Source organism: Pagrus pagrus, assembly GCF_965226575.1.
Source record: "Pagrus pagrus genome assembly, chromosome: 12".
Lineage (NCBI taxonomy): Eukaryota > Metazoa > Chordata > Actinopteri > Spariformes > Sparidae > Pagrus > Pagrus pagrus.
Window position 1 is genome coordinate 2,952,246 of NC_140196.1, and position 266,830 is coordinate 3,219,075.

Consider the following 266,830-nt stretch of genomic DNA (forward strand, 5'->3'; position numbering starts at 1 on the left):
AAAAATAAAATCAGATTTTTTTTCAAACTTTTTTTGAAAAGAACAAAAAAAATTACATTTATTTTCATTCACACAAAAAATTCTTCTTAATTTTTTTCCCACCCAGTTTCACACAGGACAAAATGTTCTGAAAAATTTTTTTTGTGAAAAAACAAAATTCTCCAGATTTTTTCCACTGTTTGACACATGAATTTTATTTTATTTTCTCAGTTTCAGTTTTTATTCTTTCTTTCGTCCTGAAAAAAAAGTTTTATACTATCAAAACAAATGTTTAATGTTTCTCCTGAATTTTTTTCCCCACCCGGTTTCAAAAATGACATTTTAAATTTTTTTTCTCCTGATTTTTTTTTTTTTTTCTCAGTTTCAACGTTGTTGTTTTTTCTCGTGAAAAAAAAATTTAGTTGGTCCAAAAATCAATAAATTTCTCCTGATTTTTTTACTTCCACGCTGATTCACACATGAAAAAAATCTTCCAATCGAACAGAAAAAATCTTCAGGAAACTCACAACAACTCAGCAACAAGCAATCTGAAGCAATCTGATTTTTTTTTTTTTTTTTTTCGCTGAGCTTCACACAAGAACAAAAATGTTCTTCTGAAATTATGAGAAAAAAGAAAAAAAAATGTTTTACTCAGTTTCAAACATGATTTTTTTTTTTTGGACCCAACATTTTTTTTTGCGTCGATTCACACATTAAAAAAAAGATAAAACATTTTCTCCTGATTTTTTTTTTACGCAAATCTTTTGTTTTTTACTATGGAAAGAAAAATGAAGGAACTTATATATTATCCTGCAAAAAAAATGTTTTTTTCCACCAGTTCTCAAACAGAGGAAGCAATTTAGATCAGACTGAGAAAATGGATCACAGAAAATTTCCGATTTTTTTTTCAAAGATTTTTCTGGAGTTTTTTCCACCAGTTCTCAAGTCAATTTCTCCTGAAACATCTTTTTTTCCCGCCCAATAACACATGAAAGTTTTTTTTTACTCTTTACTATTATATATACTATTTTACACTTGCTTTCAAACATGATTTTTGTTTTGCAAAAAAAAATGTTTCAGTTGATTCCATGAAAAAAAAAAAAAATTGAATGGGATTTTTGTTTTTTCTCGTGTTTTCAATGGGAAAAAAAGTGAGGAACTTATAAAATTTGTTCTGGCAAAAAATGTTTTTTTCACCAGTTCTCAAGTCATAAACCAGAGAGAGAACAGTTAAGGTCTGACTGAGGAAATGGATCACAGGCAAAATAAAAATCCTTCACTTGTCCCTCAGGGCTTCCGTAGTTTTCACAAAGGAGAAAAAAAAAATTCTTCAGATTTTTTTTCATTCAGTTCACACATGAAAAAAAATAAAGAACACACATGAAATTTTTCTTTATTTCTCCTGATTTTTTTAAATTCATGTTCAAACATGATTTTTTTTCTTCTGAAAAACATGTTTCAGTTGATTCGCACATGAAAATTAAATTCTCCTGAACATCTTTTTTCTCCTGCTCGGTTCACACATGAAAAAAATAAATAACACATTTTTACTTTTTTCTCCTGTGTTTTTTTTTTTTTACTTGCTTTCAAACATGATTTCTTTCAGAAGAAAAAAGTTTTCAGTTGATGCCATGAAAAAAAATATAAAATGAAGGAACTAATAAAGATTATCCTGCAAAACCTTTTGTCACAAGTTCATGGTTCGTTTGTTTCAAAAAACATGTTTTTCTTTTAGTCCTGTTTAAAACATGATGCTGTGGTGCTTCAGACTGTGGTGGTCAAAATGAGTTTGATTTCTTCCTGAAAGTTATTTTTTCACGTTTTCACAGATACACTGTAAAATGTTACCAGGATTAAACAACATTTAACTGTAATATTTCACAATAAATCACTGTTTATTACTTTACAGGCTTTAACTGTAATAATCAAAACACAATACTGTAATTTAGAATTTACGGTGAAATCAATTCAGACACAGTGAATTACTGTGAAAAGACTGATACCAGGAATACACGGCATTTTACTGTAATATTTCTCAGTAACATACTGTATTCAAACCATCCTCTGGGATAACACAACCAATTACTGTAAAACTTGAATCGCGCTTGAACCGCGCTGCATTGTGGGATCAAGAAGACACAACAGGTGGAAACTGGTGGCTCTGATGCTGACTGCGGTCACGCGAGCCGCCGATTGAAAAAGCCCCGTCCAGTCAGCCGCCGCTTAGTATCTGTTGCGCATCTATTACTGCACTTACGGTACGGGTGCCCGACTTGGCCAAACTGGATGGGAAAGCAGTTTTTTATACCTGGTGCAACGGTTAAACATGAGGGAAATTATAGGTTTTGAATAATATCCTCAATTTCAAAAAATTATTAAAATTATTCCTTAAGAGGTTTGCTAATATTTTCAATGGATTCTTGTTCAGACTGATCCTGACTATCACTATAGAAAATATCAAGACATTTTACTGTATGGTTTTATAATAAATTCAATTTAAAATCCCTCCCAGTGTCAAAGTGCATCAAGGCGAATGGATAATATCCTCAATTTCAAAAATTAAATAAAATTATTCCTTAAGAGGTTTGCTAATATTTTCAATGGATTCTTGTTCAGACTGATCCTGACTATCACTATAGAAAATATCAAGACATTTTACTGTATGGTTTTATAGTAAATTATATTCAAAATCCCTCCCAGTGTCAAAGTGCATCAAGGCAAATGGATAATATCCTCAATTTCAAAAATGTATTAAAATTATTCCTTAAGAGGTTTACTAATATTTTCAATGGATTCTTGTTCAGACTGATCCTGACTATCACTATAGAAAATATCAAGACATTTTACTGTATGGTTTTATAATAAATTCAATTTAAAATCCCTCCCAGTGTCAAAGTGCATCAAGGCGAATGGATAATATCCTCAATTTCAAAAATTAAATAAAATTATTCCTTAAGAGGTTTGCTAATATTTTCAATGGATTCTTGTTCAGACTGATCCTGACTGTCACTATAGAAAATATCAAGACATTTTACTGTATGGTTTTATAGTAAATTATATTCAAAATCCCTCCCAGTGTCAAAGTGCATCAAGGCGAATGGATAATATCCTCAATTTCAAAAATTAAATAAAATTATTCCTTAAGAGGTTTGCTAATATTTTCAATGGATTCTTGTTCAGACTGATCCTGACTATCACTATAGAAAATATCAAGACATTTTACTGTATGGTTTTATAATAAATTCAATTTAAAATCCCTCCCAGTGTCAAAGTGCATCAAGGCGAATGGATAATATCCTCAATTTCAAAAATTAAATAAAATTATTCCTTAAGAGGTTTGCTAATATTTTCAATGGATTCTTGTTCAGACTGATCCTGACTATCACTATAGAAAATATCAAGACATTTTACTGTATGGTTTTATAGTAAATCATATTCAAAATCCCTCCCAGTGTCAAAGTGCATCAAGGTGAATGGATAATATCCTCAATTTCAAAAATTAATTAAAATTATTCCTTAAGAGGTTTGCTAATATTTTCAATGGATTCTTGTTCAGACTGATCCTGACTATCACTATAGAAAATATCAAGACATTTTACTGTATGGTTTTGTATTTAAAGTCGACACTTTGACAGTTACTCTAAAAATTGCAACTCTTGTATTTATTTGATACTATTTTATTTGGCCTATGACATTTTTCAGAAATATATTCATGTAAATTTGATTTGAAAGTTGGATTTTATTTTTTGTTACTAAAGACTTTCTTGGGGTTTTCAATAAAGAAAACAAATGAGCAGACCTCTGTCTTAAATCATGAGGACAGTATCTGGGAGGGATTTTAAATTGAATTTACTATAAAACCATACAGTAAAATGTCTTGATAGTTTCCATAGTGATAGTCAGGATCAGTCTGAACAAGAATCCATTGAAAATATCAGCAAACCTCATAAGGAATAATTTTAATTAATTTTTGAAATTGAGGATATTATCCATTCGCCTTGATGCACTTTCACACTGGGAGGGATTTTGAATATAATTTACTATAAAACCATACAGTAAAATGTCTTGATATTTTCTATAGTGATAGTCAGGATCAGTCTGAACAAGAATCCATTGAAAATATCAGCAAACCTATAATTTCAAAAAACATGTTTTTCTTTTAGTCCTGTTTAAAACATGATGCTGTGGTGCTTCAGACTGTGGTGGTCAAAATGAGTTTGATTTCTTCCTGAAAGTTATTTTTTCACGTTTTCACAGATAACAAAAACAAAAAGATTATTCTGGCAACACTGGTGGAAAACAGGAAAAAAAAACTATTTCTGCTGACACATCTTTTTTTATCCCGCTCGGTTCACACACGACAGTTTTTATTTTCTCCTGAAAAAAAAAAAGATTTTCACACATGAAAAAAATAAAGAACACATGAAATTTGAAAGTTTTTTCACTCGATTTTTATTTTACTCTTTTTCAAACATACACTAGTTGTCAAGTCAAACAGTTTAGATCAAACTGAGAAAATGGATCACAGGAAAAATAAAAATCCTTCACTTGTCCCTCAGGGCTTCCGTAGTTTTCATAAAGGAGAATAAGAAATGTTGAAAAAATAAATTCTTCAGATTTTTTTTCACTCAGTTCACACATGAAAAAAATAAAGAACACACATGAAATTTTTTCTTTATTTCTCCTGATTTTTTACTTTCAAACATGATTTTTTTTTTTCTTCTGAAAAACATGTTTCAGTTGATTCGCACATGAAAATTAAATTCACCTGAAACACCTTTTTTTTCCCGCTCAGTTCATGAATTTTTTTCCTTTACTCACTTTCAAACATGATTTCATTCGGAAAATAAGTTTTCAGTTGATGCCATGAAAAAAATATAAAAATAAGGAACTAATAAAGATTATCCTGCAAAACCTTTTGTCACAAGTTCACAAGTCCTGAACACGGGAGAGAAAACAGATCAGATGTAGAAATGGATCAAAAAGAGAGATTTGTTTCTAATCTTCAGGTTCATTGAGGTGAACTTCAGCCTCTTGTGGGAGATTTTTTTTCTTCCAGTTTCACATGTGACAATAAAAATCCTGGGAATATTGTTTTCTCTGAGCTTCACACAAGAAAAAAAATCTTCCCCTGAAATAAAAGAAATAAAAAATTCTTTATTCACTTCATTTTGTTTCACCAGCTCTCAGGAGAGAAACAGCCGAGATCAGACTGAGAAAATGGATCACCAGAAGAAAACAACTGCCCCTTGTCCCTCAGGGCTTCCGTAGTTTCTATGAATGAAAAGCAATAAACTCACAACTGCCTTTTCTTCAGTATGTTTTATTATTTCCCTTGAAAATTTCAGTTTTTTTGTTCCACGTGTGAAACCAAGAAAACAAAAAATTGGCAGATTTTTTTATTTTTTATTTTATGGCTCATTTGTTTAAAAAAACATGTTTTTCTTTCAGTCCTGTTTAAAACATGATGCTGTGGTGGTTTTTTCACGATGTCACAGATAGAAAACAAAAACAAAGATTATTCTGTCAAAACTGGTGGAAAAACAGAAAAAAACTATTTCTGCTGACACAACTTTTTTTTATTCCGCTCGGTTCACACGACAGTTTTTATTTTCTCCTGAAAAAAAGATTTTCATTTGGTTCAGTCATAAAAAAATGTGAAATTTAAATTTTTTAGCTTGATTTTTATTTTACTCGGAAAAAGAATGTTTTTTTTTCTGATGTCAGCTTTAAATATGAATTATTTTTTCTCCTGAAAATAATTTTTTCAGTCGGTTCACATATGAAAAAAGATAAAGAAAACATTTTCGCCTGATTTTATTTTCATTGATTTCACTATTTTTACAAAAATTCCCCTAAAAATCTTTTTTTTTCTCCTGATTTTTTTTTTACTCACTTTCAAATATGATTTTTTTCCCAAGTTGTCAGTTGATGACATGAATTTTTTTTTTTTAAATCTCCTGAATTTTCTCCCTTGTGTTTTTCCCTTGTGTTTTCAATGGAAACAAATAGGAACCTATAGAGATTATTGTGGCAACAAATGTTTTTTTCACCAGTTCTCAAGTCATAAACATGAGAGAGAACAGTTAAGGTCAGACTGAGAAAATGGATCACAGGAAAAATAAAAATCCTTCACTTGCCCCTCAGGGCTTCCGTAGTTTTCAGAAAGGAGAAAAAACAATTTGAAAAAAGAAAAAAAGATTTTCCACAGAGAAAAATGTTAACTGTGATAGATAAGATACTTTCCCCGGATCAGTTAGTTACCAAAGAGTCCGGCCCTCTCGCTGCGCTCCAGGACAGGAAATGTGATGATGGCACCGCGCTCAATGGGGACATATTGATTTAAGACGTGTGATCCAGTAATCATAATCGATAGTAGAAATCCAAGATTAAATCAAAAAACATTAAAGAACGAATAGCCTATTTCATGTTTCACCAAATACGATTTTAGTTTTCATGTAGTTTGTGTGAAATCGCTGCAGTGGACACGACTGTGCTGTCAGGCGCACACTCTGCCTTCTCCAGTCAGCTCACCTGGATCATCGCCACCACCTGTGAATATGGATTGTATGATTTATATAAGTCTGTAAATAAAGTCAGTGACAGCTCCACAGAATCGTTACACTCCATATCCTCATTGTGAGTCCGAGTTCCCCGTAACTACACTTCAATGAATAAATAGTGACTTTCTCGTGAGCACGAGAAACTTTTAAGTTTAGTTTTTTCCCCGTGTCCCTTTAGGGGCTCTGTACTGTTAAGAACTTAGAAATAACTTTTTTCTGCTCAGTTAACACGTGAAAGTTTTTTTTTTACTCCTGAAAGAAAATATTTTCACTTTGTTCAGTCATGAAAAAAAGTATTCAGTTGATGACATGAAAAAAAAATTAAAAATCTCCTGAATTTTTTCCCCCACCCAGTTTCGCACATGATTTTTTTTATTGTGTTTTCAATGGAAAAACAATTAAGGAACTTATAAAGATTATTCTTTCTCCACCTGTTTTCGAGTCATAAACAGGAGAGAGAACAGTTTAGATCAGACGGAGAAAATGGATCACAGGAAAAATAAAAATCCTCCACTTGTCCCTCAGGGCTTCCGTAGTTTTCAGAAAGGAGAAAAAGCTATTTGAAAAAAAAAAAAATTCTTCAGATTTTTTTTCACTCAGTTCACACAAAACAAAGAAACACACATGAAAATTTCTTTATTTCTCATGATTTTTAAAATTCACTTTCAAACATGATTTTGTTTTCAGTTGATTCGCACATGAAAAAAAAAGTTCTCCTGAATTTTTTTCCCATCGATTTTACACATGAAAAACATTTCTTCTGAAAAAAAAAAAAGAATTCTGAAAGACAAATCCTGTAAATCTGTTTTGTTCCCCGTGTTTTCGATGGCAAAAATGATTTTTCCCGCTCAGTTCCACGTGTGAAAAAACAATCCTGGGAAGTATTTTTCAAGAACTTTTATTTTTACTCAGTTTCAAACATTAATTTGAAAAAAAAATGATTGTTTCAAGTTGGTTCACACATGAAAAAAACAAAGAAAACATTTACTCCTGATTTTTTTACACAAATCTTTTTTTTCCTCTCTTGTTTTCAATGGAGACAAAAATGAAGGAACTTATAAAGATTATTCTGGCAAAAAAAGTTTTTTCTCCACCTGTTCTCGAGTCATAAACAGGAGGGAGAACAGTTTAGATCAGACGGAGAAAATGGATCACCGGAAAAATAAAAATCCTTCAGATTAAAAAGAGAGAAAAATATTTTTCACTCAGTTCACACATGAAAATTAAATTCTCCTGAAAATCTTTGTTTTCCTCGTGTTTTTGATGGAAAAAGAAATTAAAGAACTTAGAAACATTTTCCTCGAGATTTTTTCCACCAGTTCTCAAGTCAATTTCTCCTGAAACATCTTTTTTTCCCGCTCAGTTAACATGTGAAAGTTTTCTTTCAGAAGAAAGAAAAGATTTTCACTGGTTCAGTCATGAAAAAAAACTAAAGGACACATGAAATTTTTTTCACTTGATTTTTATTTCACTCGCTTTCAAACATGATTTTTTTCTTCTGAAAAACACGTTTTCAGTTGATTCACACATGAAAAACAAAAAACATATTCTGAAAGAAAAATCACCAGTAAATCTGTTTTGTTCCTCATGTTTCCAATGGAAAAAATTAAGGAACTTATAAAGATTATTCTGGCAAAATTGTTTTTTCACCAGTTCTCAAGTCATGAAAACAGGAGAGAAAATGGATCACAGCCAAAATAAAAATCTGTCACTTGTCCCTCAGGGCTTCCGTAGCTTTCAGAAAGGAGAAAAAAAAATTCTCCTGATTTTTTCTTCACTCAGTTTCACACAAAAAAAACCCTGAAAACCTTTTTTTCTTCTCTTTTCAATGGAAAAAAAATAAAGGAACTTAATTGATTATTGATCATTCTGGCAAAACTGTTTTTCCTAAGTTCGAAAGTCATGAACACAGGAGAGAAAACAGATCAGACGTAGAAATGGAGAAAAAAATGGAGAAAATAACGTCCTCCCTTTTGCCCCTCAGGGCTTCCGTAGTTTTCATGAAGGAGAAGCATTAAACTCACAAACCAGCCTTTTCTGTAATACTGTTGTTTTGTTCTTTAACATTTTCAGGAAAAAAAGGGATTGTGTTTTTAATCTTATGGTTCATTGAGGTGCACTTCAGCCTCTTGTGGTCAATATTTTTATTACAAAAAAAAGTTTGGGTAGAAAAAAACAGTTTTTTCCCCGGTTCAGTTTCACATGAGAAAAAAAATCCTGGGAATATTTTTTCGCTGAAAAGAAGAAAAAAAATCTCCTGAAAGGAAAAAAAAAAAAATTGAAAAATGTTTCTCCCGATTTTTTTTTTCTTTTTTAACATCTTTCAAACATGAACTTTTTCTTCTCCTGAAAAAAATCTCAGACGCTTCACACAAAAAGTCTCCTGAAAAGAAAAAAAAAAAATCATTTTGGAAAAAAAATTGAAAACAGCCGAGATCAGACTGAGAAAATGGATCGCCAGAAGAAAACAATTGTCCCTTGTCCCTCAGGGCTTCCGTAGTTTTCATAAAGGAGAAGCATTAAACTCACAACCGCCTTTTCTTCAGTACGGTTTTATTATTTCCCTTAAATTTTTGTGAAACCAAGTGGAAAAAAAAGGATTTGGAAGCAGATTAAAAAATAAAATACTTGGCTCGCACATGATTTTTGTTTTTTCAACAAAATAAAAAAAAAATCCTGGAAATATTGTTTTTCACTGAGCTTCACACAAGACGAAAAAATGTTCTCCTGAAATTATAGAAGAGAAATTATAGAAAAGAAAAATAATTGTCTTGATTTTTATTTTACTCACTTTCAAACATGATTTTTTATTCTCCTGAAAAAATTATTCTGGCAAAACTTTTTTCAACCAACACGTGAAAAGAAAAAAAAATCTCCTGAAAATCTTTTCTCGTGTTTTTGCTAGAAAAAAAACGTAAGGAACTTAAAATGGATCCATAAGAAAAAGTCTTTCCGTAGTTTCATGAAGGAGAAGCATTAAACTCACAACCACCTTTTCTGTAATACTGTTTTATTATTTTTTCACATTGTCATTGACAGAAGTCAAGTATCCAAGGCAGCTGTAAACAGTGTGTCCACAAATCTACATGTTGCCTCTCATCAGTGTGGCCTTTCAGTCAAAAACACTGTTCTTTCCAAATAAATACAATACTGATTTTCTTTTTAAAAAACAAAATAAAACAAAAAAAAAAAAAAGAAGAAGAAGAAAGTAAACTCATAATTTTCTAACCTACATCTGCCTGAAGGAGCTCGTACAGATCCAGATTCAGTCTTCGTCCGTCGTCACAGTCTGGAAACGATGCGACGTTACAACATGAAACGACGACATGGAGCTGAACGACTCCTCGTTTCTGTCCCGAGGAGGCGAAAGGAGCAGAGGAGGATAAAAACAAAGTGACGCGGTAAAGTCCTGGAGCTGGTGTCCACACAGGTCAACGGCTTCAGATTAGATCAACAGCATGAGGATGAAACACTGAGACCGCCTGCACGACTCATTTCAAACAAGACGTCTTCTCTTGGATTCATTCGTGGCTAAAACACATGAAAACTCAGAGTCGTGCGAGTTTCAGGATATTTTGGGTCTTTAAAGCCGATAAAAAACAAATAATTTCCAAAATACTGCCTTTTTTATTTTAAATTGCAAGAATTCAGAATCTCTTTGACCTAAACTACTTGCTTTAGCAGCACTTTAATTTGACACAATATTTTAATTAAGATAAAATAAAATTGATCCTAACCCTAATTTTTTTAGTCTCGTCACAGTTTGAGACTTAAATAATCAACAATCTACACAAATATCTCATAACTACATTTTGATTAAGACGAATCTCTCATATTTTTTTCTCAGTTTACAAAAACAAACAGTACAGTTACAATAAGACGTCCCGTCTTCATGGTGAACCTGTTAATCAATTAGATTACTTAAGTTACATTTTACAGGTCTGCAGATTGGATGGTTAGTAGGTGGTGACATGAAAGTCCTTTGAAATCAGCCCAAAAGTACGACAATAATCCAAACACTATTTGATAATAGTATTCTGCTATTTTCCAATAAAGCAGTTAATAAGAAGCTGCTAGTTTCTTTAACGTCCAGTTAACTTCCATCTGGTTTCTGCTTCTGCTGATCGTGACATTTTAATTTCCCACTAGTTTCTGTCGAACTTCTGCAGGTCAGTAAACTGAAGTATATTTATATGTTTTAACCATTTACATTTTCCCCAGTTTCTGCAGTTCAGTCCAACTGTGAAACACTTTTCTTTAATATCAAGTTCGCCATCGTAAAATGCTCATCGGAGACAAAAACGACTTCAGAGTCAACAATCACGTGAGGGATGTTCAGGGAAAATGTTCATGTTGGACGTAATTAATGTGATAATTTGGAGGTGATTTAAGAGGAATTTCAAATATGTTACTTAGTAATCACCGTCTACTTACCATGCAAAATCTGGATCTGTAAAATGTGTCACCGAAACATTTAAAAAAGATTAAAATATGTATTTGTGAGGTGTATTCTTTTATTTTTTAAATGTAAGATTTGCATCGTCAGTATGAACCTCTGGGCTCCGAGCTGTGAGAAACACACAGAAAGTACTGAGAGATGGACAATTTTACTAATTTTTTAAAAAGTTTGCCGCCATAAAATGCTGAAATTATAGAAATTGTTGAAACTAATTGGAAATTAAAAATGTCAGGATCAGCAGAAGTTCAGCAGAAAACAGTTGTAAGTTTCCTTTAAAGAAATGACCATTCATTCATCATTGAACCAATGATTCATTAAAAACAGACGATCATCATTAGATAAAATAAACTATTGAGGTAACTTTTGGGTTATTCTTTAAGAAATTACAAATATGCTGCTTGGTAATTACCACACACTTCCCATGAAAACATCTGGACTTAAAAGTCAAGCTGAAGGTTGCATCTTCAGTACGAACCAATGGGCTTTGAGCTGCGACGCACCGACAGGAAGTCAGAAAGCAGTGAGAGGGAAAGTTTAACAGCGGCTCTTGCGATCGAAGATCTAAGATTTGTTTCGAGGACGGCGGACTCAACATTTCATCCTCTGGACAGCAGCTGAACAGGAGCGTCACGGAAACAAACTGAAACAGCAGATAAAAAAGTGAAATGTCGGCACGGAGAGACAGAAGGTGGGTGGATGAGTCACCTCAGTGCTTCACTAACACCACACAGATCCACACTGGAGCTCGCTGTGATTTCATTGTCGTTTTCTTTACGTGAAGATGGAACGATTGTGTGTTTCTACTCTACTCTACTGTCTCTACTGTGTCGAGTACTGAAACCATGCGTCGACTTTTCTCCTGGTTTGTTTTCTTGTTGGCAGCTGAACTGTTGGATGACCACCGGACTACGTTCCTCCTTTTTCTGTTAAAGGAAATCCTCCGTGTCCCTCAGACAGCGAACGTTAGGTTATTTGTCTTCTTCCTCCGTTTTTTCTTAAAGTTAGTCTAGATATCACAAACAAACATCTCTGCATCAAACATGAGCTCTAATCTACATCTGCAGAACATTCAACACCGCCCGACAACGCTCTAGATTAGAAACGCGTCTGAACGTCAGCTCCGGCTCGCGTCTCTCATATTTAAATGTTTTTTACATTTGAGACTCTTGAACTGTTTTTCTTTTTGAATAACCTGGCAGGTCCTCTGATAATAAAGACATTTCTGAAATATAACAGGACAAATGCAGCTCGTACTTGCACACAAAAGTCAAACAAAACAACATTAAACTAGTTTAGATGAAGGATTTTTAAATTAAATCACTCCTCCATCTTATACAGGACGCCCTCCTTAATTCTGTTGCCAGTTTATTCCCACTCAAGAACAAAAAAAGCTTGAAAACAAAACAGTTTTACAAAGAATTTGTACGAACCCTGTTCAACCTTCTTGTTATAAGGAGTTGTGGTTCGGCACTCAAAGTATTCAAAGACAGATCAGATAATTTGCTAACAGAGCTGAGCTGAGCAGATGAGTCTGTTATCGATCAGTCGAGTGACAGAAAATGTATCTGCAACTATTTTTGTAAAACAAAAAATGTGAAACTTTACCAACGTCAGTTTGAAGAACGGCTGTTTTTCTTCGTGTGACAGAAAATCAGAAATGTTTAAGAAAATTACTTGCAGATTAACCACTGATGAAAACAATCTTTAGCTGCAGCCTCATTAATAAATGCATTTAGTTTAAATGTAATGTTGGTGTATTTTGTTCAATTAAAGACCAACACATTTATATTCCTGAAATTAAAGTACTGAAAACATTTTTGCTGACGTATTGATACCAATAACTCTGTTACTGTAGCGGCACTAGTATTACTTCTGACTGAAAAGCAGTACATAAACATTTATTAATGTATTTATCAACAAACTATAACTGCTCTAACGCGTCAAGCGTCGCCTAGTTTTTATTTAAAAAAGTTGAGCTCTGCTTGATTAAATCGTCTTTTAAGAATATCATGAAACATCACCGGCTCCAGACATTTTTAAAGACATTAACTGGCTTTTTTCTCTATTTTCTGACATCTAATTTAACGACGATGAAAATAAAATGGACAATTCAAAAGTCTCAAATGTAAAAATCCTGATTGCAGGAGACACCAGCTGCATGTAAACCAGCTAATTAACATTTTCCCTGTTAATACACTGACACACGTCCGTCCTCCGTCTCTTGATGTCTCTTGATGTCGGTGGGCCGTCCTGTCTGTGCATGCTGTTCCTTATCTGCCCAGCAGGAGTCCTCAGAGGACAACACATGGCTACTGCATCTTCTCTGCGTATATACATGTAACACTGAACCTCCACCGGCGGCGCCACAGTCCCAGACAGCACACGGCGTCTTCACACAGCAGAAATGTAAAAAATATGATCCCAGCATCGGTGATTCACGCCGCTGTAACACTTCCTGTCTTCACCAAGGAGGCTGTTCTTAAGGAAATGAGAGGATTACTGGGAAATAATGCTGCTTTAGGTTTGAGAAATGCATCCTGTGTTACTCTCAGCTCAGAAATGCCGCGGACTGATCCTTTAAAATGTCACATGAACTTTGGAGAGTGATCAAAAAGTTTCACTCTCTGAAGACAGAGGAGGCAAATAAGCACCTGACGAACCTGATTATGAGTCGCTGATCGTCCAACAGTGAAGTCGAACCATTAATGAACACTTGACGTTTGTTTTGAGTATCAAAAACCCAACGTAAAAATTAAAGCAGATTTATTTTTGTTTAATTAAAGTCAAAATCAGGTCGCTCAAAGAAATGAAGACGGAAAAAGTCAAATTTGAACATTCAAGATTCACAGATTTCAAATTAAGTGCTATAAATCTGCTCGTATTTCAGTTTTAAGTGTTCAGCAGCGGTTCAGTTTCACAAAGAGGTGTTCAGTTGCTTTTTATATCATGACAGCATTTCTTGGCTGAATCTCAAACTATTTCACCATCTAGTAAGATTTTAATGTTGTCGCACTGGAAAACAAAAAGCAGAATCTCTCCCAGCTTTCTTCAAAACGCCAGACTGCCTTTTTAAAATAGAGGATTTTGGTCGCGATGGCTGTTACGCTGCGATAAAAGTCACCTCATCGAGTCCTTTTTGTTTGTTATTGAGCCCTAAAGATCTTAAAATAAGAGTCGTGAGATCGTTTCAACAAATCAACAAGTCTCAAGTCATTTTTTGTCAAACAGAAACACTTTTGACGACCTTGAAGTCGGCAGCAGACGAAACAATCTCACCTCACTGTCCATTTGGCACTGCAGCTGTTCTCAGAGGAGGGAAGAAACCAAGTACAAATACTTCATCACTGTACTTCAGTAGATGTTTCAGGTATCTGTACTTCACTTGAGTATTTCTTTTGACTTCTCTTCTCTACATCTGAACACAAATATCTGAACTTTCTCCTCCTCACATTTTCAAAACAGGCTCGTTAGTTTAGTTTGATGCATTTGAGCCTCAGATGAGATTGTTTTTTATATTTTTCTTGTTATTGGAGCTCAATATCAGGACAAAAACAACACGATAAGACGGAGACTGTTTTGCTTGTTGAAATGACTGCAGCGAACATTATTCTGCACATTAATGACCTCGACTGGACCTAAACTAGCGACTGATCTGAGCTAAAACGATTAGTCACCTCAGAAACGTAATCAACGCCAATTATCAAGGAAAAAAAAAAAAACATTCAACAGTTCCAGCTTCCTCAACGTGATCGTTTGCTGCTTTTCTCAGTTATTTCATCACTAAACACTCGGATTTCTTATTTCTGACTGCGATTCATTGATTGGCGGAGGATGATCAGGTGATTTAAAGATGAAGAAAACAATCATTAGCTGCAGCTCCACAGTGAACAGTAGCCTTGTTTCTGACATTACCAGTGATTCTGTTTCATTTCTAAACTTTTCACGACCTGGAAACTGTCGGCTCTCCTCACGTTAACTTCTTGACTGATCTGGCATGAGAAAGAAACCTTTCTCTTTCGGGCATGAAGGCCATTAACCCATAAATCATTGGTACCGTTAACCAACGTGATGCAGGGCTGTAACTCTCTTCACACAAAATTCACCAGCAGCTTTTTATTTCCAGAGCTGACGGAGGCTAGACAACTACACTAGGACTTCTACGTTGATGGTCGTACACGTTCAGCGCGAACGTCGGCGTTGCCGTCGATAACTGATCGGCTGTATCTCTCACTGAGCGGTCAGGACGCAGTCTGTCGAGGACGCCGGAGCGTTTCCAAGCATAGTTTTTTCTTTTCCGTCTTCTTTCCGAGCGTGTGGAGGAAACCCGGTGCCTCGTTCGGCCGGGAATGTGGTCAGGAGGGGGGGAGAAAAAAATGCCAATCCTGTTCTTTTCAGGTTAAGCCACTTATCAGGGTGCCAGTCAGGAGGGATGTATGGATGCATTGTATGGAAGCTGGCAAAAGCCACACAATCCGACTTCCAGCGGTAATACTACGTGTCATTGTGTCAGGGGAGCGACAGGAATGCATTCTGTGCGTGCCAAGCTGCTTAGCCCAGTGACCTGTTGTCCAGTTGGGTTCTTTTCAAGTGTTTTAACGCCCAAAAAAACGACCAAAAAGAACATAAAAATGGACACTAAACATTGTTTTTTCACATAGCACCATGCCATCGGTTTCCAGTTCTGAACACTTGACTGAAGTGCATCACATTTCCATAGGGTTGTTTTTTGTTTTTTTTTTCTTTTTTTCGTTTTCCGTGTGAGCGCTGATATGCAGTGTCCGGAAAAAACAAACAAAAACATCATTCAAGTGATGGTGAAGAAATAAGAAATAAAAAACACACACAAATGAAGAAGAAGAAGAAGAAGAAGAAGCACACAGGTGTGAGGTGGAGGGGGAGCTGAGGTATCTGGTCAGGTGACTCTTCTTCCTACAGGGTGACCACAGTCTGTCTGAGGGACGTCCAGTGTGTCTGTGTGTCTGTGTGTTTGCTGTACATGTGAGGACCGTGGTGACAGAAGGCACATATTGCCGAGGTGAGGGGGGGGGGGCAGGTGGGGTTTATGAGCGATGAACTCTCCTCCGTCCACGCCGAGCCTTTGTCCGGCCGCTGGATCACAAAGAAAACACCCGGCGGCTTTCAGCGTTTTTCACCAACCACGCAGATTTTTTTGTCTCCAGGCTGGTTGGTCCACAAACGAGTCCAAGTCCAAGTCCAGTCGGACAGACCTGGAGGTTCTGAGTGACTCGGGACACCCAGCTGGTGTTTTTTTTTTTGACCCAAACTTAAAAAGCCACTTCATGTGTTTTAGCCGCCAACAAGAGTTATGAGGATGAGAGCAGGACCTCCGCGTGATGACCGGTGCCTTTGACAGCAGCTAAAATCCAGCGGACTGGATTTCAGAATAAAAGAAACGTCAGTGGGTGAGACCTGCCTCATCGCCTACCCCCCCCCTCCCTTTCTGAAACTCAGACTCGGACCGAAACGTGTTCCAGTGAACGGGCCAGTGTGGGAGCAGGCGTCGCTGCAGGCGACGGCGTGGCGGGAGGGGGAGGAGTATTTGCTTTAAGCTCATTGCCGGGGCAACTCTGGGTGCTGACTCCACGGTTGAGGGCTCCAGCGCGCGGCGGAGCGTTAGCGGGCAGAGTGTTGGGGTCGGTTCGGGGGATGTTGACGGGGCAGGAGCGGGTGCGGGCGTGGCCTTTGTGGCCGCCAGGGTGGCAGACGAGGCTGCCCACGGTGTCGACGGGCGACAGGTGGCGCTTGAGCCAGCGCTCCACCCGCTCCTCCTTGTACTTGATGGAGTACCAGGTGAGGAAGATGAAGAGGAAGCCGAAGAACTTGAGGCTGGCGGCGAGGCCGAAGTAGACGAAGCGCAGGGAGGTGACGTCATACTCCCAGCAGGAGCCGTGGACGCCGCAGTCCTGCTGCCACAACATGCAGGTGGTGTCGATGACGGCGCCGAAGTAAATGGGTGTCGGGATGTAGGCTGAGTGCAGAAGAGAAACCAGAGAAAGAAACCAGGGAAGATAAAGTAAAAAAGGGAGAGATGAGAGTAAAAAGAAAACATGGACAGAGAGAAAAGAGGAAACTTGTGAGAATTTGACAAAACTAAGAAAAACATCAATCTAAATCCTGTGAATTTAACTCCTCTCGTTATTGAGAAACATGAGATAAAAACAGTCAAAATTACAGCAGATGATGATAAAATCATTGGCTCCTACACTTCCCATAATGCAAAGCGTCTGCTTGGTTAATGCTCACATCCTTCAAACTGTTTCCTGACTGATTCACACCGACAGGAGCTTTCTGAACGTCCAGATGATCAAATCTAATTGAGCTCCTTCCTCCTTCCTCCGGAGAACAGAGACGTTGAGGCATTAAACAAACAGCATCTTACTTCCTAACGCTACGTCAGCTCGTAGCTCAGCAGTTACTGAGTGTGCAGCGTATTTACAATCAATGCATTCAGCTGACGCTCTCATCCTGCGCTCGGCTGCTCGGGTCTCCTCAGATAACCCTGATTTCATTTGGACTCGCCAAACTTGACAAATGCGATAATATTGTTGAATTAAATCTACTGTGAACATAAAAATATAAATTAAAGGGACGGTTTTTTTTTACTCACCGAGAGTCCTGAGGAGAACAAACTGCATTCCCAGAGCGAACGGCCTCTCCTGCTCCGCTACAGACCTGCAACACACCAGGTAAAATGTAAAATCAAGTGATAATTGTGTGTAAGATCAGTCCAGCAGCTTCGTTCGCCTGTTCACCTTCATCACAGCTGGTTTTCGTTATCATTTGCCACGCAAATACTGCGTTTTCACGTCATTTATAAGCACATGGTGCATTCAGGTGCACCTCGTAAACTCAGAAATCTTGAAACAAATCATGTTGGAAGTTCAACAGATCAGTAAAAATAAAATCTGCTTATTAAAATGTCCCAAAAAGTGAAGCAGTAAAATGTAAAGCGGTCGATGAATAAGAAATAACTGGGCTGATGAGTCACTGAAGTTATAAAATGTTTCATTTTGCCGCTAAAGACCAATTTTATTTGAAGATACAAGAGGAAAGACAGATTTTTATGTTGCTTTAAAGCTTTAAAACTTTTAAGGCCTGTTTGGAAGATTAAAGTTTTTTTTAAGGACATCCTGCTGAAAGAAGAAATCACAATCATCTCCTGGATTGTTTAACGATTATCACTCATGTTTCTTAGTCGACTGTGTCCGTATCGGCTCGTAATGTCACACTAACCATACCAGTTATATTTTGTATATCCCTACCTGAGGGTGACGATGATGGCGGAGGGCTGGGCGCAGGCAGTGATGAGCGTGACGATGAAGAGGAAGATGAGGAAGGGGATGAGCGTGCTGCAGGTGCGGTCGCACTTCCCTGACACGGCGTAGCCGTTCTCGTTCAGGTAGGTCTTGACGATGACGAGCTGCAGCTGGTTGCTGCCCTGACCGCTGGATGACGGCGTGATGACCTGCCGGCTCTGGACGCAGGCGCAGTCGGAGTAGTTTCGAATCTGGAGGGAAGTCAAGAGTTTTAGGCATCTTTTGATCAAAATCATCATCAAGAAGACTCTCTCACAGGCTGCACTTTAGATTGTAACACTTTAAATCAACAACTTCGTTAAACTCTTCAGGACTTGAAATCTGAGTTTTTCTAAATGTGTTTAAAAAGCAGCAGCCGCAATCACAAGCTTTATCACAGGAAGGGAAGGTGATTCTGGAGAGAGATGAGTCTCTTTCCCAGGTCGTCAAATATCATTTTGGGTCAGAATTTCGGGCTCAATATTGATCCAAAGTGTTGGTATTTGACGTCCTGAGACTCAACAATCACCATTCTCCTTCTCCAGACTCGTCTTCCCTACATTTACAATCTTACAGAATCTCGTGTCTGAAATCATGAATGTAAAACTGTATTTTCTCGTCCGGCTCGTCCAGCGTCTCTTACCCCGGTGCTATCGTTGGCCACGCTGCTGCAGCCGGCCAGGCAGGGGTTAAAGTACGTGATGCCATCTGAGCCGCAGACCGGAGCGTACTCGTGGATTTTACAGCCGCAGTTCACGTTACAGCCTCCGGTCAGGTTCCTCTGGGTCATGGTGAGAGTCGGTCTGGAAGATAAAATTCAAAGCAGCTCTTAACATTTGCATTTTATGACTCATTTTATGTCTACGCCTTATTTCTTTGTTGAGAGTTAACTGGAGTTATTTTCTGCACAATCGATGTTACTCAATCTCTCCTGAGCCCCGGAGAAAGTGGACATTTTGACGCGTTGTTAGCGCTTGATGATGAAGTCTTTACGGCAATCAGTTGTTGTTTAGATCACTTTAAATGCACTGACCAGGCAACCAGCAGAGCATGGCTCAATATTAATGAGCTGGATAGCAAAGAAAATGTCTCATATTGATTAAGCAAAAGGTCTTATTTGTTACTGCAAAAGAAGCCAAAACCTGGCAAGAAATAAGGAAGGAGGGAGGGAAAATGAAAGATGGATAGTAAAAAGGGATAAGGCAGAATAAAGGAGGGCTGGAATAAGAAAGTAAAGTGATGGATGAAGACAGAAAGAAAAGGGACGATGATGAGGAGAGACAGATGTCAAAAGCAAAGAGGAAGTGAGCTACAAGGATGAGAGATTAGAGGGTAAAAAAAAACAGAGAAGATGATGGAGAAGAAAGAGAGAGAGAGACGATCGATAGACGAGAGAGGAGATAAAAGAACAAAGGTAATGAGACAAAGATAAAACCGACAGGAAAAGAAGAACAGAGTTAAAAACGATAACATAAAGAGCATTAAAGAAAACAGAACGACAAATGAAGAGAGGAGGGCAGAGAGGACGGACTGACAGACGGACGGAGGGAAATAAAAACAACCAGAGGAAGAAACACAAGAGAGGAAAAAGAGAGGGCGGTCAGCCAAAGATCCTCTCCTCCAAGCTGTCCTTGGACGATTTCCATCGTTGCCATGTAATCGCTCACAGGGACACTCCGTCCAAAAGAAAACGCCTCCATCTACTGGCTCGCTATCTGTTATCCTGATCCGAACACTCGCTTCCTCCCCGACGTCGACCACAGATGGGGCGATAAAAACTACCACTGACTCCGTCACACCGGGAAATGATTGAATACGACAAAGGCCAAACTGCAGTCGGCAAACGGCTGCCTCTGATATGAGCGAAAGCATCCAGAGACTCTGTTTACTCCTGCAATCACCACGAGACCTCCGGAGAGGACAGACCCCAGCGGAGGAGTTTAAGACAGACATAATAAATATGTGCCAAAAATAAACAAACCGTCGAAAAGATTAAAAAATCACAGATGGGATTCGTTTGTGAAAATCTGATATTAGCCATGACGACACCTGTCTGCTGTCAGAGATGAACCAGCAGACGTGATCATGATAATGTTTGAGCACAATGAATATAATATTCTAGTTTATTATTCATCTGCCTTGTTTAAATGTTCATTTAAGAACTGTGTTCAAATATTATTGAAGTAAAATATCCAGATTATTTCATGTTAAAGGATGAGGACTGTTTTTTTTGTCTTCCTCTCAATGATTTCCAACTTCTCTGTGTAGTTCACGGATTTCGGACAGATTTATATTTAACCGGCGATTCATCTTAAAGATTAATCTGGTGCTTATTCTCTTGATTAACTGATTTGTCGTATAGAAATTCCTCACAGTCGAAGGTGACATCTTCAAAATGCTTGTTTTGTTTGAGCAAAACAAGCAAAAATATTCAGTTAACTACCATTTATAACCGCTGAACTTCCCTCAGTTCTAGCTCTAACCAGCTTATTGAATATCCAGGTAATGTATTTCCCTTTTGCTGAAATAAAGCCACTTTATTTGTTGATTTATAAGATAAGTGAATGATTCACTAGTTCTCACATCATGATTACATATCAGAACCCAGAAACCGAACCGAGTTGACGAGGACGTAAAAAACAACGAAGATAGAAATTCAGCTTGTTACAAAGTTCAGTGTCTCAAATCTGTCCAGAGTGAACCCTCTTCACAATTATATCCATAAATGATCTCTGATGAAGAAAATAAACCCAACAGCTGTTTCCTCAGGCACCAGTCAGCTGATCGTCTTCATCCTCCCAGGACAAGTGTCTCGAAGTGCAGCTGCAGGCTAACGCTAAGCTAGCTGTGATGTCACCTCTCTCTCTTTTGATTTCCATCAGTGTTTTGACTTGGATACGAAATCGTGACATCCATATTCAATATCAGAACCAGAAAACGCAGCCCTGTTCAGGCAGATGTTGCTTTTGTTTTGCGGTTTAAGAGAGAACATCCATCAGGTAACGACAAAGGAGTGTTGAACTGGATCAACATTACAGCTGACAGAGACGGACGACACAGGAGGAAGAGAGACGGACTATTTACGTGTTGAGATGACGTTACAGTCGTGTCTTTCTCCACCTGGCCTCTCTCTCTCTTTCAGCCTCAGTGTTTTTCTCTGTGGGTGTTTTCTTTATCTCTTCCTTCGCAGTCTGTTTATCTTTACTGCTCTCTGTCTTCATCTCTCTACCTTCCTTCCCTCCTTTAACTGTGGAAACCACTCCACGCAGTGTTCAATTCAGATTCACATCAGCCTCGAACGCTGCAGTGACGCAGCTCGTCATCGTCAGCAGCGTTGCGTGACAACAACCCACCGCTTCCCAGAAGTCCTCCCTCCTTACCCGGTGGTGTAGGGGATGTTGATTCCTCCCAGGTTGATGCTCTCGCAGCCCACGATGAACAGCGTGGAGAAGCAGAGCAGGGAGACTCCGCTGCAGATCATCGCCAGCTTGGCCGACTCTCGAGCTCCCAGCTTCAGCTTCTTGATGATGTAGCCGCCCAGGACGATGCCCACGCCGGCGCTGGGCACGATAATCACACCTGAGGGAGTGGAGGAGAAAGACACATATCAGAAAGTCAGAGAGCTCACACACTGTTTTCATTCAAAGCATCTTACAGAGAGTCTAGCAAGCTAATCTTAAAGGAACAGTTCTCAGTTCAGCTTAAAAAGGAAAGAAAACAACAACAGAAAAACATAAAATGTTCACAGCTCGTCTGGAAGCCATGAGATCACAAACTGATTTGAAACAACGCTATTTACACCCTGAACAAGGGTTTCGAGCTCGTGCACCCACTCCACACGGGACGCCAGAAAATGTTCCCTCGCTTGACCGCACAGTTTTAGTGTTGAGGCAGCGGTTATCAGGATACAACCTCTAATGAAACCTGCTGTACACGACCTGCTCAGCACCAAAGAGCAGACACTCGAAGTGAAGTGAAGTGACTGACTGGGAGAGAAAGTAGAACATCCTGCAGATAAAGAGCCTGACACGTTTCACTGGAGTAGGTTGAGACCGTAAACTGTAAAACTGTTGTCTTTGCAGTCTTCACTATCTCTTCAAAGACGAGACAAATCCTAAAGAAAATGCAGCAATCCCAACAACAGCCTCCTCCAGCAGCCTTGCATTACCATGACAGCACATATTTTTAGTGTGGGTGGCCCCGAAGGGAGTGGAGCCTCTAACCCAGGCAGAGTTAGTGTCTTCTCAGTAGGTGTTAGATAATGTTTGTCCTCTCCTGTGCAGCTTTATGTCCTGTGTTTATGCCTATTATCGCTCCAGGAGAACAGAGCAAGAGCTAATTCTGGTCCATGACGTTTTTAAAACGCTTGATATCGGATTAAATGTTGAAGGTAAATGTTCAAGTGTACGCAAAAAGTGGTGGATTGGTGCAGTGCAGTGCAGTTTTGAAAACATCTGTCGTTTGGTTTCAGACATTTACAACTTTTGAAAGGACGTTATTTTCCGTAAACAAAGGTTCAAAACTGATTAGCTTCTGCTTGAGATTTCTCTTGGAGGTCGTTTTTTGGAGGTCGCAGACAAAAAGCCCCAGATCAGCGTTCACTCCCGTGTGCGATGACGTATGCGATGCTCGTCCGACGTCTGCCGGATATCTAGCAGGCTAATATCTGTTTGTCGCTGATGGTTCAGGGATCCAGGACCGAGCTACAGCTAATGAGAGCAGACACTCGTCTCTTTCCTCCCTCGCTCCTCTGCTGTCATCTGCAGAAGCTCTCTGATGTAATCATGTGTACAGAGCGAGCACAGTCAGACTCAACAATCAACTGTCTTTGTGGTGCGTTCAGGAACAGCTGGGACAAATCCTACTGACTCTACCTTTAACTTTAACAGTCTTTGAATTATATTAACATGACGTGAGCGTCAGTTAGCTTTGACCAATAATGTCCTTCAGAGGGAGACTTTTCACTGTGATACTCTGAGTACATTTCAGAGCCTGTAATCTATTACTTTTACTTGAGCCACCTTTGATTAGTTGTTTGGTTCATAAAATGTCAGATAAATGGTGAAAGATGTCAATCAGTGATTCCTAAAGCCCAAGCTGACGTCCTCAAACGTCTTGTTTTGTCCACAACCGAAAGATATTCAGCTTACTGTCATAGATGAGGAAAGAAACCAGAAACTTCTCAGTCTTAACAGCTGTGGATGCCAAACTGCGGTCCTGTGACCTTCACATGTCCTCGAGCAGGTTCCCAAGAAATATTTTGATTCAGCCACTAGACGTTGGCATAATGTGAACATATATAAGAGTGGCAGTTTTAATCACAGGCCTCACAGCCCACTCCACCTACAGCTGAGACAGTTATGCAACTCTTCCAAGATGGAATTTCTTTGGACTAAAATCGCACCATTCAGACTTCAGACTGTGACTCAAAGCTTTCCAAAACATTAGAAATGCTGATTTTTGTAGGTAACATTTGTTTGTTCAGTGTTTAAACACTCAAACCTTCGATAACTGATCCTTCTGTGTGGAAAGTTCAGATGACTCACGCTACCTGAAAGTGTGACTGAACGATGAGCTGCACTTTAACGTCAGCAAACGTTTTAATTTCTCCAAAAGGTGAGAGTCTTATTTTGTGATCAAACTGCATTAAGCAAATAATAACTATATAACATGTTGTTAGAGAAGGCATCGATTTCTTTAAAAGGAAGCTACATCACTCTTTCGTAGTTTGGTCAGTTGAAACTAGATAATCGTGCGTCATTACAGTGAAATAATAAAGACTCTGACTATCTGCAAACACGTCAATCAAACCTATAGACAGAAGCAAAGGTGCCACATAAACCTCTCTGTGTGGAAATACTTCTGCTATCAGCCGCTACAGAAAACCAGAACAGTCCTCATCAGTCCAAAAGGCCTTCAATCCTCTCAGCTTCTCGTTATCAGCCACAGCAGCGAGACGCCTCTGAGTGCCTCTCTATCTTTAAAGATACACTCCTGAAAGACACAGGACTTCTTTGACACGATGCCATACTCCTCTACGGTTCGTCATTTAACCTCTCTGCGTCCACAAAGAAGTGACCTTTTCTTTAATAAGACTCAAAGCCGGAGTCTGGAGGCTCCTCTGGTGTCTCGTCCCTGAAAAACAGCCAGCTCTTCCCACAGATTTCACACAAGGTGTTATGATGTTGATGGAAAAACGCATGATGTAAAGATTAATAATCGTCTTTGTCTGCAGTTTGAGCCCTTTTTACAGACACCTCTTTATTAATGGAGGTCTACGGTTGCAAACCGGGATATCCACATCACAGTCAGCTCTGTTGATACAATCATGTGTGGCGCCAGAAGACAGACGGTGTTGTAATCGGAGGCCAAGTGGTCTATCCTCGATACGACGGCTACTCCAGGACATGTCAGCTGCTGAAGTCTCCAGTGGACTCCATCAGAACAGGCTGCACGATACTGAGATGTCGATGCTGAAACGATTTACCTTGCAGCCATAGTCGAATAGCTTCCGAGTCCACTTTGCAAAACTGACAACGTATTATTCACACCCACTTCACGCAACTAAGTGGGGCGGCTGTGACTCAAGAGGTAGAGCGGTCGTCCACCAATCGCAGGGTTGGTGGTTCTGTCCCCTGCAGTCTACGTCTACGTCTACGTCTGAGTCTTGTGCAAGATACTGAAACCCAAATTGCTCTTACATTGTGTGTGAGTAAGTATCAACCGGTTACCGCTCCTGATGAGCAGGTGGCGCCTTTGCCACTGATGCATGAATGTACATTAGCATGTTGTAAAGCTCACAATTAGCATTTAATATGTCAAATTCAGCTTGCTACATACAGTTTGCATGTTGTGTGCGAGCAGTATTAGCTTAAATGCCTGTTTATGCATGTATCAGAGTGTGTGTGTTTCTAAATGCGTGTGTGTGTGTGTGTGTGTAATGCACTCAGTGCTCTGGTTCTGTGTCCCAGGTGCCCCCTTCATTTGAAGACCAGCAGTTTCTTTATTATTAATGTGTGCTGGCTTGCTGCTCTGGGCCGACAGCCTCTCCTGAAGATAAAACCAGCAGAGCGGCGCTGAACCGGCAGAAATTAAAGTCCTGCGTGTTGTATGAATATTCTGGTCTGTCTGCATCCTGTCGGAGCTGCTAGCCGAGGTATTAAAGCAGCGTTCAGAGGAGAAGCAAGACGACATTATGTCTTTAAGATGCTCAAATTCCTCCCAAATTTGAGGGTTTAATGAGCGATAGATCATGTTTTTGAGGTCAGTAAATGAAGGAAACAGACATCAGAGATTTCAGATTGGATCAGAAACTGGGCTGGACGATGAGGTAACTTGAGGGAATTCTTGAGGCTTACCGGTGTAGATGCTGGCGCTGGATGCCGGGATGCCAAACTGAGACTCAATGAACTTGGGGATGAAGGTGATGAAAGCGGTGACTATGGCGCTTTCTGCCGTGTAGGACAAACTGACGAACAAGAAGGTCACGTTGCTGAGGATCCTCACCGCTGCTTTGGGCAGGTCTGACAGAGGAGGAGGAGAAGAAGACCGACAAACAGAGAGAAAAGTTGAATTTTTTGTTATCTGTTCCTGACACTCCTCTCTCTGCTGAGAATAAAGGTCTCATAATGTTGTGGATTTTACACATCACAATAAACAAATGTACCAATGTAGGCACTGGGGGAAGTTCAAAGGCTAATTAGATGCTGAAATCATCAAACAATGTCTCTTCATTCATCCATTGGTACAAGTTAAAGCTTCAGTTCTCTCTGAATCTCTTTCATATCCAAACAAAATTGGTTTTGTAACTGAAATATCCCTAATTGAATCAATATTGGAATAGTGGAGCTCTAAATTTTAGATTCTGTCATCATCTCATCAGCATCCCTCGCTGACATGTCCCACAGTTTTCTGGTACCTTTAATGTCCTTTCCGAAGCCCATGGACGAGGTGACCGTCTGGCTCTTGTTGTTGCTCTTCTCCTTGAGGACGTCGTCGTCGCTGGACAGGTCGTCCATGCTCACCTTTTTCCTCCTCTTCTTCTTCTTGTGTCGGGGCGGCAGCTTCTTGGGGAAGGTGAACATGGGGAAGATGACCAGCAGCATGGCCACGGCACACAGCAGGAACCCGCTCCACCTGGAGGATTGAAATACAAGAAAATACAAGAAAAACAAAGTGCCGTCAGGAGGTGACTTGGAGTCTGGAATCATTTCATGCCTCATTATTGTGCATAAATATTAATAAATAAACCTGAGTCAGGCTTCACTGGTATCCTCATCCAGCCTCTTCCTGCAATCATCACCTATAATTCATGTAGGAAGCCCGTGGCTGTGCGCGAGTGAGTCACTGGTTATGCTAACAGTTAGAGGATGATATCACTCCGAGCTGTAAATAGATGACTAACCGCATCTCATACACGCCAACGGATTTACAGATGGATGTACAAAAACTTTACCGAAAGAGCAAAAAAAACATGCATCTAATAAAAAAAGTGAGGTTTCTTCCTGCCCACAGTGTGATTTCAAAATGTGCTCGAGAGATTCACTTTTCTGCTGTGAAAACAGCTTCTGAATCACACTTTCTGCACCGAACTGAGCAGGAACAAAATGTTTCCTGCCCTTAAAGAGAAGTGTTGTCACAAAACAGTTTATATACTCATTTCTGCAGTATCGACACGCACATCATTTTTAAAGGCCTAATCTAAAGAGAGATAAAAACGAATATAAAGCCTAAAGCAGACAGATTGTTCTCACCAGTTGCCGATGAAGCGAGGGTCACTCTGATCGATGTTCACTACAGTCTTGGGGTCCACGTAAAACCCGATGAGGACTCCTCCCAGCAGGTAACCAGCAGCTGGACCCAGTGCTCCCATTACATACATGATGGCTGAGGAGAGAAGTGGACACAAGAGTTAAGAATAGTGTTCGAACACTAAAGCCAGAAGCAGCAATTTCTTGGCCCTAATGCCTCGGCTTTTTGTTTTGTGTTCTTGATTACAGACGTACACCCCGAATGCGAGGAAATGAATTTCTTCACAGATGGATCGAAACGCCACCGCAAACATGAGAAAGAAGTTGATTCTGACATCAGTCTGACGCTAATAATTCGTATTATACTTTGCTCAGGATGGACTCAACATAACTCACAGTAACCTGCAAGATTGGCTGCTTGATCCACTTTCAGAGCTAAAATAGTTTTTTTTTTATAAAAACTTTTCACTCTGAACTTCCCTCATTGTGTATATTCTTGTCTTTTTCCTGCAGACAGAAAAAGTTGTCAGGGGAACACACATGATGTCAGCAGACAGAGTGACTAACTAGTGGGTATAATTTGAAATGACATGACATATTGAGCAAAACTGTTTCTTCTACACAACCGATCAATGTCTTAAGTCAGACGTCTCATCCTGATCACTTCCTGGACTGTATCCTTCTTATGATTTCAGATGATTTAAAGAGAGAGAAGCTCTACCGCATCTAAACTTCTGTGTCAAAGTTATTCAATGATCCAAACTGCCTAACTTTAACCCGTTATGTAAGGCTTTAAATGAAACTAATCCAGCATTAAGAGCGGGGTACAAAAGGCCATGTGTGTGGGTCATGTGTGCAGATCATATGATCGAGTAATAAGGGGCCTGCTCGAGGCTGAGAATAAGATTTCTCCAATTAAGGGGAATTAACATCTTAAAGTATTTGGCTGAAGTTGAAAGCGAACACAAAAATTTGGTGGCGTGACATAAAAACTCAAAGCTGGGTTCAGGCACTGGTCCAGACTGAAGGTTATCTAAATGTCCTGGGAAACTCACTGGGAGCTCTGGGTTCATGTCAGTAGTCGTTTCAGAGACGTCTCCTGTACGAGCTTTTATCCGCCAATGTTGTGCTTTTCAAAATAAAATGACAGGTTGCTAGTGATGCATCAACAGTTATCAGGGCTGCTTGTTAAACCAACAGTCCAAAAACCTAAAGACTCGTCATCTACTGTCATAAACGAGAAATTAAAGCAGCACATTCTCACATTTAGTCGGCTGGAGCAGCAAATGTTTGATATGTTGACAAATGACAAAATAGTTGGTGAAGAGTTGACTAACTGATGAATCGATTAGCTGACTCATCGTTGCAGCTTTAAATATATTATCATGTGATAACACAAAGCTGCACTGACTTTTTTCACCATCTATTGATCTTATAATCATTTAAACAATTAATCACTCATTCATGAAAAAAAAGAAATTCGCATCTTCAAACTACATTTGTCCTGAAGATATTAAATGAAACTGAAATAAACAGAGAATCCTTCCCACATTTAGGAAGTTTTACCTGTCAAAATACTTAAACAATGACTTTATTAACTAAATTGTCAATTATCCAGTAAACTCAGAACTAATTACCAAAATAAATGTTATATATGAATAATAAGATATTGTCGATGGCTGAGCAATATGCATTTGCATTATATAAATTAAAATCCCTGGACCGGCAGGATAAATCTGGGTGGGAAAAGTGAAAGGCAGCGCTTCTCCCTCCCTCATTACCACCACTGAGGTGCCCTTGAGCAAGGCCCTTAACCCCAACCGCTCCGGTGGAGCTGCTCAGTGGCCAACGGATCCGTCTGTGGTTGTACTGGGCAGCTTCAGATCAGGGCGTTCCTACTGCAAGTGAACCATCTCTGAAAAAACAAAGTTTAAAAAATAACACGCCATGGCCATAATGTGATTTTGTCAATATTAAATGATTTGTTCAGCCATAATTTCATTCGTATTTCATAGTTCAATCAATATGTTTAACTGCCTGATATTTTCTTCTTCAGAGGCCCAAAGGAAGTGCCAGCCTCAGTGTGAGCACTGCAGTTAGTCATCTGCAGAGGATCTTCACAGCAGCATATTTTCCGAGCCTCCATCACATCTCTCCACTCGACTATTACGTCATCTGACCGGGATAGCCAGAGCCCGGGATGATAAAGCAATGGGATTGAGGACTTGGGCTTTCCAAGGGGACCCGGCGGCATTGAGGATAATCCCTTATCTAGCAGGAGTGGAGGGAAAACCCTCGGCTGGCGGACGGCCGTGTTACGCAACGTGATGCCGACCATCAGCCGAGGGATAAAAGACGACCGGGCTGCTGCTGTGCAGATGACCGGGAAACGCTGACATGTGAGGAGCCAGAGAGAGAAAGTGAGAAAAAACAAAAAAGGTGGAAGACGGAGAGATGGAGGAGGAGCACAAACGCTTTGCCTCATGGAGTAAAGTAATATTTATCACTTTTCATTCATTCATTTGTTGCCCTTCAGAGAGTCTGTACACGCCACTGCCCTGTTTGTCAGCCTCTCGATGGGAATTGAACAGAAAAACCGACATGGCAGACTTCGCAGCCCCTTGTCTTTAAAACTTGTGCAACTTTACAGCAGACTACACGCTGTACAGAGTCAGAGACATGTTGTGATAAATAAAAGAGGAAAAAGTGTGAAAAATTGTCATAATCGAAAGAAATGCAGGAGAACTGTGACCCCGGGAGGAAACTGGGAGAGGGCGATAAAAACCAGGAGTCTCCAAGGAAAAAATCAGGAGGGTGGCAAGTATGTGTTTAGGTATCTGTCGCTACCCCCCGCCGCTTTGATTATTCATATTTTGGCATTTCTGGTGGACTGAAGGTCTGAAGTCCAACACCAATTAAAATGTGCACAAAGCAGGTGTGTGGAAACTAAAAGCCTGACAGACGTTAAACAGGACAAAAGAAAGAGGGTGAGTGAAGCACAAAGAAAAAGAAAGATGAGGACAAACGAGAAGGAAAGAGGGAGATGGGAGGGGATGAAGACACGGAGAGATGTTGATGTTGAGACAGCGGTGTTTGTGCTGATGGAGGGAAATCTTCTGGTATCAAAGCAAACTGATTTTCAGCCCCATCGTTCCCGTCTGTCACCGTTCTGCCTTTTTAACCCGTTTACTGAAAGCAGGCCGTGACTCTGATTCCTCCGCGTCTTCATCCAGTAAATCCACCACAGCCTGAGGCCTGACACGGTCCGATCCTCCAGCGTGAGGCTTCTTTTCCTGGAAACTTACACGGACAGTATTTGATCCAGAAAGGAAAATATGTGGGGCAAAAAAAAAAAACTGAAAGAAAACTATTCATCTCTGTCCTCGGCTCTATTGCGTCAACGCCGCTAACTGTGACAGCAGAATTAACTTCAGTTTGTTCATTATGACACCGATAGTGAGAAGTGGATGTAAACTTTTTTAACGTTTTACAAAAGATTGATCAGAAAATTTAAATAATTGTTGCAGCTCTAATGATGTGTGACACCGATATCGTCCCGCCCAAATATCGCAAAAGATGATATGATTGTCGCTCATTTGCACGGAGACTCCAGCCGAGCCAACTGGCTGATGGCGACAACGACAGCATCAAGCCCGAAGATGACATAACAGCTGTTCCTAATCGATACTGTGAAAATATCGCAATATTCGATACTATCTAATATCGGCCAAAGCCAAAGAGTCTGAGTCAGATTGTGTAGACCGGGGGCGCCACACTTTTTTCCATTGACCTTTGGCCACCAAATTCTGATCAGTTCATCTTTGAGTCCAAGTGAACATTTGTACCAAATTTGAAGACGTTCCTTCATGGTGTCCTTGAGATATCACCTTCACAAGAATGGGACGGACAAACCGGAAAACTAATCCTCTGACCATGGCTGTCGCCTTTTTCATATTAGCGCCATCGTCATCCATCCTTCAAACGAACTATAAATCAGCCATACAATTTCTCGAGGGGAGCCTGTGTATTGACACTTCGTGAGACCCTGAAGGAAGAAAACATGAAGTTTGACATCGTGTCAAACTGACAGTGGCCAATTTAAGAGACATAAATGTAAAGTGATCCCTGCAAAATGTCATCCAGTGTGCTGAAGTTACACTGTGTGCCTTTTAATACCGCACGCTGCCTGTTATACAACAGGTAGATTCAGCCGAGCAGTCTGATCTGGTCAGATCTGGTTTAAAACACATTCTGGACTGTGCTGTGAGTCATGTTTTACTGCCTGCAACAGCAGCTCTTGCAGTCAGCAGGTAGCTAATTAGCTATTACATGTTATTCTTCTTATCTGTGCACACAACTGAGAGGCAACTTTCTATTATAACAGTGTGTTGTTAACTGCTGAATGTAGTGTAATCATACTCTAATGGCTCTTTATACCCTCAGCAGTGATCACAGGCACTTGGTGCTGTCAAGGTGAGCTAACAGAGTACAGAGAGGCCTCTCAGGTGTTTCTGCCTCACTGACAAAAGACACATTTGCAGTTATCTGCCACTCTACAACAGGGATTAAATGAAGAAAGGTCTGGTATTGTTTGTATTTCTTTCAAGGTGTAATGTGTACGAAATGGCCAGAATTCAGAAGCAGCTCCAAAAAAAAGGGGGCAGCATAACTGCTAACTGCTGCTCACTATGTACTCTTTGCTGTAGCTTTTGTTAGCTTTAATGACTAGCTCAGTTAGCCATGGAGCTAAGTGGCACTATTAGCTGACAGCAGTCTGCCTGGATCACGAACTTCTCTCAGTCTCAGTTCAACCGGGCTCAACACAGCTGGACACCAGACTGAAGCTGACCGGGGATACAGTATGGAGGCTCACACATCAAAACACAGCCGTTAAAAAGAGCGATAGCGGCTGTAAATAAGAGGAAAAGCTGTGTGAGAGTCACTGCTGCAATAAATGTATAATGTAATTCTGAATGTGCTTTTTTTAAAAGGGTTTTGAGAGCCGGAGGAAGACCTGAACCTCAAACAACAACCAAAACGCTTGTGAGCTTTCAATCCATTTAACATAAACCAAAACACATAAATCAGGATTTCAGTTGCCAGGTTTTATTTGAGGTTTCATTTCCATCTTTCTCCAGTCGATGGATGGCTTTTATTTGTGACGTGCATCGATTTAAACGCAACAAAACTGCAGCTGCATTCTGTCGGAGCTGAATGCTGGGAGAGGAGCCATGAGACGTCGCGTTGGAGGCAGACAGACAGACAGACAGACAGACAGACACAGCTGAGGCCCGGCCAGGCCCGGTCCGTGGCGAGATGAAAGAGGGCAGACACAATGAAAATGTTATGGGACGACAGCGTTGTCATGACGACCTGCTGACACAGCACTGTCTCGCTACAACTTCCCAACGGGATGCCAGCCCCGACATCGGATCTGTGAACAGGCTTCCTTACTTTAGTAATGACCGGCTGCAAAAGGGTTGAAATAAAACAACCTTGAAAAAGAAGACAAATATTCATAGTAACTAGTAAAATGTCAGCAAAGTTAGAAACATACACTTACGGCTTATTTCCTTCAATATACTCGGCTGAGAGAAAGACAGAACACAGCGTCTGTTTTGATTTCTGAACGTTTCAGTCTGAGTTTTGTGGTTCAGTCCGTCTCTGCAGGAATCAGCAGCCTGGAATTAATAACAAAAAACCTCCGGTGTCAATCTCTTACTGCCTCTGCAGCCCAGCGACAGGAAGTCAAACCTGACCCGACACCGTGCTTTTTTAATATAAACACTGACCTGCTGCATACACTCATATATATGCCGGATCCAAATGGATCACAGAAGTTACACCAGTCGATAAATGGTTTTTATCCAAAGTAGCTGGCGTGAGTGCATACATTACGCTATTAGTGACCCTGGCAGGTGTTTAACCACTAACTGCCTGTGAGTGCCTCGCTTTAACCGTTCAGCTCCACGGGACATATTTCACTTCATCCACTCACACCGGCAGATAAAAGCCCTCCGCATCGAACTGAGTGGTGTAAAGACGCTTTGACTCACGTTCAACCCATCGCTGACCGCGGCTCGATCGATATTCGCGAACACAAACAGTTTTCCTGATAAACCAGGAAACATGACGACCGAACCTCGGGACATGTTTGAGGATTGGGAGAGTGGACCCGAGGCTTTGAAGAACATCTGAAGCTCTTCAGGAGAGAAAATGTTTAAATCTAAACCTGCATTAATGAAGGTGTTGTCGTTGTATTACTTGGGGAAAAAAACTAAATTCATTATATTTTAAATACACAGATCCAACTAACAGTCTCTGGTCTGAATGCTCAGACAGTGAGCTGGTTGACCGACGACGGTTAGTTGATAATTATTACCGTGTTAATGAATATCTTCAGGTTTTAAAATGTTTGTTGAACAAAAGTAAATTGCGACTTTTTATTGACATTATATAAACTCAAAGCATCAAAAACACAACCAGAAATTAAGTAGAAAGCGGTTTCCCCAGTTAAAAAAACAACCAAGCAATCAGTGCTTTTGTTGGCAGGATTGAGAATTCGTACATCATGTAAGTGAAATAAAGCGACAGAAGACGTAAAGCTACACAGGATGTTGTACGGATCAGCACCAAAAGTTAACAGGGTCTATTCCTCCATCCAAGTTTCATGGAAATCTGTTGAGTAGTTTTTGTGTAATTCTGCCGACAAACCAACAAGCAGACAAACAGGCACGGGAGAAAATACAACCGTCTTAGATAAATAAGTCTTAAACAGCTGCCATGAACACGACGTCAGGGTGGTTAAAGAAGGGGCGAAGTAGTCCGATAATCATCAGGCTACTCGGACAAAACTTCTAACAGGACTTGAACACCTCCAAAGTGAGACCACAGGTTTAAAAAAAAACACTACTAACCTCTGAGAAAAGAGGAAATCAGAATGTAGACATGACTTTGTTATTACTTCTTTAATTAACATCTTGCACAATTTCCTGTCTGGCATGGGCACAACCAAAAGTGACTGAACATGACAGAAAAGCTCATTTACACAATTTACAACCATGTTTCTGTAATTGAGAAATGTAGACATGTCTGAGTCGACTTTGAACTTAAATCCTGTTAACATCCGTCAAACAATTCAAGCCTCAGTGCTCTTACTTTACAGCACTGTAGAGACAGCTCTGCCAGTTCTGTTGTACAGAACAAGGAGTACAAACTCACAAAAACCACAAGTCTGAGGTCACGAATGCAGCGCTGTAGCGTGACAAAGCATGCCAAACACAAACTGGCGCTGTTGGACTCAGTGAGGACCATATTGCGTCTCTGAGCTGGCACATTCAAAATTCAAGTGGCAGCAGTGTGGAGCCAAACAGAGCGTCTCTTATTGGGGTTACAAAGCAATATTGTGCTGAATTATTCTAATGGATGTCTGTTGCGCCTTTGGGCATGATCTCATATGTAGGCTAACGCTAAGCAGGGCCAAAATGGACCAGAGTGTTTGTTCTAGAGCAGACAGAAAGTGTGTTACGCCCGTACTGGCACAAAACAGTGGAGTAAATCCAACAACTGGGCCAGAATCAGGACCTTCGCTGTCTTTACCTTTTCTCATTCGTGTTGTATCAGCAGTTTTGAGTAAATACAGACAGTCAAGATCATGTTTTGTCCATTTTAACCTTCTTAAACTTGAGTATTGTGTGTTTCAGGACTGATTTACACCAATTGCTTTCGAAAGCACTGAACGGTCTGCCCAACAGCTCCTTCACGGGCCTTTTAAAACCCTTTAGCTTTAATACATCAGAACAGGCAAGTATCGTCATGTTTTATCCACTTGTCAAAAACCTGACTGCAGAGAGTGATAATGTAAAAAATACATGTAGTCCAGGCCATTAAACACAAAGACGAATTGACACGTGTGATGGCAAATGAAAGGTGGACTATAAAATATTCCTTGTTTGATTTCAATGATTGAATCCATCGGTGGTGGAAATGCTTTGTTAACGATAACGTCGACTGAAACCCTACTGGACCTCACTACTGGATGCTCTTTTGGCTGAATAGGAGCGAAAGCCCTGCAGCCGGACTGAAACCAGACGAGCGGAGGCTGTCGACACCATCAACTATCACATACGGGTGGAACGGTCATCTGTCCGCATACTTCTGGCCATATGTTGGACCAGTTGCACCACCACTAATAGCAGCACTAGAAACAGAAGTAGCTACAAAGCTCATGTCTTGGCTTCAGCTGGATTCCCTGTTTAATAACAGAGAAGCAGGAATAAACCCCATCTTTGTCCCGCTGTGACGTCCTTTGTTCCTAATATTTGAGGGCGGGGCAGGACCCAAACAGAATATGTTGCGCTGTGTCGCCGCTGGGGCTCCCGGCGGGCGCCGCCATCTGACTTTAGATTCACTAGAAAGTTTAAATCTCCTTCTCAGTTGGCCTTTTATCTCCATTAGCAGCCGAGATAAACCGGAGGACAGCACTGATCTGACGAGGGATTACCAGACAAACGCTGCAGATTGATTTAGGTTTGCATTTAGCTCGGGCCGGTGCCAGGAAATTCCTCCACCTCTGCTTTTGTAAGCGCTTGATCAATCTGTGTTTTAAGAGTGTCTGCAGAGATAAGGCAGTGGGCTGAATGCATACAGCTGAGGTCTATCTCAATGGCATTCCTGCTGAATCCACGGTACAGCTGCAGATTTACTCAAGACATCATCTGTCTGCGCGTTCTCATGTTCGGCCACTAACATAATAACCTAAGTAGGCTAAGTAGCATAAGAGGCCTATCTGTGTACAGTCAGCCCTTTGTGCTCACTTCATGGGCAATATCAGACGCACTGTAGATCCAAACTCAGGAAATAAAGTCAGAGGAGGTCAAATCTGCAAACAAACGCTTCACATAATTATAACATGTGGCATTTTGTGCTTCCACGGCAGCAGGTTAGTCAAAGGAAAGAAGAAGAAGAAGAAGAGAAGATGAAGAAAGTAAATGTAGTCTTTCTGGCAAGAAAATGATTAATAATAAGATAATAATAATACTGACAAATGCTTTCAATGTTAAGAAAGTGAAAAAATATTTCTGGATCCAAAGGTCCAGGAAGAGAAGAAGAAGAAGAAGAAGAAGAAGAAGAAGAAGACTTTTTCCGCTTCTCTTCTCATGCACTGTTTTGCCGAGCTGAACAGCCAATCAGAGTGATTTCTCCCACCGCCGGGCTCAGCAGCTGATCCAATATGCTCCATAGGCCGAAAAGTCGCCGACAAAGACTGATGAGCTAACGGTGCAGGACACGAAACTGCAAAAACTATTGCCACAGACACTCTCCAATGTCGGGGCCCGGACCTATTCCACAAAACTTACCAGTATCAAACTAGGAGGACTATTATAAATATTAACACAATGAGATTTCTGATCAATAATCAACAATTAGAACAAGAAGAACTGGTGAGTTCAGAAAATTGCATCATTTTACTGTAGTGCAGCCTTTAAAACCAGGAAAAGACAACACACGTCACAATCATGACATAAAAACATCAAAAATCTATGACCATAAATAGTCTCATCTTGCAGTAATGATATAATATAGATTACTGCCCAGTCTTATTGGCTGCTTCATGTTTTTCTGTGATGGTTTTAAGTGGACGTTGTCCTCATTCCAGTGACTGGAGAAGCTGTCAGCTGCCATTAAACCAACCGACCACAGCAGCATGTTTCTGCAGCCAAACAGCATTTACTCCTGCTGACAGGGACACTCTGCTCTGCTCTGCTCTGCCGTTGCTGACCGTAAACTGTTAATGCCGGGAAACAAATGTCTTCATTCAGCAGCAACAAAAGCAACTGAATGCCAGAGTTTACTGGTCAAGTGGGTCTCGCCAGACACTTTTTGGTTACGAGCCAAAGTGGCTGGTAAGAGTAGATAAAGTTACAACCAACAGATCATTTCTTTCTGATCAGATAAATTCAAACTTCCTATGATGCAATTCAGTTTAATCTTTTCATTAGATCTGTCCTGCCTGGTAAACATGCACAACTTTCAAACTGATGGCCCATCATCATCATCATCATCATCATCAGTGCTCCTTTAACTGTTGCACAATATGACATGCAGTCATGACTGTTTGAGCTTCTTCCAAACTTCTAACGACTAAAAAAGTTATTGAAATCGTTTTTGACAGTCTTCCATATTTTCCAGAGCCCTGCAGGTAACCCTGTACCACCGACTGCCGGCTCCACTAATGATAAAAAATTCAACAGCTTTTGGCACGACTTTGACTGGGGTTAGGCTTTAAAAAATAATATTAACATCTGACAAAACAATATTCAATTGAATGATCCGATATCGATTGTTAAAACCCTAATATCGCTCCTAACTTAACGCCTTAGATTTTTTCATTTGGTGAGTAAATCTCTGTCGGCAATACCCGGCTCTAAATGTCATCATTTTGGATGCTTTCCAGATCGTGGGGGTTTGTTCAGGTGTCCACATACTTTTGGCCATGCAGTGTACAGTATATGGGAAATGTTTTCTTTTTTTACATTGAAATTAGGACCAATAGGCTCATTTATTTTACTAAACTGCAGCCAAAAGCGATAGATTTATTAAACTTTTCCCATTCATCCCTCCCTTTTTTTGTTTTATACTACAACCTGGAGAGCGTCCAATCACATTTCACTCTCCAGCCTCCTCACAGGTGACATCGTACCACCAACCGGCAGCTCCACTGATCAAAGTCTCTCTCTTTCTCGCTTCTCTTGTTTTAAAAAGAAGAAAAGAGTTCGGACCAGCACCAAGCAACTATGGGACTTTTCCCTCTTTTTCTCCCCAACGACAGGAATGCGTATAAGACCTTCCCCTCGTTCCCTCCGCCCCCCCTCCTCTCTTTCATAACCCGGCTCTCATTTGTTGGTTTAATTAGGCTTTACCTTGTTTGAGTCCACTGGGGCGAGAACTTGTGGGGAAGCATGTGAAAGGGAAAGGAAGAGGGAGCCGTTCGAAGGTCACATGGTTTGTTTGGCTGCAGAAGTATCTGGAGCAAGTGTCTGACGTGTAGTGTGGCTTTCAACTTCCTGCATGTCAGCCTCTCTGCTGACGTTCCTTTGAGCACGGCACGGACGCCTACTTAGTAACGTAAAAGGACACGTTCATCCAAAACCGATAATACAGTCATAGTCTACTCACCTCCACGCTGATTGAAAGTCAGGTGAAGTATCGTCGTCCACAAAACATTTCTGGAGCTTCACAGCAGAACAGTGTTGCAGCGTTCTGCTAAACAACTGAAGCAGCTTGAAACTTGATTTAAAACATGAAAAGCAACAAAAAATTAAACATAAAATGGCTCCATACCATTAGTACAGTGTAATCCAAGTGTCCAGAAGCCAAGAGATCTCAAAAATTTATTCAGAAAGATGTTTTTTACCCTCTTGACGCACTTGGAGAACGTGCACCCACTTCAGATGGGCTGCATGCTAACACTGTTAGCTTAACAGCTAAAGTAAAGATTTCAGGTTTAAAAAGGGGAAATTACGTCTTTTCAAATCAGTTCGGGATCTCGGCGCTTCTGAAAACGTGGATTATGCCAGACCAGCTGCATAGAGACAGTTGGGGTTTTTTTTAGGAGGGGGGAGGTGTTTTTTTTTAGGTTTAAAACAAGTCTCCAGCTGCTCCAGTTGTTAAGTGTAATGCTGCAACTTCACCCGACTATCCACATCAGCAGGGGGGTGAGGAGATAATGACTGCATTTTCCATTTTGGGCGAACTTTTCCTTTAAAATGTTAGGCGATGTGACAAATGTGCTGTTGGACGCTCACTACAGCGGCATCTTCGAACCGCCACCTGCTGAAATGCACACAGCTGCTGAATGGTGAATGTATGTGCAGTCATACATTGTCCACTCTGCTGACAGAGGCTGACCAGTGTATCTTTGGCCTGCATACAATGATGTTTTAAACAATGGCGCGCTTTAAAACTTTGAGGTAACAGTTTGCGTTTGGCTCATACGACAATGCACAGCCAGCCGCGTGCACAGCAGCTCCACAAAGAATCGGTTTTCCCAGTTTGGTGTGGAGGAACCGGACCGGGCTGCACAGAGCATCGCTGTTGGACTTCACTAATGCTCTTGTGACTGAACGGGAGCAAATCCCTGCAGGCAGTTCAACATCTGGTGGAAATCCTTTCCCCCTAAGACTGGAGGCTGTTATAACAGCAGATTAATGCTCGCGATGTTAGAATGACGCGTTCAGCAAACACATATGGGGGTAATATATCAGTGTCCGCATACTTTTGGCCATGAATGAGTCACATGAATGTTCAAAGGATGTATTTTTATGTATTTTTAATTTTGAAATTTCTGTTATTAAATTATTTCTTTTGACGTTTGTTGTTCCTAATTTGTTCTCATTTGCTTAATGTTGCTTAACTGCGGTACTTAAATATTTAACAGTTTGATATTTACCTTTAAAATATCCTGTGTACCTTGACTCTTAAAGGAATACTCCACCACAAACCTGGGTCTTAAATAACTCAACACGCAGCTGAAGTCAGACTTGATTCACAAACGTTACCAGAGAGTCACTGACATCCGAGTATCGGTGATCCGGGAAGGGTGGTATTTTATTTTAACTGTTTTTGTTGAACAGTATCTGAACATGTCCAACACTAACCTGCAAAAAGACACCAGGATAAAGTCAAGCTGTTACCCTCTTTTGTTTTCTTAGATAATAATTTTAATATGTAAATGACAGTTTTGGCTTTAAACCAATGATCTGTTAAGCTTTACACATCCAGATGTGATAGTCAGACAATAGACCGTATTCACAAGGCGGCCATTTTCCTCTCAGGGTGGGAGGCTCGAATGCTGGAATAACAAGATAATGTGATGACTCATATTTTGTAACGCTATCAAACAGTAACATTAGCTAGGAGCGCTAACGTTAGCTGTTGTCTGACGGAAGCTAGTCATCAAATATGTTGTTCTCACTTGAAATATGGAAGATTTCACATGTACCCTTTATATCGTCTATTCGGTTGGTGAAATTATCACAATTACCGACGTTTATTTGACTTAAGGAAATATTCTGTTGTAATCCAAGTCTCTGATTCATTTGTAAAGACGTTATTTGCTAAGCTAAGAGCGTTAGCACGCACCCCGACTGAAGTGAGCGCACCAGTTCGACTGCACATCGAGGATGTAAATAAAGTCTAAATTTGAGATCTCTGGGCTTCCAGAGACTTGAATTACACCAGACGAGCTGTGTGGAGACATTTATTTATTTTTCTTAACGTTTTAAAATCAAGTCTCCAGCTGCTTCAGGTGTTTAGGAGAACACTGCAACGCTGTGAAGCTCCAGAAATGTTTTGTGGACTACGAAACTTTACCCGACTAACCATCAGCTTGTGGAGGAGATAATGACTGAATTTACATTTTTGGGTGAACTGTTCCTTTAAAACTTAAGCCACATGGCGTGATTACTGAACATGAGGAACGATTATTGTCAGCTGTCACCAGTATGAATGTTGTATTTTGGGGTTGCTTGTGTCCTTATTTCTACTGAGGTGTGGAGGGAAGAGACAGATGTTCAGGTGTGAATCGTGCTCAGTGTGAACATCAACAAACATGAATACAACAACAGAAATTGTTTATCATTCAACCAATCACTGCAGAACTGATGTCACCGATTGGTTCACATTCAACCTGGACAACTCAGTGACATCAGCTGGCTGGTTGGCGGCGGCTCTTACCTAGATACAGCGAGGCGTTCTCCTTCTTGACGTTGTCGTCCAGGTAGGTGGGTCCCAGCGTGTAGATGGGCGTGGATCCCATCCCCACCAGGATCTGAGCAATGACGAACAGCGCCACGTACAGGTTGTGCTCGTTGCCTTCCTGGTCTCTGGGACAGGAAGTGATGTCGACACGGTCCCTGCCGCTGGCGTTGCTGTTCATGCACAGGCCTTCGTTGCCGGACGATGAGTTGACCTCCTGGATCTGGTAGGCCGGCGAGATGAAGTGAGGTAAGGAGAAGAGGGCGGCGCCCACAGCGATGAACACGCCGCCCACCGCCAGCCAGCGAGGCCTCTGGCCCCGCCCACCGAAGTAGCTGATGAAGACGACCACTAGGAGGCTCCCTATGTCGAAACAGCTGACGAGGAGGCCTGATTCGGAGCTCCTCAGGCTGTACCTCTTCTCTATGGTGGTGATGACGCTGCTGAGGTAGCCCGACACCATGAGCGACTGGATGAACGTCAGGTAGCACATGCAGAACAGGAAGCAGCGAGAGTCCTGTAAGAAAACGCTCAGGTACTTCCTGCTGGGCAGACGAATCTGAGCTAGCCTGGAAGCGAAAAACCCCGGGGGCTTCCTCCTCGCCATGTTTTTACTCCTACGGATCTCCGTGTTCTCCATGTACGAGCTCGGCCTGTTCAGCGCCGACTTCCCCGGCTTGGGCAGGTAGTTGGTCCTCGTCGGGGACTCGGCCTGGAAGGACTCGGTCTTGGCCGGGAGCTGGATGAACTCTGCGCTCTCCTCTGCCGTTATGGACATCCGCACAGAACTGGCCAGCAAGGTCTCCTCTTGTGGGCCTTCTTCATTCAAAATAGGCAAACTTTTAGATTTAAAGTCCGTACCCGGCTCCTCCTGCTCGCTGGAAAATCCTTCCTCCTTCTGAAGGGACTCTGACAGCTCTGCGTCCTCGTGGTCAGCCATTATTTCCAGTCAAACCCACCTTTCTTTTAGGAGATAGAAGAATAAGCCAAGCCTACATAGACAGTTCAGAGGCTGCTGCCCATTACATGTATTATTGATAGGAACATCTACTCCCACAAACACAGTCTGGCACACAAAGAGGCCCCAAAAAAAAGCAACAATGTCAACCAAAGAGACAGTAGACTCACAGCTTCTCTTATCTGCAGCCTCCGGCTTTGTTTATCTTGTCATGCACATTTGCCTTCTGCAACCATCTAATCCGGAGGTGGAGGCCGCTCAGGCCTCCTCAGCTTGACCGGCGGAGCTCCCGGGCCGGGGCTCCCTGCAGATGCACAACATTTCCACTCGATGGCTTCTCTCAGCAGGACGCTGCTGCTCGGCGGCTGGCAGGGATGAAATGAACGTGCAGAGCATGCGCCGCATCCCTGACAGCCCTGCCAATGAAGATCACAGTTACAATGTCACTTCTTTCGGTGCATTAGATGACGGAGCCCCCCATCTCCTCCTAACTCCTCCTCCCCAAGTCAAGGGCATCACCCCCCCGACGTTATCACCGCACCAGCTGTCCTCCCAGCGGGTGAGAGAGGCTGTCATTTAGTGATTATATATCTGTTGAAAATCCCTGGAGATGTGTACGAGAAGACACAAACGAGAGAAAAGCAGAAGGAGGAGTGCGAAACGAGAGAGGTCCGGAGCTCCGGTGGTGAGGTGCTCGGATAATAACCGCTGCCCAGAAACACCGCAGTGCTCAGCTGCTGTCGGCCGCTGCTTTCAAAACAACTGCGTCAAGCTGCGCAGTGAGCGGCACGGAAACGGGAACAGCGCACTTCAAAATAAAAGCGTCAGCATAGATTAAGGTATTGGGAAAAAATAAATTTCACCTGATTAATATTGTAAATGAGGTGGAATTTCTTCTCCAAAACTACACAGTGCCCCTTTAATGTATATTTCATGATAGAGTAAGTGCTACGTTTAAGGTGTAAATAATATTTAAAATTGTCAAACTGGAGGTAGTTTTAACAAAAAGGCTAATGCCTTCAAAGTGGGGGCACAACGTCGATTACACACAGAAAAAGCTGAGAAAGTGTCGCCGAACTCCATAAATTATCCAGCGTATTTGGACTTGTTTTCTCTGTAGGTTCATGTAACTTGTATATCTGGCCAAATTCTTACACATTTCTCAATTAGCACTGTCTATTAATAAATTCGGCTTGTGTCACTTTCACTAAAGGTTTAATTTAACATTCGATACCTACACCAAACGAGTGCCAACATCGGTAGCTAACGTTAGCTAGGTAGCGCAATTGAGGGGAAATTAACGTTAACAGTTGATCGACGTTTGCTTGTTATTAATAAACAAATAGCTAAACTTCATGTGCGGAATCATCCAGTAACAGTTAGACAAGGGTTAAATGCCTCCAGAACATATCTTATGCGTGTTTTACGGCGTGTTCAGCGGTACAGTTCGGGAAAAGGTGTTTTTTTAAATGGAGTTTGGCGTTTAAAGCTCTAACACAGCGCGTCGATTTAGCTCGGGCTTTACGTTGAAGTACAACCGGAAGTCCTTCTCTGCCTCCCAGCTAGCCGCACAGCTAGCAGCTAGCCCGCAGAGATAACGGTCACCGAGGAGTAAAAACTAAATAATGGCGACGCTTCGCTCTCCTAACCTGACATTACGAAGCGACAACGTGGCCTTGAAACCTTCATGTCCGCGCTACACCTCAGTCTCTGAGAGGACAGGCGGCTGAAAGTGGACAAAAAGACACGTTCACGTTAAAAATCTCACCTACTAAACAGCTTCTGTTCCGACCGGAAACACTTCAAATTAAAAGCGTGTGTCACCTAAGCACAGAGGCTGGCAGCAATGCCACTTCATTTTTTATTTCTGAAGCCCACAGGGGAAAGGGAAGTAGTAATACAGCAGACTATGAATAAGAGCAGAGCCACATGAGGCTGCACAACCTGCATTCACATAACAACAGGTTGTAAACACAGAACCATCACTCTGACAGAGCGGCTCATACAAGCTTCATACACAGATTTTAAGATAAGGAACTGTTACTGCTCTGAATACCAGGTAACACACTGAAATACAAATCTGTTTAATGACTTAACTGCAAATCTGTTGTCACTGTACATTCACAAAGTAATGTGATGCTCTGACTAAATAAAAATATTAAAACTTTGTAATAAGAGTTTATTTATTCATCCATTTTCACTTTCAATAATTGTTATAGCCCAAAAAATATGTCTTTTTGCCATTAAATGCAGCTGCTGGTTAAAAAAAAAAAAAAAGAGGACTTTTTTTTTGTGTATTTAAATCTACATTGACTAACAGCCATTTGCGGTAAACAGACTTCTGGTTTTCTGTTTTTACATTCAAGAATTGCTCTTATATTTAGTTTGTTTGTTTTCTCCTAGTAGTATCTCTCAAAATAACATTACTTGCGCATCTTTGGTGCATCTTATACTGTTTTTAATGTGCACGTTTAACTTGTCTTACCTGTTATACACTGAAATCATTATAATGTTCTGTTTTAATGTAGCATTTGAAGCCCCTTTCCAAAACTCGGTTGTACGGTTGACAAACTGATGATAAAACCAAAAAGAATTTCGAGGAACTTTATTTTTTTCCCAGATTTCCAATACTTCCTATTTGTGGCTTTTATTTTGAATGCGTCCGTATTTCCGGTCCTCGCTGAGTGCCGTCAACTTGACGCGGCTTCGTGTCTGGTGGAGGTTTGTTGTGTATTGAGGACGCGACGGGCCGGCGGGGGGCGGAGCTACACACAGCGGAGTGAGAGACGTTCCCAAATGGAAGAAGAAGAGAGGAGACTCCAGTGAAACTTCACTGTCACCTCCTGAAAGACAACAGAGGAGACAGGAGAGACCAATGTAAACAGAACAAACACAAAACAAAACTAATATAATCACTGATTAAAACACAACTATTAAAGAATGAAATACAAGAGGGGAAAAATAATTGTCATTTTTGAGCATATTTTTATTGTAACGACCTTGATGCAGGAGTATTTCTACACTGTGGTATTGTTACTTTTACTTAAGTACAATATGTGAATACTTCCACTGCTGCAGCCTGAACCACAGGTGACAGGTGGCAACAGTCAGACCAACATGAACAGGACAAAAAACAACACCGAAAAAATAGTGTATAATAATAAATCAATAAATAATAGCAACTGCAAATGTGTAATGAAAACTACAAGACAGTAAACAAAAACAAAAATTCAATATTTGAATATATATTGTTTTTTGACCCTGATGCAGGACTTTTACTTGTAGCAGAGTATTTCTTCACTGTGATATTGTTAAATCTACATACCTTGATGGAGTCTGTTGTAACAGAGGTCCTCAGTACGCAGGTCGCCCAGTCAGCTTGTTTGTTGTTCAGGACTGCATGACGTGTTTTTGAGATGTGGGAGGTGTGCATGTTGGATCTACCCCAAACACCCGAGGAGACCACTACACTCTCTAAAACCTGGAGGTATTTGCTTCAACCTGCAAGCAAGCTAATCTGCTTCTATGTCAGCTGCTGCTGGACCACTACTGTCTGATGATGAGTTTTCCCTCTTTCACATTTAAATAAGATTTGACTATAATTGTTTCACCTCCTTTTTAAAAAAATGTTTCAGGCAACTTCTTCCATCACTTTTCAAGTGAACAAATGAGCGGCAACATAAATGTCTTTGAGGAAGATTCTCCTGAAAGCTTGTACTTTTCTCCCAAATTGTTTGATAATTACTTCCCACATCCCTCCAACTGTGCTCCACTATTAAAACAAACACTCTTTGATTTTGCTGTAGTACCTGTCAGCATTATTTAGGGGCAAAAAAACAAAACCCTTAAAGTTTGAAAATTTCAGACGTGTATCAAATTTTGGTGGATATTAAAACAAAAATGTGGGTTTTGGGGACATTATGACATAATGTGGGCTTTTATCTCTGTAAGATGATTTTTTGATGACCATATAAATCACCTGTTTTAACAGCTGAATCATATTTGTTGCTTTTGAGTGATATCAACTGGCTGATTGTAGTTGAACAGCGTTGAGACTTTAGGTTTGCCTCTTTAATTATATATTCCTTTATTAAACCCACAGTGGGGAGGCGCTACATATACATCTATATAATATATATGCACTTTATCAATTATTCAGTGCCTACATAGGCACTACTCTATTCTATAGCAACCAGCAGATAATAAACAATAAACACAAAACATAAACACTTTGTGTATTTTACTGCTTCACCCGGCAACAAGCTGAGTCACAGCTGCAGCAGCCGGCCTACCAGTCTGATTACCACGGCAACCGGCATGCCACAGCAGTGTGTGTGTGTGTGTGTGTGTGTGTTTTGCTGAATCACAGGAACAGCATCAGTCTTCATACAGAATCCTATAACAGTAATAAAACACAATAATAAATCTAAATTGCTGTTTTTAAACTGGGATCTGGTTCAGCAGCGATTTCATTACAAACTGTTTCTGCAGAGAAAAAATCACTTTTACAGATAAACAAAGAAGAAATGCAGCTCAAAGTGTTCGACACTGAAACAGAAAGAAAAACAAGAAAAACAACAGGTTAATTTATGTCATTCATCCATCTCGTCTCTGTTTACAGGTGAGTTATTATTTCTTTAAGAACACAATCTTTTAACTCAAAGATGTATTTTCCTCTTCACCTGTGATCACATGTCCGTGCTCTCACTGGTGCAGTGACTCAGACTCACACAGGCAGTAAACAGTCTCTGATTTTACTTTAGCCTCCTACTGTTTTGACGTCACTGTCGCAGCAGCACAGGTGTGAAAGACGGCGCAAGTAAATAGTTTTTTCTGTGGTCAGTGAAGTTGTATAAGGTTGTTTATATATGTAAAAATGAAACGGACTACAAAAGGCTTTAAATCCTAAAAGTGTCGCCTGATTGGAGGAATTTAAACTTATACTATATACTGTTACCCTACATTTCTGAGGGAAATATTGTACTTTTTACTCAACTACATTCATTTGATTCAGATTTAAAATATTGACAAATGAATAATGATATTAATGGCAGCTGGCAGTATAAGTTTGTAGTATGGCTGTACTGTGAAGAGCCATGTATCTGTAAAAAGTCAGAAAAACAGCCTGTTTATAAACGGCAGCTGGCAGTTTATAAACATTCACGTGTTACTACACCTCAGTGCATCAATAACTGTTATTTAATACATACGATTCTGAAATGGACCATTCTGTATGATGAATACTTTTTGTACTTCATATTATTTATTATTAGTCTATTTTTTTATTAAGTTGATCTGAATACTGTGACTCATTTGTTTCGATAGATATTTATTATTAAAAACAACCTGAACAAACCTGCACCAGATGATAAGAAATACGCTTAATGGGACCATTAAAAGACCGTCTTTTAGGAAATTTAAGCCCAAAGTGTGACTCAGAGCCGAGTGCTGTATTTCTCATATGACAACAGTGACACCTGCTGGCCATAGGCAGCAACTGACAATAGAAAAAGGCATTTTATCTGTGCTTTGAATTCTTACAAAGACAAATAATATTGAAATACCAAATTAAAATGTCTTTAATCATTTTAAAGCACACAAGCTTGACTTTACTTCATTTTTTGACAGCTTCAGTTACTTTACAGATACTTTTTTTTCATATCCTTCCTGTCCAGTGAAAACTCTTTTAATCCAAGCGATGATTTTGAACATGAATGTTTGCAATAAACGGAAGGATTGGACTGATGTTCTGGTACATGTAGTGAAACTTCTCCTTCTGAAGATAAATAAACTATTTCATATCCCAGTTGGATGACAAACAGGCTGTTTTTCTGACTTTTTACAGATACATGGCTCTTCACAGGGCAGCCATACTACAAACTTATAGTGCTCTACTTCAGTGAAGTTAGTTTTATGTTGGATATTCGACAGACATTCGCAAGCCACGCACACATTTCAAGTGCACCCATATTGCAGACTTTACAGTAAACACACGGTGTACAGACTTCCTTTCTGTTTTTAAAATAAAAATGTGGGATATTTAAAGCAGAGATACTGTGTTTAAAGCTATTGAGCTAAAATGCTAATATTTGCATCTAAGAATTAATAAAAAATATTTAGAGAAGATGTAGCTTCGAGGTCATGTGATCAATTGACTCAAAATTATTTTGGGATCATGTAACTACACTGGCTGCATGAGATACGCCTCTTGTTTTTACATTTTACATCTGTTAATATTTTTTATTAATTTTTATTTGCAAATATTAGCATTTTAGCTCAATAGCTTCCAGGTCATTAGCATTTTAGCTCAATAGCTTCCAGGTCATGTGATCAATTGACTCAAAATCATGTTGGGATCATGTAACTACACTGGCTGCATGAGATACACCTCTTGTTTTTACATTTTACATCTGTAAATATTTTTATTAATGTTTATATGTAAATATCAGCATTTTAGCTCAATAGCTTCTCAATAGCTTTAAACACAGTATTTCTGCTTCAAATAGGATCCCACATTTTTATTTTGAAAACAGGAAGTCGGTACACGCTGTAGCCGTCTTCTCCGTGTGTTTACTGTAAAGTCTGCAATACGGGTGCACTTTAAATGTGTGAGTGGCTTGCGAATGTCGAATATCCAACTTAAAACTAACTTCACTGAAGTTGATGCTCTTACATTATATGATGCAACGCTGTAGATTAAAGTAGCCAGCAGTAGATAAAGTAGTTAAAATGAGCTCAACCTAAAACATCTACAGCAGGAAAATGATACACATGAACGCGGCAGCAATATTAATCATCATGTATAAAAACACTAACAGAGGCCATTTTACAGCACGAGTACTTTTACTTTTCATACGTTAAGTACAATTTGCTTTAGTATAATTTACCATTCCGACAGTTTAATACTCACTAGTTGTTATTCGTCATGTAGAGTGAACGCACACTTGTGTTAGCATCTCCAGTCGAGCCATCCTGCTAACGTTAGCTGGGCTGACTCTGTTAGCATCGCTAGTGCTAACACAAGCAGCGCCTGCTTCTTACAGCTGTTCAGGAGTGTTGTCATCATAAGTGGCCGCCGTGAAAAAGTTATTCATCTTCGGTGGTTTTGCCACAAACTTTCCATTTTCCTCCCGCTTCCTCCGTTTTTCTTCAACCTCTTTACTTCTTTTCGCGCGGTTTGTTTTGCTAGTTTTCGCTGAATCATTTCTGCACATGCGCAGTAAGAGGGGATAGTCCAATGTGGTGGAGACTGAAGGGGGGATAAAATAAACACGTAATTAATTAGCGAAAAGTCAAAGAAAAACTTTCTTAACCATCAGTTTATGAGACGTTTGGCGCCCAAAGCAATAAACTTTGCCTAACAATCCTAACTAGAGAAGGCAAGTCCTGAAGAACTTGCGGTTGTGAATGCACCCTGCTGAGAAGCTGACGCCAAATGCGGATTGCTGGCGTTGAAAACTTTGAATAATGTCCAGAATATATGAAATATGTTGAATATTTTAAGGTTTTTGAAGAGCTGACGCCAAATGTGGATTGCTGACGTTGAAAACTTTGAATAATGTCCAGAATATATGAAATATGTTGAATATTTGAAGGTTTTTGAAAAGCTGACGCCAAATGCGGATTGTTGGCTGTGAAAACTTTGAATAATGTCCAGAATATCTAAAAACTGTGAAATAATTTAGGGTTTGTTGAAAAGCTAAGGCCAGACTGAATTGGTGGCTTGAATTTATTTGAAGTCTCGTCTGAAGACAATGAAGCTTCCTAATAGTTGGGTGAGAATGAAGGATTAAAAATAGAATATAAGCTGTGAGCCAAACAGGAGTATGAAGAGATGTTACAGTGAGAATGGATCAAATACTCTGAATGGGACTGAAACGTTAAATAAATGTCAATGTGTCAGTGATTGGGAACATTTCAATATTTAGATGGAGATTCTGGCTTGAATGAATGAAAAGATAATAGTTAAATATAGTTGAAATGTTGGGAAATATACTCTGTAATACACTGGGTGTAGTAAACTGACTCATTGATAAATCTGTCTCTCTATCTCGGTTGCCACAGTGACGGTAACCAGGGTGGTCGCGGCAACGGACTGTGAGAGTTGATTTAATAGTGATTTCTGCTGAGGTTCACCTCACATTAACATGCTTCTCCCTCCAAAACAGTAACTGCTATCACTCAAATAATGATATGGTCAAAACTATGAGAGTCTTGTCACCATTTTGTGAAATTTTTGTGTGTGTGTGGTCAAAAATGTGTCTTGTGGAGCAGTTCAGAAAAGTGGATGTGTTTGCCTGCCTCCAGATATTTTTCCTATCAGTTTCATGGGAATTGATGCGGCAGTTGGTCGGTGTTGCTTTCAGTTAAACGCCCACTGAGCCAAGAGTTTTTGTCCGATTGGCTCCAGAGAACCACTCTAGCGACCGGCACGAATTTTCCTACAAGCTGATGTGGTTATTTTTCTGCTGGAGTGAAAATTGTGGATGCAAGCGCGAGTTGAAGACGAGATTTTCTGAATTTTTTTGAGGTGCTCCCCACTCTGTCAGTTGGCTCCTCCACTCTGGCTCTCAACATTCCACCCCATACACACCAATGCAAAAATCTGAAACTGCCTGAAAAGTTACCGATGTTTGAACTGCGACTGTGCAAAAAGTATGAATGCTGTGAGAAAGATGAATACAGGCTTGAATGTTGACAAATAGTTGAATATTTCAAAGTTTGAATGGAGTTTCTATCTGGAAGTGTGAATGATTAGCTGAGCTTTGAAAATGCTTGAAAAAGTGTGATCCACCCAATACACACCAATGCAAAAATCTGAAACGTTACCGATGTTTGAACTGCGACTGTGCAAAAAGTATGAATGCTGTGAGAAAGATGAATACAAGATTGAAAGTAGACAAATAGTGGAATATTTCAGAGTTGGAATGGAGTTTCTATCTTGAAGTGTGAATGACTAGATGAGTTTTGAAAATGCTTGAAAAAGTGTGAAATTTGAGATTTTTTGAACATTCCGTAATCTGCTTGAATGGGAAAAAATGGCCGGAAAACGCTGAATATCTCGGAAATTATGAATGATATGAATGAGAAAAATAGACGCGGTCGATTCCCAATTGAGATGAATATTTTGGTTTTTGAATGGAGTGAATACGTTGAAAAATGTTGAAGGAGTTAAGGGCCAAACTTTCTGACCCGGAAGATATAATAATAAAAAAAATAAAAATAAAAATAAAGAATTCCGTGCGTAGAAGAACATATGTTGTGAATGCCTCCTGCATTCACAACCAATTATATATGTATTATGTCTTAATGTTGTCAGTGATCAGTAAGCTATGGCTGCTAGGTAACAGTCACTCAGGTGCCGTCGTAAAGTAAGCCCCGCCCACAGGCTCAGTGGCGACAGCAGGCAGTTCGCGCCAAAATGCCAATCTCAGGGTTTACGGCAGAAGATTGGCGCCAAAACCGTAAACGGTTAATGGTCGCTGACCCGACGGATCCAGCAGCGCCTGTTTGAGGACCTGAGGTGAGTACACTTGCTGTGTTAATGTGGTTAATTTGTACAATTACCTGCTCAGGAAGGTTAAATGTATGTCTGTGTGGGAGTTGGAGTGATTTTAACACTGATTGACTTGAATCCAGTCCTGAAGGCTTAGATGAGTCATGTTTACACCCCTCTCAAGCTACAAGTACAGGTGACATTAAGCTAACATTAGCTTTTACTGACAGTGAGCTTGCACTAATTGGCTTATTACCTGAGTTAAACCCAGTAAATAGATCAATTTACAGTATCTGCGGTGCCTCCACCTCCTGTTACCACAGCCCGGGGACCAGCCTCACTCTCATATCGTTAGTTTTGTTTTCACTGTAAATGTGACTGACTCTGAACACAAAGCCGGAGACTTCTCATCAAACTGTAAAGTGTTAAGGTCAATTCGGCTTGTACATAATCCTCTAAATACATTGTAATAAAGTCAGTGATAAACGCTATTATTTTTCAGATACACCAAACCTCCATTGTGATTTTGATGTTTTTTTCTGTCGTGTTTATTACATGATTTACACCACATTAAACTCAATTTGGGGCAGAATCCCGAATCAGCCGCTCGTTTTGGTAAAGTCGGTGTGAAACCTGGTTAATGTTAAATGTAAAGTTTAAAGTCAAAGGATGGAGTTGTTTTCATCGCTGTTAGCTAGCGGACCATAAAGATGTTGCAGTTTCACTGTGGGGTTTGGTAAACCTGTAACCAGTTGCTTTTAATAACTAGTAAGGACACATGAACCGGTGTTGACAGTGTAAAGGTCTGTTTTGAGTCATTTCCCCATCGTGTTTCTACAGACAGGTTTGCTTGTTAGCTAAGTAGTCCGTGTGTGTGTCCGTGTGTGTCTCCGTGTGTAGCCATGACCTTGCTGTATAACATACTAATGACACCACCGTTAGCCCTGAATATCTGGAAAAACTCTGAATATAAGGTGACCAAGAGGATCGATATGTCATTAAAATATTCCGTGTTATTATCTATGAATTGAAAAACGGGGACAATTCAGGTTACTCCTATATTGCTCATGTTAACTGCTGTATTAAAACTATGGTGCAGGTATTACCTACTTAAAATGGCTGCTTAAAGTATAAAAAGAAAAACGACGGATGTTGCAGTAAAATGCTCCTTGTCAGTGTTTTATATCAGATCCAGTCACCAATGTGTCAGGCAGACATCTCAAAAATCTATCAAACATAATTCAGAAAATCAACACACCCAAGTTGCCTCTACCTTCTACTGCACATATTTTAATTAAAGCGCAAAATAAAAACGTTTAAATGTAAATATTACAAATTTCTGATTATGCATAAAACTAGTGGATTGTTTGATTGACTGTAAAACATATCAGGTAAAACAGGAGAATCGTCTTCAACAGAAAGAAAATAAACAACCATCCTTTATATCAGGTTAAATGTCAAGTTATGAATTTATTAATTAAGTAAATCCTTCACAAAATGTATACTGTACATTTCATTAGTAGATTTCTAATTCAGGATCAGATGAGAATAAAGTCTCAAGTACAACAACAACTGTAATCATGAGAATTTCATCAAATCAGGCAGCAAAATAATATTAATCGATCAGAGAAAAACAATAAAATATTATAAATGGTCAGCAGTGATGTTCATAGTGTATTTTTCACATATCTTTTACATGAAAAATGCCAAAAAGTTACAAGAAATTCAATAGATTATTTAAGATGATTCAGATCAAATATATCTCTTTATGATAAGCATTTCATGACATTATTAAACACTCAATAAGTATAAACATTACACCCATATGTGCAATTCCCATGTCCACAAACTATGCTAATGTCTGAGTATGTGATAGTTAAATATATGTAAAGAGTGACCTCTGGTGGGAACACTTAATGTCTGCAGAAAGCTGACAGAGAGTCGCATAGAAAATAAAAGTTACCATATTAGACACTGATCCAGTGATTATTAACATTTAAATTGTAATGAAAGCTTCATCTCAACTGCTTCAACACTAGTAATGCAAACACCCGACATTTAAACATACACCAAGTACATTTACTTAATTACTGTGCTAACAAAACCTGAGAAATTAGCATTTAACCGGAGTATATATTAAAGATGCAGAATATGCATACACAATGTAAATAAGAAAACAGGTTAAACTCTCCCTCAGTACACATAAAGTGACATGTTACTGAGTAATTTTTTACAACCAGCACTTTACTTCAATTATTTTACTGCAAATATATACATTTAATGTCTGAAAGCTAGTGTTTTTCAGGAATGATATATCAAAACCTTCAGTAAAGGTCCTGAATACTTTAACAGCACCCTGCAGGAATGTTGTATTTTACATTTCAGATTAGTTTTGTAGAAACTTAATAATAACTGAAGAGTTAGTATTACAATGGCAAAGCAAACCCAAAATACCAAAGTTCCAACTACTCTTCCACTTAGTTCTAGTTTAGAAAACTAAGGATCATACATTTTCTGTTAAGTAGCTTTTGCCTACTCTATCTCACACAGTTCAGCAGTGTTTCCAGGGGGACCATAAAGAAGAAGTCCAACATGGACAGGCTGTTTGAATGTGCTCTCGACTGTGATGATGTGACTCATGGTTTCAGAGATGCTGTAGAAGGACAGATTACCTGCACTGTGATCCAGGTACACTCCAATTCTGGAGGACTGAGAAGCTTTGAAAGGAATGGTCTTATTGTTATATCTAATTTCAGAACGCTGTTTGTAAAAATCAGCTGCCCAAGACTTATCATTATCTCCAAATCTTTCATTAACAGTGTCACTGTCTTTGTAAGCTACTACGACTGAAACTCCTCCCTGACCTTTCTCCACCTCCCAGTAACAACGTCCAGTCAGACTCTCTCTACTCAGCACCTGCAAATTATTAGTGAATCTGTCTGGGTGACTAGAATAAGACTGATCTGTATTCATGAAGGTTACTTTTCTGTTCTCTTTAGATAATGACAGACGAGTGTTTACCGTGTTTGGATCCAGTGTGATTTTATGTTTATATTCTAATAATCCAGCTCTGGTCGTGGGTTGTTGTGACAGTAAAACATCCACTTTAGTCACTTTCAGTGAGATGTTTGTCCATGTCTCTCTTAGAACGTCCTCTAGTTTATTTCTGACCTCTGACACAGCTGCTGTCACATCCTCAAAGTACTTCAGACAGTTGGGGTTGATCTTGCTGAAGTATTTAGATCCAGTGAGTGCTGGCAGTGAGGGGTAGTTGTGTAGAAACTGGTTGTGATCCTCTGTGTGTGAGAGCTTCTTCAGCTCAGCGTCTTTCCTCTTCAGCTCAGTGATCTCCTGCTCCAGCTTCTCCTGAAGCTCTTTGACTCGACTCACTTCAGTTTCCTGCTGGGATCTGACCTGCTGCTTCACATCAGAGCGTCTTTTCTCCATGAGACGGATCAGCTCGGTGAAGATCTTCTCACTGTCCTCCACTGCTTTATCAGCGGAGCCATTGATGGCCTCCACCTCCTGTTGAAGCACCTTCACATCTTCCTCTCTGTCCTGGATTCTCTGCTGGATGTTTTGTCGACTCCCCTCCAGCTCTCTCTGCCTCTCAGTCCTCGCTGCTGCAGCTGACACTGTGTCGTGGCCTTTATGTTCGTCCACAGAGCAGAGATAACAGATACACTGCTGATCAGTACGGCAGAACATCTTCATCACCTCATCATGACGAGAGCAGATGTTGTCCTGGAGCTTCTCTGACGGCTCCACCAGCTTGTGTTTCTTGAGTTGAGCCACATCAAAGTGAGGCTGAAGATGTTTCTCACAGAAAGAGATCAGACAGACCAGACAGGACTTGACAGCCTTCAGTTTCCTCCCAGTGCAGACATCACAGGCCACATCTTCAGCTCCAGCATAGCAGAGATCAGCAGGAGCAGCTTGGAGTCCAGTCTTCTTCAGCTCCTCCACTAAAACTGCTAACATGGTGTTTTTCACCAGGACAGGCCTCGGTGTGAAGCTCTGCCTACACTGAGGGCAGCTGTGGGTTTTCTTCTCATCCTCTTTGTCCCAGTGGGTTTTAATACAGTTCATGCAGTAGCTGTGTCCACAGGGAATAGTCACTGGATCCTTCAGTAGATCCAAACAGATCGAACAAGAAATCGTGTCCAGGTCCAGCTGAACTCCTTTGTCCGCCATTTCACCTGTCTGTAGTAACGACGTGTCTGATTCTCACTTCCTGATAAATGAAACTAGTCTGAATTCTATTCTTAACAGTGGGCGGTTCTTCAGTGAATGGGGACGGTCAGATCCTGCACATTATCACATGTTGGCCACACCCACCTTCAAACTGTAGATCTGAAGGGGAGAGATCAAGGAAATATACAATACGGACAAAGTAAACCTTTGTTTACTTTACCTTTGAAGCTTTGCTTCATTCCAGAATCAGGTTGTGTTTTGTTCCTCATTCTTCTTCGGTCACTTCACATTGTGACAACGTTACACTGTTCTTTCTACTCAAGATACACAGTTGAAATTAAGCAAAGTAGGGATATTCGGTTGTGAATGAAGTTGTGAGTTTTATCAAATAAAAATAAAATGGAGGGTCTGATCCCCATAGACATGTTTACTACATACTGTAGGTATAAAGTCTTTCAATAACAATAAACAAAGGGAATAAGACCAGACAGCAAAAAACAGACAGCAGCTAATGAGTTGGCCTGTACCTTTCACTGGCTATGGAAACTGGCAATTGTGATGTGGAGTGTAACCTCTCATAAAAAAGTAGGGTGTGGAAGGAGCTTCAGCGAGTATAATAGTTAAGTTAGACAGCCTATAGTTTTACAACCCTCCACGCACAGCCCCAGTTCTGGAACATCACAAATGGGGTCTAAAGTCCAACATTAACGGCAGCAGTGAGCACTGCAGTGTTGGAGGTTTTAAGAGTTACCGCTATGCGACTGCATGTCTCAGACATGAAGGCTCTGACTGTTGTTATAGCATGTGCTGCCTGAACAGGACACAAAGAAGAGTAATCCCACTGTTTTTATATTACAGAAAGAGGTGCGTTTTGAAACAGGTAGTGTGTGTTTAGTCATCTTTTACAATAACAGAATTATAACAGACGAGGAAGAGTGAAGGATACACTGGACTCACTGGCTTTCTTCTCAGTTGGAAAAGACAAAGATAACATATTCAATCATTAATATCAAAGACAGTCTGCCTCCTCTGGAGACATTTAACCAAGTCTCAGTGCCTTTGTGTTGCTCATCGTATATTGTGGTGAAATAAATGTTCCTTGTTCTAATAAAGGAGACGCATCCATGACCCTTTCCTGAGTCCCGCTATTAAGTTCATGCAGTAAATACGTCCACAGGGAACAGTCAGCAGATCCTTGTGTTGATCCAGACAGATCAAACAAGATATGTAGCCCGGTAACCCTAACCTGATCAGCAGTACATAAGGCCTTATCAACTCTCTCACTTATGTAAAACCTGGCAGGTCTTTAAAAGGGGAGGGAACATTGAAATTTGTGGGCAGAGCTTGGACGGACCTTAATGATCTGCAAGCAAGAAGAAGAGGGAGGGGTTATCAGGCCATCACACATTTCTGGCCTGCCTCCGGGCCTATTCAGATGTGGGTGATAGAAAATGTCTTCAGCAGAGCAATCACAAACTATACAGAGACTTTTGATTGAATTGACAACATTAGCCTGATGATTTGCCACAGAGGCAGGAAGAAGCAGCATAGACATGCATGTTTACATTACATGGAAGCAATGTTAGACAGTGATCCAATGATTATTGACTTTTAAATTGTAAACCAAGTATCAGTTTTACTGCTTCAACACATGCATGCAAACAGTCATGCTAAGTACATATACTTAGTGCGCTTAATAAACCAAATAGTTTACATAATGTATTTTTAAGTTTTGGATGCTGTAGTGAGAACAAAATGAGCAGACTTTGTTCTGTTACAGACCTGCAGCGTCTGTCAGTTTGATTTATTCAGGAACAAACAGAATCTGCATGTTTGCACATGAAGTCTTCTCTCATCTTATAATTCAACGATGAGCCGATCGCGCCACGTTTCACTTATCAATAACGTAGATATTCTTCATCAGCCGGAAATGTTTTGTGACTTTCAGCTTTCTGCTGTAATTAAGATCCTTTTGATCGACTTCGTTCCATGCACCAGCTGCTCTTTGGAAGATATCTTATCAAAAAGTCTGCAAGCAGGTGATAGGGAACAAATTAATTTTTGGTTTTTGGCTGCAGTGCTGAGCATATAAAGAAGTCAGTAAGGTTCAGAACAGATACGACTCAACATTTAGATCGAGTCTGACAAATGACAGGATCAGAGGACTTAAAATACACGGCAAGTTTTTCCTACATTCACATTTACAGTCATGACAGAAATAGGTTTGCAACTGTCGTATTTTCTGATAATCCATCTACACTATTAAGATTATTATGACCTCATGTATATTATCATTTTAATGCCTCCCAGGGCTGTAATGCAAAGCTACTATTTTAATCTGCATCAGTGTCATTTTACTCCTCACACATGTATGTGGAAGTTTATAAAATAACAATAACTGATGTTGTATAATGGGAGGAGGCCAAGATGAATGTCAAGGTGGTCTGAAGTGTCTATGAAGCAAAAGTTAGCAAACTGTTAACAAAAAAAACAGGCCAATAAAAGCTAATTAGGTCAAAGTGGATCATCTTTTTGTCGTGCACACAGTACAGGAGGTCCAGATGAAAACGAAGGAGCTATCTTTTGAGAATGAACACTTTCCCTTCTATTGTCTGTCAGACATGCCTCGCTGCAATATCAATCAGGAGGTTTAAAAAAAAAAAAAAAAAAAAAGACCCCTGAGCAACATCAGGCTAATGCAAAAATCCAGATGCTGTTCATATCTGTTAGTTTGCATCTCTAATGCCTGAATAACCTCAGATTTCTTCACAAATGTCACAGTTACGTCCTGCTGCCACTTGGAGCCGCCAGCGCTCCATGTTTCCTGTAATGCAGGTTTGAGGTTGTTGGTATCAACTCAGCAATACAAAAAAGTCATGACACAAAAAGCAAAAAAACTGTTAAAGATAACAGCATTTAACAAATCATTAAAATGCTCTTAGTCTCAGAAATGTTTACGGTAAATGAGCTGCTGTAAGCACATTTACTCAAGTAGTTGCTCAAGTACTGCACAATTTCACACAGAGGGCACAATGAAAGCCGTAGTGCTGATTCATCCTCTTTCTCTGAGTCAAACATGACACAGTTTTAGATTCAGTGTTACGAATGATAACGATAATTAGTAAATTATTGTGATATTTCATATATGTCAAATATCACCACTCCTAAAACAGCAGCTGCAAACTTCAGTCGAATTAGGTTCATCGCTCCTCGAACCTGCACTGTGAAGGTGCTTTTAAAGTTTTTGCACCTTCATCCTGGTGTGAGAGTCACCTTAAACTTGATTACTTGCTAATAAAACTACAATTGAGGACAATTTGAGCATTTGAATGCACATGTCCCGTTACTGAGCACTGGTAGATTAATTGTCTTAATGTAATTTGCTGATTGTTTCAAGTCGGGCGCTTCTTTCTTTATGAGAAACTTTTTTGCTGCTGACTTTGCCACGACTCCCTCGTAAAAATGGTTCTGAATCCTGAAATACAGCTATCAAATACAATACTATAGATCTGCCTAGAAATAAATACATGAATACATAAAGATGCTTCTACAACTCCAGAACTTCCCTCAGAAACAGCAGGTTTTCAAGTATAAAGCAGACTAAGGTTTTTTTTCTGATTGCGGATAAAATAAAGTAATTTTGAAAAGGATTACTTTGGCTACAGGATGCAATCTGCAAAGTTACTAGTAACTAAAGTTATCAGATAAATGTAATGGAGTAAATAAGTACAATATTTGTATATTTGGAGTGAAAGTATACAGTAGCAGAAAATGGAAACACTCCAGTCAAGTACAAACACTTCAAACTGTACTTAAGTACAGTACTTGAGTAAATGTACTTAGTTACATTCCATCACTGGTAAAATGCTGCTTTGATGTATTAATGCAATATATGATAATATATCAACCACAAGGGACATTATTCTGCTGAACAAGTACGTTTCCTTTAAATACTTAAAGTACATTTTGAATGCAGGAGTTACACTTATAAAAGAGTATCTTTACATTGTTGTACTGGTACAAGAGTACTTCTTATTTGCAGCAGTGATTTAATGTGAGATAAATAAAATGTCAGCTAGGTTTTTAACTACCATTACTACAACTATAAATCACAATAAATACACCATCCTGTGTAAATAATACCCAACTAAAACATAATTAAAGCTGATAGTAATAAAAGCATAATTACAGCTATGTGATATATGAGTGACGTGCTCAGACATAAAGACTCTGCAGTACAGTACAGTCAGTCATCTGGGAGATGTGATACGATCTCACCGTCTGTCAGGAAGGAAACCACCAGTAAATATTTAATCAGTAATTTGGTTTCGCCTTTCAAATATTCATGGAATCTAATCAACTTAATCACGGCGTGATCGTTATTTCACAGCGTAATGAAACTCCCCGCCACTTCGCTCAGGCGTGACCAGGGTGGCTGACTTCACGCCGTCGCTCTCACAGACAATAAGACTAACTGGAAGGTTAAAAAAAAAAAGAAACCAACGAGGAAAGGAGGAGGGGAGAAACAGAAAGAAAGCAATAAATTAAATCAAAGAAGCCCCAGAAAAGCAACATGCGGAGTATCAGGTGCACTGAAACTGGAAAAAAGACAGAAAATGCAAAAGAAAGAAAAGAGTAAGGAAGAGAGAAGGAAGGAGGATAACGTGCATCATCATAATAAAATGTTATGCAGCAAAATCTGTTCAACGTAAATCTAAACCCTCAGCTCAGGTGAGTTCACAGTGAAGCAACAACAGCAAGATCCCTCACTGGCTTCCCACACAGGAGCAGAGTCAGTTATTCTCATTAGAAAACTGAACTGATGACGGAGCATTATACATTTTGTACAAATGTTTTGTCCCTGCACCGTCTCTCTCTCAACTCAATGTTCAATTAGAATAAATTAAAGCCAATATGTGTAAAACTTGAAACTTTCCTATTTTGGCACCTTCTGTGATGCTGGCTGTGTTAACATGGAGTCTAATGTTCTGATTATAATTGGTTTAAAAGCCCAAACAGAATAGAAATGCTCCATATAACCATCTTAAATCGGAATATATTTGCTTAAAACGAACAGCTACATCAGGGTAGTTTCCAACCAATCACAATAATAACTATAAACAGATTATTTTCCAGCTCCATTCTTTCTGCTTATGTCCACCGTCTTGACGTAAATGACGCATGTTTCTCCACTTACCAAACATGGAGGCATCCAAGATAAAGTGGTAAACAGCAGAGTGTTTGTTTTTAATAAAAAACTTCCCATAGACAATGATAGATATCCATCTTCAGGACCGGATCTGTTCAAACATGTGGCAGCAAAGATCTTTACAACAGCAGGCGCTGGTGTCGCTAGAATCAACAAAAACTGAAAGTTCCTCGTAGTTAAATATCAAAGCTGTTGTCTAAAACGCAAGTGACAAAACTGACAAAAACGTGCTGGGGCAAATGCAAAAATCAAAATAAGTACAAACCTGAAGCTCTTGGAACAGCGATCCAAAAACATGAGGATCAACACAGAGACACTGACCAAGAGACACTGACCGAGAGGGAAAGACGAGGACTTAAATACACAAGAGAGGGAAGACTAATAAGAGACAGGTGAAACTAACAGGGCAATCAACACAGGCAGGAACACAATGACAGGAAGTGGAAGGCAAAACCTGACACATGAGGATGAAGCACCTAAAATGAAACAGGAAACAACGAAACCAAAAACCCAAACCATGACACTGGATTTTCTTGCATTTATTCAGATGTGTGCAACACTGCATAAACTTTTCCCTGTGATTGTCTCGTTTTTGTCTCAAGCAAACACCATCAGAATGATTTCAAAGAAGTTATATTAAATATAATCAAATTATCAATCAAGATGTTGAAAACTAGAAAAACCAGACACAAAGGCCGATTAAAAAAGAAAGTGGACTTAGAAGAAAAGAGTTCAAGAGACAGAAAAACATAAATATGTTAATTCTGTGATCCGACACAAATGTCCAGATGAACCAACAATGTGCCTTCATTTATCGTGAACATGCAGCCACATCTGAGTGAAGAAGCTGTGGAGAGGCCTCCGGCTGCAGCGGCAGCTCTTTACAGTGGAACAGTGAGATGGATCTAATGTACAGTATAATGTTTGGCCTCAGGAGTGCACAGGGAAGCTGCTGTGTCCTATTTGCTGCGATGTTGAGCTCATTTTGTAGAGCAGTTCATTCTCCCTGCCCTGTGGGGTCTTAGCCACAGGCTGGAATACAGTACAATCTATCTGTTTTTCATCAGACGCAGTAATGGCCTCTCTGTTGTGTCTGCATGATGCTACTTTATCTCACCTTAACAGTTTGGATGTCTGGAAACAGCAGGCAGCGATGATAGACATGTTATTATTTTTTGCTGTTATATTTTGTTTGTATCACATGGATGCACATATCTCTGCAGGTTCTTCACCCTCCATAATGTCAGGGTTAGGGTAAGTACCCGAGAGACTTAAAACTCCAGAAAAGTTAGTCAGTTTGAGAAACAATGAGTCATGAGACCTTTTTATACAGAGATCGTGCAACACCACTGCAACAAAGACGCTTCTTCTGTGTGATTTTTGAAAGCATGCTGGTGTTTTACAGATCTACAGAAGTTGTTCTTGTTCTTGTTTGAGTTAGCTGCTAACTGCTGTTAACTGCTTTTTAGATCTTCCTGTTGTGGGTCAAACACACAACACGTTTACACAATAGCCGATAAATCGTTGTTAGTAAGTTCAGGCTGTCATTTAAGCATTATTCTGGATCTTTCTGGTTTTCCTGCAGGCCTTGACATGGTTTGCTTCCTTGGTTGCCTTCTCTACACTTGACTCAAACTGTCAACTCATACTGTAGCGAGGTTATGTCTGCAGTTTATGAGCTGTTGTTTCCCAGGTAAACACACAGACCACTTCCTGTCTCCTGCTGCTCCTCTCAGGGTTACTCTGCCTCCAGAGTCACTCTCAGCTGTGTCTTAGGGTCTCTGTGCTCGTTGGGTAGAGCAGACAGGCTGCCCCGGGTTTCCAAACCATCTGCAAGAAAAACAGACATAACACCAGAAAACCAATGAACATACAGTAAGGAAATAGCATGCTAGCCTGCTAATATTTTGTCTTTTGTGTGGGCTGTTGGTCCAGCCTGGTCCTGCGCACTTCAGGGGGAACCCAGAGGTGTGTGGACACGTTTTTCGATGAGAGAAAGGCATCTACCAGTTGAACTTTACCGCTTTTCTGGCTTTCTCCCATCGAAAAACTGTTTTACAATTCATACATTCATATTTGGGATAAAACACTATGTTGCTAGCGGCTGTGAGAAGTTGTGCTCAGACACAGTGGTGTTTTGAGCTGAACGTTAATGTCGGCATGCTAACATGCTGATGTTAAGTAGGTGTAATTGTTTAAAGTGATATATTCGCATGTCGGTGGTTAGTACTCTACAAATGTCAGCCTCATGGCAGCACAGGAGGAAAGGTCAGGTGATCACTTCAGGCCGTAGGATTGTCTGAATGTCAGTTCATCCTTCCTTCATCTTAGCCACTTTACAAATGCAACACTCCTGCACATGCATGTCTGTGATTTTAATTCAAATCCCTCACACTTCTCCAGCAACAGAATAATCCTCCAAAAGAAAGTCAAATCAGTGAGGGAGAGACACAGCTGCCTCCAGTTTATTCCTCCTTTCACTCCGCTGTGCTCAGATCTACTTACAACACAAGATGATTGAAGGCACGTGATAAGAACCTGTGGATAATCGTACGAGAGCGCGGCAGCGGAGCTTTGCGAGTCAGTGAGGTGAAATTCGACAAGAAACGTGAATCCCAGAGGCTCAACACGATCCATACAGCACACCTGGAGATAAACAAAGAGCTGCAGCGTCTCGCTAATCCTCTGAAGAGGGAGTCAGTCACTGGAAACCTGCAAACCAAGAGGATCGAAACGCAGCAGAGGCCAGAGAGGAGGGGGGGGGAGAGATGAAATGTGATGATAGCAACGATAAAATGATGTTAGGGAGCAAAAATGAGGGAGTGATTTGCATCTTAGTTTGGATCTAACACAGGTGCAATTTCAGTTGGAGGAAGGTGACTGGCAGGGATTAAACAGCTGCTGTTAATTGGAAGTAAAGGTGAAGGGGGGGATTATGTAAAATCGGTATTATGATGCAAAATAGTGACGTGAATAGAAATTTGAGCAGGAGGTCTGGAGTCAGGTATATAAAAACGTTTTGTTTCGTTTCTCTGGATTGAAATCCAGTTTAAACCATTAAAGGAACAGTTCACTCAAAATGGGAAACAGTCATGATCTCCTCACCTCCATGCTGATGGAAAGTCAGGTGACGTTTCATAGTCCACAAAACATTTCTGGAGCTTCACAGCAAAACAGTGTCGCAATATTTCCATTCCTAAACAACTGAAGTAGCTGGAGACTCGTTCCAAAACGTAAAAAACAACTGGAAAAAATATAAAATGGCTCCATACAGCTCGTTTTGTATAATCAAAGTCAGGCATAATCAAGTCCCAAGATCCCAAATTGATTTGAATAGATGTTATTTACACCCTCGACCAAGGTTCGAGCTAACGCTTTTAGCCTTTCTGGAAATATTTTTTCATTAATGTAAACATGAAATGCTAGATATGTAATTCTGGTGAACACTAGATTTCAATAACTTTAAAGGTCCAGATTGTAAGAAAGTTGATTTTTGAGTCTATTTTGAGACACTCAGTGATGGCGACCGACCTACAATCCCAAAGTGTTTGAGTATTTGACAAAATGGGAATGAAACGTAAAGGATCAACTCTTACACAGTGGACCTTTTAATTTATTGAGATTTACTTATATATTTTTTCCAAAAACAGTCAGTAGATTGCGCTAAATGGAAGCTAAGCTCATTTTTAGGAAGATTAGTTTGTCTGTGACCCTTTTTTTTCATGACGATTTAGTCGCTGTTGTATTAATGTGTAATAATAAATATAATTATTAAGATATCTGAGCATCAAAATTTATCAATCACAACAGATGGGTCAGAAAAAGTTTTGACATTTTATCTATATAGCACCTTTCAAATAAATCAAAATGCAATTCAGAAAAATATACGGATACATCAAAATAACTATAAACATTAAAACCATAAAAAGGAGACACAGCTGGCCTCGTAGGACAGTGTAGTTTGTTGAGATCTTCCTGAATGCACTCATCATAAGTTGCTTTGACAAAAAAGCATGAAAATAATGTGATCTAATGTATCATAATACATTTTGATATTGCATATTATAGATGCTGAATCTCAAAGCTCTTCCTCTCCTCATGATGTCACAGCCCGAACAGCCTCCTAAAGCCGGCAGCAGGGGGGAGAAGTCAGTCAGTGTTCTGGGCTGCCCGCTGCAGAGCTGCACTCTCAGTCTTCTCTGAGCAGTTTGCTTCAGACGGGAAGAAGAGAAGAAGCAGCAGAGGGGAAAATAAACTACTGGGAAAAATTACAAGAAGAAGAAGAAATCTCCTCCTGAATGGCGGCAGTGAACGGGACGTGCAGCAGAAACATGGAGAGGTCAGATATGAGAGGAAAGTCCAAGAGGAAGAGGAGGAGGAGGTGTAAAGGCAAAGGTGAGTGAAGTTTATGTGATTGTCTCCGTGATACTGACATATTACTAACATTCATATCAATGCAGCGGGTTTACAGTGACTTTATTATGTCACATTATTTTTTGGCATCCTTAAAATCATCCACTTTTTTGATTCCAGTGAGAAAAAACACCTGCAATGTGCTTGTGTGGACTCACAGTTTTGCTGCAGTATTGTGATAACTATATTATATTTCATTGATTAAGATGATGCTTCAAAGCAACTGACAATAAGTGCATTCAGGAAGAGCGACATGTCAGCGAACGATATCGTGTTAATAATACAAATTTGATAATATCGTGTGAGTAATCCAGCGAAGATGTTCGGCTTTGTGCACCTCTTGCTCACTTATTTTACACTTATGGTTACAGACTCTCTCCACCTCCCTACACTCATATCTTGAGGGTAATTTATTTGCTATAAAAAGAGCATTTTTTCCCCCAAACTTCTACAGATATCGCGATGATACCATTATCGTGACTTCATTTGGCCATGATAATCGCATGGTGAAAATCTGATATTGTGACAGCTGTAGTTCCTATCTTGTGTGAGTTACAATCCTATTTTAGTATTTTTATAGTATCTTGATTGTGTTTGAAGTGATTTCATTACACTTTCAGGTGTTTAAGAGGCAGAAGTTACAGTGTAGTTTGACCTCTGAGGTTTTGAAAAGGAAGAAGAATGCGTGGAATAAAAAAAGTGATATCTCTGGTTCTGCTGTATCGATTTTGATCATTTGTTTTTAAACTGTCCATAATGAGTCCAACAGGGTTAGAGTGCAAAACCTGAAGCCTACATTACCCACAATGCACTTTAGCCACTGATATCACTGGAGGAATTGCATGCAGCTTCCTTTGGAGCCACAAAAGGCTTTAAGCTACTGTTTTCACATATGTAGCAGTGCTCCCCGAGAACTGTAAACACACTTTAATGTGGACAACTGGTGGATTTTCCCTTTAAAGCTGAAGCTGGAAACCTCAGAAGGAAGCAGTGAAAGAACAATAATTCACAGGCAAAATATTCAAACAACAGAAAGTTATGCAGAACTTCTTCTCAACTTTTTTGTTCCTGGATGATAAAATCCTGTCAGATCTTCTGATCTCCTGAAGAAATAGTCACAATAGATTCAGTTTGGATTTAATAAGTTCATAAAGACCAACACAAGTAGATGAGAGGCTCAACTGGTGAAACAAAAGTCTTATAGAGCTGTCCGTTCTCTGTTTACTCTGCGTTTAATGTGTCATCATGGTGCTAGCTCTTGTAATCATAATTACAGTCGTCAGGGCAACAGGTCAACCTTTCAGGATTAAGCTGACATTGTTCTCCACATGCTAATCCTCAGTAAATGCTGCAGATTACTCCATGATGGCTTTTGTATTAAGTCCAATGGTTATTCAAAGTGCGCTAAGCCTATTCCACTTTCATTAATGACCCGTCGGCCTTTTTTTGTACATCAGGGCCGAAGTGAAAGCGAGTTCTCTTCCAGAAAGTCATTACTCAACGCAGCTCCTCAAATCCCACTATTTTAGGGGCAGAATGCACTTAGCTAATGCTTCCACTGTATCCAACCATGAGCTGTGCTTTAATGCCAGCTGTCATTTCAGAAACAGAGGGTGGCATCTTTCCCTCAAATGGCAGACGTTTTGTCTAAAATCGAATGCACAGCGGGAGAGAGAGTCATGGCGTGGGACCGCTGCACTTCGTCTTCACGCAGCAGTAATTCAACAATGTTTGAGTTTCTCTGTCGTTTGCGTCGTTTTAGTAGAGATTTTGTCCACAGTGAAACACCTCAACAGCATCAAACTTTTCGAATCTCTTCTTCTTCGTCCTTATTTCAGTTGGCAAACGAGAAAAAGTGCATCACAGCCAACATCTGGTGAGGAGAGAGACAGACAGCTGGCTGAACAAATCATTTCATAGCAGCGACGTGTTGTGTATACGGAAGCCCTGAGGGGCAAGTGAAGACATTTTTATTTCTAGTGATCCATTTTCTGATTTAAGTTGTTTTCTCTCCTGTTTATGACCTGAGAACTGGTGCAAGAAACCTGAGAGAAAGACGTTTTTAAAAGTTGGTGTGTTCAGCTCTCAGTACTTTTGTAGCTTCTTACTGAATCTCTTTAGTTTCTCTCGCCCTGTTTGCTCTTTCAAACATCTGCTGTGTTTTGCTGTTTCATCGTGTTCACTTTCAGCTGTTTTAGGAGTCGCGTTTAGTGACTGCTGCTCAAAACACAACATTTCTTGTAATGCTGCTTCATAATAAAAGCTTTTAAATGGCTAAATAACGGCGGGCTTTTATTGTGAAGGAGTTATAGTAAATTAAACATGTTTGTAACTGAACCTGGAGTTTTTTTCACTCGGTGTATCTACTAAAATATGAAAATGTAAAAATATGGATGCAGATAATTGGCACAGTTCGAGAGAAAAAAAGAGAAAGAAATCTTGTTAAATTTTTAAATAACCAAACCTGAGCCTGACCCAAGCCTGAAGCTTCATACAACAATATAACCCGGATAGCAAAATGCTAAGCTAATCACACAGAATGTTAATCGAAACATGTCTGGATGAAAACAGTGAGCAACATTATTGTAGCTTCACAGAAAACTAAAACTCTCCCCCTGTTAGGAATTACTGGACAGGGTCTAATGAGCGCATTATGAAATGACTTTGTTAATAGGGATTTTTTTCTCTGGGTGCAGATGACGGGTGGAAGTTGTTTCAGGCTTTCAGTTAAAAACATTTGGCTGTAAAATCCCCTTCTGCTGCCGCTTCAGTCAAATTAACAAACCGTCATTTGTTGGCTGTAAAAAGGGAGAAAACATTCGACTGTCCCTTTTCCAGTGAGGATTATGATTCTCCAGCATGGAACAAACAGCTGCTGTCTGTGTCGGCCTGTCAGACGTTTTCTTGATGACGCGTCATGCGTTTTGGACGTATCTGTATATTGGATGCATTTTGGATAAGCGAGCTTCATCGTGCAGGCAAACTTAGTGGGGCATGTCAGTGTGCAATTTCACTGATGGATTCTGCAATCTCCACACTTCTCTGGGGCTCCGGCTTCATGAAAACATTAGCAATATGGTTTGTGTGCCCATTTAACTTAATTGCAGGGATGCTCAGCGGGTAAAGTGTGGCACTAACTCTGCGAGGGTTAAGGGTCCCATTTCCTCTCAGCTCAGTGTGACGGGAACTGCTGAGAACACGGTGAAGGTTTGAGTTTTTTGATCCCCACTGAGTCTGAATGTGTAGAAAAAGGAAAAAGTTATGTTTAAGGTAAAATCTGTAGATTTTCTGTAAACTCTGGATTGTCTCTGATTCCTCTTTTCCTCCTCAGCCATGCTTCAATCATTTGTTTTAAAAGACAATTTTTTGTTTTGGTCTTTTCCTTCAGTTAGTTTTATACAGTAGGTTCTTGAAAAGGAAAGCCTTTGCCAACAGTAGCTCCTCTCTCCCACAGAAAACACTGCTCCCGAACGCCTCTTCAGTAGCCCAGCCAATTTCCGTGACTTCTTGACATCACACTACGTGACCGTGTCACACGTTTGAATAATTTATGCCTATATTGACGGTAGAAGTGAAGCTAACTGGAAGCTGAAAACACAACAGAGTTGATCAGCACGGTGAGCGGTGCTGGCTCAGGTGTGTGTGAACTGACCAATCAGAGCGGATGAGAGCTGAAGTCACGCCCCTTCTGGTTTCCCTCATTTCTGAAAAACTTTGTATGGTAGTGAATGAAGAGAGACAAATAATTTATTGATCCTGTTTGAATTGTGTCATGAATCACACATATGATGTTTGTCAGTTCAAAAGATAATTTTCCAAGTCAATAAAGTCTTAGTTTGTCATAAAACTGGTGAAATATCAGACTAAAAGATTACACAGCCAACGGTGTCGTTAGTGACACATTAAAGCATGTAAACTTATTCATGTAGTAACCAAAAATAAAATTATGAACCTGAAAATGAGCTGAATATGTCTCCTTTAATGCTGTTATCTTTAAATCACAAGTTAATTATTTTGTCAATTTATTTTGTTATCTCAGACCAACGAAATGCTGATTTCTCGAGATAACTGCGACGCATCAGACATCATCCGCAACATCAACCAATCAGATCAACAGTAAGAGAGCGATACCACCAGCTGAGCCAGTTGGTAAACTCTCGAACTCTTACTGAAGCAAGTCAGGAGAAGAGCAAAAACATCTTTTCCACAAAGATAATCCTGTTAGACGGGTCTGACTAATCGATTTTTTTAGTCTGCAAGAGAAGACGTGTGGGAACAGTTGGCTTTTTGAAAAAGCTCAGTTTTGGAGGAGAAAAACACATTTTAGTCTGGACAAAGGGCTGAAATGAAAAGAAAAAGATGTAAATACTTTTAACCAGCTAAATGTGGATGAAGTCTACGATTCCCAGTCTTGTAACGTACTCGTTCTGCTGCTTTAACTGGAATAAAAGGATCTGATTTCCTCTTCCACTGCCTGTCATGTGGCAACTGCTTTTTGTTGGTTACCGTTTGATAAAATTTAACCCAGAATTACTGCTGTAACAAATAAAAAAAAACACATTCAGTCCACAATTAGAGACAAATGAGGCCTAATATTTCAAACTGATTAAGTGACAGTGAAGCAGCAGGCGAGGGCATTAAGAGTTGAAACGAGGCCGTCATCAGCAGTCAACAGCCTGCCATAGCTTACTGCTGTCATTGTTATTATCTCTCATTGCTATTTCATTGCACATTACCATATGTTTCAGGCAATAATTTCATCACTCATTTCCAAATAATGATCATCAGTCTGTTGATTTGAAAGCAGACGTTTAGCTTCAGCCGGCTCTGTTGCAGACGTGTGATTTGATGAACTAAATTTAGACTGAGAGAAGCTTTGTAGTCTGTTCTCTCAGAGAGAGAGTGATATCTGACGTGGATCTGGTGCAACAATTAAATTAGACAATACATAAATAAAAGTGGTTGATGCTCCAAAATCAGAACAAAATGGAAGGTCCATTTGGAAAATTATAAATAAAGTATTGATAAAACAGTAACAGCTCAGACTTTAGGGATACTGTGTGATAAAATATCTTTATTTTGATCTGCTGCCAGAACCTCGCAGTGGAAAACAGAAGTGGATGCAAACATTTTCAGGAGGATGTGATTCTATAATATTATAGACGAATAATAATTTAACAGGCTGTGAAACAACCGTCTTTGGTTTAAAAAGCTTCAAGTGTGTTGCAGCTTTAACCAAACAGGTTTGCGCAACTGCAACATTGCCAATAAGTGTCGACCAGCTTCTCCCACACGAGAAAAAATTCTGACGGCGACTAAGTTGATTGTCTGAAGAACAGATCGTTGATCACAAAGGCAATCAAGTGTCAGAGGACATTGGGCAGAGTTGGTGAACTTACTTAACGGTTACTTTCTTTATTCTCAGTTTTTGGATTGTCTCCAGACCTCATTGTCAGAAGCACTTAAACCACAACAGAAGACTTTACCAACAAAGTGTTGGGTGCTAAAGACTTGCTAAGTTTGTTTATCGCTGTGAGCAGGGTTCGAACCTGCGCGGGGAAACCCCATTGGATTTCGAGTCCAACGCCTTAACCTCTCGGCCATCACAGCTTCTTTGTGGTCTGAACCGTGCATTAAGTTATTCACTCTGTCCTGATTTCCATTGTGGACTTCGATTGTGGTGAAAATGGTCCACATTGTAAGTCTGTTGTGAAGACGCCTCTTGCCTTTGGAGCAGGAGTGTGCATGTCCTGCCTCCAAGTGTGCTGCAGTGACTTCTTGTGAATGCGGCCAAATCAGTGACGACCTCCTTTCCCCACAGAGAGAAAGACGTTTATAAGAGTTTCTGTGTTCAGCTCCCAGTTATTTTGTTGCTTCCAAATGAATCTCTTTAGTTTCTCACTCGTTACCCTGTTCATACTTTCAGACATCTGCTGTAATATACTGTCTCATCGTGTTCCCTCTAAGCTGTTCCTGGAGTCGTTACTGCCAGTGAAAACCCAACATTTCCCGATGTTGCTGCTTCATAGTAAATCCTTCTTAAAAACTTAATAGGGGAGACTTTTGTTGTGAGGAATTAAAGCCATTTCCCACAAGTGCGTTATCAAAATGCAATGCGTAAATTCCTGTACGAACATTTCGGACAAAAATACAAAAAAGCGTGTCATCTGTCTAAAATCTGAATTTGAATGTCCGTTGTGGCCACGTGACACTGTATACAGCGTTTTTCTGTTGCGTTTGTTTTCAGGGTTTGTGTGTTTTTGACATTGTTTCTATATTTGCAGTGCGTTCATGTGTCTGTTGTGTTTTGGAGTATTTTCCTGTGTTTTCTTAATTTGCAGCACGTTTGCCCTTGTCAGTCATTAATTTACTTATGTAGTGGACTGAAAGGTGGTGTGAGTGATTGTGGAGAAGGTTAATTGTTGAGTTGAGTTTCATTCGCTGGTCGTCAAATACAGACAAGGCAAAATCAATTTTTATGAATAAAAATGCCAATTTGATGCAGAATAAATAATAATACAAATTCATTTTGAAATGTTTAGATTGATTATTAACTCACAAATCCAACACTCTTTAATATTTTGCGTCTTGATCATGAAAATTAGCACTCAAGGGTCCAATCAAAGATATCCTTTCAAGTACAAAGCTTCAACGCTGTGAGCAGGGTTCGAACCTGCGAGGGGAAACCCCATTGGATTTCAAGTCCAACGCCTTAACCACTCGGCCATCACAGCCAGTTATGTTGATAGTCATCAGGAATCTGACAATACGACGAGAAAGGAAAATCAGAACTCATCAGAATACAACATTTTCCATTTCACCACAATCAGATTCTTCTTATCTCAAGCACTGGACTCTAAAACACAGCTGCTGATGGTAGCTGGTCATTTCATTCGAGTAGCTGTCTGCCTTGATTTGCTCTCAGACCTCAAGTCCTCTCAAACGTAAGTCTCACTGCCTCCCTATCATGACTGAATCAGCATAAATATGTCAGCAAGCAATATCACACTGCCCAAAGGTGAACCTGCGTGACAGCACACTGAGAGAGTGTGCACAAGTCTGCCATAAAGGATTTTTCTCAACATGTAGTACTTTGATTAATCTGTTAAATCTGCTTTCTTTGATTAGAGTGAAAGTAAAACAAAGAAACGTGGCATCAGAGAGAGATGGATACCTTCAAACGATGCACAGTATTGAAGTAGCAGGACTGTCCGGGGTTTTCTCAGAGATGAAAGACAAAAAGGATGAGATTTGTTTTTTATGTTGACTTTGGAAACTGTTGATTACATTATTTCAGATCCTTTGTGAGATGAAAACAGTTCTTCTTCTTGCAGCAAGGAATTGGGTCATGTGTTGGCTCGGCTCCACTCCACAGCTCTTTTCTTTACGTCTCATAGATTGACTCCAAAATGAACATAAACATGGTTATAGGGAGGATATATTAGAAATGCAGCCCATCATTCAGTGTGAACAGTCTTTGTCTGAGAGCCAGAAAGCGCAATCAAAACAAACCTCAAGCTGGGTCCACTGAAACAGATTATAATGAAACTTCTTTTCTCTGAAATGATTGCATCTTCAGATTTTTGACAGTGGATTGTGAATCTTGCATCTTTTGAGTAACTTGTGAATCAAACAAACAAAAGGAGCAGCAGATTTAAACTCTATCATACAACAGAAAGCACACCAGGTCAGGTTTTAGGAGAATCAATGTACAACTCAGAGGACGCTCTGTTGTCAGCAACATGATTTCAGATTGATTGCCTGACAGACAGGTCGTTGATTACTCAGGTGATTAATCAGCCACAAGTCCCACCTCAAAAGCAATGTTGAACCACAGACAGTAGGATTGTGAAGCACCGAGTCGGTCATCTACTACTCTTTCTGGATTGACTCAGAAGGGCTGACTCCAACGACAACAACAAGAAGGGTTTATTTTTATTAATTGCCGTGAGGAGGGTTTGAACCTGACGTGTCTGAAAATGTAGTTGGCATGAGGGCCAGCAGGGGGCGACTCCTCTATTGGCAAAAAGAAGGCAAATCCTATGGAAGCCTATGAGAAAATGACCCCACTTCTCACATGATTTATTACGTCACTAAACAAAGAAGAGGGCACAAATCACGTAGCTGTGATGGCCGAGAGGTTAAGGCGTTGGACTCGAAATCCAATGGGGTTTCCCCGCGCAGGTTCGAACCCTGCTCACAGCGAAACAAGTTTAAAAGCTCCCCATCTTTCAAGCTAATGGAGACAATTCGGAAAGAGATATTACTCTGTCTCCAACAGATGTGACTTGGTGATTTTAGAGACCTCCAAAGTGTTGTGCCATCAGGCAATTGGTCAGATGGTTACAACCTTATCATAGATCTTATTGTACATTTAAGCAATCAATCTTGCATATGTGAGTTCATTTATACATGTACAATGTTCTAAAAGTTACCGCTATCACCTACGCTGTAAGCAGGGTTTGAACCTGCGCGGGGAAACCCCATTGGATTTCAAGTCCAACGCCTTAACCACTCGGCCATCACAGCGTGTTTTTACACATTTTTTTTATATACAATTTCGGCCAACCAAGTTTGTTCAGCAGACAATATGTAGATGAGTACAATCTGTGAAATATCAGAGATCCGATGAATGGCCAAGATCCTAATTCTATTGAGTTATTCACTTCTGTCAGGGATTTAAATGATTTGGTCGGAAGCTGTGTCCTTTTCTTTGGTGTTGCGTTTGGATTGCTAGCTAGCAGAATGGATGAAAGTCTGCAAGCTTTTAGACTTTTATGGCTGTGAGTTGGTAGCAGATGTTGAAATCACTGAGTCCTAGAGCCTTTATGGATTGTGTCAATAACACTTAGAATACAAATATTTAAGTTGACATTATTCATTGTCAGACAAGCTTTTTAAGATTCCTCGCTGTGAGCAGGGTTTGAACCTGCGCGGGGAAACCCCATTGGATTTCAAGTCCAACGCCTTAACCACTCGGCCATCACAGCTTACTTTGCTGTCATTTTTGTATACACTTTCAACCAACTTATTACGGCCATAACTTTGAACTTTCATGGTCACACTGTGCAGGGCAGCGTACATGGAGCTCTCACTAAATATTGGCAGGTTTGTTTTAAATGGCCATCACAGCGTATTTTTGCTCAAATTTTGTATAAAAGTTTGGCCATCACAGCTCTTTAACTTTAACATTGTACAAAAACTTTGTACAGCCATAACCTGCAAGATTCGTGCTCACACTGTGCGGAGCCGTGAAGATGGAGCTCACAGATGCCATATAGGATTGGCCTGGACAACATCCTGTGAACGATTTTAATGAATTGGCTCACCAGTGTATTCCCAGAGCCTACATCTGCTGGGTCAACTGGATGGTTTATGACTTCAGCGACCAACTGACATGTTTGAATATTTTTATATTATTAAGCGACATACAGTGGAAGAGTATTTAGAGAGAGTAATAAGGCAGAAGTCAATGGCAATGGACATGGACATGGAGCTCTCACTAAATATTGGCAAGTTGGTTTTAAATGACAGCAGAACTTAAAAGGGACGTTCAACAGCAGAGAGATCGTTAAACACTCAGGTATAGTGAACGTCCTCACACAGAAAGTCATACAACAACTCACCATGTCACTTATCTTGGCGTTGCTTTTGGATTGTCTCAACTAGCAGAATGGGTGAACGTTTGCAAGCTTTTTGGCTTTTATGGCTGGGAGTTGGTAGCAGATGCTGAAAGCACTGAGTCCTAAACTGCATTGTCTTAACGACACACACGATTTAAAACTTTCATCGCTGTGAGCAGGGTTTGAACCTGCGCGGGGAAACCCCATTGGATTTCAAGTCCAACGCCTTAACCACTCGGCCATCACAGCTTATAGTTGCTCAATATTTGCATACAATTTCGGCCATCACAGCTCACTTTAAGTTTAACATTGTACAAAATGTTGCCAACTTATTACGGCCATAACCTGCAAGATTCATGCCATATAGGATTGGCCTGGACAACATGCCAACCTGATCTCAGCCCACATCTGCTGGGTCAACGGGATGGCCTATGACTTCAGTGACCAACTGACATATGTGAATATTTTTATTCTATTAAGCTACATACAGTGGAAAGTTATATAGAGAGTAATAAGTCAGACATCGCTGTGAGCAGGGTTTGAACCTGCGCGGGGAAACCCCATTGGATTTCAAGTCCAACGCCTTAACCACTCGGCCATCACAGCTTATCCTGCTTTTTTTATTGTATACAATTTCAGCCAACTTATTACAGCCATAACCTGCAACTTTCGGTGCGGAGCAATGGACATGATTCTGTTATTACTGTCACTTATTTATATTTGAGCAATGGCAAATTTTTTGATAGAATCAAAATGCTCATATTATAGAAATTGAACAATTGTATTACTGTGTAATAGTTTTGTGTACGAACTTCTTCCATTGGAAAGTTGGGCAAGTTTCCTGTCTTGTGCTGTGAGCAGGATTTGTGTGGGTAGTCAACATCAGAGCTGTAAAACAGTGACTTTACTCCATATCTACAGCCATCAAAGTCTTGAGTCAGGCTCATGTAAACCCCATGATAATAAGTGACTTAATAAGCGAGAATGGTTAAAGAAATCGTATTAAATAAGAAAATAAAGAAACCAAACATCCACTATTACAAAAAAGGATTACTAATACAGAGAAGAAATTATTCAGAAAAGTTTCCATATTTCTTTGCCCTTGAGGAAAGACAGTCCACATTACAAGTAAATGAAACCACTTGCCATTAATTACGCTTAGCAAATGAGATTATCCACAGCTGTCAGACCACACACACACACACACACACACACCGGACAGCAAGCGTGTGCTTCTCGCTTCCCCCCTGCCATGCCTAATTTCATTATTCTATTAAATAAGGTTCATTAACAGCGGCTGGATGGAAAAAACTTTGCTTCTAAGGTTTGATAAACACTAGCACTGTGGGATATGAAGCGATGAGAGCTTCCTGTTCTCATCTCGGCTCGGCTGTTTTGTCTTTTCTTGTCTAGTAAATTCTAGTCTGTTGGTTCCAGGTGACTGTTTTAATGTCAGCATTGGTTTTTGACCTTTCTGCTATAAGTAATTCCTTTGGTCAAAATGAGGGGAAAGCTTGTTATACATGTAGTTTATCTCGAGTGCATGATTGTTGGAAGTTGTAATGGTCCGGCTCAGAGTGACGTACAGCTGAGCTGATAGTAGTGAATTCTTTCCCACCAAAGACCTTTACTGGACTCATCAATGCTCGACAAGAATTAGCCACCTGTCAAAGGTTACGCCAAACTAATACTGGGCTGGATATCAACAGAGTAACCATTAACCTAACTGCCTCGCTGTAGCTGCTAGTTAGCTCAATTTGCCCAAATCGGGAGCTCAGAGTCACCAGAGGGTGCCGGTGCTTACAGCCTCCGACGTCGGCAGATGTCAGTCTGACAACAGGAAATGAGAGCGATTTACAGCAGCAACTCTGAATCCGGAGAGGAGCGTGAGGGCAAAGCATTATAAAGAGCAGGAATATTTCACATCTAACTTTAAATTGTGTTTTACGAGGCGTTGATGAGGCGATTGAGCTTGTCTTAGTTCAGTAAAAGAGAGGAACTAGATTCAGACGGTGTACGGTTGTATTTTTCTATTTCGTAAGGAAAATGGGTGCAAGAATATTTCCTTTCTTGACCTTTTGTGAGTTTGTTTTGTTTATTTATTAGACTAAAAAGGCGACAGCAAACTCACCTCTTGAGGAATAAAGTGGTATTACGAGACACAATAGGCTGGAGCTAGCTGGTTAGCATGCTAACTTCAGGAGACATCTTTGCAACACAGCACACAGACGTCTCAGACTTATGTTTGTTCATGTTTTGAATGTTTTAAACTAAAACTCTCACATACATACTGTATACTGTTGCAAGGACAACTTGACTGAATGATGCAGAAATGACACGCTGAACATTTTAATGAAAGTAATCTGAGTCGCTGTTTTTAAACCGTCAGACCTTCACATCAGCTGTGTTACAAAACAGCAGCTGCAATTCAATTTCTAAATTGCTTCACAAACCCACGAGTGAAGCTCTGTGATGTGTGAAGACTACAGGTAGATTAAACAAATCATTTGTCATGTTGCGACCTGGTTAACCTTCACTTAAACTGTAGTGAGTGTAAAGTCTAATACTGCAATCCACAAATGTGGTGTGAGTTAATGAAGTGTGTGTGTGAGTCTGAGAGTGAGAGATGAACGAAAAGGTGAAAGTGACAAAGCGTGGGAAGGTGCGAGGGTTTAGCCGATATAACGCAAAAGACAAACACAGTTATTATCTTTTTTCATCCCAGAATAAATGGCCCCATTAGCTGTGATGATGCAGGTCATTAAAACATCTCCAACCTCCACCTGCCGCTGCCTTCAGAAGCTCCAGACTCACATCATTACATCCACATCCCATCTCACAGCTCCCGCTCATATCAGCCCACCACTTAATGGCATCACACACCTAATATAACTGCAAGGTGCAAGGTTAATGTGCGATAGTTTAGTGTGCACTCTTCATTATTGTAATGACTTTTAGTTTGCATTGCGGTGCCCTCCTGAATCACCCGTCACCAAGGGGTAAAAATGGGCCAAACAGGCTGTAAAATTACCCAACAGGAAGTCAAAACATTCAGAAGGATCAAGCACATTTTATCTTGATGCAGATTTGGTATCATTTATGTGTTTATAGCTTTATGCTGCTTGTGATCTTGGTCAAATTTGGATTTAAAATATATTATATATTCATCCAAAAATGCTCCAGAATGAGTCTACATTGGTTGAAACAATTGGAGCCACTCTGCTGCTACCTACAGACAACTACAACCCTAACAACAAGTTATATAGCCTTAAAAAAGCTCATTATTTCCATGTTGATCCAGGCAGGCATTTATCTTTCTTAAACAGCATCAGATCATGTAATTGTGATAATATAAATGTCACTGCAGCTCATATATATCTGTGTTTATGTCTGTATGTGGAGTCTGAACTCCCCCCACAAACGCTGTGAAATGGTGGCGGGGCACCAGATAAATGGGGTCAGTGGTTCAGTGGAGAACAGAGATCAGCAGGTGATCTATTACAGTGTCGGAGCTGCGAGTGTTTCCCGAAGCCAAATCCCAAAAATTAAAATATGTGGACGATGTAGTGAGCTATTGAACAGTAGAAAGCAGCAGATCATGTACCTCATCGGACCACATCCAGAGGATTTTAAAAAGTCTGAATCTGAATCTCTGTTGAGAGAAGCACACGCACAGTTCTGATCAGGCAGCTGCCAATGTTACATTTACTCTAAATGATGTGAAAGAAAAGAAAAAGTATTAACGAGCCGGCAGCCTGAACTTCAGCATCACACCAGAAAAGGGGCGTAAATTAGAGCGTTCAGCCGGTTGTTGTGTTTCCATCACAGCCAGCCGGAGCCGATAAACACACGATGTTAACATCTCGTCACCACCAGGAGGAAACCAGTCCAGATTCCTCTCAGACAAATTAAACCTCTGACCAAAACTAAAAACAAATCGTAGCAATTTTCATGAAACAGCGCTCGATTTATGGGAAAGAAAAGATGGAAGGTGGGTAAAGATGAAAACCACCAGATCTTTAGAAACATGTGACAGAAGAGCAGATTTTTTGTATACCGAATTTAAAAACAGCTATCAGACTGACACACTTCAACCCACCCAGCAAATCTGATGAAGATCGATTGTGCTTGATTCAGAACCTGTGTGACCGGGTTAATAAGACAGAGCTCGAGCCCCTCGATGGTTCCTCGGTCCTTATCACCGGCACCTTTCAATTACCCGCCCGCCTCTGAGCCGCCCCTCTGTTTGTTTTCACTCCGTCCTGTTAGCGGCAACTCTAATGGCCCTCCCGGCCTCGATCACTACGTTAGCACTGTCGCCGTAAATGTGTTTACCTCGGTCCGTTTCATTACTGTGACGGCTGGGAGTGAATTTAAAACTATGCAGTGTGAGCTTTCAGAGTCGTGATGTAATCGGGCTCATTTCACAAACACAATGTGTCAGTGATGAGTTGCTTTTTAATCACAAGCGCACAAAGTCAAATAAATGATCTGTCTGTTTGTGATGTTGCATCATGCTGAGGAGGAAATGTGAATGAATTCATGTATTCATGTTTTTCAGAGCGGAGCAACATGTTATCAACCCTCATCAGTCCCATCAGACACTGGGACACCGGAGCGTCATCAGCTGAGGACGCAGACAATTCAAGTAAATGTCTTTACTGGATTTAAATATTCCATCTCCTGCCACAGTGACCAAAACACACCACACCGAGGGTTTTGCTGTATTACATTCGCCACATTTCATGTTGTAATTTTACACTCGAGACCTGGAAACACACCTAAACGTGTAACATGGGTCAAACTCACAAAATGCATTGTGATCCTAACAAAAAATCGAACTATTCCTTCATGTTACATCATTGTTTCGATCTAACAGGTACGAGCAGTTTGGAGACTCAGGATGACAAAAGCCAGCTGGACTGTGACCTGCTACTAAAGTATCATCCATCAACTTTTTGCACAAGTTTCCCCAAACACGGGCCGAGAGCTCTGAAGAGGAAGCAGCCGCTGTTGGATGGACTCTACCAAAGCCACTTGACCTGTAAGAGAGCGGCCTGGGCCGTGACTCAGAAGAACGCTCTGGTGCAGCTGAACGAGTTACGACCCGGTCTGCGATACGAGATCGTGTCAAAGACCGGCCCGCTGCACGCTCCGGTGTTTTCTGTCGGCGTGGAGGTGAACGGTTTCCACTTCGAGGGCCGAGGGCCGACAATAAAGCAGGCTAAGATGAGGGCTGCAGAGCTGGCTCTCCGGTCTTTCATCCAGTTCCCTAACGCCTCCCAGGCTCACGCCACCATGTCGACCTTCACCGGCACTCCTACAGATTTTACAGCAGATAGGCTGGACATCCCTGACACGTTCCTCAAAGAGTTTGAGCCAACCCTGCGTGAAAACTGCGATCTCTTCCACTGCAACGCAGCAAGGAACAAGGTTTTCTCCAGCGTTTACAACCACAGACGACTCCTCCGACTCACACTGGACTTCTCAACAAATCCAAAAAGACGAGCTCTCAGCACCTCACTTTTAGAGCACCTGAACCCAGTGGTGCTGCTCAACGAGCTGCGACCAGGACTCAGGTACATGTGCCTGACGGAGAGAGTTTACGGCCGGCCGGTGAGGAGTTTTGTCATGGTGGTTCGGGTGGAGGGGAGGGTGTTTGAAGGGTGTGGTCACAGTAAGAGGCTGGCCAAGGCTCAGGCAGCAGCAGCCGCCCTGCAGGCCATCTACAACATCAGTCTGGGACCGGAGAGGAAGGTCGTCAGCCTCCAGGGCAGCAGAGCCAAAAATCAGCTACCTCAGGTGAGTCAGTGAGTCTCCTGGTTTCCTCTCACCTGTAGTTCTCATCCATCTAGATTGATTTGGTGTGAGTGGCTGAGCTTTGGCACTATCGGCCATAAAGGTGTCTGCCTTCTCTCCAATATAATGGATCTAGATGGCTTTCAGCTTGTGGTGCTCGAAGTGCCAAAAAAATATATTGCAGCGATGTCGCTTTCCAGAAATCATGACACGGTCACTCAAGATGATCCACAGAGCTTGTTGTGAGCAGTGTCATAGAGGATCTATTTCCTTTCTGTATTACCGCGAAGAAGAAAGTGTTTTTGTAGCAACTTTACATTTGTTTCAAGTTTATTTTTCCATTTCTCTCTCGTCACAACTCTGTGCTCATGCTCTGGTTAGGTTCAGGCACAACAACCACCTGGTTAGGGTTAGAAAAACATCATGGTTTGGCTCAGAATACCTGTTGTGGTCGGCACGATTATGGATGGAGATGGTCCGACTTCCTGTGAAAAATGTCTGGTGATGTTTGGCTGGAAATGTCCTTAAAAATATCCAGTGGAGTGACTTGAACAGCTTCTGACCCCCTTAAAATATATATTTCTTCAAAGCATTCAAATAATTTAGTATTCCAACAAAACTTATACAGAAAAACCTTATTAGCTTCAAAACTTCTTGCAGAGGTTTTGTTATTTTACACATAAACTGCCACATGACCCGTCTGTATAAAAATGTCTGCTCAGCATTTATTACGTAGCATGGAGACTGCGTTGCCCTTCACATGTTACAGATATATTTCCCTCACTTGCAGACATCAGTTCAGCTTCGAGCAGCGACTCTGAATTCGGACCTCATCCCCGCAGCTCTCACCACCTCCTCTAAATGGTTTGGATAAATGGGTCCGAGGTGCGCCGTATGCAACCAAATGGACTGAGCCGCACATCAGCGCGGCCATCGTGTCCTGAGGCCCGAGAGCCGGCTGGTGTCCTGTACGCTCGTCTGCAGCATCTAAACAACTTCATTACGTCCGGGGGCCTCCGAGAATTGTCCTCCGCCTTTTCTCCTGTCGCGCTTTATGAATACAAGAACATTTGTCTCCGGAGATCGGCTGAGCATCCGCCGTCGTCCAAATATGCACAGGAATATGGAGGCTTTAGAGAGACATGTAGACGCTTTATTAAACCCTGGGGCATACGATAGATAAGAGGATGCAAAGGTAACATTTTGGATGAGAAAATATGATTTTGATGCGCCAAGTTTGAACAAAAGGGTGATTCTACCTGCTTTAGGCTGATGCACCAAAACTTAGCAGTTTGCAGGAGCTTCCTCCTCTTTGTCTCAGTTTTTTTTTTACATCCTCCCCAACTGCTCATTTAGCATCATCTGCCCTGCGATATGAAGTGTCTGTCAGGCGGCGTGACGCATTAATGAACATTATTACAGCACATTAGGGATGAAGGAGGGGCGGCAGCAGACCAAGGAGACTGAGGTGGAGCGAGAAGGCGGTGTGAAGAGCATAATAATCCCACAGATAATTGTTTAACACACTCATTACGCACGACCTTGTGCCACTGTCATCCTGAAAACGGTGAGCGAAAGAGTTTGACTCAACATCTGAGCCAACAAAACGAGACATTTGAGACGCAGACAGTTGCAGACACGGAGGTCGTGTCCATGTCTGGGATTCAATGACCAGAAGAGTTTTAATTCTACACATATATTACACGTGTTGGGTTTGTTGAAGCTGACTCTGAACACACGATACACATGATATCTGATATCCAGTCTCCAGAATATATGTTGGCAGTGTTTGTTTCTGCAAGACACGGATGTGTTGCAACGCTGTGGTTAGGTTTAGGGTCATACGCCACTCGGTTGGGGTTAGGAGAAGATCACGTCTACGCTTACAACACCTGGTTCTGTCAAGTGTTTAATTTGGCAGCTGTTTTAGATTTAGTCTTAGTCTTCAGACAAGAGGCGTGTTAGTTTTAGTCACGTTTTACTCTTTTTTATCCTAGTTTCAGTCGAGTTTTAGTCCACGAAAACTCAAACTGCTTTAGTTTAAGTCGATGAAGTGTCTCATCTGTCCGGCCAAAACGTTTACTAGTCCCAGAGACGTCATAATCAAAGGACTTTGTTTCTGTCGCCACAAACACGGCTGGAAAATGTCCCAACGTCACCTGATTGAGGACGCAGCCGGCATCTTCATTAATACGATGCCATCACCCCGACTGTGCTCCAGCCATGAACCTACAGGCCACATAAACACTCCCACATGTAATTAAAGCTGCATAAAACATGACAAATCATTTTCATGTTTGTTTTCTGACAGATGACAGAGTTTAAACAATCAGCGGAGGTCCGGTTCATCCATCACATTTATCAAACGTGATTTGTTTGCAGCTACTCCTGGACTCACTGTCAAACATTTCATCCTCTCCTCCAGACTGAAGAAAGAAGAACTATTTTCTCTCTTCTCACAGAACATTTAGCCCGGCTGATATTTATCTGATCTTGTCAGAAGCGTCACTGGTTTTTCCAAACCGTTGTTTGTTTTGCTGCTTTGTTTGGCATTTGGCTGAACTTTGCCACACACACACCAACTTTTTCCTGATGTCTACCCAAAGAGAGACAGTCCTCTAAAAAATATAATGAGACATATTTTTTGGACGAGTAGCTCTGCACCACCTCTTCCTCCGCAGAGTCTGGAGTGAGGAAACATCTCGGACATCGTTGACAGACTGTCAGAGATTTTTTGGCGACTGGCGACTCACGATGCCAGAAGATGTCACAGCTGTCGGTGCATCGCTGCAGAGTCTGTGTTTGGTGGCTGTTGTCTGTCTGAGGAAAATAAGACAGCAGAAGTCACAGCGTCCTCATTATCCTCCTTAAATATCTTTAACACAGTGTATCATCCGGGTTCTCCTGCCAGCGTTTAATAATCAGTAGTATTATTGACTGTATAGAGTTTATAGAGGAAGTGATCGTCTCTGCTTTGTTGAACCTAAAGAACGTTTATTTACAGTTTTCACACTTTTATATGAAAGTTTAAATATGGTCATTATCTTGTTTACATTTTATGATATGACTTGTTTTGCTTTGTGTTTCCTCAAAATGCACTGACATTTTCTTTACACGTAAAGTTTAAAAGTCTCTGATTCCTCTGATGATTATAAATAACCTGTAACAGCAAACGGGACCATCAGCGAAAAGACTGTTTTATATAGTTGTTATTAACGCCTGTGCTCGGGTCCGATCACATGTATCACATATCAAATCACATATAAATACCCCATCGGTCTCTCTGTCACTCACTTCCAAAACAAATGCTGCCGGCTCGCTCTAGCAAAGATCTTTACAACAGCCGCTGGTGTTGTACAGCTTTTGTGAGAAGGGGGCGCTAGAATCAACAAAAACTGAAAGTTCCTCGTAGTCACTTTAATGTATGTTTGTTACGTATGTATGTTACGTATGTTACACCCCCAGTGAGGAAAGCCGAACCCAAAACACCTGAAACAGACGCAAGTGTAAATAAATATCTGTGTGACTTTATAAGTGGACCTGCTCAGTTTCTATTGTTTCTTCTTCTGCAGTTCTTCGCAGAGTCGATCTTCCACCTGGTGAGAGAGAAATACGTGGAGCTGACAGACGGTTGTTTCTCTACCTCGCACGCCCGTCACAAGGTGCTGGCAGGGATCGTAATGACCCGAGGTGAGCGGTGGAGACACGGCGAGATTCATCCCACCGTCACTGTCTGCTGCAGCTGAACATCTCAGATGATATAGATGCTACACTGTCAACACAGATTTAAATCAAATGTTTAATTTATGTGAACTAATGTTGAGTAAAGTCTACTAATGTAAACTAAATGTGTCAACTTTTAATTTTGTATCTGAGTTTGTACAAATGAAGATCTTTCTCTTCTCTTTAACATTTCTTCAACAAAACTGCGTAGTGCCCCTTTAAAGCGTTCAGTGCAGAAGCATCTCACACCCTCTTATCATAAAATAAGAAAATCGCTGCAGCTCACAGAAGTTACCTGAGTTACCTCAGATCACCCAGAGCATCCGGAGGGGAAACAGTCGTCCCCTCCTGTGAATCTTTGATGAGGCCACATTGCGTTACAGCAGCCTGTTTGTTGAGGACTGGAGCGATTGTTCACTCATCGACACACTTACACCGTTCACTTCTCAGACGCATACACTTTTCATCAGCTCGTCTCAGCCGGTTAACGTCCTGGTTGTGACGGGACGCCGAGGCGGAGGAGAGTGAAGGGAGATGTCTTGTTTTCCTGTTCTGAGAGTCGAACCAGGCGTCTCGTCTGAACTGCGTCGTGTCGAACGTCTTGTTCCATCAGAGAATCAGTTGTTTGAGATACTTGTTCTCATTTGTCTTCTCTCGCATCCTCTTTCTCCAGGATTTGACCTCAGATCAGCCCAGGTTGTGTCTCTGGCCACAGGGACTAAGTGTCTGGACTCCGACAGCGTGAGCGACCGCGGCGGTACGCTCAGCGACTGCCACGCCGAAGTCGTCAACCGGAGGGCGCTGGTTCGATTCCTGTACGCTCAGCTGGAGCTGCTGCTCAGGTACGATCCTGAAACATTTAGCCTGGTTTGTTTCTTTTGTTTCTGTCTCACGTTGGACTTTCCATCTTCTCTCCTCTCTGAAGTAAGTCAGCAGACTGTGAGGAACGATCCATCTTCGTACCAAATAAAGGCGGCGGCAGTGGCGGCGTCTTCCGACTGCGAGACGGCGTCCTCTTCCACATGTACGTCAGCTCGTCGCCGTGCGGAGACGCTCGACTCAACTGCCCGTACGAGACCACGGCTGCATGTGAGAGACGACGCCGACGACACTGACGCTTTGTCGTTTGTGTCTTTATAATGTTTACATTAAAGAATGAACTAGAATAATAAACAGAATGCAAATAAATAAGATTGTTATTACAGACGTTGATGTGTGTCGCAGAGATATCTACTGTAATTAGCATGCTGACCAGCTAGCCCCAGTCCGGACTACTAATAATGGCTAATTGAGGTGTTAGCAGCAGTTAGCGGTTATACGCTGCCCCCTGTTTGTTTGTTTGGAGTTACAGAGGTGGACAATTGAACATATTGCACCTTTAAATATGCAAATCTTATTAAGTATGAGCTAATTTGCAGTTCCAGAGCAGGAATCTGAACTAAATGTGTATTTTGTACATTTTCCTTCCACCAGTCTGAAACAAAGACACGTTACAGTGATGTATGATAAATATCTGAAAGCCGACTGTCTCATTGTTCTGCAACTTCTCCTCCTCTGTTCTTCGCTGCTGAACAAACTCTAACAGTTTCATTCATTTTTAAAGCTAAAATCCTCCACAAAGCACTTTAGTTCAGTGAAAGCATGAATTAGTAAACACCAGAACGTCTGGCTTCATCAATCAGCTCAGTCTGTGTTTCCTCTTCTTTATTGTGACTGAATTAAATGCTGACGCTGCCATTTTACAACAAAACACAACAGTTACTCAACAATTACACTCGGATGACTCCATCCTCCATTGTGCAGCTATTTAACAACATATACAATCATGTTTTCTGAAGCCATCTTTCATTGTGGACAAACTGTTTAATGATGAGATGCACAGGGGCCCAAAAAAGACTTTTTTTCTGTACGCCTACATTGTGAAAGAAGCGTCTGTGTCATAACTCACGTTGTATTGATCCATTCAGTCTAAAAACATCTGGAAAGTCAACAAGATTAGATTATTTTATTTCTATTCAAGGTAGCCAGACTGTAGGTTTCATCGAACTGTTGAAATATTTCAATCTGGACCAAAGTGCTGCCGCTGAAAACAAAATGTGACAAGAGCATTTCAACACCCTGTGAGATGTAAGTCTTTTTCTTCTTCTTCTCTTTGTGTCAGATCCCAGCAGGAGGTTTCACTGTCACCTCAGGGTGAAGGTGGACGGAGGCGAGGGGACGCTGCCCATCACAGCACGAAGAGCCAATCAGAATTGGGACGGTGCGGCGCCGGGCAAACCTGTCGTCACCATGTCCTGCACCGACAAGATGGCAAAGTGAGTTTCTAATCTAATCGTACTTTTTTTATTTTCAGTTTATTCTAAGTCGGGTCTTGTTTGATTGATAGAAAACTGTTCGTTGTATCAAAGTTTACAGATGATTTTTTAGCGTCAACACTTTTCATGCATGTGAGATATTATCAGACAGAAACCTTTAATTTTATCTCTAAATAAAGTGTTTTACAGGCCGTAAAACAAACAACAGGCCTTTTTTTTATGGGAATCATCGGTAACCCTTCAATGAAATAACTTAAAAACAAGCAGGTTCAGTCCACCTCTCTGTTCTCTTTATCTTCTTCATTTCTTCTCAGTGGATGTAAACACAGAAGTTAAAGTCTCTCACCCAGTCGGTCTCTATCAGGAGGCTGCAGCCTGTTCTCATATCATGATCTCTCAGTAACAGCTTGCTGCAGTCTAGACAGTCAAACGCCGGTAAACCTTAATGGGCCCAGAGTGAAAATCTCCTCGCTGAAAAGCTGTCAAACTCGGCTCGGATTTAAAACTCGTTTGTCTCGACAGGTGGAGCGTTGTGGGCCTCCAGGGGGCGCTCCTGTCTCACCTGGTGGAGCCGGTTTACCTGCACAGCCTGACGGTGGGGACGCTCAGCCACACGGGTCACCTGAGCAGAGCCATGGCACGCCGCCTCGCGCCCGTCAAGCACCTGCCCTTTCCGTACCGACGGCAGCAGCTGCTGCTCGGCTGTAGGTCCAAACGCAGCGCTCAATATCCTGTTTAACACCTAAAATCTACACGTGCATGCTGAAGGAAGTCAGGTGAAGGTCATTTCTGGAGCTTCACAGCAAAACAGATTTGCAGCACTGCAACATAAAATGGCTCCATACAGCTCGTCCGGCGTAATCCAAGTCTCCAGAAGCCCAGAGGTCCAGAAGTGGATTTGAGAAGACTTTATTCACACTTAAACATTTTAAATCAAGAGTCCAGCTGCTTCAGTTGTTTAGGAGAACACTGCGATGCGGTTTTGCTGTGAAGCTCCAGAAATGTTTTGTGGACTACGAGACTTCATCTGCACGGAGGGAGGAGATGATGACTGAGATTTCATTATTTGTGGGGAAATGTTCCTTTAATCCTCCCTAATCCAGTTCAAGACAGTTTATCTGCTCGAGTTTGTCAGCACCAACCTGTGACTTAACGTCTGGACACTGGTTTCCTGTCTGTGTCCACAGGTCTGAGCAGCAGCGAGGTCCGGCCTGCGGGAAAGGCGCCGAACGTCAGCTTGAACTGGAGCTGCGGTGACGGCGGCCTGGAGGAGATCAGCACCTCCACAGGGAGGAGGAAGGAGTCAGAGACGCCGTCACGGCTCTGCAGACGCTCCACCTTCACCCGCTGGCTGAGGCTGCAGCAGCAGGTGGGTCGGAGGCGAACGCTGAAGCTCGTCAGTGGACTCAGACAGGAGGAGGTGGTTTATTATTGAAGCATCAGCATTCAGGATTTACTTATTTAATGTACCAACGACTTTATTATCACAGAAGCACAATCCGTCTCTCTTAAAGACACCGAACTGTCTCTGACCTCCGTCTCAAACAAAAAAACACCACATTATAAGGATGGTTTTAAAAGCAGGGTTTAATTTCCACTGTGAATTAAAATATGTATGTCGAGAGCGTTGTGCTCGACCAAATGGTCCCGGGCTTAAAATTTGATGACGGCAGACAGAGTCGTAATTATTTACAAAAGCAACTGGACTCGATGAGGGAAGAGTTGCTTTAAATATCACACGGAAGAGAAGAAGAAAAGACCCGACAGAGCTACAAAGACCGAACGAGAGGCAGAGAAACGATGAGTTTGATAATTACACAGGATTTTAAAGACTCGAGAAAGAATTAAATGAAGCGAGGGGGAAGAAGAAAGACGGACGACGAATCAAAGACAAGAAAGAGACGGAGAGAAAAAAGGAACCAAAAGCTTCTTCATGTTAAAAACACAGATCCACCGGAGATCAACGTTTGGAGATCAGCTTTTTAAGCTTTGTGTTGGATTTACTGCTGCAACATCCAACACAACGAGAATCAAGCAAACACATTAAATATCTTCTGAGTGTTTTTCTCCAACATTAAATATTCATAACAAAAAAACATCCTCAGGTCTAATTTATCTGCAGTTTCACACTGAGATGGGACAAAACTAAGTACAGATACTTCAATCAGTTCAACTATCTTTGTGGTGCGTTCAGGAACAGCTGGGACAAATCCTACTGACTCTACCTTTAACTTTAACAGTCTTTGAATTATATTAATATGACGTGAGCTTCAGTTAGCTTTGACCACAAATGTCCTTCAGAGGGAGACTTTTTACTCTGATACTCTGAGTACATGTCAGAGCCTGTAATCTATTACTTTTACTGGAGTCTTTTTTTACAGGAGTATCTTCTTCTACTGGAGGAGAGGATGTGAGGACTTTGCCACCTCAGCTGTGACCAATAACATTATCAGAAATGTAGATATGTCAGTTCCAGGTCCCGTCTGATCATCGAGCAGCTTTACAGGGAAACATTGTTTTATTTCATAGTCTGCTGTGTAAAAAAGTCATAGTCGTGGGTCAGGTGTCGTGAGGACGCAGAATAAAACACTAGATGATGACAGATGCTATTTTAATGTGTATTATGGTTGATAGTAAATCATGCGTCTGTGTTTATTCCTCAGTTGAACGGGACGGAAGCCGCTCTGGGGACATATTCTGGTTCCAAGATGGCCGCCGGACGCTACCAAAGGGCGATGCAGCAGTTTGTGGGCGCTCTGCAGGGCGGAGGACTGGGAACCTGGCTCAGAAAACCTCCAGAACTGGGTCACTTTAACATCAGTGTGTGTTAAAGACTGAATACAAGAAGATCAGAGTGAAGATTTTGTGTTTTTCTTTGCGAGTACGTGGATAAAAAGGTTGTGACGGGAGGTGGAGAAGAAAGTTTGGAGATTCACCTTCATTTATCTTTTATGAGAGAGATTAACTGACGGAGACACACGAGTAAATAATCCTTTATGCAAGTGAGCACAACGCATACAGACCATAAAAATTACATTTAAGCAGAAGCAGGATTAGATTTCTTGGTGTGTAGCGTTCGCTTACGTCGTCTAAAGGCGGTTAAATTCAGCTGTGGAAGCTAATGCTAGCTTGTCAGGCTAGCTTCAACCTTAACAACCACATTACTGAAACCACTTAGCTAACTCGCTAGCTCACTGGAAGTAAGTTTAACTAAGCAAGATACAGTGTTTGAGTGAAATTTGACTTGTTCGGCTTATTCATTAAAGGAACAGTTCACCTGAAAATAAAAATGTAGGGGTTAACCTCTTACCTCTAAGCCGAAGGAAAGTCAGGTGAAGCTAAACAAGGACACACTCTTAATGTGATATATTAATGTCGCGTATTAAAGACCTGTTTCTGTCACTTAGGAGGACTTTGCATCGACTTATATCGATCCCTTGGTTACTTTTACAACCACTACATGCAGAACATCCCGACTTCTTCTCTAAACTCGACCAAAAACCCACTTTTAGCCCTAAATTTGAAGGTTTACCTTGAAGGGACCAGCTGTGAGTGAGTGAGAAGATTTATATCCCTCATAATGTGATTAACACAACTTACCTGACGACTTGAAGCAAACTCAGATTTATTACAACGACGGAGCAGAAAGTCATATTTTTAATTTTATTCTTACATAGTTTGTTTTGTTTAGATAATCTGTGTTGTTGTCTCAATAATCTGATGTGACTGTTCACCTCACCTGTTCACCTCACCTGTTCAGCTCTGACCATGTTTTCCACCCTCAGGAGTTGAAGCACGCTGCCACCTAGTGGGACATAATGTGCATTACAAGCTTTTTCACTGAAGAGAGAAAAGTTTTGTTGTTTTCTTTATTTATCCTTCAGATTTGACCTTTTATCTCTCTAAATAAGTAACTACAAATATTCCAAAGGCTTTTATTTTCCATAAAATCCTGTTATTAATATATTATTTATTGTTGCTTTGTGATTATTTATAGAAAAGCTTTCTGAGGTGAGGAATGTAAAAGAGGACTTTAACTGAAGGCGACAGGTTCGAATGCGATGTAAACTTTTATTATAACGTGTGCAGAGTGGATGTAGTCTATATTGGTCATGACTATTTTTATCACTGGGAATAAATTATCTTATTTGTGCTAATTTTTGTGTCTCCTGTCGATCGAACACTCTTCCAGGTGTGTGAAACCTTTAATGTGCACAAAGTATAAATACTATATATGATAGTAACTCCAGTTGTAGATCAGTGGAGGTTGGTGGATGTTCGCTTGTGTCCAGTATTTAGATGTATAACTGCTACAACATGAGCGACAGCAAGCAGAGATGATGAACCCTGATGATCTCCTTCCAGCCAGCTGCCACCTTATTTAGGTTTTTGTCCTAAAAGAAGACGGTGTTGTTTAGATAACTCGTCATTTTAACTTTATGAATCAACTGCTTCCTCGTCCACGTCACACTTTGAACGCCAGTGACAGGAATGAAAACAGAAACAGGACGTTGGGCTCAAAACGCTCAGAGGAAACAATAAACTCAAGCTGTCTTCTTGTTGAACGTAGTAAGGACATTGTTACAGGATGTTATTTTAAATTATTACATCTCATATATTTTACATCTTCACATACAACTGTCCACCAACCCCTGGATCAAATCTGGATTTGTATCTGCTGTTTTGTGATGAGCAGGTTGTGAACAGCTGACTGAGTCTGAATCCAACATACAACCCAAAAAACCACTCGAGGAGAAAACGTTCAAACAGCACGAAAAGGTTTATTTTGATTTCACAAGCAGACGCTTGTTGTTTATTACACAGCTATAATCCACAAAACTGCTGTCATCCAACAGATCTTCATCTTTTGTTTTTTTACTGAGAACTGAGCTGTGGTGTTCGTTGTTCTACATCAACCACTTCGATCACACAAAACACTGTTTACACCAACGAGCCACAGTTTAACAAGGCTTCGAGACGCCGACGCTCAGTGACGATGTGATCCAGAACGTGAACAGTGCGACTGAACATTTGGTTAAAGAACAGGCGAGTTATGAACGTGGCAGCAGAGTGGCTCAGTGTTGGTAGAAAATGCAGCGAAGGAAGAAAACAATACGGGAGAAACTAGAGATCTGAAGCATCCTGGGTCGAACATTATATGTCCTCTGTTTCTCTGTGATAACGAGTTAGATTTCACTTGTTTTCGCGAGATAACGAGAGACTTTATCACGAGAAAAGGAAATTAGGACTTGTAAATCAGTTGCTTAAGTAATAAGAGGGAGCAACCTTTTCATGGATTAATCTACAACATTACATCATTTGATAATGACAGAAATAAATCCTGATCTCGAGAAAACAAGTCAAATTTAGCTCGTTATCACGGGAAAACACGGGAGATGTGTTGGACCCACGACTGTTTCGGGCTTCGTACAGATCAAAACATCCTCACACAAACAGATTTTAAATGTTCTTCACACAAACAAACTGTTTTGTCGGTTAAACCAGAGACGACTTCAAGCAAATCAAATAGTTAATATTTAACTAATAATAGTTAAACTGGAGCGAAGAAGGAAACGAAGCCACAGATTATTTAACGTTATTCCAACAGCGAACAACATCATTAGAAAATTCACACCAGAAGTCTGATTAAATAACTTTTAACGTGATGTACATTTAATTTGCTTTCAGTCTGCAGCTTATCAAGACAATTAATAATTAGCATCAGGCTAATTTATAATTATTCGCCATCCCTGGTCTAAACGACAAAATGAACTCTGTTTGACGTGAATGCAAAGCCTTCGACACGTGAACTAAAAATCATCCGTCATGAAGCAATAAAATCGATTGACACCAAATAAAAACACGTGACAGGATCATGTCATCAAGTTATAAAGGCTAATAAAACTGCTGCAGCTGAAAAACACTATGCAGCCCAAACCAGCTACTTTCCTCATATATTACAATTTATATCATACAAATGTTATGTTTTAATGTAAGAGGTCAACACTTTACATCTGCCCTCTGACAACAACTCTCATCGCTTTGTTGTGTCTTTTAATGTGCTGATGCTCTTCTCTGTCAGAGGTTCACCTCACTGGGCTAAAAGTGCAGCTGTAAAGTGTCGACAAATACACAGAAAAACTGTGCGTGCTCACAGAAAAATGTGCTTTTAACCCACCGTGAGGAGAAATGTTCATCACGTCCACGTTTTAGTTTGAACGAACACTTTTTTGTTACAAACCGGCGAAAACGACGCTCCACAAATCTAAAGCTAGACTTCGAAACAATCAGCTGGAAATGAACTGTGCTTGTTCATCGTGTTACCGCTGTAACTCGCGAGTACGACGGTCGTACTGCGGCGCGAACGCATCACAACATCGACCACGTTTTCAGACGTTGATTCGTATCACCACACGGACACACACACAGATTTTGTTCTCGTAGTGAAATCATCTCAAACACACACACACACACACACACGCATCATTACAGCCTCTCCCGTTCACTTGAACGCAGCTTTGGCAGAGTATTTTAGTGGCAGTGGGAAAGCAAAGCAGGTGGCAGCGAACGCATCACGACAGTCTTCGGAGATTTCACTAGTTTTTAAAAGTACCGTTACAAATATGTCACTGACAGAATCCTCACGACTGTTTCAACACCGACGACTAAAGGGCACTGCGATAAACTCAAACGGAAAAGGTTTTTTACAATCATGTCAAGTATCGGTACAACAGCAGGGCCGGGCGGCCGAGGGACCGTCACACACTCAATGTTTGAAATCTCAGTTTTTATGTTTTTTTGATTCTCTAACGTACAAATCATTTTCCTCCCTCTGCTCAACACAGCAGACTCGTTTTAATTCCACACATTTCTGCTAAAAGCCGTCACATGAGAACATTTTCTGAAGGCGCTGAGGTGGGAGTTTGGTCTAACGGTCACTTTTGTACCAAGAGTTATCACAGTGTTATTAATGTACGTGTGATTAAAAACAGGCGGACGAATGAGACTAAAACCTGGTGAGAATTAGTGAAGTAGTGATAAAAGGAGCCATTAGAGACTCACTTATTATTAATATAATCATTACAATCGTATTATCTGTATTATTCTTATCGTCACGTTCCGCGTAAACAAAACTTTTGCTAAAATTATATAATTTATTAAAGTGCAGAATTTCAGCGGTACCCTGGCAGCTCAGTACAGATCGGACCTCCTGTTCCCTGTTTCTCTCCAGCTGATCTACCGACTGAAGCCATGAAAAGGCCAAAAAGATCAGTTAGAAAGTGCACAATTATAGAAACGTCGTGCCTTTTTAACAAGTCGAGTCATTAAAAGTTACGACGACTTCTCATTTTCTTCCTCTTCGGGTTTTTCTTGCCGCCTTTTCTAATCAAGCTGACGTATGTCGATGGTTTAATGGTGACGTGCTCTCATTTTATACTGCATTAAACTAAAGAGCGCAAGAAATTAAACTCAGGAACTAAAAAGTCTCTTTTTGCATTGAAAACTGAATATTCTGGAAATTAGTCCGATGACTGATTAAACAGAACTACAAATGCTGTGACCTTTGAACGGACGTTACAAAGACGACGTGCTGAGGTGGAAAAAGAGCAACAATCAACTAAAGTAGCAACAACTAATGGAGCGTTTTCCAACATGAATCAATCAGCAGGTAAAGTTTAGTTTCTTTTATTCACTTGCTTGTTTTCTCCGTCTTTGGGTTAGACTGTTTGTTACAGACTGTTTGTTACAGACTGGATGTTACAGACTGGATGTTACAGACTGTTTGTTACAGACTGGATGTTACAGACTGGATGTTACAGACTGTTTGTTAGAGACTGGATGTTGTAGCAGACTTGATACTTGTGTGGTTGCCGATTTGGCCCAGGAAATACATTTGGACCCTGGTTCCTCAGGTCAAATCACAGCTGTAAGTGTAATCCAGGTAATCCTTCAAAATGTAAATGCTAAGTGTGATTGGTGCCTCGGTACCCAGCCCTGCTTTACAACCGTTTCAACAGGTGTTGCTCTTAGAGACCAAAGATTTAATTTGCACACACAGAAACACTGAAATCATCGCTCCGCCCTACAGACGAGAGCGGCGTGTGTCTACACATCTATCAGCCTCGAACAACAGACTGTCAACAGGGCTTTTTTTTTGTCTACTAGACACACAGTGGCTGGTTCATGGCTTTATGGAAGCAGAAACACAGTCATATCCAGACGGCGACACTGTGAGCAGAGTGACCGGTCACAGCAAAGATCACGTGGGAGGTCAAACAGGAGAGAAACCTACGACTGGAACCGACACCGGAGACGTTTCAGTCCATAAAGATCCGTTCTAACAAAGCACCACTGCAGCACAGGAAACGTTTACTCTTTTTTTTTTTTTTTTTTCCAGGTCGACACAGAAGAGAAAGCAGCTAGCTTCAGTTCCTTAATCAGCCACTTTGATTTTTTTTACAACAGAACAGGACCATGAAACCCGTTTGGGTTGTGTGCCAGAGCATCTGACTGTGCAGACAACAAACTCTCCAGCACCGAGCTGTCGAGGGATTTTTCCATTCTGGCTCTGTTGACTATTTACAGAAGCTGCAAAGGCGACAAAAAGGAAAAAAAGACTGTAACAGCTGTTGGTATTTTTAAAAAGGTGCATTACTGAATCACACAGAGCCTCCTGACCCTCCAAACAACAAACAGCAGAGCTTCATCCACAATGTGACTGAGACACACAGATATTAAAGGGAAAGTGTCACATGAGCTCTGAATACCAGTATGTTAAAGGTGCAATATGTAAGAAATCGTACTCCAAACAAACAGGGGGCGGCAGACCACCAGAGTAACAGCTAACTGCGCCTATCGATAGCTAACGTTAACTAGCGGCCGTAGAAAGCTCACTTCTTGGGGTACAAACTGGCTAAAGGCTAGCTGGTTAGCATGCTTACTTCAATAAATATCTCTACAACACAAAGACATAACGTCAAAAGTGTCATTTATTTACGTTCTGGTGATAATTTCAGTTAATTTTAGTTAATTGTTACATATTGCACCTTCAGCTTTGACTCTCACGGGCCGAACAAAACATTCAGGAATGAAATCCAAGAGGAAAAATCCACTTAACCAACATGGAAAACTAGGCAAACACAACTTAGACCCTCGATGCTAAAAAAGAAGATTTTTAAAGTCATTTCAAAGAGCGCTTCTTTCTCGAGCTGCCATTTTGAACTCAGAAATCAGGAAATTAAACTAAAGCAGAAGCTAAACAGAAAGTCATCACAGATTAACTCCTGAAATACACTGAACACCGACCCTCGACATAAAACTAGTGGATTTTCCTGTCGTCCTTAGTGGCACAGATTAGATTTACTGTGTTGTTGCTTCAATTAGCATCAAGCAGGTTAGCGCAGCATGTCATTTATCAAACTCTTTGTGCGTTCGGCTTTTTAGTTTTCAACAAAGAAGACAAGGAGCCTCCTGTGTTACGTCTCTGTGCTTTTTTCATCAGTGGTACGCAGCTGTTTTGTTTTTTTTTCTTTTGGATGTGGAGAAATCGCTTCCCCGCAAAATAAAACACACAAACGTGTGTTGTGTAAATTGGCGTGCTGAGTTAGAGAGCGTGACAGATCGAGCAGACAGCGAGCGCGAGTCCTTTTCTCAGACCTCAGGGAGCTTCAAGTGTCAAACACTGACCTCCTGTAGACTCAAGAGACGGCTGTTAAGAGTCTGTAACTTCACACGTGTTCACAGAGAACAAGAAACATGAAGCTAAACTTTTTAAAGCCACCCTCTAAGCCTGCAGGATGTGAGTGTTTGAAGCTCCACGCACTGACTCTGGGTGGAGTTTCACTGGGAGGTGACAGTAGCAGGAGGTGGAGGTCATTTCTCCTGCAGCAGGGCGGGGATGTTGATGTTCCAGCCGATGGCCTGCCGGTCAAAGCCGCAGGTGAACAGGTTGCAGGAGGTGTTGTCTTCACACCAGGCCGAGCAGCACACCATACGCCGGTGACCCTGAAACAAGACGGACAGCAACTGGTCAACACTGAGGACAAGGACTTCTATGTTTGTATGTATTCTGCCGTATATGACAGGCAACAAAGATCTCTGGCCAGACTGTAAACTGGGGATGTTGTTGTTTGTTTCTGACCATTTTTAAGCCATGAAATTTAAAATTAATTTGTAATCTAGTCGCGAGTGGTCGTGCACTGATTCAACATTCAGACGAAGAGGAATCACCAAAACTCTTCATTTGAACTCGTTGATATTTAGCAGTGATGCAAGCTTTTAAAGCGAGTTCGACCTTAAACCTTTCAAATCTATCGTATAGCTAAAACATGTCACGGTGGTAAATTAACTTTCCCTCCACTGACCTGTCTGTTGCTTCGTGGGAGTCGAGCCAGTCGCACCCCGGACATGTCGAACAGCCGGACCTGCCGATTGTCGTGAGGAAGAGCGATGATTTTCTGGTTCACCGACACGCTGATCCTGGACACAACAACAGCAAAGACTCAGCGTGGAGACAGATTTCAACCGCAACACACGGCACCGTTTCCTCTCAGTGTTAACATACCAACATCAGTTATGACCATTTGCACGAATCTCCACAAGAAATATGTCTTTTTTTCTACTTTTTATGTCTCGTACAGTCAGTAAACTCTTGATCCAACGAAAGGCTGCAAGTAACAAATATTTTTGGTTTTGTCCGACCAACAGTTCAAAACCTAAAGATTTTTTATTTACAAATACATTAAACAGAAAAAGCAGCAAACTATCAAATAAATAGATGAATGTTTGGCATTTCGCTTGATTGCACATTGCACTGGAGATGTATCACTACCTGTTACACATGTGCTGCTGTGGTTTCACGCACAGCTCACTGACCTGTTGACAGCAGAGTCTGTGCGGATGGTTGCTATGGGAGACCTCATGTTCTTCAGGTCCCACACTTTGACCGTTCGATCGTCGCTCCCGGACACCACGTTGTCTCCCACCGTGAACACAGCGGACGTCACCGTGCTGCGAAGGACCAGAGGACAGGTTTGTTGAGACCGCAGATAAAAGTGTGGAGGGCGGACGACAGCGACTTAGTTTGGTTTTTGTTTCATACATATTTAGTTTACAGCAGGAAATTTGCTTTAATTTTCTCATGTGTAGCTGTTATAACTAATGTTTTAGTTTTGTGTGTGTGTGTGTGTGTGTGTGTGTGTGTGTGTGTGTGAGTCTGTGTGTGTGTCAGACTGACTCAGTGTGTCCCTGGAACACGTTGACGGAGTGGATGGACGGGTCTCTGAAGTCCCACAGTCTGAAGGTGGTGTCTCTGGATGAGGTGACCACCAGACGCTGGGTGGGGTGTGTGCAGCAGTGGGTCAGCTCCTGGTCATGACCTGAACACACACACACACACACAGAGTATACACACTATGAGCCCGAAGCTTTACGATAAACACAACACACATGATGATATTCCCTTCATCCTACCGGTGAGTGAGTGGACCAGCTCCGAGGTCTCCACGTCGTACAGGTTGGCGGCTCGGTCCCACGAGGCCGTCACCACCTGTTTGCCGCCGACCAGCCAATCGGCAGCGATCACCACACCCTGGTGGCTGCGCAGAGTCGTGGTCGCCACGCGGATGGAAGGACAGTCGTTTGGACCGTCGATCTCGCCGTCGGCCTCGTCTTTGTCTGAAAAGTCCACGTCGTCTTCGCAGGGTGTCTGCTGCTGTCGGGGGAGGCGGGCGGGAGGGAATTCAGTTTCCGTCAGTCAGACGTCAGAAACTCAATCAGGCGCACAGCGACACACACAAACAGGTTGATGCTCACGTTAATATCAGCGACGGGCTGCGGAGTCGGCAGCTGGACCATGTATCTCCAGATGTGAGCTGTCTGGTCTCCAGAGGCTGAGGAGGAGAGGGAGGAGGCAACAACACTATCAGACAAGAGACTGTGTGAAATGTTGTGAACTCTTCTCTCAGCTTGTTGTAGATGTTGAGGTTAATTGAGAGCTCTGCGGCTGCTGGACTTAATAAATATACAGACAAACCACTTATGTGGCTGCTACCAGTGACAATATTAAGGATGTCTGAGCTCTGGATGATTACCTGTGAGCGCCATCTGCTCGGTGGGGTGGAACTTGATGGAGTTGACTGCAGAGACAGAATAAATAGTTGTGTTACGTCACGTCATCGTTCTCGTGCTGTGACTCCGACCTTCAATTTTCTGATGGTCTTTTCTAATTAACAGGAAATTAACATATTCAGAAGAGGACTACAATTTCCTAATAATGCTCTGTACACTGTGCACTCAGCAGGTCATCATGTTGTTACAGGATATCTAATGTTTGTGAGAAACATTATACATTAATGTGCTGTGTTTTTCTCTCTCTACCTGATCCTTGATGGCCCATATATTTGAGGAGGCACTTTCCCGTCTCAATGCTCCACAGCATCGCAGTGTGGTCTGTTCGTCACGGACACAAACAAGGGAAGAAAAACATTTTAAAGCATTTCTACAATCAACAGTGGATGCATAATGTAAACACAGTAACAAAATACTCAAGTACAAAGTTTCTTAAGTTAAACGCAGCATGAAATCAACTTTTTTCTCAGCGTGGATCGATGGTCGTTAAATTAAAAGAGAAAAATACTTTTTTAATACGTTTCTAAAAAGGTCAAAGAAGCCCCGACATTTTCAGAACTGTGAAAACCAAAAACACTTACATTTAATTTAAGTATTAAATAAACCAATTATCCTTCAACATGGTGCAGAGAGTAGAGTAATGAGATGTGTTATAGACAAAAACACCAAAGAAAAGGGGCAAGAAAAGACATTTGAGGAGAAAATAACAGACTCGTAGGATCGATGAAACAAGTGGAGTACCTGCAGATGCGGTACCGAGCACCACAGGCTGCGTCCTGGTGACGCTCAGGTCCCAGATGCCGTCTCTGTGGCCGACATACTCCCTGACCAGCTGGCACACCGCTCTGGACGTGGTCGCTTTGAAACTGGACACAATCTGATACCGACATCGAAGTCACGTTAACACAGAAGGAAATCACAACAACGCAGTAAACCTGACAGGGTTCCTACACATTTCACTCCTCAAAGTAGATCCTCTGCATCTTCTCGTTACGTAGATATCAGACTGACTCGTTTGGGATTTTGTTTCAGCAAAGAACAGTTTGACAAAAATGAAAATTCAGTCATTATCTTCTAGTCGGGCTTATGGAGACTTGGATTATGACTTTATGGGGTTTAATTTAATTTTTTTATTTTAAGTCTCCAGCTGCTTCAGCTGTTTAGCTGAATGCTGCAACTCTGTTTTGCCGTGAAGCTCCAGAAATGTTTCATGGACGACAAAACTTCACCTGACTTTCCATCAGCATGGAGGGAGGAGACGATGACTGACTTTTCATTTTCCTTTAATATCAAATTCAAAGACTTTCTGGGTTAAATTCAGGGCTGTAAAATGGCAAATGTGATATGTGATGTGACTTTAAATACTAGATGTTGATGCCATTTATCGTCCAATAAGTCCGGTACATTTAAAATATGAAGGTTTAAAATTTCTCCACATTTTTTTTTTTACTCATTCAAAAAACAGACAGACATGCAGACATGTGTAGGAACCCTTGTCTGGAATAAGGGAGGAAGCGGGTCAGCAGAACTGAGGAGCTGCTCAGCAGGGTCCTTGTAGTATGCCAGGGATAAGAAGCTTTATATCAGACCCGGTTTACCAAAAACAATCTTTACTGGTGTTTGTTTTAAGCGTTGTGTATCGCACCAATCTGATGCCCCGAGTGCTTTAAAACAAACACCACCAGACGTGTCGGTACTGTACAGCGTATTCATCATTCCAGGATTGTTATAAATGCAAAAACCGCAACAAAGAAAGAAAAATCTAGAAAGGGAAGAGAGCGCAAAAACACTGAGTTAAGGTGAGGCAGGAGAAACTGATCAGTTAATTATTATCAGTTGTATCAGAGTGTATTTTCGAGGTGTTTACATTAAAGATGGGGATGATACAAACTGGACTCTGGATTCGTTTTGGACACAGACCGCTAAATAAGTTCCAACTGAAAGAAGCAGGAGAGGCGTCATTCATCTGCAAAGTAAATCTACACGCAGAACAGAGACTTTCCTTCACATGTTTATCTGTTAAAAGAAATTATAGTGAAAATAAAACAGATGAAACCGACACTGAAGATGTGACGACAAGTCCCACCGGTGGGCATGTTGGAAATCAGTGGTTGCTGGTTGTTAACAAGCAGCTCAGCAGCTTCTCTTTTAAAAATAAAACCTATAAAGCAAACTGAGATTCAAACAGCGTGTTTTTTTTAACATCTATATCCAGTGAAAGATGATTTTGTGAAGTTAATACAGTGTGACAAAGTGAAAATTAGTCAGAAGTTGACTCTGGATGAAACATAATTTGTGTGTCATGATGATGAATCCAGACTTGTTCAGATGTAACACTGATGCTACATGTTACACTATAAAAAACACAAAAGGGACCAGGGACTGTGAGGTTCAAGGAAATGCAAAGCGCTGCAAAAATAAGCTTTAGGTAACCGTCTGAGCAGCGAATCTAACGCAGCCAGCAGTTAATGCTCTACAGTCTGTAGCTTCAGTGTGCAGTCTGCCAGAGCCACGTCAAGATTTTGCTTATTGTATAATAACCACCTCGTGCTCAACCTCTGAAAACTGCTAAACACAAATAGTGACACGCAGTAGAAGAGGAGAGGACGGCAGGTGAGCCGTAACATTAGAAAACTATGTGTTCGCTGGCGTTTCATTTCTAGTCGGGCCGAGCATTTAAAGCAAACATGCCAATCGATGATCACTGGGATTCAAAGATCCTCGTGGTGTCGCGTTATTTCAAAGTGCCGGTTAAAAAAAACAGAAAAAAAACAAAACTATTAAAATGTTATGATTTAACAATTATTCGATTATTCAAAAATCATGACTCATCCTAATTTCTAGCAAAGTGTCTCCATGTGATCAGCCGCTAATGTGTTTCTATGAAAAAAATGAATATATGCCAATATATGTCGTTATATGAGGTTTAAACTGGCAAATATCAGCTTCAAGTATCCTGTTTTAAAGGCTTGGGTGATATCCAAAATATGGTACCACGATACTGTCCCGACAAAGTATCAAAACCTCTGTGAAACTTTGTGTTAGTCGTAAGAGATTTAAATTATAGAAGATTAAAGCAAAATCTGAACTGGACGCAGACCACACACTCTTCGCCTTAATGATCTAACACAGCCGACAAATGCTCGTCTACCTCGATCAATTTTTATCAATCGAGGCACAAAAAGCATCGTGAGGTCACAGCTGCTTCGTGTTAAAGACGTCTCCACAGTGTACCATTACATGAATGCCGACAAGTAGCTAAAAATCAAAACCAAGGAGGTGCAACTGAAAAGGCCTGTTAGTGAGATAATAAAGTTGTGGGTTTTTTTTTTTTATCTCACACAGAAACTGATAGAAGAAGCTCAAACTCCTACATTTGAATGACCAAGTCTCTTGGGGAGGGAGTGTCGACCCCCTGGCTGGGCTGTTCATGCATATTGGCACACAAGGGGGAGAAATCAACAAGTTACCCATGAGTCTCCACCCCACATATCCCAACTGGTTACGCTGAAGTTGCGGGATCCACCTACTCTGGCGTGGCAAGAGTTTGAACGCGGCTACGAGTAAAGAAAGGTGAAGAAAGACAGCAGTTCTTCTCTTTAACATTCAAAAGACATGTGATGGAGCACTGACGAGCTACACAACAACAAGTCAAGCTTTTTTACATGTTGTACTTTTTCTTCCAAGTCGATGGACAATTTTTCTTCAACAATACTTTGATAAAAACAATCGATATGACCAAGATGACTTCATGTACAATAAAGATTTATAAATATTTCTTTTTTTGAATAAAGGATGAATAAATCAGTATGTACCTTGCTCGTGGAAGCCTTGTAGGTCGTCTTTAGTTTCTGTGACAGCTGGCTGGTGCTGTGACTCGCTGTGGATTGTCAGAAATAAAATAATTATAAAAGAAAATGAAAAGCACAGTACATACAGAACAGCAATAAACGCATTCATTTTGGACAGACTGTTCACTCAATGCAAATGTTTATAAAGCTGAGGTGAACGGAGAGTGAAGTGTGTCTCACCTTTTGTTTTCAGGGCTCCTTTGGCTAAATCTGCCCCTTCAAACGTCTGACCCTCTGCAGCCAAACGGTCGTTCAGCGTCTCGATTTCTCTGCGTACTGAGAGTCAAACGGGTCGTGTGTTAGAAGACCGACGGCAAGAACTGCAATCGTGAAGGTGAAACAGAGCAGCTGACTTAACATAACACTGGTTTCCCTGCCATTAACGCCACCATGGTTGGACCAGGTTACTTGCCGTGGAAGAAGGAGCGTTGGATAATTGTCATGTAGCTGGTTTCTGAAATTATTCTGCTAAAAAGTCCTGCAACAGACTCTTCAAGACCAAAGTTGATTGTGCTTGTAATGGAATTAAAATGTGTAACTGTCTCTATGTTGAGCGATCATTGCTAATAGCAAAGCTAATTACTGTTAAGATTTGCATCGCAGAATCTCTTAACAGATATTGAGCAGTGTGAATGTAAATGTTTTAATCCCTTTTAATCACTCTGAGCCTCTTTTAATAGACAATGAGCCTTGTGTCTGTAGATGTTTTGCCTGAATTGATTTACATTTACTGCTTTATGTTTGAAATGTAGCGCTGTACATGTATCAATGCTCTTGAATAATAAGAATCTGCACGTCTGCTTTGTGCACCGGCTCCATCCATCCTCTGTTTTTTAGATAAAACAGTGAAACCTTCACGATGACTCACATTCCAGGTTTTCTATGTAGAGGTTTTCAAACTCCCTCTCGATCTGACTGAACAGGTCCAGCAGGTTGCTCCTCAGAGACAGAGGCAGCTTGGAGTCCTGCAGGCAAAGAAAAGCAGAACATGACACAAATACTAGTTTATCACAGAGGAGAAGAAGCGTGGGACGTGTTTCAGATCAAATACTGAGTCATAGGGCTGCGCTATTAATCAAAATATCCACTGGACATTGCAGTAGCTGGTTGATAAAGGTAAAGTTTGTATTATAGAGAAGTACTGTGGTGCTGCAGAGATGCTCTAGTCTAAAAATCTTGTTCTCCAGATGAAACAAAACGTGTTTGTTTTGTAACCACGATGCAAAAATGATCTGTGAATTGTAATATCTGTCAAAACAATAGCAATATGATGTTTTTTTGCACATCATGCAGCAGCACTGAGTGGCTTTAATGTGTTTGTAGGGCTGCAACTAAAAGCTATTTTCAGAGAGCCAGTAGTGAAAAATACCCATTATAATTTCCCAGAGCCTGAAGTGGCATCTTCAAATAGCTTTGTTTTATCTCACAATCCGTCCAAAAACCTAAATGTTTTCTATTTAGAGTCATTTTTGACAAAGAAACAAAGAAAATCTTGACACCGGAGGACCAGTTAATTTGGCATTTTTCCTAAAAACTGAGTATCAAAAGAGCACAACATTTTCTGTCGATCGACTCATCGCTTCAGCCCTGTGTGGACGTGTTCAGATATATTATTGTTAAGTATAACGCAGCTAGAAGAAGTGCAGACACATGAAGAAGAAAGAAGTTTAAGACGTTTGTCAGAGCACACGCGTTTGGCAGTCGTATCAAACGCGTTAGTCTGCTGAGAGGTCCCATGAAATTAAAGTTTGTGAGCTGCTATTTTAGACCATTTGACCGTTCTGTAACCTTCAGCATCAGTTTCCTCCCTGAAAAAGAAGAAACCTTAAAAAAAAAACCTCCACGTCTCAACTCGCTAAAATAAATACAAATCACCATGATCAGAAATAATAACTCAATATTTAAAATAAAATAAAATAAGATACAATGAGGAAAAGAGTGAATACTTTTACCATTTCTGCAGTTCTGCCACAAACACAACTTATCACAGGCCGTCCTGTTGTGACCGAGTCAGCACCAAAGACACAAACAAGAAGTGGGCCATCTCTTCTTAAAGCTTTGTCCAGTCAGGATGAAACGGACCTCTTTGTGCCCGAGCGCTGTGCTCGCTGCATAAAGCAGTCCTGCTTGAGCTGAACTGCCGCTCGCAGCTACATTATTTTCTAAAGGAATCAGTCAAGTGTGCTGTTAGCATTCACAGGCTGATGTTGGCAGGACTGTGTATCAGAATAACTGCACAGCTCTGTACTAATAACCTTGAATGGATCTTATGTTATGCTTGATGTTACACAAGACACTTTTGCAATACCTTGTGAATCAAAAACTCTGAGTAGGGAAGTAGCAGGGTCTCTGTTCTAATGAATAAATGATGTGGTATCATATCGGTGCACAGACTCATGTACTCATGATCAAATGTTTTATGTAGCATCGAGGCATTCCTGATACCGGTATCTGTATCTGAACAACCCTAAGTTATTCTCTACCTGTTTCCATCACACTTTTGCAAATTCTTTATATGAAAACAGCAACTTTTCTCACCTCAACAGTGTGAAATCTTTCTTGGGGAGTGATGACTCTTCATTTTCTACTCTTTTCTTAATGCGGATATTGAATATTGATTGAAAACTCATGTAAACGCACTAGGAGAACAACACGGTCTTGAGTCTGAAATCTGGAAGCAGTCTCGCAGAAAATAAGTGCTTAATGTTTGAATTAAATAACTAAACATTTGTTCCTTCTCTGTCGACATCAAAATATCAGAATCTGGGGTTATTTATAACTTGACTGTGTGGATGTAACTGCACCAAAAACAAAACACCATTAGGTCGACTCTTCCACTTCTCTAGCAAAAGAGGACTTAATGTAGGTGTGGTTGAACCCTAAATGTTGCTGGAATATCTAGAAAAATCACATTTTAAGGGGAAAAGATTTTAAATAAAGAAATCACTTTCAGAACTAACACACAACACCAAGCGATCCTAAACAAACCCACACGAGTAAAGCTAGCTCTAAAAAACTATTCGGGGAGTCACACTACTGTCTGAAACACGGAGGGCTGGACACCTGAAACTTACCTCCAGTCTCATGAGGGACTCCAGATTATCAGAGGACTGAGACCAAAAGGGACCAGAGTGAAAAAACATAAAGTCATGAGGAAGGGATTACACTGCAGGCACCACGTTCGGTTAGAAAACTGGCCATTATCCAAAAAAAAAAGAAGATTTTTTTATGTTCAACTGCACACAAATTCAGCCTCCACTGATCTAACGGATCCGACATTTGTACTGTAAGTACAAATGTCTGAGCTGGTTCTGAATCCATCTGTTTTAACCACCGAGTTAAAGTGACCATACAGCAGTCGCGCAGTAATCGTAGCATGTTTAAGCCACAACAATATAAACCATTATGTGTGCCTCTAAACGGGTGCATTAAAACCTAATTGGCTTAGGCTTACAACTAGAGTGCAGTCGCAGGACGACCAGTTAATGATGACAGACGGGGGAGGCGTCGAGTTCACACTTCCAGAGCAGCACCGACTGTTTAAATACTCTCTCTGGACTCCTTCCTCGCGTTGTTGTGTGTTTTCTCTGCGTAAACGAGCGAGTCCTCACCTGTCCCTCCAGCATGTCCCTCTGCAGGCCGGAGCGATCCTGCTCGGTGCTGTTGGTCCGGCGGATCGACAGGCTGTGGGACTTCCTCTTCTGCTTCTGCTGGCGGGCGGCGGCGCTGCTCCCGCTCTCGACCGGCATCACTGCTTCCAGAACCAGATGTAACCACAGTCTGAAAGAAGAAGATCACAGGAGAGACGGTGACTGACGGGTCGAGAGACAAAGAGACAAGCCCTGGTTGAAACGATCTGCCTCACTCTGTGCGACATAAGGCGACTGTGTTGCACTTGGCTGTGATTGTATTTGGCAGCTTCCACGCGTGAATGTGTGAAATGACGAAGTGGAGGAGTGTGAAGCTGAGTGTTGCTGAGCGTACGGACCCAACAAACCCTTGGTGAGAACCTTAAGGTGGAACGTGATGAAGAGGATGTGGAACAACAACAGAACCTCGTCTTCCTGTTTCAGTGTTTTGTTGGATGAGATGAAATGTTGTAACTCAGGATGGAGTAAAAAACATCAGGATATTCAGGAGAGCATCTTCACTTCACCAAAGACTATTCCACTAACTTCTCCAGCAACACTTCAACATCGATCTATCTGATCTCACAGCACAGCTACACTTCTGTTCGGCATATTATGACCTGTGATCACATTTTGTATTTTTCCAGTGTCAGTGCCAAAATCACAGAGATGCTGATTCACGTTTTTCATATTTACTTTATACATCACAGACATGGCAGATTCTCACAGGATTAAGATCTCAGATGACTTCCGCAATTATTACAAATTATTAGATGTTCATAAATAATATTTGTCCTGTGCAAATCAGAAGGATCGTTCACTGATAGCAACAATATCAATTTGTTTTGATTGAAAATTAACAAGACTAGTAACACCTTCAAAAAGCTTGTTTTGACTGAAGGTTGGGACGCAAATAATGATTCTGTTTTTATTTTCAATTGATCCACTAATTGTTTTTTTTTTGATGTATGAATTATATCTAAAACACGAAAGCAGCAAATCCTCAGATTTAAACTGGTGGAGCCAGTAAATGTTCGCCATTTATGCTTCATAAGTGACCTAACTGGATGTCAAAATTGTTTCTATTTTAAAGGATTAATCAATTCTTAAAAAAAGGGGTCGACCGATGAAGCTTTTTTAGGGCCAATACGGATTATCAAATATAAAGGAGCCTGAAAACCGATATATGAGACTGATATTCATTTGCAGTAGAAATGAAAATCAATGGTGAAATAAACCAAAGTACTGTAAAGAACGAGTGTAATCTTGAGGTACTTTACTTGAGTACTTCCATTTTCTGCTACTTTATACTTCCTCTCCACCACATTCAGTTACTAGTTACTTTACAGATTCAGGTTATTCAGTATTTATAGGCTATTAATTGTGACGTGTTACCAATCAATTATTGTTGTGGGCGGGACTTTGTGTGATGTTGCATCAGAGCCGAAGTAGCACATCAGTCACACTTATTATCAGTCAAACAATCGATCTTCCAATAATGAAAATAATTTTCTTTGGACAGACTAATCGATTAATTGATTATTCATTGCAGATCTATTACAGCAATGGCTTTACAATAACTCTTAGTTGTAACTGGAGTTAAATTATTTATTAAAGGCTTCAACAAGCCTGTATGTTGTCTGCTTTTTATGAACAATTACTTTAAATGTATGCAAATCTCAGTCTTTGGGATGTCAGCAGTGACACACAGGACTCTCCTCTGTTATGATGTGTTATAGATGGATTATAATGATTCATAACTATAAATAAAATCCCAGACTATTACACAATGTTTGGGTGCAACTACTGTTTATTTCATTATAATTTAATCTGCCAATTATCGACATGATTAATCGCTTAAACTAAAATGCTTGTCACAACTTCCAAGAGCCCAAAGTGACGTCTTTTGTCCAACCAGACGTTCAAAACATAAAAGAAAATGTTTGAAAAATTACTTAAATGATTAATCAATTATCAAAATAGTTGACTAATCATTTTCTTTCAACAGACTAGTCAATTAATTGATTATTCATTGCAGCTCTATTACAGCAATAGGTGAGAAAAGCGTATTGATATCACACCCACTCCTAACTGGAGTTAAATTATCTATTACAGACTTCAACAAGCCTGTATGTCGTCTGCTTTTATGAACAATAACTCAGTCTTTGGGATGATGTCACTTCTTATCTTGATTTCTTTTAACTGAAGCCCACAGTGACACACAGGGCTCTGCTCTGCATCAGGGTCAGAGGGGCTGTGATGTGTTGTGATGTGTTGTGGATGCTCACGACACAGTAATGACACAACATAAGCCTGGCTGCGGCTGCCACAGATCTGTGCCCTTGAGTTGACACAAGGTGCTCCGGACACATGACGCCGGGGGGTTTCTCTCCTCTCCGGCAGCCAGCAGCCGTTAACAGACATGTCTGCCTCTCCAGAATAAAGGAAGTGCCTTGTTGTGCTGTCAGACAGCTCGGCTGCTCAGTTCCTCCTGCCGACTGTCACTGTGACCTGAGGATGTGAGGGCAGCGAAGCACACAAACACACCTCGGCTACACGTCGTTGGAGGACTAACACGTAAAAGAGGACGATTAAGGCTGATTGTGAGCCCTCGGCTGTGAGCGAGCGTTGACATTTGCAAGCCCAGACAATGTTAGCCTTGTTACAGCTCAACACAGCTAAGCGGCTAACGCGATGCTACCGTTATCCCCCCCCCCCCCATTAGCTGGCGGTGCCGAGCATGCTAATAGGCTAACGGTGAGACAACGCTCCCCAAAACACGCAGCACAACTTACCAGAAAGTCTACAAACGCGAAGTTTGATTCCGGGATATCGTGGGGAGTGTCGCCCTTTGGGTCATTTTCTTCGGTTCGCGTGAAAGCGGCGCAGGTTTCGTCCGGTACCCGTGTTGACAGTTGACGAGGTCCGCTCCGTGAGAAAAGATAACGAAGCCAATTCCGGTCCCGAGGTTTTTCACAATAAAAGCCTAAGGTGAAACCACACTCCCTTTTCAAAATAGGCTACTTTCTTGTTTTAATGCGTGTTACACACGCCAGCATCTAAATTAATTTACTTTAAAACGTTTTCATCAATAAATGGCATCTTCCTGTTTATTCGGCATGATGAAATCCCACTTGAAAGATTCAAATAATTAAATAAAATCAACATTTTTGAATGATCGAGTCACACACAGGAACGAAGGGATAGGTTTTCGGTTATTGCAGACGTTTCTTAATAAAACAGATGCCGAATTAACCAGCCGCTTTTGACGGATTTGTACAAAATGTTAAGTCATTTTACCTCATCTAGAAATCTGACAGAATAAAGGAAACGCCCAAATTGTTAAAAATCCAAATAGAGTTTGGTTTTGTCACCATCAACCTTCATCAAAGAACAAACTTTGCAGCTACCAAAGAACTAAATGATGGATAGCAAAATGATTATAACCAACATTTGAGACTAAATACAGGTATGACAAAGGTCAGGTGAAAGGACAGGCACTGATTTTTCAAGATAAAAGCACACTATATTTCATCATGCATCTGAAAAAGAGGTAAGACAACTTGACGGACCGTTTAGTTCAGGTGTATATTTATTTGGCTCCCCTGTTAATGAATATTTGTCAAAGGGAGACTTTTCAAGGAAGTATCATCACTTTATCCAAAGTAAGCCCAGCCACAAACAAGCTGTAAGGCATCGAAGTTCACTTGACTGCTACTGCCACGTGAAATCACATACACATACACTTTATATGTAATCGTGTGATCATGGCAACTGCAGAAAAACGAGACAAAATAAGACATTAACCATTACACAACTCGTTATTGAGTCTCTGCTTTTCCATATACTTGTTTTTGATATGTTCACAGAAATGCAAGCTTCACCTCTGTGAATAAAACCTCAAGAGCTGACATAAGACACGCTATTATTATAATAAGTAATCATTTAAATGGGTTGGTGCATTTCCAAAGAAGCTTCATAGTTTTCTATGACACCATCATCCTCAAGGCCGACGCTCCCGTGTCACAATATTAAGGGACCAGATTGCTCGTTTAAAAAGGAAAGATTTCACGTTCTTCTCTTGCTTCTTTTTATTTTTTCGTATAGGACGAAGACACAAACACTACGGTGTCTCCACACAGAAGCCTCTCTTTCACAAAAGAGTGTCCAGGTCTCAACAGTCCAGAAAAAAAAAAAATCAGTTTTATCTTCGATCGTTGGTGCCAGACTTCCTCTTCCCGGCCAGGAGATGTTTGGGTTTGAGGTCGAACACGTGTCTGTCTGCCTCTCCCTTCTTGCCATGGCGGTTCATGTCTTTCTGGGAGTTCTTCATCATCTTCTTTGCCTTCTTTGCCATCTAAGGAACACAGTGAAGAAGAACATTTGAGGACAAAGTATTTAATGAAATAAAAATGACATTTACATATTTGTAATACCACTGAGATCATGTTGCCTTCCTCAGAAACTCTGGGAATATACAGGGAATTAAACTGCAGCATAGTTTAGTCATTTAAAGACGTTCACACGTACCTTTGGATCCCGTAAACCAGACTTGTCTCTTGGTGGACGGGAGGCGCTCTGGCTGCGGGTTTTGGACGTTGGAGGAACTGAAACTTCACGTTTACGTTTCTTAGCGATGCTTCGGGACCGTCGAGCCTGTTGAGCGTAGTGGCTCTGAAAATATGGGAGAAAACTGTGTGTGAGAAACCATTTCTGTACATACAGACATTTACAAGGACCACTTCATGACTTTCAAGGTCTTATTTAGTCAAAGACTCAATTTTGTCACGTCTTGCATTGAGATGACGATGGAAAAGATAAAAAGTTGCAGCTCTAACGAGTCTTAACGCATCTTGTAACTTACTGCATGACCAAAAACATAAACTTACATCGTCCTTGTCATCCATGTCGAGGCCGAGGCCACCCATCTGCTTCTCTAGCTTCTTTCTTTCAACCTGTACATATCAAACACAGATACACAGACGTTAAGCTGTGAATTTCGGTCAAACAAGTCATTTTATAAATCATAGCATGACCACTGCCGAGGTGAGGGGCTGAAAGCAAAGTAGACTTCAAAACATCTAAAATGGAGGCATTATGGGACACTTTGTGTAAGAGTCTCCACTAGGTGACACATGAGACTTGAGGGGCCTTTCAAATTAAAATGCTCATAAAAGATGGAGTTAAAATTAACTATTTAAAATTTAATTGAACTATTTCTCTGTTTTCCTTGAAATTTCAGATTCCTGAAGTCTGGTGGTCTAACACGAGGAGCAAACAAAGCATTTTATTTTGAAAAAGAGACCTGTCTACACCTTAACGCTTAATTTTCCTCAAACATGAAGTTCAGATTTCTCTCTTGACAGCAAATTATGAGATTATACCAACATGATGACAGATTAAACAGATTACACAGTATGTGTGCAGCAAACACTACATTTGGCTCTTCTTAATGTCGTCGTTTATACTGGATCAGCTGTATCAGCTGAAATAAACACAAATGCTGATACGGCAGTGATGAGCGCCGGCTCCTCTCACCTTGGTGGCGGTCCTGGGCATGCGAGGCCCGTGAACGTCCTTCTCTTTAGACTCCATGACCAGGAGCTGCTTCTTCTCTTTGATCTGTTTGGCCAGAACGCGGATCTCCTGCATCTCCTCGTCCTCGCTCTCGTCGTCGGAGTCGTACTCCCCGGCTCGCTCCTTCAGCTCCTCCTCCTTCTCCAGGTCCTCCAGTTTCTGTGAGGGAGAAAATAAAGACCATGAGATGTTAATAAGACGGACAAATCATTTAGAAAAAATCCATTAAATTTCTACTTGGTTCTTTTAGGAAAAAGGGAATCTGGATCCCCTTTTTAGCAAAGTTAAGGGCAAAGCTGCTGACATGTTTTTGGGAGGAATATACTTGCACAAAATATATTTATGCCTCTGTCAGGCTGCTAGTGGCACAAAATCCCTGTCGCTACAGCAAACAACAACAACCCCTGAGGTCGCAACCTAAATGCTGAAGATGGAAAGTTACCCCAAAACCTGGGTGTTAGTGCTACGAACGTGAACAAGCTAGCAGCTCTTACCTTTAATTTTACCGTTGCTGCGATTGAGACATTTTAATACCGGGGCTCGCCTCCCCACGTGCAAAACAAGCTCGCCTTGACACTAATTTGAAAAGCGTGAAACCTGCCTGTCAGGGACAGATTCTCATCAGCACCGGTAGTTGTGTAATCATGACGATGACTCCCATGACCCCACGCTACTTCATGACATCACCAAACTACACCTGTTGTTACCGTCATGGTTCAGAGACCCCTAGCTGCAGAATACTGTGAATTTAACACTAAAGTATAGTTTAACAGGTGATTTTATTTAAAAGCTTCAGGCGGATCAGCCACAGGAAACTCTTGCCTCCCCACCCAAGAACATTGTAGGCAGCTGTGTATTTGTGGTGATTACAGTCTACCTGGAAGAGATGCAGAGACTCACCTTCATGATGTCAGGATCGATGTAATCTGCGATGTTGTGGCCCTCCCACACTTCAGGGATCTTATCGTTCTTCTCCTCCTCGTTCATCAGGTCCCAGTATTCTTAAAAGAGCAAATCAAAACAGGGAAGTTATGATCGTTTACTTTCTACAAATTCTCAGTGGCAGCTTGAATGTTAAAATGAGAACTCGTCTTACTCTGCAGGTCCAGAATGTAGTCATCGCCAAGCTCCACCTCCAGATCTCTCTCCTGCACGATGAACAATAAAATGTTTTATTAAACGGCCACACAGAGAGCTGTTAAATGTGTTGTTTATTGCAACCCTGAAGTCAACACCAGACGTACCAGTTTGCGTTTGGGTGCGTCCACCTCCATCGCCTTCCTGCGCATCAAGGCTCCTTCAGGGATGAACGGAGGCCTCTCCTGGAAATGACAGACAAAAGAAAAATTAATACAAATACTAAACTGAGAAGCAGCAGCAGCTCTCTGAATATAAACTATATTTACCTTCTCATCTCTCTTGGCGGGCATGGCCAGGTGGAGCCGGTTGAGAACATCATGGACCTTCTTGCCCTTCATCTTGGTCTCGACACGGTTGGCGAGGAGCCGGTCGCAGGCCTGACAAACACAAGAGACCGTGAGCCACAACATCCAGAATAAGACACGTTGACACCAACACCTCCAGGGGCTCAGAGTGAGTCTGAAGTTTGCGGGGTCTCACCTCATTTTTAACTTGAATGACTCCCTCCTCGGTCAGAGTGCTGGTCTCGATCACAGAGATTCCCTCGGTGGAGAAATCTGCAAAGATTTTCTGAGAGGAAAAAACAGTCAAACGTTAACCTTCAGCCCCAGTGCTCATTGTAAGAAAGCTAAGAAACAGTCAATTTCTGGAGTTTAATGTTTAGATGTCACTAAAACAAACAAGAGGTTCATCCAGGAAAATTTCCACCCGATTTCATTTGGAGCCTGTGAGAAGTTTTACGGAGATCAAGTCTAAACTGTAAATCACCCACCTGGTCCTCCTCAGACAGCTCATTGATCTTCTTCACGTCACATTTGTTGGCCACGACGATGAGAGGCTGAAGGGAGCGAGACACCAGCGTTACTATGATTACATGCACTCAAACATATTAAACTGTCAAACCAACCTGCAGACAGACCTGCTCAATATGCAGGATACTTCCAAGTGAATGGATTCAAGTTACACTCAGTTCAGTATTCAGAGCCAGTCCTAATCTGAAAACCGTTTGAAATGTATGAGAAACACGTCTGTTCCTATTGTGCTGATAAATCTGTGTAAGCAAAGTTTGCAGTTTGCGTCACATTAGCTGAAATATCTCCACCATAATCAGACAAAGAGGAGTCTGCAGTTTCATGACATCATCACATGATGAGTCTGACCTTGTTGGCGAACAGTGGTCGGATGTTGTTGAAGAGCTCCAGCTGCTCCTGCAGGGTGTGACCGCACTGCTCCGACACGTCCATGACGTAAAGAACCGCCGCTCGCAGGTGAGCCAGAGCCGTGATGGCCTGCATCTCGATGGTGTTCCTCTCCTCCAGGGGGTGGTCCAGGATACCAGGGGTGTCCACCACCTACACACACACACACACACACACACACACACACACACACACACACACACACACAGAGTTAACATATTTATGTATATTATTTATGGTTTCTGTTTTACACTTAATTTTGCAAAGTACATTTTTTATTATGTCTGTTTTTTTCACTTGCTTTGGCGTTGTAAACATCTGTTTCCCATAACAATAAAGATCTTTGAAATTGAAATTAAAATTGTTAAAATAACAATGACTGGGCTGACAGAGATAAAACGTGGACTAATAAAGGGAAACGTGGGTATCGGCACACTTCTGGACCGTTATAATGGCTTTGCAGTAATTTGATCTACACAACAAAAATATAAACAACTTTTGTTCTTACAGTTAGGAGACTTTTTCTGTTCAAACAAAATGTTTATTTCTCTCAAGTTTTGAGCACAAACTTGTTAAAATCCGTGTTGGAGGGAAATTGTTATTGCCAAGATAATCCATCCACCTGACACGTGCAGCATATCAAGATGTTGATTAAACAGCGTGATGATTGCACAGGTGTGCCTTCAACAGGCCAAACTGAAACATGTAGCAGACCAACAAATTTGTGCTCACTTATTTAGAGCATTAAGCCTTTTGTGTGCATCGAAGAGTCTCCGATGTTTCACTTAGACTATGAAAAATGGGAGCAAAAACAAAAGTGTTGCGTTTAAACTTTTGTTGAGTATATTTAAGACCTCTGATGAGGAAATAAAGATCTAACGGCTTCTTTAGACCATTAAACTTCTTAAAACTTAACAGGAAAGACATACGTATCACCGTCTAATACAGCACGTCTGTACATCTCTGGCACCCCTTTAGCTTTTCGCTTATAAAAATAAGCTGACAGCTCTTCATGTGTAAGTTTAAGACGAGGACTAAGATCACTGAGGACGATATTCTATTGTTAAATCAGGGCAATGATACAAACACACAGGGAAACCTCTGTAATTCTTATTTAACACGATCTAGTTACTCTTCTGTCCCGATATTTGCAAAATTATTATTGTTATTTTTTAAGACTTTGGACATTGGTCACCTGATGTGGACGTGAACACCTTGATCCCAGGAGTCAACACAACAACGTCACTAATCCCAGATTCTTTGAATTGCACTCATCTATGTTCATGTTCATAACGCTTTAAGTTACTTCATATCAAAAACGCATGTGAAGGAGAAAATAACAGCTGCAGCCTCTCACCTGCCAGCGGAGATATCTGTAATCCATGTGACCCACGAACAGAGACTTGGTGGTGAAGGCGTACGGCTGGACGTCCACATCTGCTCTGGTCACCTGACAAAGAAGACCATTAAACACAGTTACACCATGTTCACTAAAACATCAGATAAAAGGAGGTCCGGGTGCTGAAACACCCTGAATCTGATGACATGGACTCATCAACAATTAACAAAAGATGTTGAGAATAAAACTACAAACAGCTCTTTGAAAATATTGTATCACTTAGACTTCTGATTTTGCCTCAGCAGAGTTATCTGACAGCGAATAAACTCTTAAAGACATGAAAAAAACAAACACATCATGAAACATTGTTTCATTTCAAATATCAAAAGGTTTTTTGGTTTACGTGAGTGATTTTGTCGATGAAACATCAAATATGTTGAAAATTAAGGATTTTTTGAATGCGTGTACTTTAATTCAAGCTGATCCTAACCTTGAAAACATAACGGTTGAAATTAAACATTTTCCAAACTTTTAAGACACAGCTGTTATCTTATTATTTCAGAGAGATGTTTACCTTGTTGATGAAACTGGACTTGCCCACGTTGGGGTAACCGCACAGCAGCAGGGTCCTGGTGTTGGGGTCAATCGTCGGCAAACGGGACAGATGCTGACGAACTGTTGAAGAGAGACAACAAGAGATTATTTTCACACATTAAAGAAAGGTTTAAGTGTAAAAACAGGCTCATGAAAACCACAAAGAAATGTACCTGACAACAGTAATAAAGACTAAATCTGATAGATACGTTCGAACAATATGAAGCTACAAAGGCCTCTTTAAAAGCCCTCCAGCAGCAGGACATCCTCTCCTCCGTTACCTTGTTCCAGATACTCCAGACTCGACTTCTGGCGTTTCAGGATGGTGCACATACGACCCAGAGCGGCTCTCTTCAGCTGTTTACACCGGTACAGAGAATCTCCATACTTCATCAGACGCACGTAGTCTTTGGCAACACTGAGGAGGTGGAAAGAAAATAAGTTTGTCCACTGTTTTGGTTTTTAGCGCCTGTCTTCTTCATGTATATTTGTGTGTATCAACGGACCCCAACATTTCAATACGCATGAGCTGGTTTTACTTTTCAGGGGGTTGGAGCAGCTTATATCCAGTCACAGTGAGACAAACTGACATTTTAACATTTCCATTTCTTTAAGGATCATTGGAAAATAAGTGGGCAGTAAGCATGAAATGAAACAGTGACTTGCACAAAAGAAACAAACAAACTTACTTGTCGATCAAATTCTTGGCGATGTTTATCTGTCCCAAGGCCAACTTATAATGGTCTTTGTCATACAACACATTCATCAGGTCAGCGTAGAATGGATGGATGTCCTACAGGAAAACAACATTTTCACAAACAGATCATGAACAATGCTTATTTAAATTGTGCAGGACACTTTTCTGAGACTTTTCTTGACTTACGTCGAGCTTGGGGAAGTCGGTGAGGATCTGTGTGAGGCGGTCATGGTAGTTCTGCTGGGTGAACTTCACCTTCCGCATGTAAAAATGACGGATACGGTGGATCTGGTAGTGCTTGTGCACCACTGTGGGCGTCTTCCTTTGTGTTTTGGATAAAGTGATGTCGATGAAATCCTGCAGAGAAAAGGGACAGGGTTTTAGTGAAGGAGGCATTTTTTCTTCAACATTATTCACCTCAGAGAAAAACACAGAGAAGCTATTCATTACCACTTTAATGGCCTTTACTTTCTTTCTTCCATTTCTTTTACCTTTGATAATATTACTTGATTACATCTTTAAAGTCATACTGTGTACTATTTCCTGTTTCATGTTTATCAGGCACTGGAACAGTTACTTGACATTTATCCACCCAAAAATGGCATTTTCTTTGCTTCCACCTGGCAAAATCTCATGTAAACCGTTTTCATGGAGAGTCCTACCAAACCTCATTAGCAAAACCGTCCGTTTTAATACTAAATCGCTTGTCGGGAAAAGCAAATACCTTAAAGCATAGTTTAGTATTATGTTCTAAAACAATCTGTGTCTTCTTGTCAATTCGGCATACAAATAATACACATGGCAGGTTTTCTGCTCGGGAGAGCCCAACTCTTCAGACTTCATTCTGACGCTTACAACTGCAACGTGGTATTTAAATGGGCCAACACCGGTGGAGTAACAGGTGACAAGCAGTTTAGTTTAGTTTAGTCAGAGTTTAATTTTAATATGTGCTGCTTGACGTACAGTATATGTCACAGACACCGGGTTGGGTAAAGTATTCTTGCTCGCTGGAGGCTTAAATCTCCAGATTTTCGAACGGAGTTTGGTGTGGGACATAACTGGGCTCATGACAACTGTGTCAGCATTCATTTACAGTGAAGACAGAGCCTTCATCGCCTAATACTCGTCAGACAGCATAGTTAGTGTTTCCTCTCTTCCCCTCTTGTATCCTCCTCTGATATTATAAGTCATAATTCAGTGTGAGCACGCGGACAGATGGAAACCCTCTGCTGTCTCTCCACACAGCTCAGCACGTGTTTTCCTTCCCACCATGTTTTTTATATCTTCTTCTGTCTCTCGGCGCTGAATAACAACACGAGCGAAACAACATCGGTTTAAAACGTTAGAGAAGTTGAATAAAACTCACCTTTGCGGTGGGAACCACCATAATCTTCTTAAAGTTATAAAGTGCCATTTTGTCGCGACACGTTGTGGTCCGCGGACGGCACGGGAAAGGAGAGCTCCTCGTTCCGCTGCAACCGGAAAAGACGCTGAAAACAGTTGGGCGAGTTTTTCTGCGCAGCGCCGCCTGACGGCCGGATGCAGGTACAGCAGGGAAATACAACTACTGTGGCAACTTACATCTAAAATGTGTTTTTACATTTCTAAAACAACAGTGCAGTAAGTTACAGGACGTTATATTTTATTAATTACTTTTTATTTAAAATACCGGTCACTTCGGCTGTAATATAAAAAGTATTGATACAGAAATGTGTTGATTCATTGGACAAAATAATTGAATTATCTGTACCCAAAAGTCAAACTTGAGTAAAAGTAAAGATGCCATGTATCTGAAATATATATATATAAAATATATAAAGTACAAAAATATAAAACATACTGAAATATAACAGCAACTGTAAACAATATGTGCATTGAAAGTATCATATGCATCAACATTATAAATACATATACAAACAGAAATGGAAATACACATAGTAATAGAGATGGAAAGATATTGCCTTGTACTACACTTTAACTGCAGTGTAGATACTGAGTAATATTGCAATATGTAATAATTGACAAATAAATGCTTCGTAATTTTCTGGCAATTAAGATAGGCCTACATAAGTATCAAAAGTACATTTTTTAGTTATAATTGATTATCGGCCTGGCTGATTATCAGATCCGATATTGAACATCCTTATTATCAGAATCAGTGTTTTTTAAATCGAAAATATTTAATTAAAAATGAATTACTTTGTTTATCTGTGAAGTAATTAGCAACTACATTTATTAAATAAATGCAGTAAAAAAGTTAAAAGTACAATATTTGCCACAAAAATGTGGTGGACTGGAGGAAGTAAGTAGCAGAAAATAATCAATAAAGTACCTCAGAATATTTTTTTGTTTTAAAAAAAAGTGATCATACAGTTAAATCAAGTCCAGCACATATTAGGAGGAAATCAATACTAGTAAGATCTGTTTATGATGACTCGCTCACTTTACAAGAAATGTCAAGGACGCTGTAATCAGAAACTCAAACCACTTAACTTTAAAGTAAACAAATGTGGTTTTAATGTGAGTTCTGGCACAAAACCAGACCTAATGGGCAATGTTTTGATGATCTTAGCTACATGTTTTATGTTCTTGTTTCTTTTTTTAATGATAATTTTGTATCATTTTATATCATTTTATTGTCTCTGTGTTAATGTTTATGTATTATTTTATGTGTTCAGAGTGTCTGTTCACTCTGAAACTGTAATTAATTGTTGCCTTACAGTTTGTAAATTTGAATTTTTGTAAATAAAAATAAAAAATTGATGGTTTTGGGTATTTATGGGTAATTTTGTGTCATTTGTTAATAAAATTATATTATTTATTATTATTTTATTTGTATATTTTTAAATCTCCACTTACCCTTTATAAATAAGAGAAGTCCAGCTGAAACAGTTATTCTGGGTTATTATGAAAGACACCTCCCAACCCGGAAATGACTCCCCTCCATATTTGTTGTGATCCGCGGTGATCGAGAATCAGCCAATCAACGGTCGCCTGTGTCCGTTGGCCACACCCACTCCCGCGGATCACGAGTGAGTCCGCGTGCGCCCACTACCAGTCTCGACCAATCAGGACGGCCCGCTGTGAGAGCGAGGGAGGAGGAGGGGCGGGAGCTCGAGCTCTGTGTGACAGCTCCGGGTTGAGTACTGCACCAGAGAGAGGGCAAACACGAGGAGGTCTCACTCTGCTGCATCTTTACTTCTCCTGCGACCCGCCCACTTGTTAAGCTAACTCCCTCCATGTTCTGGGTTAAATGTAAATATAATACGACACTGGATGGTAACTAATTAACATTTCAAGCAACATGAAACAACCTGCTTTGTCAGCACGCTACGAAACTAAAGGGAGCTCGACTTTTATTCAATAAAAACTGTAAATAGCTGAAAATGAACGTTCATATTTCCCATATATGGAAAGATAAAACTTACTTAACATGAGTATTTACAGAAAATGCTTTTTTATACTGTATTTGCATTTCATAAGCAAATATTAGCAACATTAATGTGACAGCTATCGTCACTAGTTACTCTTTAAATTAAAATCATACAAAATATGAAGCTATTTAAAGGTACACTATGCAACTTTCACAGGCCTGTAAACAAAAAAGAGAAAAAGCTCTTGATATGTGGAACAGCAGTGTGCATGAGTCTTAGATGTGCTTTAAATTCATATGTTTACAGAGGTATTTGTCAACATTAGAGATAAAAACAGGCTTGTTTTTTGAGTTATGGTGCGATGAGAAGAAAGTCAGAATACATCTCATCTGGACGTCCTGCAGAGAATATAGGTCATACACCACCAGTGCAATGAGAAAGTTCAACACACACAACAAATGTAAATATTAACCTCAAGTTAGTGTTGAACCTCTGATGAGGCCAGGCTGGAAAAGTTACATAGTGCACCTTTAATGGATTACACTACTCAACAGTATAAACTGCAACCAGCTGCAACATGACAATGCAGCTTATTGATCAGTAATAGATGACATCATATGATGTAAACGCCTTCTGACAGGAGCCAGTCTTCTGCATAATAAGTACTTTTACTTTAAATATAATGTTTTCTGAATACGTCTGTACTTTAAAGGAAAGGGACTTGTTTTAAAATGGCTCCATGAAGCTCGTCCAGGGTGTCATAGTCTTCAAAAGCCAAAATAAAGTGATTTATGTCTTTCAGCTTCAGATTATCTGAATTAAAATAAAAATAAATTAATAATAAATAAAAAATAAAATATGCCAAGGAATTCAGTGGAATGAATGAATTTATAATACATAGAAGATGTCCATAAATAGTTTGATCATCAATTCAAAAACAGGTAAATCAATAAAAAAAACATCTACATATAATTTAAAAGACTTAGAAAAAAGACTAAAAGACAGATCCGTTGTTTAAAGTCTTTAACTTGTAACTGAGAGTTTCTACATTATGTCACTGCTACCTTAAAATAAAGGGGAACTTCACTGTGTTTGCACATCAAGTCCAGTTTATTTGTCACAAGCTGCCTCTGGAAACTGTCACATACTCATATCAGTGCTGATATATTATTATGGTTATCCAAGTTTAAATTTGAGACCGTACAACGTATTACAGTGAGCCTGTTACAAACCAAAGGTGTGGAGGTTTAAAACAATATGACCATTTATTAATCTGGGGAGGTCTAATGAAAGATGCTTTTAGTTGCATTATGGGAAGTGTAGGATCCAGGGATATCTCAGCCTCTGTTGCTTCGGTTATTATAATTATTTTATAATGTTTTTAGCGAGGCCAAACATTACGGAGGTCCAGTTTTACATCAGTGAAGCATCTGAACACTTCCTCCACCACTGTCCTCATGAGGCCAGGAGGAGAGATTTAGTACAAAGATAAATTGGCAGGAAACCTAAAGAATAATAGAATAATAAAAAACTCAACACAACTCTTGAATAAACAGATTAAAACACAAGTTGCATTTCTAATTAAAATCCTTACTTTGTGTGTGTGTTGCCTCCTTGACTGCATCTGTGATTTCAACATTTAAAACACCTACATGAAGATATTTTCTGTGGTGTCACAGACAACAGTGTATTAAAGTATTGTCGACACTGCCTCTGTGTTTGCAGACACAGTGGAAAGATTGTTTGAAGGCAACATAAAGGGCACTTTTTGGAGACAGGAGTGGCGGACTGGCCCTTTTTGCTTTGAGTTCTCCATCAACGACACCATAGACGATCTTTGTGCTGCACACGAAAGGGAAAGGAAACGGCGACTTCTCCATTCCAAACCCCCCTTCTCTCTCATCTTTAGCCGTAACGAGTGTTTGATCGATCGGAAGCTTTGAGACGAGTAACGTTTATTCCTCGGTTTTCAGGGTTTCGTGGTTGTTTTCTGACCTCCCCTCCCGCGGAGCCTGCTGTTGACCGTGAGGAATTTGCTTCGCGTGAAATTCCAGGCGCCAGATTTATCGAGCCCGACTGCACAAAGTTGATTGGCAAGCTAGCTAGCTAGCCACCTAGCTAACTCTTAGCTAGCTTACTTGCTAACTAGCTTGCAGTGCTGGTCGGGGGAGCCCGTTTTTGCGGACAGTTTTGGGGGCGTCGTTTTTGTCACTGCCCTGCAACTGCTCGTGGCTGTTTCCCCTGAAATCTGAAGACTATTTGCGGCGAGGTTCAGATCGGTAAGCCGGTTGTTCCTAGCTAGCGTGCTCGATATAGCCTGCTAGCTAATACCCTGCGTATTTAGCCTGGAAGCCAATTCAAGGCCTCAGTCCAGCACCACCATCAGCTGCCACTACCACCAGAGTATTTGCATTGCCGTGCAGTGAGAGTTGACAGGTGAGTAAAGAAACTGTATTTTAAAGTTAGTGGACGTTGGGTCCGCGAACACACGCTTGTCACATCGCAGCTCTGTACAGTCGGTTTGAGTTAGCTCGCTTGCTAACTAAATATTAGCTTGATTCAAAACGATGGGGGGGGGGGGGGGTTGGGGAATCCGCGAAATCACGCCGGAGGTCGCCATCTTTCATTGGATGCTGCTGCAAGCTAGCTAACTGGGCTGTTACTTTGTAGCCGTGGTCAACTTTAAAACACAACGCTGCGGCCCGTTGACGGCTGTGACGCCTCCATTTTCGTTGACTTATCACCCACATCCCGGCGGCACTTCACTCCCATTCAGCCTGCACATTGTTGGTGCTGAAGGAGTGTCGCTGTGCATGGCCCTTGGCATGGGCATGGCATGTGAGCTGCAGTCTCTCTCGGCTGTGTCAGCTACTAAATACGCCTGCATTGCGTCTGTAGTAGAAGTTGCGGTGTTTGACTGGTGAAGTTGAGCCCAAACAAACGCATGTGGAGCGTGCGGGAGCCCCGTTTGGATGGAGATAAACACCGGCTCAACATTAACCCCCCCCCCCCCCCCACAGGGACATGTAAGATGCCTGGTGACCCATCCTCCACCGGCGGTACCCAACCGGACTAAAAATAAACGCGCTTGGCCCCCTGTTGCATTTTTTTCGCCGGTGGGGTTGAACCTCGGGCTTATTTTCGGACAACAACAGTCTCATTCGGGTGATAAATGTCCTGTTGTGGTTATGCAGGGTGGAAACGAGGCAGAGGAGGAGGAGGAGGAGGAGGACCGAGCAAAGCGTGTGTTTTGGTCCAGGCCTTGTCTAGACGATCTGAAGTGACTCACTGCATCTGTAGAGGAAATGACATGTGCTGTACCCCGGGTCACTCTGGTTTTATTGGATGTTTCGGGGTCAATCTTCACTGCAAAATGCTGTCAGGAGTCTTGTGATTGACCTCTAGCCTGTGTTGGACCGGGTCACTCACTGAACAGTTGCATGGTGCTGCATGTTGAAGGACTGGACTCTAGACAGTTTAAAGTAACAATGTGGGAGTAGAGGTGGACGATGAGACCTCAAATCTATATCACAGTAGTTAGAAAATAAAGGGATACTCAAAAAAATTTACGTATATGACTTTAAAGAGGAGTCAACATCAGGTATAGGCCCACACGTGCAGGTTAATAAATAAATATCACAGTTTATCTTTGGTCTGTTAGCACGTTTACATCCAGCAGCACCAGAAACACATCACACAGTGGACTCTACCCTTAATCCTTTATCCTCCAACGTTGCTCCAGTGTGCTGGAAGAAACACAAAATCAAACATCAAGATTGAACGATCCGTCCCTGAGCTTCAGTTCTGAACCGCGTCCTGCTTTTTATGTTGCTGGACCTCGTTGACAAAGTGGTCTGAGGTAAATGGTTGATGCATACATAGTCCATGTCAGCGTCGGTGTTAATCCGCTGGGTCTTCACGTCCTCGGATGGTCGGAGCAGATGAGGACGTTTGTGTCGGTTCTCGGGGCGCTTTGTTTACCATCCAGGTGTTTGTGGTACTGAAGCCGGCGCTGGCGGTGAAAACAGTTGGTACTGGATGTAACTTAAGTTTTATGAGTTTGTGTTTAGGCATTTAACTGCACGTTATCACAGCCTCAGTAAAGCACGCTATTTTTAATATGCCAGAACACTTCTGATGGCGACGGTACTGCGAGATCCATGTCATATCAGAACCTGACACCGGTGATAAAACCGGATACTTCCCTCTCCCCTGTGTTGTTGGCATGTAGCATGTCGTCGCTCTTCAGTCGAAGTCGTGGATCTTAAAAACTGTTGGTGTGTTTAATTCAAAGGATAAACAGATGGAAAAAGGTTTCTGTGACTCATCCCGGAGGATATAATCCCTCGTGAAGTTAAAGTTTACACAGCTTATATGTGACAGGAGCTGTACGTAGTCTCCTGAACACAACACGCCGTCAGGATTTACAGCACGGCGGGGTGTGAATGTCCAGGTTTAGATCGGGAGGAGGGGTTTTTGAATGACACACAGAAATCAAAGCAAAGAAAAATATATTTATATTTTTCTGTTGTGGCTGAAAAAAACACACACGAGTCCCAGAAGTTGCATCCACCGCTCAGAGAAGTGTATCACACGACAGCTGTTTGGTTAGCTGGCTGTAATTGATGGAGAGTTGTGTTTAGCCCCATTCATCGCCGTGCATGACACAAACACACACACACACACTAACACACACGTCGTGTATGGGAATCAGTATGTGGATCAAAGGTCACCAGCTTTACAGCCATGCCATTCTTTTTCTGCTTTGTATGCAAACACAGTGAAGGCCCGTGTCAGAGACAGGCAGCCGATTGTTGGGCCGGATTATCGCTGCTTTACAAACGGCTCCAACTGGACAGAAAAGAAGGTGTTTCCAGTGATGTTTGGACTCGGTGGGGGTCCTCTCGTTGCTCTGTAAATATGTAATGTTGAGGTCAGATGGAGTAAAAGGGATTAACCAAGAAGATGGCTGGTGCTGAAACTGTTGACTTGGAGATTAAATAATGATGTTGATCCACCACTGATGGAGAACATCAAGTGCAGACAGGCGTCATTGTAAAGGGTTTGCTACACGTTCGTACTCACTGTGGAGGTTGATGGTCGACCCCAAAAGTAAAATCTAGTCATCATCTCCTCACCTCCATGCTGATGGAAAGTCAGGTGAAGTTTCGTAGTCCACATTTCTGGAGCTTCACAGCAAAACAGCGTCGCAGCGTTCTGCTAAACACCTGAAGGAGCTGGAGATTTAACTCCATCACACGTTTAAAGGTGTAAAAACATCTTTTGAATTAAATTTGGAGACTTGGGCTACACTGGACGAGCCGTATGAAGCCATTTTATATTATTTTATGTTTTAAAACGAGTCTTCATCTACGTCAGATGTTTAGCAGAACGCTGTTTTCTATGTGAAGCTCCAGAAATGTTTTGTGGACACGAACTGAATATCTTTGGGTTTGTGGACAGAACAAGACATTTGAGGACATGAAGTTGAGCTTTTGGAAACACAGACAACATTTTTCACTGTTGTCTGATATTTTATAGACCAAACATCTAATTAATTAATCAGGAAAATACTCAACAATGAAATTAAACGTCCGTCGCATGTGAGAAGCTGCAACCAGTGAATTTTCAAATGGCTCCTCGATAATCAAAACTGGTGTTTTGTGATGGTCAACTAATAGTTTCAGCTCTCCTGCTCACAATTCTGTCGTGCAAATGCCATTTTTAATAATTTCAAGAAGTAAACGATTAAAGTATTGAACAGAAATTAGTCCTGTTTGTGAGCCGCAGCTCTAATGATCACACATTATTTTCTTAGTGTCATTTCCTTCTCAAGATGAATCGGTATTTTTACAACAAAACATCAGTTTTTAAACAAATCTACTTTGATTTTAAAAATTTGGTACCGAAGTACTCTGTAGTTATTATTATTTATTTTTATTTCCACCTCGTGTTTCCTGAAGCCTGTCTGAGCTCAGCTGGCTCGAAGAGAAACTCATTTACTGTAAACCAGCGAACAGGAATTACAACATATTTTTCATACATGACGACAATAACTCCAGGTGACAATCAAAGTTTAAACCTTAATCAAAACAAACTTACACGACGTCATCACACAAAGATAAAATAAATGCAGTGTAGATAGTAAAGACTGTTATCTTTCCTCCGTCACCGGTTTGTGCACAGTAGCTGTCATACTGTTGGATATTGTCCCTCCTCGCTTCCCGTAGCTCGCAGGTCGAGTCGGACCTGCAGGAGTTGATTTCTCACATTGTGGCCACTGTGGGTTTGAACGCACTTTAGAAAACTATCTGTGTTTTGGCAGGAGCTGCTTTACTGCAGATTAATCTTGACATTAAACATAAATTTAGCCTCTTGAACCAAAATGTCTTCGTCTCTTCTGTCGGGGTCTTGAATGACGACCTGCCGAGGGTTGTGTTTGGATAAATCGCTCCGAGTCGAGGTCGACATGGCAGCCGACTTTGAGAGAAGAAACAAGGCTTTTGGACACGAAGACGAATTAACAAAAACAAATCTCTTATGTGAGATTGATGTGATTTTAATATAACTCTAAATTTGTTTTGTGCTTTTTATTTTACTCATTACGACACAGATTGTTTTGTGCTTGAGTAGTAAAAGTCGAGTAACTAGTGTAGTCGTATGGTTGTTTGGTCTTTCTTTACAAACCCAGAGGTCTCGTGATGTAACCTTTCTCTGATCTTAACGAGGACCACGATGGAAATAAACAGGCGGCTTTATTGTGTTTGATCCTCGACAGTTAAAATTTAATGCCTGCAGTGGGTGTTTGCAGTCTTTCATCCATCTTTCTATTCAAACTGTATGAAAACAAGTCGCATTTGTGTGAAGAAGCATAATCCTCTGTCAGGAGGCGGAGACGGCCTCTCGTGAAGTAACTATCGGACGCTAACCTCTGGCCTTCTTCGTCTTACACGTGTATCAACTGATATTATGCCACAGTCCTGTGACAAACATCTCATCCGTGAATCTAACTTTGTTTGTCCCCTCTGCCCCCCTGTAGCTTACTTGGTGACACAGAGACTTCTCCCTGAGGAGCCAAGAAGCAGACGGCTCATGACTTCTGACCAGGACACGAAAGTTGTAGCTGAACCACAGGTGCAGCAAGTGCAAGAGGCAAAAGAGAACTCTCATTTGGTGAGTTTCACCGACACGTGATTCCTGATTCGTTCCTGCTTTTTAACCTTTTTTCCTCACAACACACGTTTGTTTTCATTTTCCACCGATCATGAAAAACTCCCAAAGTGTTCTCAAGTTGTGGAAATGACTGAAGGAACAAATTAAACCTTTTTCTTTTTCTCTGAAAGTGAATAATAATAATATAATTGATTGATGGTCAGCGTTAAATAAACTTTTGTAGTATTGGAGCATTTCCCACTTTGAATGGGCATTATGGGAAAAATCCTATCATGGTTTATATAATGAAAATAAATCAGCTTTTTATGGAAAAAAACAAACGGGGACGTGTTTCTTCAGCTAATGCAGTAAATTAAATTTGTGTCGCAGCTGACGATTATTTTAATTTTTTATTTTCTCAGTTAATGGTGACTTAAAAATGACGGCAACGATTAAGCAGTTATTGAAATAGTAGATGATTATTTTTCTGTGTTTTGATTAATTCAAAATTAAATATCTGACAAATTAAGATTAATTCAAAAACTGTATAAAAATCCAATATAACCATAACTGCTCAATGATTGGCTACATTCCCCACAGTGATTGTATTCATCCAAAGATGTTAACGGTAAAGATATGACAGCATAAATATTACAGTGTTTTACAAATAAGATATTTTTAAATGCGGATATTTTATCATTTTAAACACATGGTATTGAAAAAGTCGAACTATTGATTAAATATCGGTTACATCTGGTAAAAACACTTGTTGGAAACCTAAGATTAAATTGCAAAATACAGATTTGTACCTGCAGGTTGGAGCTGCACGTTATTGAAAGAAACTGACTATGACAATATTTCATTTTTCTGCGATATATATTGAGATAACTACAAGAATCTTCACCTGATGACTTGAGTAGCTGTATTTGTAGCAGTAGCAGCATTGTATAATGATTGGGAGATTTTGTGGAGGAGTACATTTTATCAAACAACCAAACTAGGCCCTGTTTTCTTTTTTAAATTGATCAAGAATGATTGTGTTTTATTCTCTCTTGCTGATTTATCATGGAAAATGAGAACTGTGCAAGCTTTTCTTTCAGATCAAGCAGCAACAAACTTGCACCAGGCGGTGTTCATTTGTCCTACGCCCTGTGATGTGACTATTATATGCGATGTTGATGCTGAAATAATATATTGTGCAGCCCTACTACGCGTTTCCTCTGATTCACTTCATTGATGTTAAAACATAATTTCCGAGTCATCAACGTTTTGATTTGTGTAACCGGACAAACAACAGAGTGGAGCGTGAGGTACCTGCTGTCGCACCTCTCACTCAGTTAGTCATTGTGTGTTTTTATTGCAGTCATTTGCTGGTGATTGAGGATAATGTGGCATCAGATTGAGGAATGATCTTCTGATTATAGGTGGCAGTCGACGCTCTTATCAAGACTAAATTAGAGCTAAACACTGAACTGGACTTTGAATTTAGACTAAACACTTGTGGCTGGAGATTGTTTGTTTGTCTGTTGGCTCGACAGACACATGCGTGCTGTGTGGCTTCAGATGTTTAGTGTCAATATTGTTGAGCAGAAGTTTACATACAAATGTTAGCAAACTGTGCAGCAGTTGGCAGGAGTTTTAACAGCGCTATAAAACGAGTTTGACTCATGCCAGCTTGTTTTTTTATGTCAATACAAGCTGTCAACTTGTAGTTGTGTCTTTGTCTTGTTTGTTTTAGGCTGTCATGCCAACCTTTCTCCTATCTTACATAAAGAAATATGTCACTTTATTGTGTTGTGATCCTCTAGAATTTAATTTTATTTCTGTTTTCCATTTTGGATCTGTATCATTTAGCTGGTGAACCCACATGAAGTGGTGTCGCATTTCCATACGGGGATCAATCAAGGATAACTTCAATTGGCAATAGAATATTTTTTACTTCAATGTTTTATTATAAATTGAAAAGTTCATAGCAGAATGTAATGGCTATAGAAAAACAACGCCATCAGGGTTTAGATTGATTCTTTATAACCTCACTTTCACTGTGCAGTTGTTTCTGCCACTGGGCACGAAATCTCTCTGGAAAATGAAGGCTGACTGGCACCATTTCTGTCCGCTTTCTCGTTATAGACTAAATGAATGAATAAACTCTCATTTCGTCCTGTGCCGTTGGTAGTCGTGACTCTGAGGGGACAAAAAGAAACGATCAGGTTGTCTTTGCGACCGCGGTGCCAACAATAATACCACTTGGAAACACTAGAGGGCTGGAAGTTGAACATTTTTTTGTTGTTTATCAGTCAGTGGCCGAGTGCCAACAGCCTGGATTTTTAGAAAACATCCTCCAAGTCGTCATCGGTAAACTTCCAACCTGGCGACTGGGCAGAGAGCATCATACCAGCCACTGCCCCCTTTTGACTGGCGTCGATTTCCCACACAGATTAAATATAATAGAAGTGATTTACAAAGAAACATGAGGCAGAAAAAGAACAAACTCTTGTAACTAAATAACTATGACCTGTTTTTATTTCGCTCTTTTCATAAGTCTGTAGTGGCACTATTGATCACAGGTGTGACATTTTCTTCCTAGCTGGAGCGTGAATGCCAGGACTGAAAATAGAGATGTACATGTTGGGTTCAGTAGATCTGCAGTCGAGATTTTAATTCTGATGCCTTCGTGGGATGTGACGACACCAACATAATGAACTATTTACTGAAGAAACTCGAGCGGAAAACTGAGGCCTTGTCAGAAAAACTGTTGGGACTGAAAAATACAATGTTTATTTACTATAATCCCAATTATATTTTGTTGTTTTCAGATGGTTTAGCAGCTCCTTTGTCTTTGTTTGCTTGTCCTGGTGCTGACAGACGTCGAATCATGGCTCTTTAGACTTTATTCTTCAAAGCCGTTTATTTTTAGGATACAACTAATAATACATGTATTGTCAATTAGTGTGCCATTTTCTTCGTAAATCGTTTAATCTATAAAATGTTAAGAGGGAAAACTGTGCATCACATTTTTCCAGAGACAGAATCGACGTCTTCAAATTGCTCGTTTTGTCCAGTCAGCAGTCCAAAAAAAACCCCAAATATTCAGTGTACAATGATACATGATTGTCATTTTTCCTTGATTATTGACCATCCTTAATGGTTTCAGTAACACAGATTAAATTTGTGATGGAGTCCTGAATTGTCGACGACGGTTTCGCGACAGCTGCCGCTTTAAGAAAAGTTTGAAGCGCACAGCTCTGTTCCTCCTGCTGTCGAGGCCTAGACGTAGAATTACCTCCGAGCGGAGCAGAGCCACAACACGACGTCTACACCTCCATTAGTGTGTTTCCCTCTTAATTCAGGGTTAGCCGCCAAACGTAATTGTAGGTTGTCTGTGAAACTGATGTGCATGTGTGTAGAAAGCAGAGTGTTTTACATTTTTGGCTTTATTGAGGTTGATGGTAATAGACTTTAAATGTTGGATAACTAAAACTATTCATCCAGGAAATTTACCGTTGTCCTGTTCAAGTTCATAAGATGGAAGACAAAAGTTCACATTACAGACAGAGATGACCTGAGGTTTCAGTGGACCGGCTGGTGGTGGCCTTAATAGCTTGTCCCCTTGTACTGTTAATTATATATTTTGATAATTGATTTATCGGCTGGAATCATCAAAATAATGTGATGCAGCTTCTTAAATGTAAATATTTTCTGGTTTCTTTCCTCTTCTGTGACAGTAAACTGAATAGATATTTGATGACGTCATCTTGGGCTCTTGGAAACACATTTTCCACCATTTTGAAGACCAAACAACTGATCAAGAAAGTAATCAACAGATTTATCGGCAATGAAAATGATAATTATTTGCAATCTAGGTCTCATTCTTTAATTTCCATTTAGTTTTGTTAAAGCATATTTTACCATATCACTGTAATTCAATGTAATCAATGTTAACAATTTCTAATGTCAAAATTAGGATAAAAGTAACATTTTGTTCTCTCAGATGGATAAAGAAAATGCTAAAATGGGTTGCCAGTTATACTTGGATGGACGTTAATAGCCCGGCCTAGTAAAGTCTATGTGTGGGAAACACTGTTTTTTAAGGAAATGAATATATTTGTTGTTACACATCTCATGTTTTAAGCTTCTCTACTGAACTAATGGGAGATGTAGTGGATTAAAGTCAGCAGCCATGAGCAGCTTGTCATTGTTAAGATTGTTCCACTGGGTGTGGACAGGCCGAGTGCGTTCATTTGTGTATTCATCTTTAATGTTAATCAGGTTTCCATGTTTGTGATGGGCTTGTCTGGTATTTGTTAATCATCATGAAAGTTAATCTGACACTTGCCAAAGTCAATAGTTTAAGTCGTAGTAAAGGAGAGGAAACATCTAGCTGCCGTTACTTTTATTTTGGACACTATTTATAGAAGCGTTGCATCAGGACCTCTGTTTCCTCTGAGCTAATAGTTTAGTGCTCTGCCTGTCATCATCCATCAGACAGACCAAACAATCTCTTGATGCAGTCATCAGTCATGGCTGTCCTCAGAGGTTGAGCTGATGTAAACGGGTCAACATAAGCGGGCTTTACTAGACAGTTTTGTGAGCTGCAGAGAAAGTGTCTGATATTACTTTTTTGGGCCAAACAAAAACAATGTGAACAATATTTACTGGCTCAGACTTGTAGATTAAAACCGGGTCATTCACTGACACGACTGAGCTTTATTCCCGTCGCCTCAGAAAGTTAAACAGATCAAGAAGAATCAGAAGACTTGTGTTCGACTTGATCTTGATCGATAACGATCATTTGCTTTGATTTGACGATCTCGTGTTCAGAGAGAGTATGTGGTCTTAAACAGGAACAGAGATTTGTCTTCATTTAACTGATATATTCAAATGTTGTCTGTGTCATCAGCCACAATCCCGAGTCACAACTTAGGTTGTCTCCCAATAAAGAGAAGTCATTTTGCACTGGAAAACGCAGATTAGCACATCACATGATCTACGCTTTGCTGATTATTGATGGAAATCCGAATGGTACATTATGACGAAGAATGAGAAGGACTGCAGATCACCAGTAGCTGTTGGAGCTTTAGCAGACAACTGATGCATTTTACATCAGAAATCATTTTCTTCACTGTTCGTCCAAGACAAGCATTCATAAATGTGCTTTTAAATCATGTTAAAAAGACTCTTATTATAGCTTAATAGACACGAACAGTCTGTGGTTAGGCTTTTTATCAAATGTAACCCAGACGATTGTAGTCTGTTCACAATAATTAAGTCAGTAACTTATTATCCATATCTTATAAACGTATTGATTGATGTGCTTGACCTCAACCACTTTTGCTGACCTCGTTATTGCCGGTTGTGTAAACATGTGTGTTTGTTTACATGGAACTGTCATCAACATTTTAGCCAACATGATGCCAGAATAACTGTCAGGATTTGTCCTATTTTTATATGACACACTCACATTTTATTTATTGTTTTGTGTCGTTTTATTTATTCTGTTAAATTTATTGAGAATATTTTTTTTTTTCTCAGCTTCCAATTCCAGTGTCTGTATAGTAAGAATTGAAGGTTCATTATCATTATATAAGTGGTGTAAAATGGCTTTAAAATGATGATATAATTTATGACAGTTATTTCTGGGATAATATGTCATCCAACAAAAAGCAGTTATCATGACAGGCATATGAACCTCCATGATTACAATGTGAACAGGAGCTGCCTGTAGCTAATGCAGCGTGACTTTTTATGGCACCTTTAAGCCCACAGGCGACTCCATGGCAACATTATATTTCCTTTGCATCACCCAAAGAATGGTGAGAACTGCTGTGCCAAAACTGAGATAATATTAATCACAATATCCATGAAAAGTATATATTTTTTATAGCCCGTCAGTACATTTCTTGGCAGTGCTGAAGCACAGAATGTCTCACTGGCTTGGTTCTTCTTCTGAAACACATCCCATACAGATGCTTGCTGCATGCAAGCAAAAATAAACTGAAACTGTTATTTTCTTAAAGAGTCGTACAACCTGTGTAGTCCCACTGACAGACTATGTAATGCCACTGCTGTGTACCCAAACCAGTCCCGGGACGAAAATGTGGCACGTCTAGCTTTGAAACGCAGCGACTGTGCCAAAATCCTGTAAATACAGGAAGTAAGAATGAAGCAGAAACATCCTCGGGTTCAAAGCGTCGTGCAGAGGGGAAGCACTAAGGTGATTATGTCTGTGTGTTTTCTCACAGACCTCCCTGTGTAGGTAATCCTGTGCGCTATACCCACTGACTCCTCAGTTCATTTGCACAGTCTGTGAGGCTTATGATTCTGCCAGGGTGCCACACAACCCTGCGGTTTTGATTGATGGAAGCACATGTGACACTTTTGCAAAGAGTGTCAAGGCTAAATGCGGTCACCACAGTGGGGTATTACACCAGCCTCCAGCCAAATACTGGTAAATTCTGGCTGTGACGAGTAAACTCGCCTCTTCCACCAGCCACTTCACCGACTGTCGTTAAGATTTCTGGTCCCTTCCTAAGACAAGACGGGGCTGGTTAGGCTGAAGGTGGGCGGTGAGTTGTAGTAGCTGTGTAAGGTAGATTAAAAACATACGTTTCTTATCCATCCCCTCCCTGAACAGCGACTGTGACGCTGGTGTTTGGGTGGCTGGTTTTCCTGGCTGGTGGCGTCACTCGGCTTTTGGTTTGGATTGAAAGTCAGTTTTACTTTTGCAGTATTTGGCACCAGCTCTACGGCCTGAGGAGGAAAATGTGCAGGTTTCAGATCACTCCCTGTTTGGGTCGCAGTTATAATTCTAGTGCAGGCTCCAGCACCTTAAATCATTCTTCCTCGGATCAGAGATCATGCCTCTGTGTTTTTAGAGGAAAATCTTTCTTGGACATATTTGAACTTTCTAGCAGTGATGGTAATTTACTCAGAGTGGTGAAGCGCTGCTGCTGCGTCAGGACAGAGGAAACGCAGGGAAGGGTTTTGAGAGAGTGAACCTATGTCCGTCACAAAGCAAGCACAGGGATGTGTCTTCATGTTGATGGCTTTCAATCAACGTCCTCAAATAGGAAAGAATGTGGAGCTACGGAAATGGGTAAGAAGTAAGCGGATGGCCTTCAGGCGGAGAAAAAGTTATTTTTCCCGAGCGCTCCAAAATTAGGAAATGGAAAGAGCCCGCTGTCTTTTTTCCACTGTCATTTACACACGCTCAAGATCGGAAAGAAGATTGGCAGCGAAAAAGGAAGGGGCAAACCTCCCCCCTCCGACTGAGTCCAGTGGGCTAATGCTTCAGGCTGTAGGTCTCATTACAAGCTGGGATTAGCGGTGGGAAAAGCGGTCAGAGAACCAAAATACTGCCTCCAGGGTTGAATACACACAGTTCAGGATGTCAAGGTTCCTGAGCAAAGTCTGAGAAATTGGAGGAAATCTTTCCCCCACACACACTGTGTCAGTTTTTAAAGTGATGAAATGAACAAGAAGTTTGCACAGAAGTCTCACTTCAGTCCAAGCCGTCTTTGTAAATACACATTTCATTTGCTTCAAGATCTGTCGCTTCACGAGCTGCCCCGCTGCTGTCGGTATACTTCACGTCGAGACCTGAACCCACAAACAAATTGTCAGTCATTTTTAAAAAAAATGTAGATGGAAGGCTGAGACTGCACATTTAATCCTGCGTGACTGTAGAGCCTGATTAAAATGGCAGAATTATTCATTAGAAAGTATTTAACTTGATATGAGTAAAACATTTAATTTAGCTAGAGGCACCGAATACAGCTTAAAGGTGCACTACGTAGTTTTGGGGAAGAGATTTTATCAGAAGAAAAAACAAACTAAATAAACAAACTCTTTGTTTTCATGACTGTATAAACAAACTGACCTTAAAGGACAACACAGTTTTTACTGTTTTACTTTATATATTATATATTTTTGGCGGACCCTGCCACCTTTCCAGGTTCAGTGTTCAGGGGACATTATTTTCCTCTGAGAACAGCTTGTTTATTCAGTTCTAGAAAAGATAAATATTTGTTCGTATTGCTAAATGTTAGAATTTCCTCTCCAAAACAACATAATGCCCCTTTTTAAAATAGAAATGGGAAAATTAAAAATTAGACCCTTTTCTCAGTTGTGCTTAACTGATACCCAGGCCTGCAACTAACAATTACTTTCATTTCTGGATTAACTATCTTTTTGATATAAAGTCGCTTAAAAACGAGTGAAACAATAAATCAATTATGAGAGTAACTGGCAACTAATTTTCTGTTCATCGTTGAAGCTCTAATTGTAATATTCATGTTTTCTAAGAAAATTAAATGATACATTTAAGACCCAGATAGATTTAAATCTACTTCTTTTATCTCAGAAATCAGAATCTAGTTTAGCCCCAATAGTAACACAACAAGCCGTGTTGTACCAGACCCTCGTGCGTTTTCCACCTCATTCCTTATTCACACACATGCATGCACACAGAGAAACAGAGTGATGCACCATATGCTTTGCACATATGTGTTAGAAACGGACTAGAAATTGAACATGACCTATTTATAGTCCTGCGTGTAAAATCAAATCAGCTGTAGACAAAAGCTGGAAGGAAAAGACGACCTCGACTGGGATCAGATCTTAGCTCGTGATTTGGTTTAAGAGCATTTGAAGGTATAAAAATACTTTGTGTGATATGTGGCCGTATTTTCATCACCGTGTCCATGGATGCAGACGGGTGGCTTGCGAGCTTTGCAGGAAGATAATGTCCTCGTAGTCGTTCCTGCCTGCAAAGCCCTGATTGTTCCATTATTCCTCCAGGCCACCAGACTAATTTCTTGCACCAGCTTCTTGGGTAGTGTCTTGAAAAACAATTTGAACTGTCCCGAAGTGAATGTAAACTGTCAAAAAAATCAAAACAATTTATTATCTTCAGTAGTTTTTAGTTAAACGTGTTAGCATTCATTCATACACACCCATACATACGAAAATCCTTTTTGTCCTGGGACAGATCTCGGTTTGTCTCGAGCACATTTTATATCGCTCCTGGGATGATGAGACGCCATTACTGTAGATCTCTGATCCAGGGTTAATGGCCGTCAGTGAGCAAACCACCAGACCTATTTGAATTCATGAATAATTGACTGGAACAAGGCTGTGCTGGCTTTTAAAGAATGCTCTTATTTTACTTATTTTGTGAACAACAAATCAAATTTTTTGTGTTTCTTCATCTGCATGCGATGGAGGTTTGTCGATTACTTTGGATGTCGTGTCTGAAATCTTCCACAGAGAGAGAGGCTGGGTTTGAATGCTAGCTCACAAAAAGAGAAACTGAATTGTTAATAGTTCATCACCTTGACACACGTCTGTTGTTGCTGTATTACTCTAATGGCTCAGGATGAAGCATTTGCTCAGCACTCATCTGGCCCGCTGACCCCCTCAGCTCTGTAGCTGTCACACAGGGAAGATGAGCCTCAGGTCTGCAGACAGACAGACAAGTCCAAATTCAGCTGTTTTTGTTTTCTCCCCTGAAGGACTCTTGCATGGCTGCTGTCTCTGTCTTTCTGTCAGCCGCTTGCGAGCTCGCCTCCATCAGACAGGCAGAGCAATAAACCTAGCCCTACGCCGGCTGCCCTCCGATGACACCGACAATAACTCGTCTCCGTCCGAGGTTCATGATGAATCACATCCTCTCGTCTCCTCCCAAAATACACCCTCAATCAGGGAAGCAGCTAACCTTTTCCTCCTCTGTGAAGGGAGGGAACATTTTAAAATTTTGAAAGGTCAAGCGCCCAGAACGTACACATCCGGTGATGTCAGCAGCAGTTTCTATGGCAGCCGGCTCGGACAGGAGTGGGAGTTTTTACATTAGTGCAGGGCTGGATTATAAGCAGAGGTGGGGGTCTGTGTCTGTCTGGCCAGACGCATCCCGAATGATCTCGTAGTGCAGCGTTTGTGAAATACGACCCAGGGACAGTGTCTCCTGCTGCTCATCTTCTATCAAGTCAGGTTTATCTCTTTTTTTTCTCCCTTTCTCCACAACTCTTTTCCTTTAGTCTGTCTTTTGTTTCTCTGACTGGTTCTAAATTTAACTCTACTTGCTGCTTCTTTAGATAAGAAGGAAGTTTTCTCAGCCTCTCTTTTGCCTCAGCAACTCGTTAGCAGAATAATCTATTAAAACCAAGGCTCAAGAGGGCTGATTTAATTTGAGTGATGCCTCGGGGTTGATCTAGCACGTGGATCACTGGAGCAGGCTTTGTTTTGAGCTCAGGTGTTCGACTCCACACTCCCTCTACAGCTCCGGTATTATGCCGGAGAATGACTCAGTGCAACGGCGACAAAACAAAAGCAGAGACGGCTGCTTAACGGGAGCAAGACAGCCAGTCAGCTTCTGCAACGTCAGCCAAGCCCACCGGGGCAGCGGAGCTTCTGGAGCCTCGGTGCTGTCATCACATTTGTTGAATCAACCCAGCAGCTCGGATCGGAGGGGCCAGACAGAGCGTGGCAGCGGCTGTGATTTGACGGGGACGACTCAGAGGTGTGGTGGTGGCGGCTTCACTTGAAGGAGCCCGGGTTATGGCTTAAGACAGACAATGTTGGACGGGAGTCTTCCTCTGCCTGTCTGTGGAGATACTTAGACTCTGTTTATATGTGTTAATCATGGATTGGATGCAGTGGAGCCTTATACCACCGCCGCCAGGAAGCGCCTGGCCCGCTCTGCCTCAGGACTTCAATGAAACGCTGGCTCTGACCACGGCTCTGGGTTACAGTCTGTTAGCCTGTGAGACATGCATGCTGAACTGCTGCTTTGATCCTGTGAGTATGTCCAGCAGGAAGTGGCGGTTTATGGGCCTGGTCCCTGTCAGCTTGTACCAGGGTCCGTCCTGTTTGAAGCAGCTCCTGTCAGATGGGGCTGGTCTGAGGAGTCTTGTTGGCAGAAGAGGCGGTCACATGACATGATTGATGAGTGCCTCTTAAAGGAGCTCTGTTGTCAGAAAATTCATTCGAATTGTGGACATTTCTGTTGACTTATTTATGTTTTAGGGCTGCAACTAATAATGATTTTCATCTTCAGCTTCCTTGATTAATGGATTAGTTCTTCGGTCTATAAAATGGTAAAATCAGTGTTTCCAAAAGCCTGAATGTCCTCAAATGTCTTGTTTAGTCCACATCCCAAATATATGCAGTTTACTGTCATAGAGGAGGAAAGAAACCAGAAAATATTTACATTCAAGAAGCTGGAATCAGAGTATTTAGACTTTTTTTCCCTAAAAGAAATGACTCAAAACGATTCATGATTATCAAAGTAGTTGCAGAATATTAATAGTTGACAACTAATAGATTATTGGATTAAACGTTGCAGCTTTATTGTGTTTGTCTTATCTGTTAGAATGAGAAAGTCCCTCTGTCGAGCCAACCTGGTTACACACTTCTGCTCCTCACTTCACTTGGAGCAGTGCTCAGTTTATTTGGTAATAAACATTAAAGTTATTAAAACGCCGGGTGATAAACGGAGCCTTGTGAACTTCAGGTGAAAAAGACCCTCAGATGCTATCTCTTTCCTGTATTTGACACAAAGCTTAGCAGAGAGGAAATTACTTTGGTTGGGTGCCCAATTCATACTTTCAGTTTTGTTTTGATTTTGCAATAATGGGTTTTTCCTGATGATGCTTTCTGTCACAAAACTGTCATGTAAGTGTATTTTTGCAAGCGAGGGGTTCCCAAACCATTTTGCACTTTGCCATTAAATAATAACATGTCACCTCTGGACACTTTCTGGTTTCCTGCCACAAGGTCTAACAGGCTGTATTGTCACATAAGCAAATGTGACTTTAAAGCACTGATGTATTATATGAGTGAAGCAGCTCACTGCAGATTTTTGAGCTTGTATGGTGAAATGAGTCGAGCCAGATAGATGGATCATTTGGCCGGTATCGGCCTGTCACAGATATATTGGTCTCGACATATATGTTGCCTGATATGCACATAATGAAAACTCTTTTTTTAGAGATTATAATGCAGAATAAGATGCTTGGGATTGGTTGGGCTGATACTGATATTGGGGAGTAAAAAGCTCGTCTGTTGTACTGTTAGACTGACCACATTTTTGTGCGATCTTTCAAAAAATGTCTATATTTCGGTCGATGTCTCAATTTCGCAATATTTTACTTCCCAATATCAGCTCCAACACTCACATATGGGTCGGGCTCTACAAATGAGTAAAAATGCATTCAGCTAAAAATGCTGATTAAACCCAGTTGCTTCATAAAACAAAATTTAGGAAAGAAAAATACCTAACAAAGTAACTATAGGTGGAAAAAGGATCACAGACTGCAGCATAACTTCTGGTATTCCATATCATGTCGCACTAAGAATAACTAAAAGGCAAACATTTTATAATTTCAATCAGTCCACCGTCTCGTTAGTTGCCAGTTATTTTTTCATACTTTTATTTCGTATACAAGCAAAAAATGTCAATCATTTGCCAGTCCCAGCTTCTTAAATGTGAGGATTTGTTTATGACGGTAATTAAAGAGTCTTTGTGTTGTGAGCTGTTGGTTGGATAAAGGAAGCAATTCAAAGACGTCACTTTGGGCTCTTGGAAATTATTAAGAGCATTATTTAACTTTTCTTTTGACATTTTATAGAATAAACCATCTGATTATTGTGAAAATAATCGTCAGATTAGTCAATAATGAAAGTAATGGTTAGTTGCAGCTCTAGTTTTTGTAGAGTCTGTTCTTGTATCTGGATTTGTCGACTTGTTGCTTGGTGTTAGCGTTGCTCTGGTCCACTTTTGTCAAGTACTGACACACAACAAATTTTCAATTAATTACAAATTTGTAGTTTGACCATTTATACTCAACATGTATTTTTCTGTCCTGGGTCAGAATTCTTATCAAGTACAATGACTTTGTTAATGTTTGTCTTTTGTCGACATCTCTTACCAGTCTCTGTGTTCTGTTCGCAGGAATCCGCCAAGGTTTCAGACCTCAACCCCAATGCGAAAGCATGGGCCAACCACATGTTTAGCCTGGACCCCAGCGGGAGTGCTGACACCACATCTGCTGCCCTGCAGCCATGGAAGGAAGGCTGCGATAGTTCGGCCGACCCCGGCCCAGAAGGTCAGCCAGTGATTTAACGTGCTAAATACCCTCACCCCTTTTATAATTAGCATTTGTTAGCATAAGCTGTAGTGACTTGTTACCCTTACATTGTTTTTGTCGTACAGTGGCCACTTTACTGGGAACTTAAAGAAGTTGTCAGCTGTAGTTGAATTACTGAAAGTGGCTGAAAGGTTGAACAACTGTTGGAGTTTAGACACGGCAACAATTCCAGTTTGTGTACCTGCCGTACACATACACGTGATTTTTAAATTGCAGTTAAATGTCTTTTGAACCCTTCCTGATTCTTGGAGTTGTATTGGTGTGGGAGTAACGTGAAGTTGAGGCACTTGAGGAGTTGAAGTGGCTGTAAGAATTTAGATCTGTTGTCTGTGATAAACACTGAAAGGAACTGAAGTGTCATCTGAAGTGTTTAAATGCATCCTATTTACTGCTTATCTGCCAGTATATATGTCTGTATACAGTATATCTGTAATAATCCAATAGTGTTGGATACAATGTTGGCTCGTTGAAATATCCGTTAGCTTCTGCTCGCAAACCCGTCTTTTACTTGGCAGCCTGCGTCTGTCCATTCTTGTCACTGTTCTCGTCATGCCGAGACGCCTCTTAAATCATTCATACTCAATTTAGTATGAGCTATGAATATTCCAACCACAGTCACCGTCCCCTCTACACAAATGACCGTAATCACTCACTTTAATGTGCCCAGCCAAGTATAGCCGATGCGGAGGCAACAAGGATATGGTGGCGAAACAGAAATTATTGATTAGTCTGCGTTTGACTCTTGATTGACGTCCTGACCTACTTCATCTCCTACATCTGTGAGGACATTTATGGAACATTCGTCGCTGACGACTGGAGACTAATATAGTCTAGACATTCACACAGTTGCCTTTTTTTCACCAAGACAGGGTTATCGCAAATTAGCCATCAGGGGAGGAAGCTTGTGTTCCTCAGCAGTAACAGTCTGACCTGCAGATAGATGGTTTTATTTATATCTTTCAGGAAATAAAGATCTGTCAGCATTGAGTGGTTATGGTGTTATTAAGGTGACAGTGTTAGCTGCTCAGCACTGTGACGGGCTTCTGGATTTAATTCAGACATTTGAAATGGTAGCTACCCACATCTTAACCACATTGACATCACTGCTCTCACCCATGCTTCCTTTAACATTCATACTAGTTTTCTTTTAATGGATCAACGTTTTTACAATAACAGACGACTTTCATAGTTCCCATGTCTAACATTTTGAGTTTTACAAAAACTATACAGTTGGAAAATTGTTGTTTTTGTGTCCTAATATGAGGTACGATAGTCCTGATTTCTAGTACTCTCAGGACGAAGGGTGTCACGATTCTTAATGATACGGTTTGACTTTCAATTTTCAATACACAATCAAGATATAATCTTGAATTAACAATAACGATATTAGGCAAGGTCATTAATATAGCAGAGACATAGAAATACATTAAAGTAAGGTGGTAAAACATTAACAAAATATCAGAAATTGCACTTAAAAGACAACAAAAACAAAAGAAAGCAAATAAAAAGTTACAGATCATGTGTGTAATATGATCTGCTGTGCTGTCTGTGGAGAAAGAACACGCTGCTTTAGATTTTGATTATTGAACGCTCATTTCGATGTACTTTGACTTCAGAGTAAACTTTTTGCACACCTGTGGATCGACAGGTGTGTAGGATGAAGAAAATCAGGACATAACCTGATTTTAATTCTGTTAATTGGAGTCGTGACGCTCCTGTTCACCACACATCATCTCTGAATCTTTTACCTGAATCTTTAAAAACTAGTCAGAAAATGTAATATTTTTAAGCACATCTTATATGTATTACATTCAGGTGCACGCTCCAATTTCTCCTTTAATTGCCGCCCTCTCTGAAGATTAGACTTAATTTGTGTTTGGCTAAACAGTCTCAATAACACTTCAGCACTTTTGGGTGTAAACTCTGTCGTCTGTGTTTGCGTTGCTCTTTGGAAAGTGATCCTCTGCTGCGATTCTGAATTTTGATCATTTTCTCTAGAATGCACAAAAAGCCGTCTGACATTTGTAGATTGAATGTTGTGAGTTTGATAAATTTAAAAGATGATGACTGGAGGTTTAACTTGGGTGTCTGAAAGACGGGTCAGAGACGCACTGCACTTTCCATAGATTAGCTGCCAATCAAACGGTGGGAGCGGCGCTGTGATGTCAGGCTTTATTTTGTGTTGGTGAAGTGCACTGTCTGTTGTCCTGCCATGGTGACTGTTACTGAGGTCTTCTCATTTATTTCAAACCAATCTACAAGATCAAATTAATGGCTTCCTGCATGTCAGAGGAAAGGGCCGCTGAATGTTGTTTGGCCTTGAGTAGGAAATACAAGATCTTATGACATCTCCAAGTTACTGAAACCATTGTGTTTAGTATTGTTGATGCTTTAGCAGGAATTGTTTCTTGCTACCTGACAGTAAATCTACAGATAGCTGATGTTCCTTTTATTTACCTCATTGCAAAAACAGCTGTTTCTTTAGTATATTTTATATCTTTGTATGTTTTCTGATGCCATCATGTTTTAATTTGCTGTCAAAGCTGCACACTCACCACTGCCATGTCAACCAGTTTCGCTTGATTTTAAAAACTGTACTCATTCAAGTTAAAACGTCAAACCTGTTCATGTGTTACTCACCACTGTGTTGCTCTGAGTTTCCCCTCAGTTTTCATTCACAAGTCATTTCCAGTCACGTCCACTTTGCTGTTTTCTGTGATATTTCTGTCAGGGAAACTCAACACTTCCTACACAAATGTTTCACATTTAATCTCAAGTCTTAAATGTCATTGACGGTAGCCTTAATGGTGATTGTAGAGAGTAAAAATGGAAAACATTGGTTTATGCAGCACAAGAGGTATGGAAGCCCATTTCTGCCAGTAAAATAAAGAATAATTGATAAACTTATTTAAAAACAACAAGAAAATCCCAATGATAATGAGATTACAAAATTGAAATAAGTTTTAATTTTAGGCTTTGTGTTATTTTATAGGAGAAACATAAGAAGAGCATAATCAAGATTTTGTTTAACTGGCAGAAACGGGCCTCCATACAAGATTATGACATGAATAGTCTTTGTTTTTATTTAATTCCTGATGTTTAAATGTATTTTACATTACGCTGTCACATTATCTGTCCTCAACTTATTTCACATGTATTTGTTTGTGTTGACATGCCTCCATCTGTTCTTTGAAATGTTCACACAACTTAAATACAAGCCTTTGTGTTTGTTTCTGGGAAAATTATAGTGGAGTAAGAATCGAAAGAGGGGGAGCAAACTGAATGGTCCTCGCATCTTTTAGGTTTTCACTGAAGTATAAAAGAAAGGATGAACATAGACGCCATACCAAAGAAAGTTTCAGGATTTAATGGGGATAAATTTTTCCATTACATGACTTCCAGCCTACATCTTTGCTAATTTTAAATTTGAAGGCGAGGCTCAGATTCGAGGCACCACTTTTAGTTTAAATGGCTTTTCAGATTTCCTATCCTTCCACCTTTTTAATACTTATCATACCTCCCCTTGTTGATTGTCACAGGCTATGAAGCCAGTGAAGACAAAGTTTACAAGGAGCCTCTACTAACCGACCCAGATGAGCCTCCACCGGCGCCAGTAATGCTGGCCGAGCCGGCCCCCGTGGCCTCCGTCACCCTGGAGTGCTCCGAGCCAGCCTACACAGAATACCCCGAGCCTGGGCAACCAGGGCGCACAGGTGGGCTGGTTAGTGATTGGTTGTTTGTCGGAGCAGGCTGTGGGCTGGTCGCAGGTCAGTATCCTTGTGTCTACAAGGCCCTGGAGACTTTGTGGTTTCCAAACATACAGGAAGTTGTTTCTGTGGCACCCTCAACCAGACGGGGACGACCTTATTGGTGATATGACCCGGCGTAGTGCTTTGTTTGAATCAATATGTGGAGGATGACATAAGTAAAATCATTTTGTAATTGTAAAGAAATAATTTGAGGCTTCGTTCACTGTGACGCACACAGAGAAATATAAGGTACGATTGTTTCTACTCGTTGTGGTTGGCAGGTGAAGTGATTAATCACAGCTACTTGATGAGAGCAATAGTGTCTCTTTATTTTTCTGTTTACGTCTAAGTGATTAGATTAAAATTGCACCATGCTGTTAAGAGCTGTGCTCAACCTTAAGTAGCAGAATTTATTGTCTGGAGGCACAAAATGACCGCTTAAGAGCGGTTTGTTGTTTTATGTTTTATTTATGGCAGCGTTAAAGTTTCATTGACCAACACTGGACACGGTGCGAGACGAGACATTCTTCTCAAAATGTCCTCTACCTGAAAGTAATGTCAACAACAGCACCGAAGCTGAAGGGAGGGATAGTGCGCAGAGAAATATCTATCTATATAAAACACTGTACAAGTATACGTCCCATTGTTTCCATCCTCCAGCACACTAAATGAGCAGCGCCAGGAGTCACTCGTCTGCAGATTAGCCTGAGCTCTGATTGTCCTCTGGAGGCAAATGAATAAAGACTGACTCAAATGTGTTGCGAGCCGCTAGTAAAATGGAGAGAAGAGAGGAAAAGTACAAAATTGAACCATTATGTTTTTATCCAATTTAAGCTCTTAGGATTGTTTTCCAAGATTGCCTCCACATGAGGGCTGCAGACATCAATTATATTCATTGTCAATTCATCTGAAGATTATTTTCTTGATACTCGATTAGCTGTTTGATCCATAAAATGTCAATTAGCGTTCGTCAAAGTCCAAGATGACGTCTCCAAATGTCTTGTTTTGTCCACAACCCCAAGATATTCAGTTTACTGTCATAGAGGAGGAAAGAAACCACAAAATATTTACATTTAAGAAGCTGAAATCAAGAGTTATGAGTTGCCGATTAATAGTTAACAACTAATGGATTAATTGATTAATCATTACAGCTCGACTCCCCATTGATTTATTAATTGTAAACATTTTTGGCAAGCATGGTTGCCTGGGTTTTACGGTGGTGAAACAGTTTCTCCTGAATTTTTAGTTAATTTTTCCCTTGATGAGTAAATTTGCGAGGTGATTCACACTAGTTAAGTTACAGTAACAAGCGATGCTAAATAAGTAAACTATTGTTCTTCTGTGTTTTCATATAAGCAATCCTTGAATAATTTGCTCAGCATCTCTGCTTTTCCCCACCCACATCCTGCTTTAAATCCATTATTTTCAACCTTACATTTCATTGGTTTGAATAATATTTGACTCCCAGGTTTCACTGATTAGTTAAGTTGTTTTTTTATTTCACCGAAACATTTTCCCGTGTGTCAGCAGGCAGTGAACCCCAGCAAGAGAATCCCCAGGAGGGCTTGAGGGAGCACCTGAAGAAGACCTTGGAGTTCTGTCTTTCCCGGTGAGTGTAGCTGAACGATTTTACACATGACCGTACATCAAAATGAAGTAGTGGCCGTGTTGTCGACAAGACTACGAGCAGGTTTCCTAACATAGGGTTCAGGAAATATTTGCCATAGTAGCACTTCTTAAACTAAAGCTGAACCTAAACCTCACGTTGTCAAGCATGAGGCTAAAATCAGCCTAAAAAGGCGCCGTCCACCTCTCTCATCGCTCAGCAGCTGTTTCACACTTGTTAATAGGACTTACATTGAGCCACAGCACGAAAAATGTCCACTCTTCAGCGACCTTTAGAGAGCCAGAGAAGAAAGGCCTCTGTGGATGACTCAGTGGATTCCCCCCTCCGGTTATTCTGTCTCCTGAAATACTGTTGATCCGGCCTGTCACCAGCAGCACAACAGGTCACCCCACTGTGTGTTAAAAATATTTTCGACACACTCATCCCCGTCATCAGCAACACATTCGGAAGACGAGCTAAAAGTATGATTTCCATGTCAGCATCGCCACGAGGGTCCACAAAACTGTGCGCGTATCCATCAAGTAAACACCTGCTCTGTAGCCTTCATGCCATGGGCCAGAAAGTGTGTTGTTAGTGGCACTGAAGGGTAAGAACCACACCAGAATGTAACCAGACTGAAGTGACATTTACACGCTATCTAATGCGCTGCAGCCGAGCAGCTAATTGGTTGCTCGTTTAACAAGCTGAGGTGCAGAACGAGACGCGTGTTCATATTTAATAAGTCGGATAACAAGGTGAGTTTAGCAGGAAATTCATTGTGAGGCTGTGGCTCTTAATTCTGTTGTGTAGCAGCAGGACACTCACGTTCACTCGCTCCATCTACAGGATAGTATTTTCTGTCTAATAATGAAAATGAGACAATATACACACTAACAACTGGGGGTGGGATTCACAGAGTAGCTCATGATACGATTCACAATATTATCACGATACAGCGATTCTGAGCTGCCGGAAAGCAGAACATTTCTGGAGTTAGTGTTCGAAGGAAGTATACAACTACTGACAGTGACTCTGGTAAATTAGTGACTCTTTGTCTCTCTGCCCTCTCTCTCTCTCTCTCTGCCCTCTCTCTCTCTCTCTCTCTCTCTCTCTCTCTCCCTCCCCCCCTCCCTCTCTCTCTGTGGGCGTCAGGCGTGGTCTGAATGAAAGCCTTATTTCATCCTGTTGAATGTCCCTGCGTTGGTGGTGGCAGTTTAGCTGCAGCTTTAAAGGGAACAGAGGCCTCACAAAGTTTGGCTTTTGTTTTTGTTTTTCTCCTCTTAATCAACTTGGAACAAGTCATCAAGTATAGTTCACTAAACTGTTATCTGGCTTTGCCAAAACTACAGTAGAAGCAACAACACCCAAAGCCCAGAGGAAAGAGAAACCAGAGGGTGCTGTTTGGTTATGAAATGCAGGATGAGAAAATATTTAGAGAAAGCGAAACCATGAACAGTTGCTTTGCTTTTCTTTTGAGAAAACCAGTTGGCTCACAGTTGCATAAGTAAAGCAGCCAAGTGTGCAACAGCTGTAGACTGAAGTAGCTGAGAGGTTCAAGAGTGTCACTTGTGGTTCACATTCCCAGATTAGTTCCTTTCGGGTTTACTACTACTTGATGTTGTTTGGTGTATGCTGCAGTTTAATGTGACACCTCTGAGGTGAGGACAGGTGTGACTGTGCGTTCAGCTTTGTCTGAGTAAATAAGGGTAGACTTTTTACCTCCCACAGGTCCGCGCTGCATCCTGAAGTGTCACTAACCTCCTCTGCCTCTTCTTTGTCTCTCAGGGAGAATCTGGCCAGTGACATGTACCTCATCTCCCAGATGGACAGTGACCAGTATGTGCCAATAGTGACGGTGGCCAACCTGGACCACGTCAAAAAGCTCAGCACTGACGTGGAGCTGATCGTCGACATTTTGCGATGTGAGTAAAATGTTTAGTGTTCGTCCTTCATCGTTTATTATCCGCTTCATGATTTAACCCGCCGAATACAATCTCGGAGTAAAGCCGGACTTTAATGATGGTCGCTCACCTGCTGAGGAGGCTGAACGTGAAGACAAACTTACAGGTGCAGTGAGTGTTTAACAGCATGAGGTTTGGGTTGATTTCCCAGGAGAGCTTGTTAAAGTGCATCCAGCAGAGTCTCACCTGCTTGTGTTTGATACATTCACATACTTTATTTACCACTTAAATTAATCCTGTCTGGCTTGAAGCTTCACTTTTATTTTATGGCTCAGTGATGTGAGCAGTGTCAAGATTTTTTTAGAGATAGTGTAAACAAACTGTAATTTATTTATGCTGCTGTGCATCATGTCGTAGTATTTAATAACTTCTCTGAAGGCTCATTTATGCTCAGCGTTGTTTACGGATACGGATGGAGCCTTCTGGTCGCACTCTGGGTTCATTTCTGAATTTCTGCCAGGTTTCTGAAAGCTTACGGATACAAACCAACGGAGCAGTACAAGTTCAAGCGAGACACGACCACAGGACAAGACGATAAAGTTTTTAAAATGGCTGCCAGTGATTGTGATTTTTTAAAAATTAAACCAAAGCCTGAATGCTTCGTTCTGTCCTTCTGATCTCCAGCGCTGCCATTGGTCCAAGTGGATGAGAAGGGGGAGAAGGTGCGACCCAATCAGAACCGCTGCATCGTGATCCTCAGAGAGGTTCCTGAGAGCACGCCCATAGAGGTCAGTGGATGTTCCTGGTGTTTGATTTGCACTGTGACAACAACACACGCTGTGACCGAATCTGCTCGCACCCTAAATACAAACATAACATACGTGTCATCGATAGTTTGACTTCATGGTCCGTTCACATTGTTGGCAAGTCAATTTACAGTCTTGGCTCAGATATGCCTCAAAGACAAAACTCACATTTGCCTGTTGTATGGTATAAATGTCCACCTGTGGAATAGGAATAGGAAAAAAATTATAAATCAATGACATTTTATATCCCAAAGGTCAACTTCACTGTGACATCATAATATTCTGGCCTTATTAAACACCACAGCCCGGGAAAAGCAACTTGAACCGAACCTGGACATCATTTCCAGTTTTTGTCTGAACCTGGCCCGGCCTGTTGGATCCCAGCAGTTTCGGGTCAAAGATCCATGATCTACTGTGTCTCCCACAGTTTTCTGCCATTACTGTAACACAGTAGCACAGTTGAGAAGTGTTAACACATTTCAGCGTCTCTCTGTTGTCTCTGAGCTTCTGTACAGCCTGATGGTACTGCTATTATTATAAAAATTCTCAGTGTTGTAACAGTAATTAACCTTGATCCCGGTCTCAGACTGTGCTGTGTTGGCTCCTTGAATTGGAGGGAATTTGGCCTGATAAGTCCTTGAAAAGTCCTTTAATTTGATGTTTAAGAAGGTGTGGGAACCCTGGAAAGTGTACTGCGAATGCGTTATTGGTTTAGCTAACATCAGTAAGTCTCGGTGCTGTGCATGCGAGCCAGAGACCTTTTAGACGGCGGTAGACCATCAGTAGAATAAACCATGACAGCAGGGGAGCCCATTTAAAATAAAACAACTCACCTGTTGATCCCTACACCTGATCGGGATTTGAAGACAGAGGAAAACTCCACATCCTTTTTTCACTAATGCAGCCACAACAGAGGTTTTACCCGCAGTGTTAGTGCAGATTTCAGGAGGTTTAATGTTACTCTGAAGGCTTTTCCAGCTACTGCAGCAGCCACTGAAACATCCTGAACAGTCCAACAGTAGCTGTATAATATTTGCAGGACGACATCAGAACAACACTTTTATCTGCCTCAGCATGAGAGGACATTTTCAGTTGAACTGACTCTCACAGCAGTACAGTTTCAGCTCTGGAGTAGCTCAGATAAATCTTTTCACGTGCAATCATTAATGTTATTGTATCACTTGATGTCAACATCAGGGCAACATGGCTGAAAATGTGACAGTATGTTAATGTTTATCTGCAGTAGATGAGATAACATAAGAGGAACTGCAGCTGCAGAAGGAAGTTTAAAGGAGGATTTTTCTAATTCTCATCTGAACCTTTGTCATGTGCAGTTGGATCTTTTTATTCTGTAGAACAAAACTGACATGGCACCGGTTCATGTGCCTCTGAACGGTTCTGGTCAGCAAACTGAAGTGGTGACAGTTGTAGGAGGAGTCTCTCCTTCCTCCCTTGGTTTTAATCTTATCGTTGGTTGTGTTATTTTTGTTACTATGTGATTTATGTATTCGGCACCAACAGCAGGACCTGGTGCATACTTGAATTTATGAGCCACATGAAGTATTCACAGCCAACTAAATTATTTACAACAGGGACTCAGACATGATAATTGACCTTATTGCTTTCTTGCAAACAAATAAGTTCGGAGAAATGTCGCCAACAGCAATTTACTGGCGTATTATGTTTTAGGTTGGCTTTTTTTGTTGTTGTTTTTAAGAAAACTTGATTTGGGTGTGGCAACCGAGAATGTATGTGTGAAAGGGAAATGGAAACAACAGTCAGTTGTGTGTCCTGTTTCCAAGCAAAACAAGCGTGAAGTCGAGACAAATTGGACCTGTAAAAGTCTAGACTTCACAGTTTTCACATCTGTTTTCAGGTCAAAGCAGCAGACACTTTTTCCTGTAGGACCAAACACTTAATTGTTTTGGTTTCACTTTTTTCTTTGCTTGTGTACAGCTGCTGTTTTATAACTGTGTGTTTCACTTCCTGGTTTGTTCTGCAGGAGGTCGAGGCTCTTTTTAAAGGGGACAACTTACCCAAGTTCATCAACTGTGAATTTGCCTACAACGACAACTGGTTCATCACCTTTGAATCAGAAGCAGATGCACAGCAGGTAAAAACACAAGTGAAGAGTTAATGTTTTCTACTGTTTTACTATTATTTATTATTCTCCTTAAAGTCACAGTGAAATGCAAGAAACTGTCTTTATGTCCTGTAACGTGACGTATATCAGAAACGGCTCCTGCATTGATGGATCAGTAGGAGCAGGATACGGGTGACATGTTGCACTGTGAGGTTTCTACAGTAGCCCAGAAGGGACAAAGCAAACACTCGCTCTAGTTCACTTTTCCCCTGCATTTTTAGCGACTGCTGTAGGGAAGGGTAAGAAGACGACACGTATTCAGTTGGTCACAATCTGCAAAATCACCGCTAGATGCCAATAAATCCTACAAACTATGCTATTTAAGATCCATCTGGTACTTAAATGGCTCAAGTTGTCATTTTTATTTCTGTTTTTAATTTATAATCAGCTGGTTACCTAACGCTGTGCTGTCCACTTTCTCTTGATAAAGGCATATCAGTATCTGCGTGAGGAGGTGAAGACCTTCCAAGGGAAGCCTATCAAGGTAAGCAACTCGCTTAAATATCTAGACGTCTGAAGTCATTGAGTCTGTACGACGCTAAATCCAAAACAGTTGGGACGCTTTGTAAAACGTAAGGAAAACAGAATGTAATCATTTACAAATGAACTGCGTCTGTGACATCAGTTTACCTAAGTGTACCTGTCCTTATGTAGTAATCTCCTTTACACAATCATGTGTTTCACAAAGTGGTGAACCTCGCCCCATCCCAGTCTGTTGTTGCCCCTCTCAAACTTGTTTGAAACGTGCTGCTGCCATCAAATTCAGAATAATCAGATATTTACAAAAACAATTAATTTGATGAGGTAAAACATTCAATATATTGTTTCTGTGCTGTTTTTTAATTGAGTAATTAACTTCTTGGGGAATCAGGGTTGTTTAAAAAATGAGTGATGTGCAAAAACCAGAGCATCATATATTTATCAGTATGATCTTTGGTCAGTTGTCGCCCGATTTCATGAAAGGAAGTCTAAATTAAACAATCAAGTGCTCATCTATGCTGTGAACGCTCTGGTTTCAAGTGACGGTCGACACCTGAAAGCAAAGACTTTTCTTTTTGTTCATTTCACCTACTTTTCAGTGCATCAGTCTGTGGGGCTGACAGGACTACATGTCTTAGTCTGTGCTTTCATAAAGTCCGAAATGGGAAATTTTCACTCGTGAGGGACGGGACAGAGTTAAACTTCCTCATGAATAATTAATCACCGTCACAGAGAAACACACATCGGGGTTTTCAGCAGAGAAATCACAGGCCTTCACTTCAGAAGTTCACTCAGAGGTCAAGTGACGTCACACTTGGAAGTCGTTCTACTAATGTATGAAAATCCTTATTAACACCACAGAAGAAGAGCCTGACTCATCAGAGCTGTGTCTGTACTGTGTTGTTAGACTGCACACAGCCGTGGATTGAATCGCTTCTTTCATTACCGCTTGTGATTTACACTTAATGAAAACATTCAGTTAAAGAGCACAAAGCTAACTTCTGTTCCTCAGCCTCATTGGCCACATGCTTTACTAAATGATGATTGAATTGATATGGGATTCATCTGAAGATATTTAAGATTTCACACAATTTTAAACAAATAAAGTCACATGATTTTATACAAAAATGTATCGGTAAAAGAAAAAAATCTATTGATGATGGGACAGATGTGGGGTGAATCCTTGCATCTGATTGGTTATTCCTGCCCTGAGCTTAATTAAGACTTTTCTTTAATCCCAAATAACTTTCAGCCAAGAAATTGTTTTTAAGTGCAATTCTTAGAAGAAATGTTCATTATGTCCACGTTTCTGGCTGCTGCTGATTCCCCGCCCTCTTCTGTCTCTCCCCACCAGGCGAGGATAAAGGCGAAGGCAATCGCTATCAACACTTTCATGCCAAAGAACGGTTACCGGCCGGTGGAGGTGAACCCGTACGCCCAGCAGCGCTTCACGTCCTACTACATCCCGCCGGTTTACAGCCCCCAGCAGCAGTTCCCCTTATACAGCCTCATCACGCCGCAGGCCTGGTCCACCACACACAGCTTCATTGACCCCACATTGGTAAGAACCAGCTGACAGATTTGAAACTGGAGACTACAAACAACAATGATGTAGGTCCTGACGTAAGGGAAAGTGGTATCTAGGCAATTAGATGTGCGTTAACAACAGATTCTCATGAAACAGCTGCACATTAAGGTAAACAAAGCGGCAGTGCGGTGAAATTTATTGCTTAAATTCACATTTTAAAATGAGTTTGCCCTGTTTTTATGTACAAGCCAACATGTATGTGGATAAGAGGTTTAACAATATGACATGTTTTGTTTTCATGGTAAACTATTTTCACAAGCTGGTCGTTTGTTTGGTCTCAAATTTAAAATAGATTTTGATCTTGAACATGCTTCACAGAATCAGTTGGTTTAGCTTTTGCACGTACGACCCCCAGACAGACTTTTTTTTTTTTTACCAGAAGAGGTCTAACATACTCAAACAAGTCGAGTTGCAGCAGGAATTTAAAAAAAAATGTATTAAGCAATCTACGAACAGAAAATCTACCAGGAATAACCCAAACAACAGAACAAATGACCGATGAAGCGAACCCAGCCGATCCAGCCTTCAGAGGGCTGTCAGAACTGGGCACCGACCCTCCACCCTGACAAAACGTTAAAAAAACTAAACCTAACAGAAATCAATAAGAATAGGACGACCGCACCCATCAGAAGAACACAAAGAAACAACCTAAACTGAACCAGTCGGTCATTTTCAGACCAACACAGCTGTCACGTTGGAAGGTCGAAGAGTTCCTGCCCCGTCTTTATTGGTTTTTCTGCATCAGGAGAAAACAATCAAAAAGGAAGAGAACACAGGACATCATGAGTCAACAACATGTGCACAGGATCACCAGCAGGGGGAAGCATGTCACACTTTTTTTTTAACTATTTATTTCAGCCAACAGACGGACAGAAAAGGAAAATGTAGCTTTTCAGAGAGTACTGTGAATCATAATAGTCATAATAAAAGTAAACAAATAAACAAACAAATAATTATGATTAAAACAAATGATAAGTCCAGGCTGACAGATGTGAAGTTGACAGATCTTTGATTTATTGATGTGATGTGTGTTGCACTTTGTTTTTAATCCTGTGGACATGTTTGTGTTTGTATTGTCCTCGGTGAGACGAGAGACGATTTTCCTCCTCCAGCTGGACAATTAAGTTATTCTAATCTAATCAAATGAAAATTGTTGCCATAGGTTATACAACTTGTCAGTCAAGCCTCTAAGAGCATACTGTATTTTTTTTCTCTTGGAAAAATTGCAAAAGATCTCTTATTCGCCGTATATATGTGATGCTGGTGATTCTTGATTCTTGCTTCCACTTCAGCAAAACGTCTTTAACAACATTGAAGATGTTAGCAGAGAGGGTTCAAATGGTAAAACATCTCTGACAGTGTCTCAAAAATAGAAGTCCAGTAGGAGGATAGTACAGCACAAGTCACTCTTCCTCCTGCCCTGAGGTTATTTTGTTGCCCAAATGATGTTTTCACTTCCTGTTAATGCCGCCGGTGAATCTGTTTTCTGTTCACCAGGTTGCACCATTTCACAACAACCAGTTCATCAATGGATTTACCACATCACACAGTTTCAAACCAGCGACGTCCCCCCTCACTGTCAGACACTACTCGCCCAGGAACAGGTTCGTATCTGTGGTTTCTCTTATCACTAACGAAGGGATGGAAAACAAGCATCTATTGATAGAAACAATCTGAGTAGTAAGATATCTATCGGCTCACAGGGAGGGAGGCTAGCTCTGTTGGCTTCTGGTTAAAGTGGAGAAGAAGCTTTGGTTTGTTTACAGCTATGAGAAGGTTGTGATATGTTGTGAAACCACGTAAAGAGAAGTTGTTGTTTCTGACTCAAGACGCATCTGATAAAGTTCAGAATGTCGTATCATTTGAGCATTTTAGCTGTATTAAATTCATTAGATGTGATATTCTCACACGTGTTGACTGAAGTGTTCCCGTTTCCTGCAGGAATCACAGTAAACCTCACTTGAGGCCGACCATCCCCACAGTGGACCGCAGCGCCGGCCTCCTGGACAACCCGGGCCTCTTTCCCAGCTTCCCCAGCGAGAGGCTCAACGGGGTTCGCAGCAGTCCGCCGACGCGACTCCCCACCAGCCAGCCCAGAACCAGGTTACCCTCCACCACCGCCTTCCCACGCAGGGACACCGTGGGCACGGGGCGAGTAACGGAGCCCACGACCACAGACTACTCTCTGGGTATCGGCCGAGGAAGGTACGACACCGCTGCAATGCACAAGTACTGTTAATACTGTAACCTGACTGATCCTGGACTTTTGGGGCCAATATAATACAGATATTAGAGAGTAAAATATACTGATACTGATAAACTCACAGTAGGCACCTTTTTAAAAGGTAGTTTGTGATCCGCCAATAAACACAGAGAAGAAGAAGAGGAAGTAGTGCCGGTGTGGATGGCTTTAACAGTTTCAGAGGAAGAAAACACAAATTAAATTTGCAATAAATGTTCAGCGAGGGTTCAGAGAGGAGGGAGAAGTCTGCGAGTTTTCATACAAATCTTATCAGAGCTGTGGAGCATTAAATCGTCTACATAAAAGGCTCCCTGACCCTCAGATGTGCATAAACTACAGGTTGGGAACTCTTTAAAATACTAAAATGTAAAATTATCTTATCCATATCAGCCATGTGAAGCAGTTAATTATCGGGTTCAGCTTTCTTTTAAAAATCCACGTCGTTCATCCCGAGAATTGATTTGTTTTCTTACATGTGCAGGGTGAAGTCGTTGTTTCAGCTAGAATGGATGTTTGTAAATTGAAGTGTTCTCTTTCTTAAAGGAAAAATGTTTCTGCTTCTAGGAAAAAGAGGGACGAAAAGTTTACAGTAAGTACCTCCCTGGTGTCCTCCTTGTCAGTCTAATGTAGCTGCGTTCAAATCTTAAAATGATGTAGCTTTGGTGTGAATTTAGCTTCAGTCTGTCGTCTTGACTTTGTGTGTCAACCTTGTTTCTTGTCACTCCTCCTGTGCTCACTCTGTTTGTTGCCCTCATGTAGAGAGTGACGCCTCAGTCGCCGCCGCCTCCTCCCAAACCCCCGTCTCCGAGCTTCGAGCTGGGCCTCTCCAGCTTCCCTCCCCTGCCCGGAGCAGCCGGCCAGCTCAAGACCGACGACGTGTTTGACAACCGGCTGGCCAGCAGCGTCGTCGTCGGAAACGCAAAGGAACGGGTAAGCAAAGATGCTTAAAACGGAGCAAACTTACCGAGTATCTTTGTCTTCCCTGCAGACTGTCGACACACATTCTCAAAAGCTGCAGAACAGAGGCCGAAGATTTAATAAATACTCCTGTTCCTTCAATATTTCTGTAGAATATAACTGTTTGCTGCTACTTCTACAAAAAGGGAAATAAAACTTTAAGCTTCAATGCCGCACTTTCAATCTCTTCCTGTTTCTTCATTGCAGAATGTAAGTGCTGACTCCAGCACTGGAGGAGCTCTGTCTCCAGCGGGCCCCAAAGAGCCTCTTCGGTCCTCCACCTCCCCGATGCCCACAAGCTTCCAGCCCTCGCCGACCACCCCGACCCCAGCCTCGGCCTCTGCAACAGCCTCAGCCTCAGCCTCAGCCTCAGCCCCGACCCTCACCCCAGCTGCCGGCCCGCCACACAGTCCCGCTCCCTCCCTCCCAGCAGCGTAAGAACCACACTGATGGTGTTGAGTCTGTCTGTCAGTAGATATTTATCCTCCGTTGTGGGGTAGCAGGTGTGTGAGAGTTTTGTGTAAGAGACTGGCGAAACAATCAAAAAAATCCCACCATGCTGAGATCCTAATGTTATTACCAAAGATCTGGCTTTAACAAATGTTACAAGATGGTTTTATTCTTCTGTCTGGTAATACTTTATTCTCTGCCAAGGCTCATAACTGCTCCGCCATAATTTAACCTCAGCAGATCTGTAACAGCCGACCAGTAGGACAACAAAACAACGCAGGAATCAAATAAAAGAGAAATTGAAACGTTTACAAAATGTTCAGCTGCCGAGAGCAGTCCGGTTTATTCTCCCCACAGATCAGTGTTGACACCATCACATCTGTTTGGATGTACTTCTAAAACTGTTAAAGAAAAAGTTCAGATCACTGAAACTTTTCTGAATCTTTATTATCCGAGCTGCACACTGATGGTAGTTCCAGTTACTGTATAGCAGCTGAAAAAAGACAACCACCTATGAAAACATGTTAAGATCGTCTAGATCCAGCTTGTTATTAATGCGTCAAGTTGTACGCACTCGTAGACACCAGCCACCTAAATACGGCAGGTTTTTTCATCAAGATAGTGAGGAAAAATTCCTGGATCCATCCTCCAGTGCCTGCATTGATATCTTTTCTGCTTATTGTGATGTCACTTCCTGAAGTATCTTCAAATGCTTCATATCCCTGAAATCTGTACAACCTAAGCTAAAAGGTTCTGGAAGTCAGTAAACGATAATAAATGATGAAAGTAATGAGTTAGAAAAAGTTAGAAAATATTAAAGTTTAGTAATAAATTAAAGTTTAGTAATAAATATAATAATACAGCCTGTTGATGCAGAAGACGAACAAAATAATTGAATGAATAAAATGAAATCTCCAGCTATCGTGGTTCTTATTTTAAGAGACAACAGTCTCCCTCAGCCAGCAGGGGGCCGCCCGCAGGAGGTCTGTTTTCTTAGGTTTAATGGGGTCTATTCTGGGCTGAGACCCATCCGCCATCCAAGTTTTGTGGAAATCTGTTGAGTACTTTCTCCTAAATCCTGCTGACGAACCGACCAACAAACAAATTGTCTCTCGGAGGGGAGCCAGCTCAGTCCACTCGTTCATGACCGACACTATCGTCACTAATATGCATCATCGCAGGTTTAAGTGGCCAAGAAACGACTCTTGTCTTGTGCACCTGAAAAAGCGTCAGTTTCATGGTATTTGCTCGCTGCGTCTCTGCTCAGCTGTCCTGGGACTTTGTTGACGTGCGTCTGGTGTTAAACTGCAGGCAGCACTGAGCATCACATGCTGAGCGCTGATATCGTCAGCATGTGATCATTTAATTCGTGAGTTATTTACCGTCGTCTTGTGTTTGTGTTGGCTTCAGGGAGGTGAAGGTGACGGAGGTAAAGCCGAAGGAGGTGCAGCTGTCTGTGGAGCGAGTTCCCGGCACTCTGTCCACTGCAAGCAAATCGGTGCAAGTCAACGGTGCTGCCACGGTCAGTATTGATCCCTTCTTTTGTTTTTAATTCTTCCCCCTCTCAATCGCAGATAAATCCGTTTTGGTTTGAGCAAAAAATAAATCGTTCCTTAATTCTGCTCCATCTCATATTGATTTTGATTACAGATGAGTACATTTCTGACACCTTCTGGGGAATAAAGTTGTGTGTGACAGAAGAAGTATCAGTCTGAAAGATTTACCTGGAAGAACTTTTTACCTGAGAATAGCACTGATCACTTCCCCAAAGATCAACAGAAGGTTCCTGAAGAAAAATAGTGCCTTTTTTAAGGAAGCGCTGGATTTGGCAGGAAAAAATACAAACCCCTGCGTCAGTACTAGTGAAAATACCCTTAACTTTGATTTTTAGCATACAACAAAACATAAACAAACTGTTAAACCTGCAGCTGATGAAACGTAATGATAGGACAGAGACTAAAAACGTGTGTAGGTGTGAAATGAAATCCCCAGGCTTATGAGATAAGATGTCGCAAATTAAATACTAACAACACACCAAATGTGGTTTAGATAAACACACCACAACAGATTTTACTGCCTTGATTTCACTTTGGTGACGGGCTGGAAGACTAGTGGTGCTAATTCCTCGTGTGCTGAAGAAAACAAATAGTTGCTCAACATGTCGAGGCCGGCAGATGAGCATTGTGAAGGTGTTGTGCAGAACATTTTACGACTCTGTTGTTGTTGTTGTTTTCCTCCCAGGAGCTGAGGAAGCCCTCCTACGCTGAGATCTGCCAGCGGGTGAAGGATGCCCCGACATTACAGCAACCGCCGACCCCCAAGGAAGCCAAGCCAGCCTGCGCTGCCCCCGCAGGCGAGGAGAGGAAGTGCCCCGACGCCTCCATCCCGGCAGGAGAGGCCAAGGCCCGAGAGACATACCCTCCCTCCTCCAAACCCGGCTCGGCCACCCCGGGCAGACCCCCGAGGGACGCCCGAAGGCCGGCCGGGCGGTGGGCCTCCCCGCCCCCACATCCAGGGAAAACCCCCAGCAAAGATCCCCACCACACCCCACCCAAGTCCCCGCAGTAGGGCGACTCCCCTCTGCCCCTCCCTGTGTCCTCCAGCCTCCCCCACTACGCTCCACTGATGCGTTTAAAAAAGGAAATATAAGTCAGGGCTACTCAATACTTATATCCCAGAATCACCAGTCACAAACAAGCATAGAGGACGCCTTCTTTTCTGGATCAGGGCTTGCAGACAAAAAGCACTTTACTGTGCATGTAGAGCACCATTTCATTCTTTTTATTCTATTTATTTGCTTTTTTTTTAATTTTCAGTTTTATTTCTCCTTTTTTCTCTTTTTGCATTGCGTAGTTGTGTCAGCCGGTAAGTCGGCACAGACGACACTGAAATTTATTCATTCTGTCCAAATGGCCTTGTGGGATTAAATTAGTCTTGTGTGTGAAGCAGCAGGGGCATTGTTGGAAGCCACCCCAGTGGATGATGGGAAAGAGTGCGTACAACAGACTCCGCCTTGTGTCGGCTCTCATAGTGAGGGGGTTTGTTTGCATGTCGAGTGGCACCGTTGTGCGACTTTATGTAGCTTCATTATGGGTCATGATTAGCAGATGTGTTTTATTTTGATACATATTCACATCCATATGCAAAATTTAACATCTGAATCTCATCGCAACAAGACTCAAATCCTTCGGTTTACATCGCCTCAAAGTGAATTTTCTTGAAGATTTTGATAATGTATTTTTTCTTCAGCAGCTCAGCTTCGTTTGTCGTCTGTCGGTACAGTCACTGCTGGTGATCGTTTTTCTTCCTCTGATAATTTTCTCTGTAAAGAATCACCTCTCTCTGCTGTTTTTGTTTTTTACTGTTTGCTAACACTGCTAACTGGCTAGCTGTATTGCGTAGCTTGTGTCTAAAATGGGAGATCAGTGCTGAGAAATGAGGCATCTAGGACCTGTTGTTGTTGTTGTGGTTGTTGGCCAAAATTTGTCCATTGGAAATGTCTGAAAGTTGATTAAGTTGTGATTTTCCAGTGGCTCACCGTGTGTGTGTGTGTGTGTGTGTGTGTGTGTGTGTGTGTGTGTAATGAGTCAGGGGAGGCTCAGTTTTCATGGCATTGTATTTTTGGGAAAGCTTGAGAAGCTTTGACGGCTGCAGCGCTCTCCTCTCTTCTTGTTTCCTGCTAAAAACTGTGGAATAAATCCATCAGCAGGCACATGATGTCAAAGGAAAAGACGCAGGCTGACATTTCAAATCCAGTTGTGACGATCAAACGGCTGCTTCTCGTCTGAGGCGGTTCGGTTCACTCTGGAGGTGAGGAAGCACTGACGAGCTGAGATGAGGAAGGAGGAAGTTAACACTAGCTACCACTCAGATGCTCTGACAGTTTACCACTGTGACAGGTAACTCACGGCTGTAGGAAGAAGACGAACTTGTTCTGAATATCTGCTGATACAAAACGTTCGGAGTTCAGTTTGAAGTTGGGGTACGGAGGCGTGACCGTGGGAATGTTTCCGGTTCTTTCTTCTAGATATGGTGCTAGACGTCGAATCCTGGAATCTGTTACTACAGCTCATCTAGATGAACTAGATTCACATCTACATAACTTTATTTGCACTGTTCGTGTTTCCTCGGACTCGGAGGGCAAAGGTTTCATTATCCTGGCTGAAGTGTAAAAAAAGGGAATTGATCCTTGAAAGTCAAAGAGGAAACAAACCTTCAGAAAATCAAACCCTCACGACAACAACTCTGTTGACACAATCGCTCAAGTGTTTTTGTTTTGTTGTTCTGCCTCGTGGATGCCTGTTGAACACACTGTAGTGAAGGATGGACGTTCAGGCAGCGTCGCATGACTTCGCAGTGGATCAGCTTGTTATATTTTGCAAATATTAATTTTAACTTTTTTTTCCTGAAGGAGTTTGGTGCTCTTTATAGGCATGCTGTGGTTTGGAGTTTGGCCTCAAGGATTTTCATTGACGAGTGCTTGTAGAACTGATGAACATGGAAAGTGAGACGGTTGAATAGACCTAGAGCATTTTACTAAAACTAAACCGATGAAGGTAAACGATGAGTGGGCTTTTTGGGAATGTAGTTTGCCATGTTGGAGTGTGGAAGAGGTTTTGTCGGGAGTCCTCGTCGGGGCTCGTGTGAACAGTGTTGAACCAAACATCCTTTAGAAATTAAAAAACTGTTAACAAAGCAGGCGAGAGCAGGTGGATTTACAGCAGGGAAGTCTGAAACTGTCGCGTGAAATCATCCTCGGGGTGAAGATGTTCAGCTCCTCCTTTTCGAGTCTTTAACACAAGAGTTGTATGTCGTTTTATTTTTTTTTCTGTCAGCATGCTCCCTCGTCGGATCCTTCTAGTTCGAGTTTGCACTCTTTGATTTGAGTTTTTTTTTTTTTTTTGTTTTTCCTTCTAAAACATTGGAAAAGATTGATCAAGCACACTTACTGCTTCACTCCTGCGTTCCTGGGATAAACTGCACCTTTAAAGCACAGAGTAAAAGGAAAACATTCACATCCTTTACTCACCTTGAGCCTTCAGATTGTGGTTCAGGATGGAGACGCTAACGACCACGCTAATTCAGGCTCAATGGGACTCAATCGAGAAACCTTTTGGATGACGGATGTTTGTCGGGGGAGTGAAGCAGCAAGGAGAGGAAACTTGTTGGTTAGATTTTGTTAAATTCAAACTTTGGTTGGGAGGTCTGTCTACTGTAGCAGCCACTTTGGCAGATAACCAATCGAGATATTTACTGTATTCGAAAGATGTAATTGGCCGGAGAAATGTAAAGAATTATCGGTATACGAGTTGTGAAATGACTGAAAATGACAGTTAAGTGATTAAACTGTAATTATGAAAAGTCAGAAGTTTGTTTTGTGGGACTTGAAGTGAGTTTCCCTCCCTGCTGTGTGCTCGGCTCAATCTTTTTAAAGATGCAAAACACCCATAAAAAAAAAAAGAAAAAAAAAAGAAAAAAGAAACCACTGTACTATACACAATATCTGTTCGGGGGAAACACAAACCTAAAAACCACGTGGGACCTCGCACGTCTCGCCAAAGTCTTCCTGCATCAAGAAGCATTCTGGGTAATCCCACTAAGAGAAAACAGGAGCCCATCTGGCGCAGGGAACGCTTCATTAAAAAGCCTGTACTCCTGCTCATAGCTGCTTTTGATTTGGACGCGAAATCTTGAGTTGATAATATTTTTTTTTTTTGGATTATTTTCTTTGAAGGACTGAGATGCACTTGGATGGGTCGAATTTCTTTTTTTTTCTTTTTTTTGTGTCTCATCGGTGGAAATGGTAAAAAGAGAAAATGCACCATATCCACTTATTTATAAACCAATGCTGTTTATTCCATGAGAAATATCGTTAAGTTTTCTTTTTAGGGAGAAGAAAAAAAAAAAAGAAATAGAGACGCATCGAGGTCTCTATGTATACGCAAAATGTAAAAAAAAAAAAAAAAAAAAATTTCCATCCAGTGTTTGAGAAACTTGAATTTTATTTAAACTTGAAAAATGACTTTGCCTTAACTTTTATACAAGACAAGCATAGAGTTTATTTCTTTTCAAAAAACAAATCCCCAAAATGTTAACGAAGCGTGACACGTGGAAAATATTTAGTCGTACCAGACGTCACAAGTCTTACAGAGAGAGAGAGAGAGAGAGAGAGTACAAATCTAGCAGCGTTTTCTTTCTTTTCCCTTTTTATTTTTTGTTTTTGTAAACTGTACGAAAAAGAATCGTTTTGATTGTTCTGTTTGTTTCTTGTTTAATAGTTTCAGGTTGTGTTTTTTTTTGGGCGGGGGCGGGCGGGCGGGGGGGATATAAACCTTGTAAATGCAAAACTAGTCAATACTGTATTAAATTTGTGCACTTTGAAGTGTGTGCTTTGCTTGTACAGTTGTAAATACTCAGAAAAATATAAGAGGTACCTTAAAATGATTATAAAAATATATTGATCTTGTTGAACTATTAATGTCGCTATCGAGCTGGATGTAGGATATAAAAAAAAAAAACTTAATGTTGTGCTTTTGGAAATATTTTTCTTTAACTTTTTTTGTATTTTTAGTTTGGGTGTGCGGAGTTTGAATTCTGCTCCGCGCTGCAGGCTGGAGCAGGTCGTCTGATTGTAAACTTTTTTGTGTTTATTTAATTTTTTTTGTCCTTCATTCCATTTTTCGTACCTGTGTGGTCACCTGGCTGTACAGGTGTGTCCTCGGACCCCTCCCCCCTCCACCTCACTGTGCACTAATTGGGAAGAGCCTGTGGTACTGACAAGCATCTTATTAACGAACCTTGCAAAGCTGCGTGTCCACCATCATCCTCTTTAAAGCTTTGGCTTCTTTTGCGACATTTTCGCTTTTTTTTTTTTTTTTTTTTTTTTTTTAAGCACAAGGGTCGAAACATTTAAATGCCGAAGCGCTAAAAAAAAAAAAAGCACTACTTGTCAGACTTTTTTCCTGACGAGAGGTATTTTTGACATCTTGAAATATTACCGTTATAATACCAAGAGAATTAATAGATGTAACTTAAAAGCTACAGTAAACAGCTTTAAAAATATTAATGTTTAACAACAGGATTGTAAGGATTTCGAGGAGGAAAGCAGCCTCGCGTAGACCGTGACACTAATACTCAACATCGATATATACCGTGACGATTATGACATGTTCATACTTATACAACGCAGCAGTTTAGTATAATCAAACTGCATTGTGTCCACATTAGGTGGGCAGCATGACTAGACGATATTTAATGTTAAACAATGTTAACAACACACCTTGAGAATATAATAATTCTGCCTAAAATGGCGACTTTATGTAATTTAATTACGTTTTTCAGCTAATTTTCTGACACAAGTTCAGTGTGAAGTGTCACATTTAATGCAACGTTTTTCACGTGTTTACTTGATCATTACATGTAAAGTTGAGGGGAATTTAAATTTGGTTATTCTAAGTATTTAATTTATACACATTGACTCAACATGACAGTAAACTTGAATGTGACTCTTTACTGTGAACGCGTGTATTAAAAGTAAATGGAAGAATTTAAGTAATTAGAATAATTAAAGTCAGTGTTTTAGGAAAATTATCCGACAGTAGAGATCTGAAGTTCTGCCTCGTTTCTCGTCAATCGTTTCTTTTGTTGGTTTTGCTGAAAGGCCGAAAACTCAGAAGAATTTGTGGTTTTCTATTTGTATGGGGAGATAAATGAAATCATCTTTCAGTGTAGTGGATGGTAAACATAATAGTCACCGAGGGAGTGGTTACACATTGCGACGAGATCAATACCACTCTCATGTCTGACTGGAGTCGGGATGTGTTTAGCCTAGCTTAGCACAAAGATGGGGAACGGTGGTGCATTTACAAACACGTCTAAAGCTCGTTAACATAAATCCTCTCAGCTTGGTATGTAGACAAAAACAAAAATGCTAGAAATGACAATTTGTAGTGTTATTTTTATTACTATTTATTTTTTGCTTGGAGAAGCCGTCACTACACCCGGCCGTTCGCCACAAGTTGGTTTTCGGCACATAACTATTCTTACGCAATTGTTTGCTCACAGATTAAACAAACAAGATAAATGTTTATAAGCGATCTTAAGAGATGCTTAAAGCGTGTTTTTGATTTCTTTGAAGGCTAGCTGTTTCCATCTGTATCCAGTCTTTATGCTAAGCTAGGCTAACCACATCCCGACTCCAGCTTTGTACTAAATGTACATAAGAGGGGCAGCGATCTTGTTTTCTAGCTCTCAGAAAGAAAAGAAGTGGCATTCAATTAATGTTGAACAATTTGGTCCGTACTAAAAAGGTTTTGACGTTGGATACCCATTCCTACCCATGAGCTTTGATAGTGTATCTACAGCTATGACTCATGGGAGATGTAGTTGTTGCGTGCCAGTAAATTTTGAGTTTCTTTGTTGACAATTAACCAGAACCCAAGTTAAATCCAAGCTGAGTCGGAAACAATTTGGATCGGGTGTAATTCCACTTGTTCCTTTCAGATTCGGCCTTTTTTTTTTTCCAAAAACAAATTTAGGATTGTAGGCCTAGAACAGTTTTCCACGGTCGGCGTGTGATCTTGTTTCTTCTATGGATAGAAAACCACAGAAAACTTGATTAAGCTTTTCAGATGAATGCATAAAAGAAAATCTCCGACAAAATCCAACAACCGACAGCTAGACGAAGCAGAAAGTCGGGCAGGACTTCTCTCTATGTTCCCGTGACGCATGGGGTCGGTGTGAGCTTACCATGCGCTACGAGCTGCTCCTCCTCTAGCCGGCTAAAAAGAGCGATGCCTGATGGACACGTCCCAGCTTTGTCTTCTGTCTTCAGACACTCTGTGCTTCAAGGCGATCTGATTGTGAGACTCCCGTGGACGATATCAAAACGAAGCACATTCAAAGCACATTTCAGAACTTCAGCTTGTACAGCGCACGACACTCGACGTGGGAGAATCTCAGACTTGTGGATTGTAAAGTTTGGCGACACCAAGGCTTTAAAATGTTGGATTTGTTGTTGAGCTGAAAGTTCGCCCACGTCGAGTCTCGCTGCAGGTACCAGACGAGACATCCACTCAGCCAAAAAGAAATCATTCAAACCTGCTCGATGTTGTTGTGTCTCTACCTTCTCCTCCTTCTGATTTATCTGTTTGAGGGTTCTTGTTCATGTTCTTCAGCTTTCATGACTTCCTCTCCTGAGAAATAAATGTACAAATAATTTTCTTTTGGGCTTTTTTTTGTTTTGTTTTTGTTTTGTGGGGGACAAGCAGAGGCTCAACTGGAATCATATTTGTTTTTTTTCCTTTTCATGTGTTTCAGAGTGAGTTTTTCTGGCACATACAGAACATTAACATGCGCAGATTGAGATGTCTGTTTAAAAACCATTTGATCACATGTGGACTGCATTTTGATGTGGCAAAGAAAACCAATAACTGTGCCATTATACAACTGTTGTTTTTGTCTTGACTGGGCAGTTTAACCTGTACATAGCTGAGCGCTTGCCATCTCGGGCTTTTAGTTTTTTTTTTTTCCGTGTTTTATTTTAAGATGAGATTTTCTAATTACTGAAAGTCCATCGAAGACGTCTCACGTCTGGAGAAATCTACAATGTGACACCACTGACTGTAGGAGCGGTTTTCGTGCGTTGTAACTTGCGGTCGATCCCTGCTGAGGCACGTTTGACCTCGAACTCTTTGAGACGTATAAACACAGACGCTGATTACAAACTGAACATCCCTGAACTGTGAATGTGTGCATGTGTGTGGGGGGGGGAAAAAAATATAAATGTACCACCCAGAAATCCAGACCGATGTTAAAGGTGACTCTTTCTGACGCGTGGTACCTCAGACTGGACGGTACCGCTTTTCGAAGGGATCTCTCATTTTGGGCGGCGAGACGGCCGCAAGTTCTGCACGCCTCTCCTGTATCGCTGGCATTAAACACAAACGCTCACGATGTGGCGTTTTGAGGAGCTCCTTTCTCTCATGGACTTCTGCATGGAGCGTCAACACCTCATATCAGCCTGTCGGTCGCCTCAGCTCTCAGTCTCCTTCCTGTTCGCACGTTTTGACAGTGCCATTGTTTTTTTTTTTTCTTTCCTCAAGGGTTGCATCTTGTCGTAAAAGTGGACTCCCTTGTGGTAGTTTTTTTTTTGTTTTCTTCAAAGATATAATAACGAATGCACACCAACTGACTGGAACAAGACTCGATCTCTTTATCAACTCACTGTGGTTTAACTCATTAACACTCTTACCATGCTACGCTAACAGCTGTGGACAATCGATGACTCCATCACGTTGGGGTTTGGACAGATACTTTTGCCTAACGACACCTTTAACAGATGTGGAAAGGAGGTTGCGTTCAAGAGGGCTTCTTTTTTAGCGTTTGTTGTTTTTTTTTTTCTCCTTTTATTTTTGTTTATTTTTTTGGGTCTATTCTTCCATCGAGACTGGAATCAAGCGTACATGTCAGCTATAGGTAATTTAAGTTACTCTGTGTCATGATGTAAAACTGTCTAATTTGGAGAAAAAAATGTAGCTTACTGAAAAATAAAGATTTAGGCACTGTTGAGGAGCCGCTGTCTGTCTTCTTTGACTTTCTATGAACAGTTCTGTGGAAAATGTCTTTTAATTGTGTCGATTTTCATATTTTGTTGGAGTTTATAATGATTGAAATTGCGTGTAAACACATTACATATAACAGCTATGTTCTCCAAGCATCGTGTCCTTTGTGAATCCCCTTCCCCACATTATCCAGGTCTCTTACCGCCCCCGTCAAATAAAATGTAGGCTGACTGTTGATGATTAATCTGTTTATAATTATGGTTATTACTCTTGCCATTATTTATATTATGCATTATATTACTTTTTACATTATTTTATTCATTTATATAGTTATTATTCTGTCATATCAGAAATATAACAGATTTAACTGGACAGGTGGAATATTGTTATCTGTAGTTTCCCAGAGAGCAAAAAAACAAACATGTGAATATAGATTATATTTATGGGTGTTAAGCAAATACAACAGTTAGAAACTTGACATTCAAAATGTTATTAGGTATCACAAACAGCAGCCAATCAGAAATGCTGAAAAACAAATCCTGTTTGAATTGTGTCATGAATCACACACACGATGTTTGTCAATCTAGAAGATTAATTTCCAAGTCAATAATTTAATTTAAGTAAAATCTCATGTAGTTTTGTCAGAGAGCTACGTCGCCTCGCTCAACACATCACCAACACCAACATGGAGCCAACTGGGCATTTTCTACTATTCTTTAACAAAGAGGATCACTTTTTTAGAGTAATGTAAGTTTGACACCACTGATCATAATGTATGAACACAAACAGAAAGTTTGCTTTAACCTCTGCTACGTCCCTGGTCAGCAGGATGGTGGCGCCCTCTTGTGATGTTCATCTGTTTTCTCACATAAAAACTTCAGCACCAGTAATTAGACATGTAAAGGTCCAGTCTGTAGGACTGAGGAGGCAACAGGAGAGGAAGTGGGATATAATGTTCAAGCACACAATATCTGTGGTGTCGTGTGTCAGGAATGAATAAAACTTCTTTAAAACTGAACTTGACAGGATGAATTTATAAAAAAAAGTAAATCAGCTTTTTTAGTCTGAAACTTTGTGGTGTTTGAGGAGGAAAAGTGCCTCAGTTATACTCTCATATTAGTGTCACATGTTCTCCATCAGCTCTGTGTGAGACCCTGGAATGAAGACGACAAGAAAAGACTTTGTTGGCGTTTGTTTATTCACCATGTAAAGCTTCAGTTTGTTCACACGTCCCATCAGTAAAGTCTGTTCAATGACTCTTGTTCAATGATTTCACTTCATCCACACAATCAGTTTGTTTGAATCTCAGCTACGTACAAGAAAATAATAAATGATCTTCCTCATATATTATTAAATTTGTGTGATGATTGGAACAACGACAGCTTTTGTTCTGCCAAAGAAATAAATGTGATTATAGATGAATTTAAACATGTACAAAGTGGAGACACGACACAACAATCAGCCACAAACATGAAGACAGAATAAGTTTAAGAGTTAAAACTCAGAATTTAACTCACTGTCCCTTAAATGACTTCTGTCTATTTGGCTTTACTGAACTCAGCAGTGGCGCCATAAGCGTGACGAAACCAAAATCCAGCATAGAGAGGCTGAGTGAATGTGGTCTGGACTCTGTGGAGGAGAGTGATGGTTTCAGAGACGCTGTAGAAGGACAGAATACCTGCACTGTGATCCAGGTACACTCCAACTCTGGAGGACAGAGGACCTGAGACGGGAGTTGGGACATCGTTGTGATAAAAGTAATAACCGTCATCGTCACAATCTAACATCCAAGATTTGTCATTTAGTCCAAATCCACTCCCTGCTCTGTTGATATTCTTGTATGCGACTGCTACTTCAACTCCTCCTCTCCACTCCACCTCCCAGTAACAACGTCCAGTCAGACTCTCTCTACTCAGGACCTGAGGATAACAGCCAGTGAATCTGTCTGGGTGACTAGAATAAGACTGTTGTTCACTGATGAATGTTACTTTTCGGTTCCCCTCAGATAACAACAGATTTCTGTGTGCTGTGTTTGGATCCAGTGTGATTTCACGTGAATATCTTAAGAGTCCAGCTCTGGTCTTTGGCTCTGATTGTGTGTTTGACAGTAAAACATCCGCTTCAGTCACTGTCAGTGAGATGTTTGTCCATGTCTCTCTCAGGACGTCCTGTAGTTTGTCTCTGACCTCTGACACAACTGCTGTCACATCCTCAAAGTATCTCAGAGGACGGATATTAATGCTGGATGAGTGTGTAGACTCACTGAGTGCTGACAGTGAGGGGTAGTTGTGTAGAAACTGGTTGTGATCCTCTGTGTGTGAGAGCTTCTTCAGCTCAGCGTCTTTCCTCTTCAGCTCAGTGATCTCCTGCTCCAGCTTCTCCTGAAGCTCTTTGACTCGACTCACTTCAGTTTCCTGCTGGGATCTGACCTGCTGCTTCACATCAGAGCGTCTTTTCTCCATGAGACGGATCAGCTCGGTGAAGATATTCTCACTGTGCTCCACTGCTTCATCAGCAGAGCCATTGATGGCCTCCACCTCCCGTTGAAGCACCTTCACATCTTCCTCTCTGTCCTGGATTCTCTGCTGGATGTTTTGTCGACTCCCCTCCAGCTCTCTCTGCCTCTCAGTCCTCTCTGCTGCAGCTGACACTGTGTCGTGGCCTTTATGTTCATCCACAGAGCAGAGATAACAGATACACTGCTGGTCAGTACGGCAGAACATCTTCATCACCTCATCATGACGAGAGCAGATCTTCTCCTGGAGCTTCTTGTAGGGCTCCACCAGCTTGTGTTTCTTTAACGGAGGTACATCATGATGCGGCTGGAGGTGTTGCTCACAGTAAGAGGCCACACACTGCAGACAGGAGTTGAGGGCTTTCCGTTTCCTCCCAGTGCAGACATCACAGGCCACATCTTCAGGTCCAGCAGGGCAGAGATCAGCAGGAGCAGCTTGGAGTCCAGTCTTCTTCAGCTCCTCCACTAAAACTGCTAACATGGTGTTTTTCACCACAACAGGCCTTGGTGTGAAGCTCTGCCTACACTGAGGGCAGCTGTGGGTTTTCTTCTCATCCTCTCTGTCCCAGTGGGTTTTAATACAGTTCATGCAGTAGTTGTGTCCACAGGGAATAGTCACCGGATCCTTCAGTAGATCCAAACAGATCGAACAGGAAATTGCTTCCTCCTCCACCTGAACTCCTTTCTCCGCCATTTCACCTCTCACTGTGTCTGAGAGTGTTGCTCTCCTGAAAAATGAGAAATACCCATGAGATTAAAGAACTCTGTCAAACTATTTACAAGAATACTCACTTACATAATGTACCAATAAAGACAGGATGAGTAGAAAGTACTCCACTCAAGTTACAAAAACATTCACAGTATTCACCAGATCATATAGATTTTACTTTCAATGCAAAAACTAGCTTAAACTCTCCAAAAACAAACTTCAGCAGGCACAAAATGGCGGCTACACTCCGTAACAGTTTCAGGTAAACGTACACATACTCTACTAATGTCGGCTAAAAACGTCCTCACAATGTAACACTAACCTCGTCTTAACACTCTTTAACATGTTAGCAAGTTCTTACATTCAAGTTAACGCGGTTTCTCCACAACATACCTGAAAATGTCCACAAAGTCTCACAGCAGTGTAGAGATGTTTCCTCAGCGAGGATTTTAGTATGCCGCGATTCTCTGTTTTTTTCCGACTTGTCCCACCCTACTGTGCTGTGATTGGCTAGTAGTCTCTATACGTCCTTGTGATTGGAAGCTAAGCTGAGAGCATGGGTCGAGCCAATCAGAGCACTGTAGAACTATCCAATCATAGCACAGTAGGGCGGGACTAGGCGGCAGAAGCAATCGATCTCGGCTTTCAGATTCAGACCTGTTTGTAGATCGAAGATAACAAATAAAGTATAAAGTCTCCTTCCTGTTCGCACGTTTCGACAGTGCTATTGTTTTGTTTTTTCCTCAAGGGTTGAATCTTGCAAATGCACTGAGCCTTTGGCAGCTTCAAACAGCACCAGTAATTGTAAAGGTCCAGTCTGTAGGATCGAGGAGGCAACAGGAGCAGAAGTGGAAAATAATGTTCAAGCACACAATATCTGTTGTGTCGTGTGTCAGGAATGAACAAAACTTCTTTAAAACTGAACTTGACAGGATGAATTTTTTTAAAAAAAGAGAAAAAGTAAATCAGCTTTTTTAGTCTGAAACTTTGTGGTGCTTGAGGAGGAAAAGTGCCTCAGTTATACTCTCATATTAGTGTCACATGTTCTCCATCAGCTCTGTGTGAGACCCTGGAATGAAGACGACAAGAAAAGACTTTGTTGGTGTTTGTTTATTCACCATGTAAAGCTTCAGTTTGTTCACACGTCCCATCAGTAAAGTCTGTTCAATGACTCTTGTTCAATGATTTCACTTCATCCACACAATCAGTTTGTTTGGATCTCAGCTACGTACAAGAAAATAATAAATGATCTTCCTCATATATTATTGAATTTGTGTGATGATTGGAACAACGACAGCTTTTGTTCTGCCAAACAAATAAATGTAAATGTGATTATAGATGAATTTAAACATGTACAAAGTGATGAGAACTAAATATGTAGGATAAATGAAGCTCTGCTGCTTTCTCTCTTTAGACTCATGCAGTGGAAGAGAAACAACAACATGCAAACACATCAGTGCAAATATTCAACACACATTTAGAGCACAGACAAGTTTATATCTTCATGCAGACAAATGTCAGTTGAGCTGAACAAAAGTCATCATGAGCAGTGAGAGCCTCCATGGTTAAACAGACACAGGAAGGAGCGCCACCTAAAGACACTCAAACATTTACACAACAACAGGTGAGAAGATGTCAAAGTACCGCCCATCATGTTTGATTGACAGGTGAAGACACCACACAACAATCAGGCACAAACATGAAGACAGAATAAGTTTAAGAGTTAAAACTCAGAATTTAGCTCACTGTCCCTTAAATGACTTCTGACTATCTGACTTTACTGAACTCAGCAGTGGAGTCAGAATAAACATTAACTCCAGCATAGAGAGGCTGAGTGAATGTGGTCTGGACTCTGTGGAGGAGAGTGATGGTTTCAGAGACGCTGTAGAAGGACAGAATACCTGCACTGTGATCCAGGTACACTCCAACTCTGGAGGACAGAGGACCTGAGACGGGAGTTTTGACATCGTTGTGATTAAAGTTATAACTGTCATTGAAACAATTTAACATCCAAGATTTGTCATTTCGTCCAAATCCACTCGCATGCCCTGCTCTGCTGATTTTGTTGTATGCAACTGCTACATCAACTCTCCCTCTCCACTCCAACTCCCAGTAACAACATCCAGTCAGACTCTCTCTACTCAGGACCTGACAACAGTAAGTGAATCTGTCTGGGTGACTAGAATAAGACCGTCGTTGACTCATTCTTGTTGCTTTTCTGTTCCCCTCAGATAATAACAGAAGTGTGTGTGCTGTGTTTGGATCCAGTGTGATTTCACGTGAATATCTTAAGAATCCAACTCTGGTCTTGTTCTCTGGTTGTGGGTTTGACAGTAAAACATCCACTTCAGTCACTGTCAGTGAGATGTTTGTCCATGTCTCTCTCAGGACGTCCTGTAGTTTGTCTCTGACCTCTGACACAGCTGCTGTCACATCCTCAAAGTATCTCAGAAGACGGATATTGATGCTGGATGAGTGTGTAGACTCACTGAGTGCTGACAGTGAGGGGTAGTTGTGTAGAAACTGGTTGTGATCCTCTGTGTGTGAGAGCTTCTTCAGCTCAGCGTCTTTCCTCTTCAGCTCAGTGATCTCCTGCTCCAGCTTCTCCTGAAGCTCTTTGACTCGACTCACTTCAGTTTCCTGCTGGGATCTGACCTGCTGCTTCACATCAGAGCGTCTTTTCTCCATGAGACGGATCAGCTGGGTGAAGATCTTCTCACTGTGCTCCACTGCTTTATCAGCAGAGCCATTGATGGCCTCCACCTCCTGTTGAAGCACCTTCACATCTTCCTCTCTGTCCTGGATTCTCTGCTGGATGTTTTGTCGACTCCCCTCCAGCTCTCTCTGCCTCTCAGTCCTCTTTTCTTCAGCTGACACTGTGTCGTGGCCTTTATGTTCGTCCACAGGGCAGAGATAAGCTTGGAGTCCAGTTTTCTTCAGTTCTTCCACCAAAAATGCTAACATGGTGTTTTTCACCACAACAGGCCTCGGTGTGAAGCTCTGCCTGCACTGAGGGCAGCTGTAGGTTTTCTTCTCATCCTCTCTGTCCCAGTGGGCTTTAATACAGTTCATGCAGTAGTTGTGTCCACAGGGAATAGTCACCGGATCCTTCAGCAGATCCAAACAGATCGAACAGGAAATTGCTTCCTCCTCCACCTGAACTCCTTTCTCCGCCATTTCACCTCTCACTGTGTCTGAGAGTGTTGCTCTCCTGAAGAATGAGAAATACCCATGAGATTAAAGAACTCTGTCATACATTTTTACAAGAAAACTCACTTACATAATTTACAAATAAAGGCAGGATGAGTAGAAAGTACTCCACTCAAGTCACAAAAACATTCACAGTATTAACCAGATCATATAAATTTTACTTTAAAAGCAAAAAGTAGCTTAAACTCTCCAAAAACAAACCTCAGCCGGCACAAAATGGCGGCTACGCTCGGTAACAATTTCAGGTAAAAGTACACTCAATATGCGTTGTTCTCTGTACTTCTGTTCTTGTGGACTTGAGAAACGTCATCAGCGCCGGACCAAGTACTGTTCCAATTCAAAGATCGCATCTGGCCAAGTACGGTCGAATACCCCGGATGTGTTCTTGCCTCGCCAATTTCATCGAGGATGCATTGGTGGAGACTTGTGTGGACTTTGGGAAGTTACATATCCCGGAATGCATTTCGTGATAGCAATGGCCGAGGAGCGGACCGTCCTCCCGTCCCCCGGGAGTTTGTTCTTCCAACTGAACTCCGCAAGTCCAGACTCCCGGGGTTCACAAGTTCGAACTTGGCGTACTGGGTATTGAGAAACGGCTAGAGGCTGTGTCCCAATTCAGGGTCTGCAGCCTTCGAAGGGCGCATTTGAAGGCCAATTTCGTCACAATGTCGCGCGCAGACTGTCACAATTCGAAGGCTCTTTCAAATGCGGCCTTCATTTCCCCTTTTTTGAGGACGCACCGCTACTATCCTTCGCGGCCTCCCATATCCCAAGATCCTTTGCGCGACGCTCAGTCCCGAAACACATGAGGTAAAGTATGAGACAATGGCGACATCAGGTGGCGCAGACATGACATTCAAATGTGACTCTTGGGTTTATACTGGGTGTTTACTCATTCGCACATCCAACGACAGATATGTTAAACTTCAAGGGACTATAAAACCTCCAAATTTTAACTTTCAGTTAAAATACGTAACGCTGGTAATGCTATGGTAAATAAAGTTGTTATACACCAATGGGTTAATGTTATTTTTGCAATGTTGAGGATTCAATTTATATTTGACACATTGCACACACGCATATAAATGTACACGTTTGATAGATTTGAACCAAAACAGACTTTAATGCATGAACATCTGGTGACGCAACCAGGAAATACTCCGAAGGCTAGACCGTCCAATTTAACAACGGTGGACGCGGCCTTCAAGGTCTCTCCGAAGGGACCCGGCCTCCGTGGGCCGCAAAGACCGCGCCCTTGAAGGATGCAGCCCCTGAATTGGGACACAGCCACACACACATACTCTACTAATCTCGACAAAAAACGTCCTCACAATGTAACACTAACCTCGTCTTAACACTCTTTAACATGTTAGCAAGTTCTTACATTCAAGTTAACGCGGTTTCTCCACAACATACCTGAAAATGTCGACAAAGTCTCACAGGAGTGTAGAGATGTTTCCTCAGCGAGGAATTTAGTATGCCGCGAATTTCTGTGTTGTTCCGACTTGTCCCACCCTACTGTGCTGTGATTGGCTAGTAGTCTCTATGCGTCCTTGTGATTGGAAGCTAAGCTGAGAGCATGGGTCGAGTCAATGACTACGAGCCAATCAGAGCATTGTAGTACTATCCAATCATAGCACAGTAGGGCGGGACTAGGCGGCAGAAGCAATCGATCTCAGGCTTTCAGATTCAGACCTGTTTGTAGATCGAAGATAACAAATAAAGTATAAAGTCTCCTTCCTGTTCGCACGTTTTGACAGTGATATTGTTTTGTTTTTGGTTTTTTCCTCAAGGGTTGAATCTTGTCGTTAAAGTGGACTCTCTTGTGGTAGTTTTTTCTTTTCTTCTTCAAAGATATAATAACGAATGCAAACCAACGGACTGGAGTCAAGCGTACATGTCAGCTATAGGTAATTTAAGTTACTGTGTCATGATGTAAAACTGTCTGATTTGGAGAGAAAAATGTAGCTTACTGAAAAATCAAGATTTAGGCACTGTTGAGGAGCCGCTGTCTGTCTTCTTTGACTTTCTATGAACAGTTCTGTGGAAAATGTGTCTTTTATTTGTGTCGATTTTCATATTCTGTTGGAGTTTATAATGATTGAAATTGTGTGTAATCACATTACATATAACAGCTGTGTTCTCCAAGCATCGTGTCCTTTGGGAATCCCCTTCCCCACATTATCCAGGTCTCTTATCGCCCCCGTCAAATAAAATGGAGGCTGACTGTTGATTAATCTGTTCATAATTATGGTTATTACTCTTGCCAATTTTTATATTATGCATTATATTAATTTTTACATTATTTTATTCATTTATATAGTTATTATTCTGTCATATCAGAAATATAACAGATTTAACTGGACAGTTGGAATATTGTTATCTGTAGTTTCCCAGAGAGCAAAAAAACAAATGTGAATATAGATTATATTTATGGGTGTTAAGCAAATACAGTAGTTAGAAATTTGACATTCAAAATGTTATTAGGTATCACAAACAGCAGCCAATCAGAAATGCTGAAAGATAAATCCTGTTTGAATTGTGTCATGAATCACACACGATGTTTGTGAATCTAGAAGATTAATTTCCAAGTCAATAATTTAATTTAAGTAAAATCTCATGTAGTTTTGTCAGAGAGCTACATCGCCTCGCTCAACACATCACCAACACCAACATGGAGCCAACTGGGCTCAGAAAAGGTAATAAATCTGCAGTATTTTCTACTATTCTTTAACAAAGAGGATCACTTTTTTAGAGTAATGTAAGTTTGACACCAATGATCATAATGTATGAACACAAACAGAAAGTTTGCTTTAACCTCTGCTACGTCCCTGGTCAGCAGGATGATGGCGCCCTCTTGTGATGTTCATCTGTTTTCTCACATAAAAACTGCACTGAGCCTTTGGCAGCTTCAAACAGCACCAGTAATTGGACATGTAAAGGTCCAGTCTGTAGGACTGAGGAGGCAACAGGAGCAGAAGTGGAATATAATGTTCAAGCACACAATATCTGTTGTGTCGTGTGTCAGGAATGAACAAAACTTCTTTACAACTGAACTTGACAGAATGTCTTTGTGGTGTTTGAGGAGGAAAAGTGCCTCAGTTATACTCTCATATTAGTGTCACATGTTCTCCATCAGCTCTGTGTGAGACCCTGGAATGAAATGTCAGTTGAGCTGAACAAAAGTCATCATGAGCAGTGAGAGCCTCCATTGTTAAACAGACACAGGAAGGAGCGCCACCTAAAAGAAACTCAAACATTTACACAACAACAGATGAGAAGATGTCAAAGTACCGCCCATCATGTTTGATTCACAGATGAAGACACCACACAACAATCAGCCACAAACATGAAGACAGAATGAGTTTAAGAGTTAAAACTCAGAATTTAACTCATTGTCCCTTAAATGACTTCTGTCTACTTGAGTTTACTGAACTCAGCAGTGGTGTTATAATAAAGCAAAACTCCAGCATAGAGAGGCTGAGTGAATGTGGTCTGGACTCTGTGGAGGAGAGTGATGGTTTCAGAGATGCTGTAGAAGGACAGAATACCTGCACTGTGATCCAGGTACACTCCAACTCTGGAGGACCGAGGACCTGAGACGGGAGTTTGAACATCATTGTGATTAAAGTTATAACCGTCATTGTCACAATCTAATGACCAAGATTTGTCATGTTGTCCAAATCCACTCACTGCTCTGCTGATATTCTTGTATGCGACTGCTACTTCACCTCCTGTTCCTCTCCACTCCACCTCCCAGTAACAACGTCCAGTCAGACTCTCTCTACTCAGGACCTGAGGATAACAGCCAGTGAATCTGTCTGGGTGACTAGAATAAGACTGTAGTTGACTGATGAATGTTACTTTTCTGTTCCCCTCAGATAATAAGAGCTTTGTGTTTGCTGTGTTTGGATCCAGTGTGATTTCACGTGAATATCTTAAGAATCCAACTCTGGTCATGTTCTCTGGTTGTGGGTTTGACAGTAAAACATCCACTTGAGTCACTGTCAGTGAGATGTTTGTCCATGTCTCTCTCAGGACGTCCTGTAGTTTGTCTCTGACCTCTGACACAGCTGCTGTCACATCCTCAAAGTATCTCAGAGGACGGATATTGATGCTGGATGAGTGTGTAGACTCACTGAGTGCTGACAGTGAGGGGTAGTTGTGTAGAAACTGGTTGTGATCCTCTGTGTGTGAGAGCTTCTCCAGCTCAGCGTCGTTCCTCTTCAGCTCAGTGATCTCCTGCTTCAGCTTCTCCTGAAGCTCTTTGACTCCACTCACTTCAGTTTCCTGCTGGGATCTGACCTGCTGCTTCACATCAGAGCGTCTTTTCTCCATGAGACGGATCAGCTGGGTGAAGATCTTCTCACTGTGCTCCACTGCTTTATCAGCAGAGCCATTGATGGCCTCCACCTCCTGTTGAAGCACCTTCACATCTTCCTCTCTGTCCTGGATTCTCTGCTGGATGTTTTGTCGACTCACCTCCAGCTCTCTCTGCCTCTCAGTCCTCTCTGCTGCAGCTGACACTGTGTCGTGGCCTTTATGTTCGTCCACAGAGCAGAGATAACAGACACACTGCTGATCAGTACGGCAGAACATCTTCATCACCTCATCATGACGAGAGCAGATGTTCTCCTGGAGGTTCTTGTAGGGCTCCACCAGCTTGTGTTTCTTTAACGGAGGTACATCATGATGTGGCTGGAGGTGTTTCTCACAGTAAGAGGCCACACACTGAAGACAGGAGTTGAGGGCTTTCCGTTTTCTCACAGTGCAGACATCACAGGCCACATCTTCAGGTCCAGCATAGCAGAGATCAGCAGGAGCAGCTTGGAGTCCAGTCTTCTTCAGCTCCTCAACCAAAAATGCTAACATGGTGTTTTTCACCACAACAGGCCTCGGTGTGAAGCTCTGCCTACACTGAGGGCAGCTGTGGGTTTTCTTCTCATCCTCTCTGTCCCAGTGGGTTTTAATACAGTTCATGCAGTAGTTGTGTCCACAGGGAATAGTCACCGGATCCTTCAGTAGATCCAAACAGATCGAACAGGAAATTGCTTCTTGCTCCAGCAGAACTCCTTTCTGCGCCATTTCACCTCTCACTGTGTCTGAGAGTGTTGCTCTCCTGAAAAATGAGAAATATCCATGAGATTAAAGAACTCTGTCATACATTTTTACAAGAATACTCACTTACATAATGTACAAATAAAGACAGGAAAAGTAGAAAGTACTCCACTCAAGTTACAAAATCATTCACAGTATTTACCAGATCATATAGATTTTACTTTCAATGCAAAAACTAGCTTAAACTCTCCAAAAACAAACTTCAGCCGGCACAAAATGGCGGCTACGCTCGGTAACAGTTTCAGGTGAAAGTACGGACGCCTTACACACATACACATACTCGACAAAAAACGTCCTCACAATGTAACACTAACCTCGTCTTAACACTCTTTAACATGTTAGCAAGTACTTACATTCAAGTTAACGCGGTTTCTCCACAACATACCTGAAAATGTCGACAAAGTCTCACAGGAGTGTAGAGATGTTTCCTCAGCGAGGAATTTAGTATGCCGCGAATTTCTGTGTTGTTCCGTCTTGTCCCACCCTACTTTGCTGTGATTGGCTAGTAGTCTCTATGCGTCCTTGTGATTGGAAGCTAAGCTGAGAGCATGGGTCGAGTCAATGACTACGAGCCAATCAGAGCACTGTAGAACTATCCAATCAAAAGTAGGGCGGGACTAGGCGGCAGAAACAATCGATCTCAGGCTTTCAGATTCAGACCTGTTTGTAGATCGTAGATAACAAGTAAAGTATAAAGTCTCCTTCCTGTTCGCACGTTTCGACAGTGATATTGTTTTGTTTTGTTTTGTTTTGTTTTGTTTTGTTTTGTTTTGTTTTGTTTTTTCCTCAAGGGTTGAATCTTCCAAATGCACTGAGCCATTGGCAGCTTCAAACAGCACCAGTAATTGTAAAGGTCCAGTCTGTAGGATCGAGGAGGCAACAGGAGCAGAAGTGGAAAATAATGTTCAAGCACACAATATCTGTTGTGTCGTGTGTCAGGAATGAACAAAACTTCTTTAAAACTGAACTTGACAGGATGAATTTTTTTAAAAAAAGAGAAAAAGTAAATCAGCTTTTTTAGTCTGAAACTTTGTGGTGCTTGAGGAGGAAAAGTGCCTCAGTTATACTCTCATATTAGTGTCACATGTTCTCCATCAGCTCTGTGTGAGACCCTGGAATGAAGACGACAAGAAAAGACTTTGTTGGTGTTTGTTTATTCACCATGTAAAGCTTCAGTTTGTTCACACGTCCCATCAGTAAAGTCTGTTCAGTGACTCTTGTTCAATGATTTCACTTCATCCACACACTCAGTTTGTTTGAATCTCAGCTACGTACAAGAAAATAATAAATGATCTTCCTCATATATTATTGAATTTGTGTGATGATTGGAACAACGACAGCTTTTGTTCTGCCAAACAAATAAATGTAAATGTGATTATAGATGAATTTAAACATGCACAATGTGATGAGAACTAAATATGTAGGATAAATGAAGCTCTGCTGCTTTCTCTCTTTAGACTCATGCAGTGGAAGAGAAACAACAACATGCAAACACATCAGTACAAATATTCAACACACATTTAGAGCACAGACAAGTTTATATCTTCATGCAGACAAATGTCAGTTGAGCTGAACAAAAGTCATCATGAGCAGTGAGAGCCTCCATGGTTAAACAGACACAGGAAGGAGCGCCACCTAAAGACACTCAAACATTTACACAACAACAGATGAGAAGATGTCAAAGTACCGCCCATCATGTTTGATTGACAGGTGAAGACACCACACAACAATCAGCCACAAACATGAAGACAGAATAAGTTTAAGAGTTAAAACTCAGAATTTAACTCACTGTCCCTTAAATGACTTCTGTCTATTTGAGTTTACTGAACTCAGCAGTGGTGTCATAACACCAAACATAAAGTCCAGCATAGAGAGGCTGAGTGAATGTGGTCTGGACTCTGTGGAGGAGAGTGATGGTTTCAGAGACGCTGTAGAAGGACAGAATACCTGCACTGTGATCCAGGTACACTCCAACTCTGGAGGACTCAGGACCTGAGACGGGAGTTTGGACATTGTTGTGATTAAAGTTATAACTGTCATTGTAACAATTTAATGACCAAGATTTGTCATTTCGTCCAAACAAAGATTCACTCCCTGCTCTCCTGATATTCTTGTATGCGACTGCTACTTCAACATTTCTCCCTCTCCACTCCACCTCCCAGTAACAACGTCCAGTCAGACTCTCTCTACTCAGGACCTGACACCAGTAAGTGAATCTGTCTGGGTGACTAGAATAAGACTGTTCTTTACTCATTCTTGTTACTTTTCTGTTCCCCTCAGATAACAACAGAAGTGTGTTTGCTGTGTTTGGATCCAGTGTGATTTCACGTGAATATCTTAAGAGTCCAGCTCTGGTCTCAGGCTCTGGTGACAGTAAAACATCCACTTGAGTCACTGTCAGTGAGATGTTTGTCCATGTGTCTCTCAGGACGTCCTGTAGTTTGTCTCTGACCTCTGACACAGCTGCTGTCACATCCTCAAAGTATCTCAGAGGACGGATATTGATGCTGGATGAGTGTGTAGACTCACTGAGTGCTGACAGTGAGGGGTAGTTGTGTAGAAACTGGTTGTGATCCTCTGTGTGTGAGAGCTTCTTCAGCTCAGCGTCTTTCCTCTTCAGCTCAGCGATCTCCTGCTCCAGCTTCTCCTGAAGCTCTTTGACTCGACTCACTTCAGTTTCCTGCTGGGATCTGACCTGCTGCGTCACATCAGAGCGTCTTTTCTCCATGAGACGGATCAGCTCGGTGAAGATCTTCTCACTGTGCTCCACTGCTTTATCAGCAGAGCCATTGATGGCCTCCACCTCCTGTTGAAGCACCTTCACATCTTCCTCTCTGCCCTGGATTCTCTGCTGGATGTTTTGTCGACTCCCCTCCAGCTCTCTCTGCCTCTCAGTCCTCTCTGCTGCAGCTGACACTGTGTCGTGGCCTTTATGTTCGTCCACAGAGCAGAGATAACAGATACAATGCTGATCAGTACGGCAGAACATCTTCATCACCTCATCATGACGAGAGCAGATCTTCTCCTTGAGCTTCTTGGACGGCTCCACCAGCTTGTGTTTCTTTAAAGGAGCTGCTTCATAATGAGACTGGAGGTGTTTCTCACAGTAAGAGGCCAAACAGACCAGACAGGACTTGACAGCTCTCAGTTTCCTCCCAGTGCAGACATCACAGGCCACATCTTCAGGTCCAGCATAGCAGAGATCAGCAGGAGCAGCTTGGAGTCCAGTCTTCTTCAGCTCCTCCACTAAATCTGCTAACATGGTGCTTTTCACCAGGACAGGCCTCGGTGTGAAGCTCTGCCTACACTGAGGGCAGCTGTGGGTTTTCTTCTCATCCTCTTCGTCCCAGTAGCTTTGAATACAGTTCATGCAGTAGCTGTGTCCACAGGGAATAGTCACCGGATCCTTCAGTAGATCCAAACAGATGGAACAGCAGAACTTTGCTCGGTCCAGTTGAATGTTTTGTTGAGCCATTTCACCTCCGAGTGTCGACGACTGTCTGAGATTCACTTCCTGAAAACTGAAACTAGTCTGAGCTCTGATCTGAACAACATGAGCTTCTGCAGTGAATGAGGCTCGTCAGCTCCTTCACTTCCTGGTTACACCCTCATTCAAAGTGCAGATCTGAAGGGGAGGGAACAAGGAGATATAGTGACAGAGTGGAGCTGCTGTGTTTGAGAGCAGGAAGAAGAGGGAGGGCTGATCCAGCTGTGGTTCACTCCAGGACGAGGAGCAGCTCTGTGACTCTGCACTTTGTTCGCTCATTTACAACGAAGCCTCAGTTAAAGCCTGCTCCACATTTGAGAACATCAAAGTTTTTAGTTGTGAAATATTTCTTGGCTCCTCAGGCTTTGCTGACGGCTCCATAGTTCTCTAACTCTTCCTCAGATTGTGCTCAGTTTTATTTTCCTGCTCATAAAAACAGTGGACCTTCAACAGGGAGTTATCAAACCAGCCTGTCATAAAACATTGAAGCTGCTGGAATATAATGTTCTCACGTTTAATGATCAACATTTGACCTGGATTCATTCTGTCATTTAAACTTCATCAAGTTCAGGAGTTTCTCTGCTGCTGACGTCTCGTGGCCTTTTTGCTCAGAGTAAATGTTTACAGAACAAATTCAACTTCAACAAAGACAGAAATTATTGTTGGAATAAAAATGTATTGTATGTTCATATTCACACAAAAGGAATCCAAATACTCTTAATAAAAAATGTAGCTGAGAAATAAATAAGTGACGTTCAGGACAAATAGTCAAACTGATGAACTGTTCCAGCTGACGGACCGACACTGTGAAGACACAAGATAATGTGTCAGAAGTATAAATAAAGTTTATGTTCTCTGTTTTTAAATGAAATCTATGGACGTGTTAAAGATCCAACGTCATGCGAAATACATGAGACAGCTGCTGGTGTTTGTTGTTTGTGGCGGTCAACCTAAGCGAAGCGCCCGGCGGCCGGCTCGTGCACTTCACCACATGTTGGCTCCACCCAGTCCCAGATTTAAAGGGGAGAGAAGAGGGAAGTATATGGACAGAGTGGATCTGTGTTTGAAAACAGGATGAGGAGGGAGGGTAACCAAGCTCTGATTCACTCCAGGAAAAAGGAGCGGGGGAGAAACTGTGTTTAAACTTGTTTACTCATTTTAAAACACTGGTCACTACAACATTTAGGAAGTAAAGTCTTCTTAAAAAGAGAGAATTTAGAAATGGCTTCCCAGTTTTCAACATTACTGAGTTATCCTGTATTTCATTTGATTGAACTTCTTATTGATTACAACTATTCAAATATAGTACATAAAACAGATAGTTGATCTCTGTGAAGGTAAAGAGCATCTCAAGCAGACAGCAGGACAGAGGCCTCAGGTGAGGGTCAAGATCGGTGGAGCATAGCGAGGAGACTCTGGATGAAGGCATCGACACTGACAGTGTAGTTAGAGCCACCCTGGATGTGGTGATGGTAAGCAGTAGCGCTTTGGAGACTGGCCAGGGGGACGACCTGACTGGCAGAGCCCCTCTGAAGGACGAGCTATAGGTCGACTATGTCGGCAGAAATCCTCTGAGACTGGGCAGGAGAATAACCAGAGTGGAGCTACTCTGGAGGATGAGCTGGAAGCCTTGTTAATGGAGCTGCTCTGGAGACCAGGCAGCAGGACAACAGGCAGGAAGACGCAGGCCAGACTGCTCTAGAAGCTGGCGACGAGGCAGGAGGTCAGGACTGGAATATAATTGCTGGAGTGCGACAGGATGGCTGACTGGAAGTCTGGGAGTTCGGGCAGGACCTTGATAGGGGTGGTCAACTGGAAGTCCGGAGGGTCAGGAGCAAGGACCAAGTGTCGTCTAGCCAACGACTGCGGACCAGGAACAGGTGTAGACTGGGCCACCGACTGCGGACCTGGTGGGTGGTGGTCTGTGAGTTAGACAGCTCAGTTTCTGCGGCAGCTCGGTAAAGACCAGGAGCAGGACAGCTGAGAGGCATGATGTCAGTGGGAGCCACGCCTTCCTTCCTAGAAGGTTGCTTCAGGGCAGGATCAGGCAGGGAATTGACTTGCTCTATGTTATCCATCTCATCAGCTGGGAGGAGGTTAGTGGTCTGGAGGCTCCAGGGCAAGGTCTAGCACAGGGGTCGGCAACCTTTACTATCAAAAGAGCCATTTTGGCATCTGCCCCTCACCAAAAAGATTATCTATAGGCCTAAATGAGCACTCATTTATAATTTCACATCATGTGTCAACTCTGCAACTCTCTGGGCTACTGATTCTTACAGTATAAGGTACTTTAACTTTGCATTTCCATTTCAATGATGCCATGTTTTGGTGCATTAATGAAACAAAGGAACTAGAGGACAATTAATTATTTTACATTTTCATGTAAAATGTTAAAAGCCAGAAGGAGCCACTGCAGAGGGGCAGAAGAGCTGCAGGTTGCAAATCCTTGGTCCGGCAGAAAAGAGACAGGAAGCCTTGACAACTTTTTTTGAGGGGACCAGCGGTATAGCTCAATGAGTTGGCCAGAAGACTCCTGGGAATTATAGGAGACGGCCGCAAGGATATGGTTTCAAGTTTTATTTCTGCAGATTAAAAGTTGATATTCTGTCAACGCCAAGTTCAACTGCAGTCAGGAAGCTTGTATAAATCAAAGATGTGACGGTAAGAGTGCTTCCTGGACCCAAATTCAGTTTGTTACAGGTTCCCTTTGGATAGGGTTTGACTTAAAAATCACAGGAAAACTCCAAGACACTCAATTTTAAACTACTGAAATGCCTTTATTGTCCTGGAATTTCGGCATCAAGCCTTCGTCAGGGAGAGACGCATTTATTTTTTAGATATAACATCACCATGAAAGGTGAAAAACTGCCTATATGTGCTAATATTGGTCTGAAAATTTGATTAGCTTAACATTTGCTGGTCAGCTTTATACAAGACTCTGGTTTAAGACAAGGAGAAAATATTTGGGTCATTTTTTAAAGTTTTATTCATCATATAGACCGTAAAATTCCAACTCGTGTACAATGATTTCACTTCAACCACGTGATCAATGTTTTTCCTTTTACCACAATCTCAACCATGGACGAGAAAATGATTATCTTATTGATTATGATCAAGTTTATTACAGTTTTAATGATACCTCATAGAACCACATTGTCTGTCAAATTGTAAAACATTTGATCTGTGAGAAAGAAAAAAGAATATGTACAGATTTCTTCACAAATGTACAAAGTGGTAAACCAACATATCTACAATACAGGAAGGTCTGCTGCTTTCTCTCTTTGGAGTGGAAGAGAAATATCATACAAATACCTCAAGACAATCTATTGGATTTCACATGCTGAACATTAAACAACATGCTTGATCATACTCAAAGGTGTATACAGTACACCTGATGCTCAGTGGAAACAAACTGCTGGCAGTTTGATACTTTGCAGCTTCAACTCAACAACTCTAACCAGCAGCTACAGCAACCTCAAGAGGCCCAAAACTGAAAACAAAGCCACCTCTATGCGGAGACACTGCCTGCCAGGAGAGGGCAGCACTATAAAATGATTCTTACAGCTCCCGCTAAATGAAGAGCAGCAGCTCCATGTAGCTCACAGTTCAAAAAGCTGTTCTGTCTATGTGAGTTTACAGAATTCAGCAGTGTCGTAATAAGTAGAACAGAAGCAGAGTCCAGCGTAGAGAGGTCGAGAGAATACGGTCTGGACTCTGTGGAGGAGAGTCATGGTGTCAGAGGAGACGCTGTAGAAGGACAGAATACCTGCACCGTGATTCAGGTACACTCCAACTCTGGAGGACGGAGGACCTGAGACGGCAGTTTTGACATTGTTGTGATGAAATTTATAACTGTGACTGTCGCATCTTAACGCCCAAGATTTTTCATTGTATCCAAGAAAACATGCGTCCCACCGCCCTTCTCTGCCGATACTTTTGTATGCGACAGCTATATAAATTGCCCCCGCTTTCCACTCCACCTCCCAGTAACTACGACCAGTCAGACTCTCTCTACTCAGGACCTGCCACCAGGCAGTGAATCTATCCGGGTGAAAAGGAATCTGAACGTACTGTTCTTCACTCATTAATGTTGCTTTTCTGTTCCCCTCAGATAATAACAAATCTGTGTGTGCTGTGTTTGGATCCATGGTGATTTCATGTGAATATTTTAAGAATCCAGCTCTGGTCTCAGGCTCATGTGGCAGTAAAACATCCACGTCAGCCAGTGCCAATGAGATGTTTGACCATTTATCACACAGAACGTCCTGTATTACATCGCTGACTTCTGACACAGCTGCTGTCATATCCTCAAAGTAGCTCAGGGTATGGAGATTGATGCTGGAAGGGAGTGTAGACTCACTGAGTGCTGACAGTGAGGGGCAGTTGTGTAGAAACTGGTTGTGATCCTCTGTGTGTGAGAGCTTCTTCAGCTCAGCGTCTTTCCTCTTCAGCTCAGTGATCTCCTGCTCCAGCTTCTCCTGAAGCTCTTTGACTCGACTCACTTCAGTTTCCTGCTGGGATCTGACCTGCTGCTTCACACCAGAGTGTCTTTTCTCCATGAGACGGATCAGCTCGGTGAAGATCTTCTCACTGTGCTCCACTGCTTTATCAGCAGAGCCATTGATGGCCTCCACCTCCTGTTGAAGCACCTTCACATCTTCCTCTCTGTCCTGGATTCTCTGTTGGAGGTTTTGTTGACTCACTCTGAGCTTTCTCTGCCTCTCAGTCCTCTCTGCTGCAGCTGACACTGTGTCGTGGCCTTTATGTTCATCCACAGAGCAGAGATAACAGATACACTGCTGATCAGTACGGCAGAACATCTTCATCACCTCATCATGACGAGAGCAGATGTTCTCCTGGAGCTTCTTGTAGGGCTCCACCAGCTTGTGTTTCTTTAACGGAGGTACATCATGATGTGGCTGGAGGTGTTTCTCACAGTAAGAGGCCACACACTGCAGACAGGAGTTGAGGGCTTTCCGTTTCCTCACAGTGCAGACATCACAGGCCACATCTTCAGGTCCAGCATAACAGAGATCAGCAGGAGCAGCTTGGAGTCTAGTCTTCTTCAGTTCCTCCACCAAAAATGCTAACATGGTGTTTTTCACCACAACAGGCCTTGGTGTGAAGCTCTGCCTACACTGAGGGCAGCTGTGGGTTTTCTTCTCATCCTCTCTGTCCCAGTGGGTTTTAATACAGTTCATGCAGTAGCTGTGTCCACAGGGAATAGTCACCGGATCCTTCAGTAGATCCAAACAGATCGAACAGGAAATTGCTTCTTGATCCACCTGAACTCCTTTCTCCGCCATTTCACCTCTCACTGTGTCTGAGAGTGTTGCTCTCCTGAAAAATGAGAAATACCCATGAGATTAAAGAACTCTGTCAAACTATTTACAAGAATACTCACTTACATAATGTACAAATAAAGACAGGATGAGTAGAAAGTACTCCACTCAAGTTACAAAAACATTCACAGTATTCACCAGATAATATAATTTTTACTTTCAATGCAAAAACTAGCTTAAACTCTCCAAAAACAAACTTCAGCCGGCACAAAATGGCGGCTACACTCGGTAACAGCTTAAGGTAAACGTACACATACTCTACTAGTCTCGACAAAAAACGTCCTCACAATGTAACACTAACCTCGTCTTAACACTCTTTAACATGTTAGCAAGTTCTTACATTCAAGTTAACGCTGTTTCTCCACAACATACCTGAAAATGTCGACAAAGTCTCACAGCAGTGTAGAGATGTTTCCTCAGCGAGGATTTTAGTATGCCGCGAATTTCTGTGTTGTTCCGTCTTGTCCCACCCTACTGTGCTGTGATTGGCTGGTAGTCTCTATGCGTCCTTGTGATTGGACACTAAACTGAGAGCATGGGGCGAGCTGATCAGAGCACTGTAATACTATCCAATCATAGCTGAGTAGGGCGGGACTAGGCGGCAGAAGCAATCGATCTCAGGCTTTCAGATCCAGACCTGTTTGTAGATCGAAGATAACAAATAAAATATAAAGCAAACATTTTAACATTTACACGTTTTTAGCATTTTAACAATTTAAAAACTGTTTAGAAAAACGATTTTATGGTTTCAGAGGGTTTGGAGATGGCTCCCTCGTTTTCAACGTTACTGAGTTGTCAAGCAAATCAGTTTAACTTAAGCAAATCGTTTTTAACTTTTTTTGATTGATTACAATAACTACAATTCCTGTACAATTATCCTACACGAAATACTAATAACTGCTGCAAAAAATGAAACTCCAATAATGTAAGAAAATATAATGAAACTATATTATTTAGGAATGTGAATTTGAGCACAAAGTGTATTTTATTGTTAGATGCATTTAAAAAAGTCATACAGAATGTGAACGTTTTGCTCTCACTAGGCTGAAGGACACAATTTACATGCATGGAGGAAGGGAGACTGGAAAGTAGGGGTGTGAATCTTTGGGTGTCTCATGATTCGATTCGATTCCGATTCTTAGGGTCACGATTTGATTCAGAATCGATTCTCGATTCAAAAATTGATACAGTGCAGTGTGTTAAGGCAAATTATGGCATCAAAACAATACAGTTTGTATAAATAATGTGATTTTTAAACAAACTGATTCCAATGATGTAATCACACAAATGCAAACATTAAAAAAAGGTAACATTTATTCATGCCAAACAAATAAAAACTTACTTACTGTACAAGAAATAACTTGCATAAATAAAATTGCCTAAATAAAAGCTTAGGCCAGCTGCCTTTTTCTCCCAGAAGTTAGAAATATAAACTGTACACAAATAACACAAATTGGTGTTTTGTGTGATTTTTCAAAATAGAATAAATAAATAAATAAAATTAAAAAAATCGATTTTTGAAGTTTATGAATTGATTTAGAATCGTGATTCTTATGTGAATCGATTTTTTCCCCCACCCCTACTGGAAAGGCTTGGGTAGTACAGTAATCATATTGTAGAGCCAGGTAAAAACATTTAAGTGAATGTGTGTCTGGAAATGTCACATTCCAGCCATTTGCACTTGTAATTGCTTAGAGGTTTTATAAGCACTTAAGTCAGTGTGCATAAGAAAAGGTCACATTCCAGACTCAATGGGCCATATACAGCCATTCACACTTACATTCATATTCCAGCTTCATCACACTTAACATACAGTGTTTTCAGGGGTAGGGGAGGACAGCCTAGTGACACCTTAACAAAACAAAGTTAAACACTGATAAACCTCCAAAATGTAGCTGTGCCTGTCAGTATGTCCTTACTTGGGATAACGCAGAAAATGCAACATACCTGTGCTTTTGTATAAAGTGACTTTCCTGCGTTGACAAACTTGGATGACATTCAAACACACTCAGGCTTGGATGAGTTAAAAAAATATTTATTTTTTGAAGCAGAACATACCAATATAAGACACAATATATGTGTACAAGACAAAAAAGTTATTACAATAATAAAACTAGGAAAATGTACATCTGTGCAAATTGTATGTCTGCTTTAGTTGTATAAAGGATTTGAGAGTGCAAAACAAAAGGTTCACTTCACTTAAAAAAAAAATAAAAATAAAAAATAGCATAGCCAGTAAAGGTGAGGTGACTATGCATTCCATTACAAACACTGAATTAAGGGTTCATTTTGACCAAACCAGAGTTGGTAATTGATGGAATAGTTGAAAGAAAAAAACAAGGTAATTTTGGTGAATCTTATTTTGCTCCTGTAGAGTTTGAATTCAGTGTGTTTGACGACGATAACATTTCTGTTTCTGCAAATGGAGTCTGGAGTCGTTAGCGCCACGTCTGTCCCTGTGTAGATCCTTTTATATCTTCATGTTGTCACAGAATCAGGATAATAATCCTTACTAATTACTTTAAATCTAAATTTGACATAAAAATACATGTTTCTGCGATTAAACCACTGCTTTCTTACCGTCTTTAGCTTGTGATCTCTTGCACAAAAATCATCTGGGCTCCTAATCATGTTTCTCAATAGAGCACAGACAAGTTTATATCTTCATGCAGACAAATGTCAGTTGAGCTGAACAAAAGTCATCATGAGCAGTGAGAGCCTCCATGGTTAAACAGACACAGGAAGGAGCGCCACCTAAAGAAACTCAAACATTTACACAACAACAGATGAGAAGATGTCAAAGTACCGCCCATCATGTTTGATTGACAGGTGAAGACACCACACAACAATCAGCCACAAACATGAAGACAGAATAAGTTTAAGAGTTAAAACTCAGAATTTAACTCACTGTCCCTTAAATGACTTCTGTCTATTTGATTTTACTGAACTCAGCAGTGGATTCATAATAAACAAAAACTCCAGCATAGAGAGGCTGAGTGAATGTGGTCTGGACTCTGTGGAGGAGAGTGATGGTTTCAGAGACGCTGTAGAAGGACAGAATACCTGCACTGTGATCCAGGTACACTCCAACTCTGGAGGACCGAGGACCTGAGACGGGAGTTTGGACATTGTTGTGATTAAAGTTACAACTGTCATTGTAACAATTTAATGACCAAGATTTCTCATTTCGTCCAAACAAAGATTCACTCCCTGCTCTCCTGATATTCTTGTATGCGACTGCTACTTCACCTCCTCTCCCTCTCCACTCCACCTCCCAGTAACAACGTCCAGTCAGACTCTCTCTACTCAGGACCTGAGGATAACAGCCAGCGAATCTGTCTCGGTGACTAGAATAAGACTGTGGTTGACTGATGTATGTTGCTTTTCTGTTCCCCTCAGATAATAACAGCTGTGTGTGTGCTGTGTTTGTATCCAGTGTGATTTCACGTGAATATCTTAAGAGTCCAGCTCTGGTCATGTTCTCTGGTTGTGACAGTAAAACATCCACTTCAGTCACTGTCAGTGAGATGTTTGTCCATGTCTCTCTCAGGACGTCCTGTAGTTTGTCTCTGACCTCTGACACAGCTGCTGTCACAGCCTCAAAGTATCTCAGAGGACGGATATTGATGCTGGATGAGTGTGTAGACTCACTGAGTGCTGACAGTGAGGGGTAGTTGTGTAGAAACTGGTTTTGATCCTCTGTGTGTGAGAGCTTCTTCAGCTCAGCGTCTTTCCTCTTCAGCTCAGTGATCTCCTGCTCCAGCTTCTCCTGAAGCTCTTTGACTCGACTCACTTCAGTTTCCTGCTGGGATCTGACCTGCTGCTTCACATCAGAGCGTCTTTTCTTCATGAGATGGATCAGCTTGGTGAAGATCTTCTCACTGTGCTCCACTGCTTTATCAGCAGAGCCATTGATGGCCTCCACCTCCTGTTGAAGCACCTTCACATCTTCCTCTCTGTCCTGGATTCTCTGCTGGATGTTTTGTCGACTCACCTCCAGCTCTCTCTGCCTCTCAGTCCTCTCTGCTGCAGCTGACACTGTGTCGTGGCCTTTATGTTCGTCCACAGGGCAGAGATAACAGATACACTGCTGGTCAGTACGGCAGAACATCTTCATCACCTCATCATGACGAGAGCAGATGTTCTCCTGGAGCTTCTTGTAGGGCTCCACCAGCTTGTGTTTCTTTAACGGAGGTACATCATGATGTGGCTGGAGGTGTTTCTCACAGTAAGAGGCCACACACTGCAGACAGGAGTTGAGGGCTTTCCGTTTCCTCACAGTGCAGACATCACAGGCCACATCTTCAGGTCCAGCATAGCAGAGATCAGCAGGAGCAGCTTGGAGTCCAGTCTTCTTCAGCTCCTCCACCAAAAATGCTAACATGGTGTTTTTCACCACAACAGGCCTTGGTGTGAAGCTCTGCCTACACTGAGGGCAGCTGTGGGTTTTCTTCTCATCCTCTCTGTCCCAGTGGGTTTTAATACAGTTCATGCAGTAGCTGTGTCCACAGGGAATAGTCACCGGATCCTTCAGTAGATCCAAACAGATCGAACAGGAAATTGCTTCTTGATCCACCTGAACTCCTTTCTGCGCCATTTCACCTCTCACTGTGTCTGAGAGTGTTGCTCGCCTGAAAAATGAGAAATACCCATGAGATTAAAGAACTCTGTCAAACTATTTACAAGAATACTCACTTACATAATGTACAAATAAAGACAGGATGAGTAGAAAGTACTCCACTCAAGTTACAAAAACATTCACAGTATTCACCAGATAATATACATTTTACTTTCAATGCAAAGACTAGCTTTAACTCTCCAAAAACAAACTTCAGCCGGCACAAAATGGCGGCTACACTCGGTAACATTTCAGTAAACGTACACATACTCTACTAAAAACGTCCTCGCAACGTAACACTAACCTTGTCTTAACACTCTTTAACATGTTAGCAAGTTCTTACATTCAAGTTAACGCGGTTTCTCTACAACATACCTGAAAATGTCGACAAAGTCTCACAGGAGTGTAGAGATGTTTCCTCAGCGAGGAGTTAAGTATGCCGCGATTTTCTGTGTTGTTCCGCCTTGTCCCACCCTACTGTGCTGTGATTGGCTAGTAGTCTCTATGCGTCCTTGTGATTGGACACTAAACTGAGAGCATGGGGCGAGCCAATCAGAGCACTGTAATACTAGCCAATCATAGCTGAGTAGGGCGGGACTAGGCGGCAGAAGCAATCGATCTCAGGCTTTCAGATTCAGACCTGTTTGTAGATCGAAGATAACAAATAAAATATAAAGCAAACATTTCTGTTTTTATTATAATACATATATTTTACTTATTACACCTCTGTACTTTTCTTGATGTAGGAATTTACATGCAAAATTTTTGTTGTCTTAGGTCCTACATTGGTGGATATGTAAGAAACAACACATTTACAGAGATGTTAGTTATGACTGCAATCACTGATGCAGACAATAAGGCAAGAAACAATACAACAAAATAACACAACAGAACGATTTCTGCAGTCTGAAACATGTGTAGGTTGAAGCTGCAGCTTTTTATTCCTCCCTTAATGAAAACAGTCAAATACTCTCTGACCACAACAGCTGTGACATCTGCAGATTTAAACACGTTCTTTAAAAACAAGTATTTATGTGTCTAGTTAGTTTGAAAAAAGATCTGATAGAAACCCAAGCTGAAAGAAAAACCTCCCAGCTTCCTTTATTAGCATCTCTCATCTACTTCAGCTCACAGAACTCAGCAGTGGCTCCATTATAACCACTAAACCACAGTCCAGCATAGAGAGGCTGAGTGAATGTGGTCTGGACTCTGTGGAGGAGAGTGATGGTTTCAGAGACGCTGTAGAAGGACAGAATACCTGCACTGTGATCCAGGTACACTCCTATTCTGAAGGACAGAGGACCTGAGACGGGAGTTTTGATGCCGTTGTGTCTGAATTTATAACTATTACTGCAGTTACACTCTAACGCCCAAGACTTGTCATTAAATCCAAGTGCGCACTCGTTCATGGAGCCTGCTCTGCTGATATTCTTGTATGTGACTGCCATTATAACTCTTTTCCTGCTCCACTCCACCTCCCAGTAACAACGTCCAGTCAGACTCTCTCTGCTCAGGACCTGCCGCCATCGAATGAATCTATCTGGGTGACTAGAATAAGACTGTTCGTCCCTCATTAAAGTTGCTTTTCTGTCCCCCTCAGACAATAACAGCTGTGTGTTTACGGTGTTTGGATCCAGTGCGACTTTATGTGAATATTTTAAGAAGTCTGCTCTGGTACTGGGCTCTTGATGTGCCAGTAAAACATCCACTCGAGTTTCAGTCAGTGAGATGGCGTCCAACTCCTGCTGAAGGACCATCAAATCTTCCTCTCTGTCTTGGAGGTTTTGTCGGCTCACCTCCAGCTCTCTCTGCCTCTCAGTCCTCTCTGCTGCAGCTGCCATTGTGTCGTGGCCTTTATGTTCATCCACAGAGCAGAGATAACAGTGGGTTTTAATACAGTCTCTGTGTCCACAGGGAACAGACGCTGTGTCCTCCAGCAGACCAAGACTGATCGAACAAGAGAAGGTTTCTCGGTCCAGCTGAAGTCCTCTCTGCGCCAGTTCACCTCTCAGTGGTAGTTGGAGAGCGTGATGCCCCTAAAAATAGAGGTCATGAGAGTGATACGGTGAAGTCTCATCTATTTATTTATTTCATTCAAAAGTACAATAATTTACGAATAAAGATATTTACAGGAAATTGGAGAGCAGGCTAACATACATAGACAATAACGTTACAAGTCAGGATAGTTGATCGAAAGTTGGGGTGGGCTGATTATCAAGGCTGATATTCTGTCAGATTGCAGATATAATAAACTAATTCACACAATGTCCCGTCTATAACAACATCTGATTGGTTATATGTCACAAATAAAAGCCTATGAACACTAAATAATATGAATATGCAAAGTAATTAAATGTGTCAAATAACGTGGTCAGGAACTGTAAAGTACCAGGAAATGGAAATACTCAAGTAAAAGTACCTCAAAATTTTACTTAAGTTTATTCCATCGCTGGTTGTTCGAAATGTTGAGATAGTTTTTACTGCAAATGAATATTGGTCCCATGTATCAGTTGTCAGCCTCCTTGATTTCTAATAATCAGTATCCTCCCTGAAAAAGCCACGTCGGTCGACCCCGACTCGAAGGTCATACTTGAGTAAAAGTAAAGATATCATATTAAAATACAAATAGAACGTGATTCAAAGTCTGCAAGTATCTGATATTTAATTTACTTTAGTATCAAAAGTAATTTTCTGGCGAAAAAAAAGTTAGTAGTTTTTTTTCATTTATTTTTTTTATCTGTCAATAAAACAAGTTAATTCAAACATTCACTGATTAAGCTCTGATGCAGCATGTAATCCAAAAAATTAACTAGTAACTAAAGTTATCAAATTAATGTAGTGACTTTACAATATTTGCCTCCAAAATGTAGGAGTGGAAGAATAAAGTGCCAGAAAATGGAAATACTCAAATAAAGTACCTTAAAATTGTACTTAAGTACAGTACTCGAGTAAATGTACTTACTTACAGTATTTACTTTCACTCAGTTAACTGTCAAGAAAGATTTAGCCCATTAAAATGTCACAATGTCAACAGTGAAAAACACATTTCCGTGTGTGTACATTGACACAAAATGGCGGCGCAGGTACAGGTCAGGTTCAGGTAACGAGCTGGTTTCACGCACTTTTATTTCCGTCACTCTCAACTACATTGAACTCTAACTTATTAAAAACGTCACGTTAACATTGTGTTGACACGTTAGCAAACTGTAACTGCCTCGTCGACTCTGTTAAAGACCCACAACAAACCTGAGAAGGGAGAGAAAGAGTCGCAGCAGCGATCAGAAGATGTTCAGAACTTTGACAACATGCAGCAGATACACGGGGAAGACAGGAGCAATCGATCTCAGTCCATCAGATCAAGACCACACCGTAGATCACAGATGACAACTATAAAGACTCAAATAGACAGTAAAATAACCAGTGATTTTATAGTTTTAAACCATTCTGTGACGATAGTCAATCCCATGAGTGTTACTTTTGAATGTATATTGTTTTTAACCACATCAACAGTGTTCAGACCCTCCCCTCTGCGTGGTACTGAACTGTAAGTTTCACTTTCTGAGAACTGAAACAAAACCTGAGTTTCTTTAGTTGCTGATCATTTACTGATATTCACTGGAAGAGGCTCGTCAGCTCCTGCTGTGTTACATGTTGGTCACACCCATCTGCACATAGAAATCAGTGAGGGGGGAGGAAACAAGAATATATGTGCACAGAGTGGAGTGAAGCTGGCCAACAAATAATAATATGAAATATTAAAAACAGGACAGTTTTCCTCCTGAAACATCACAAAGTTCAGAGCAGAACAGCTTTTGTCAGCCAGTTTGTGTAACTAAAACAGCTTTGTCACAGAGAAATAAGCTTTTCTCGAGTTTTCTGTCACTTGTTGCTTTAAATAACCTATAAATGTGTCTTTACTGATGTTGTTTGAAGCTGCCAAAGGCTCAGTGAAGTTTCTACATGTCTTCCTGCAGTGAACATCACAACAGGTAAATAAGTGAACTGTGAAAACTGATGCAGGACACAAAAGGGCGCCGTCATCCTGCTAACCAGAGATGTAGTGGAGGTTAAAGCAGCTCCTCTCACTTTGTCTGCATGTTATTAAGATGATCAGAAACTTTATAAATGTGTCATATATCATGGACCTCTGTAAGTCCAGAGTCCAGATGATGCTGTATTGCAGTCTGCTGTTGGAGAGTTGTGTGTTCAGCTCCTCGTTACCTGCAATCTTGCACAAACAGTTCAGGGCGTAGTCACAGTTGTTGGGGCTGAATACAGCGTTTGCATCCATAAAGGAGGGAAACTGGTTCAGGGGTGTAAATGTGAAAAGACTGATTCATACTAACAGTCGAGCTGTCGTCAGTGGCATCAATCCAGTTAATGATGGTCGTTAGAGACAGAGAAGACAAAGAAGACCTAAGTTGGATAGAACAGCAACAACAACAACAACCATGATTTGACAAAGACTAAAGATTTATGAACAACTTTGCCGGTAATTGATTGTAAACATCGTGTTTTTGATACATTAAACGTTGCCTTTTCTTGTGGAATCTGCAGATGCTCTTGAAGTTTGCATGCAGGAAGGCGACTTCATGCTGGAGATAAATACATTGCTGTCAGGGAAATGTAACTCATTTTTTTTTTTTGACTTCCTGACAATAGGAATGATGGCTCCATCCACATTTGCTATGAGTTTTGATGGTTTTCAAAGCTGGTTTAGGGTTGTGGGATCTTTTTAATTGAACTGACTTTGTTGCAAAACATCATCCATGTCAGTAATCTTATCTTGACTTGGACTTTATTTGAAAACTAAATCATGGCCCTGATGAGAGTGAACAGCCTAAAGATGGCAGCGTGTCCACAGAAGACGGTCAACCTGATCACCCATGAAGACCCTTTTTTTGTTTGTTTGTTTCTTTCTTTCTTTCTTCCTTTTTTTCCTTTCTTTCTTTCTTTCTTTCTTTCTTTCTCCCTCTTCTTCCTGCTCTCAAACACAGCAGCTCCACTCTGTCACTATATCTCCTTGTTCCCTCCCCTTCAGATCTGCACTTTAAATGAGGGTGTAACCAGGAAGTGAAGGAGCTGACAAGCCTCATTCACTGCAGAAGCTCATGTTGTTCAGATCAGAGCTCAGACTAGTTTCAGTTATCAGGAAGTGAATCTCAGACAGTCGTTGACACTCGGAGGTGAAATGGCGCAGAAAGGAGTTCAACTGAACCGAACAAAGTTCTGCTGTTCCATCTGTTTGGATCTACTGAAGGATCCGGTGACTATTCCCTGTGGACACAGCTACTGCATGAACTGTATTCAAAGCTACTGGGATAAAGAGGATGAGAAGAAAACCCACAGCTGCCCTCAGTGTAGGAAGAGCTTCACACCGAGGCCTGTCCTGGTGAAAAACACCATGTTAGCAGACTTAGTGGAGGAGCTGAAGAAGACTGGACCCCAAGCTGCTCCTGCTGATCTCTGCTATGCTGGACCTGAAGATGTGGCCTGTGATGTCTGCACTGGGAGGAAACTGAGAGCTGTTAAGTCCTGTTTATCCTGTCCAGCCTCTTACTGTGAGAAACACCTCCAGCCTCATTATAAAGCAGCTCCTTTAAAGAAACACAAGCTGGTGGAGCCGTCAGAGAAGCTCCAGGAGAACATCTGCTCTCGTCATGATGAGGTGATGAAGATGTTCTGCCGTACTGATCAGCAGTGTATCTGTGATCTCTGCTCTGTGGACGAACATAAAGGTCACGACACAGTGTCAGCTGCAGCAGAGAGGACTGAGAGGCAGAGAGAGCTGGAGGTGAGTCGACAAAACATCCAGCAGAGAATCCAGGACAGAGAGGAAGATGTGAAGGTGCTTCAACAGGAGGTGGAGGCCATCAACGGCTCTGCTGATAAAGCAGTGGAGCACAGTGAGAAGATCTTCACCGAGCTGATCCATCTCTTAGATAAAATATGCTTTGATGTGAAGCAGCAGGTCAGATCCCAGCAGGAAACTGAAGTGAGTGGAGTCAAAGAGCTTCAGGAGAAGCTGGAGCAGGAGATCACTGAGCTGAAGAGGAAAGACGCTGAGCTGAAGAAGCTCTCACACACAGAGGATCACAACCAGTTTCTACACAACTACCCCTCACTGTCAGCACTCAGTGAGTCTACACACTCATCCAGCATCAATATCCGTCCTCTGAAGTACTTTGAGGATGTGACAGCAGCTGTGTCAGAGGTCAGAGACAAACTACAGGACATCCTGATAGAGACATGGACAAACATCTCACTGACAGTGACTGAAGTGGATGTTTTACTGTCAAACCCACAACCAGAGCCAAAGACCAGAGCTGGACTCTTAAGATGTTCACTTGAAATCACACTGGATCCAAACACAGCAAACACATGGCTTTTATTATCTGAGGGGAACAGGAAAGTAGCAAACATCAGACAACCACAGTCTTATTTTAGTCACCCAGACAGATTCACTTACTGTTGTCAGGTCCTGAGTAGAGAGAGTCTGACTGGACGTTGTTACTGGGAGGTGGAGTGGAGAGGAACAGGAGTTGAAGTGGCAGTCGCATACAAGAATATCAGCAGAGCAGGGAAAGTGAGTGAATTTGGACGAAATGACAAATCTTGGTCATTAGATTGTGTCAATGACAGTTATAACTTTTATCACAACAAAGTCCAAACTCCCGTCTTAGGTCCTCGGTCCTCCAGAGTTGGAGTGTACCTGGATCACAGTGCAGGTATTCTGTCCTTCTACAGCGTCTCTGAAACCATCACTCTCCTCCACAGAGTCCAGACCACATTCACTCATTCACACATACATGCCGGAGTTCGGGTTTATTGTTCCGACACCACAGTTGAGTTCCGTAAACTTAAATAGACAGAAGTCATTTAAGGGACAGTGAGTTAAATTCTGAGTTTTAACTCTTGGAAATGGGAGATACTGTTTGTGAAGTTCTTTGTAGGCTTCACACTCAGCATTCAAGTTGTATTTGGTAAAAAAGGACTTACTGTTGACATGTTAGGTGGTTCTTGCTTGTTTAAAGCACCTCCCTGAAGGTAAACGCTCACAGTGTGAATCCTCGGTTCATATGAATCACAATGCACATTATCCTGAAACTTCATTGTTTAATTCATATCATTCCCAAATGATGATGATTGTATGCATGTAAGATATAGATATTGATTTAGTGCATTTGGGGTTTTCTCACGTTGCCATCTTGAGGTTTTCTGCCCTTTTCCTACTGTATAGGTAGTGACGTTAAACACAACTAATGCTTTAACCATCCACAGCCAGTCTTTAGCCATTTGAATATCTGTTTAATGAGTTTCTGTGTGTGTGAGAGTGGAGAGGGCAACCACTGTATGTTACTGGGCAATCCTGTGTTATATAATGGCAATAAAGTTGAACCTTGAACCCTTGATAACCACTGCCGCTCCTTTCTGCTCTCAAACACAGCAGCTCCACTCTGTCACTACTGTATATCTCCTTGTTCCCTCCCCTTCAGATCTGCACTTTAAATGAGGGTGTAACCAGGAAGTGAAAGAGCTGACGAGCCCCATTCACTGCAGAAGCACCAGTTATTTAGATCAAAGCTCAAACTTGATTTGTTTCTCAGGAACTCAAACTCAGGCAGTCATTGACACTGAGAGGTGAAATGGCGCAGAAAGGAGTTCAACTGGACGAGGAAACCATCTTATGTTCGATGCGTCTGGATCTACTGAAGGATCCGGTGACTATTCCCTTTGCACACAGCTACTGCATGAACTGTATTCAAAGCTACTGGGACACAGTGGCCTGTGATGTCTGCACTGGGAGGAAACTGAGAGCTGTCAAGTCCTGTCAGGTCTGTCTGATCTCTTTCTGTGAGAAACATCTTCAGCCTCACTTTGAATCTCCTGCCTATGAAAAACACAAGCTGGCGGAGCCATCAGAGAAGCTCCAGGAGAGATTTTCATATTCCGATGCCTTTTTCTATATTTACATTCTGAGGATTCCCAAGTTTGTGTTTGATTTAATGTGAGATGCATTTAAACAAATAAATGAGTCACTTCTTCATCTCTGAACGCAGCAGGATGTGACTGCATCACATCTTTGGAAAAATCTGTACATTTAACTTTCATTATTTGAAACAACAAATAAACTTAACAAAGAGAAAACAAAATGGTTTCCCAAGATTTATCACTAATATCTGTGTCAGTTTCTTTCTTTCTGCTCACACAGACATTTGCTATTAGTTTTGATGTTTTATAAAGCTGGTTGAGGGTTGTGGGATCTTTTGAATTAAACTGACTTTGTTGCAAAACATCATCCATGTCAGTAATCTTATCTTGAGTTGTACTTTATTTGAAAACTAAATCATGGCCCTGATGAGAGTGAACAGCCTCAAGATGGCAGCGCGTCCACAGAAGAGGGTCGTCCTGATCACACCCATGGAGACTCTTTCTTCCTCCGTCTTCTCCCTGCTCTGGAACACAGCAGCTCTTCCCTGTCACTATAATTCCTTGTTCCCCCCCCTTCAGATCTGCACTTTAAATGAGGGTGTAACCAGTAGGTGATTTGTTAATTTTTAACAGGGGGGATGGAGCACCACCCTGCCCTGACACACCTATGTACATCTCCCAAAGGACATTGTTACAGGACGCCTTAACTATAACTGTGACATTTCAAATTCTACAATTCCATTTTATCCAGTTATATTCCTTCTCTCCCTACTACAATTGTATATTTATAACTGTATTAAAGTAATGAGCAAATACACCTTTAACTCGAATGCAGTGGACTGAGTTCATTCAGGCACAATACAATGCAAGCAGAGTCAATTTAAGTTACATGACCCCTTGGAATTTTTTACCATCTAAATTCCTTGAAGGACACACGATGAACATTGTGCAAAACAGTAGAGTCGACTGATTTATTGGACGATAATGTCAGTGTCAGTGTGTCCAATATGCACCATTATGAAACACTTACATTTAAAAACTATAATGCAGAAACACATGCTTGAAGTAAATTAAAATTGGTGTAATAACATAGTTTATGCAGCAGTGGGCATTTCAATAGGGGATAATTTATTATTATCATTATTATTTTTAATAACTTTATTGAAAGTTGTAACAATAACAAATAATTCAGTCTCAATAAGGGATAAAACAGCTCATGTCAGGAAATATAACAGCTACCTCACTAATGGTTAAACTAAAAACCAGCACAAAAATGACAATTACCAACACAAGATAAGGCACCATGTTCTGAACTAGAACATAAATAGCAAACTTGTTGTGCTCCTCCTCTACACGAGTGACGCGCTGTGAATCCACCGGAAGCTGCTCTATGACGTCACGTCTGCTACAGGTTTCGTTCCGCCCTCCGCACGGCATCATACCATGAATGTATTAAGAGAACCCAGCGGGAACGTTTCAGAACCGAGCCTTTTGCCTGCACGATTTTGTTGACTTGCTCAGATTATGTTGATCTGGTCATTTTTCGTTTTTACACAATCAGGAGTCTACACAGGGTGTTTTATTTTGAAAATTGCCCGGATGCTCTGTACCGTTCCTGTGTCTGCTGTGACTTCCTGTCGGCGCGATCTGCTCTGTCTGGCTTGTTGCGGCTTCCGTCGAAATTCGAAAATTGAACGGGCGGCCAGGAAGTGAAGGAGCCGACGAGCCATCACTGCAGAAGCTCATGTTGTTCAGATCAGAGCTCAGACTAGTTTCAGTTATCAGAAAGTTAATCTCAGACAGTCGTCAACACTCTGAGGTGAAATGGCTCAACAAAACAATCAGCTGGACCGAGCAAAGTTCTGCTGTTCCATCTGTTTGGATCTACTGAAGGATCCGGTGGCTATTCCCTGTGGACACAGCTACTGCATGAACTGTATTCAAAGCTACTGGGACACAGAGGATGAGAAGAAAACCCACAGCTGCCCTCAGTGTAGGCAGAGCTTCACACCGAGGCCTGTCCTGGTGAAAAACAGCATGTTAGCAGATTTAGTGGAGGAGCTGAAGAAGACTGGACTCCAAGCTGCTCCTGCTGATCTCTGCTATGCTGGACCTGAAGATGTGGCCTGTGATGTCTGCACTGAGAGGAAACTGAAGGCTGTCAAGTCCTGTTTGTTCTGTTTGGCCTCTTATTGTAAGAAACATCTTCAGCCTCACTTTGAGTCCCCTACATTCAAGAAACACAAGCTGGTGGAGCCGTCAGAGAAGCTCCAGGAGAACGTCCTGAGAGAGACATGGACAAACATCTCACCGACAGTTACTAAAGTGGATGTTTTACTGTCACAACCAGAGCCAAAGGCCAGAGCTGACTTCTTAAGATATTCACGTGAACTCACACTGGATCCAAACACAGCAAACAGTGATCTGTTATTATCTGAGGGGAACAGAAAAGTAACAAACATGTTTCAACCACAGTCTTATTCTAGTCACCCAGACAGATTCACCGACTGGTATCAGGTCCTGAGTAGAGAGAGTCTGACTGGACGTTGTTACTGGGAGGTGAAGTGGAGAGGGACAAATATTCATGTCGCAGTCGCATACAAGAATATCAGCAGAGCAGGGAAAGTGAGTAGATTTGGACGAAATGACAAATCTTGGATGTTAGATTGTTTCGATAGCAGATATGACTTTTATCACAACAATGTCCAAACTCCCGTCTCAGGTCCTCGGTCCTCCAGAGTTGGAGTGTACCTGGATCACAGTGCAGGTATTCTGTCCTTCTACAGCGTCTCTGAAACCATCACTCTCCTCCACAGAGTCCAGACCACATTCACTCAGCCTCTCTATGCTGGAGTTTGGGTTTGTTGTTCTGACACCACAGCTGAGTTCAGTCAACTCAAATAGACAGAAGTCATTTAAGGGACAGTGAGTTAAATTCTGAGTTTTAACTCTTAAACTTATTCTGTCTTCATGTTTGTGGCTGATTGTTGTGTGGTGTCTTCACCTGTCAATCAAACATGATGGGCGGTACTTTGACATCTTCTCGTCTGTTGTTGTGTAAATGTTTGAGTGTCTTTAGGTGGCGCTCCTTCCTGTGTCTGTTTAACCATGGAGGCTCTCACTGCTCATGATGACTTTTGTTCAGCTCAACTGACATTTGTCTGCATGAAGATATAAACTTGTCTGTGCTCTAAATGTGTGTTGAATATTTGTACTGATGTTGTTGTTTCTCTTCCACTGCATGAGTCTAAAGAGAGAAAGCAGCAGAGCTTCATTTATCCTACATATTTAGTTCTCATCACTTTGTACATGTTTAAATTCATCTATAATCACATTTACATTTATTTGTTTGGCAGAACAAAAGCTGTCGTTGTTCCAATCATCACACAAATTCAATAATATATGAGGAAGATCATTTATTATTTTCTTGTACGTAGCTGAGATTCAAGCAAACTGATTGTGTGGATGAAGTGAAATCATTGAACAAGAGTCATTGAACAGACTTTACTGATGGGACGTGTGAACAAACTGAAGCTTTACATGGTGAATAAGCAAACACCAACAAAGTCTTTTCTTGTCGTCTTCATTCCAGGGTCTCACACAGAGCTGATGGAGAACATGTGACACTAATATGAGAGTATAACTGAGGCACTTTTCCTCCTCAAACACCACAAAGTTCACAGTTCATGTTCAGAGCTGAAGCCGTCAGAAAATCATCACATGAATAAATTATTCTTCACATTTGGTTTCAAGTATTTCCATGTTGTTGAATCATAATTCTAGAAGTCAGAGAACTTAAAAAGCCTCAAATGTCACATTCCTAAATACTATTTACAACCTGAGAGCTGATGTGAAGAATATTTGTAAAGGTGAATCTCTTCTCTCCCATCTTTCCCGTGTGACCTGAATGCAGCATCAGTGTTACAGGCTGTGACTCCTGTGAACAAACTGACACAGTGTGATGTCACATATATTTAAATGTGTCTTTACTGATGTTGTTTGAAGCTGCCAAAGGCTCAGTGAAGTTTCTACATGTCTTCCTGCAGTGAACATCACAGCAGGTTAACAAGTGAACTGTGAAAACTGATGCGGGACACAAGAGGGCGCTGTCATCCTGCTAACCAGAGATGTAGTGGAGGTTAAAGCAGCTCCTCTCACTTTGTCTGCATGCTATTAAGATGATCAGAAACTTTATAAATGTGTCATATATCATGGACCTCTGTAAGTCCAGAGTCCAGATGATGCTGTATTGCAGTCTGCTGTTGGAGAGTTGTGTGTTCAGCTCCTCGTTACCTGCAATCTTGCACAAACAGTTCAGGGCGTAGTCACAGTTGTTGAGGCTGAATACAGCGTTTGCATCCATAAAGGAGGGAAACTGGTTCAGGGGTGTAAATGTGAAAAGACTGATTCATACTAACAGTCGAGCTGTCGTCAGTGGCATCAATCCAGTTAATGACGGTCGTTAGAGTTTTAAAGACAAAGACAATCTAGGTTGGATAGAACAACAACAACAACCATGATTTGACAAAGATTAAAGATTTATGAAGAACTTTGCCTGTGATTGATTGTAACCATCTTGTTTTTGAGACATTAAACGTTGCCTTTTCTTCACAGTATGTGCAAGTGGAATCTGCAGATCCTCTTAAAGTTTGGAAGCAGGACGGAGACTTCATGCTGGACATAAATACATTGCTGTCAGGGAAATTAAACTCCTATTTTTTTTACTTCCTACAAATAAGAATGATGGCTCCATCCACTTTGTTTTAAAGATCAAGGACTGTATTGAACCAGTGGACACCAAACAGAGCAGATGTTCTAACACATTAGCATCTAAAGGACTATGTTGTCGCTTGCTGAGTTAATGTTTTAATGTCTTTCTTTCTCTCTTGTATATATATATATTTTTTTCTTTCTTTCTTTCTGAATTTAAAAATACAAACTGGATAATTTCTTCATTAAAATGTATCACAGCAACATTTCTTATGTTTTTGCTACAAACAGATGAATTGGTGGGTTCACTTGTTTCAGCTGGACTATGCTCTTATTGTAAGGTCAGTAATCTTCAGTGTTTGACACTTTTTAAGAGCAATTCTTCTCTAATTTCAGTTTCTGCTGCCAGTTGTACGGTTCAGCTTCACTACAGTGTGTTTCTGTGTGAATAACTGTACTGACACTCATCATTAAGACTTAACGTCTCTGGTGTGATCAGAACGTAACTGCTAACGTTGGCTCATTGTGACAAAACTCAACATATATGTATAAAAGTGTAGATTTCCCAGATTCATCCAGTCATCATGACAGTCTCCACCTGAACTGCAGAGTCAAATGATCCGATGCATTCATGTTGTGGGCTCAGAGACGGAACAAGAAAGTTATTTGATTTCTTTGTTTGAATGCATCTCACGTTAAAATACACCTTTTAATCCAGATTATATTCTGAGTTTAACATTTTCATCTGATGTCTTAGAATCATTGTAACCATGAAAAACTTTAATAAAACTATATTTTAGGAGAACAAATGAGCTGATTGTGAAAACTTGTTCCCTCCCCTTCAGATCTGCACTTTAAATGAGGGTGTAACCAGGAAGTGAAGGAGCTGACGAGCCTCATTCACTGCAGAAGCTCATGTTGTTCAGATCAGAGCTCAGACTAGTTTCATTTATCAGGAAGTGAATCTCAGACAGTCGTTGACACTCGGAGGTGAAATGGCGCAGAAAGGAGTTCAACTGGACCAAATAAAGTTCTGCTGTTCCATCTGTTCGGATCTACTGAAGGATCCGGTGACTATTCCCTGTGGACACAGCTACTGCATGAACTGTATTCAAAGCTACTGGGACAAAGAGGATGAGAAGAAAATCCACAGCTGCCCTCAGTGTAGGCAGAGCTTCACACCGAGGCCTGTCCTGGTGAAAAACACCATGTTAGCAGATTTAGTGGAGGAGCTGAAGAAGACTGGACTCCAAGCTGCTCCTGCTGATCTCTGCTATGCTGGACCTGAAGATGTGGTCTGTGATGTCTGCACTGGGAGGAAACGGAGAGCTGTCAAGTCCTGTTTATCCTGTCCGGCCTCTTACTGTGATAAACACCTCCAGTCTCATTATGAAGCAGTTCCTTTAAAGAAACACAAGCTGGTGGAGCCATCAGAGACGCTCCAGGAGAACATCTGCTCTCGTCACGATGAGGTGATGAAGATGTTCTGCCGTACTGATCAGCAGTGTATCTGTTATCTCTGCTCTGTGGACGAACATAAAGGTCACGACACAGTGTCAGCTGCAGCAGAGAGGACTGAGAGGCAGAGAGAGCTGGAGGTGAGTCGACAAAACATCCAGCAGAGAATCCAGGACAGAGAGGAAGATGTGAAGGTGCTTCAACAGAAGGTGGAGGCCATCAACAGCTCTGCTGATAAGGCAGTGGAGCACAGTGAGAAGATCTTCAACGAGCTGATCCGTCTCATGAAGAAAAGACGCTCTGATGTGAAGCAGCAGGTCAGATCCCAGCAGGAAACTGAAGTGAGTGGAGTCAAAGAGCTTCAGGAGAAGCTGGAGCAGGAGATCGCTGAGCTGAAGAGGAAAGACGCTGAGCTGAAGAAGCTCTCACACACAGAGGATCACAACCAGTTTCTACACAACTACCCCTCACTGTCAGCACTCAGTGAGTCTACACACTCATCCAGCATCAATATCTGTCCTCTGAGATACTTTGAGGATGTGACAGCAGCTGTGTCAGAGGTCAGAGACAAACTACAGGACGTCTTGAGAGAGACATGGACAAACATCTCACTGATAGTGACTCAAGTGGATGTTTTACTGCCACAACCAGATCCCAGGACCAGAGCTGGATTCTTAAAATATTCATGTGAAATCACACTGGATCCAAACACAGCAAACACATGGCTGTTATTATCTGAGGGGAACAGAAAAGTAACAAACATCAGTCAACAACAGTCTAATTCTAGTCACCCAGACAGATTCACTTACTTTTGTCAGGTCCTGAGTAGAGAGAGTCTGACTGGACGTTGTTACTGGGAGGTGGAGTGGAGAGGGAGAAATGTTGAAGTAGCAGTCGCATACAAGAATATCAGCAGAGCAGGGAAAGTGAGTGGATTTGGACAAAATGACAAATCTTGGTCATTAGATTGTGACGAAGACAGTTATAACTTTTATCACAAGAAAGTCAAAACTGCTGTGTCAGGTCGTCTGTCCTCTAGAGTTGGAGTGTACCTGGATCACAGTGCAGGTATTCTGTCCTTCTACAGCATCTCTGAAACCATCACTCTCCTCCACAGAGTCCAGACCACATTCACTCAGCCTCTCTATGCTGGACTACGTTTTTATTACGCTTTTGGAGACAGTGCTGAGTTCAGTAAACTCAAATAGACAAAAGTCATTTAAGGGACAGTGAGTTAAATTCTGAGTTTTAACTCTTAAACTTATTCTGTCTTCATGTTTGTGGCTGATTGTTGTGTGGTGTCTTCACCTGTCAATCAAACATGATGGCGGTACTTTGACATCCACTGTGTACATTTTTAAATTCATCTATAATCACATTTACATTTATTTGTTTGGCAGAACAAAAGCTGTCGTTCCAATCACCACACAAATTCAATAATATATGAGGAAGATCATTTATTATTTTCTTGTACGTTGCTGAGATTCAAACAAACTGATTGTGTGGATGAAGTGAAATCATAGAACAAGAGTCATTGAACAGACTTTACTGATGAGATGTTTGAACAAACTGAAGCTTTACATAGTGAATAAACAAACATGAACAAAGTCTTTTCTTGTCGTCTTCATTCCAGGGTCTCACACAGAGCTGATGGAGAACATGTGACACTAATATGAGAGTATAACTGAGGCACTTTTCCTCCTCACACAACGCAAAGTTCACAGTTCATGTTCAGAGCTGCAGCCGTCAGAAAATCATCAAATGAATAAATTATTGCCAAAGGCTCAGTGAAGTTTCTACATGTCTTCCTGCAGTGAACATCACAGCAGGTTAACAAGCACTTTAAATGAGGGTGTATCCAGGAAGTGAAAGAGCTGACGAGCCTCATTCACTGCAGAAGCACCAGTTATTTACATCAGAGCTCAAACTTGATTTGTTTCTCGGGAACTCAAACTCAGGCAATCATTGACACTGAGAGGTGAAATGGCGCAGAAAGGAGTTCAACTAGACCGAACAAAATTCTGCTGTTCCATCTGTTTGGATTTGCTGAAGGATCTGGAGGCTATTCCCTGTGGACACAGCTACTGCATGAACTGTATTCAAAGCTACTGGGTCAAAGAGGATGAGAGGAAAGACCACAGCTGCCCTCAGTGTAGGCAGAGCTTCACACTGAGGCCTGTCCTGGTAAAAAAAACACCATGTTAGCACATTCAACAAACTTGTTAAACAAACGTGTCTGTGTTCTAAATGTGTGTTGAATTGTTTGTACTGATGTGTTTGCATGTTGTTGTTTCTCTTCCACTGCATGAGTCTAAAGAAATCAATAATTACATATACATTTATTTGCTTCGCTGACTACATGCTTTTTTTGTTTTGAAAAATCACCTACAAATATGGGGTATTATAAAGGTAGTTATAATTATCACAATCAATGACGAGTGTATTCATCATTTTTTTGTACATAGCTGAGATTATGGTCTAACAAATTGACTGTGTAGGTGAAGGGAATCATTGAACAGACTTTAGTGATGGGACGTGTGAACAAACTGAAGCTTTACATGGTGAATAAACAAACACCAACAAAGTCTTTTCTTGTCGTCTTCATTCCAGGGTCTCACACAGAGCTGATGGAGAACATGTGGCACTAATATGAGAGTATAACTGAGGCACTTTTCCTCCCCAAACACCACAAAGTTCACAGTTCATGTTCAGAGCTGCAGCCGTCAGAAAATCGTCAAATGAATAAATTATTGCCAAAGGCTCAGTGAAGTTTCTACATGTCTTCCTGCAGTGAACATCACAACAGGTTAACAAGTGAACTGTGAAAACTGATGCAGGACACAAGAGGGCGCCGTCATCCTGCTAACCAGAGATGTAGTGGAGGTTAAAGCAGCTCCTCTCACTTTGTCTGCATGTTGTTAAGATGATCAGAAACTTTATAAATGTGTCATATATCATGGACCTCTGTAAGTCCAGAGTCCAGATGATCCTGTATTGCAGTCTGCTGTTGGAGAGTTGTGTGTTCAGCTCCTCGTTACCTGCAATCTTGCACAAACAGTTCAGGGCGTAGTCACAGTTGTTGGGGCTGAATGCAGCGTTTGCATCCATAAAGGAGGGAAACTGGTTCAGGGGTGTAAATGTGAAAAGACTCATTCATACTAACAGTCGAGCTGTCGTCAGTGGCATCAATCCAGTTAATGACGGTCGTTAGAGTTTGAAAGACAAAGAAGATCTAGGTTGGATACAACAACAACAACAACAACCATGATTTGACAAAGACTAAAGATTTATGAACAACTTTGCCTGTAATTGATTGTAAACATCTCGTTTTTGAGACATTAAACGTTGCCTTTTCTTCACAGTATGTGCAAGTGGAATCTGCAGATCCTCTTAAAGTTTGCATGCAGGACGGAGACTTCATGCTGGACATAAATACATTGCTGTCAGAGGAATTAACAAATCTTTTTTTACTTCCTGAACATAGGAATGATGGCTCCATCCACTTTGTTTTAAAGATCAAGGACTGTATTGAACCAGTGGACACCAAACAGAGCAGAAGTTCTAACACATTAGCATCTAAAGGACTATGTTGTTGTCCTTAATGTTTTATACCTTAGTCAAGGTCAGGTACATATGATCCTGCTGATTTTTATACTCTAAAGCCTTTTTCTATATTTACAGTCTGAAGATTCCCAAGTTTGTGTTTGATTTAATGTGAGATGCATTTAAACAAATAAATGAGTCACTTCTTCAGCTCTGAACTCGGCAGGATGTGACTGCATGACATCTTTGGAAAAATCTGTACATTTCACTTTCATTATTTGAAACACCAAATAAACTTAACAAAGAGAAAACAAAATGGTTTCCCGAGATGTATCACTAATATTTGTGTCAGTATCTTTCTTTCTGCTCACACGAACATTTGCTATTAGTTTTGATGGTTTTCAAAGCTGGTTGAGGGTTGTGGGATCTTTTGAATTGAACTGACTTTGTTGCAAAACATCATCCATGTCAGTAATCTTATCTTGACTTGGACTTTATTTGAAAACTAAATCATGGCCCTGATGAGAGTGAACAGCCTCAAGATGGCAGTGTGTCCACAGAAAACGGTCATCCTGATCACCCATGGAGACTCTTTCTTTCTTTCTTTCTTTCTTTCTTTCTTTCTTTCTCCTCTCAAACACAGCAGCTCCACCCTGTCACTATATCTCCTTGTTCCCTCCCCTACAGATCTGCACTCTAAATGAGGGTGTAACCAGGAAGTGAAGGAGCTGACGAGCCTCATTCACTGCAGAAGCTCATGTTGTTCAGATCAGAGCTCAGACTAGTTTCAGTTATCAGGAAGTGAATCTCAGACAGTCGTTGACACTCTGAGGTGAAATGGCGCAGAAAGGAGTTCAACTGGACCGAACAAAGTTCTGCTGTTCCATCTGTTTGGATCTACTGAAGGATCCGGTGACTATTCCCTGTGGACACAGCTACTGCATGAACTGTATTCAAAGCTACTGGGACAAAGAGGATGAGAAGAAAATCCACAGCTGCCCTCAGTGTAGGCAGAGCTTCACACCGAGGCCTGTCCTGGTGAAAAACACCATGTTAGCAGATTTAGTGGAGGAGCTGAAGAAGACTGGACTCCAAGCTGCTCCTGCTGATCTCTGCTATGCTGGACCTGAAGATGTGGCCTGTGATGTCTGCACTGGGAGGAAACGGAGAGCTGTCAAGTCATGTTTATCCTGTCCGGCCTCTTACTGTGATAAACACCTCCAGTCTCATTATGAAGCAGTTCCTTTAAAGAAACACAAGCTGGTGGAGCCATCAGAGACGCTCCAGGAGAACATCTGCTCTCGTCACGATGAGGTGATGAAGATGTTCTGCCGTACTGATCAGCAGTGTATCTGTTATCTCTGCTCTGTGGACGAACATAAAGGCCACGACACAGTGTCAGCTGCAGCAGAGAGGACTGAGAGGCAGAGAGAGCTGGAGGTGAGTCGACAAAACATCCAGCAGAGAATCCAGGACAGAGAGGAAGATGTGAAGGTGCTTCAACAGGAGGTGGAGGCCATCAATGGCTCTGCTGATAAGGCAGTGGAGCACAGTGAGAAGATCTTCAACGAGCTGATCCGTCTCATGAAGAAAAGACGCTCTGATGTGAAGCAGCAGGTCAGATCCCAGCAGGAAACTGAAGTGAGTGGAGTCAAAGAGCTTCAGGAGAAGCTGGAGCAGGAGATCGCTGAGCTGAAGAGGAAAGATGCTGAGCTGAAGAAGCTCTCACACACAGAGGATCACAACCAGTTTCTACACAACTACCCCTCACTGTCAGCACTCAGTGAGTCTACACACTCATCCAGCATCAATATCCGTCCTCTGAGATACTTTGAGGATGTGACAGCAGCTGTGTCAGAGGTCAGAGACAAACTACAGGACTTCCTGAGAGAGACATGGACAAATATCTCACTGACAGTGACTGAAGTGGATGTTTTACTGTCAAACCCACAATCAGAGCCAAAGACCCGAGCTGGACTCTTAAGAAATTCACGTGAAATCACACTGGATCCAAACACAGCAAACACACTTCTGTTGTTATCTGAGGGGAACAGAAAAGTAACAAGAATGAGTAAAGAACAGTCTTATTCTAGTCACCCAGACAGATTCACTTACTGGTGTCAGGTCCTGAGTAGAGAGAGTCTGACTGGACGATGTTACTGGGAGGTGGAGTGGAGAGGGGAAGGAGTTGAAGTAGCAGTCGCATACAAGAATATCAGCAGAGCAGGGAAAGAGAGTGAATTTGGACGAAATGACAAATCTTGGTCATTATATTGTGTCAATGACAGTTATAACTTTTTTCACAACAAAGTCAAAACTCCCGTCTCAGGTCCTCGGTCCTCCAGAGTTGGAGTGTACCTGGATCACAGTGCAGGTATTCTGTCCTTCTACAGCATCTCTGAAACCATCACTCTCCTCCACAGAGTCCAGACCACATTCCCTCATTCACACATTCATGCTGGAGTTCGGGTTTATTGTTCTAACACCAGTGCTGAGTTCAGTCAAGTCAAATAGAGGATAAACAGCAGGGACAAAGTGTCAAAAATTGACATGATTTAGAAACATTACACAGTATAAATAAAAGAAAATGGGAGATACTGTTTGTAGAGTTCTTATTAGGCTTCACACTCAGCATTCGAGTTGTATTTGGTAAAAAAGGACTTACTGTTGACATGTTAGGTGGTTCTTACTTGTTTAAAACACCTCCCTGAAGGTAAATGCTTACAGTGTGAAACCTCGGGTCATATGCATCACATCACACATTATCCTGAAATGTTTACTCTTTGTTTAATTCATATTTAATTCATATCATTCCCAAATGATGATGATTGTATGCATGTAAGATATAGATGATGATTTAGTGCATTTGGGGTTTTCTCATGTTGCCATCTTGAGATTTTCTGCCCTTTTTCGTACTGTATAGGTAGTGACGTTAAACACAACTAATGCTTCACCCATCCACAGCCAGTCTTTGGCCATTTGAATATCTGTTAAACTGTTTCTGTGTTTGTGAGTGGAGAGGGCAACCACTGTATGTTATTGGGCAATCCTGTATTATATAATGGCAATAAAGTTGAACCTTGAACCCTTGATAACAGCTGCCGCTCCTTCCTGCTCCTTCCTGCTCTCAAACACAGCAGCTCCACTCCGTCACTATATCTCCTTGTTCCCTCCCCTCCAGATCTGCACTTTAAATGAGGGTGTAACCAGGAAGTGAAAGAGCTGACGAGCCTCATTCACTGCAGAAGCACCAGTTATTGAGATCAAAGCTCAAACTTGATTTGTTTCTCAGGAACTCAAACTCAGGCAGTCATTGACACTGAGAGGTGAAATGGCGCAGAAAGGAGTTCAACTGGACGAGGAAACCATCTTATGTTCGATGTGTCTGGATCTACTGAAGGATCCGGTGACTATTCCCTGTGGACACAGCTACTGCATGAACTGTATTAAAAGCCACTGGCCTGGTCCAATAATATAAAAACTTCTGACTCAAGTCCTCAGTCCTTGGAGTGTACCTGGATCACAGTACAGGTATTCTGTCCTTCTACAGCATCTCCTCTGTCTCCTCCACAGAGTCCAGACCACATTCACTCAGCCTCTCTATGCTGGAGTTTGGGTTTGTTGTTCTGACACCACAGCTGAGTTCAGTCAACTCAAATAGACAGAAGTCATTTAAGGGACAGTGAGTTAAATTCTGAGTTTTAACTCTTAAACTTATTCTGTCTTCATGTTTGTGGCTGATTGTTGTGTGGTGTCTTCACCTGTCAATCAAACATGATGGGCGGTACTTTGACATCTTCTCACCTGTTGTTGTGTAAATGTTTGAGTGTCTTTAGGTGGCGCTCCTTCCTGTGTCTGTTTAACCATGGAGGCTCTCACTGCTCATGATGACTTTTGTTCAGCTCGACTGACATTTGTCTGCATGAAGATATAAACTTGTCTGTGCTCTAAATGTGTGTTGAATATTTGTACTGATGTGTTTGCATGTTGTTGTTTCTCTTCCACTGCATGAGTCTAAAGAGAGAAAGCAGCAGCACCTCCACAGAGTCCAGACCACATTCACTCAGCCTCTCTTTCCCTGAGTTTGGATTTTAAATCAGGGAGATACTGCTGAGTTCAGTAATCTCAAATATACAGAAGTCATTTAAGGGACAGTGAGTTAAATTTTGTTTTCACTCTTAAACTTATTCTGTCTTCATGTTTGTGGCTGATTGTTGTGTCATGTCTTCACCTGTCAGACATGATGGGCAGTACTTTGACATTTTCTCATCTGTTGTTCTGTAAATGTTTGAGTTTCTTTAGGTGGCGCTCCTTCCTGTGTCTGTTTAACCACGGAGGCTCTCAGGTGCAGACTTACCATTAGGCAAAACTAGGCGTTTGCCTCGGGCCCCAAGTTCCTGAGGGCCCCATAAAAATCCTCATTCACTTGTGGTTAATACAGTTATTACTTATTTGCGCACATTAATTATGTTTTTGATTAAAATCCTCTGCCAGCAGAATGCTAATCGTATTATGTGTGTGTCGGGGCCCCCACTTCAGTCTCCACTACATTGGAAAAGAAGCTAGCCCAGCCGTGCTGAAAAGAGGAGAAAGAAGGAGCAAAACAGAAAGCTGATCTCCAAGTTACAGAAAGTCACTACTGTCTTCAGCAGGAGTGGCAGTAGCAGCGGCAGCGGCTAGCAGCAGCAGTAGTGGCTAGCAGCAGCAGCAGCAGTAGCAGCGGCAGCAGCTAGCAGCAGCAGTAGTGGCTAGCAGCAGTAGCAGCAGCAGAAGTAGCAGCGGCAGCGGCTAGCAGCAGCAGTCGTGGCTAGCAGCAGCAGCAGCAGTAGCAGCGGCAGTGGCTAGCAGTAGCAGTAGTGGCTAGCAGCAGCAGCAGCAGCAGCAGCAGTAGCAGCGGCAGCGGCTAGCAGCAGTAGCAGTGGCAGTAGCAGCGGCAGTGGCTGGCAGCAGCAGTAGTGGCTAGCAGCAGCAGCAGCAGTGGCAGCAGCAGTGGCTAGCAGCAGTAGCAGTGGCAGTGGCTGGCAGCAGCAGTAGTGGCTAGCAGCAGCAGTGGCAGCAGCAGTGGCTAGCAGCAGTAGCAGTGGCAGTGGCTGGCAGCAGTAGTGGCTAGCAGCAGCAGTAGCAGCGGCAGGGTCTGGCAGCAGCAGCAGTGGCTAGCAGCAGCAGCAGCAGCAGCAGTGGCAGCAGCAGTGGCTAGCAGCAGTAGCAGTGGCAGTGGCTGGCAGCAGCAGTAGTGGCTAGCAGCAGCAGCAGCAGCGGCAGCAGCAGTGGCAGCGGCAGTGGCTGGCAGCAGCACTAGTGGCTAGCAGCAGCAGCAGCAGCAGCAGCAGCAGTAGCAGTGGCAGTAGCAGCGGCAGTGGCTGGCAGCAGCACTAGTGGCTAGCAGCAGCAGCAGCAGCAGTAGCAGTGGCAGTAGCAGCGGCAGCGGCAGCGGCTGGCAGCAGCAGTAGTGGCTAGCAGCAGGAGCAGCAGCAGCAGCAGTAGCAGCGGCTAGCAGCAGTGGCTAGCAGCAGTAGCAGCGGCAGCGGCTGGCAGCAGGAGCAGCAGTGGCAGTGGCAGGAGCAGTAGCAGCGGTAGCGGCTGGCAGCGGCTAGCAGCAACAGCAGTAGCAGCGGCAGCGGCTAGCAACCCACACCCAGCAGGTACAACAACGACGACGTCGACACCTGTTGGGGAGGGTCCGTTGTGTAGAGATAAACCAGTGAGTATCAAAACTGTCCAAGGGGTGATTTTTTCCCCCTATATTTTGTTTAAAAAAAAAAGTTTTTGTATTGTTTTTACATTTTGAACCACTAAATATTTTTTATATTTATATATTATATTTTTATATTTTTTATTAATTTTTATATGTAAATATTAGCATGTTAGCTCAATAGCTTCCAGGTCATGTGATCAATTGACTCAAAATCAGTATGGGATCATGTAACTACACTGGCTGCATGAGATACGCCTCTTGTTTTTACGTTTTACATCTCTAAAGATTTTTTATTATATTTTATTAATTTTTATATGTAATATTATAATATTGTTTTTACATTTTACATCTGTTCATATTTTTTTATTAATTTTTATTATTTTGTATTAATTTTTATATGTAAATATTAGCATGTTAGCTCAATAGCTTCCAGGTCATGTGATCAATTGACTCAAAATCATGTCGGGATCATGTAACTACACTGGCTGCATGAGATACGCCTCTTGTTTTTACGTTTTACATCTGTTCATCATTTTTTATTCATTTTTATTAATTTTTACATGTAAATATTAGCATGTTAGTTCAATAACTTCCAGGTCATGTGATCAATTGACTCAAAATCATGTCAGGATCATGTAACTACACTGGCTGCATGAGATACGCCTCTTGTTTTTACGTTTTACATCTCTAAAGATTTTTTATTAATTTTTATTACTTTTTATTAATTTTTATATGTAAACATTAGCATGTTAGCTCAATAGCTTCCAGGTCATGTGATCAATTGACTCAAAATCAGTATGGGATCATGTAACTACACTGGCTGCATGAGATACGCCTCTTGTTTTTACATTTTACATCTGTTCATATTTTTTATTAATTTTTATTAATTCTTATATGTAAATATTAGCATGTTAGCTCAATAGCTTCCAGGTCACGTCATCAATTGACTCAAAATCATGTCAGGATCATGTAACTACACTGGCTGCATGAGATACGCATCTTGTTTTTACATTTTACAACTGTTCATATTTTTTATTTATTTTTTATTAATTTTTACATGTAAATATTAGCATGTTAGCTCAATAGCTTCCAGGTCATGTGATCAATTGACTCAAAATCATGTCGGGATCATGTAACTACACTGGCTGCATGAGATACGCCTCTTGTTTTTACGTTTTACATCTCTAAAGATTTTTTATTAATTTGTATTATTTTTTATTAATTTTTATATGTAAACATTAGCATGTTAGCTCAATAGCTCCCAGGTCATGTGATCAATTGACTCAAAATCATGTCGGGATCATGTAACTACACTGGCTGCATGAGATACGCCTCTTGTTTTTACGTTTTACAGCTCTAAATATTTTAAAATATCTTTTATTAATTTTTACATGTAAATATTAGCATTTTAGCTCAATAGCTCCCAGGTCATGTGATCAATTGACTCAAAATCATGTCGGGATCATGTAACTACACTGGCTGCATGAGATACGCCTCTTGTTTTTACGTTTTACATCTGTTCATCATTTTTTATTCATTTTTATTAATTTTTACATGTAAATATTAGCATGTTAGTTCAATAACTTCCAGGTCATGTGATCAATTGACTCAAAATCATGTCAGGATCATGTAACTACACTGGCTGCATGAGATACGCCTCTTGTTTTTACGTTTTACATCTCTAAAGATTTTTTATTAATTTTTATTACTTTTTATTAATTTTTATATGTAAACATTAGCATGTTAGCTCAATAGCTTCCAGGTCATGTGATCAATTGACTCAAAATCAGTATGGGATCATGTAACTACACTGGCTGCATGAGATACGCCTCTTGTTTTTACGTTTTACATCTGTTCATATTTTTTATTAATTTTTATTAATTCTTATATGTAAATATTAGCATGTTAGCTCAATAGCTTCCAGGTCACGTCATCAATTGACTCAAAATCATGTCAGGATCATGTAACTACACTGGCTGCATGAGATACGCATCTTGTTTTTACATTTTACATCTGTTCATATTTTTTTTTTATTTTTTATTAATTTTTACATTTAAATATTAGCATGTTAGCTCAATAGCTTCCAGGTCATGTGATCAATTGACTCAAAATCATGTCGGGATCATGTAACTACACTGGCTGCATGAGATACGCCTCTTGTTTTTACGTTTTACATCTCTAAAGATTTTTTATTAATTTTTATTATTTTTTATTAATTTTTATATGTAAACATTAGCATGTTAGCTCAATAGCTCCCAGGTCATGTGATCAATTGACTCAAAATCATGTCGGGATCATGTAACTACACTGGCTGCATGAGATACGCATCTTGTTTTTACGTTTTACATCTCTAAAGATTTTTTATTAATTTTTATATGTAAACATTAGCATGTTAGCTCAATAGCTTCCAGGTCATGTGATCAATTGACTCAAAGTCAGTGTGGGATCATGTAACTACACTGGCTGCATGAGATACGCCTCTTGTTTTTACGTTTTACATCTCTAAATGTTTTGTATTAATTTTTATTAATTCTTATATGTAAATATTAGCATGTTAGCTCAATAGCTTCCAGGTCATGTGATCAATTGACTCAAAATCATGTCAGGATCATGTAACTACACTGGCTGCATGAGATACGCCTCTTGTTTTTACATTTTACATCTGTTCATATTTTTTATTAATTTTTATTATTTTTTGTTAATTTTTATGTGTAAATATTAGCATGTTAGCTCAATAGCTACCAGGTCATGTGATCAATTGACTCAAAATCATGTCAGGATCATGTAACTACACTGGCTGCATGAGATACGCCTCTTGTTTTTACGTTTTACATCTCTAAATATTTTTTAAAATTTTTTATAAATGCTTTATGAATTTGTATATGTAAATATTAGCATGTTAGCTCAATAGCTTCCAGGTCATGTGATCAATTGACTCAAAATCATGCCGGGATCATGTAACTACACTGGCTGCATGACATACACCTCTTGTTTTTACATTTTACATCTGTTCATAATTTTTTATTAATTTTTAGGCTATATGTAAATATTAGCATCTCAGCTCAATAGCTTCTCAATAGCTTTAAACACAGTATCTCTGCTTTAAATATCCCACATTTTTATTTTGAAAACAGGAAGTCGGTACACGCTGTAGCCGTCTTCTCCGTGTGTTTACTGTAAAGTCTGCAATACAGGAGCACTTGAAATGTTGGAGTGGCTGCGAATGTCGAATATCCAACTTAAAACTAACTTCTTGAAGTCTTGTCATGATGTATTTTCCAGCTGGCCCAGACGATTTTTTAAAGAGTTTTGGCTGAAGAAGTCGCCCCACAAAGGAAGACTCTTTCAGTTTATCACAAATATTAGCACTAAATCATCATTTTGAGGGTACATGGTTTTCACTGGGCAGGAAGGGTTTGAAATATGTAACCAGCAACGTAAATGATGTACAGTAGTGGAGTAGAAAGTGCAGTATTTGCCTCTGAGATACAGCGGAGCAGACAAAATTGAAGTTGCATGAAATCCTAAAATGTCTAAGTCAGCACTTGAGTAAATATACTTACACTTCACCACTGGGTAAGAGCCTTATACTGTGTTTTGTGTGTCTTTGTTTTCAGAATGAGGGAGAGAGACAACGTGAAAAAGGGACAGGAAGAGAGGGACAAAAGGTAAAACAAATAATACATGTGTATTCTGTTAAAATGTATCTATCTGCATAATTGACCTGTTGTTTTGTGTGTTGTCTTCTCATTTCAGAGGGCCCCATGCCTGCCTTTGCCTTGGGCCCCAAATTTCTTAAATCCGCCACTGGAGGCTCTCACTGCTCATGATGAGTGTGAAATCATTGAACAAGAGTCATTGAACAGACTTTGCTGATGGGACGTGTGAACAAACTGAAGCTTTACATGGTGAATAAACAAACACGTACAAAGTCTTTTCTTGTCGTCTTCATTCCAGGGTCTCACACAGAGCTGATGGAGAACATATGACACTAATATGAGAGTATAACTGAGGCACTTTTCCTCCTCAAACACCACAAAGTTCACAGTTCATGTTCAGAGCTGCAGCCGTCAGAAAATCATCAAATGAATAAATTATTGCCAAAGGCTCAGTGAAGTTTCTACATGTCTTCCTGCAGTGAACATCACAGCAGGTTAACAAGTGAACTGTGAAAACTGATGCAGGACACAAGAGGGCGCCGTCATCCTGCTAACCAGAGATGTAGTGGAGGTTAAAGCAGCTCCTCTCACTTTGTCTGCATGTTATTAAGATGATCAGAAACTTTATAAATGTGTCATATATCATGGACCTCTGTAAGTCCAGAGTCCAGATGATCCTGTATGGCAGTCTGCTGTTGGAGAGTTGTGTGTTCAGCTCCTCGTTACCTGCAATCTTGCACAAACAGTTCAGGGCGTAGTCACAGTTGTTGGGGCTGAATACAGCGTTTGCATCCATAAAGGAGGGAAACTGGTTCAGGGGTGTAAATGTGAAAAGACTCATTCATACTAACAGTCGAGCTGTCGTCAGTGGCATCAATCCAGTTAATGACGGTCGTTAGAGTTTGAAAGACAAAGAAGATCTAGGTTGGATAGAACAACAACAACAACAACAACAACCATGATTTGACAAAGACTAAAGATTTATGAACAACTTTGCCTGTAATTGATTGTAAACATCTCGTTTTTGTGACATTAAACGTTGCCTTTTCTTCACAGTATGTGCAAGTGGAATCTGCAGATCCTCTTAAAGTTTGCATGCAGGACGGAGACTTCATGCTGGACATAAATACATTGCTGTCAGAGGAATTTAACAAATCTTTTTTTACTTCCTGAAAATAGGAATGATGGCTCCATCCACTTTGTTTTAAAGATCAAGGACTGTATTGAACCAGTGGACACCAAACAGAGCAGAAATTCTAACACATTAGCATCTAAAGGACTATGTTGTTGTCCTTAATCTTTTATACCTTAGTCAAGGTCAGGTACATATGATCCTGCTGATTTTTATACTCTAAAGCCTTTTTCTATATTTACAGTCTGAAGATTCCCAAGTTTGTGTTTGATTTAATGTGAGATGCATTTAAACAAATAAATGAGTCACTTCTTCAGCTCTGAACGCAGCAGGATGTGACTGCATCACATCTTTGGAAAAATCTGTACATTTAACTTTCATTATTTGAAACACCAAATAAACTTCACAAAGAGAAGACAAAATGGTTTCCCAAGATGTATCACTAATATTTGTGTCAGTTTCTTTCTTTCTGCTCACATGAACATTTGCTATTAGTTTTGATGGTTTTCAAAGCTGGTTGAGGGTTGTGCGATCTTTTGAATTGAACTGACTTTGTTGCAAAACATCATCCATGTCAGTAATCTTATCTTGACTTGGACTTTATTTGAAAACTAAATCATGGCCCTGATGAGAGTGAACAGCCTCAAGATGGCAGTGTGTCCACAGAAAACGGTCATCCTGATCACCCATGGAGACTCTTTCTTTCTTTCTTTCTTTCTTTCTTTCTTTCTTTCTCCTCTCAAACACAGCAGCTCCACCCTGTCACTATATCTCCTTGTTCCCTCCCCTACAGATCTGCACTCTAAATGAGGGTGTAACCAGGAAGTGAAGGAGCTGACGAGCCTCATTCACTGCAGAAGCTCATGTTGTTCAGATCAGAGCTCAGACTAGTTTCAGTTATCAGGAAGTGAATCTCAGACAGTCGTTGACACTCTGAGGTGAAATGGCGCAGAAAGGAGTTCAACTGGACCGAACAAAGTTCTGCTGTTCCATCTGTTTGGATCTACTGAAGGATCCGGTGACTATTCCCTGTGGACACAGCTACTGCATGAACTGTATTCAAAGCTACTGGGACAAAGAGGATGAGAAGAAAATCCACAGCTGCCCTCAGTGTAGGCAGAGCTTCACACCGAGGCCTGTCCTGGTGAAAAACACCATGTTAGCAGATTTAGTGGAGGAGCTGAAGAAGACTGGACTCCAAGCTGCTCCTGCTGATCTCTGCTATGCTGGACCTGAAGATGTGGCCTGTGATGTCTGCACTGGGAGGAAACGGAGAGCTGTCAAGTCATGTTTATCCTGTCCGGCCTCTTACTGTGATAAACACCTCCAGTCTCATTATGAAGCAGTTCCTTTAAAGAAACACAAGCTGGTGGAGCCATCAGAGACGCTCCAGGAGAACATCTGCTCTCGTCACGATGAGGTGATGAAGATGTTCTGCCGTACTGATCAGCAGTGTATCTGTTATCTCTGCTCTGTGGACGAACATAAAGGCCACGACACAGTGTCAGCTGCAGCAGAGAGGACTGAGAGGCAGAGAGAGCTGGAGGTGAGTCGACAAAACATCCAGCAGAGAATCCAGGACAGAGAGGAAGATGTGAAGGTGCTTCAACAGGAGGTGGAGGCCATCAATGGCTCTGCTGATAAGGCAGTGGAGCACAGTGAGAAGATCTTCAACGAGCTGATCCGTCTCATGAAGAAAAGACGCTCTGATGTGAAGCAGCAGGTCAGATCCCAGCAGGAAACTGAAGTGAGTGGAGTCAAAGAGCTTCAGGAGAAGCTGGAGCAGGAGATCACTGAGCTGAAGAGGAAAGACGCTGAGCTGAAGAAGCTCTCACACACAGAGGATCACAACCAGTTTCTACACAACTACCCCTCACTGTCAGCACTCAGTGAGTCTACACACTCATCCAGCATCAATATCCGTCCTCTGAGATACTTTGAGGCTGTGACAGCAGCTGTGTCAGAGGTCAGAGACAAACTACAGGACGTCCTGAGAGAGACATGGACAAACATCTCACTGACAGTGACTCAAGTGGATGTTTTACTGTCAAACCCACAACCAGAGACCCAGATCAGAGCTGGATTCTTAAGATATTCACATGAAATCACACTGGATCCAAACACAGCAAACACATGGCTTTTATTATCTGAGGGGAACAGAAAGGTAACAAGAATGAGCCAACCACAGTCTTATTCTAGTCACCCAGACAGATTCACTTACTGTTGTCAGGTCCTGAGTAGAGAGAGTCTGACTGGACTTTGTTACTGGGAGATGGAGTGGAGAGGAACTGGAGTTGAAGTAGCAGTCGCATACAAGAATATCAGCAGAGCAGAAAACTGGAATGAATGTGCATTTGGATGCAATGCTAAATCTTGGGCACTTTTTTGGGACAATGCAGGGTACACATTTTTGCACAACAATGTCCACACTCCCATGTCAGGTCCTCTGTCCTGCAGAGTTGGAGTGTACCTGGATCACAGTGCAGGTATTCTGTCCTTCTACAGCGTCTCTGAAACCATCACTCTCCTCCACAGAGTCCAGACCACATTCACTCAGCCTCTCTATGCTGGAGTTCGGTTTTATTGTTCCTCTGGGGACAAAAGTGCAAACGTTGAATTCAGTAAACTCAAATAGACAGAAGTCATTTAAGGGACAGTTAGTTACATTCTGAGTTTTTACTCTTAAACTTATTCTGTCTTCATGTTTGTGGCTGATTGTTGTGTGGTGTCTTCACCTGTCAATCAAACATGATGGGCGGTACTTTGACATCCACTTTGTACATGTTTAAATTCATCTATAATCACATTTACATTTATTTGTTTGGCAGAACAAAAGCTGTCGTTGTTCCAATCATCACACAAATTCAATAATATATGAGGAAGATCATTTATTATTTTCTTGTACGTAGCTGAGATTCAAACAAACTGATTTTGTGGATGAAGTGAAATCATTGAACCAGAGTCATTGAACAGACTTTACTGATGGGACGTGTGAACAAACTGAAGCTTAAATGGTGAATAAACAAACACCAACAAAGTCTTTTCTTGTCGTCTTCATTCCAGGGTCTCACACAGAGCTGATGGAGAACATGTGACACTAATATGAGAGTATAACATACAATACATTTTTATTCCAACAATAATTTCTGTCTTTGTTGAAGTTGAATTTCTTCTGTGAACATTCACTCTGAGCAAAAAGGCCACGAGACGTCAGCAGCAGAGAAACTCCTGAACTTGATGAGGTTTTTACTTTAAAACTCTGATTTTATTCACCTTTAAATGACAGAATGAATACAAGTCAACTGTTCCAACACAAGAGGGCGCCGTCATCCTGCTAACCACAGATGTGTTGGAGGTTAAAGCTCCTCAGTTCACCTGTTACACAGTTTTAGTTAACAACATGTGTTGAGGCTGATGTGAGTCTTCATCATGAAGGTGCAGTGCGTCACACATCATGGTAAATGTGTGTCGGACGACTGAAAGTGCAGATTGGATCTCTGTTGCCTCCTTCAAACTATAGTCAGCTCTCTGTGTGAAGTCGGTCCATCACACAGGACACATCGTCAGCCCGCTGTAGGAAGTTAAAGTGAGAGTCTTGAAGTTTAACACTCGTCGGTTTACACAGTAAAGATGATAAAATGTCTCCTTGTGATGCACCGGTGTTACGAGTCCTCATCTCTGACACTTCACCTTTTACACCCAGTGGAGAATTACATCATTTACAACTAAAAGAGCTGAAATTATTGTTTCATCAGCTTTTTTTTATTTTGACTTTAGTTTTTCCTCCTTTATTTCAGCTTCAAATCAGCCACGTTTTACAGAAGTCTTGTGGTTTCTTCTGGCCTGATGTGACTTCATGCGTCCACCTGCTGAAGTTCAGCTGACGATGTTGCGTTTGAAGAAGATTCGATTTCAAGATGAAACTTTCACATCGACAGTTTTCAGTCAGCCTGAAATCATTTTAAGGTCCCGATGATGGAAATCAAATGTTTGTCTGTGATCACACGAGGAAACAGACTAAAGTATATCCACTTTACTGATTTATTGATTCATATAAATCATCACATGAACAGCAGAAGCAGCTGATCTGGTTCATTTGTGTCCTTCTGGGTTCAGAGTGACAACAAATATCTGGATTGATGATTTTGGTTTGAAGCTTGAAAAGCTGGTTTGACTCAGGATGATGTTGTGAAACAGAAATGTTGATCATTAAACGTGAGAACATTATATTCCAGCAGCTTCAGTGTTTTATGACAGGCTGGTTTGATAACTCCCTGTTGAAGGTCCACTGTTTTTATGAGCAGGAAAATAAAACTGAACACAATCTGAGGAAGAGTTAGAGAACTATGGAGCCGTCAGCAAAGCCTGAGGAGCCAAGAAATATTTCACATCTAAAAACTTTGATGTTCTCAAATGTGGAGCAGGTTTTAACTGAGGCTTCCTTGTAAACGAGCGAACAAAGTCCAGAGTCACAGAGCTGCTCCTCGTCCTGGAGTGAACCACAGCTGGATCAGCCCTCCCTCTTCTTCCTGCTCTCAAACACAGCAGCTCCACTCTGTCACTATATCTCCTTGTTCCCTCCCCTTCAGATCTGCACTTTGAATGAGGGTGTAACCAGGAAGTGAAGGAGCTGACGAGCCTCATTCGCTGCAGAAGCTCATGTTGTTCAGATCAGAGCTCAGACTAGTTTCAGTTATCAGGAAGTGAAACTCAGACAGTCGTTGACACTCGGAGGTGAAATGGCGCAGAGAGGACTTCAGCTGGACCGAGCAAAGTTCTGCTGTTCCATCTGTTTGGATCTACTGAAGGATCCGGTGACTATTCCATGTGGACACAGCTACTGCATGAACTGTATTCAAAGATACTGGGACACAGAGGATGAGAAGAAAACCCACAGCTGCCCTCAGTGTAGGCAGAGCTTCACACCGAGGCCTGTCCTGGTGAAAAACATCATGTTAGAAGTTTTAGTGGAGGAGCTGAAGAAGACTGGACTCCAAGCTGCTCCTGCTGATCTCTGCTATGCTGGACCTGAAGATGTGGCCTGTGATGTCTGCACTGGGAGGAAACTGAGAGCAGTTAAGTCCTGTCTGGTCTGTCTGGCCTCTTACTGTGAGAAACATCTTCAGCCTCATTATGAAGCAGTTCCTTTAAAGAAACACAAGCTGGTGGAGCCGTCAGAGAAGCTCCAGGAGAACATCTGCTCTCGTCATGATGAGGTGATGAAGATGTTCTGCCGTACTGATCAGCAGTGTATCTGTTATCTCTGCTCTGTGGACGAACATAAAGGCCATGACACAGTGTCAGCTGCAGCAGAGAGGACTAAGAGGCAGAGAGAGCTGGAGGGGAGTCGACAAAACATCCAGCAGAGAATCCAGGACAGAGAGGAAGATGTGAAGGTGCTTCAACAGGAGGTGGAGGCCATCAATGGCTCTGCTGATAAAGCAGTGGAGAACAGTGAGAAGATCTTCACTGAGATGATCCGTCTCATGGAGAAAATAGGCTCTGATGTGAAGCAGTGGGTCAGATCCCAGCAGGAAACTGAAGTGAGTCGAGTCAAAGAGCTTCAGGAGAAGCTGGAGCAGGAGATCACTGAGCTGAAGAGGAAAGACGCTGAGCTGAAGAAGCTCTCACACACAGAGGATCACAACCAGTTTCTACACAACTGCCCCTCACTGTCAGCACTCAGTGAGTCTACACACTCATCCAGCATCAATATCCGTCCTCTGAGATACTTTGAGGATGTGACAGCAGCTGTGTCAGAGGTCAGAGACAAACTACAGGACGTCCTGAGAGAGACATGGACAAACATCTCACTGACAGTGACTGAAGTGGATGTTTTACTGTCAAACCCACAAACAGAGAACATGACCAGAGCTGGACTCTTAAGATATTCACATGAAATCACACTGGATCCAAACACAGCACACACAAATCTGTTATTATCTGAGGGGAACAGAAAAGTAACATACATCAGTCAACAACAGTCTTATTCTAGTCACCCAGACAGATTCACTTCCTATCGTCAGGTCCTGAGTAGAGAGAGTCTGACTGGACGTTGTTACTGGGAGGTGGAGTGGGGAGGAGGAGTTGAAGTAGCAGTCGCATACAAGAATATCAGCAGAGCAGGGAGTGAATCTTTATTTGAACAAAATGACAAATCTTGGTCATTAAATTGTTACAATAACAGTTATAACTTTTATCACAACAAAGTCAAAACTCCCGTCTCAGGTCCTCGGTCCTCCAGAGTTGGAGTGTACCTGGATCACAGTGCAGGTATTCTGTCCTTCTACAGCGTCTCTGAAACCATCACTCTCCTCCACAGAGTCCAGACCACATTCACTCAGCCTCTCTATGCTGGAGTTTATGTTTATTCTGGAGCCACTGCTGAGTTCAGTAAACTCAAATAGTCAGAAGTCATTTAAGGGACAGTGAGTTAAACTCTGAGTTTTAACTCTTAAACTTATTCTGTCTTCATGTTTGTGGCTGATTGTTGTGTGGTGTCTTCACCTGTCAATCAAACGTGATGGGCGGTACTTTGACGTCTTCTCATCTGTTGTTGTGTAAATGTTTGAGTGTCTTTAGGTGGCGCTCCTTCCTGTGTCTGTTTAACCATGGAGGCTCTCACTGCTCATGATGACTTTTGTTCAGCTCAACTGACATTTGTCTGCATGAAGATATAAACTTGTCTGTGCTCTAAATGTGTGTTGAATATTTGTACTGATGTGTTTGCATGTTGTTGTTTCTCTTCCACTGCATGAGTCTAAAGAGAGAAAGCAGCAGAGCTTCATTTATCCTACATATTTAGTTCTCATCACTTTGTACATGTTTAAATTCATCTATAATCACATTTACATTTATTTGTTTGGCAGAACAAAAGCTGTCGTTGTTCCAATCATCACACAAATTCAATAATATATGAGGAAGATCATTTATTATTTTCTTGTACGTAGCTGAGATTCAAACAAACTGATTGTGTGGATGAAGTGAAATCATTGAACAAGAGTCATTGAACAGACTTTACTGATGGGACGTGTGAACAAACTGAAGCTTTACATGGTGAATAAACAAACACCAACAAAGTCTTTTCTTGTCGTCTTCATTCCAGGGTCTCACACAGAGCTGATGGAGAACATGTGACACTAATATGAGAGTATAACTGAGGCACTTTTCCTCCTCAAACACCACAAAGTTCACAGTTCATGTTCAGAGCTGAAGCCGTCAGAAAATCATCACATGAATAAATTATTCTTCACGTTTGGTTTCAAGTATTTCCATGTTGTTGAATCATAATTCTAGAAGTCAGAGAACTTAAAAAGCCTCAAATGTCACATTCCTAAATACTATTTACAACCTGAGAGCTGATGTGAAGAATATTTGTAAAGGTGAATCTCTTCTCTCCCATCTTTCCCGTGTGACCTGAATGCAGCATCAGTGTTACAGGCTGTGACTCCTGTGGACAAACTGACACAGTGTGATGTCACATATATTTAAATGTGTCTTTACTGATGTAGTTTGAAGCTGCCAAAGGCTCAGTGAAGTTTCTACATGTCTTCCTGCAGTGAACATCACAGCAGGTTAACAAGTGAACTGTGAAAACTGATGCAGGACACAAGAGGGCGCCGTCATCCTGCTAACCAGAGATGTAGTGGAGGTTAAAGCAGCTCCTCTCACTTTGTCTGCATGTTACTAAGATGATTAGAAAAATGTATAAAACCAACCCCATATTTGTTCTATATTTTGTTGAGTTGTGAACTGATATTATCCAAAATGTTTCCCACAATTTTCAAAACAGCGAAATCCAGGTGGAGGAGGGAAGTCGGGGAACATTATGAACATAACTTGATTAAAATGATAAAACATTAGCTCTTGTCTGAATATTTTAGCCTCAGTCGCGAACTATATATATATATGTATATTAAAGCATTGGTGTTTATTTAACGATGTAGACAACAACTCTCATGATGCCATGCTACTTGTGTCTTTTGTTTTGTTAGAGAGACCCCTAGTGGCAGGAATTGCAAACTGTGCACAGAAAAATAAAAGTCGATTTATTGACAGTAAAATTATTTAGACAAAATATAACCCCTGTAAAAACGACGTGTTGTCCCGTCAGTCTGATTTCCCCCCAGTGGTCGTATATAAAAGACCTACTTTGTTTTTGTTTCTTTTAGTTTTATTAGTAACATGTGTAACTATGTTTTTGTGTGACGTACCAGCTTCAAGGATCAGGAATGATAAAAAGTCGATATTTGACCTCAGCCCCAGACCTGTACAGATTTAAAAGGTAACTCCACCAATTTTCCACATTAAAGTGCGTTTCCAGGTCTTTTTTTACAGGAGTTTTACTGCATATGTGAAAAAAGTAGTATAAAACCTTTTGTGGCTGCAGAGGAAGCTGCATGTCATCTGATGAATAGCCTCCAGTGATGTCACTCAGTAGCTAAGTTGCATTGTGGGTAATGTAGGCAGCCAGGTTTTGAAAGCAGTCCGCTGGTCGAGTCGCATTGTTTTGTTTTATTGGATGAAAAAAACTAACTTTGATTCTGATAATCAGAAAAATGCTGGTTCAATATTTCTGATATAATTATCAGCTCTCATATTCAGTCGTTTTTTAAAATCTAGAAAATAATAATATATATATGATTTACTTTCATTTGTATTCTTGATACTCAAGTACTAATATCACACACTATAACTTTTGTTATAAGTGACTATTTTAACATGATGTGTTTACTTTTACTCAAATATGACTTTGTGTACTTTTTACAACACTGATAATTAAAATATTAAGATAGATAGATAGATAGATAGATAGATGGATAGATGCTGTCTGGCGCCCTCTGATGGTTGTTTTTTTTGATAAAAATCAGTTTTTATATTTTCCTCAAAAACTGATCATCAGAAATCAATAAGTTTCTGAAAATGAAGTTTTGGATGTGTGTGAGTTGTGTTATTGATCTTTTTCATCATGTCCAGTCACCTACAGTCTCTGCTACCTGTGAGGTGCAACAAGTCAGCCACAACCAACAAGCAGCACACAGGAAGCTGGACTAGGCTACCTTCAAAATAAAAGCATTTGCTAGCTATTTGCTTTTGCGTGTGAACTACATTCATTCAATCAGTCACTTGTTTACTTGTCATGCTGTGCCTCCGGATAACACATGGATAATAAAGGAAAACATAACATTTATAACAGACAAGTCTTTGGTATCAACTGTCTAAACCAACAATATCTTCGTTAACACAATAAGATTAATGTAATAAAATGGAAATGACTTTAAAACAACGTGTTTTCATGTTCGGCTTGAATCTCTGATTATGGTGTGCCTGTTACATGTCCACCTACAAAACACTGAAATATGAAATCAGAATCAGGCCTTATAATGTGAAGAAGAAGAAGAAGGAGGAGAAGAAGAAGAAGATGATGAAGAAGAGGAAGAAGAAGGAGATGATGATGAAGATGATGAAGAAGAAGGAGAAGGAGATGATGACGATGATGATGATGAAGAAGAAGATGATGATGATGATGAAGAAGAAAAAGAAGAAGAAGAAGAAGGAGAAGATGATGATGAAGAAGAAGAAGAAGAAGAAAGAAATGATGATGATGATGATGATGAAGAAGAAAAAGAAGAAGAAGAAGAAGGAGAAGATGATGATGATAGTGATGATGATGATGATGATAATGAAGAAGAAGAAGAAGGAGATGATGATGATGAAGAAGAAGAAGGAGAAGATGATGATGATAGTGATGATGATGATGATCATGAAGAAGAAGAAGAAGAAGAAGAAGAAGAAGAAGATGATGATGAAGAAGAAGAAGAAGGAGATGATGATGATGATGATGATGATGATGATTATGAAGAAGAAGAAGAAGAAGAAGAAGAAGAAGAAGATGATGATGAAGAAGAAGAAGAAGAAGGAGAAGATGATGATGATGATGATCATGAAGAAGAAGAAGAAGGAGATGATGATGATGATGATGATGATGATGATTATGATGATAGCGATGATGATAATGATGATGATGATGATAAAGAAGAAGAAGATGATGATGATGATGATGATGATGATGATGAAGTCAACAAATACATGAGGTATATCAGCAGCAGCAGTTTGTGGCTACGATCGATCCTCCAATCGTGCTTTTATTTTCTAAATAAAAGCACCGGAAGAAGAAGCGCCATGTTGTTTGCAGCTTGCTGCTGCTGTCGGAGGCTCACAGCGCTGCGGCCGCTCAGAGTGCGACACACTCCGGCTGACTGACTTTGGATTTTTTGGGGTTTCGGGAGAAGCCTGAAGAGAGAAAAGAGGGAGAAAGAGGCGGAAAACAGAGATATAAGTCGGTTTCCAACGGCGGAATGGCGGACCGGGACCCGGTACCGCTCCCTGCGGAGGTGCGGGCCAAACTGGCCGAGCTGGAGCTGGAGTTATCGGAGGGTGAGTACTTGGATTTCACCGCTGAGCTCGGAGGCTCTCTGCCCGGCTCTGCTGCTGCTGCTCTGGGGGCTGTTCGGGTCGCCGCTGCTCGGTCTCTGCTCGAACCGCTTTCAGAAGTGTTGAGCTCCGGCTGCCACAAGTTCAAGTCCATCTCTGCACATGCATGAGACGCACACACACAGACACACGGTGCTGTACTGACGGCTCTGGTGGATCCGGCTGGGATCTGGACGCAGGGATGTGGTGTTTTGGTGGTGTGGCAGTGAAGTGGAAACAGCCCGGGCATGCTGTGGAGGGGCTGTAGTGTTCTGGTGCTGTTCTCATGATGTCCAATACAAGATGACCTCATGTATTTGGCATTAAAACTGATTACACATATTTTAAAAAAGTGCAGTAAAATCACATTTAGGCACCGCAGTTTTCTGGAAATGGCACAAAATTTTAGGGATGTTATAGTCATCAGGTATCATGATGGGAGTATAATCCACAATGCTTTATAAATCTTTACCATGCATGAAAGAAAACAACAGGGCTGCAGGAGGACTGCATCTATTTCTTGCTTTTCTTTAATTTATTACTTAATCACAGTAAAAACATGCTTTTTTTTAATGCTTTTTGCAGATTGCAAACCCAAAATATTGCAGAGAACAGCAGCAAAAAAGCCTTTAAATGAGCTAAAACTGAGAAATATGGCTTTTTTTAATGATTAATTGATCTAATATCTACATCAAAGTGTCCTCACTTGTCTTGTTTCGTCCAACCAAACCCCCCAAAACACAGAAAAAAAACAGCAAGTGCTCAATTGGATAAAAAAAAAGGCCTTTTAACAATTAATTGTTGACTAAGTTGGAAGTTTTGTCGATTAGTTGACTCAGACGTCCGTCACAGCAGATGAACACGACCATGAAGTCCACTTAAAAGTCTCTGTTGAGCCACCAGAGTGACATTACAGCCCCAGAGGGGATATCACAGGAATACTACGGAGGTCTTCATCGATAAGAAGTTGATCTTTTTTTTTGTTTTCTCATTGTCATTTTGGAAAATCCCGTTCAGCAGGAGCTCTGCATGCTGCTTAGATTATGTGCACAGAGCGTGCAGCTGTTACCAGACACAGTTTTCACATGACACGCTGCAGCCAGGAGGAGGATGAAGGATTTCCATTATAGTCCAACTTCTTTCCATAACACCAGAGCATATATTGGCTTTCTTGTGCAAGACGCTGTAATGCAGCTTTGGTATTGATTTTCTCATTAGTCCTCCTCCCTCCCTCCTCCTCTTTCTCTTTCAGATTGATATGTCACATTGCTGCAGACTCACTCTCAGCCTGGAGAGTATCATAGTGTCATATTTCAGCTGCCTGCGAGCAGTGTTTTCCCCGTTTCTCATGGAGTCTGGAGGCTTTGCGGAGCTCAGCCATGTATGGAGAAAGAAAGAAAGAAAGAAAGAAAAGGCACAGAGAGAGAGAGAGAGGGAGAGGAAGCGATTTTAACAGCTGACTGCTAATGCACACATCGCATTTTAATGTTTCCACTGCTGCTGCTGCTGCTGCTGCTGCTGCAGACGCAGGTTTCAGGAGGATCTGAGCTGAGAGGAAAATGAGGAGGGAGGGAGGATGGGGAAAAAAGGTGACACACATTCCCTTTCTCTTTCTTTTTTTTTTTATGTAAACCGCCAGCTCAGAGATGCTCCAATGTAAACAAGTGCGTCTGGGGGAAATGGGGTCAGATGCCCCGTTGCATTATTTACATGCTCAGCTGACGTTGTAAATGCACGCCGGCAGCGAATGCAAAGCTTCCTCGCATCCCGCAGACTTTGACCTAATTTTTCGATTTCCACGCATCATCCCTTCCTCCTCCGGAGCCTCTCGCCACGGGGAGGGGGGGGGGAGGACGGCGGCAGGCATTATAAACATTCAGGTGTCACTACAGCTTCACAGGGACCACGTGTCCTCTTGAGGAGCCCTTGAGCAAGGCATTTAACTCCTCTATCCCCCCTCCACTCCTTCACTTCCCGATGGACATTCTAGCTGAGTCGTTGTCTGGAGGTGGAAATCATCCTGACGGCGCCGCACGTGTCGGCTCCTCTGAGATTGTCAGGTTTGAAATTGCGTTTTATTTCACGTTGAGACGGATGATGGAGGATCCAAACAGAAGTCAAGTCTCTCTGGTGCACAGACAGGGAAACATCACAGCTTTGTTTCTCTTATAAATGGACAAAAAAACAATAAATCAGATACCTCAGTGCATTCAAATTCCACTTCACTCTGACCTTTTGGCCTCTGAGGCAGTCTGGGGTTAACTGCCTTGCTCAAGGGCATCTAAATGGTGGTAATAAAAGAGGGTCGAGTGCTTTTTCTTGGTTGCTTGGTTTCTCTCGTTTGTTTTTACTTGAGTTAGTGAGTTCCTACATTTCCCAGAATGCCCTCTGGCAACGTAGATACATTTAGCTCCTTGTACCCATTGTTTTCTGTGTAACCCCATAAATCTGTGGCGTGAAGCCGCTAGACTTGCAATGACAGGCGTCGTGCTACCGCAGATGACTCGTCACTTTCCACTACGGGTGTCACGATTTGTTAAATCCATGAGTTTATATTAATTTTGATTTTAAAGCCATGACTCAATTATATTTTCGATGTAAGCATTGCTTTTCAGCATTGATAGCTATGCCACAAACTATCACATCTGGATTTGTAAAGATTAACAGATCGTTGGCTTTATGCCTGCAAAAAAGAAACTGGAGTTCAACCAAAAATGACACCATTTGGAGATTCAACAGAAAACTACAAACAAAAAACAGAAACTAAATTCAGTTTCTCACAAAGTTTAGCTTGTAAAATCTTTCCAGAGTAAACCCTCCTCCCAAACTAATCAATAAAGGATCTCTGAAAAAGAAAAGAAATCCAATACTTCCGACGTCGTCTTCGTTGATCGTCTTCGTGCACGCAGGATACGTGTCTGGATGTGCAGCTGCAGGCTAACGCTAAGCTAGCTTTGAACTGTTTTTTTCTTGAGCTGAGAAAAAAAAACATCCTGGGAGAATCCTCCGTCCTGCTTTTGATTTCGATGATCAAAATTCGACTACTGTACCTCGACTTCGTCATTATAGTGAGCGCAGTGTGTGCTACTAAAGTCTTAGCCCTAAAATAATTCGTAAACTTTGTGGGAACCAGTGTTTTGTCCTCAGACAGGAGGTGACTCACGATGTTACTGTGTGAAAAATAAAAAATAAATATAATACACTTGATTAAAAAGCACTCCCGAGCCTCCTGACCTCAACGTTATTTTAACCCTGAGACTTTCCTCTGAGGAAGTAATGGCCACAAAAAATGTCCCCACTTTCTGAAATCGTCCTCATTCGCTCTCAAGGTCTACGACTCTAATTGGTCCTTGCAAAGCTAGCAGCACACACACACACACACACACACACACACACACATGCACATGCACATGCACACCGCCTCCACTGTCTCTCCATCACTGTGTTTCCCTGCAGCTGCAGACTGACAGGTTGTCCTGAACTAATCTGGCTGCTGGCTGAATATTAAGCTGTGCAGTTCAGCCCCGATAACAAGCTGTCCACCTCAACACACTGCAGATTACACACACACACACACACACACACACACACACACACACACACAGAAAGCTAGCCCCACCTGACCTGCAGTGTCTGTGCGTCGTTGTATCTGCTGTATGCTTGTTGTAGGTTTAGATTAGTTTCCTTCCTCGTCCTTTTTCCTTTCCTTTCCAAAGGTCACCTGTCAATCAAACAGTGTGGGCGGGACTATCTTGTCTCATTTCTGCCGCTCATTGGCCGTTTTCATTACCCAAAATGATCCAAGGAAAGTAAGAAGAGCCTATCACAACCAGGGACCGAGCTGGCTAACTTCCGGTTCAGCGCCCTGCTAACTTGAATGGGGATGAAATAATTTCATTTTCTAACCAGGTTGCCCCGGCTCATCCTCGTCCACAGCTCCTGCTCTAGCCATGTAAACACAAATGCTCCCAGTTTCATTCTAGCTAGCTGCATGGCTAACTGAGCTAACTAGCTAACGACAGCTACAGTTGGAGTATGAATTCTTACTTATTGCGCCTTCTTCAAAATATCTTTTTTGGTCGCCACAAACACGGCGGGAGGTTTTCACAGGGTGTCCGAGTGGTTTCGCACTTAAAAATGCCGAAACAAAGATATGAACGGTGGTCACTGGTTTGGCGGCCCTCCCGCCTGTAACTCCAGCACCGTCCCCTCCGAATACAGGTAATAAACGTGTAATATGAACATGAGGTGACACGTTTTTGTACAGACGTGTTTTGCAGCCTTTAACTGAAGCGTATCTGATCGGTCAAACATGCTTCAACCGAATAATCCAAAGACATGAAATGTGTCAAGATGTGGCTCTAGGCTCCAGTTTTGAAGATGTGGAGGAGCGACGTGGTCAGGATGTAACGGTGACGTTTCAAACTGTATAAAAAGTTACTCGAGTATAAATGTTATTACTTCATCCCGTCATAAAGTGAAATCTGGTGTTCGGTTGTATTGATGCTGAAGTTGAGCTCCTCTTTTATAACACTGTAGATTTCCTTCATCACATCTGGTCCTGATAAGATTCCTCAGTGAGAGTCTGTTATTTTTAAAGCTCTCTCTCTTCTCTTTTCGTTCCTGAAAGATCTTTTTTGTTTCGTGGAGGAACAGAAACCTCTTCCTGCCCGGTTCAGTTCTGATAATTACAGCAGTCTGTTTCAGGCCGGCTCCGGTGTCTGTGTGTGATTTATCGGGCCTGTTCTGGCCCACAGATGCTGCGTTTTGTTCTGAAAATAGCTTAAAAATGTGAATCTGAGCAAAGGGACTCTCCTGGATCTGTTCGGGTCGGCTCCCAGAATGCACCTCACCAAACTTCACTTGGTTTTTTAGCTCGGAGAAACTTTTGGGAAACAGAGCTGCACCTTTTTTTTCATGTTTGTACATTTGAGCTTCATTTCCAGTAAACTCAGCTGGAGTTAATGCTGGTTATTGATACATTATTGATTAATTAGATGATTGTTTAGTGGATACAATGTCAGAAAATACTCCCATTAAAACAACCAATCAATTATCTATTAACTACCTAGTGGTGGAAGAAGTGCTCAGATTATTTACTTTAGTAAAAGTAGAAATACTACAGTGTAGAAAAATATTCTATATGCAGTAACATATACTTATACTACTTTTGACGTACCAGCGGTGGAAGTATTCCTCAGATCTTTCACTTCAGTGAAAGTGACAATGCTATAATGTAGAAATACTCTATTACATGTCCAAGTCCAAGCACAAAATATTAAGCATTAAAATATACTTGAAGTACCAAGAGTAGAAGTACTCTGCACATTTGCCTGGTGGCTTAATTTATAAAGATACATAATATATTATATGAATAATCCGAAACAGAGAAGTAAGTAAAGTGTAGTGGAGTAAAAAGTACTTACCTACAGTACTTGAGTAAATATACTTAGTTACATCCATGTTACTGTGCTGTACTGAAGCACACTTTTGCGTCACTTCCATTTTCGATTACTTGATACTTCTACTCCATTACACTTTGGAGCTATTGTACTTTATACTCCACTACACTTGATACTTTAGTTACTAGTTACTTCGCAGATTGCATATTGCATCAAAGCCATTTTTAAATACATTTATTTATATCTTTTATCTGATTAAAATACTCTCCAACGATTTCGGTGTACACCTGTGACAGGTGGATAAGATCAGTCAACCCACATATCCAGCGGCTCTGACATACATATACGTAAATACATGTATAATTTACTTGTACTCTTAATACGCAAGTACATTTATGTCCCGAATATTAGCTTTGATAGTTTACTACATTTACATTTAAAGTATTATTTGTGTGGGGGACCAAAGTAGTATTTTAACACGATGTCTTTACTTTCACTCAACTCTGACGTTTGGACTCAACACCTCTGCGACTTCTTCTTCCTCTGTGGAGCGTTCAGGAGGTGTTGTAGTGGAGCGGACGGGTCTTCCAGTGCTTTCACACTCTGCTTCACACTCCTCAGCAGGACGGGACGTGATGTGACATCTCTGACAGTTATTCAGGAGACTCCGAGCAGAGTGGAGTGACAGCTTCTTTGAGGGAAAGGCGAGCTCTGATCCCAGCTCACCGCCGACTGTGAGCTCAGACGCTGCTGTCACTGACTCTTTTTACTTTACGTACCTTTAATAAGATACAACGTGTGTTGTTCGGCCAGTTAAGAGATTTTGTGGGTCAACAACTTTGATTTAAAGATATTCAAACACTGATTACTACTTTGGAGAGACAGCAGACACGACACGTCATTAATCATTTATTAATTATGTCATCAACATAAGCTCCTTTCACAGTCGACCCGCTCTGTGGTCATTTTTCTGATGAGGACGGGCTGTAAGAGGTGAAAATGTGACATGTGCTCTATTTTTTACCATGTCCAACATCTTATGATTCACAAAAAATACAAATTTTACAAGTTAGCTACAAGAAAATCACAGTTTTATGTGTTTAATTAAGTGTTCAGTCGTTAGAGGACAGTAATAGTCAGGCGGCGTGGCAACAGGTGATGTCTGCTGTCACTTCAACGTCGAGGCTTTTATTGGCCGTCTGGCGATTCAAACCGGGTGTGGTCCGACCTTTGGATGCGAGCATGTAAGAGATTATGTATGTAGTATAACACACCGAGGTTACGGTTATCTTAACACACACACACGCTTACGCACACACACCTTATCAGTGGCACAGACTGTGAGTGAATGCTCGGTGATCACCTGTGACTCAGCGATGTAAAACAAAGTGTTTCACAGTGTTTCATCAGCGCTGTTTGATGTTTGCAGACCAGCTGACACTCTCACAGCTCTGTTTTACATCCTGATTCTAGGTACCAACATTTTCATGAGCCCATCGCATCCTGTAAAGTCTGATTAAAGGAAAATTAGGTATTTTCGTGTCGGTATTAATCAAGTCACACTCACCGAGGTAATCGCAAAAAATTTGGAGAAACAATGACGGATCAGGAAACACGAGGCGTCAGACGATGAGACAAACAAACCTTCAGGTCATCCAAACATATTTTGTAAGAGAAACAATGAAGGTGAAAGATAAAATTATGAGTTTGGGCAAAGATCCTTCCTGCAGAAGCCCAGAATATTTCTTTTATATATATGGAGCTATATATTTGCTTCACACAATTACTGCACTGCATTTCCCATCAACCCCTGATGCTCCCAGTCACCTTTGCATCCATTAAAAGACAGAAATCTGTTAAATATGAGCGTTAATGTTGCTTAAAAGCTTCAGAAGAAGCTGCTCAGATAATTTTGAGTTTTACAGATGATGTTATTCATTTCTCATCATCAGAAAGTGTAAATATTAAATCTTATTTCACTCTGAAACAACAGTCCCTGCTTGTTTTAGTGCTTTAAAGCAGATTTCTCTTCATAATTAATGTTGACAATGCAACAGGTAGATAAATCAATAGTTTCCCATTTGCACCAGACTATCGTGTTGTTGTTGTTTTTGCGTCTCTGTGAATCATTTTCCTTCTCAAAGTAATTCATTGTTAAATTGACAGATCTGTCACTGCAGGGTGGAAACGTCTGCGCCTGCTGTCCTGCAGCCTCAGTCCTCTCCTGCATCGTAACGTCTCACCTTTCGACCGGCAGTTGCCATAGAGATGTTATTTTCTCTCCTCCTTCCTGAGAGATTATGACCTGTGGGGATGGAGAGAGGCTTGTTCTACTTTAGCGGCACACAGCTTCTGTCTCACAGCGAGGGCCATAAATTCATATTTGGTCTCTTTGTCGCTTCCCTCGAGCGATACGAACGGGGGAATTCAAGACTCCGGACGTGCAGTCACTTGAAGTGAATCGACCGCCGTCCTCACTTGACTCCCGCCGGAGAAACATCCGGCTGAAAAATTGTGGCTTTATTGCAGTCGCGGCTGTTGTTAAAAACAGTCTCGGGCGAGCCGTCTGAGGTGAGCAGTGCTTCGGATTCAGCGAGGTGACATCAGCCTGAGATGATCGGCCTCTCGAGCTGCACAAACACACCGAACGTACAGCTGTGGAGGGGGTGACAGCCTCCTCTGGGCACCGAAGTCTTCAGTTTCAGGACGGAGAGAAAAGAAAATTGTTATTTTCTCACTTTATTTTTTTCAACAGGGTTTCAAAAGCCCACAGGGTCATAAAACTCACTCGGCACACAGAGGAGCATGTGAAACTTTCCACTCAAGGAAGAAAAACAAAATGAAAGTTATGTTTTCTTTAGCAAACAGAAGCTGTACAGAATCCCAAGAGCGCCAAACGCAGAGTCTTTATTTAAAAACACTTTTTCAGTTGAATGCAAATCATCCTGCTGGAGCACTTTCCCTCGTCCCTGAGTGGCCTCTGTTTCTTCTTCCTCTTCTTCTTCTTCTTCTCCTCCCTCCTTGTGAAACACTTCACTGCCGGTGGACAAGGCCACTGAGAGAATTATACACTTTAACGGCTCGGTTGCAGATAAAAAAAATGCATTATATTGCTTGTATTTTTTGCAGTGCGGCTCTCAGCATGCAGTCGTTTGGATCTATGTCGAGGGTGTGACTGTCCTGAGCCGCTACAGTTACTGCAAACATAAACACATCAACCTCCAGCGGATTAATCGAGCTTAAAAAACTGAGAATTTAAGCATAAACACACCACCAGGGTTGAGATGTAAGCAGCGCGCCAATGCACGCAGACAGTCCACATGTTTGTCATCAGCTGTCATCCTCTCTCTGAGAGCCGGGTGTCTTCTCGCAGGAGGCAGCCGCATAAATATTCATCTGCCCTCGCTGTCAGCCTCGCAGCACAACAAATCTGAGGGCTGGAAATGTCAGCGGGTCGAGCAGGCGTTTGTCTCGGGCTGCTTTAGATTGTCAGTTCTCAGCAGGCAGACAGAGGATGGAGGAACAAAACAAATATTGAATAAATACAATCAAAAAGATGCAGTTTTTACCTGGAGACGCCATCAGGCAGTCTGTGCTGTTTGTTTTGAGTGCTGTTAGAATAAATGGCTTTCAGACAGGCAGCCCCGACTGGAATTTAATTCAACATGTCATGTTTGAGTCATTTTTATGTAAATGAATCTATGTCAAATGAATGTAATAAAGTTCTTGGTAACTCTTGACTTTAAGTTCCCATATTAAGCAGCAAATAAACTTTCAGTACATGCTAATAACACACTATAATGAAGTCACGTGGTCGATCGCATCCCTAGTTGTAGTTTCCTCTCCTAAAGAGTGTCGAGTAACGAGTCCTAAAACCCGAGAATCATTTTTGCACATCCGGTTCCCTCGTCTCAAAGTCTACGTCATTAAATGTCCCACAGTTTCATTATGAAACTATTCCGTGTGTAAAAAACGGTTAGCGGTTGCTAACAAGTGTGTAAATGAGACTACAGAGGTTGTCGGGGACATTAAACGTCCTCACAGCGAACACGGAGACTCATTTACTCACTAGTCCATCAGTCCATGATCAGTTTATAGAAAACCTGTATAGTAATTGTGCAGTAAGACGCTTAGTGGTGGTGACGTTTAAGTCATGTGAGCGTGATGTCGTCTGTTTGTAGCCTAACATTAGCTTTTTACTGCTAGAGATGCAATTTACGCTTCGAAGATCACAGAGTGATGTTCATCTGTGAAGATTGTCTTGATGAACAGAACCTGTCAGTATCATAAACTATCATAAACTCCAATTCATGTATCCCGTAGGCATTTTGTGGAGGGTGGTTTCCAGGACGGTGGTGACAAAGACCTTTAAGTTCAGTGCGAACTTCATCATAACTCATCATAACTGATCCAGCAGCAGTTCAGACGGAGCCTCGGTGAAATAACTGAACTGGACCTGTAGATTTCTTCACTTACCATCAGGAATAACTTGATAAGAGCTTACATCTTTACCCCAACGTTTAAAAAAAAGAAGCACTTAACCTTTCAGATCTCAACACTCCTCCCGAACATGTTTGAGATTAGACATGAAGCCTCGGTGTTTATCTCCTCCTCCTCCTGATCTGAGCGGAGATGGCATTTGTGCTTGCTCAGGCAATTTAGAAAAACCCTTCGGATGCTCGGTGTAATGGGCTTCGGCCGCTCCATCTGCCATTAGAGCAGCCAGAAGACCCCCAATCAGCATTTTCATTTGCTCAGCCTCCTGTCTCCGTCCGATCAATGTCAGATTTCAGAGCCTGCTTTAACAGCACGCCAGCCTCTGATGCAAAGAACCCTTCAATCACCTAATTGGCTTCAGCAGCCCGGCGCTGATCATAAAAAGTTGTGTTTTCCTGCAGAATCAACGGTTAATGAGCTGAGTTTACAATCCCCAGACTGCAGTGATTGTGTGTGTGTCTGTTTATTTGGAGCTCAGGACTGTTTCCTTTCTTACATTAATGTTTTTTTGGCAGCTGAGTGTTTGGCTTCGTGTATGAGGTGCAGAGAAGGGGTTTCTGGGTAAAATGTCATGCCGTGCATATCGACGGTTTGTTACGCCAAACATGTGGTGAGTAAGAGAGTTTGTGTTGTCGCACTCGGTTAATACGATACCTTAAAAGAGCTACAGGTTAACCAGATTGTTTAGAAAGAAAGGCTACGACTGACGATTATTTTCATTATTGCTTCATCTGGGGATTGTTTTCTTGATTAATCGTTGGTTCTAGTCAGTGTCCAACAATAGCAAAGTCATTTCCCAAAGGCCAAGTTTACATTTTAAAATGTGTTTTTTGTCCAAGATGCAAATATGAATTTAGATCACGAGATTTACTATAAAATGCAAAGATTAGTCCATTTATTTTTATTATGGAATAATCGTTTAACTCATTTTTCAAGCAAAGATGTTTTGTGCAGTCAAAGTGGACCTGAGAAGCTGCATAAAGGTTTCTATAATAGCTAAAAATATAACTTGATGACACCACCTAGCACGCTATGCTAGTTGGTGTCCGTACCTGCTCAAAGATTGTCTTGGCGGGAACAAGACATCACTCTGAGACCACTCTATAACAACAAGACTGTATTCTTGTAGTTCAAAAAAGACCAGCAGAGTGATGCGTCTTCTCCAGAAAGATGATTTAGCTGCAGTGGGTGGCAGAACATTTCTGAGAGGTCACGATGAGACGGTTGACGGCCCAGAAAGAAGAAAAATAATTTAGCTCCTTCCAACTTTTCCTCCTTGTCCTTCAGACAATGCTGGACACTTGAAGTACTTCAGGCTTCTAACAGTCGCTCAGATGAAACGGATGAAAGAAAGGAAAATTACTATTTGGTTCAGCTGCACACAGACATCCGACCAGGAAAGACAACAAAAAGGATGTTAGGAATGAATCCTCTGTTGCATCCACTTCACTGGACGTTGTCTTTGTTCTGAATGCGACACAAACTCGATATCAATCATTGAATCTGACTTTGTGCCATAAATAAACTGTTAATGATTCATCTCCTGTCCTAATTTGAACCAGAGGTGTTTGTTATTTTTTGTTTTTGTGACTGACAGTCAGCCTGCAGACTGCAGCCCCGCTGAGGCCGTGTTAGGTTAATCCTGACCGGGAGAGTTCACTCTCTGCCACGGCGAGAACATTAAAACCCCCGTAACGCCCCATCTGTCCCCCGCGGCCGCTTGTGAACGTGTCACTGCTGTGGACCGCCGGCCCGATCGTCAGAAGAAAAAGTTGGCACTTTTCGGTCTCTGCAAACCCACGGACATGTTCAAGTTTATACGTGACAGACTTGACAAATTGACACGTGTGCAATACGTGTCATATTACATTCATGTTACTTGTTTATGAGTTGACTTTGGCGGAGATGGTGGTGGTGTTACAGCGAGAAGGCTGCCAAGTGTTTCAACATTTGTACGCGTGACACCGTCGGATGTTTTGGGCGAGATGTCAGGATATTTTCCAGCCGTGTTTGTGATGACAGAACCAGGTGTTTTGTGGAAGGAATTTTTCACATTCGGAGCTGGAAGCAGTCAGCGTTGGACAGTTTTTGCTTGAAAAATGGCTGAAATGGTTTATTGACTATCAAAATGGATTAATTGACTTATCGCTGCAGCTCCATTCTTCAAAAATGTTGATGTTTTTAATCGAAAAAGTTCAGATGTTAGTGTACTAGTGTACAACAAAGAGATGTTTAGCAATCTGCAGACAAAAAACACTTGATAAGGTGGAAATGCTTTGTAATCTAACAATATGCATAAAAACAAAACATTAACAAGTGATTCATAAGATCATTAATGCATTTTGCTGCTAAAGTAAAACATGATATCATTGTTATATGTCTCCATCACATCACATCAGGTTTCCCTCCCTCACATGCAGCTCTAATTACTGTGTTTTCATCGTTTCTGCTATAACGAGACAATTACAACACATGAAGTCACTAATCTTGGAAACGTTTCGCTGTGTTGCTGGTGTGACAGCTTGAAGTAACGTAACTGCTGTCGGAAAAAATATTTCCAACGACCGCATGCAGCCCCGCAAGTGCTCTCTGCCATGTTGCTTCTCATGGAGGTGATGTCATCGCCTGGAGTGGGCAGGAGAGGGAGGGAGATTTGGGGAGGCAGCGGGAGGCGGGGGTGTTTCTGGCAGATTGCATCATTAAGCCGCTCAGACAGGCACTTTCAGCCCTCCCTCGCCTGTTTTCTTCCCTCTTTGCCACTTCCCGCCTGTCGCTGATGCCGGCGTGCTGCGAGGGGGCCGTCGTTCAGAAAGCGAGGTCTCGAGGGGTGAAGGGAACAAAAAAAAAAAGCAAAGCAACACCTCCTCTGCCCCTCTCGCTGGGAAAATAAATGAAACCGATAGGGAAACACACTCCTTTTTTTTCAAACACACGGCACAAATATTTTCTTTAGATGATGCGTTTCCTCTCCGTCCTGCTTGTGTCCTCCGTTCTGACCTCGTGACCTCAACCTTAACCTCGACCTGTCCGAACACTGACGAATATTTTCCTTTCCGTGTTGTTGATCGTGGTTAATTACCAGCAGCTCCTGCGCCAGATGCTGCTTCTTTTTGTATCCTTCAACCCAGTTTTATTTTCAGAACTCTGGAAAAATATAATATAAACAGAAAGTCAGGGCCCAAAACTTCCTCCCAGCTCAGTTACTCATCATATTAAAGCCAACTGTTGTGTCTGGAGCTCCTTGGAGAACAATACACCCAATTAATGATCCCAGGGGTGACACAGTTCCTCCACCAGACGAGGGGAGGAGGGGGGGATGGCCGCTGAACCCTGCCAAAGTCGGGCTGCAGGGCTCGCACAGATAGACCCGAGTCGGACAATGAGGCACTTAATCCGTTTAAATAGTACAGCTTTATTAGATTCTCTTCAGAGGAATGAGATACGGAGCTCCCGTGTGATTGATGTGGTCGGCCGAGGCCCCGCCGGATTCCTATTTTGTTTTTCGGCCTTGGCAACAGAAGTCTCACAGTTTACTTCATCCTCCTCGCTCGTTATTCATGCATCTCTCCGTGCTATGTGTCCTTGTTGGGCTTTCTTTGATGCCACCCGGGCTGTAATATCATCTTCTCTGAGGTTTTTATTGAACATGCACTGTTTGTTTTCCATCGTTTTTTATTCATTTGTGCAGCTGATGAAAGCAAATGAAAAAAACCACCTCCTCCTCCTGCAGCGTCACTGTGTGAACACTGCAGCTTTGTCCGTCAGGAACGCTCCTCTTTCCAGGCCTGATGCACCAAACTGATATCGAAGAGCTAACTGCGACGAAGGCCGACTGTTGCGTTGCATCACGTCGCTGTGTCCTGGCCAGAAAGCTGCACTTGAACGCACCGCAAAGACTACACCTTGTGTGTTCTGCTCCTGCATGAAAGGAAATACCTCTCTGCAGATATACAAACGTTGCATTTTCTGACACCACTCTTGCTAATGTAGCCGCTTCTCATCGAGACTATGTCTGATTTAAAAGTTGCAAATAGCCCTGGCGAAAGGGAGGAGGACGAAAATACAGAGAAACTGTGAAATCATGGATACTACACACAAATCGAGGAAGCCGGTTGACTCAAAACGGCCGAGTAAAGCTGTTAAAACCTTTTAGCTCGTGCAGGTTGATATAATTGTCTACTTTACTTGGTAATTCTGAGGTAATTTGGCTTATTAAAGTAAACTACACTTTTAAATTGCGATGACAGGCTCAAGAGGCTTCCCTTTCTTTTTCAATTCTCCATGCTCTATTGGCCAAAATAGCCTCCGACAAGGGCCTCCCAGTGCCAGTAGTGTTGCCAGCCGGCATCCTTAGCAGAGTAACTAACTAGCCTGTGATAGCGTTGTCAGGCTCGGTCACAGCAGGGAGAGATTGTTCGGTGTGATCCTATGATGGTGTTTTGTTTCTTAATGCTATTAGCAAGATAAACAACCAGTAAAGCCTGTTGAAGTGCCCTTGAGCACGATCCTGACACACTTTCTGTTCTCTCTGTGTAAACAGTCTCGACAATCATGAGTTTAACGGATAAACTGTAAAATATGCTTTTAAAGACGTGATGAGAAACAGCAGCAGGTCTGTGGTTCATGTACACTCAGTTAACAGTTTATTAAGTACACTTGACTAAAAGTTAATCCAGCAGTCTGACAGTAAATCCTCCATATAAAGGTTATAATGTTTAGTTTGTGATGAAACTATTTTAGGGACTTTAAGGCTCAATAACAGCAACACCTCTCTGTTTTAGCTCAGCTTACCTGATAAACTGGCGACTGAGTTGTATAACTAGCTGAAACACTGTCACTCTTTCCTTTTGTTGACCTCATGATTAAAACCTTAAAGCTTCTGAAGCTGAACGTTGACGCCAGTTGCTCAGTTGGCTTCACTTTCCATCAGTCAGAAGTTGAAAATGTGTTTAATTAGAGAGATTTCACTCCAAAATTGCAAAATTGCTCATTGAAAAATTAGTTTTGAAAGCCAGAAAGCAGCTTTTCCGTGCTCAGTGTTGACCGTACTGCGAGAAACTTTTAACTGGTTGTGAAACAGTTTAAATTGATTACTGAAGCCTCTGTGTGACCTTCACAAGCAAACAAGACCCTCAAGAAGAAGTTTGGCTTTTTCTGTGTAGTTATTATATCAATTCTTGATGTCGTCGCTACAGTGGTCAAAACAGGAACGTTCCTCGAGCTGCTTTAAAATAACAAAGCGACACTTGAGACCGCTGTGAGACTTGACTCTCCAAAGACTTAAACAATAAAACCATTCAAGTTGTTGAATTTGTTAGTGATAGTCTCATAGCCTCTAAATAAATAAATATACGGCCTCCCTACATGGCTGTATTTCCCCATTTGGTGGCCGAGGAACGAGCTGCAGCCTTGACTTATTAAAATGATTGTGGCTAACACGTTAGCAAATATTTGGCAGCCGACACGTCCAGCAGACATGGAGCAACATTAGCATTCATTTGGAGTCGTGTGTCTGCACTTCTGATGAATGTAAGTCCAATACTGGCTCTGTTTCAGTCACCAACTCCTGGGTGAAATAGTATCAGTCTATATAACTGCTAGATCTTCTATTCTGGTGCTGAACAGGTAGCGTGCAGAGGGTTTATCAGAGCCTGTTGGGCTCAAAACAGCGGGATCTGGTTTGATAAGAGCACCGAGAGGGAATCAAAACAGTAAAGCTGAGGGCTGTAAAACCAAAACAGTGAGCTGAAAGGTGTCAAAATGGAAACAGAAGCCGCGTTGGTTGTTTTGTCACTGATATTGATCATCATGACTCTTTTCCGTGGCTTAAGAATCGGTCGCCACAGTGCAAAGATCGAGCTGAACTCGGTGTCCTGACGCTGGTTTTAACACTTGGCTCTGTGGGTCACAGGAGGAGGCGGCCCGGTCTGCACAGAAACAGAACAAGTGATGAATTCCATCTGTGTCACTGCATAAAAGAAAAAAACCCTCTCTTCTCTTTATCCCTGGCATCTGCCCTCATCCTTGAAGACATTCCCCCAAACTGGTTTAAACCACTTTGGAGATTAGAAAGTTGTTGGCCTTAAGACACGAGAGCCGGAGAAAAAAAAAAAAAAAAGAGGAGAGGAGGACGGATAAGAGAAGCATTGTGCTGTGAACGTTAACAATGCCACGGCCTGCTGGAGCTGAGGCTCGGGCAGTCGGAGGTTTGGCTGCTTGTTTGTCTCTCGGTATGTCGGGGTGATAAACTTTAGAGCGGCGCAGATCCAGAGAGCCTGCCAGGAAAGGCTGCCTGGCAGATTAGTTGCAGTACTACGTGGACGACGTTTCTTTGACCGCCTTCCAAAACAAGGCCGCGCTCGCACACTGCGCATAAAAAGACTATTGTAACGGGTCATGCAATGCTGTGTACAGGCTTGAAATCTAGCAAGAATAAAAACAATACCAGTTGTTTCCAGAGCAGCTTGGATCGTCTCTAAGGCCAAGAAGCTTGAAACAGCTGGAGTGATCCGCACGGCAACTGTCATGGAAAGTCTGAGAGTGGTAACGGCACACAGGCCACGTCCTGCAAACCAGAATGCAAATTAACTGCACAGAGTGATGATGCTTTTATAGGACGGCATGAAGTCGGAGTCAAATGCTGCAGCTGAATTACAAGAATCTGTAACTGTGCAGCTCAGACGGCAGAATGAACGTTGGCAGGAAACGTTTCAAGATGGCACCTGCAACATTTCAGCAAGTGCAACTCCACTGTGTATTTTAAAGGAACACTCTTTTGACAAAACTCAGGTGTTTAAAGTTACAAAACCAGGTATCTTAAGCCCCAAAATAAGTTTTTTAATTATTTTACCGGTCAATCCTGAGTGCTGTGATCAGGCACCATCGGCTCATGTATAAATGTGTAGTGTCTAAATATCCTCACCTCACCTGGTACTGTGATATACTGTGATATCCTCCTCTTTCATGCTTATTGGAAGCCAGTTAAATGTGTCAACTGAGCGCTCGCAACACGATTGGCTGATATCTTTCCAGATTTGGCTGTGAAAAGCAGACGGCTGGCTTTGGGAGGAAGTGGCTGGATTTGTGTCATCTAACCGTCATCTCTGGTGATATGGACTTTTCTATTCTAAATGCTTTGGCGGTTTGTCTCCTCTTTCATACGACCTCTGGCACAGCGTTGACACAACATGAAATAGAAAATCTAACCTAAAAAAACAGTGTAAGAAATGTAATCTTTCAACATATCTGAAATTGCACATTGCCAACATATACTCTGCTGATTGGACTGCTGCACGACCTGAGAATCCTCCCAAACCTGGTGGCGTTACATCTGCCCAAAAAAGTCCAGCCTCCGTCTCGTCCTGGAGACGAGGCACTTGGCTCAGTCTGTGCTCATTGCGGAGAAGCTTTGGCAGCCTCTTTCCCAAACTGACGGAGGAGGAACCGCTGGAGAACTTCGACCTCTGCCTCCCACTTTGTTTACAAACCCTGTCGTTTTCCTTCTAAGCGATGGGATCCAACCCCGGACCTGACTGTTGGGAGTCTGGAGCGCAGCCAAGTGTGGCTCGGCAGGGCGTTGGAGGTTTACAGTACTCCAGATGGTGTCTTTTACATATGTAAATAACATTGCCTCTGTACTTGACAAGTATAACCCCCCCTCCCCCACGCCGCTTGGTGACTTCCCTCTCAGGCAGCCAGGTGCTGATGTTACACAACTGTCTCTGACTCTGTGGACGTTTGTTGCACTTCAGTTTCTTGTGCAGGTCGACTGAAGGCAATATCAAAGATATTCCCAGAGCTGCAACAATTAATTGAATTGTTGTCAACTATTAAAGTATTTTTTTTTTTTAAGAAAAAGTCTAAATTCTGATTCAAGCTTCTTAAATGTGAATATTTGCTGGTTTCTATGACAGTAAACTGTATTTGAGGACGTAAATGAATGAATGTAAAGCAACATAAATGCTTCACAGCTGTAAATGATTGTGTTAAGTTTCCCTTTTCATGGTTTTTAGAGGACAGTTTATGCTAATGGTGCTAGTAGCTGTTAGCACTCAGACGAGCGAATGGCTGTTGACGCTGTGTTTTGGTGTCATGTATTTACTCATTTGCAGCAGTTTGTTTCCCCTCATTCGTCTCTTTGTGTAATTTTCATCTCAGGGTTGTAATCTTGAAATCTCACTGTAGAGAGAAGCACCAACACCTTTTTTTTAGTTTTTTTTTTTTTACTGTTGATGGTTTTTGAAAGGAGAATGAAGCTAATTTGCATTTTTATGCTGTTGGCTGGGCTCCATGACCAAGGGGGTGGATTTATCTCGGTGTAATCAACACATGAACAAAGAGAAACAGTCTCCGGATGATTATGGAGTCATGAAAATGACTTCGCACCGACTGCTCATGTGGAAAAAGCTGCTTGTTTACAATTAAGCTTAAACCCCCAAAGAACAGTAGCAGTGTTGTGGTGAGGATGTTTTTGGGGGCAGGGTGGAAAAAGTCTCGTAACTAAAAGGTCACAAGTTCGACCCCTGCACCAGTGAACGTGTCCATCAGCTGCAGTCTGTCCTGTCAAAGTGGAAAAAACACTCCTCAAACCTTTTCTAACATGCGACACACTCAAACTCAAAGCTACACAAAGCTCCGTGGATTTGTTTAATTTGGAGAATGAGTTGTAATCTGAATCCAAACACTCGTCACGTTCGGCAACGGCTAATATTTACACTTTTTCATGACTAAACCGGCTTCAGCAACAACTTCTCTGACATCCTGAAATAATTGTTATCACTGAGCTGGTGTGTAATTCTCTTCATCCACAGTGACGTAACTCATTTGTGCAGGAAAAACCAAATAAAGTTCATGAAACGTAAACAGGAGGACGACGAGCCAGGACGCCAAGAAAAACACTTGTTTTCTTTGGCATTTTCTTGATCTTGCAGCTTTGTATTTTATTTTATTGCCACTTTGTCACTGTTTAGGGAAGTGGCATACAAATAACTTAACTTACTAACAACGTGGTGGGAGAAAAGTCCAGAAACAATAAGAGCGGCAGCACTCACGCGAATAAAAAAAGCTCTCAAGTTTATTGAGTGACGGCCATTCTGCGCCGAGGGCTGCAGCTTCTGACCCTTAAATAAAAAGGCCGGAGACCTTTTATCACCCACGTCATCTGTTAACGTCCACATGGCCCGTCTAAATGCACAGAGCAGAGGGAGTACGTACGGGGGAGTGTCGGCGTCTTCCCCGCTAAGAGTCGAAGCGATTATCTAAGTCCAGCTCGTGATGAAGATGGATCATTTGTGGACGTCCTCCCTCCCTCGCGAACGCTCAGAAGCAGAAACGCTCACAAAAGGATGTTTCGCTTCACATACGAGCTGATTCTGCCTCTCTGCAGGAAGGAAGCACGGGGATTTCATCATTCGCTCCTTTCCGGCTAAAAAACACAAAAAGCCTTTCCATATTCTCTGTTGCAAACCGGAGCTCACCCGCGCCCCCAATTTGCTCATCAATAGCATCAAATGACCTCCTCCTCGCTCCTCGCTCTGTTGTGCAATCCTCAACAATGTGACTCCTCTGTGCTGCTTCAAATGAGCCATTGTACAGTTTTTTGGGAAGAGAGTGAGCGGCGTCTTATGTTACACAGGCCTCTTTTGGTTTGTTTTCTCACATAACCAGGCAACTGTTGGAGCTTCGAGGTCAGTTAGCCAGGCTGTTAAAGTGCTTATTAAGTCCTGGGTTGGAGACGTCATCTCTACGCTGTGAATACTGAAGGAAGATTTGGATAAATGTGTCCAGCAAATGGCAAATATTACCTCAGATTGTTATGCGATAGTGGATTTGACCGCTTTAAGCCAATAACAGGCATGCTTTTCAAAGTTACACAACACTGACCCACTTTAAATGTGAGGCAGGCTGTGGACTGTAGCGTATTATGTCATGCTAAGAAGGCTTTGTAGGGATCCATCTGATCAGTCTGTGGTTACAACAGTGTTGTGCACCATCTATCATCACAGATATGAGGCTTCGACCCTTAACCTTGTTATGACTGTTGGCTCCTTATGCTGATAATCCATGAAGCAAAAATGGACTCTGCTGCAGCGGCTACCGGCTGAAAGGAGTCCTGCATTTTCTCTTTTCATACACTTCTGCAACTATAAACTAACCCCAGCTGTCTCTTGAATGTAGCGGTGGCTAGCTTGCTCGATAAAAAGGTGCAACATGTAAACAAAGTCTACAAAGTGTAAGAGGAGGCTTGCAGCTTCCCGGCATGTGGTTAGAAATATCCCCTGGTTTCACCTTTACAAGTGTTGAAATGCCGTCTCTTGGCAGCCTCCTCGCCTCGCTGCAACTACTCCACCATCACTTCCACCTTCCAACATGAAAGTCAGCTCATTGTGCAGCGTACAGTACATATTGTATTCTCTCCAAACACCCGAAACATTGCAAAAACCACCAGTCTCATTTTGGTTTCTTTGGCTCAGAAGAAAGTCTGACATTTGGCTGACACTTAAATCTCGAGATATCTGCGATACGGCGAGCAGGAGGCCCAGCGTGTCTTGTGAAGCACTTTTCAACTGTTGCACGGATCAAACCTTCAATCTGTCAGTTACAGGATGCTCTGCCATGCTCCGGCCTCATTGTGGCATCCCTCCAGTAATGAGAGCGTGTTCTTGGCCAATGTTGTCATTGTTATCTAAGTGTTTGGCTGAGTGGGAGCTGCGAGTGTGTGTGTGTGTGTGTTTTTGTATTTTATCTACAGCGGTCATGTTTCTGTCTGATGGTGTCTCATCCAGATAATCACTCCCACTCTCCGCTTCAGGGATATTAACATGTTGTTCAGCGCGGCTCCACATTTTTTAAAATCTTCCAGACAAAACAGTCTGTATGCTGGAGGCAGGACGAGTCTGCGTCTATCAGCTGTGCGTATGTAGTTTGTTTGGCCGCGTAGAATCAAAAATATGAGCGTGTGAGTGTGAATCACAGTGTGAGCCAACGGTTCAGTCCAACATTTTTGGGGCCCGGAGTGTAATTTGACAGGCAGCCTCGCTTAAGTAAATAAAAAGCAAAAGAATACAGGAGTCTGATGTCTTTAACAGTAATTAGATATATTTAATAAGATAATACATAGTTCTTGAGCATTTCTTTGGCTCTTATACTTCAGAAAAAGTCTTCTCGGCGACAGTTACAGGAAAAACAGTGAAAGCAAAACGTAGTGTACGAGTCGTGGAGTGTGTCCTGGTTATAGTCGAGTTCTTGCGGCATCCAGGTTGATGCTTTCATCATCACACTGTGCAAACATGTGGACACATTCAGGAATTTGATGGCAACTTAGCAGCTTGTTAACATGTTTCGCCTACGTTTTAATAACCTTTATTCTAAATGTATGAATCAGCAGTCACTAAGCACTAAAGGACACAATCACATACAGATCAAATAACATTACAGGCCCATATTTCACTAAATGCACTTCTTTCACAGCTCAGTTTCCTCAGACTAATAAAGAGACGGAGGCACAGACAGGAACTGACAGAAATAGATGGACCGAGAGAAGAAGAGTCAAACTCTGTAAACTGAAACCTGAAGCAGCGTCGAGGTCTTCAGGTCAGAGGTGGATTCGCGGCTGTGTGAGAATGAGCGCAGGTCAGTTCGGTCCGGGCCTCCGCTGAGAGAAAAACATATAAACACTTTACAAACACACTGAGGAGACGGTGGAGCGTCCACACAGTGTTTATACTCCTTCCCTCGCATGTAAACACATTCTGATAGGCCTGTTTGTAATTCCCAGGCTATTTTTACTGCATTATTTAGGACTTTCTCTTCTTCACCCGTCGAGTTTGTGCAGTCGAGTCGAAAACCTTCAATAGAAAAGGGAACGTTCTGTGCTTGTTTGGATGTGGAGATGCGACAGACGCCATGTTCACTGTTGATTCAGGACTAAAACAATGTAGAATGATCAAAAGATGAAGGAACGCACGGAGACAAACCGAGGAAGGATGCCAAAGAACAGCCCGAAGCAGGAAGGAAAGAAAGAGTCGACAATAACACAAAGTAAAAATCCAATTTTGCAGGCGGATTTACCTCAAAGCATGAATCATGTGTTTGTGCCGAATTCATCTGAGGACACAAACGATTCATGATGGGTTGCAGCCGGTGTTTCACAATTCATGTAAGGTTTGAACAGCGCGAGACAACTTAAATTTGCTGATTTTTCAAGGGAGTTCTGCGACTTTTCACTCCGACGTTTCTTTCACCTTAAATTCAGCTTGCTGCTTAATTTCTAGTGCATTAATACACAATGCAACTTCAGTTTGTACAAATCTTATTTCCCACATTTCTTGAACATCAACAAATGCAGTGAGATTGAAAGAAAGGAAAGAAATGGCTGTGGACTGATTTGAAAACAGCTTCAAATACCTGAAGATTGATTGATTACTTTGATGCCGAATTCACTAGAAGACACTAACAATGCAGAATCAGCAGCAGACTGATGTTGTTTCACAATGCATGCGTTACAAACTGCAAAGCAACATTAAATTAGGTGATTTTTTAAGGGAGTTTGGTGTGTCATTGTGGAGTCATGTCACATTGCATCACATATCATTTTATTACCTTAAATCTTACCTGTTTTCTATCACATAACAATCTTATTTTATGTGTTAATAAACATGTTTTTCCAGCAGATAAGGTGAAGCGCAGACTTATGGAAAATTCAGTAAGATGTAAATTTGCGAGACAACTGCTGATACTACGCTGAGTAAGACGTACAGGAGGGTGTATGTACACACACAGGAGGCATTTGTGTAAATCCAGGATGTACTGAGCTGCCAGGCAGAGATGAGAGGATTAACCTGCTAGCGGTCCGGTCACACGCTGGAGAGGGGGAAGCTTGTGTTGCTGAACATAATGCTGAACAAAAACCTTTCAAATGTGTGGTTTTTTTTTTGATTGAAGACAGGCTGTATAATGTTTTTCTTTTTTAAACTGCTTTGAAGAACCGTTGTAGTCATAAAGAACATTATATATATATAATTATAGTCATTTTATGTCAACGAAGGAAATAATTTCAGGGTGAAAGGAAAAACGTTCTCATGTTCGAGCCAGTAAGAGGAACTTTGAGGAGGTTTATGATCAGACTCAGCTGTTGTTTCATTTCACAAAGTGTATTCATCGGTCCGGAGCTGAACACACGATTATTTTATCGAAGGCCGTCACTTTGTGTGGAAAGCCGTGGGGACATAAGGGATAAGATAATGTCACCAGCGACCCACAGTAGGTACAGTGTCCATGTCACAAGTCATGTTTTAATACAAGCAGGATTGGTGCTCTTGATACACTTCAAGCTCTTTTCAAGGGCAAGTTATTTTAAAACTACGGGCCAATAATTAATATGGATGCCCTTATATACCAATTGAACCGTGCACAGTACTTCAAAATATGTGACTTCAGGCAACGTAATGAGGGAACTGTGTGCGGTCAGAGTAGATAATCATCGGGAAACTCATTCTTAGTTAGCATATCTTGGAGTAAGCTTATTTTGAAGCACATTTTTAGCTAGTTATGCTTTTAAGTTTAGTTTAAAGCCAAAGTATGATCTTTCCTAAACCTGACCAAGAAGTTTTTGTACCTAAACCTAACCAAAAAGGTGACGTGGACACGTGGTCAGTTGCAGTCCAAAAGTCATAATATGTCATACTATGTGAGCTGTCTGAGCTGCAAGCTTTATTCTCACCAGACGTTGCATATTACGTATTATTGCTAACTTGACCTAACTTGCAAAACTGACGTTAGACGGGCAGGTAGAGCGTCCTTCACATTTAAAGTGCTAAAGTCCACTGGACAGATGCTCATGTAGACTCCATTTGTTCTCCGTCATCATCATCAGCTCACGTGACTCCTTTTGTCTAAAAATAGCATCGCCCATATTTATTTTGACTGAGAGTAAAACGCCTCCATCTGCTCCTCAAACTCCCTCCACCGCCAACCGTGGTCGAGGCCATTCCTCCTCCCCAAGTGCACGTTTAAAACGCTCCCCTCTGAAGGTTAATGACTCCAAACTTATTCCATTTGAAATCTAATTAGAAGTTTTGAAAGATAAAGCTTTTAGATGTACCCCATGACAATAAGCAGTTTAGTTTGGATCTGAGGAAGATGAAGAGAGATGTTAATGGTTGAACTTTACAAAGGTCAGTAACGGGCGTGTCGCTCTCGAACCTCCCATCTGCATCTCGATTACACCTCTGTTCTTTCTCTTTCCAGTTTTCTCTTTTCTGTTTTCCACCCACTTCTTCTCTCTTCCTGCCTTCGTCCTCCTCCCACATCTTTTTCTCTCTTTTCCTCTCATTCATTAACCCCATGTGAATCTTACATTCCCTTATTTTTCTATTTTCTCTCCATTCAAATCCGGCAGCTGTGGGATGAAGTTTTTGTCTTTGTTTCCTCAGATTTCTCAGGGACGGAAATCCCTTTTCTCCCTTTTGGTCGATTGTCAAGAGCTCAAGAAATCCGAGCTCTGATTATTTATAACCCGAGCGGTCCTTTATCTCCCTCATCATCCGACCTTTTTTTTAAATCACGTCTTAATCCAGCCGTTTTTTGCTAAATATTTAATGTTCCTGACGCAGCAGGCTGCGGCTCTGTGCTTCGCTTTATCGCCTCGAGGACGGTTTGTGTGATCTACACGGCAGAAACACTTCCCTCTGAACCTCTGTGAAAGTGAAGTGAAACCCTCACTCTTCTTCCCTCCCTGCTTTTCCACCGGTGTGGAAAATACTCCTGAGCAGATGGTCGCCGTGGCTTTGGATGGAAGTCAGGGCCGAAATCGAGTCATGTGTAGTCTGCTGTACGTCCCACGCTGTCCCTTTGGTGCTGAATGTGACTTCCTGTCGCCCTTGTACCATATGTTACTGATATGCCGGGTAAAAATCTATAATTTATTAGTATCAAAGTGTCAGCTGCACCAGTGACATCAAGAAAAAAACCCTGCATTGTTGCTTCACTAGGGGGAAAAAACTGACTTTGAGTTTCAGGCATTTGGCTGATGGTCTCCTCCAACAGTTAAGCATCAGACAGTCTTGAGTCCTGTTTTAAACCGTCAGTTAATGTGGGATTTTTTTAACCGTTACCATGATCTTTGACTCGACTAAAGCTTAGCATAACTTAACTGTACTGTGGTGCAACTCGTAGAAGGATCAAATCATTTAAAATCGTTGGCAATTCATGTTTAAATACGTTGGTAATGGTTTGAGAAGTCGTTGTTGGAAACTGTTTGGAAAAGGTCAGGTTCAAAAAACTCGGCAGATGATTGGACAAACCATCTGTTTATCACCGTCTATCGAGGGTTAACTTCGACCAATCAGATCAACAGTAGAATAGAGCTAGTTGCCAGTTGGTAGATTAACAAAACAAAAGAGCGAAACAATGATGGGGATTAACAATTAATGATGTAAACTATCCAGATCTGATATAACTCATGCTATAACAGCTGTGCTAACCTCATCTGAACCTACCTACGCTAAACAACACCTGTAGCTGCCAGTCGCTCCTCAGAGGATGACGATTGGTCCGAACCATTTTGGTTTCTGCCATAGTCGCATAGCTTGAAGCCTTGCGAGGTGAAGTATCAGCTCTCCTGCCTGGTGGGGTTTCAGGGCCTGGTTTATCAAGACTTCAGGAAGAGGTGCAGTTTCTGATGACCAACAAGTCATATTGTTCTGATCCGACTCCTTTTGTATTTAAGGTTTGGTTCAGTTTAGGCAACTAAGAGTACCTGGTTCAACTTACACAATGATGATCTTTATCAATAAAGACAGTAAGACCGGCCTTTGTGGTGAGGCAGGATGTAATCTTGGACCATCCTCCCTGGCCTCCTCTCTAAGACTTTTCCCGGAGCTTGCAGTGTTACCCTGAGGAATGGAAATTGATAAGATTTTATTGATACCGATACCATTTACCATTCTGCTTAACAGTCTGATTACTCAGCGATTCCTTTATTGATTCCTGATGAATTTCCTGTGTGGGATAAAAGTAAGCCTGCACATGTTTTCAGCATCGATGCGGCTGTTTCTCTGAGTCTGAACACAGTGTAGTTTTTGAGTAATAATGCTGTTATAACTTTGGATATTCACCCTCAGTACATGGCATCCAAGTATTTAAACCCATGTTGTGTTGAGGGATATTCATCCTATAGCTGGAGTTTTGACAAGACAGCACTGATAAAAGTTCTGGACCAGAACCAGTCCTCGATCCTCACCCCTGCCTACTCTTATACGACATGACAGCCTTTTCAGTTGAGTGTGGAGCAAGTCGGCTGTCGAAGGGATCGGTCTACTGTACGGAAAATAGCATTTTTCTTCTGCATACTTTGGTTTTTATGACAATAATGTCAGGCGGTTGTGACAATGATTTACTCACAAAATGATTTGTTGATCTCAGCGGATAAAAAGAAAAGTTGGATACGCAGTTCAATAATCAGAAAAGTTTAGCGTTAAGAGATAAATCATGACACGCCGACTTTCTCATAACTCTTTAGCCAGTTTTTCTTATGATGTGTTTATGGGTTGAACCTGTGAACATCACTTCATTGGCAGTTTTAGGATGGAGAAGACAAATCTGTGGGGAAATCTAAAGTAGCGATTTGTTTCTTGTCTTGCTCAGTGACACATCATCAGGGGTCTGGAGCTGAACCACATCTCCACATATTACTGGTCTGAGTACCGATGATTACAGTGTCTTTGGTCGACATTCGGGTCGGTCACGAGTCCCACATTGGATGAAATTTCGCTGCCAGCCACATTAGACGTGGAGCTGTGTCTTATTGTTCTGTGTACTGTAGCTTTGCCCCTCAGGGATGGAGGTTGGCTTGTGAATTAGGTCATCACAGGCCCTACTGTATGTTGTCATTGTTGCCAGGCCACAGAAAAACATGGCATCAGCTGCTCTAACCAGCATGTGACGGTAGTTAGCGAGCCGATGTGTTGCCAGATCCTAAAATCAGTCTTTGGGACATCTTATACATTCTTATTATTGTAATAAAGCCCTCATTTCTTTTTTCCTCTGTCTGGTCAGGAAGCAGCAACAGTTTTTTTTTAGGATTTCTGAATTAAAATCAACCCAAAGTCGACTCTTTTATTCCTCAGAGTCAAACGTGTTATATGTGGTACAGCCCGTTGTGGTGATACTAAAGAAATCACATGCATTATGAATTAATTTCCTTGTTAGATACTGAAAGAACGGGTGAAAATTGGCTGAAAAAAAATCAAAAACAAAAATTCTTGATGAAAATTGATTTACAACTGAGAATAGTTTGTTGTTTCCTTCCTTTGAGGACTTTGTGTATAAACCGCAGCTTGTTTACATCAGTGGAAGAACATTTCTGAGCTGGAAACAGTCACTTTCTGAAGCATGGGTACAATAAAACTGATCATTTGCCCCTTTGAAAAATCTTGGGAGTGAATAATCAATAAAAATCCTAAAACGATGAGCCTTGGAAATAAAAATAAATAAAAAACAGGTTTAAATTACAGATTGTATCACAGTGTTTCGCACAACAAAGTAAGAGATACGCCTGCAGAAAAACATCAAAATCTTACTTGTTTCAAAGCAAATGATGCCAACGGGGCTGCAACCAATGATTATTTTCATTATTTATTCATTTTAGTCTATAAATGTCAGAAAATTTTGAAAAAAAGCTCATCACAACTTCCAAGAAGCCAATGTTACGTCTTCAGATTACTTCTTTTGTCCAACCAACAGTCCAAAACCCAAAGAAATGACAAAGAAAAGCAGCAATCCTCACATTTAAGAAGCTGAAGCCAGTGAATGTTTGACATTTTTACTTGAAAATCGATTATTAAAGCAGTTGGCATGTAATGTCCTTTCCATCAACTGATCGATGAATCGACCGATCATTGCAGCTCTCTCAGGTTCGTGTTATTGTAAAATAAGCGGATTAATAAAGCTTTTGTGTTTAGTTTTAAACTTTAGCCCACTTTAATTTTCCATAACATAAAAGTGAAGTAGCCAGAAAAGTTTTTTACTCTTGGTTGAGGTGGAAAGTTTGACTTAATGGAAAGAGACGATGCAATAAAAAGCTTTATTGAAACAGATCTCCTTGGTGACAACCTCTCGCCAAAGTCCTCTCGCTCTCTCTCTTTTTGTTTCGCCTCTGTTTCTGGTTCATACTCGAGCACCTCCCATAATCCCTCTGTGCCTGCTGCAGGCTCGAAGAGGGCCGTATGTTCTGCCCTTCTGTCTCAACCCTCGCTTTGGGGCCACCGACCAAACGGAGAGGAAACACAAACGGCAGCGCTGCAATAATGCGGACGCGGCACGTGGACTCGTATTTGCCCCCAGGGGTGGTGGCTGGTTTGCATACAACCCCTCAGATCACCTCCGTCGACCCCTTCACCCTTCGTTTCCATCAGGATCACAAAGGCAAATGTTGGATGAGGCGCGTGTGCTCTGACCTACATTTTAGCCTTAAACATCCTCCACAGCGGCATGTACAGATCAGAGCTGGTGGGAGGAGGAGGGGGAGGAGGGGTGAGGGGAACATCCTTTGTTTCAAGATGAAAAGAGATGTCAAATCTTGACGACCATTTCCTCAATTCTGTAAACGCTTGTTTTCCAAACGAAAACAGGAATTATGTAACGCTTGAGACGACAGAACGGCATCACGAGCGAGTGTGGTTTGTGTTTGTGATATTCAGGATGTGGATTCCTCTGAACTTTGGTGACTTTCAGCGTGTTATGTATCACTGCAGTGTTGATCTAAAGAGCGTCACCTGGAGGGTTTTAGGTCTGTGTACCAACTACTGATCGTGCTGATCAGCTATAAACCAAGATTCTGTTATTATGCTGCTTGTTTCTCACCTGAAATGTTTTGAGAGACATATTTTAGTTTGTTTAGCTGTAACGTGATGTTGTTTGTCACCAGCTGTGTGTTACCTGTTTCCTGTTTCCTGTTTCCAAACGTACTCCGTTTATTTTACTTCCAACTATTTCATTTTATCTATTAAATTATCTGATGTTATCTGACACTATTTAAGTTTTTTCAATATCTTTGCTTGTTATTGTTCTTCCTTTCCTTTCTCTTGTTTGACGTCATCATAAATGAGGGTTACCCCTAGATGATGATCCGTCGAGTATGTATAAAGGTTGATTGATTGATTCTTCAAGTTAAATTAGCACAGTTTCTGATCATTATCTGCCTTAAAATACTCTAATTGGCCTGATTGGGATGATACAGTCGTGTGATGTGACACATGTATCATATGTTGTTTAATTTTTTAGAATAAAGGCCTCAAATTTGTATTAAACTTGCCTGAAATGCTGAAATAAGGAGCTTTCATTCACAAAATTATTCTAAAATTTGCCTCAATGTTCAACTGAAGGCTCTGCACGGTGAGAGATTCTCCACGTGCCGTCGCTCCGCTCTTGTCGTCGCGATGTCAGCTCGTTGACATGTCACCTCGAATCAGCCCCGTCCAGACAGCGAGGTGACGGAGGTCGGTGGGGGTCGCCGAGGGGGACATTTCTGACCAGAGGAAGCCCCGCTGAGGTGTGCCCTCCCCGCCTCACCTCCCGCAACGTCCCCACATTATTTTGACTCGCAAAGATCTCCCCCTTGTCTCATCACGTTATCTAAGAAGGTGAAGTTGCTGCACAGACACACATGTACAGAGTGTTTACAAGGACATGAAGAAAGAAAGGAAGGAAGAAAGTCCTTTTTTAATTAAAGAGGAGGTTGTATAAAGGAGCGATTACACTGCAGGGAGCGTGCTGAGGGATCGGCTCTTGGCAGATCTTGGCAGCAGGTTGCCAAAGACTTGGTCTAGAAACCCAGTTAGTGCTTCTTGTTGGGTGGAGTCCAGAGACGACGTCTGAAGGAGACCAGCTGATCTCCAAGAACGCTGCGGATTAAAAGTGCTGTTACACAACCAGCAGCTTCATCTGATTGGATGATACGGCTCAGCAGCGACGGCAACGTGGCCTTAATTTTACACTCGGGGATAATTCTTGTTGTCGTAAAGATCATTGACGAGGTGAAGTCGGGTGAAGCCAGTTTTCTCTCTGACACCCGGCAGCGCGGTGAGGTGATGGCGGCAATCTTGGTCCAACACTTGGTTGGTCCAGACCGAAATATCTCAACAGTAGTCTGGCCAACAACGCCAGTAATGGTCAATTAATCGAGATAATACTGTCAGTGTTGCTGGCAGCAAAGCTTTCTGGGAGATTTGTTGAACAGTGGCAGAACAGAGATTTAGAGAAGATGAAGAAAGTCTGACTGGTTGAGTTAACTAACAGAAGACTTCACCTCCTGTCGTGTTTCTCTCAGTCATCTACGACACTAATCACTATTATTATTTTTTCAACACTTCAAAGTTTGTGCACACACACACAGACACACACAGACACACACTCGTACACTTTTCCACTTGAGAACACACTCTCACCTGACTCATCTATTCCCCAAACTGTCTCATTATCTTCCCTGTCTCCATTTGTCATCTTGATTTCCTCCCCCGCAGTTTGCACTTCCGACATCCTTATGAATCGAGATGAAAAACTATATTAAAGCGCGAGTCGAGGCTGAAATTGTGTTTTTCTATCAGCTCGGCGAGAGAAATCCTGTTGTGTGAATGTATGGAGGAACAAAAACAAGCTGGCAAGATGTTTTCATTCACCTGAGGTGAAGAATGGATGACTGAAGAATGATTAGACTTTAATTAGATTTTTCTGTATTTAATCGAGAAAATAATCGACAGATTAATCAGCAGTAAAAATAATCATTAGTTGCCACACTCAAGAAGTAGCCCAGCTGAGAACGTAAACCTGACGTACATGTTTAAAATCCAGTTGTCTCAGACGTAGGACCCGTTCAACCCGGTCTTACAGAGTGAACATTGAGACGTAATCTCTCAGGGGAGAGTTGTGATGCATCTCAGAATACATCTTCCCAACATAATTGGATTTGAACCTCTTTAAACTTAAAGCAGTTTACCAGTTAAATCTGGGTTACAGTGGGTCGTGATTTTCTCTGGTTTTATGAGAATATTTCCTCTAAAACCAGGAAAAGTCAACACTTACGACATATAACGACACAACGATATCCAAAATCTAAGACGATGTGTAGTCTCATGCCACGATAACGATATAATATCGAGGAAAATAATTAAAATGCCTTTTCAAAACGTGGATAACTTTAATGAAGAAGCGGCCAGTGCTGTCTGGAGTAGTGTGCTGTGTCACTGGACCGTGCAGTCGAGCTGCTGAGGAGGCACAAATCATGAGCTCTGAATCAACGTCGAGGACGTCGCTCATTTGAATTCTGCTCCTTTCAGCCCTCTCTCGCCACCCAATTGAGATATTTCCATGCTTATTTGTAGTTGCTGTGTTTGTTGAAAGGCACCACAGCTCGCTGGCTCGCCTCCGGGTTTGCAGGGTAAAAACTCGGTCAAGCTCCGGCTTTACTATGCTAATTTTCCCTCCTAATGAATTTTTGAATGGAGTCCAAACCCCCAGAAAAATGTGTGTTTGCTGTTAAGTGAGGTTCTTTGAAACACTGGAGGCTGCTTACAACTCCCAACACACACACTGACAACACACACACACACACACACACACACACACACACACACACACACACACACACACACACAGCTTCCAGTTTGTTTCACAGAATATGTGCTTCTGACTTCACTGTCGGTACAATTAGATTATTTTTTAATCTATTCACATGAACGTACACACACTCTCTGATGATGCCTAGCAACCACATCTGTCGGGAACGAGAACAACGGAGGTAAAACTACGATGACACATCGTGAAGAGGTCGAACACTGCAGAACTCCATTTAAAATTTCCATAATTTAAGAAGTGTTTCTTGTTCCTAGAGGACACATTTGTCTCGTAACCATGGGATATTTCCCACGCTTGAGCAATATTTACATGTTTTCAACCCACAACTGCAGCGTTTATTTTTCTTTCATTTGAAGATGGAGGTTATTTCTTGAGTGATCTAACAGAGTCGTCCAAGCTTCAGGGTGTCCTTAACAGAGAGAGGAGACCACCGTTTGTGTCCGGTGTCAAACCAAATGTCACCAGTGAGTTAATTTAACTGACTAATGTAGTGAAGTTACGTCACATAACGTAAAGTAGTTATCTTTCCTCAACATAACCAAACTGCAGACGCATGACAAAGGGCCAGTACGCCGCTCACCGGTACGATCATGTTGTTTTGGGAGTCCACTTGGTTAGGGTTAGGGGAAACATCACGGTTTGGTCGCTAAGATCACAGATGACGATGGTCCGACTTCCTGTGAAAAATAGGCAGAAATGTCTGCAGGTGTCCTTAAAAATATTCAGTGGTGTGACTGGAGCTGCTGTCAGCAATCCCCTCTGCCTCCTGATAATAAGCACATAATATGAACGTGATAAGCAACATTTTGTCCAAATGTCAACCTCGGACCTGTCTTTGGTTTTTGCATAAACATTAACTGCTACCATGAAATCCTGGTGACTGTGCTGCAGAAACTGTGAGATGATGTGCCTGAGTTTAAACATCGGCACAAACCTTAAGATAACAAAATACTTTTCTCATTTTGAATTGGCTGCGGTCACACTTTGTTTTCTCTCTGCACACATCTTATGACTGTCATGCTCGCTCTGCAGGCTACCAGGCTAACCGCTTGTTGACCGACTCCCCCTCCCTCCTTTCAAAGCATAACAGCTCCCTGGAGCTTCTATACAGCCATTTTGGGACTCCAGTTCCCATGATCCCCCACTGTTGTGGTCAGAGGTTGTCTCCCTACAGGAAAGATGCTCAGGCCTGCTCATTAATCGTATCTGATTGATATTAATACGTTTTCCACTGAGTCATGTATTTTTTAGACTGAAATCATCTCAGCGGACACTACTCTGTGTCTTAAAGATATTTTCCTTGCACATATCATGATTTATATCAATCCAGCAGGGTGTTTTCAAACATGATCTTCTTCTATATTTACTCATGTTTCATCCTCTCAACATCAGTGTGACTCTGGGCTTTTCTGAACGCCAGTTTTTAATGCTGCCGGGCTGAAATGTGCAGCCATGTGATCTTCCGCTCGTCTGTCAGCTGCAGCACTCAGCAGCCAGCAGAACAGTTAGAGCCTGTTTGAAATCCTCCAGCAACGGGTGGTTGATGAAGAACTCGCACTCGGATTAAACAGAGGAAGACGTCAACGTAGCAGCTTTTCACAGCTCTGCAGAAACCAGTGGAAGACGTGGGAAACTGAAACAGGAAAGAATTAACACGAATGAAACGCTGCACTGCAAAAAATACCGAATAAAACTTTGTGTATCGTTTGTTTTAGCGAAATATTCAAACTCAAGATGTTTTTATGGCTGCACTCGTCCATCAAACGGAAGTTTAAACATTTCGTGCATCATTTTAAACACATGTATATGAGACATATTTGGTATCTTTACGTACTTTGGGATCTCCACGAGAATTTAAAATCCTCACAGTGTCGACAGCCACACAGAGTCAGCCATTCACAGACAGCAGGCAGAAGACAACTCCTTAGATTGTCTGTCAACAGGTGGTTGATTAAGATCCTACATGACCGTCCACAGGCCTCTGACTCTGATGAAAATGGCTCCTTTGTGTATTTAGATGAAGCTCGCTCGACTCTCAACATGTTGAGAAACACAACGTGATGTTTATTTTCACCCTGCAGAAACACACAAGCTTATTTTTGAAGCTCCTGAGTTAAAAACCTGATTTTAAGATATTTTAAGGGGTATCACCAACGATTTACACATTAAAGTGTGTTTACAGGTCTTGGAGCGTAGCCTTCTACTGTATATGTGAGAAAAGTAGAATAAAGTTGCATCGTGGGTAATGTAGGCACCAGGCTTTGAAAAGAAAGAAGAACGTGTGGAACCAAAAAGACAATATCTCTGGTTCTGCTGTGTCGATCTTGATCATTTGTCTTTAAACTGTCCAGAATGAGTTCACCAGTGTTATAGGAGTGCAATCCTGGTGCCTACACTACCCACAATGCAATGCAATGCACTGAAAAAAAAAAAAAACATGTAGTCACTCTGGAACATTTTTAATGATAATGCAACTTAAAGACAGATGTTAATCATTTTTTTAATTTCTTCTGAAGCTTTGCATTTATTTTTAATTTTTTTTTAAAACCAGTGAGACTTAAAGAAAATATAAAGTATTTCTGCATTAATGTTTTTGTCTATAAACATCAGAAAACAGTGTTAATGACGTCACAGTTTCCTCGAGCTGACGGTGATGTCAGATGTTTTGTTTTGTCCGATCAGCAAAAAACCCAAACACACTTCAGGTTCTCACCTCTGAGATGCTGGAACCAGCGAGCGTCCTACTGATCGACGCAGCTGTAATGTAGTTTCACAGTGAGGCTGATCGGACCGCGTCCCAAGTTCTGGTCCGTCGCCAAGCTTGTGGCTGGTTGCCATGGAGACCGGCCTCTGATTGAGTACAGATGCTGCTTCGTGCTGCCGGGAGTTTGTTTTCCATCGTTTTACCGTCTCGTTAAAGTTCAGGTTAAAAGTTTACGTTTCAACAAAACCTTCAAGATGGTGTGCAGTGCATTCTGGGTGTTGTAGTCCATCTGATTAGCCCTCTCTTGTTTCCATACTTCCCAGTCAGTTCTTTCTTCTCCTTTTTTCCATCCCTTCTCTCCCGTTTTTCTCTTCCTCCCTTCTTCTCTACTTTCCACCTTCTCTCCTTTATCCATCCTTCTTTTAACCACCTTGTCTCCTTTTTCTTTCCTTCTTCTCTTCTCTTCTCTTCTTCCTCCCTCCTATCCTTAATCTATTATGCTTTTTCTTTTCATCCTTCCTTTCTCCCTTCTGCAGTAACACAGTCTCGGACACAAACACACTCATCTCCAACGTTTACCTCTGTGATGGGTAGAAATGGCTGCCGCAGGAACTCACAGAAAAAAACCTCGTCTGTTTCAGTTCAGCAGCTCCTGAATTTCATCTGAAAGTGTGTGTGGTCGACTGAAGACGTACAGAGCTGCTTTTGTTCACGAAGGACAGAGAAAGTGAGGAGTTATTTGCAGAGGGTGGAAGAAATGTGTTAGTTACTCTCTACAAAGTAACTGAGTAGATTCCTTAGGTAGACGGGTAACATTTTAGCTAGTTAGTTTCAGGTAGAATAGGGTTAGTTGACATTAGCTTGTGATTAATGGTTTTTGTTCATGCATTTTCATAACAGATGGGTGATTATTACGCATCTTCATATCAGGTTTTGGACGGCTAACATGTGCATAACTTTCCAACACAACGTCATTCATCAGCAGTCGTTATATAGATTGCGAATCTGATCCCAAACTGTGTCCACAGACATATTTTGACCCTCTTTTCGACAGTGAAGGAAACGGACAGGAAACAGATAAAGACATTAACGCGCTCTGTGTGTCTGGCTGGAGGTTGTTGTCCAGGTCACTTCCTCCTGCAGACGGAGGAGGAAAAGTGTCGACGGAGGAAATATGGCGGAAACTCCCCGACGTGTTACCGCCAACAACATGTTTTAACACCTGGGCGGTTTAACGAGTGCAAACCCTCACCAGGACAAAGGAGACACAAATCATGATCATTATTGAGGCGTGTTATCAGTTTGAGGCCCATAAATCTGTGAGCTAGTATAAACATGAATATCTGCAGTGCAAATGGGTGCATGGAAAGTTTTCCAAGCGATAAAGAGTTGAGGATTTTTTTTTGCCTAATTCCCTTATTGAACTACTTAGTTTCATTGTGTGTTGTTAAGTTCTTACAGCTGCTTTTGCAATCGTGGCTTTGTTTTAATCTGAAATTCAAACAGGAACAATGACAGCTTCATCTCGCAGTTACATAAACAGGTGCAGTCAGTCCTCTGACACACACACTGCACTGATTGTTGTCTCATCCTGTAGGAAAGTGTTCATAAAACCTCAAACTACAGACTGTAAATGACAAAACTGAAACAAAGTCTCTCCACTTGAGCCTGTAAACTAAAATTTAAACCTCTTAAAAAGAGGATACAGTTCACAGAAACCACTCAAAGCTACGTCAAACAACAACACTTTATCAGTAAATTACCTTCACTTTCATGTTGTTTTTGGTCACATAACTTCTTCAGCGTGTCGTCGCGGGTGCAGTCTCATGTTATAAGAAATATAAGAAATCGGGGGTGTAACTGGGGCGACGGTTCTGCTCTCAGCGCGCTGATAAACTTGCTGCTTTGTTGTGGCACAGCAGAGCAAACTGCAGGAATTCAAAAGCTGAAAAAAAAAAAAAGACGGAAAGCAACGGAGCGTTTGGCTTTCAGGCTGTTTTCAATTTTCTATCTGCTGCGTGTGTGTGTGTGTGTGTGAGAGGCAGTTCTCTGTGTTTGGATACTGGGAATGTAGATGTAGCCGTTAGTTTCCTGATGTGTGTGTAACAAAGAATGTGTGTGTGTGTGTGTG

General features: G+C 41.5%; 14 protein-coding genes and 1 pseudogene across 37 annotated transcripts in view; 6 read left to right on the plus strand and 9 right to left on the minus strand.

Moving 5' to 3' along the window:
* Positions 1–9,531: 9,531 nt before the first annotated feature.
* On the minus strand, positions 9,532–49,150 carry LOC311266434 (solute carrier organic anion transporter family member 5A1-like). Of its 5 annotated transcripts, XM_084368790.1 has the most exons (11): positions 48,694–49,150; positions 45,109–46,179; positions 40,805–42,199; positions 27,071–27,203; positions 26,236–26,453; positions 25,676–25,840; positions 21,698–21,896; positions 18,961–19,120; positions 18,285–18,529; positions 17,630–17,694; positions 9,532–16,990 (listed from the first exon to the last, which is right to left on the minus strand). In XM_084368790.1, the coding sequence occupies exons 3-11, from the start codon at positions 41,763–41,765 to the stop codon at positions 16,470–16,472; spliced, it is 2,667 nt and encodes an 888-aa protein (XP_084224916.1). In that variant the 5' UTR covers positions 41,766–42,199; positions 45,109–46,179; positions 48,694–49,150; the 3' UTR covers positions 9,532–16,469. The 5 variants fall into 5 exon arrangements, with proteins under 5 accessions (XP_084224916.1, XP_084224917.1, XP_084224919.1 ...); XM_084368791.1 differs by lacking the exon at positions 45,109–46,179; XM_084368793.1 differs by lacking the exons at positions 45,109–46,179; positions 48,694–49,150 and adding an exon at positions 43,552–43,574.
* A 2,000-nt stretch (positions 49,151–51,150) lies between these two features.
* Positions 51,151–90,712, plus strand: LOC311266436 (double-stranded RNA-specific editase B2-like). 8 transcript variants are annotated; one of them, XM_084368798.1, is made up of 12 exons: positions 51,152–51,306; positions 62,419–62,557; positions 64,751–65,077; positions 79,280–79,366; positions 79,598–80,520; positions 84,090–84,207; positions 84,914–85,082; positions 85,166–85,329; positions 86,402–86,555; positions 87,078–87,259; positions 87,743–87,924; positions 89,219–90,712. In XM_084368798.1, exons 3-12 carry the CDS (start codon positions 64,981–64,983, stop codon positions 89,384–89,386), a joined length of 2,244 nt encoding a protein of 747 aa, XP_084224924.1. In that variant the 5' UTR covers positions 51,152–51,306; positions 62,419–62,557; positions 64,751–64,980; the 3' UTR covers positions 89,387–90,712. The 8 variants fall into 8 exon arrangements, with proteins under 8 accessions (XP_084224931.1, XP_084224924.1, XP_084224927.1 ...); XM_084368801.1 differs by having other exon boundaries at positions 64,793–65,077; XM_084368800.1 differs by lacking the exon at positions 51,152–51,306 and adding an exon at positions 61,767–62,375 and having other exon boundaries at positions 62,459–62,557.
* Positions 53,812–55,489, minus strand: LOC311266027 (E3 ubiquitin/ISG15 ligase TRIM25-like; the record flags this gene model as incomplete). The annotated part of the gene is made up of 1 exon (XM_084368213.1): positions 53,812–55,489. Exon 1 carries the CDS (start codon positions 55,471–55,473, stop codon positions 53,812–53,814), a length of 1,662 nt encoding a protein of 553 aa, XP_084224339.1. The 5' UTR covers positions 55,474–55,489.
* Positions 90,713–91,316: 604 nt separating the features above from the next.
* Positions 91,317–109,119, minus strand: LOC311266599 (WD repeat-containing protein 37). Of its 2 annotated transcripts, none has more exons than XM_084369024.1 (14): positions 108,960–109,119; positions 106,147–106,315; positions 103,404–103,500; positions 102,716–102,811; positions 102,500–102,564; positions 99,426–99,561; positions 98,934–99,005; positions 98,648–98,692; positions 98,370–98,446; positions 98,028–98,265; positions 97,792–97,933; positions 97,431–97,565; positions 96,920–97,034; positions 91,317–96,560 (listed from the first exon to the last, which is right to left on the minus strand). In XM_084369024.1, the coding sequence occupies exons 2-14, from the start codon at positions 106,282–106,284 to the stop codon at positions 96,429–96,431; spliced, it is 1,488 nt and encodes a 495-aa protein (XP_084225150.1). In that variant the 5' UTR covers positions 106,285–106,315; positions 108,960–109,119; the 3' UTR covers positions 91,317–96,428. The 2 variants fall into 2 exon arrangements, with proteins under 2 accessions (XP_084225150.1, XP_084225149.1); XM_084369023.1 differs by having other exon boundaries at positions 98,028–98,268.
* A 614-nt stretch (positions 109,120–109,733) lies between these two features.
* Positions 109,734–118,184, minus strand: gtpbp4 (GTP binding protein 4). Its single transcript, XM_084370250.1, has 17 exons — positions 118,077–118,184; positions 116,897–117,067; positions 116,703–116,806; positions 116,295–116,431; positions 115,994–116,094; positions 115,438–115,530; positions 114,042–114,233; positions 113,654–113,719; positions 113,362–113,451; positions 113,148–113,258; positions 112,986–113,063; positions 112,838–112,889; positions 112,642–112,742; positions 111,703–111,900; positions 111,054–111,119; positions 110,695–110,838; positions 109,734–110,521 (listed from the first exon to the last, which is right to left on the minus strand). Exons 1-17 carry the CDS (start codon positions 118,122–118,124, stop codon positions 110,369–110,371), a joined length of 1,905 nt encoding a protein of 634 aa, XP_084226376.1. The 5' UTR covers positions 118,125–118,184; the 3' UTR covers positions 109,734–110,368.
* Positions 118,185–121,929: 3,745 nt separating this feature from the next.
* larp4b (La ribonucleoprotein 4B) lies at positions 121,930–162,604 on the plus strand. 6 transcript variants are annotated; one of them, XM_084368469.1, is made up of 17 exons: positions 121,930–122,520; positions 127,124–127,257; positions 140,186–140,339; positions 143,921–144,094; positions 145,658–145,739; positions 147,522–147,658; positions 148,322–148,425; positions 150,446–150,556; positions 151,017–151,070; positions 152,421–152,627; positions 154,152–154,258; positions 154,596–154,859; positions 155,440–155,485; positions 155,656–155,826; positions 156,061–156,287; positions 157,714–157,825; positions 158,545–162,604. In XM_084368469.1, exons 2-17 carry the CDS (start codon positions 127,177–127,179, stop codon positions 158,869–158,871), a joined length of 2,358 nt encoding a protein of 785 aa, XP_084224595.1. In that variant the 5' UTR covers positions 121,930–122,520; positions 127,124–127,176; the 3' UTR covers positions 158,872–162,604. The 6 variants fall into 6 exon arrangements, with proteins under 6 accessions (XP_084224595.1, XP_084224597.1, XP_084224596.1 ...); XM_084368471.1 differs by having other exon boundaries at positions 155,461–155,485; XM_084368470.1 differs by having other exon boundaries at positions 145,661–145,739.
* Positions 162,605–167,901: 5,297 nt separating this feature from the next.
* On the minus strand, positions 167,902–170,667 carry LOC311266442 (tripartite motif-containing protein 16-like). The gene is made up of 2 exons (XM_084368812.1): positions 170,483–170,667; positions 167,902–170,108 (listed from the first exon to the last, which is right to left on the minus strand). The coding sequence occupies exon 2, from the start codon at positions 170,072–170,074 to the stop codon at positions 168,404–168,406; it is 1,671 nt and encodes a 556-aa protein (XP_084224938.1). The 5' UTR covers positions 170,075–170,108; positions 170,483–170,667; the 3' UTR covers positions 167,902–168,403.
* Positions 170,668–170,866: 199 nt separating this feature from the next.
* LOC311266450 (tripartite motif-containing protein 16-like) lies at positions 170,867–176,687 on the minus strand. Of its 4 annotated transcripts, XM_084368823.1 has the most exons (3): positions 174,716–175,414; positions 172,502–173,300; positions 170,867–171,158 (listed from the first exon to the last, which is right to left on the minus strand). In XM_084368823.1, exons 2-3 carry the CDS (start codon positions 173,264–173,266, stop codon positions 171,141–171,143), a joined length of 783 nt encoding a protein of 260 aa, XP_084224949.1. In that variant the 5' UTR covers positions 173,267–173,300; positions 174,716–175,414; the 3' UTR covers positions 170,867–171,140. The 4 variants fall into 4 exon arrangements, with proteins under 4 accessions (XP_084224949.1, XP_084224948.1, XP_084224946.1 ...); XM_084368822.1 differs by lacking the exons at positions 170,867–171,158; positions 174,716–175,414 and adding an exon at positions 176,118–176,687 and having other exon boundaries at positions 171,182–173,300; XM_084368820.1 differs by lacking the exon at positions 170,867–171,158 and having other exon boundaries at positions 171,182–173,300.
* Positions 176,688–176,709: 22 nt separating this feature from the next.
* Positions 176,710–182,147, minus strand: LOC311266028 (uncharacterized protein). The gene is given in 3 exon segments (XM_084368214.1): positions 176,710–178,418; positions 180,232–181,927; positions 181,930–182,147. Coding segments are annotated over 3 exon segments (3,441 nt in total). The 5' UTR covers positions 181,973–182,147; the 3' UTR covers positions 176,710–176,716.
* A 2,725-nt stretch (positions 182,148–184,872) lies between these two features.
* LOC311266440 (tripartite motif-containing protein 16-like) lies at positions 184,873–187,699 on the minus strand. Its single transcript, XM_084368810.1, has 2 exons — positions 187,619–187,699; positions 184,873–187,244 (listed from the first exon to the last, which is right to left on the minus strand). The coding sequence occupies exon 2, from the start codon at positions 187,208–187,210 to the stop codon at positions 185,528–185,530; it is 1,683 nt and encodes a 560-aa protein (XP_084224936.1). The 5' UTR covers positions 187,211–187,244; positions 187,619–187,699; the 3' UTR covers positions 184,873–185,527.
* A 1,566-nt stretch (positions 187,700–189,265) lies between these two features.
* Positions 189,266–192,313, minus strand: LOC311266445 (E3 ubiquitin/ISG15 ligase TRIM25-like). Its single transcript, XM_084368815.1, has 2 exons — positions 192,240–192,313; positions 189,266–191,877 (listed from the first exon to the last, which is right to left on the minus strand). Exon 2 carries the CDS (start codon positions 191,841–191,843, stop codon positions 190,176–190,178), a length of 1,668 nt encoding a protein of 555 aa, XP_084224941.1. The 5' UTR covers positions 191,844–191,877; positions 192,240–192,313; the 3' UTR covers positions 189,266–190,175.
* Positions 192,314–196,975: 4,662 nt separating this feature from the next.
* On the plus strand, positions 196,976–207,509 carry LOC311266029 (uncharacterized protein; the record flags this gene model as incomplete). The annotated part of the gene is given in 4 exon segments (XM_084368215.1): positions 196,976–197,018; positions 197,021–198,687; positions 199,472–199,699; positions 205,463–207,509. Coding segments are annotated over 4 exon segments (3,648 nt in total). The 3' UTR covers positions 207,173–207,509.
* Positions 201,525–204,583, plus strand: LOC311266907 (E3 ubiquitin/ISG15 ligase TRIM25-like). 3 transcript variants are annotated; one of them, XM_084369581.1, is made up of 2 exons: positions 201,525–202,421; positions 204,411–204,583. In XM_084369581.1, exons 1-2 carry the CDS (start codon positions 201,621–201,623, stop codon positions 204,561–204,563), a joined length of 954 nt encoding a protein of 317 aa, XP_084225707.1. In that variant the 5' UTR covers positions 201,525–201,620; the 3' UTR covers positions 204,564–204,583. The 3 variants fall into 3 exon arrangements, with proteins under 3 accessions (XP_084225707.1, XP_084225708.1, XP_084225706.1); XM_084369582.1 differs by lacking the exon at positions 204,411–204,583 and adding an exon at positions 203,389–203,946 and having other exon boundaries at positions 201,525–201,990; XM_084369580.1 differs by lacking the exon at positions 204,411–204,583 and having other exon boundaries at positions 201,525–203,946.
* Positions 207,510–210,344: 2,835 nt separating the features above from the next.
* On the plus strand, positions 210,345–227,075 carry LOC311266030 (annotated as a pseudogene). The gene is made up of 2 exons: positions 210,345–212,002; positions 224,539–227,075. The product of its transcript is annotated as an uncharacterized misc_RNA (transcript).
* Positions 227,076–230,208: 3,133 nt separating this feature from the next.
* LOC311266909 (disco-interacting protein 2 homolog C) overlaps positions 230,209–266,830 on the plus strand; it is a 176,848-nt gene continuing 140,226 nt past the window's right edge. Inside the window, exon 1 of the mRNA XM_084369584.1 lies at positions 230,209–230,430. Within this exon, the coding sequence (XP_084225710.1) occupies positions 230,352–230,430 (79 nt within the window). The 5' untranslated portion in view covers positions 230,209–230,351. The remainder of the gene's footprint in view (positions 230,431–266,830) is intronic.

Excerpts from the sequence above, each read along its gene's own strand:
- LOC311266434 (XM_084368791.1), bottom strand. The coding sequence starts at position 41,765 with ATGGCTGACCACGAGGACGCAGAGCTGTCAGAGTCCCTTCAGAAGGAG. Across the intron at positions 19,121-21,697 it reads AACATCCCCTACACCACCGG|ACCGACTCTCACCATGACCC; the intron begins GTAAGGAGGGAG and ends TTTATCTTCCAG. Across the intron at positions 18,530-18,960 it reads TGGCCAACGATAGCACCGGG|ATTCGAAACTACTCCGACTG; the intron begins GTAAGAGACGCT and ends ACTTCCCTCCAG.
- LOC311266436 (XM_084368798.1), top strand. The coding sequence starts at position 64,981 with ATGGCGGCAGTGAACGGGACGTGCAGCAGAAACATGGAGAGGTCAGAT. Across the intron at positions 79,367-79,597 it reads TGAGGACGCAGACAATTCAA|GTACGAGCAGTTTGGAGACT; the intron begins GTAAATGTCTTT and ends TCGATCTAACAG. Across the intron at positions 87,260-87,742 it reads GCAGCAGCTGCTGCTCGGCT|GTCTGAGCAGCAGCGAGGTC; the intron begins GTAGGTCCAAAC and ends CTGTGTCCACAG.
- LOC311266599 (XM_084369023.1), bottom strand. The coding sequence starts at position 106,284 with ATGCCGGTCGAGAGCGGGAGCAGCGCCGCCGCCCGCCAGCAGAAGCAG. Across the intron at positions 99,006-99,425 it reads GCTCGGTACCGCATCTGCAG|ACCACACTGCGATGCTGTGG; the intron begins GTACTCCACTTG and ends CGTGACGAACAG. Across the intron at positions 98,447-98,647 it reads CGAGCAGATGGCGCTCACAG|CCTCTGGAGACCAGACAGCT; the intron begins GTAATCATCCAG and ends TCTCCTCCTCAG.
- gtpbp4 (XM_084370250.1), bottom strand. The coding sequence starts at position 118,124 with ATGGCACTTTATAACTTTAAGAAGATTATGGTGGTTCCCACCGCAAAG. Across the intron at positions 117,068-118,076 it reads TGGTGGTTCCCACCGCAAAG|GATTTCATCGACATCACTTT; the intron begins GTGAGTTTTATT and ends TTTTCTCTGCAG. Across the intron at positions 112,890-112,985 it reads ACGCACCCAAACGCAAACTG|GAGAGAGATCTGGAGGTGGA; the intron begins GTACGTCTGGTG and ends TTCATCGTGCAG.
- larp4b (XM_084368469.1), top strand. The coding sequence starts at position 127,177 with ATGACTTCTGACCAGGACACGAAAGTTGTAGCTGAACCACAGGTGCAG. Across the intron at positions 154,259-154,595 it reads CACTACTCGCCCAGGAACAG|GAATCACAGTAAACCTCACT; the intron begins GTTCGTATCTGT and ends CGTTTCCTGCAG. Across the intron at positions 155,486-155,655 it reads AGAGGGACGAAAAGTTTACA|AGAGTGACGCCTCAGTCGCC; the intron begins GTAAGTACCTCC and ends GCCCTCATGTAG.
- LOC311266442 (XM_084368812.1), bottom strand. The coding sequence starts at position 170,074 with ATGGCGGAGAAAGGAGTTCAGGTGGAGGAGGAAGCAATTTCCTGTTCG.
- LOC311266450 (XM_084368822.1), bottom strand. The coding sequence starts at position 173,266 with ATGGCGGAGAAAGGAGTTCAGGTGGAGGAGGAAGCAATTTCCTGTTCG.
- LOC311266440 (XM_084368810.1), bottom strand. The coding sequence starts at position 187,210 with ATGGCGGAGAAAGGAGTTCAGGTGGATCAAGAAGCAATTTCCTGTTCG.
- LOC311266445 (XM_084368815.1), bottom strand. The coding sequence starts at position 191,843 with ATGGCGCAGAAAGGAGTTCAGGTGGATCAAGAAGCAATTTCCTGTTCG.
- LOC311266907 (XM_084369580.1), top strand. The coding sequence starts at position 201,621 with ATGGCTCAACAAAACAATCAGCTGGACCGAGCAAAGTTCTGCTGTTCC.